This window comes from Kogia breviceps, chromosome 20 (assembly GCF_026419965.1).
Source record: "Kogia breviceps isolate mKogBre1 chromosome 20, mKogBre1 haplotype 1, whole genome shotgun sequence".
Taxonomy (NCBI): Eukaryota; Metazoa; Chordata; class Mammalia; order Artiodactyla; family Physeteridae; genus Kogia; species Kogia breviceps.
This window is the reverse complement of record NC_081329.1, coordinates 21,331,196-21,574,988: the sequence shown is the minus strand read 5'-3', so window position 1 is coordinate 21,574,988 and position 243,793 is coordinate 21,331,196. Positions and strand designations below refer to the sequence as shown.

At 43.1% G+C, this 243,793-nt stretch overlaps 1 protein-coding gene, 2 long non-coding RNA genes and 2 pseudogenes across 14 annotated transcripts; 3 read left to right on the top strand and 2 right to left on the bottom strand.

Annotated features, from left to right (window-relative positions):
• The first annotated feature begins 205 nt into the window (after nucleotides 1-205).
• LOC136793302 (uncharacterized) lies at nucleotides 206-16,206 on the top strand. The gene is made up of 5 exons (XR_010838432.1): nucleotides 206-482; nucleotides 1,571-1,671; nucleotides 1,912-2,475; nucleotides 3,316-3,497; nucleotides 4,247-16,206. It is a non-coding gene; the product is annotated as an uncharacterized lncRNA (long non-coding RNA).
• Nucleotides 2,923-198,056, bottom strand: RBPMS (RNA binding protein, mRNA processing factor). Of its 12 annotated transcripts, none has more exons than XM_067022431.1 (11): nucleotides 197,528-198,056; nucleotides 196,665-196,950; nucleotides 115,421-115,498; nucleotides 112,207-112,245; nucleotides 110,856-110,918; nucleotides 79,354-79,504; nucleotides 27,977-28,104; nucleotides 23,601-25,225; nucleotides 15,089-15,158; nucleotides 8,959-9,060; nucleotides 2,923-3,038 (listed from the first exon to the last, which is right to left on the bottom strand). In XM_067022431.1, the coding sequence occupies exons 2-8, from the start codon at nucleotides 196,728-196,730 to the stop codon at nucleotides 25,097-25,099; spliced, it is 654 nt and encodes a 217-aa protein (XP_066878532.1). In that variant the 5' UTR covers nucleotides 196,731-196,950; nucleotides 197,528-198,056; the 3' UTR covers nucleotides 2,923-3,038; nucleotides 8,959-9,060; nucleotides 15,089-15,158; nucleotides 23,601-25,096. The 12 variants fall into 12 exon arrangements, with proteins under 12 accessions (XP_066878532.1, XP_066878528.1, XP_066878536.1 ...); XM_067022427.1 differs by lacking the exon at nucleotides 197,528-198,056 and adding an exon at nucleotides 15,580-15,785 and having other exon boundaries at nucleotides 24,115-25,225; nucleotides 196,665-197,373; XM_067022435.1 differs by lacking the exons at nucleotides 23,601-25,225; nucleotides 197,528-198,056 and adding exons at nucleotides 4,013-6,020; nucleotides 6,130-6,205 and having other exon boundaries at nucleotides 196,665-197,259.
• LOC131747573 (geranylgeranyl pyrophosphate synthase-like) lies at nucleotides 102,285-103,090 on the top strand (annotated as a pseudogene).
• On the bottom strand, nucleotides 149,674-178,520 carry LOC131747500 (MAD2L1-binding protein-like; annotated as a pseudogene).
• LOC136793303 (uncharacterized) lies at nucleotides 197,403-199,445 on the top strand. Its single transcript, XR_010838433.1, has 2 exons — nucleotides 197,403-197,473; nucleotides 197,725-199,445. It is a non-coding gene; the product is annotated as an uncharacterized lncRNA (long non-coding RNA).
• The last annotated feature ends 44,348 nt before the right edge of the window (nucleotides 199,446-243,793 follow it).

Here is a 243,793-nt window from a genome sequence, read left to right as displayed (position 1 = left end):
CAACCAAGAGTTCTTGGGGAGTCCAGCCATGCTTCCTCTTCTGTGAAAGTAGGTCTGGACATATATTCAGGTACTGGGAATTGGAAGCCTGTATGTATGATTATACTGTAACTTTCATTTTGCAAGTTTTAAGGTTCTATTCGATTCCTTTAATTTGTGATTTTGTTATAGAGGTAGAAGGCACAGTACTTAATTTCAGTACTTAATGCCAGTTTTATGACATTTATGGCATTAGTCCTGTGTTCTAAGCAGCACATCTCCCCTCCCAATGGAGGGTTTACTTGGTAACAACGGATGGCTTAGTTATCATCTTGCTGGATTCTACATACAGACTGGGACATTATGTGCAGAAGTAAGAGGGAACAGACAGACCTGCCCTTTTCTTATCGCAAATTCCCAATTCCAGTGTTTGTGCTCAGTGGAGTGACACAAAATGAAGCTGGTGTTCAAGTGGGGTTGTGTCTGGAGCTCACGCCAGACAGGTAGGTACTGTCGACTTGTCACTTGCACAGCGGTGGTGATCCAGGCACTCATCCATCCACCCCAAGGCCCTTTGTGCAAAAACCTATGGCAGTGACTGTGTTCAGCCCTTCCGGGGGAGGCGCCCTCAATTCCTAGGCTGTCTGGCCCGCCTCTGGTGCCTTGGAGTTGGAAGGTCCCAGATGGGCCGGAGGCAAAGTGCATCATCAAGCCTGTCCCAGAGCCGTGATCCCGGAGCCACGTCAGATGTGGCCTGCAGAGCCTGGGCAGGGCGGCAGAGCTGTGTGGTTGTTTTCTGCCTTCATCCCTGGCTCCAGGGTACTGGAAGGCTGTGACTGGGACCCACTTTTGGTGGCTGGTCTTCTCTGTAAAAGGAACGCGAGATCCAAACCACAGAACCAATAATGTCAGTGCCCAGCGAGACTAATAGTTGCTCGTGGTGGTTGCCATTAGTTGGAATTGAGCGCTATGGCCCCCTCCCCCTTTCGGGGGAAGAGGAGTTGGTGAGACTATATAAAGCACTTTATGGTCTTGGCTGTCAAGGCCTGGCTTCTCACTTCATAGAATGTATTTCTTACTGTAGGTCAGTAGAAAACCACAAATACAGATTTCAGATAGGCCTGAGCTAAAGCTTTGTAGCCTGAGGAGGATGTGGGGTCTGCTCAGTGCAGTAAAAGGCATCAAGAAAGGTGTGTGAATCTCCCCTGCGACCCTCCTGTGGGTCGGGAGGCTCTGGTCAAGGCCGCCGCGTCTGTCAGTTAGCACGCCCCCCCCCCCCCCCGCCCCCGTAAAGCCTTTGCATGTGGGTTGTCCCGGCTCTCCCTACCCTGCCCCTTTCTCCCCTTAGCCCCTCTGTCCCGGGCGCAAGGGCCAGTGCCTAGCTCTGTTCAGATGTGAAAATGGGAGCAAAAATGCCCCCTCCCTGGTCTGCAGTGCGGATGCACTGGGTTGGTCTTACAAAAAGGAGTATGGCAAGCAGTGGTGTGACAGCTGGAATTAGCACTTTATTCTTAAAAATGACAATAGAAAAGTACCTTTAAACAGTTTATAAAAGCATAATAGACTGTGTGGAAGTTGCTGTTTTCCTTAGAAACAAGAGTACAGAACTGTCACCACGAACCAGGCGGCGATGAAGGCCTACGCAGGGCTTGGGTGTGGCAGGGACGTTCCTTCCTGTCATTTATTGTGAGGGTAAGCGCCCCTCACCCCTGGCTCCTTTCGTGTTTTTTTTGTGATGACCTTTTAAAAGCTTGAAAGAAAATAACGAAACTAGAAAACCTGACACCAACCATGTCTATAGTCATTAAAACATAGAAATCTTCATCACAACGTGAGCAGATCAGTAAGAAAGCTTGTGGTCATGTTTAGCTATATCAGCAGTTAAAAATTCTTAGGTCAATATATTTTTACACCCGGCTCTTCTCCAACAAGGGGGAGAGTGAGCTGTCACAGACTCTGGAAGTGTCAGCTTACCACGCAAGACAGACTGGCTTTGGCGGAGTCTTGAAGCAAGCCGCCGAGCACTCACTCCAGACGCCACTGGTTGCGCAGCTCCCCCTGGGCCGATGGGGCAGGTCACGGTGAGCACATGGGATTCAAGATCATGTTTCACGTGGTGTGTCTGGCCTGCTGCTGCCAAGGCTCAGGAACACCAGGTCAGTTCAACCCATGTTTTGCAAAATCACGTGGGAGATGGGAGCTGCCCACTGCAGCCAGGTGGGCCGGGCAAAGGCGGCTGCCTCCTGGGCCAGGGCTGGCCTCCCAAGCCAAGGCTTCCCCTTAGACTCAGCACTTTCACCGGGGGAGTCGTGCGTCAGCTGGGCACACACAGGAGCGTGCTGGTAGAAGAGAAACGTAAGAAAACGCCCAAACCCAACACTCGGCCCCCAGTTTGTACAGTCACCTCGGGAGGTGCCGGGCTGTTCTAAGGCTGCGCTCTGGTGAGGCATGTGCACCAAGGAAGGGCTGCTCTGCCCAGCTGGGAACCTGCCGCCGGTAAGATGGAGGCTTTGTCTGTCTGTCTGTCTTGCAGGGTGTCCTACTCGACCTGGGGCTAAACCCCCGAGCACTGCACTAGCGGTTCTAACATCTAACGCTGCGTTACTCACGGACCCTGCACTCAGGCCAGGGAAACAGATTTCTATACATTCACCATATGACTCTGGAAATTTTGATAATATTTAAAGACACGCCTTAAACATGCAGCTTCTTTTAGAGGAAAAAAATAGATATTTTAAATTACAAGCATTCAAAAGTCGAGCACAAAATCTGTGATCCAACCCAGTGTAAGATCATCCTGTCCTACTTAAAATGTTTGGTATAAAAATACTCACTCTCTTGATTTTATCGTTGACATCTTTTATGTTTCATTCGAAAATATCTCCAAACTGTACAGAAATGGCAGACCATGCGTTCACAAATAACACACACTATTTCTTACAATTATACAGTGTAAAAGAGTAAAACATTTTTATTGTATTTTTTTCTTCGAGAAAAACAGATGTGTGATAGAGGCTGTGGCAGAGTCTTGAAGGGACCAAAACTGGGCGGGTTCCAGCCTGAAACAGAAAGAAAGCGCGTAAGGGCAGTGGGTCTCACAAGTGCGCGGTCCTCCTCTGAGCCACGCGGCTGTTTGGGGACACCAGTGGATAGAAGCCACGGCTCAGAGACTCCCGGTGATTCCCTACGACAGCGCATGTGTACACCTTTCTGTAAACATGGAATATCCTCACTGACCCTCCAGATGAAGACCACTCACAAGCCAGACGCTCAGTGGTCTCGCTTTACAAACACAGGGAGTGGGTATTTAATTTCTGTTTATCTTTCTCTCCCTAGAATCTTTTCAAGCCCTCCCTCTCCTGCAAGGAAACGATCCTATTTGTTTTGCTTCGGGGCAGAATAAAGGGCCTTCGGACAATCATGTAGACTTTCTCCCTGGCAGACCCCCGCCTTGGTCCCAGGAGTTTAACACGTCTCAGCTCTTTTGTGTCTGGATTTACTTACGTGAAGGCTGCATTGTAGGTGCTCTACTCTTATTCTGTCACTCATTTTACTTTCATCTCTCCAACTCCCCAGTCCCTTGTTTTCTTGCCATCTTACCAACAGGTCAGATTCACATAAATCTGTGATTGCCGGAAAGGTATACGTAGCAGTAATCAGCGTGTACTACTAGAATTTCGTATGTGGGAGGAGGCCGTCCTTGCTGTTAACAACCCATATACTGCCCTGAGTTAAACTCTCTCAGACACAGCTAATTGGACCATCCTAAGGAACACTCCTCTCCCACCCAGATCCGTCCAGCGCCAGCTGGATCTAAACTATGTCCCAATATATCTTGTCAGAGCCTAGTTTTTGGATGACAGTACAAATGGGTAAAAATAATGAGCCACAAGTCAGAAGACCAAATATAATAACCACAAACCTGTAGCTCAGGGAGAACTCCATGGGGGGGGGGGGGAAGCTAGGACCCTGCTCTCAAGAGGAGGCCTCTGGACAGCCCGAAGCTCTTCTCTGAAGTTAGGCTGACACTTACCTGTCTCTTCAGCTGCTTGTAACTATTAAATTGGTCCTCGCCTATCATTTAGTTACGATTGTAGAGAGGATAACGAGTGTCCCCTTCGGTTTAGAAATGTTCCCAACTCGAGCTCTGGGAGCCACGTCCCTGCGTCCTCCCTTCAGTTTCTCTTGAGTTCTCAGGCACAGGATTTGTCCAGCAGGAGGAGGTCACCTCCTTTAGGAAAATTCCTTTGCTTCCCCTGGTGCCCAGCACAGTAGTGGGGCTCAGCCCCCCAGACTCACTCAACGCCGGAGGAATCGAAGTGGGCCAGGACCCTTCACTCCCCATCGTCGGTGCAGGGCACACGTACCGTGACACTCAGCAGGGCCGGCAGCAGGACCCCCCCCTCGTGAAAGGTACATCTCTTCTCCAGCCTGATTTCTACCCGGCAGGGGGTGGGGCACCAGGACCCCCGATCCAGCCCCGGTGTGCACGGCCTGAAGCAGGCCCGGGTCGGGGGCAGGAATGCACGTGCCCAGGGGTATGGGGGGCACAGGGCCAGGCCTGGTCTTTGGTGCTGTAGCAGCTGACATTCTCTAATGAACTCACAAGCCTCAGTCCCCACGAGCGTCCGATCTGCGGCCCTCCCCCCCCCCCGCCAGTCTCTGTCCGTCCACAGAGGAGGGAAACCAGCTTTGGGGGCCCGGAGACAAGGCCAGCTTCCTTCCTCCCCAGTCTTGGCTTGTCAGGCCTGGAACGACAAGTCCCACGTCATTCCAAACTTGACCCCATGCCAGCGACCCAAGCCGTGGATGCCGTCGATTCCAGGAAACCAGTGCCGAGGAACAGCAGTTCCCACTTCAGAACAACTCACAGGGGACAGCAGCGGGTAGCCCGTCGGCTCTGGGAACCTGAGGGGCCTCTCACAGAGCACGGGCTTGGAGAGGGCCGCCCGCCTTCAGGGACTGTGCGAGCAGGGGAACCTTCCTCGGGGGCGCCGCTAGTTTAGGAAGGACGACGAAGCGGCTGCAGCCTCTTCCAGCCCCTGGCTCGGTGAGGTGGGGGGCCTGCCTGGTCTGGGTCGGCTTGCTTCTCGGGAGCTCCCAGGCCACCTCTGGCCTCTTTCTGGTTCCGCCGCCCACCCGCTCCCGGGCAGCTCTCCCCACTCCCATCAGCCCTGCCCTGGGCGTCTCTGCCACGACCTCAAAGGCAATGCGTCTCTACCGAGACTCGCCACTTGGCCACCTCATGGCTGCGCCCCAGACACGCCCTGCACTCTCAGGTCACTCTGACACCACCATCACCGGCTTGGTTCGCCTCTCCTGGTACGTGTTTCCACTAGGCTCTTCATTTTGCTTTGGGCAGTAAGGTGACAATTCCTTAAGCACCTCCCGCTGCCTCGCTCAGATCTCCGCTGCCTCCCCAAGACCTTCAAAAACCTTGATCAAAATCCATTTTCCACAAGACAACACGGTCATTCTCACGACCCCCGCTTCTGTTATAGTGTATGTACTGCAGATACAAACCCTACTATCTTTCAAAAACTCAGTTTAAGCACCACTTCCTCCAGCCTTTCCTGATCCCTTCAGGCTGCAGGGCTTTCTCATCTCCTAGCTGGAGCTCTCACTGTCCACGCCACTTACTTGGCTTTCACAAGAATTACTTCCCTCCCTGAGACATGGTCTCCACCATCCTCTACTCCAGACACAGCCAACTTGCATGTAGCAAAAATGCAGACACCTGGACTCTAGGACAAATGAAACGGGAACGATAGGCTATTAACAGGACGTGGCCCCCAGCCTTGATAATGCCCAGGCCAGGCTGAGAGCCAGGAGACTCTGCCTGGGGCCCACGTGGGGCTCTGCACACCGGCCCTCACAGGGCCTCTACAGAAAGCTGATGCGGGGACTGGGAAGGCGCCCCCAGCTTTCCGAGGCGATAAGCAACACACCCGACTTCAGGGTCCTCTGTCCCCTTCCTGGGCCCCTGAGCAGGAAGAAAGATGGACGGGGCTGGTTAATCTAGGCTGCGTAGAAAGTCGGATCTTTTGAAGTGAAAAAGAACAGGGAGGGAAGAAACAAAGGGGTGAGAGTCGATAGTTTCCTGAGCTTTTCCGTTTTTCCGTAACTGTGTTGGGTAAGTGCAGTTCTCACATGGGAAAAGAATGCGTCCACATTGCCATAGATGTTCCAGACTGAATAGAAGGTCAGAATGTGGCTATTTCAATCCCTGTAAACAAGGAAAGGGGTTTAGCTAGGAACGGAGTTCAAACCTTGGAATGTATTAACAAGGACATTTTAAACAGAAAGCAAAGACATCCGGGAACACAGCGCACCATGGGGGGTGGGAGAGAGTCAGGCTCTGTTTACAGAGCTGACTCTCCTCACAGAACCTTTCCGGAAAGGGGGTCAACTATGACATGCATGTGATGGGATAAACAAGGGAAGAAAATGGGTATAAAATCTTGTCTGAAGCAGGTCACAACTATCTCAATTTGAAGACAATGGAGAATGTCTCCCTGTGCCTTAAGGAATATTACACAATTCTAAACCAGTTCATTTCAGCTGTCCTTGATGGAGAAGATCACTGCGTGTCCCTCAGTGCTTGGGGACAGCTGCCGATGGGTATGGGTCATGGTGCCGGCTGCCCTGGTGGGGTTGGGGGTGGCCAACGCCGAGACCCACAGGAGAGGCTGCTCTCCCCTGAGGCAGCTTGGTAGGTTGGTAAGTTACAGTGTGTCGATCCAAGCGCCTTGTGAGTGTTTTCTCCCAACAAGAAGAAAATCCTCTTTCTGTTTTCCCCCAATCCATTTGTATCTATACTTGACCTATTTACTAATGATTTCTTCCCCAAGAGTTTTTCTAACATTTATTGATTTTTACTAAAAGTCAGGTAAGAAATATTACCTTCCATCCAAATCCCAACATCATATGACTAAGGTTTTTAATAAGAGTGGTTTAGTTTTCATTTTATACCTGTCAGCTTGACTTTTAAAAAATCAAATGCCGATACTAATTTGTAACACAAAGACTAACATTTTAAAAGGTTCACAGTCTATAGAGTCTCCAGGGAACAGTCACCTGTGGTTAGAAACTCCTCCCTATTCTAAAGACGCATCCCCTGCCCCAGCGCACCACTGGCCATGGACACGAGCTCACGCTGGCCGCCCCCGCTGTGGCCCTAGGTGGACGCCAGCCCTCGCCCTCAGGAGGCCCGCCCTTGGGGCCAGAGATCCTCCCTGCTCACAGGCCAGGCCTATCTCTGCAGTGCTGTCTGACTTCAGAGCTGGGGAGGGGAAAGCCTCCTCCACACTCTTGTAACCGATGGGTGGCCCGGGACTGGTAAGCCCCACCGTGAACACGGCTAGTGCTGAAGACCCCGTCCCCGCGGGCCACCGCCCCTCTCTCAGGCTCAGCTGCCCACCCAGGACTGAGCCCCGGTCCCCCCCCTCCGCCCCCCCGTGTCACCAGGCCCTTCCACTGTCTGCAGAGAGTCACCACACACTTCAGCTGCTGCTTCCTGATGGGGCTCATCTGCTTGTGCCCGAATTACTGAGGTCGGGGCTGATTTACTGCACTAAAACAATCATAATAAAAAAATAAAAAATCCCTCCTCTAAACCTGCTTCTAAAAAAACTGTATGGGTGTCTTCTAATTGGATCCTTAAATTTCCCCAGAGGAGGAGGGAAAGCAAAGCATGATCTTGTCTTTTTAAACAGTTAATACTGTGGGCACTTCTGTTAAGGACCATGAGAAAAGGAAAACCTGATCGATTAGACGGCTGTGGAACTACTGGGGTATCTCTTGGCTGCCCTGTGTGACGTGGAAAAGTCGTTACCTGTTGGTCAGTTTGGTTAGTGTGAGAAACAGACGTCAGTGGGGAAAAAGACCCCAAGTGCCTGATGCTGGCTCCCCATCCAGGCAGGGTGGGCAGGCTGCACGCGCCCACTACGCATGCCTCTGGGGGGCACTGAGAGGTGGTCATCTGAGCACAAGATTACTTATGCCCCAGATGCGGCAATGACCTCCTAGGCCCAACTGCCTGGTTCTCTGCCCTTAGCAGGAATCTTGTTCTCCTGATGACTCATCTGTTCTTTATAGGCCCCTCGCAGGGATGAAATCTGCCACCTTATTTGGGCTGGGACTTAACTGCTGCTGGCCTGCCCCTGGCATTCCTGCTGTTCTAGGTCAAGCTTTCCAGAGAGACTGGAAGCCACACACGTGGTGCCCAGCAGGCAGGTTGCCTCCTGGAACCCTGCTGCCCGACTGTTCTGAGACCACGCTTACTGCTAGAAGTGAAGGAACTGAGCAGTGACGGCTGGTAGCGACGGAGAAGACGGACAAACCACCAAAATCTTCACCACTAGAAAAGCCCCGCAGTTTAGAGAAATCCAATTAGACTCCATTATAATTCAGTCATGCCCGAGGGCAATGGGCAATCGCCCTGTTTCTGAAGAGGCTCATCAGAGTGTCTCCAAGTCATCAAGAAGGGGCTGCACTATATTCAGTATAACTGGATTAATAGATCAAAAGGCATATACATACTACATCTGAAGATTTCCACCAAAATGGTTAATTTAAAAAAAAAAAAAAAGAAAGGCTTAGGGCTTCAAGGGAAAAACTTCATTCATATATATGTTCCCTTTGATGGAATATCTCACACCCGGATGCTGCTGGATTAGAGGTGTTGACGGCCTCACCCAGCAAGGCTGAGAGGACCAAGCACTGGGTGACGCGCTCAGAGCCCGCAGAGCTCACCTGCTACCCTGGGACAACTTTCCCTCAGCAGACGGCAGCTGGAGGGGACGAGCGCACGACCCACACCGGCAGGTCTCAACCCAGAGCGCCCACCGCAGCCCCCGGACGGGCCCCACCCACAGGGGCCGCTGGTGCCATGGTCGCAACTACACCACGCGGTCGTGCCCTGCCCGGGACACGCTGCTTCTTGGGAGGAACCGTTCAGTCTCTGACTTTGGAACTCACCAGAGCGCTCCAGTTTTGTAGAACAGCTCGAGAACAGTAGCCACTTGAAGATTGCGTTAATACCCACAAGACAGATTGCAGCCACCATCACACACCTGGAACCTGGGGTGGAGAAAGAGATCAGCCATTAACACCCGCGGTGACAGCAACCCTGGCTGCCGGCTTCCCCGGGCCTGTTCCGAGGGCAAAGAGCTGCGAGGCAAAGGCACCAGCACCAAAGGCCTCCGCTGAGGAGCTTGAGGACAAGCTCCAGCTAGGAGTGCCACGAAGAGCTCTCACTGGGACGCGGTGCAGCCAGTGAGAGGCGGCTCTCACCCCGGCGGCAGAGGGTGGCTCCCAGGGACTCCCTGGCAGCAAGCCCAGTGGGGAGGGCACCTGGAGAAAAGCGCGCCCCTTCAGCAGCACCAGGGCATAAGCCCCCCGGGGGCAGACAGGCAGAGCCTCTGCACACACGTCCCCCAGGACTGGACAGAGGAAAGGCACGGGATCTGAGGCCCCCCGAGAGGAGCCCGAAACCTAACCAACTCCAGGGGCCGCCCCAGACCCCAGCGACAACTCTGGTCAGCCCAAGGCCGCAGAAGCAACTCTCCAGGAGAACCCTGTGCTATCACGTGCACCAATGACTACTCGACTTCGCTCCGGGCACCTACCAGGAAACAAAAACCCCAAAGCTAACACTTGTGAACATACCCTGCTATTCCCAGTGTCTGAGAATTCTGAGACAGGAAGAGGCAGACACTCAGCGAGCAACATTCTTAATATTCTTCCTGCAGGCATGGCTGCCTCTGAGCTGGCTGGTTTCATCAAGAATCCCTGGTGCTGAGGAAGGAAGTCCTTCGCCCCGCACTTGGACACCGGTGCCCGATTCCCCGCTAACATTCCTCAAGTCTTCAGCGCTGCTCTCCTTCCGGGGACAGAGAGCCTGCTTCTGGCGCACAGGGCTTTGTGGACAGGAGCGCACGACGTGCCGTGGAAAGCTGCCCCGGGATGCTGCAGGGAGACCATGCCCTGCGCTCAGGCGGCCTCCGGGGTGATGCGGCAGGCCGAAGGAAAGATCGCCTTCCCGGGGCATCTCTCTTCTCAGAGTCAGGGGGAAAAAAAAGTTTTCCCCAGAATTTCACTATAAAAACATTGAAAGATGAGTAGATGTGATTCTAGTCTCCTGGTAGACGTTGGGTTGAGGACAGAAAAATAGATGTTCACCCCTGGAAACAAAACCCATCATCTGACCCAAATTTCCCCGGCCGTGTCCACACTTGCCGGGCACAGGCAAGGAGGGAGGGAGGGGGGGAGGGCATGCCTGCAGACCCAGGGTGCCTCCCGGGGTGGCCAGACCAAGGCTGCCTTTTTAGGATGCCTGTCGTTTAGGAAATCACACTGATGACCATATTCCTCTCGGCCTCTGGGCTGAAGCTAGTCGGGAGACTGAGGACTGGTGGTCTAGGAGTCCTGGGACCCTGGCTTCTCGGCCCGGGTTCTGGGAGCCCAGGGTTTTATCAGCAAGACGCTCTTTGCAGTTACTGTATCAACAACGCTTGGCCGCACACCAGGCTCACCGGGCGGGCAGAGAGAACACGTGGGCCAGAGTCTGCTTTGCAGAGACCCTGGGAGAGGACTCCCCAAGGAACACAAAACACCAGAGGGGAGTCCCAACGCGTTCACCTTTAACTTTACGGTGAGCACGCCGGCCTTCTGAACCTCTCCTTTCAGCCACGCAGAGAGCTGCTGGCAGTGGACGGTTGGCTCCTGCAGGTGGCCCTGCCCTGCGACTGTGGAAACGCCGAGGCTCAATGTCCTGATCTTAACACGCGGCCGCGATCTGTGACCTTCCTCCAGGGGCCGGGCAGGCAGCTCCCTGGTGCACGTGCTCGGGGGCCTCCATGTCCCAGCCAGACTCACAGAATAGACCATGGGTGAAGGGGGAGCCACAGCTGACCGCACTGGGCTGCAACAAGAGTCTTGGTTGGCACGTGGCTCCGCAGGTGCTAGGAGGTGGTTAGCAGAAAGCTGGAACGGACGCCACCACCCCAGTGCCTGGCAGGAGGCAGGTTCTCAGGCCCTTCGCTACTTTCTGACTCACACAGCAAGCAAAACAGACCCCAGGGTGAGGGAATCAGAACCAGGGCACGCGGAGACCTTCCCTGCCAGCGCTGCCTTCAAGCCCCAGCCAGCTCGAGCCTGTTCACTTGGATGCAGCAAAAGGGAGGGAAGAAGAGGAGGAACAGAGAAGTTAAACTGTTCTCTAAGCTTGAGTAGAGTGAGGTCTGTTCTGAAAAAAGAACCCCATATAAATCTGGGAGAGCTTTCACCTCTGCTCCCGTGTGCAAGGAAGCACCTGCTGACCCCTCACATTTGCCCTCTTTCCTTGATTTGCATTTTTCCATTAGCCCTTCTCACAACCCGACCTACTGTGTTTATGTTAGTATTTTATTACTCTTCTTCTCCCTGTGACAGAATGTTAGCTCCACCAAGTCAAGGGTTTTGTCTGCTTCTGTCCACCGTTGTATACACAACACCCAGAACAGTACCTTATATCGTGCAGGTGGTCACTGAATGTGTATTGTGTCAATGGACTTACGTGCGACTGAAAGACCTTGGTTCACAGAAGAAAAGGGAATGACCCCGGGGCCTCTTCTAGGCAGAAGGCAGGGGGCGGCTGCATGGGGCCGCAGCAGCTGTCTGGGCTTCCGTGAAGACCCCGCCTTTCCCACCCTGCTAAGCTCGAAGTTCTGCCTGGACATCCAGCAGCTGCGGCTCTCCAGATCGTGGCCGCATTGCCAAGGCACTTGTGCACACAGCCAAAGACAGACTCGGCCATTCCTCCCCAAAACTAAACAAAAGGAACAGACAGGTTCAAATTCTTATCCCTTGCCACGTTCTCCTTTAATTCGGTGAGGCTGTAACTACATGTGCTTATAATTTCTATGCTGTGGTCTTGGTCCCCGGCCAGGGAAATATCATGAGTTCTTTAAGAACACCCTCCCACATCCACTCCAACTCCAATTCTTTCTCCCCCCTTTTTCTGATTTATTTAACTACATTTGGATACCCAACCAGGAAAACTGCGTAACCCTTATTCCTTGCAAGGAGTGACTACAGAGTTGCTCGTGCTTTTCTATCCTCAACCCGTCTGGGAAACTGATCACTGCCAATCGTTACGTGTTTTCTGGGGTTCTCGGCCACGTGGCTGAACCATCAGCAAAACTCTGTGGTGATGTGCACACGTTGTAACCAGACCGAACACCATCTGTCAAGCAAGATGTTGAACAAATTAAAACGTCAGCAACACCCGCCCCTCTGACGACCACCCGTCTGGTGGTCTTACTTATGCTGCCGGTGGTGGTCCGCACGCAGACCCACCTCCTTTGGAGCATCCTGGACAATAATTCTCCTTTCTCTTTAAAATGTGTGTCCGTGGCTCTTGCCTCTTAGAACTGAAGCTCTTCAGGGGCACAGGCCTAGTTTCACACATTTTTATATCTACCACATGGTAGATAAATAACACACGTTTATTTAAAGAATAAAGAGCGTGTTTACTTTTCTAGTCTAGTCACCGATTTCCCTTTAGAGAGAAGCGCTCAGAGTGGGTCCACCAAAAATCCCGGAAGGACCTCTGGGAATACAGGCCTGGGATGTTCAGGATGCAGACGGAGGCAGCCCCGGCGTTCCGCACAGAAGCGACGCCGTTCTGCACGCAGGTCCTTATGTCTGATACCAGATGTCACTGCCCCTATTCTGGCGTCATCTTTCTGGGGGGGGGGGGGGGGGAGAAAGCTCCTTCCAGTGAGTACAGGAAGGCCATGCGGGCCACTGGTTCCACTGGTTCCACTGGTGGCACTTACCCTTCACTTGCCCTTTTCTAGAGACTCATCTTGCTCTAAAATGTTTGTTATTTCATCAACACCACTGTTTTCAGTTCTAACTTAGGTTTGCTTAAGATTACACAGCCTGGATTATTAGCCGTCTTGGAAAGGACTTGATCCAAGAGACGAGGAGGAGCCTGGGTAACGGAGCCATTCTGAGCTGGTCTAACTTCAGGCGGGATGGGAGACTGCAGTGTAATGAGTTCAGTGATCTATCCTCCTGCCCAACTGCCTCCTCTCCCCCACCCGCTTCAGACCCCAAGGAAGGAGCCCGGCCCACGGCCCAGATTTATCTCAGAACGATGATGCACCCACAGGAGACGTTACATCTCTATGCAGATCCTACAGGGTTTCGGAAGCCATACTTCCAGGACAGCGGGAAGCGACGGCTGGCCCTCCTCTGGTAGCCACGCCGCCTCTAGATCTCTGGGGAATGAAGCTAGATCTCTTCAACTGCTTACCAGTCCTGCCTTCTCTTTCCTTGGACCCTATGCCACCACCATCTTTAGCCAACTGGAACTTCCAAAATCCTACTCGGCTTTCCTACAGCATTTGACGCTGCAGACCAGGCAGCTCAACGCTGCCCTCCCCGGGCGCCGTGCCGTTCTCGCTCCTGGTCACTCTTCACTCTCAGCAAACTGACCCCTTGCATCCAGGAGAGCCTCCAGGTTCTGTCCCGCCGACCTCACCTCCGATTTCATTCATTTCCTCAACTATCAGCTTATGCGAAAAATGCCGGATCTGCATTTCACCCCATGAACTCTTTCATGAGCTTCAGAATTTCTGGTTTTCTTATCCTAGACACCTCCAGGTGAATACCTACCAGCCTCCGAAAATTAAGAGATAAACACTGTCACAGAGAGGAACCTGGGAACAGCGCCTTCTGGAGCCGAATAACATGACAGCGCCAGACCAGTGTCATCCAGTTACGGAGAAGGTCCCCCACACAACAAACGCCGAAGGCTTTTCGGAACAAAGAAACAATGGCTGGGGGTATATAAATTAAATTTAAAAATTAATTATAGGCATATGGAGCATGGACTTAGGAAATTCTGGACTTAAAGGGACTCCAGAATATACCTCAAAAGCTTAAAATTTATACTTTCAGGGAGAAAAACGTCACCCTTAAATAGCAAACTAAGATTTCACAAAATAGTAAAACATTTTAAAGAACATTTTAGGTGTCTAGCATGGACGGCTGACTTCATCTTTCTAAGAAAGGACATTTAAAATACAACTGTCACTAACATTACCATTTCACTTTAAAAAGGTACTTTAACACACAGAGAAGAACATAATTTCAGAATAAGGGACAAATACAAGTAGCTTTAAGGAAAGAATCCTGGGTTTTCCCCTATAATCACAGATGAGTGACAAGTGTTAACAGGTGACTACTGGTCCAAGGGTTATACATATGGGTGCCCCTGGTTTAGGTTCTGGATAAGAGGTGAGGGCACGGTTTCCCACGGTGTGTGCTATGTAAAACATCAGTCTCCTGATTCTGGGAGAAAAGGGTCTCCTGGTCTCAAATAAGTTTGAGAAACACTGCATCCTAGAGTGTCCTAATCTTCAAGATTCACGATGCACATATTGTTATAAAGGTTCTGAGAATCGTTCGGTAAAAAATCTTTTTAACTCCGACCTTAGAAGCGTGTAAGTCTCTGTCCACGGTTACCCCCGAGGACAAGTGCTCTTTGACCACACTCAGAAATATGTCAGCTTAGGGTAAGAAAAGGTACAATCCTAACTTATTGAAGTTGATGTCTTAAAGCACAAGAGGGTCAGCCCTCGACTTACTTATTGCCAGGGCCAGAGAAAGAATCCCGACCGGTCGGGGTGTAGGCCGACTGGCCCCTGACACTCTGGTGTGGGATTTCTGATACTCTGACACCCGACACTAATCCTTCTGTTTGGTGAGGCCCTTCCTTTTTTGACCGAGGACCAGAGCCCACTGGAAGTGCTGGCCTTTTACGGCGCTAAGAACTTCAGTCACTGAAATCTGCACTCAGCAGTCACCCTGGTAATTGAGATGAAGGTGACATGAGCCACCAACCGAGACTTCAGGTCAACAGGGCAACCTGCCTGTGGAAAGGAAACCCCAGAACTCTCTGGGCCACGAGGAGTTTGTTGGGTGACTGTTAACGAGCACGGACAGGCCCAGGAACAGGCGCGGAGGCGGGGTGACAGCCGCCCAGTTATCGAACGTCTGCTCTGGCCGGGGCTCGTCCAGGCACTGGACACAGTTCTCACAGAAACCAAGTACTTACATGGGATTCAGCAGAACTGACGGGACTTCCAGCCCTGAGAAGTAGCCTCGGAGGGAGGGAGCCAGCGCATCTGGAAAGACACATGGGGAGGAGATGTGAACCAGGGCTCCCCCCGCCCCACGACCGCCCGTACATCCACACTCCTCCCAGAGCATCCTGCTGGGCTGCTGCCCCCTTCACTGTCCCCAGGAAGCGCCCACGGGCAGCTCTCCCCCCAGGGGCTGAAAAGCATCAGAGCCGCATCCTGAGAAATCCTCCACAGGACCGAGCTCTCACGGAGCAGCCGGGGCCCAGCAGCTGCCCCGCTCCCAGCCTCCTTCTCAGCTAACAGCCACTGCTGGGCTCACATCTGGCCCAGCGAGCCCCCTTTTCCCTGCTCACACGGCAGCGCCTAGGCCGGGGGACCAGGCTGCCTGAGGGCTTTCTGAGTAGCACGTGGCAACACGTATCAGCTTTGATAAGGAAGCGATGCTTCCCGACACCGTCCTCACCAGTGGTCTGGCCAGGAAGCCTTTTGAGACTCTGCTCCCGTTCCTTCTAAGGGCCCTGGCCTCTCGGCCCCACGGGGCGTCTGGTACCCCGTGCTGTCTGCTCTCTCGGCCGAGCCCCACCTCCCCCATCAGGTTTCCAAAATGAAAGGCCGGCCCCAAACCCACATGGATGGTGATGCTCTGTGCGCTGGCAGAACGTTCCCCTCCTGTAATGAGGAGAATGTGAGAAAACAAACAAAAGGGCGAGGGTACCATGGCTTGGACAGATGTCCATCTATCGGCACCGTCGGTTTTGACCCTAAGCCTTGGGACAGAGGCGAGAGATGCCCTTTTACCGCTGCGTCTGTTTACACCGAGGAGGGACGGCCTCCCCACCAGCCTGTGAGCAAACACAGGAAGCAGTGCTGGGCGTGGTGGGGCGGGAGAGCAAACTAGGAGAAGGGGGCGGCTGCCGGCACAGGGAGGTGTCATACTCCCAAGCATAGCAGCAGGAAGACTGCTCTTCATTTGGGTCTGGCCGCAACCGGTTCACGTGAGAATGTTGCTAGAGTGGAATGTGATGCCGGGAGGAGTTCTACCCTGGCAAGTCAACTTCTGTAGTTTAATGAAATAAAATCTGCGGCAGAACTCCTTTTTCATACGGCATCTTATCCACATCTCCAAAGCATAAACAGATGAAGCAGCAATCTGGCCGATACAGAGGTGCAGGGGGCCTAAGGCATTGATGGAGGCCCTCCTCCTCATCTTACCTGACGTGTACAGGTGGGGAAATCAGCTGAGGGCTGGGTTTTCTGAAAGATGTCCACCACGGTCACAGAGCCCACTGGGTCAGAATCCAGGGCTCAGGCGCCACCAGCTCTAACTTGATTCCAAAACCTGGGCTGTCTAGGAATGGGCCCGAGGGAGCCCACGTGGTACCCCTGGCCTCTCCCTCTGGTCCACGTGCACAAGCGCGCAGAGCTCCCTTTGACCCACGGGCCTCCTTCGCAGAGTGGCTCTTTCCCTCTGGCTGTCACCGCAAGGTGAGGGGCCACACTGGGGCACTCTGTCGCAGCTGGGAGTAGAGGCGTCTCGCCTCACTTACTCAGGGGGCTTCAGAGGACCTATGTGCAGCTTCTGCCTATGCCAGGACTCCATTTCGGGGGAACTGCTGGGCCGGCTGGGCCTTAGAGACCTGCCGGGGCAGCACATCAGATACAGGCTAGAAATCAGTTTACCAGCCAAAGTGGGGCCCCGGCGTTGGGAGAGCGCAGAGCTGTATTCCTTGGGAGCCACCAGCTGGTCCTGAAGCTCATTTAAGACAGAGCCAGGGTCCTTTCAACACTCACAGCAATTAAGGGGACCGAAAACACTGCATGCAGGTAGGCTAAATACATGTCACGGTGGGAACTTAGGGGGTTCGGCAGGACAAAGGGAGAGAAAGAAAGAGGGGACGTGGAGGCAGGAGGCCAGGGAGGGAGAGGGCGGGGAGAGTACAGGGGAGGAGCGGGAGAGGGCGGAAGGAAGGGGAGGGGAGGGGAGGAAGAGACTCAAAGAAAAAACTCATACCTACCGCGGCTTATTACGGCTTTGGGCGTCTGAACCCACTTGCTCACTAAGCAAAGGGCAGAGGTGGAGCTGCCTTCCCGAGACAGGTGGTAAAGGACGGAGTGGGGACTTGGAACCTAAGCACACACTGGAGGGGGCGGGCCGTGCACACCGGGGGCGGGAGCGCGGTGGTGAGGGCTGGTGCTGCCCGGGTGCGGGGCGGCCGGAGCGCTGAGCCCAAGGAGGCCAAGTCGCGTTGGTCCACGGAGGAGACACGGGACGGGGGCTGCCGGGGGAGGGGAGAGCCGGAGCGGCTGGCAAGAGCCTCGCTTCGATGCAGGTGAAGCCCCTCCCGCCCCGCACGCGCGCTCCGGCCTGTCTGAGCGCCTCTCCACGCACACACGGCCTCGCACACTCCCCCGCCGCGGGCCACGGGCAGGCGGATGCTGAGCCCCGGGCTCCAGGGTAAGGTTCGCTCAGCGGAGCGGAGGGGAAGTCGGCCCGCTGGCTGGTTCTCAGGGAGGGTGTGGCGGCCACGCAGTAGACGGGCCCCGAGATCCATCCCTCTCGTGCCCCACGGCTGGACCCCACCGCGTCTGCCTCTGTCGGCTCTGTGAGGCCACTTCCTCAGAAGGCAGGTGGCCGAGCCCGCACTTCTCATCAGCACTGTCCCTGGGCCCGCAGAGGACAGAGCGCCAGAGCTCCCGGGGCAAAACCCGAGCTCAGGCAGCCGGCCCCGGGGAACGAGCGGTTCTGTGCCAATCACGCTGTCTGGGAAAACAGGCTTCCTCCTTACACCCACTCAGGCTGCTCTTCTGCTGTGGTTTTTTGGCCCCAGGTCACTCGTGGCCACTCTGCCCATTGCCTAGGGGCTACTTAGATGTCACAAACACCGGGGAAACCCATGATTCCCCGACTCCAGCCCCAGAGACAATCCAGCAGGGATGAAGTCTACGCAGCTGACCATCCTTGTAAGGCAACGGTCCTGTCTGCAGAAAAATGCAAGTGTGCTCAATCACACACACACAACTGCTCGCTCACAACCTTGTATGCAATTCCAGGGGCCTCGGAAATCCCCGCAAGAGCCTCTAACATCATTCATACAATCCAAGCTAACAGTGATCTTTCATTTCCTCTGTGCCAACAGACTGCGAAGCACGTCACAGAAATTGTGACGTATAAATGAATAAGCAACACAGAAGACGCTGGGACCCTTACACCAGAGCTTCATAATGCTGAATTATTACTGTCACGATTCACTATCCAGGACCCACACTGGGATTCCACCATGACACTTCTTCAGGAACGCTCCTCGCAAATGCAGTGGCCCTGCCAGGGTAACACTGACGTCTCCATCACCTCGGCCTCGTACCAGCTCCTGTGACTGGGGACAGACTGGTGACAGAGGAGCAGGAGGACACCCAGAAAGAGAAATGACTCAGAGCAAAGATAAAGTGGAGCGCTAGAGAAAGGAGAAGGAACCCATAAAGATAATTTCCATCCCCTTCCATTTGTAGATGAGGAAACTAAGGCCCAGAGATTAAAATACATAAACTTCACGTCTCCAGTAGCATTGCCAAGGACAGGAAACCCTGACTGGGCCCCAGGGTGGGAGCCCTGCCTCATGCACTGGCCCTCGGACAGTGGTTTGTGGGGAGCACAGTGTAAAGTACCAGAAGGGTAATCATCTGCACTGCACTATCCCCGACTAGTGACGGCTCCCACCATCCCACATGCCTTTAGAAACAGTCACGAGAAGTGCTTAGCAGGCAGCTGGCTCAACTCACGGCAACAACCATTAACAGATACCCCTTGGCTTAGCAATGTTCTTCTCTGTGGAATAAAGGGGTGAGTCTAGACCAGTGGTTCTCAGAGTGTGGTCCCCTGACCACCAGCATCACCTGGGACACAGGTCAGAGATGCAGAAACTGTAGGGGTAGGGCCCAAGCATCTGCATTTAACCAGTCCTCCAGGAGATGACAATGTGTATATATGCTCCAGTTTGACAGACACTGCTCTTGAACAGGTTTCCAAAAGTGTGTCCAGAAGAAGTGAGATGCTCTGCAGTCAAGTACGTTTGAGAGAAAAAGGCAGTCTCAGCAGATTCTAGATACACATTAGCACATTAAAGGCTCTGAGAAGTTTAAACAAACCTGTTTGACCTGATTTAATCCTGGGTTCCTCAAGTTTGCCTGATCACGTAATCTTTTGAATTACACAGAAGTGTTGAGAAAAACGCTGGTCTGGAAGGCCCCTTCCACTGGTGACATATGGCGGATCCAGGAGGCTGAGGCATGCTGACACAGCATCCAAGTTCCCAGCTCTTAACAAAACTAATTAGGGCTGGAAGAAGATCACCAGACCAGCTGGCACCCTGGATGTCTAATGTATCAGGAGCAGTGAAGATATTCTTACCTTTCCTAATGCAGGTGCTGTACCTGAATGCAGATGTCCCAGCACCACAGTCAGAACGAAGCTTCCTCTCCTTTTTAAGGCATGGATATTCTTAGGCAGGTTTCCACCCCAAGAAGGAGCCCTGAATACCCTGCCAGGGCCTTCCCAGCACTGAGCCATTGGCCGCCAGCCACTTACACGGTTTAATTATAAGCAACTCTGCCCCACTGACTCCCAGCTCTAAGGATCCGCTCTTACGCAGCATCACCAAATAAAGCATGTCAGGGCCCACGGCAAACTTCCTTGCAGGCTGCCAGGTTGAGGAGAGGCTGCCAAGCCAGAAGCACACTCCGGTCCAAGAAACTCCAAACTCACCAAATAGACTGGAGTGGTAATTGCAATACAAAAAAGATGATCCTCTTTATGGGACTAATTATAGGGTTCTTTTAAATAGCAATCCTCCCCATTTCTAACAAAGCATTCACCCAAGCTGGAAGAACACTTTCCAGGAATTCCTCTACTTCGTGACATGAGGCCCGTGAGGCTCACCGTCTAAAGGAACATCCACACCCACCGGTCCCCCTCTGCCCCCTCACTCTTTCTTAGCAGACAGGGAGGACACGAAATGCAATCAGCATCCTTTACACTACTTGTTCAGCACCTAATACTGCTTGCCTAGGGCAATTAAACAAGTCACCATCACCTAGACAAAACGTCAAGATTTACACGAACCGGTTCAAAGGTTTAAGTTTGCCATCTGACCCACCCGGGAGAGCTGGGGAGAAGGCCACGCCCCAGCCCAACCCCGTGACCCCGCCTGATCTCCCAGTCTGAACGGTGGGTGCTGAGGTCTGAGCCCGGGCAGCGACAAGGTCTAGACCTCAAAAGCAAGGTCCTAGGCCTGTGAGTACCTCCTGCTAAGGCCAATCAAGGCTGGGCTTAATTAAACATAAGCCTTCAGGGTTAATTTTCTCTCTTGGGCTTTTAGACTCTTTCCCCATCTGTCCCAAGCACAAACCAGGCTCTTGCTTCCAAACAGGCAGGTGAAATGTGCTCAGACATCCCAGAAATTCACTCAAGACGCCACTCGGGTCGAGGGCACCCAAGCATGTAACACCCTGTGTCAGATTAAGTCCACAGTGGTTGCTTGTCATCCATATTTAATTTTGTCAGACTGTTAATTTTTAACTATGTTTGCTATCAAGGGCCATTAGAGATCTCCAGGAGCCGAGCTCGGTGAGGCGAGCAGCACTTCCTGGCCGAGTGGCTGAGTCTTGAGGTCGGGTTGCCCCCACTTTGCCATCCTGTCCCCGAGTTCTGGCCTTGCCCACTGGCAGCACAAATCTTGAATAAAACATGATCCCATTTGGAGCCGATTTCCCTTTCTACCCCTGTCACAACTGGTTTTCTTCACGGAGTTCACTCTCTTTTTATGGAGGCTACATTTTACATTTCCAACGTTTCTTTGTAGCCTTGGTTCTGTGTCCGAAGCAGTTAGAATTCACGTGCTTTCAGATGGTATCTGGGTGACTATTCCCACCAAAGGAGGCCAAACAGCCTGGGCGGAGGGCCAGCTGACCCCACCTGAGCCCCCCCCAGCTCACACCGCAGCGACAGGCTGCCCTCTGGCCCGGCTCCGGCTGCTCCTCTTCTTTACCAAAGAGTAAAGCCTGGACCCTCAGGTTTACTGCTGGCGGGGTACCAGTCCTGAGTCCCTGCAGCCTAACTGCTTCTTAAGCTACAAAGGTGCTCTGGGCCACGCCTGAAGTTCTGACCCCACCCCCCCCCAACAAAAAAAAAAGAAAAAGGAACGAAAGAGTTATTTTAACAGTAATTACTACTCTGCCAAGCGCTCTACTCTTTCCCTGAAAATAACCCCAGAGAACAAGTGTTCATTCTTCCTACTTATAGATGAGGAAACTGAGGCTCAGCGAGGTTACAAACAAACAAACTTGTCTAAAATCCCAAAGTTAGCAGAACGGATAGAAATGGTCATTACAATTCGAACTGCTGGCTTCTAAACACTGAGGGCCCGATCGGCACATGCCAGGCCCTCGGCACATGCCAGGCCCTCGGCACATGCCGTTGTATGGATGGGTGGACCGCTCAGCAGTTAATAATCCCAAAGGGGAGGCAGGCTCACAAACGGCACTTACAGGGGAGACTCGCTGAGACTCGGGGACAGGCTCTCCCTGCTCACGAGGTCGAGGAGCACACACACAGCATCTAGGGAGCGTAGCTTTACAGAGGAGCAGACGCAACACGCTTAAGAAACCCGGGAAACACAGCGCCTGCGCTGCCCGCAGTCAGGAAAGCCGCCCTGTATGGGGAAGGCTGGGCCTCCGCGGCGCAGCAGCAGCTCTGGCCAAAGGAACAACTAGACCCAACAACTCCGGAGGGATGGTTCTGGACTGCTTCTGAGGCCAGTGAGGACGGGGTCAAGGTTTGTGTCGCTGCTTTATTAAGAGGATCCTTAGCTCTTCAAATACCAGACAGCAGAGGAGGGGAGGGAAGGGATGGATGGGACAGAGAGGGTAAAAAGGGCCAGAGAACTTGCTTGGCCAGGAGTTGGCCCCCCTGGGGGTTGGTTCAGCCACAGGGCTATGACGAGAATAACATCCCCCTCGAGGCACAAAATGTAACCCCATAACCCCATCGCCTGGAAATGAGGCCGGGCAGAGCCCTAGCGGAAGGACTGTAGCAAGACGAGCTAGAAAGCCCGGGGACGAACAGACCGGGTGACCAGCGGCTGAAGAGTTCAGGGACAACAGCTCTGAGTTAAAGCAACACGCACGAACCCCTTGGTCTCTCTGGGAATCCAGCTGTTTCCCACTCTTGACCTATTTCCTGTCAGGGACAGGTTTTCTTCCGACAGGCGTGTCCGGGCCTGGCGGTAGAGACTTCCTCCGGGGGTCGAGCTCTCCCAGCGCTGGCACAAGCTGCAGAGGCCACGCTGCTGGAGGCAGGGCAGGCGCCGCCGCTCGGGGGTGGCGGTGGCCGTCATTCGATGCCTCCTCTCGCTCACCTATTCCTCATTCACTCTTTCCAGCCTCTGGCCTTTCGTTCGGCTGCAGCCCCGAGGTCTCTGCGGCCCCATCGGTGTCAAGACACGCTACATGTCCTCAGTGTCTGAACTAGCACAGCTTCGTGGGCAGCCAGTCCTGGGCTTTCTTCTCCTTGAAGATTCAAATGCTCCTTAAAAGGCTAACGCTTTCTAAGCCCTTACTGTGCGCCAGGCACCCTGTTAAGCGCTTTAACACGAGGGACGATTAGCCCCGCTTTAGGTTAAGGAGCTTGTTCAGTGGAGGTCGTGTAAATGGCAGCGCCTGTGTCTGACCAGGTAGCCCCAGCAGACGCCAGGCCTTGAGGGGCAGGCAGAGAGGGAGCCCACCCTGGGTGGGGGGAGAGGGGCTGGGAGAAGAAAGGGGGTCCTGTGCTCACTGGAGGCTGCCCCGCCTGCCTTCAGGCTCCTATGCGAGTTAGGCCAGATGCTCCTAGGTGACCAGAAAGCCAGACACAACAGGGAACTAGACAAGCCTGGTGCATGCAGGAGACGGAACACCCAGCAGCGGTTTCTCCCCACCCTCTGACCTTCACCGGAGCTGCAGGTTTAGAGAGAAAAGTAAATGTCAGAGGATTAATAGTTGCATTTATGGCTGAAAACAATTCAAAGCCTTGAGCTGAACGGCCTCAAAGACGGCACTGCGGTCCTTCGAAGCCGTGGTCTCTGTGCCGGTCGCAAGCCCCGGGCTGCAGGCGGACGACACCCGTTTGGGAAGGCCGGGCCTCCAGAATGACGACGTCCGGGTTGAGCGTGGATGCCGCGCGGAAGGTGTACAAGCAGGGCGCGCATCTCCTGCCCCCGCCCTGCCCTCCGACGCGCTGGCCGTCCGCCGAGGGGCTCAAGCTGCCTCCCGTGGGCTCTGTCCACGGGCCCACCCCTGCAGCACCGGCTACTGCCTTCTGAACAGGAGGGAGAAGCTGAGAAATCCAAGTCCTTCCCGAGCCGGGTGCCCACACGCGCCTGGGTGGGAAGCACGCCGCCCTCGCCCCGAGGCCGCACTCACGCCCGCCCTGCTCCCTGCACCCTCGGACGCTACCTCTCACCGGCTCCTCCGTACTTAAATCAGACCGACGCCGGCCGGGACCTCCTTCTTCATCTCAGTATTCGCCATGGGACGCAGGGACAGAGGAGATGCCTAATGGGATGTGCTTTAAAGAGAGGTTCACAAACGCAGTTCTTAGACGCTGCACAGTGAGCGCCTGGCCGGGGGCCCCGCAGTCAGGCCACCGTACACCATCCCAGGCTTCTCTCTGCTCCACGATCTCGCTTCCCTATCTGCCTGTGTCTTCTCCCATGGTTCATTCTGGTATTTGTTTTAGGTTTAGCCTTTAAATTTTCTCCAGTGTGTCCCAAGGGACCTCCCTAGGGGTCCGTCTTGCCCCGGGAAAGTCCGCGGTATGATTTTAAAACCTTTTGTTTCCGTGCAGGGGATGCGTTCCATTGACAAGCTGCACAGCAGCCCTGGGAGAAGGTCTGCTGTTCCTCAGGGCCACTGAGGCCTCTGAGGAAGGGACAGGCAGTCAGGACTTGCTCTCTTCAGTCCCACTTACCTGCAAAAGTTTCAGGCCCAACAGTATGATGCTGGCCAAGGGTAAATATAGTATTGTTTCTAGAGTGTCGTGAGGACAGTGCATTTTACTGGCTTTCTCTCAGCCCCAGCAGCAACAAGACTAAAAGCAAAAATGAACCCAGACTCAAAAAGCTGAGAGGTGTGAATATGAGGTGAGAGGAACCGTCTGGGCGTTCTCTTCGGAGCATAACTTTCCTAAAAGTCGTGAATGAAACCTTCCTCTGCTGTTCACAGCGACTCACATAATATATTTAATAAACTTCAGATACCAATGACGGTGAAAGCAAGTTGGACGATCATTTCTTACAATGTTAACCATCTTCTTAGAAATCGGATGCTCTTAGAAACAGATGTTCTTTCATCCCTAAAAGTAAAAAGGCAGTACTGCAGCTGACAGTCCGATTACGTTATCCAATAATTCTTTAAAAAATGGGATTTGATGTCACATAAGCATCTTCAGCTTAGAGATGGAGGCACACGACCGACCACAGGTGGAAGCCGGGCGGAAGTAGAAATACGACGCAACTCCTTTTCAATGACAATTTCCGTCTCTCCCGGGTCCTCCTTCTGGATCAGACAGACTGGAAAACACTTCCACCCTTGTTGAAGCGAGATCTCCTGGCAGATGTGACACATGGTGGCTAGAATGAGAATCTTGCAATATGCAGCTCTCGAGGGTTCAGGAGCCCAAGAAGATAGGAGCAGCGGTGAGGCCTCGGCTCTGGACCAAGTCTCCCTGGGATGCTGAGTCCTGCTTGCATATAAGGTATGCTGAGAGCCATGGGCCCAGCTCTCCCCAAATCTGACATAACATCTTAGCTCCAAAATCGCATCAGCATGAAAACAAAACGCTGCAGTCTACTTGAGATCGTTTTTTCTCTAATTAAAATTTTTATTGAAATCTCACATGTTACCAAGAAATAGTTTTTGCAGAAGGGGGAAGAAATAGCTAACAAGCAAATTCAACATGGGAGCTCCCTTTGGTCTGCAGTAGGTTGATATGTTACAAACACATTCCCAGAGACAAATCTAATTTGCTGGAGAAGTGGACAAAAGACAGGTGTGTTGGGCTTTGCCTCAGGAGAGAAACACTAGAAGAAAAAGAAAATCCACGTCTCAAAACAGAGCACAACATCACCAGGAAAAGCAAAATTATTTAAAAGCTGATCTCCAAAGACATGCTATGATTTCCAAAACCAAAATGGAAATTAGCCACTAAGAGGACGCTTCATTTTGGTCTCCCCTCTGCTCTACCTCCAGTTAATAAAAAAAATTCTCTCAGGCCCTTTGGGTGAAGGTTAAGTTTTGATTCCCTCGTCTCTGTCTCCAAGTCTCTTCTTACAGGCTTCTCATCTAGTTAGAGAAGAAAGATCCAAGGAGTCACTGGAACAAGGACTTTCCAAAATTCCATCAAAGAATTAATTAGTCTTTGGTGAGCCAGCACTGAGGTGTGGAAAGAGCTGGGAGTCAGGTGACCTGGCTCTGGTCATGGCAGAGCCACTTGCGACTTTGGACAACTCTCTCCTCTTCTCCAGTCTGTTTCCTCATCTGTAAAATGGGTCAGACCAGCTGATCTGTCAAGCCTCTCCCAGTTCATTCTAAGATTCTCACACTGGACAAAGACATTTAAATGACCATATTTGTTCATCAGTCATTAGGATACAGAACCCAAGCTTGCACTGGGAATGACCCCAAACAAGAAGTGGGGTTGCAGCATAAGGATCTCACTGGTATCAGAAGAGAGTCCTGCCAACTCTAGGACTGATGTGGCAGTTACCAAGTGGATTCCGGGCTGGGAAAGCCTCAAGGTCAAGGAAGAGCTCACGGGGAAGGTGCCACCATGGGCGACACATCCCAGTAAAGCCTAACGGTTGAGTCCATTGTAATCCTGGCACTGTCTTCTCCTCATCCTTTCTCACAATGGCCTGGGCTTTCTGATCTCTTAAGACTTTTTAGCTCCTTCTCCCACCGTATCCCCAGAATGACTTTTGATTTCATCCATCGTATGAATGAAGCAAGGGCAAATTACCCAGACACCACGGCCAGAACCCACCATCCGCAGTCCCTTTCGGCCACCGTCAACGCCTGCTTTTCCAGGACAGTGGTGAAAGGCTTTGGTGTCGATTAACCGAAGCCATGGATATTTACAAGACTAGGCAAACTTGGCACCATTTCATGGTATGATTAACATTTGCCTCAGTTGTCAACTGATCTGTATCTAAGCAGTCCAGGAAGAGGAAGAGGTGGATCCCCTATCCCCAGATGGCAGGGGTGGGCCACAAACAGAGGGGACTTTCTGAGCTGCTCCACGGCATCTACAAAATAACCTAAGGTCACCACGAGCATTCTGAAAACTCAGCAGAAGGTATCAGCCCGTTTCCTTTCCCTTTACCCTCCCCCTGCTACCTGCCGTTGCAAGGGTGACCAAGCGCTGACACGGACAAAGGTGGGAAAAGCAACAGGGAAGGAAAAGCAGAAAGCACAGCGAATCCAGAAGTTGGGTCATCAGGCTCGGAAGAACCCCCGTTACTCTGTTTTCTGTGCCCAAATACTCTCAACACCACCACCACCTTTTTCCTCACTACTTGTACTACTTTCTACCCCCTTCTTCCAACACAAAGGGTGACCACTTCTGAGGCCCAGGCACCAAGCCCTTCTCCCTGTAGTTTGCCTGCATGGTCCCCGGTAAGCTGGGCCGTCCGTGCACATACGAAGAAGCATCAACAACTCAGCTGAGAGAGAGTGGAAGGAGGTCCAGCTAAGAACACTCCCGACCCCGTGGCCTGCCTGGGAGACCCTCGCTGGGGCCGCTTGTACGTGTCTTGCACAACAGGGTAAGTTGTGTACAACATAAGACTTTTAATTCAGAAGGGTTTTCTGGGAAGCTGTTTATTTCATCCAGCCTGGTACACAAACACCAGGCAAAACAAACAAAAACCCCACCTGTTCAGGCTGGTAATTTTTTAAAAACAGGCTTTCCTGCTTTTAGAGGAGTTACACATGCAGTTAAGACCAATGAAAGCTATATTCTTTCTATCTTATTTGTTATTATTGATCATCGCACTGAATCCTAACCTTGATCACTACTACTTGTACTAAAAGCAAAGCTAAGAGAAACATCGTTTCCAAGGGAAGAGAGGGGGGTGGTATGTAGACAGTAATCTTTGTGAAGAAACAGTGGAGTTTGTTTATAAAGCTCAGGCTATTCTTAACTAAAGAAAGAAAGCTGGTCAGAAGAGATACCTCTACCACGACCTATAATTACATTTAAGACACTATATTGTACCTCCTTTTCTACAGGGCCTCTTAAAAATGGAAAACAGGAACCCTTAATCTCTTCTTTAACATATGCATGATAGCACACAACCTTCCACCTGGAAGCTCCCCGCTTGCTCCTTCCTCCCTAGAGCTCCCAGAACACAAGAGAAGAGATCTCAGTACACAGGAGCACACGCAGACAGGTAGCTCTTGTAACAAGCGCACGCCTTCCTCTGCAGCCCTTCCCCACGGCAAGGCACACACGTCTCTGCTCTCGTGACACCCCCTCTAGCTGGCTGGGGAGGTGACCTGGGCCCAGTCTCTCGTGTGTGATATGATGGTGAGATCATTAAGGAAGAGAGAGGTGTTGTTTGGGGCAAACATCAGGCAGTGGGGTGATATCATTGCTGTCAGACGGTCCTCGGGAGTCCTGGAGGAGCGTCAGCTTGATTCAGAGGGGATCAGTAATCTCTCGAAGGCGGATCTGTTAGCTGGATAGGGGTTAGTTGTATGGTGTGCCCTGGGGAACCAGGTTTGAAAGGGCTGCTGGTGGAGTGAAGTCGTGGCCGATGGGTATGAATTACCTGGGCATGCAGTGAGGCGGGGTAGGTGAAAGCAGGAGGTAGAGCAGGCGCTAGCTCCGCCGGGTACAGAGGGTACGGGGCCCACACTTCAGGGCTACTGGGGTAAAGTGCAGGCACTGTGAGCTCATCTGCAAGAAAAGAATAAGGGAAGAGTTAGTGGTTACCGAACAGCTGGCTCCAAGTCAGACACCAAACACCCAGGGTAGCCCCACGCCCCAATCAATGTCAAAAGTCAAGTCGCTCTCATCCTTTCAGTAACCTGTTGGCTTCTGTCCCCCAAACACTAAGCAGGAGAATGGTAAATACAAAATGGACCAAAAAAAAAAAAAAAAAAAAAAAAATCTGCTTCCTGTCTGGCCTGCTGAGATCTCTGTCCCGGGCTCCACCCTGGACACTCTGATGTCTTTCCAACTGTAGCTCGGGGGAACCCACGAACAGTGGGGGCTTCCTGCACCCAACAGCACATGGGGCCCTCCGAGGAAAAGAGGAAGAAAGGTAACTAGTAAGCGATCTCCCATGAAGACTCACTGCAGAGCCTTTGGGAGAACAGCGGCCGACCAGCAGGGCAGAGACAGACCAGAAGGACTGGAGGACTTTTCTGTTAATCAGCATAATTACTATCGACAAATATCGAGATCATCAAGCATTTTCTGTTTAGAAGCACAAGGCCAGACGTTGTGCCTATAGGGCATTTAAGGCGTTAAAAGTTCAGAGAATTGGAAGTGTGAAGCCTGGGGTATGCTGATTAAAGTAAAGCTCCAGAAAGATCCAAATAAGGACGGTTCACAATTGCTGTTTATACGGATTTTATTTTCTAGGGGAAAAAAGATGAGTCATGTTGCCAACTGACTGGTCAAAACGGTCCTCGTGGACCTCCGATTCCGCTCAGGTCAAGCTGCAGTTTGCCAGGTTGAAGGGCAAGTGCCGGGCCTCAGAATGGATCAGGAAGCAACCCATTAAAGTCACAGCAAACACACAAGGGAGCGTGTCTCAGCAAAGGCAAAAATAACCTCAGTCAATAGTTCTGAATCTGGAACCCGTGAAGCAGCGATCTCAATACGTGCTTTTATCACCTGTCAAAGTCTGACATCAAGTAGGCCCGGACGCTCCCCGGGACCACCGAGGAAGTCAGGACAAGGTGACCCGGTAAAGCCATCGGTGCCTGTGCCACTCAGGACGTCCCAGAAGTGTACAGTGCACGTGACCCAAGGTCAAGAGAGTCGCTTCACTCCGTCCCACCATCTGAAGCCAGCGCAGGCCTGCATTCTAGGTCTCCGCCATCATCTCCCCCAGGGCAGGGTTTCCAGCGTGGGAAGGGGGTTAGACACAGAGAACCGCTTTGCAGAGCGTGACGTGGGGACTGCTCTACAGAACCAGCGGAAGGCAGCCGAGGCCGCGTGCGCACCTGTGCCAGCGGACAGGGTGTGTGCAAGGCTCCCGTCGCCAGCCTGCATGCACGAGCTTCCGACGGGCTGGGAGATGGTCCAGAGCTGACCGACGAGGACGCGTCAGGGGGCAGCCGGGGAGGCCCACGAGGTGCGCTTATATACGTGGCCGCCCCGACTCCTTCTCTCAACGAGGCAGTTGAAACGACCTCCTCAAAACTTGCTGATGGCAACACAGATGGCCTGTCTATCTAATAATTATCTGGAGAGGGAAACACTAGCACGATAGCCCTCTTTAAAACGATCAGGTCTATATACCACCTACTTCCAGTTCTAGGGTGTGTAGGTGCCTGCAGTTTCTGTAAGGAAATTCCTTACAGAGGGGTTAGGAGAACGCTTCACAGACCCCCGTGTTTTCTGTAGTGATGAGACCACATGAGGTCCATCAGAGCAACAACTCTTGTGAGAACCCAGCTCGTGGAAACCAACCACCGCCAGAACCAACGCCTCAGATTTTATTTCATACAAACGACCGTTCTCAGGAATGGCAAGCTATTACTGTTGCTGTTATTGTTGTTTCAGCTACCATGCTATTTTAAGACACTGAGTTTTTTTTTTTTTTAAAGGCAAGAGTCTCAAGACCTAGCACATACTAATTTCTTAGCCCGCGCTTGTCCAGCCCCACTGTGACAGCAGAAGACTATCAACAGCGTCAGAGCGGCTGTGCTTGGCCTGCAGCCTGACTGGCTAAAGGTGAGGCTGGCTGCAGGGCACCCTGGGGCTTCCTTTAGAAAGGTTTTTAAAGCCGCTCCGCGGCATGTGGGATCTTCCCGGACCGGGGCACGAACCCGTGTCCTCTGCATCGGCAGGCGGATTCTCAACCACTGCGCCACCAAGGAAGCCCTAGAAAGGTTTTTAAATGTGTGTCTTTTAAGATATCTGATCCTAAAGAGATAGAGTCTGGGTTTCAATCTCAGCCTGATGGAATTTATGATTTCCATACATTTCCACATTTTATCCTAAAGCATGACTTCACACTGGGCCTATACAGATGCTTGGAGACAACTCACTGATTGATATTTGCATAAAACCTAGCCCAGCTGAATGGGGGGCCTGCTTCCAAATCCTCTAAACCCAAAGCTGCAGAGTAACAGTATATAGTCAGGTAGTGAAGCAGAGGCCTAAAAGAGACTAGGGGAAACGCACACGGGATAAATCCCTTCCTTCCATCTCCTCTCAGGATGGAATCTGGAGTCACGGTCCGGAGGAGGATGTATTCAAAATATGTCAGCAGTAGGGGCTTCCCTGGTGGCGCAGTGGTTGGGAATCCACCTGCCGATGCAGGGGACACGGGTTCGTGCCCCGGTCCGGGAGGATCCCACATGCCGCGGAGCGACTGGGCCCGTGAGCCATGGCCGCTGAGCCTGTGCGTCCGGAGCCTGTGCTCCGCAACGGGAGAGGCCACAGCAGTGAGAGGCCCGCGTACCACACACACACACAGACACACACACACAAAGTCAGTGGTGATGTTCTGTGTTCGTGAGAACTGGGTGAGGACGTCAGGGAGGGGGTTACTGACAACACATTCTGCAGGCAGGAGCCAGGTCTTACTCAAGTCTGCACCCCTGGGCCAGCTCTGACCCCGGCATTTAGCGTGCAGTAATATTAGCGTGTCGTACTGAAAATTCTGCAAGTTGTTTAAAGATACACCACTGTTTTCTTTGCTAAAGGAACTGAGGGAATATCCATAGGAACTAGATCTAAAATTGCTCAATCCTTGCAGTATTTGTCATATCCACAAAAAAAAAAAAAAAAAGAGAGAGAAAAGGCAGTTGCTCAAACAAGAGCAAGTGTTTTTGAGCAAGAATCTTCAAAGTGAAAAATAAAAACGATGGAACCCTTCTTCAAACGTGTTTCCCAGAAACTCTTGTTTACTACAAGTGCAGCGGTTTGGGGTAACTTGCTGGTGGTCCTGGGAATGGCTGGAGGACCTCCACCCCTTCTGTGTCCCCAAAAAGTACACCAGGGTTCCGGAGAAAAGAGCTGGAAAGCTGCTCTCACCCAGGGACCGGTTTTTAAAGTAAGCTCCTCTTCAAAATCTCGGAAGTGCGAATTCATTCCTGTAGCTCCTGGAAACCCAGCTGAGAGAGGACGCGCGGGTGAGCCATGGGTGGGCAATAAAGAAGGAACCAGGAAACACCTGGGAGGGAACGAAATAGGCTCGCCTGATGAACTTCAGTGGCCAAGGACCCCTGAGCCCCTGGAGGGCCCAGAGAGAACTTGAAGAGAGAGAGCTTTAATGGCCTCGCAAAGAGGTGTTGATAAATCTGACCCAAGCAATACGGCAGGTAAAATAACAGGAAGGTAAACAACTCAGGTGGGGCTACTCACCGCCCCCCACCCCATGATCCCAAAGCCACAGCTTCCCTTCAGCACCGCGGTTGCCACAGATGCTCCAGCAGCTGGGGGCACGGGGGAAATGCAAATTCTCCGCTCCACCCCAGACCTACAAAACCGGAAATTCTGCCCGGCAGGTGATAGCGATGCATGCTCAAGTCTGAGAACCACTGTTATCTTCCTACTTGTCTTTCTTATTCTATTCTTAGCTGCTTGATTGAGTGAAATGTTAGGCATTTTGCTTTCAAAGTGCTCAGGACAGTACCTGTTACATAGTATCTGTTGAATACATGAGTGAAACCCTCCAGGAGAGAAAATGCAACTGACAGCGATAATCCTGGACTTGTTTTGTGAGTGAAACTGGAGGGTCAAAGCAGACCCAGCCTGACACCCCTGGCTTGGCTCAGGGCCACCCGCGAGTGACAGAACCACGCAGGCACAGCAGAGGCAGCCGGCCCCCGTCAGGATCACACCGGTGGGAAAGCAGCCCTCACGGACGCCTGCATTTCACCATGAGGCTGCAGACTCCCCCAAAACGGCACACACTCTCCTCTGTTGCAAGAGGGCAGTGAGCTGCATATAAGCTTTCTGCATCTGTACGCTCTTTTCTGTTGCTAATGTGGTCTTGAGAAAATTACAGCAGCTAGAGAGACAGGTTTTCCCCAGCACAAGCCCTTTGTACGAGTCCCCGGTGGAAGGGGCAGGCGCCAGCACCGCTCAGGTGGGCTTCACCGTCTGGAGTCGTTGTCGTTGCTCAGCCTGCGCCGACTTGATAGGACGGGAAGGCTGAAAACTGAGAAAGTTTGCCGCCCTCGGCCCACTGGGATCAACTGGAGTCCGGGAGGGGGGGGTTAAGGTCCCCTAACAAAAAAGAGGCTCTCGACCACCCAGAGTGAGCCAGGCCCCAGTGAGCAGAAAGAGATCGGAAGGCCGGGGCTTTTGTCCGGGCCTAATCTGAGAGGCTGGGTCAATCCTTTCCCTTGGCGCCAGATCTGGCTACATCCTTTTCTCCTTTGGCACCTCTGAGGATGATGTCGTTGAGGTCTCACAATATACATCTGAATAGGCCTTGTTCTTAGCGTAGGAGTATGCAACCAGGAGAGTTCAAACTGAATTCTAACCAACAAAGACTAGAAACGTCCCCAATTCCAACCTCCAATCCCTTTGAAAAGAAAGAACTGCAAAGTCTGATGAATGTTTAAACCAAAAGAGCTCACGAAGATCACCTAGTCTGCCTTTTCATCTGGATAAGGAAACAAGGATGCAGACAGGCAGAGCTTCCAGTCTAAGGTCACACCGAAACGGATAAGGATGAATGGCTCTTAGAAACAACCGAGATAAAGAGCAACAAGGAGAATCTTTAACGGACATAACCTTAGGATAGTTGTGAACACGAGGTCCAAGAACTTTTAAGTCAGTATTTACTTTGTCTCTTGGATATTTCTGTTTGGAAATATTCCACAGCACTCTCACGGCTCAACATGTCCGAAAGGAAACACACTCCCTCCAATGGCCCGTCTTCCTTGGTTCCAGATTTCGGTAAAACATGCTTAGTTGCCGAAGCCGGGGTGACCTGGAAGTCACCCCACCTTCCCTCACATTCAATCTTTCACCGAGGTCCTACCGAATCTATCCTACCATCACTTTGATTACCGACAAGGTCCTCCTAGCCACCGCACTACACCAGGGTCAACTTGTAAAATACACAATTTAGCAATGTCACGCTTCTGCTTAAATAACCTTTCTACGATTCCTCTTTGCTTTCTGGACAGGATGTGACCATGGCCTAGAGGACCCCGCATGACCTTGCCATCATCGCCCACTCCTCCAGCCCTGGCTCTCACCCGGTTTTCCCTCCCGGTCTAGGACCCATCAGCCATTGCCCTGGCTTGACCATACACGGTTCTCTTCCCACTTCTACGTCTAGTACGCTCTTTTCCCCTCTGCTGGGAGTGTTCTTTCCTTCCACCTGGCTTAACTCTGATTCATTCTTCGAAGGGTTCCACTTGGATGTCACCTCCCTGGGGGTGGAAGGGAGGTGAGGCTGCCCTTCTTGGGGGCAATCAGTACCCTCTGTGTTCTGCCGCATTCTGTACCTCCTGTCACAGCGGTTACTTCCAGGGCTCTCTAAGTGCTCACTCTTTGCTTACCCTGGTGCCTACGCCAGAAAGTATCAAGAAGCCAACCATTTGCTCATACTTGATAAAATGAATGGAGAAAAAAAAAAAATACCTTGCCCTTCAGGAGGAAATGAACAAATTCTAGGTTAATTCAATTCCGTGTGGGAGGGAAATAGGTACTGAAAGTGGATGAATGTGAGAGCATGCAAATGCTACTTTTTAAATAAGATTACATTTCAATCCTGTTTTACTAATGCCGATTTTCATACTTTTTATACCCAGCTGCTGCGAGCTTGTACCTCATTATCCAGGGTCCTCATTAAAAGTTCTGGAGAAAGGGGAAGGAATGGGTGTTTCATTTTAGTGATGAGAAAAGATCTATCCAAGGTCTCATAGCTAACTGACAGTGTTTGAACTGGGATTGGAATCCAGGTCTCATGTCCCATGGTTCGGGCTCCCTGTCACATACCATCCTGTCCTCCCTGACAGGTGGATGTCCCCACTACCGGTGGTGGTGACAGGCCCCTGGAGGTCAGGAGGTCTTCGTCTCTAGCTTTTGGCATACTCAGTTTACTAGAACAAACTCAGGGACGGAGTCCTCCAGGAGAGCTTGTCTGAGAGGTAAAGAATTTGGCCAGAAAAAACGGCAGCCACGACACAGAAGACCCAAGATTGATGAAAAATTCCAAAGAAAAGTAAATCAAGGATTCTGTTAAGCTATCAACTCCTACTCACATACCTCTGCCAGTAGTTGATTCAAGTTTGTTAAGTAAACCCTTGAAAAACCAGCCTTAACAGGCCCATTCTTTTGAGGACCACGCAATTAGGACGTGCTCTTCTGATGTGAGGGCTAAGAATACAGCCCGTTCCCCGTTTCTGTGGCAAAGCAACGCGCACATAGCTCCTGCAGAGGTCCGAACAGTGTCCCTCCCTCAAAATTCACGTCTGCCCAGAACCTCAGAATGTAACTTTTTGAAAACAGAAATTTTGGAAATGTAATTATTTTAGGATCTCAAGGTGAACTCACCCTGGATTGGCGGGTCAGGTAAATCCAATGACTGATGTCCCTATAAGAAGAGGAGAGGGGAATTCTCTGGTGGTCCAGTGGTTAGGACTCCGCACTTTTACTGCCAAGGGCCCGGGTTCGATCCTTGGTCGGGGAACTAAGATCCCGCAAGCCACGCAACGGGGGAAGAAGAGGAGAGGACATAGAGAAGAAGGTGCGGTGAAGATGGAGACAGAGGTTAGAATGATGCTCCTACAAGCCAAGGAACGCCAAGGACTGCCGGCCCCACCAGAGGTTAGGAGAGAGGCGTGGGACGGCTTCTCTCTCAGAGCCTCTATAAGGAACCAACGCTGCAGATGCCTTGATTTCAGACTCCTGTCCTCCTCAACTGTGAGACAATACATTTCTGTTGTTTTCAGCCACCCAATTGCTGGGAATTTGTTGTCACAGCCCTAGAAAGCTTTCGGTTCCCACAAAGGTCACATACTTCATTAGCTCTCCAAGAAGGTAAGCGTAGGGGAAGAATCAAAAGATTTGGTGAACGGAGAGCATGGACTTGAGGATATGGGGAGGGGGAAGGGTAAGCTGGGACGAAGTGAGAGAGTGGCATGGACATATATACACTAGCAAACGTAAAATAGATAGCTAGTGGAAAGCGGCCGCATAGCACAGGAGGGAGATCAGCTCGATGCTTTGTGACCTCCTAGAAGGGTGGGATAGGGAGGGTGGCAGGGAGACACAAAAGGGAGGAGATATGGAGATGTATATGTATAGTGGATTCGCTTTGTTATACAGCAGAAGCTAACACACCACTGTAAAGCAATTATACTCCGATAAAGATGTTTTTAAAAAAAGATTCGGTGAAAATCTCAAAGGATGTGTTCAGTACCACTCAGCACAAATCGCGACTGCAGTTTTTGTGTTCTGCACCGGGAACCAACCGTACTAAGTGGGGGAGACACCAGGAGAAATCAAGTCTGTGTTCAGTCCTCCTCCGCTCTACCTGTGCTTTAATCCCATCCATGGCCACTTTCTTTGCTTCAACTACTAACTTAATTTAGGATAATTCATAAATCTACAGCTTTGATTTTCACTCCAACGCAGACATCCTAAACACGTCCAAGTCAACTCACACAAAAACGCACTCACAAATCAATTCCTCTTCTTAGCTCCCCACGTCCCTTGACCCCATTCATTCAGGTCCAAAGCCGCCTTCATTTCCCACATCCAAACCACTGCTAAGTGCTAATACAATAAAGGGTAACAGCAGGAGTAAAGTAGCCAATGTTTACGGAGCATATCTATGTGCCACACACAAGTGCTAGTGCCCCTTGTGGAAGGTACGAACACCAGCCCCTTTACATTAGGAGGAAAGAGAGGCACACAGGTTCAATGCCTAGCCCGCTGGCTCACAGCAGCCGACAGGACCAGGGTGTGGATCAAAGTCATCTCCGTCCAGAATCCAGACCCATCGCGTCTCTGCCTCTCCGCACTGATGACGTCCCTCTGTGCCTTTCTCACTACCTTTTCGCTTCCATCCCTACTTCTACCGCCCAAATGCATGTTCCCACCTGGACTTTGAAACTGCCTTCCTAATAACTTCCGCTATCTCTCCACTCACATTTTTCTCCCATAACACACATTCCTAGCGCAACCCTTGAAACCTGCAGGCAAATCCAGACCAACAAAATATGCCAAGGAAATGCCAGAAGCAAGCTGGTCTTTATGCAACTGGCCCAGAGTCACCTCCCCCGCCCCAGTTAATGATGTGCTACCATGCCCCCGAGCTCTCAAGGTCCTGTGCTTGCCTTACCGTGCAGCTGGTCCCATGCCCAAATACCTTCCAACCCATGGTTTTAGAAGGCTCTGACTCCGGATCTGAGAGTTGAAGGGAACCCAGAGAATAATAGGCTGGAAGAAAACTGTTCCCCCGGGGACGTGACTGAAGTCACCACTGTCATCTACTCTGGCTCATCACAGTGGGGCACTTTCAGAGCTCTTCCTTCCCACCTGCAACTGCAGCGTTGAGGGTCACCCAGAGCTTCCCCGGGCAATTTCCTTCCCTGACACGGCAACTGAACTTTGAGGGTATCTCTCTGAGAGCCGGTTGTTAAGAAACTGACTGCTATCAAATCTGGATGTTTAACAGGAGCGCTATTTCCAGGAAACATTGGTTTCATATAATATAAACCACATAAAAACGTTCGCCCAGCTCCACTCTGCTAGAGACCTAGGTGAGCTTCATGACGGTAGAATACTCTCATGTAGTCACTACCAGCTATTCCCTACGAGTCAACACTACCAGCTATTAAAAAAAAAAAAAAAAAAAAGAAAAAAAGAAAAAGAGCCTTTTCCATCTGTGGTAGGTAACTGAATAATAAAGGGATTTCAGAATTGTACATAAGAGTGGCTGTGTGGCCATCTATGGGACTAGTCACATAACAAATGGTCATAATAAGGATATTTATACAGTGCATACTTTGTGCAAAATACTTCCCAGACTTTAACCTATTTATTCGCCAGAACGTCCTTATGAGGTACTGCTGTTATTACTCTGAGTCACAAAAGCAGGATGCTACCTAAGGGCTTGGAGATGAAGCGACAGGCCCAAGGCCACGCAGCTGGGAGGCGTGGAGCCACGATCTGAATGCAAGCAGTGTGGCTCCAGAGCTCACGTTCTTACCCACTGTTAAGATGGTGGGTTTTCTGTAAAGCTTATCTTTCTAAGTTCGAAAAGACAGGTCACCACCTTCAAAAACAAAACAGAAACAAAACACTACTTTAGGGCAGATGAATAACCCAAGAGGTTATTTTGAGAACACGACAATTCTGGTCTGCTTCTCTGGCACTGATGACATGTAATGAATACTTAATTTGTTAAATTTATAATAAAAAGAAAAGCATATTCATAAGGTAATTTTGACGTAAGTTTTACAAAACTAGTTAGGAGACATACTATGTATATATAAACACTAAGTAAGGGCGAAAGACGACACGAGAAATTACAGGTTTGGATCAGAGAGATGGCAGATGAGAAATGTCAACAACTTGTGCTTGACTGAGGATATTGGCGGGAGTAGAAAGAAAGGAAAAGAGATTTCTTCCTCCATTTAAAAAACATTTAAGGTGGGCTTCCCTGGTGGCACAGTGGTTGAGAGTCCGCCTGCCGATGCAGGGGACGCGGGTTTGTGCCCCGGTCCGGGAGGATCCCACGTGCCGCGGAGCGGCTGGGCCCGTGAGCCATGGCCGCTGCGCCTGCGCATCCGGAGCCTGTGCTCCACAACGGGAGAGGCCACAGCAGTGGTGAGAGGCCCGCGTACCGCCAAAAAAAAAAACATTTAAGGAAAAAACCATTTAGTGGGAATTCCCTGGTGGTCCAGTGGTTAGGACTCTGTGCTTTCACTGCAGAGGGCTCGGGTTTGTTCCCCGGTCGGGAAACTAAGGTCCCACAAGCTGTGCTGCGCCACCAAAAAAAAAAAAAAAAAAGGCATTTTAGCATAACTTCCACTTGCCACTCACCTATTTGGAGGCATACGTGTATTAGCTGTTGAGGGAAGAAAGTGAGGAAGGGAGAGGTACGTTTATTAGAACACAGCCAGGCATAGGTGTCTTTTTAATGAAACTGCTGCTTGGATACATCTCTGTTTAGTCTATAAAGATAATCTACAGGACTATTTCATTAAACGATAAGCTCCTTGAGTGCAGGACCTGTGTCTGTTTTGCTCACCGTGGTATCCCCAGTGGCTAGTCTAGTACATTTATCTAGCAGACCTTCATCATTTTTGATAAATGCTGTGTTAGGCATAAATCTTTGCATACGTTGATTTTCTTTAAGATAAATTCTAAGAGTGGAACAACTATGTCTAAGGTGATGGGTATTTTTAAAGACCTTGATACATCTTGCTGTTGAAATGTTTCAATATATATTCCCAATAGATACAGAAACATTTTTTTACCAACTTTTAATATGACAGTATTGGGAATTATTATTAAAAACAAAACTAAAAAAAGGCAATTTTATAAGCAAAAAAATCTCTCCATTATTTTAATGTACACTTCATCGACAGTTAGTAATGCTGAACTAACGTATACTTCCAGATTCTTATTTGGAGCAGGCGCTGCCAAGAGAAGTCTCCATTAAGGCATGCTGCTCTCTTAAATAAGCCACGATGGGGACTTCCCTGGTGGCACAGTGGGTAACACTCTGCACTCCCAATGCAGGGGGGCCCTGGGTTTGATCCCTGGTCAGGGAACTAGATCCCACATGCATGCCACAACTAAGGAGCCCGTGTGCTGCAACTAAGGAGCCGGTGAGCCGCAACTAAAACCTGGTGCAACCAAATAAATAAATTAAATAAATATTTTTTTTTTAAAAAAATCCAGGATGGACCAAATACCCTTCCCCACCCCTCCCATAACAGCATGTGTACCTTGAGTACTGCACCTGTCACTTACATTGAAAATGATCTATTTATGTAGCTTTCTCCTTCCCTAAGTTGTAATCTCCTTCTCCCAGCACTTATGTCTGGCACACACAAGACATTCAATCAAAGTTTGTTAAATTTAATTGATATTTCCAAGTGCCTGCAACTTATTAACTATCAAGAGCATGTAGGGACTTCCCTGGGGTCGAGTGGCTAAGACTCCACGCTCCCAACGCAGGGGGCCCGGGTTCGATCCTTGGTCAGGGAACTAGATGCCACATGCTGCAGCTAAGAGTTCGCCTGCTGCGACTAAATAGATTCTGCGTGCTGCAACTAAAAGAGTCTGTGTGCCGCAAACTAAGACCCGGCCACATAGATAAATAAATAAATATTGATATTAAAAATAAATTAAAGGACTTCGCTGATGGTGCAGTAGTTAAGAATCCGCCTGCCAACGCAGGGGACACAGGTTCGAGCCCTGGTCTGGGAAGATCCCACATGCTGCGGAGCAACTAAGCCCACGCGCCACAACTACGGAGCCCGAGTGCCACAACTACTGAAGCCCACGCGCCTAGAGCCCGTGCTCCGCAACAAGAGAGGCCACTGCAGTGAGAAGCCTGTGCATCGCAAGGAAGAGTAGCCCCCGCTCGCCGCAACTAGAGAAAGCCCACGCGCAGCAACGGAGACTCAACGCAGCCAAAAATAAATAAACAAAATAAATAAATATATTTAAAAAAATAAAGTTAAAAAATAATAAATTTTACAAAAGAGCATTTAAAATTGAGAAATAAATAACCCAAATGGTTTAAAATTCAGCACATTCCCTCGACTTTTAAGGAAATATCAGTCTAACTCTGCACAGGCTCCGCTCCCAGGCAAAAAGGCAGAAACTTTAATAACTTGTCAGTTTTCAAGAGACTGCAGCTGACTTAGGGAACTGATAAAGCAGAACCTCAAAATACACCTTTAAGTACAGATAACACAAATCCACACACATACAATAGCACGCTGGCCTCTGGGCCACGTGAGGAATTTCTGAATGAAGCTGTGTCTGAGCTGAGCTCCTGCTCTCATCCCTTCCCTTCTCCTGCTCCATGAGCTCAGCAGCCCTCCCCAGCCCCCACTCACCCTTTTGGATCCCCATCTATGTTCACAGGCTGGCCCTGGGCTATTTGCCCTTGATTTATCCACAGGGAATGCTGAGAATATTCACAAGCCATGGGCAGAGCATGATATCCTGGCTGCACAGGTGAGAGGTGGGTGTGGGCCACACTGGTAAAGCCTGTCACCCCTGCTTCCTCCTTCTCTGGTTTTCTCTCATGTCAGATCAATCCTAGTCTGTAGTCTGCTATCTTGAAAATAATTCTGAGTTAAATATGCATGGCTATGTCAAAAAGTTCCAAGCACACTTTCTAGAACTCAAGAAAATGTATCCATCTTTTGGAAAAAAAAAAAAAAAAATGGTACTAGCTTATGCTAACATTGTGTTTCTCAAGGGGCCTTTCTGATCACTGACAAGGTACAGCCCACAGACTAAAACAGAAATGATAAAGACCTACTGAAGTAAAATGTCATCATCTCTAGAGATAAACAGATAGAAATTTTATAGTTTCTCAGGTGACACTATAATCTGGGCTCCTAGAAATTCAAGTTCAAATTGCAATTATAAAATTGAACACATCAACTGACTTAGAGGGAGCTGTGTGTATCATTTCTCACCTTCCTGACTGAGGTGGCTTGGGCACTCGACTACTACCACCACTACCCCCTCCCTCTGGCCGTCAAAGCCCAGGGGCTATGGTAGCCCAATCGCAGGTGTGGTAAATGCCATAAAAGCCCCTACATGAACATGCTTTCCCAAACTATTCCTGCTCCAGCCTCTGAACGGTAATTGGAAAATAAGGAGGAAGACACAAAAGAGTTAAGGACATCTATCCCTTATGGCACTGTGGTGATCAACACTTCATAGTATTAAAAAGTGAACTGAATGCCTGAAATATCACTATCACTGTCTTCACTTAGTATCGGTATCTCAGCACCACAATGCTGATGGATATGGCCAAGGCTGCTTCAACATTTCTCTGTGCTGAGGTGGGTTTTTTTTGGTTTTTTTTTGGTTTTTTGCGGAATGCGGGCCTCTCACTGCTGTGGCCTCTCCCGTTGCGGAGCACAGGCTCCGGACGCGCAAGCTCAGCGGCCATGGCTCACGGGCCCAGCCGCTCCGCGGCATGTGGGATCCTCCCGGACCGGGGCACGAACCCGCGTCCCCTGCATCGGCAGGCGGACTCTCAACCACTGCGCCACCAGGGAAGCCCTGTGCTGAGGTGTTTTAACATTTCTTCCAGGAGGCTAGAAATCAATCGATTAAATATGAAAAGCCTCATTCTGCCAATTACTATGAACTGTGAAAAACCTATTGGAACAAAGCCATCAGAACACTCAGAACTTCCTGTCCATGGGTAACAAAGTTGATAGCACACAGAAAACTCAGCAAAGTGCTCTCCTGTTCCCTCTTCTGTAAACTTGCCTTCCTTGATTCATCCAGTTTTATAATCTAGTGACCTCAGAGTAAAACTTGTGTAAACAAAATGCCCCTTCCAGAAACTTTTGTTGCAAGAACCACCACTTTCCTTGGTCCCTCTGTGCTCCCAGAGGCGACACAGGTCCCACATTTCCACTGAAGGACAATTCCACCTGCACACTCTAGGATGGCGCTGAATAAAATCTTTTCTAAGAGCGTTGAACCATGAGGCCACAAGCTGGATGAAATACTTGACCAGCGTCCAGTTAACAACAGCAAGAGACTAAACTAGTTCTTAAATACAGTTCAGGGCCAGCATGAATGAATAAAGCCCACAGGATGCAAAAATGTCCATTTGGTCAGCGCTACTTTCTCTCCAATTTTATCACATCTCTGTCAACGTCTTCAACAAATATTTTCTAAGTACCTAACTGTGGGCCAGAGGCTAGGTGAATGCCATCATTTGAGATTTCTCCAGCCCAAATTTGGGACGGTAATGCTGAGCCCCAGGGGGAGGCCTCATTATCGACAAACGTGAAGGGTAATTCCTATTTAATTGAATGTATCCTGGTGATCCTGGGTGGGGAGAAGAATGTACTCGAAAACAACTATTTGGAAATGGAAGTCCTTATTAATCTCAAGATGGCAGGCTGTTAGGAGGATGCGATTTGTCATCTGGAAAGTGCTGGAAGAGCTAGCTGTAAACTCTCAGGGGAGTCAGCAAATGGTGACTGAAAAGGACTGGACAAGAAAGAACAGATGACCTTCTTGGATCAGTATTACACATGATGTAATTCCAGAAATGCAGTGAGAGGTGACTCAATACGTTTCACCTGAAAGTCAAACTAACTAGTGTTTCTCCTCTTTAAGTCTTAGCTGTAAACATTGCTAGCTGTGCAACCTTGGACAGTTTATCTAATTTCTCGGAGCCTCAGTTTCCTCAGAGGAAAATACAGGCTGTCACATAGGTTCGTTATAAAAAGGAACTGAGAGCTCGGGACGCGTATAGTAAGCGCACTGCATCGCGCACAGTGTTACGTAACAACAGCAACAACTAGTGACGCTGATATAGGAAAGGAGGTGAGGACACAAGCTGGGGGTGTAAACAATGTCTCTGCTATAGGAACTCTATCCTAATTACAAGAAAATTCCTTGGTTCGTCAAATTGTCTGGGGCCGTAGCTGCTGGGAGGAGGCAGTGGTGCCCTGGAATGTGTGCCCTCAGCCACTTTTCACGTTCAAGAACTTTCCATGTGTCTTCCTCATTCTTTTGTGCCCCATACGTACTGTTCAGCTCTTTTTACCAGGAGTAAGTTGATGATCACTAGAGGATAAAGCTTTGTTGACTACATGGCATTCACTTTTTCATTTTTGAAACAACAGTGCTCTTTCTTAATAGCACAAGGCTTCCTTTAAAAGAAGTCTCACTGCCCTTCAGCTTCTCTAAGAGAATCTGATCTGCTCAAAGGTCCACTTAATCTCATAAATAAAAGTGGCCAAGTACCTTTGGAAACTGTGATCTACAGCTCCCCGGTCACCCAATTCCACCGGCTACAACAGGACTAAGTTACAACAGCAGCTCTAGGTAGGAGTTGATGCACCTCAGCCCGACTGGCTAGACTGTATTTTCCCTTTTCTCTCCATCTCTCTGCCTCATAAACATCAGAAAGATTTAAGCACAAAGTTTAAGAACAACCATAACAAAAAGCCTAGATCTTAATTGTGCCGGAGGTTAACTGTCACACTGTTGACTTTGCAGGAAGACACAGTAAAAGCTTGGCAAGCACTACTGTACACTGTCCCCCGCCCTCCTCCACTCATTCCTGAAGATCGCACTCATTCTTGGGATGTGAATGACAGGAAGAGTTCATCTGAGAGAACAGGGCATCCTAACCTGGTGAGAAGCCCTGAAATACCAAAAGAGAACTGGAGGGGTTAGGCTACCTGAGCTTCTTCATTTGAGGGCAAAAGTAACTCTGCCTCCGGAGGATCTCAGGTCTGTGATGACCGGATGACCTTCAAACTCGGAAAGGTTGCTTGTTAGTGTAAGTCTTTTCCAGTTTTACGCTGATGCACAAAACCAGGGAAACACGAGAGGGTCAACAGGAAGGCTGGCTGGCTACGCCATGACTCCTGAGCCTCGGTGGGCAATCCATGCAGGAGGAGCTGGGCAGTTTGTGGGCTTGCTTCACCTCTTCAGAGGCAGATACCAGAGCACCTTAACAGTACAAAGGACATGCCCAAAGCCATGTGAGTACCAGTGAGATCTCTCACAAACCTAGAACTGGCAGCTGGTCAAGCATTATGAAGCAGGTCATATGAGGTTTGTTTTGCTTCTTTTTAATTGAGGGGGAGGACCTTAACGTTCAAATCTAGAGTCTGGTTAAATAACTATGAAACGGCATATTATCAGAGCCACTGAAAACGATGTGATAAATCTGCATTTATAAATGCGGGAAAATGTTAACAAAACACTCAGCGAAAAAGAAAACAGGTTACAGAACAACATGGTTAGTATAATCTCCTTAATAACACACACATACATGCTTTGCATGAGGGACTGGTACAGTTCTCTGGTCAGCAGGCCAGGACTTGAGCTACTTATTAGCTATGTGACCTGGGGTAAGTTAGTAACTTCTTTAAGGCCAAACTTCCTCATCTGAAAATTATTAAAGAGAAAGAAGGGGAAGAGAGAGAGGAGGAAGTAGTACCGTTCTCATAGGCTGTCAGGAGAACTGAACGAGACATGTAAAGAATTTAGAAAACTTGTGAATATAACACATGTTCATGGATATTACTGTGATTATCTCTGGATAGTGGATTTTACATATTCTTAGTTTTATACTTGTTAAATTTTATACAGAAGAAACATATCTAAACCCCAGCAAATGACCCATTTAAAAAACTCCAAAAAAAATAAGAGGGGATATATGTATAACTGATTCACTTTGCTGTACACCTGAAACGAACACAGCCTTGTAAATCAACTATACATCAATAAAAGTTAAAAACAAACAAGCAAGCAAACACAGCTACTAGGTATTATGTGTCTCAAAATAACCCTGAAGGGCAGGTATTACTGCTTCTACCTTAGAGACTGAGAAAACTCAGGGTGAGAGAAGCTGAGTAACTGGTCCTTGTTCCTACAGCTGACACGTGACAGACCTGTATTTCAAAAACCAAATCTGCCTGACTCTTGTAAATACTACTAGAAAAAGCTGGTGCAATGCAGAGTTCGCTGCAACAAGGTGTGATGCCCAGGGCTGAAGACAGGAGATTCCACCCTGGGGTGCTCCTCAGCTTAGGCTATGATGTATACATGCCAGTTAAAACTTGGGCTCTGCACAACAGCCAAAAGGTGGAAACAACTCTAGAGTCCATCGACCTATGAAGGGCTAAACAAAAAGTGGTATATGCATACAATGGCATATCATTCAGCCATTAAAAAGGAATGAAATTCTAACACGTGCTACAACATGAATGAACTTTGAAACATTAAGCTAAGAGAAAGTGGCCAGACATCAATGGCAAACATTACATGATTCCACTTACATCAACAATCTAGAATAGGCAAAATTCAGAGACAGAAAGCAGATTAGAGACTCCTGGGGGCTGTGGGGAGGACGGAATAGGGAGTTATTGCTTTATGGTTAGTTTCTGTTTGGGGTGATAAAAAAGTTTCAGAGGGCTTCCCTGGTGGCGCAGTGGTTGAGAATCCGCCTGCCGATGCAGGGGACACGGGTTCGTGCCCCGGTCCGGGAAGATCCCACATGCCGCGGAGTGGCCGGGCCCGTGAGCCATGGCCACTGAGCCTGTGCGTCCGGAGCCTGTGCTCCGCAACGGGCGAGGCCACAACAGTGAGAGGCCCGCGTAACGCAAAAAAAAAAAAAAAGTTTCAGAAACAGATATTGGTAATGGTTGCAAAACACTGTGAATACAATTACTACTACAGAATTGTACACTTAAAAATGGTTAAAATGGCAAATTTTATGTCATTTATATTTTACCACAACTTAAAAAATTAATAATATACAAAACACATTGAATTGTACACTTTAAATGGGTGAACTGTATGGTATGCAAATTATAGATCAATAAAGCTCTTTAAATAAACACAAACACCTTGCACTCTGTAGCCCGCCCGACCTGGTTTTGAACCCCAGACGGGCAATCTGCCAGATGTGACGTCTTGGACATATTTTTAAATCTCTGAGTTTGATTCCTCATTTGTAAAATGAGGATAACAACGGTATTTATGTGACAGGTTGTTGTGAAGAGTAAATGAGATAAGGAGTATAAAGAGCTTAACAAAAAATGCCTTGAGTAACAATGGCTGCTGTTATTATAATCGCTGTTATTTTCAAACTTCTCACACCTGAAGATTCCCAAAGGTCACACAGGCTCTACCTACTGACCCCAGGTTTTAACAGCTCTCACAACTGTATGAGACCTAAGACCCACCTCAGGAAAGATAATGCCCTAGTTCTCCAACAGGAGTTCATTAGGCAAACAGGCTCGCAGGAGCTCCACCCTTCCTCATGCAACATCAGCTCACCTCTCTTTTTTTTTTTTTATTTTTTATTTTTTTTTTATTTTTTGCTGTATGCGGGCCTCTCACTGCTGTGGCCTCTCCCGTTGCGGAGCACAGGCTCCGGATGCACAGGCCCAGCGGCCATGGCTCACGGGCGTAGTTGCTCCGCGGCATGTGGGATCTTCCCGGACCGGGGCACGAACCCGCGACCCCTGCATCGGCAGGCGGACTCTCAACCACTGCGCCACCAGGGAAGCCCCAGCTCACCTCTCTTTGCCACCGACCTTTCACAGCAAATCAGAAGAGGGACAGGAACACGGGCAGCTTAAGATCCTACTGAAGAGTCTGTGAGAGCAGCTCAGACCACACTTTGTCGTAAGTAATGTAACATTCTATATAAAGAGTCCATCACTAAACAAGGAATACAATTTTTTAAAGTATCTTTATGGACAGTATTGTAACTATGATGAAAAGGAAGCAAGCAAAGGGGACCGTTGACTATTCTTTCTCAACCTCTCTCTCTATCTCCTTCTCAGAGCTAAACCCACCCAGTTCCTTCATCCTTTTCGCTTAGCAATTCCTCTTTCCAACCTTTCAGTCATTTGCTTTGTGCGGGATCCCCTCTCCAAGTTTTTCTCTTCTCGAACAGTGCTGCGGCCCAGCGTGGGATGCAGAGGCTTGCAACAAAGTGGTAAACAAATCATAAAGCCCACGGCACATACTGTGCGGGGCCTGGATGGTAAAATATGAGAAGACTGAGCTGTGAAGGTCACCACTGGCCGCAGGCCAGCTAGTGGGCGACAGGACAGCAGTTTACAAATGTTTCACAGACCGAAAGGACTGTTTGGAGAACTGTCTCTGGACCTTTCGTGAGAACTGATGGAGAGAGAGGAGAATGGGAAGTTTAGCTCAGAGACCTGTAGAATGAGCGCTTGGGGGAGGAACAGAGTGAGGCTGGAAGCCCCAGAAGAGGCCTCTCAGGGCAGCTGTGAGATCACGGCCAGGGCCAGGCTTCCACGGTGTGGAGACTCCACACCAGCTCGCAGAACCGTTCCATCTGTTAATTCCTCTGTCCCTGTTGCAAACACAGAGGGAGAAGCTGGCCCGAGGGTTTACAATAATTTATCTCAAGGTTCGGTTGGAAAAGTTACTTTTTCCCACACTCGGAATATCTTTAGATGAGAATCAGGTCCAAAGGGGCAAATGGTGCTGGAAATAAATAGAGGTGGGGGGAGTACTGGGAAAGTTTCTTGAGAGCATGTGTCAGAAAAACAGGCTAACATGCCCTTTTTAGGATGGAGCCACAGAGCGTTACCTGAATCATCACCCTGGCACTTTTGATGATGCATTTTAAATCATTATGCTTAATTTGGGGAGATGAGAAAGTAACCTAACACAAAGCTACCTCCTTCAAAACCTAATGCTGAGTAATTACCCTTTTTCCCATTTCCAACAGTTCCCAATTCCTTTTGAATCAAAGCTAACTCCTTACTGTAGCGAGGAGTTCCCTTTGCTCCTTCCTTCCTTCTTCCCAGCCCCCCCCCCCAACAACGCACCTCTAGCTGAGTAAAGTTAGTTATGATTTCTTGAAAAAAGTTATTCCTGCCACTGAACTTTAAAACCAGTTCTTCCTCTTGCCGGGAATGTACTTCGTCTACATCGGGGGTAGCCGCACAGCTCAGAATGGATCGCCCAAGGCCGTGTGTGCTTCCAGAGCCAACTTCAGGGCTTCCCAGTTATTAAAATAAAATTGAGCTTGAAAATTTCATCTCAGTGGAATGTCTTTACTTTTAAGAACTTCTTAGACCTATCATCCAACTTAAATGTCGTCAGTATTTACACGATCACCTTTGTCTTCCTTCCTTCATTAGAAGGAAAACTGTAAGATCTTTGCTTACGCTTCTTCAGAAGGAAAGCCAGCCTTTAGTCTTCCCCGAGTGACAGCTCTTCTACAAGCGAGTAAGTATGTTCTGCCCGTGTATAAGAAATCACTCTTTCTGGAATATCTCACTCTTTCTGGAGAACCATCTGCAAGAAATCTAGACTCTGAAGGACTATCATGGAAAAGTGGGATTAGACTTGTACCATGAAGCCCAGGGATTGAAAATAGGTTGCTGGCTGGAAGTTTCAGGGTACACAAATTTTGGCCAGTTAGAAGCAGAACTGGAGCAAGAATTAATTTAGCAAGTATTTATTAAATACTACTGCATCTACCACAACATCCAGTCTTATCACTCAAGAAGCTTAGAGACTACAGATGGGGCGACGGAGAGTCATTTGCAATTTCAATACACTATTCAGTACTGAATATAGTATGAGTTTTCTCCAAAGGAATAAGCACAGTTCTATAGCAGCGACTAATCTAGTAGGTAGTTAATCCAGAAGGACAGTTAATTCCTCCTCTGAATAGTCAGACAGGCTTTCCAGAGGAGGAGACTTGTTAAGGTGACTTCTACAGGACAAGTAGCTAATGTGCAAAAGGACTGAATTGATGGCCAGGGAATGGGCGCTCTAAGCCAAGAGCCCAGAGGCAAAGAGGGGACATGATTTGCCAGTGCAGACTCCCAGGGGCTGTGTATTGCTGAGGCACAGATGACAAAGGGCTGGGGCACCGTGGTAAAGAGGTGAAACTCCATCCAGAGGGCAACGGAGCTCTTCTCAGGCCACTATAGAGATTAAAAACAGCTCTTCATCAAAAAGCTATTTTAACTGCTATCGTAACTGCTGCTAGGGACTTCCCTGGTGGCACAATGGTTAAGAATCCGCCTGCCGATGCAGGGGACACGGGTTCCAGCCCTGGTCCGGGAAGATCCCACATGCCCCAGAGCAACTAAGCCTGTCCGCCACAACTACCGAGCCTGAGCTCTAGAGCCTGTGAGCCACAACTACTGAAGCCTGTGCGCCTAGAGCCTGTGCTCCACAACAAGAGAAGCCACCGCAATGAGAAGCCCGCGCACCTCAACGAAGAGTAGCCCCAAGCCTGTGCGCAGCAACAAAGACCCAATACAGCAAAACGTAAAAGAAAATTTAAAATAAAATAACTGCTGCTAATCTGGGATTTAAATGCATCAGATATTTTAAACAAATCAATACATTTCACCTGAGAGTTGAGGAACTCTAACACAGTATGGTATTCAGGGGAGATTTCAACAGAGAAGTAGCGAGAGGCTGGGAAGGCCAGCTGGAGGGGCGGTCACCAGTGGCAGAGGTGGAAGCTCTATTTGGCTTGATCCTGAGATCAGCGACCTACCTGCCCTTAGAAGGGTCTGTGCGCCAAATACCTTCCTCTGTACCTACCTACAGTCTCCTCAGGGAGCGTCCATTCTCCGGAACTAAAATCTCATTACTCATTTGCTTAAAGGAGTAACACAATCCCTTCTAGAAACTGAAAAAAAAAAAAAAAAAAAAAAAAGCTCCTGTGGTTCCGCTTAACCATTTTAAGGCACTTAATGTTTCCCCAGTATAAACTCTCACACTTTTATCTAATGGTTTGTATTATGGCTGCAGAATTTTAGATGACTTCAGAGCGGAAGCCAGTGAACTGTGAAAGGACATCATTTACATTTGTTTGCCGTATCAGGTGGCACTTAAAATATATAAATAGGGAGATGTGGGGAAGAAAAACAAAAAGATTTCTAAAGTTTCCACAGACTTACTGTAGATCCTTTTTATTTGGGGGTGAGGTGGGGGTCAAGTGGAAAAATGATTATATGATTTAAAACAACATTTAAAAAAAGAATCACATAGTTTCCTGTTTGCACGTCTTTTGGCATTTGTTAATATCAGAGTCTAGGTCTTCAGAGAGGCTCGTATATTTTAGACTTTTAAAAGTTCACTTAGATCTGAACTAGAAGTGGAAGACTGCTAATTGCTAAATTTAGCTTCTATGCAAAATCCCTACACATTCAAAACTTAGCTCAACCTTTGAGGAGTAAGTATTTGCCAGAAATCAAATTAAATTACTATTTTAGTAAAAGAACTTAAGTGGAACAAGTTTAAGAAACATTTGTTATACAACAAAATGGCTTTTGAAATACCTTTAAATGACAAGGTTTATTGTTTATTAAATTTCTTCATGAATATATCTAGATTAAATTACTTCATAAATACACCCACGGATAGACTAAGAGAGAAGTGTTAGGAAAAGTGGTATGTTAAGGTGAAATGATGAACTGAACTTGTCATGTTCCCATAGGATTCCAGCTTTGGTATTTATTACCGTGTTAAAAATGATCACTAAATTTAGGGCGTGGGAAAAGGTACTACAAACATGTAGTTTTTCTGGCAAAGTTTGAATTAAGATTCTAAAGCCACTAATGTTTGGTTAAATGTGTATTTTGAAACATACACAGGATCAGGCAATAAATGAGACCTAAGTAATGATAATCAATGGCTGGATAAGCAAGAGAGTCAAAATGACAGGATAAATGGGGGAAGGCTCTGGAAGTCAGTTTTGTATCTTTAACTCTCCTGTCTTAACTGTTCAGTTCCTTTCTTTTAATCTCTCACCTTACCCTCTTTATCCTTTCCATCATTTCTCCTAAATGAAGATGAGCTGTGGTTAAAGAAGAGAAGGAAGCTGCTGTTATATATGAGATTGAGGCAAGACCCATGTGTTGAACCCTCGATACCGTACTTTGTGACCCTGGGGAAAACGATACCTTCCCTGAAGCCTTAGATACATCATCGATAAAGAGAATTAGAGTTTATGTACTCTGATACATGGCTGTACACTATGTAAATGGTTATAATCTTTATACAGGGCTATCTGGCAAATATATAAAATGTTTTTTAAAATTTCATGAAATACATTAAAATAACCAAGGTAAGTAAATAATTAAATATAAAAGGAATGGGCTATTAGGTAAAGTTCATCAATGGCTGTTAACATTCCAAAAAAGAGATCAGGATACAACTCATCATTAAGTGCAAGTACAAACTAAGGTATTCTTGCCCTCCTACTGCAAATTCAAACCTTAATCTGATCAAGCCTTCCATAACTAAACTAATTTACTGAAAATTCAGAAACAGGAACATACTAAACAATACCAGAGGTGCAATCAGCAACATCCATGCTATAGGAAATTATGGGACAAATAATCGGAGCTCTTCAGTAACTACACTGTGAGGAAAAAGGAGAACGAGAAAGGAACAGAGATTACCACACTGGAAGTGATTTCAGAGACCAACCCAATGTAAAGATTGTATAGATTTGCATCTTGATTTAAAACTGTTAAAAACATCAAAACATTATGCAAACAATTTCTCTACTTTTGTGTATGTTTGAAGTTTTCCGTAACAAGAAGTTAAAAATAAAAGACTAGGAGACTGCCATTAAAAATGGTGACCCTGAAAGCAAGATAACAATTTTAAATGTAAACTCTTTCTTGTCTATCATCTGGGTTATTTGATTATTCCCCCAGTCACCAGAGTGTAACATACCAAGAGACCATTATAATAACACAATTTGTGTCTATATTAAGAGTAATGAAACTTAGGGACTTTGTAAGAGCCCAGGAATTAAGCAAAAGGTATTTCTAGAGGAACTAACCACATTCTAAATGACACTGTTTAAGCCGAGTTTCAGGTCCTCCTGGTGAAGCAGTACCATTTGCAATGTGCCATTATGCCGTGCTTAGTATTATTTCAAAGCACATTATCTCATTTTATTCCCACTATAGCTCAGTGAGGCCACCCAAAAAAGGGAGTTCATCGCTACTTTAAAGGAAACCACTAGCTGTGATGGGTGGTCATGCTATCATTCTTTCTGGGGGAAGAAAAAAGAAAATACGAAACTACCAGCTTCTTCTTCAACCAAATGATAAAGAAATTATCCAGTGAAAATCAACCACACTAGTGAAGAAAGCAGGTTTTCTAACACAGACATATCAGTAAGGGAAACAAGAAATAAATAGAAAAATACCACTCTTAAATTAAATGGCCAATGAGCATATGACAAGATATTAAGTTTATTAATAAACAATTAAATGCCATGTCATTGTGGCCTATCAGACAGAATGAATCAGTTTATATACGATAATAGCCCCAGTTGAGGGGCACAGTCAGGGAATCATGCATTTTTAAACCAAGTGCCTACTAAGTTTCCCTCTTTGTGCCAGGAACCATATTTGTTGATGGAATCAATCTACTATTCATAAACATAAAATGAAAAATCAAGTAAGTTCAACCTCAGACTCAAGTGTCTAGTCTTTCTGGGGGAAAAGTCAGTGAACCCAAACAGATCATTATGGAATGACAGATCCACAGTCTTGATTCTAGAAAGCCACCAAATTTTCAATGGTATTAAAGAGAGTGCAAAGAAACAACTAAAGGGCTTATACAAACAAAGAGAAAATGTCAAACAAACCCACCCACATCACTGAGTGTCTTCCCGTCTATACATTCCATTTCAGGGACCAAGGTCAGGTGTTAAAACAAGCAGAGAAGACATGTTCCAGGAACACTCCATCAATGGCACACTGCTACAAAGCTAACATTTCACACTAATCTAAATATTTAACTTTTTGCTCCTGAGCTTATTTTAAAGTATCTAGTCAATATCATTGCTCAGTCTGTTTTACGTTTATTTAACATGCATAATTCAAAGACACTCTTTCTATGAGATAAATTTCATTTCTTTTTTGAGGATGATTCTGGCTGTTAATGTCCCACGTTTCCATTTTTAGTTTAATTTCATGAGGGGAAATGGAAAACTACTTTTCATTACTCTTCTGCTCACATATTTTTTTTTTTTTTTTTGGAGCACAGGCTCCGGACGCGCAGGCCTAGCGGCCATGGCTCACGGGCTTAGTTGCTCCGCGGCATGTGGGATCTTCCCGGACCAGGGCACGAACCCGTGTCTCCTGCATCGGCAGGCGGATTCTCAACCACTGCGCCACCAGGGAAGCCCCTCACATATTTTTTTAATTAAGAAAATAACCAATCCTATATAATGACTACTAATCCCAGTGCTCTACTGCAGTTCCTAATTAAGTAATCTGAAGAATTTAAAAAACAAAAAACAACAATCTCTTTTTCTAAAAATCTTATCCTCAGTGAGGTCATATAAGTGGCCTTTTTTTGTGTGGATTAAAAAAATTTGATTTGACCAAATACATGACCAAAGAAACTCTTTATACTCCAACAATGACAGGTCCTACTGAGCACCTGGGGAAGTATATGAACAAAAGTGCACTGTTCCATTCCTGAGCCACCAGGCAGGGAGAGCCCATCACGCCCAAGAATAATGGACATACCAAAGCTCTGCAGTAAGGTGGTCTTGGAATTTTTTTCCATCAAAAAGATGCTGCCCCACAGTGAAAACAATCTTGAGAAAGAAGAATGGAGCTCGAAGAATCACGCTCCCTAACTTCACACCATACTACAGTACAGATAAAGCTACAGTAATCAAAACAGTATGGTACCGGCACAAAAACTGACATAGAGATCAATGCAACATGATAGAAAGCCCAGAAATAAACCCACACATTTATGGTCAATTAATCTACAAGAAAGGAGACAAGAACATACAATGGAGAAAGACAGTTTCTTCAGTATGTGCCCTTGGAAAACTGGACAGCTACATGTATAAAAATGAAATTAGAACATTCTCTAACACTGTATATAAAAATGAACTCAAAATTGATTAACGACCTAAATGTAAGACAAGATACTATAAAACTCCTAAAAGAAAACAAAAGCAGAACACTCTTTGACATAAATTGCAACAATATTTTTTTGGATCAGCTCCTAGAGTAATCGAAATAAAAACAAAAGCAAATGGGACCTAATTAAAAGCTTTTGCACAGCAAAGGAAAGCATAAACAAAATGAAAAAACAACCTATGGACTGGGAGAAAATATTTGCAAACAATGCTACCGAGAAGGGATAAGTCGCAAAAATATACAAACAGATCATGCAACTTAATGTCAAAAACCAAACAACCCAATCAGAAAATAGGCAGGAAACCTAAATAAATATTTCTCCAAAGAAGAATACAGATGGTCAAGAGGCACATAAAAAGATGCTCAATGTCACTATTTATTAGAGAAATGCATATCAAAACTACAAGGAGGTATCAGAATGGCCACTGCTTAAAAGTCTACGAATAATAAATGCTGGAGAGGGTATGGAGAAAAGGGAACCCTCTGACACTGCTGGTGGGAAGGTAAATTGATATAGCCACTATGAGAACATGGTGGAGGTTCCTTAAAAACTAAAAATAGAGCTACTGGAGGCGGAGTCAAGATGGCGGTGTGGGAAGACACGGAGTTAGCACCTCCGCACAACTAGGGCACCTGCCGGCCGCCGATGGAGTACACTGATGGCCAAGGAGACAGAAGGAACCCCAAAGTGAACTGGTAGGACATAGGGGGGCTGAGAGGGGGAAGAGAAGTGGAGGCCAGACAGGATCGGCATCCCTGAGGCCGGGGAGATCAGAAGAAGCAGGCAGGAGGGACCCTCCAGGAGGAGCAGGAGAGGAGTGGAGGGTGATCGCCCGGCCCAGTCGGGCCCAGGGAGCCTGCTGAGCCCCCAGGCTGGTCCCCTGCCCTCCAAAGCCCCCTCCAGGCCACGTGGCTCCTTGGGGGCATAGGAGGGGGGCCTCAGAGATCAGGAGACCCAAGTGGGAGGGGCCCTCCCAGACCAGAGAAGCAGGAGAGGAGCAGAGGGCATTTGCCCTGCCCACTTGAGCCCAGCAAGCCTGCTGGGCTCCCAGGTGAGGTGCCCCGCCCCCTGAGACCAGGGGTGGGGGGGGCACGCCTGGGCCCCTTCTGTTCCTTCAGCCTAAGCCCCACCCCCCACAGTCTCCAGGGCCTTTTCCAGCCCTGTGGGTCCTGAGCATAGGCCCCATCCACCACCCAAACCAGACCGTTGCTTAGGCCCCGCCCTCCACAGCCAAGGCCTCCCCCCCCAAACCCCCACCTTTTCTTCTTTTCTCTCCCCCTCTTTTTTACTATTGTGGTACTGATGTATCTTCAAGTTGTTGAGTCATTTATATTTTTATTTTTGTATTCTTTCCAACATATCTGTTAGTTTCCTAGTCTAATTTTATTTTTTACTTTGTTATTTTTTTTTTCTTTTTTTTTTTTTTGCCACCCCATGTGGCTGTGGGATCTTGGTTCATGAGCCAGAGGTTGGGCCAAAGCTGCTGCGGTGGGAGCTCCAAGTTCAAACCACTGGACTAACAGAGAACCTCAGACCCCAGGGAATATTAATCGGAGTGAGGTCTCACAGAGTTCCTCATTTCAGCACCATGACCCAGCTCTACCCAACAGCCTACAAACTTCAAGTGTTGGAAGCCTCAGACCAAACAACCAATAAGACAGGAACACAATCACAATCATTAAAAAAAAAAAAAAAAAAAAAAACCCGAGAGAGAGACAGCAAAAAAAATATGTCACAGATGAAGGAGCAAGGTAAAAACCTACAAGTCCAAATAAATGAAGAGGAAATAGGCAATCTACCTGAAAAAGAATTCAGAGTAATGACAGTAAAGATAATCTAGACTCTCGGAAATAGAAAGGAGGCATGGAATGAGAAAATACAAGAAACGTTTAACAAAGATCTAGAAGAACTAAAGAACAAACAGAGATGAACAACACAATAACTGAAATGATAAATACACTACAAAGGGGCTTCCCTGGTGGCGCAGTGGTTGAGAGTCCGCCTGCTGATGCAGTGGATACGGGTTCGTGTCCTGGTCTGGGAAGATCCCACATGCCGCGGAGCAGCTGGGCCCGTGAGCCATGGCCGCTGAGCCTGCACGTCCGGAGCCTGTGCTCCGCAGCGGGAGAGGCCACAACAGTGAGAGGCCCGCGTACCGCAAAAAAAAAAAAAAATACACTACAAGGAACCAATAACAGAATAACTGAGGCAGAAGAATGAACAAGTGAGCTGGAAGACAAAAGGGTGGATATAACTGCTGAGGAGTAGAATAAAGAAAAAAGAATGAAAATAATTGAAGACAATCTCAGAGACCTCTGGGACAACACTAAATGCACCAGCATTCGAATTATATGGGTCCCAGAAAAAGAGAAAAAGAAAGGGACTGAGAAGATATCTGAAGAGATTATAGTCGAAAACTTCACTAACATGGGAAAGCAAACAGTCACCCAAGTACAGGAAGGACAGAGAGCCCCATAAGACACAGGACAAACCCTAGGAAAAACACACCAAGACACATATTAATCAAACTAACATAAATTAAATTCAAAGAAATAATATTAAATGCAGCAAGGAAAAAAAAATAATAACATACAAAGGAATCCCCATAAGGTTATAAGCTGATTTTTCAGCGGGAACTCTGCAGGCCAGAAAGGAGTGGCAGGATATACTTAAAGTGATGGAAGAGAAAAACCTACAACCAAGATTACTCTACCCAGCAAGTATCTCATTCAGATTCGATGGCTAAGTCAAAAGCTTTTCGGACAAGCAAAAGCTAAGAGAATTCAGCTCCACCAAACCAGCTTTACAACAAATGCTAAAGAAACCTTTCTAGGTGGGAAACACAAGAAAAAGACGCACAAAAACCAACCCAAACCAATTAAGAAAATGATAATAGGAACATACATATCGATAGTAACTTTGAATGTAAAAGCCCCAACCAAAAGACACAGACTGGCTGAATGGATAGAAAAACAAAACTCATATATATGCTGTCTAAAAGAAACCCCACACTTCAGACCTAGAAACACATACAGACTTAAAGTGAAGGGATGGAAAAAGATATTCCATGCAAACAGAAATCAAAAGAAAGCTGGAGTAGCAATACTCGTAGCAGATAAAATAGACTTTAAAATAAAGACTGTTACAAGAGATAAGGAGGGACACTACATAATGATCAAGGGATCAATCCAAGAAGAAGATATAACAATTATAAATGTTTATGCTCCCAACACAGGAGCACCTCAATACATAAGGCAAACGGTAACAACCATGAAAGGAGAAATCAACAGTAACACAGTAATACTAGGGGACTTTAACACCCCACTTACACCAATGGACAGATCATCCAAACAGAAAATAAATAAGGAAAGAGAAGCTTTAAATGACACAATTGAGCAGATACCTTTAATTGACATTTATAGGACATTCCACCCAAACGTGGCAGAATACACTTTCTTCTTAAGTGCACATGGAACACGCTCCAGGACAGATCACATTGAGTCACAAATCAAGCCTTGGAAAATTTAAGAAAATTGAAATCATATCAAGCATCTTTTCTGACCACAATGCTATGAGACAGGAAATCAATTACAGAAAAAGAAACTGTAAAAAAACCCACAAGCACATGGAGTCTAAACAGTGTGCTACTAAATAACCAAGAGGTCACTGAAGAAATCATAGAAGAAATTTTAAAATACACAGAAAAAAATGACAATGAAAAACACGATGTCAGAAAACCTATGGGATGCAGCAAAAGCAGTTCTAGGAGGGAAGTTTATAGCAATTCAATCTCACCTCAAGAAACGAGAAACAAAAATCTCAAATAAACAATCTAACCCTACACTTAAAACAACTAGAGAAAGAAGAACAGAGAAAACCCAGACTCAGTAGAAGGAAAGAAATCATAAATATCAGAGAATAAATAAATGAAATACCAATGAAGAAAACAATAGCAAAGATAAATAAAATTAAAAGCTGGTTCCTTGAGAAGATAAACAAAATTGATAATCCCTTAGCCAGACTCATCAAGAAAAAAAGGGAGAGGGTACAATTCAATAAAATTAGAAATGAAAAAGGAGAAATCACAACTGACACTGCAGAAATACAAAGGATTATAAGAGACTACTACAAACAACTATATGCCAATAAAATGTACAACCACGAAGAAATGGACAAATTCTTGGAAAGGGACAATTTTCCAAGAATGAACTAGGAAGAATTAGAAAATATAAACAGACCTATCACAAGTAATGAAATTGAAACCATAATTAAAAATCTTCCAACAAGCAAAAGTCCAGGACCAGATGGCTTCACAGGTGAATTCTATCAAACATTTAGAGAACAGCTAACACCAATTCTTCTCAAACTCTTCCAAAAAATTGCAGAGGGAGAAATACTCCAAAATTCATTCTACGAAGCCACCATCACCCTGATACCAAAACCAGAAAAAGATATCACAAAAAAAGAAAATTATAGACCAACATCACTGATGAACATACATGCAAAAATCCTGAACAAAATGCTAGCAAACAGAATCCAACAGTACATTAAAAGGATCATACACCATGATCAAGTGGGATTTATCCCAGGGATGCAAGGATTCTTCAACATATGCATATCAATGTGATACACCACATTAACAAATTAAGGAATAAAAACCAAATGATTATCTCAATAGATGCAGAAAAACCTTCTGACAAAATTCAACACCTTATGATAAAAACTCTCTGGAAAGTCGGCATAGAGGGAACCTACTTCAACATATTAAAGGCCATATATGACAAACCCACAGCAAGTATCATTCGGAGTAGTGAAAAACTGAAAGCATTTCCACTAAGATCAGTAACAAGACAAGGATGTCCACTCTCTTATTCAACAGTTTTGCAAGTCCTAGCCACAGTCAGAGAAGAAAAAGAAATAAAAGGAATACAAATTGGAAAAGAAGAAGTAAAACTGTCACTTTTTGCCGATGACATGATACCATACATAGAAAATCCTAAAGATGCCACCAGAAAACTACTAGAACTAATCACTGAATTTGGTAAGGTTGCAGGATACAAAATTAATGCACAGAAATCTCTGGCATTCCAATACACCAACAATGAAAAATCAGAAAGAGAAATTAAGGAAACACTCCCATTTACCACTGCAAAAAAAAGAATAAAATACCTAGGAACAAACCTGCCTAAGAAGGTGAAAGACCTTGTACTCAGAAAACTATAAAACACTGATGAAAGAAATCAAAGATTACATAAACAGATGGAAAAATATACCATGTTCTTGGACTGGAAGAATCAATATTGTGAAAATGACTATATTACCCAAAGCAATCTACAGATTCAATGCAAACCCTATCAAACTACCAATGGCATTCTTCACAGAACTAGAACAAAAAATTTTACAATTTGTATGGAAACACAAAAGACCCCGAATAGCCAAAGCAATCTTGAGGGAGAAAAACGGAGTTGGGGGAATCAGGCTCCCCAACTTCAAACTATACCACAAAGCTACAGTAATCAAGACTGTATGGTACTGGCACAAAAAGAGAAATAGAGATCAATGGTACAAGACAGAATGCCCAGAGATAAACCCACGCACACATGGTAACCTTATCTTTGATAAAGGAGGCAAGAATATACAATGGAGAAAAGACAGCCTCTTTAATAAGTGGTGCTGGGAAAACTGGACAGCTACATGTTAAAGAATAAAATTTGAACACTACCTAACACCATACACAAAAATAAACTCCAAACGGATTAAAGACTTAAATGTAAGACCAGACACTATAAAACTCTTAGAAGAAAACATGGGAAAAACACTCTTTGACATAAACCACAGCAAGATTCTTTTTTGACCCACCTCCTAGAGTAACAGAAATAAACACAAAAATAAACAAATGGGACTTAATTAAACTTAAAAGCTTTTGCACAGCAAAGGAAACCATAAACAAGATGAAAAGACAACCCTAAGAATAGGAGAAAATATATGCAAATGAAACAACAAAGGATTAATCTCCAAAATATACAAACAGCTCATGGAGCTCAATATTTAAAAAAAACAAACAATCCAGTTAAAAAATGGGTGGAAGACCTAAATAGACATTTCACCAAGGAAGACATACTGATGGCCAAGAGGTACATGAAAAGATGCTCAACGTCACTAATTATTAGAGAAATGCAATTCAAAACTACAGTGAGGTATCATGTCATGCTGGTCAGAATGGCCATTATCAAAAAATCTAGAAACAATAAATGCTGGAGAGGGTGTGTAGAAAAGGAACCCTCTTGCCCTGTTGATGGGAATGTAAATTGATACAGCCACTATGGAGAACAATATGGAGGTTCCTTAAAAAACTAAAAATAGAACTACCATACGACCCAGCAATCCCACTACTCGGCATATACCCTGAGAAAACCATAATTCAGAAAGACTCATGTACCAAAATGTTCATTGCAGCTCTATTTACAATAGCCAGGACACGGAAGCAACCTAAGTGTCCATCAACAGATGAATGGATAAAGAAGATGTGCCACATATATACAATGGAATATTACCCAGTCATAAAAAGAAACGAAATTTGAATTATTTGTAGTGAGGTGGATGGACCTAGAGTCTGTCATACAGAGTGAAGTAAGTCAGAAAGAGAAAAACAAATACCATATACTAATGCATATATATGGAATCTAAAAAGAAAAAAGGTACTGATGAACCTAGTTGCAGGGCAGGTATAAAGAGGTAGACATAGAGAAAAGACTTGAGGACATGGGGTGGGAGAGGGAAGCTGGGGCAAAGTGAGAGTAGCATCAACATATATACACTACTGAATGTCAAATAGGATGGTGGGAAGCAGCTGCACAGCACAGAGAGATCGGCTCGGTGCTTTGCGATGACCTAGAGGGGTAGGTTAGGGAGGGTGGGAGGGAGGCTCAAGAGGGAGGGGATATGGGGACATGTGTATGAATATGGCCAATTCACTTTGTTGTGCAACGGAAACTAACACAGTACTGTGAAGCAATTAACCTCCGATAAAGATTAAAAAATAAAAATTACAGACTTTCCATCAGAACTTGGAAATGACCTGGCAAATTTGCATGTAGTTCACAATAAAAAATGTTCTTCTAATCCTTGGAATGAGAGTCCCCCAAAGGCAATCCAGTGAAGTGTTCTGCATGCAGAGTATCTCATTACCTAACACAAACAAGTAGGGTACAACTGATGTCAGTGTCTAGTGGTCCTAGGAAATAAACTGCTGCTTCTGGTAAAAAAATAAAATAAAATAAAAATAGAGCTACCATATGACCCTGCAATCCCATTCCTGGGCATGTATCTGGAGAAAACTCTATCTCGAAAAGATACACACACCCCAATATTCATAGCAGCACTATTTACAATAGCCAAGGCATGGAAGAAACTTCGGTGTCCACTGACAGATGACAGACAAAGAAGATGTGGTATGTAATATATACAATGGAACATTACTCAGCCTTAAAAAAAAAAAAAGAACAAGATAATTCCATTGGCAGCAACATGGATGGACCTAGAGATTAACATATTAAGCGAAGTAAGTCAAAGAAAGACAAATATCATGATACCACTTATACGTGGAATCTAAAAATGACATAAATGAATTTCTTTATAACAGAAATAGACTTACAGACATAGAAATCAAACTTATCATTACCAAAGGGGATGGGGGGTGGATAAATTAGGAGTTTGGAATTAACATATACACACTACTATATATAAAATCGATAAACAACAAGAACCTACTGTATAGCATAGCTAACTATATTCAATATATTGAAATAACCTATAATGGAAAAGAATCTAAAAAATAATATATAACTGACTCACTTTGCTGTACACCTGAAACTAAAACAACAATGTAAATTAACTATACTTCAATTTAAAAAAATGTTTTTTTTAAAAAAAGATGCTGCCCCTTCGCTGCCCTCAGGTATTAGAAAGAATGACTGAAATAAACTGCAACACCTTGAAAATATAAAAACATGAGTTCATTATGATGCTGAAAAATATAGAAAGTGAAAGAAAAAAAAGTGACAAGACCTCCCTCAAAACAGTGATCATCAATATAGACAACAAGGTACCAATCTCTTAGGCTCAAAATTGGCAATGAAAGGGAAATAATCCACATTTATTCTTCATTTTTTCTGCCTTGGATGAACTAACTGTATTTCACAGTAAACATATATAATTAGTAAACTCACCATTTTTCCAACCCTGAATGAAGTACTGAGGTAAAGATCAGTAGATGAAACCAGGGAAATGAACTTGAGAGACCTTTACAATAAAGAGATTATACCACTGCTACCCAAATTCACAGGTCCATCTGAGCACCACCGAACAGAGAATAGCCCATATGTTAGTTACTTCATAATGCAATGCCGTACGAAGCACACGGCACCACCTATGATGGTGATTCTTTACAAAAAAAGGTGAACATGGGGGCTTCCCTGGTGGCACAGTGGTTTAGAATCTGCCCGCCAATGCAGGGGACATGGGTTCGAGCCCTGGTCCGGGAAGATCCCACATACAGTGGAGCAACCAAGCCTGTGCTCCACAACTACTGAGCCTGCGCTCTAGAGTCCGTGAGCCACAACTGCTGAGCCCGCGTGCCACAACTATTCTGAAGCCCGCATGCCTAGAGCCCGTGCTCTGCAGCGAGAAGCCACGGCAATGAGAAGTCAGCGCACCACAACCAAGAGTAGCCCCCGCTTACCGCAACTAGAGAAAGCCGGCACGCAGCAACGAAGACCCAACACAGCCAAAAATAAATAAATAGAAGAAATAAGTTAAAAAAATAAAAAAGGTGAACCTGAATTTAACCATACCTTTCAAATCTAATCAAGCCTTTCAGTTTGCAGTAAGTAGAAGGAACAGAGGAACAAGTAAAAGGACACAAAGAAATAAACAGAAAAGCCCAGCAGGACGGGTTTTTCGCAGGAAGGCTGACACTTTTTTCAACAAGTTAATGGCATTAAAAAAGAGACAGTGGGGTAAGGGGACTGTTCTAGATTAAAAGACACTTAAGAGACTTAACTAAATGCAATACACTGACGTGGTATGAACACTTCAACTGTAAAAAGACTTGACTTACATATTCTAACATCTGTGATGAAAAGCCATACAAATATACACATATTTATATTGACATAAATGGGATTATATATTACATGATGCTCTGATACCTGCTTTCATTCTCAGCTCTAGGCCTCATTTCTGCATATCAATAAATACACAACTGATCTGTAACAATGGATTACCATGTATCAAGGCTCTTTTCCTTAGGGGAAAAAAACGAGTATAAGTGGTGGTTGCTTGGAGCGTAAATGAAATGAAAAACGTCAGGCTCGAAGTGTGACGTAGTCCACGCTTTGCCATCCTCCTCTTCATTCCACAATGTGTGCAGCTACGAGGATTTTAGCTGTCCTGAGAAGCAACAGAGCTGGAGCCAGAAGAAGCTTCTCTACTTGAACAAACAGTCTAATCAGTGGCTGAGGGTGGAGAAGTCTTTCTGTCTTTTAATTAAATATCTCTCAGGAGGTCAAGGAGCTCATCCTGGCCAAACATTAACAGCTCTGTACAGGAAATTATGGTGTGTTCCTGTGCCGATTTTCTCACTTGAGTTGAGCAAACATTTGAGGGGAGGTGAGATTAAAAAGTGGAATAAGGTCCAGTTCTGCTCTTGAGATGTTTACACTTTAGTAGGAGCAATAGACCTGTAAGTGACGGAGATAGAAAGAAGGCAGAGCGAAACTGAATGTATGGACCACGCTGTGTGCAAATGATGAAGCTGATCATTATGCGTCGAATGCAGAAAAGACCTCCTAGAAGCCGGATGACCTGGTAGATGCAGGTGAGAAAGATTTCAGAAAGCAGAAAATGTGCACAGCAATCTAAAAACTGAAGGGGTGGCTGGCGTGCTGATGAAGACAGTGAAGGAACAGTACGGCAGGGATCACAGAGAAGCTCGAGATCTGCTGAGGAAGAAGAGTGCACAGAAGAAAACCGAGGGCAACAACGCTAGACGGGAGGTTGGGTCAATTCAAGGAAATCCAGATGAAAGGTTTTGTTCTGTGCACAGGAAGAAACCATTTTAGGTTTTTTTTTTTTAAACTCCATCACAGAATGCATCTCTCCAGCATCTCAGATAAGCATTTACAGAAAAAGCAAACTGATAAAGAAGTATGGATTAAGGGACTGAGGTTTAAAACCCCATTTCACAGATTCTATTGGTCAGAATTTCAAGCACAGGTCCTCTGCCTCTGGTCTCACAAGGCTGAGATAAATGTGCTGAGGAAGCTGTCATCTCATCTAATCTTCCATGTCCACACAATTGTGGTAGATTTAAGAATCTAGAGGTGTAGGCAACCGAGCAGGATATTTTTTAAACGTCTTTATTGGAGTATAATTGCTTTACAATGGTGTGTTAGTTTCTGCTTTACAACAAAGTGAATCAGTTATACATATACATATGTTCCCACATCTCTTCCCTCTTGCGTCTCCCTCCCTCCCACCCTCCCTATGCCACCTCTCTAGGTGGTCACAAAGCACCAAGCTGAATCTCCCTGTGCCATGCGGCTGTTTCCCACTAGCTATCCACCCTACGTCTGGTAGAGCCTATATGTCCATGCCACTCTCTCACTTTGCCACAGCTTACCCTTCCCCCTCCCCATATCCTCAAGTCCATGCTCTAGTAGGTCTGTGTTTTATTCCCATCCTACCCCTAGGCTCTTCATGACATTTTTTTTCTTAGATTCCACATATATGTGTTAGCATACGGCATTTGTTTTTCTCCTTCTGACTTACTTCACTCTGTATGACAGACTCCAGGTCCATCCACCTCAATACAAATAACTCAGTTTCACTTCTTTTTAATGGCTGAGTAATATTCCATTGTATATATGTGCCACATCTTCTTTATCCATTCATCTGTTGATGGACACTTAGGTTGCTTCCGTGTCCTGGCTATCGTATATAGAGCTGCAATGAACAGTGTGGTACATGACTCTTTTTGAATTATGGTTTTCTCAGGATATATTCCCAGTAATGGGATTGCTGGATCATATGGTAGTTCTATTTGTAGTTTTTAAAGGAACCTCCATACTGTTCTCCATAGTTGCTGTGTCAGTTTACATTCCCACCAACAGTGCAAGAGGATTCCCTTTTCTCCACACTCTCTCCTGCATTTACTGTTTCTAGATTTTTTTGATGATGGCCATTCTGACTGGTGTGAGATGATATTGCATAGTAGTTTTGATTTGCATTTCTCTAATGATCGATGATGTTGAGCATTCTTTCATGTGTTTGTTGGCAATCTGTATATCTTCTTTGGAGAAATGTCTACTTAGGTCTTCTGCCCATTTTTGGATTGGGTTGTTTGTTTTTTTGTTATTGAGCTGCATGAATTGCTCATAAATTTTGGCGATTAATCCTTTGTCAGTTGCTTCATTTGCAACTATTTTCTCCCATTCTGAGGGTTGTCTTTTGGTCTTGTTTATGGTATCCTTTGCTGTGCAAAAGCTTTTAAGTTTCATTAGGTCCCATTTGTTTATTTTTGTTTTTATTTCCATTTCTCTAGGAGGTGGGTCAAAAAGGATCTTGCTGTGATTTATGTCATAGAGTGTTCTGCCTATGTTTTCCTCTAAGAGTTTGATAGTGTCTGGCCTTACATTTAGGTCTTTAACCCATTTTGAGTTTATTTTTGTGTATGGTGTTAGGGAGTGTTCTAATTTCATTCTTTTACAGGTAGCTGTCCAGTTTTCCCAGCACCACTTATTGAAGAGGCTGTCTTCTCCACTGTATATTCTTGCCTCCTTTATCAAAGATAAGGTGACGATACGTGTGTGGGTTTATCTCTGGGCTTTCTATCCTGTTCCATTGATCTATATTTCTGTTTTTGTGCCAGCACCATACTGTCATGATTACTGTAGCTTTGTAGTATAGTCTGAAGTCAGGGAGCCTGATTCCTTCCACTCCATTTTCTTTCTCAAGATTGCTTTGGCTATTCGAGGTCTTTTGTGTTTCCATACAAATTGTGAAATTTTTTTTAAAGCTGTCATTTAATTGAGCCACTATCATGTGCCCAATACAGGCACATAAGTACATAATCACTGACCTTTCATCACAACTGTGCATGACAGTATTATCCCCATTTGATAGATGGAGAAAAGGGTACAGAGATAAGTAGGATGCTGTTTTGTTTTGTTTTGTTTTGTTTTTTCTTCCTGATAAGCAGAGGAAGATTCTCTCTGGCAGGTCTGCCTACCTTTTGTCCATTATCCAGAAGCCTGAATTTAACTGGAAATGAAAGCTTTATTAAAAAGTCTCATTACCCACAGACAAAGAAAACAAACTGATGGTTACCAAAGGGGAAAGTGGGTGGCGGAGGGATAAATTAGGAGTTTGGGATTAGCGGATACACACGACTATATATAAAGTAGATAAACAATAAGAACCTATCTTGTAATAACGTATAATGGAAAAGAATATGAAAAAGTATATACGCCTATACATATGTGTACACATACATACACATACACACCCAATAACTTTGCTGTACACCAGAAACTAATAAAACACTGTAAATTAAATATACCTCCCTCCCCTCCCCCGCACCCCACAAAAGTCTCATTACCCTGTGACTCTAAGGACTGGGGTGAGGCATGTTTGTATAAAGAAAACACAGTGATGAAAACATTCCCTGGATAATTTAAATCACCTGCAGCTTAGTAACCCTTCTCACAGGGTTAGTGTCTCCTTGGCAACGTTACAAAAGAGATAATTTGCTGCATTTAATTCCTAAGATATACAGATAGTATGTTAAATAAAAATAGTTATATTATTAAAAACCAATGAACATGAGGAAAATACATGTCTATTTTTAAAGCTGTTAAAATGCCTTGAGCCTTTGTACTTAAAAAATTTGTAAAGCTGTATGTTAAAAAAATACAAAGGAAATACAAAGAGTTTAACACCATGTATGTTTAGGTTTAGGAACTCAAAAACATTAATTTTTAAAAACTCCCTTTCTATCTTTTCCAAGTTTCTTGAAATGAGCTTGTATTGCATTTGGTAAAGGGAGTATGCAGAGGGAGGAATAAGCATTTCTGAAAGGTACTCAGTCCAGGCCCAGGCCTGTATGAGCTTCTCTGAGAATGAATGCATGGCATATCATCCAGCAACCAGCACTGAACACAGTTATTCTTGGGCTGGTCTCTAGACAATAAGCAGCAGAAGTAGAAGGTCCTCTCACAGCTGAGGATGGCATAGGAGCCTGCAAGGTCCCAGGCACTGCAGGGGCACTGTCTCCCTCTAGTCTAGCTCTGAATGGCTTTAAGCTGCTGAAGCCGAACAATCACCCGCCCCAAATCTACAGCAATCTTCTGGTAACTGCAGATCTCCAGGCCCACTCTATCCAACCAGGAATAAAATATTAACTTTAAATGTTTAAGACCAGTGTTTTCTTTTTTTTTTTTTTTTTTTTTTTGTGGTACGCGGGCCTCTCACTGTTGTGGCCTCTCCCGTCGCGGAGCACAGGCTCCAGATGCGCAGGCTCAGCGACCATGGCTCACGGGCCCAGCCGCTCCGCAGCATGTGGGATCTTCCCGGACCGGGGCCCGAACCCGTGTCCCCTGCATCGGCAGGCAGACTCTCAACCACTGCGCCACCAGGGAAGCCCAAGACCAGTGTTTTCTAAACTTTAGCTTCAATACCCCTTTACACTGGTAAAAACTACTGAAGACACCAAAGAACTTTTGTTGCTGTGGGTTATATTAATTGATATTCACCATATTAAAAATTAAACCTTAAAAAAAATTAAAACCAAACCATTACATATTAAAATAAATAAGATATATTTTGTGAAAAACATATTTCAAAACAAACAAGGAAAAACCTAAATTCTACATTTTTGCAAACCTCTTTAGTATCTGGTTTAGAAGAAGGCAATTTGCAGATGACATGATGCTATACATAGAAAATCATAAAGATGCTACCAGAAAACTATTAGAGCTCACCAGTGAACGCGGTAAAGTTGCAGGATACAAAATAAATACACAGGGAGCTTCCCTGGTGGCACAGGGGTTGAGAGTCTACCTGCCGATGCAGGAGACAAGGGTCTGTGCCCTGGTCTGGGAAGATCCCACATGCTGCAGAGCGGCTGGGCCCGTGAGCCATGGCCGCTGAGCCTGCGGGTTCGGAACCTGTGCTCCGCAACAGGAGAGGCCACAGCAGTGAGAGGCCCACATACTGCAAAAAAAAAAAAAAAAAACACAGAAATCTGTTGCATTTCTATACACTAACAACGAAAGACCAGAGAGAGAAATCAAGGAAACAATCCCACCATTTACCATTGCGTCAAAAAGAGTAAAATACCTAGGAATAAACCTACCTAAGGAGGCAAAAGACCTGTACTCCAGAAACTATAGAATGCTGATGAAAGAAATCGAAGATGACACAAACAGATAGAAAAATATACCATGTTCTTGGATTGGAAGAATCAATGTTGTCAAAATCAGTATACCACCCAAGGCAATCTATAGATTCAATGCAATCTCTATCAAACTACCAATGGCATTTTTCACAAAATTAGAACAAAAAAATCTTAAAGTTTGTATGGAGACACAAAAGAACCCAATTAGCCAAACCAATCTTGAGAAAGAAAAATGGAGGACTTCTCTGGTGGTGCAGTGGTTAAGAATCTACCTGCCAATGCAGGGGACATGGGTTCAAGCCTTGGTCCAGGAAGATCTCACATGTTGCAGAGCAACTAAGCCCGTGCGCCACAACTACTGAGCCTGCGCTCTAGAGCCTGTGTGCCACAACTACTGAGCCTGAGCTCTAGAGCCCGTGAGCCACAACTACTGAGCCTGCGAGCCACAACTCCAGAAGCCCACGCGCCTAGACCCTGTGCTCCGCAACAAGAAAAGCCACTGCAATGAGAAGCCCACGCATGGTAACAAAGAGTAGCCCCCGCTCACCACAACTAGAGAAAGTCCGCACGCAGCAACGAAGACCCAACACAGCCAAAAATGAAGTGTAAATAAATAAATAAATTTATGAAAAAGTGAAGAATACAGTGATTACTAGTACAGTTCGGTTCCACTGTCTTGACATGTACTAAGGTTACCAGTAGTTGTGTCTACCACTACACAGTGAGAAAAACAAACTCTTCTCATGAGAATAGTTTAGACCTTGTGAACTCCCTGAATGGGTCTTGGAGACCAACCAGGGGTTGGCAGACCAATACTTTTGAGAATTGTTGTACAAGAAAAAGTGTCTCTGTATTTGAGGATTACAAGTGTATGAAAAAGCAGAAGAGAGAAACAGGGAGCCTGCATCAAACTTTATCGAAGAAAGAGATGCTTTCCTTTAATGAGCAGGTAAAGAGAGTACGTGGCCTTAAAAGAATGAAGTCTGTGGTGTCTGTTTTTTCTGGACTGTACCAGTAAATTAACTCCCTTTATTCTCTTATTTCTCTGCAGAGATAATAAATAATATGAGTTTACAAAACACTAAAGTTGGGTCAGTTATTTGCATTATGAAAGAATTCTGTGATTTCCAAGGAGATGTGACTTCCTGAGTTCTTAAGGCATTTGTTTATAGCTGATCAATGATCAGATAAACAAGAAACAGAAATTCAAAGCAAAATCTTAACAGCCATCGCTAATCAAAGATAGGCTCTTCATTAAATCATAATGTAAATAAACTGGATCAAATTAGCTCATCTACTGATATTGAAATAAAATATCTCCCATATACAATAAGATATATCTATATGGAAACCACTTTTAGCAAATCCATTGCCTAATATTACTGTTACATTTAATTATTAAAATTATTGCAATTATACACATTAAGCAAAAACTAGGAACATGTGCAGGTTTGAAGAGAAGAAAGAGAAGGAAGTGGGCTGTAAATCTTGGTGTGGCTCAGTAAGTGTTTGACTCTTTTTTTTTTTTTTTTTTGCGGTACGCGGGCCTCTCACTGCTGTGGCCTCTCCCGTTGCGGAGCACAGGCTCCGGACGCGCAGGCTCAGCGGCCATGGCTCACGGGCCCAGCCGCTCCGCGGCACGTGGGATCCTCCCGGATCGGGGCACGAACCCACGTCCCCTGCATCGGCAGGCGGACTCTCAACCACCGCGCCACCAGGGAAGCCCTGACTCTTCTTTTTAAAAGGAAAACAATACTTTTGCTTTTTCAGAGTGGGACATATGTAGAAATAAACATTAGTTTAGGTCTCTGGTTTCTAAGAGTATTTTGCTGTCCTTATTCACTGCAGTTTTGTTCCAAGGTTTTATTTCCCAGAATGTCCAGGGGGGCTAGGTGCTCTTATCTATCCTGAGTGCCAAATACATGTCCTGACTCGTAACAACTGGGAGTACAAAATGCCTGCTGGTATCGCCGGGGTGAGGGTGTTCAGACAGTTCTCAGTGGGTTACTCAAACATATGGAGTCTCAGTACACAGAATGGAAGTCACTGGCATGTTTCATTGAACATCACTTCTGACAGCTTCAAACTGGTCCAGAGCAAGGACAGAAAGCCTTCACGGCCCCCCCCACTGCAGAGCTGCCTCAGAGGCAATGGGTGCTTGAGTCAAGTAAGCACGGAATGGGTGCTTGAGTCAAGTAAGCACGGTCCTGCAAGCTCAGCTTTTATACTCTGATGTCCTCATCTCCTTTCCTCTCAGCAGCCAGCTGCTTCCTGTTTCCTCCCTGTATCCATCTCCCGACCTTTCCTACTTTCCTTTCCTACTACTTCCCAATGCCTCTGACTGCCCAAAGACTCCTCACTACTGCTGTCTTTCTCCAGAACTTCCTCTTCACCCTTGGGCTCCCTCCCAGCAAGGACTGGGCTAAGCAAAACAGACGAAAACAATGATCTGTGTCCTCACCACCCCCAATTCCTCTTCCATAATCTTGGTGGAAGGGGTGAGTGGAGAGGAGGATGGCTTCATTCCTAAACAGGCCACCTCCCTAAGGTATTTCCAGTGGCATTCTGAGTCAAAGTTGGCCAAATTTGGGCAAGTGCCTTCTTCTCACTACCCATTTTCCTTCCCTGCATAAAAGATTTTATGGTGTTCTCTTCCTTTCCGGTCCTGAAGCTTCCTAGAGCTTAAAGAAGGAGAGTATGCCTTGGTGAAGTGTGAGACTGTTGAGTTCAATAATCTCCATTCTCTCCCTACAAGTTAATTGAGAAAAAATGCCTTAGCCTGGCACTGAAGGCCCTCACCACCACGCCCATACCCTTCACTTATAAAGAGCCTTTAAAAATAATGCTCTGGTTTCACAATCCTGGATGGAAGGATGCTCAGGAGGTAAGTGAGAAATGATAAAGACAGCATGATCATGTGTTGTAACCAAACTAAACCAAACAGCAACCTGCCACACTCCGTATTTTTAATGCATATATATATATATATATATATATATATATATATATATATATAGAAATGTATAGAAATGTATATAGAAAGATACACAACAAAATGTTAACAGTGGTTATTTCTGGACAGGAGGAGAATCTATAATTTTAACCCTTCAAATTTCATTTATGGTCTCCTTACTTTTATAACTAACAATAAAATGGGTCAGGCATAATCATTTTACAAAATGCAATAAAAATACAATTTTGTAGGTTTAAGTGTAATGAGAAGATTCAAGAAAAATGGATGGGCCGATCTCTCAAATGCAGATGGGCTCAGACTGTGATCATATGATCCTCATACTTCTGTCTCCAGGGATGGTCCCTAAAATAGACTGAAACCTTTGATCTCCCCAAATAACAGATCCAATATCCAGCCAGACAATCCCTCAGTTCTGTGTTAGTTTTACTTTTAAAAAAAAAAAAAAATGCAGGACTGGGTCTTTTATCTTTTACATAAAGAGCAGGCAAGGTTTCTTGCTGATCTTTTCAATCGCTTTGAAAATTAAAAGTGAAAAATCTCCTGCAGAGTGTGTATCAGCCTCTTGGAATTTTACAAAGAGGCACCACCTATAGAGCACACTATCTAGTTAACCATAAACCAGTGAGTATTTATGCTGGTTTCATACTATCAGTTTCAAGGAGTGGGCAGGTGAGGTCTTAGGACCCCAGACAGTGTAAATAAAACAGGGCTGTATCACACGCCTTTCCACCCATGCTCTTTGCCATTTCTATCTGAATGATCTGAAAAACCTCCCAGGCGACCTGTGTGCATGTCCTCCAAGTATAAACAAAGAAGTCAAATATCCTGGCTGATGATGCCATTATTTATTGAACTAAAATACATAAACTGTTAAACGTGGTCACTCTTATTTTCTGAAATAATGACTTAGAATTAACTACACCAAAACTAAATAAAACTGTCCGGTAGTTCAAGTTGGTCAACTACTTAAGAATACATTTTAGAGTTAATGGACCCTGGCCATCCAAATCTGATACTTTAAAGAGTTATAGTGAAGCCTCATTTTCACTAATTAGTGACCTGCCCTGAAATCTTGCCCTTACAACTTAATGCGGGCCTCTGGGGTCATTAATAAACCTTCAGAGGTTTGATTTTAAAGTACCTCCTAAGGAATATCTTAAAAACAGTGATAGCCAAAAGCACCTGTGGGCCGTAAGTTAGGTAGCATGGTATGGTAAGACCAGCAGTGGGTTTAGAGCCAATTAGGTTAAAAAATGAGCCGTGTGACTTTGGGAAGGAAAGTATTTTACACACAGTTCTTAAGGGAAAAGCATAGCTGCTCAATAAATGTTTGTTTCCTCTCTTCCCATGCATTTAATAAAAGCCTACGGATCATTCAATCAACCACCTGAATTCCAGCAGCTCAGGAGCTTGCTGGACTCAGTTGAGACCTCAGAGAGTTAAGAAAGATGGCCCAGTAGACATGACTACCACCACTCCTCTGGTTTCTAGCAAGGTATCTGTGCCACCTGAATACACAGTGCCCTACAGTAAGTGCAACACAGAGAGACTGTGTGAAGGGTTGTGAGAGTCAGATATTACTTCTGCCCGTTCAATCTCAGTGGGCATCAGAACTTTGTCCCAAAGACAAAGACGTGAATGAACGATTTTGAAATTCAAAGATCAGAGATACACTTTCATTTTATGCATGCTAAAGGCATGGAAGGATAGACACCAGAATGTTCCTGGTGATTGTGTTGGGGTGGTAGAATTTTAGTGACTTATTTGATTTTTTCCTGGACTGCCTAAAAATGTTTTTCCTCTCAGAAGCGTGTACTTTTACCATCAGAAAAAACTAAAACTATCTGCATCATGAAACAGAAAACACAAAAATGCAAGGGAGCTGCTTTTCAGAGTAAAAACAAGTCTTGCCCTCCTCCCCACAGAGCCCCTGCGGCTTCGTCTTTCCCTTGCCTCCCTCTAGTCAGCTTGGTTAGGTCTTCCTCAAGCCCAGTCGCCACCCTTCTAGATGACCCCGCTCGAGGACAGCAGGTGTGGGATACACAGCCCCCGGTCCTGGTGGCACTCAGCGCACTTCCAGAGCAGGGGCAGGGACTATAAAGACACCCCTGGTTTTCCAAGCGGCACATGCTGTGCACGCCACCCTGGAAAATGCAGGCATGCTGGCTCTGTTCCCTGGGTACAGGGAGCTTCAGTCCAGGCCCTGGAAGACCCCTATGCCACAGAGGTGATGTCTAAGAGATTTCATATTTGCTGAGTGTCGTCCCTGGGAGGGCACTTGCCAGGTACTTTAAAGGCTTTTCTGAACTTTCATAGGATCTCTTCCAACATAAGTCAGAAAGCTCACTTCCCGAAGGCTGGGGTCAGTACTGGACAAATGGGAAATTCCAGTGGTGTGGCAGGAAAACTAGGAAGTGGTCTGATTATTCACCAAAGGCTTATGTGCTTACTAGGTGTTTAAAAGTATCACTCTTTTTTTTTTTTTTTTGTGGTATGCGGGCCTCTCACTGTTGTGGCCTCTCCCGTTGCGGAGCACAGGCTCCGGACGCGCAGGCCCAGCGGCCACGGCTCACGAGCCCAGCCGCTCCACGGCACGCGGGATCCTCCCGGACCGGGGCACGAACCCGCGTCCCCTGCATCAGCAGGCGGACTCTCAACCACCGCGCCACCAGGGAAGCCCAAAAGTATCACTCTTATAAAATAAAATTCGAAAAAAAAGAAGCCATTAAGATAATCCAAATATAAAAAATAGTGCACTCTTAGAGAGCACTGGCGTTCTTTGTGGGGAGGAGATGCGTGTGAGGCTAGGCTAGGGTCAGGCAGGAGAGTGAGTCGTAAGGAGAAATTAACTTTACAATTCTTTGCTCTGCCGGTGAGTCTCAAAAATGATTGTGTATCAGAGTCACCCAAAGAGCTTTTAAAAATACAGAGCATAAGTCCTAGACCGGACCCACAGAATCAGAATCCTCAAGGCTGGACTACAGGAATCTGAATTCTGCAAAGTTCTCTAGAGCCTTTTGATATCTGTTCCATAAATCTGAATTGAAAGGGGAGGATCTGTCTGACCTGACTAAGGGCTCTGTTAAGCACTGGCTGCTTCCACCTTCTAATGGCATTAGAATATCGTATGCTGCAATGTAAACAGATCAAGAGCATTTATTCAATTAAATTCAACATGTATTATGACAAAACTTACTAAATTAGACACTTGAAGTGTGTGCATTTTATCATGTCCCAATCAGACTCACTAATGCTGTGACTTTTAAAAGTTCCAAATGAAAAAGCAGAAAATGAAATCTGTGGCATCTTAAAAAATTCCACCTATTTTTCTAGGTGCTAGGATATTGAGCATACAAAAAGCAGAAAAACTATAGGTCTCACAACAAGAGACAAACATACATTCTTCTGTGCACAGAGTAACAATCACTGGGTACTCACTATGTGGCCCCTCTTCCAACTTTTACATTTGTCAGTTAATCAATCCTCACAACCGCACGGGTATGTTCAGTTATTGCCATTTTATAGTTGAGAAAACTGAGGCACAGAGAGGTTAAGTCACTAGACCAAAGTTACAAAACTAGTAAGTGACTGGCCAGAATTTATTAAATCCAGGCTCTATCGTTTGACTGCTCAGGCTGCTGTAACAAAATACCACAGACTGGGTGGCTTCAACAATAGAAATTCATTTCCTCACAGTTCTTGAGGCTAGAAGGCCCAGGTCAAGGTGTCGGTAGGTTTGGCTTCTCCTGAGGCCTCTGTCCTCGGCTTGCACTGTTCTCACAATGGCCTTTCCTCTGTGTGAGCACATCCCTTATGTCTCTTTTTCTTCTTATAAGGTCGCTAGTCATATGATTAGGGTCCCCACTGATGGCCTCATTTTAATTTAATCACCTCTTTAAAGACCTTATTTCCAAATATGGTGGGCTTCCCTGGTGGCGCAGTGGTTGAGAGTCCACCTGCCGATGCAGGGGACACAGGTTCGTGCCCTGGTCCGGGAAGATCCCACGTGCCGCGGAGCGCCTGGGCCCGTGAGCCATGGCCGCTGCGCCTGCGCGTCCGGAGCCTGTGCTCCGCAACGGGAGAGGCCACAACAGTGAGAGGCCCGCGTACCGCAAAAAAAAAAAAAAAAAAAAAAAAAAAAAAAAAAAAAATCCAAATATGGTTACCTTTGGAGGCAACGTCCAGCTGGGGGGTTGGGACTTTAACATATGAATTTGGGTGGGAGGGACACAATTCAACCCCAAACACCTGATGACTGTGAAACCCTCAAGAAACTTACTGAAACTTCCTAGGCCTCAGCTTCTTCCCCTGTAAAATAGTGCTATTGAGAATCAAAGGAGACAATTCATGTAAAATGCTTATTAGCAGAGTGATCTGACACACAGTATCATCATTTTAAAGACGAAGAAAACAAAACTCAGAGACGGTGACTTGCCCTGCGTCCATCTCTAAAGCGGAGTTCTTACACTTCAGAACACTATGTTCCTGTACAACCCAGCACAATTTCATATAATTTACATATTTTATACATCTCTTAACTTCCTGCTTTTTCACAGTATTTTTCTTTATTACATAAAAGGGAGTAAGAGAAGGAGAAGCTCAAATTAATAAGAATTTAGTTAGGGAAGTATGCTACTCTCGTTGGATTGTATATGAATGTCATTCATCTTTTCTCCTCATTTGTAAAGACAACTGGCTATAGCCACCCAGTGATGACACCTCAGAAGATCAAAACCTACTTTTAACTATCAGGAACGAAAAGCTACTCATTTTTTGTAAAAAAAAAAAAATTAAGATTGTCCTTTCCATTTGCCTAGTACTCTACATATATTAACACCCACTTAATCTTCAACACAATCTTATAATATCGTATTTAGCTCTCATAACAATCATGTGAGGAAGGTACTATTCCCATTTTTCAGCAAGGGAACAGGAGCACAGCAAGGTCAAAGGTTTCTCTTTAAGTTGCAATATCTGGCTTGCTCATTTTTCATGCTCGGCACAGAGTAGGTGTTCAGCAAATAAGGCAGACGACCTGCGGCAATGTAGACTAAGCTGTAAGGCATCTCTTTTCTATCCTCTATATGGGCCAAGTTTCCTGACAGCTTTGATCACCACCAACCCCTTGGATTGACAGCTCTTTTAAGGCAGAAACCGTGGTCCCCTTCTTCCCCAGTGTCTAACCCACCTGGTGCTCATTTAAGTTCAATATTTGAGAAATGAGAGTTCCAGTAAATACTTGTTTGTATAATCGAATCCTAGCACATTCCTCCTTTAGTGATGGCAACGAGTACTTTTCAGACACCATCACATAAAAAACATCAACAAAAAGAAGCATTTATAAAACCTCTCTCTCGTGGCCTGAAAGAGAGAAGCCTACAAGCCTTTTCCAACCCCCAAATCCTATGATTCCATCATAGTCTACTCCTGATAGGTAGTTAAACTCACAACCTCTAGTACCAATTACGGGCACAATGCAATTGGATTCGCCAGTACAGAACCACTGCAATGTTCTTTCTTAGTCTGTGGTGTGCTTCAGGGAAAAGCACAATTTTGCATACGTGACAGAAAAGTTCACAATTTCCAGAGGTAATTGTAATGGATGATAAGGTCGATCTCAGTGGATGGTGCAACTGCTCTCCGTCAAGGCCCCTATGTCATAAAAAGGAGCTATATTAAGAGAAATCAGGCCAACTTATTTTCCCAAGAATACACTGGGGTTTGCGTGTTTTTTTTTTTAAAAAAAAAAAAAACAAAACTTCAAAGTCTGTTTGGCCATGAGCAGAGCAGTCAAGCAAGTTTTGACCCTGACATGGAAACTATCTGACCACTTCTGAGCGGTTCAGTACACAGGGAAGGGTGGTAGGCGGAGCTGGCCAGAGCAGTGCTCTACACTCTGCTCGAAGCGCTCCTGTAACTTCAGGGACTTGTGGGCGTCCAGTTTGTTCATCTATCTTGCTTTCATGTACCCTACTGTGAACTGGCCATCACCTTTCTGGCTAACTACTTCAGAGCTATTGTAGCAAATTTAGGGGGAAAAAAAACCAAAAAACCAAACTCTCAGAAGGAAAATAATTCAATAAAGAACTGAAAGGATAAAAGTATTGCTTTACACTTCCTGTCTGAATTAATTTTTTCAAAATACTCTGAGATGTAAAGCAGGCAAATTCACTAAGTAAAGAGTTACTCTAGATTGTCTTTTCTAAGTGAAAGTATCCTACGAATACTCTTTTCTGATGCCTTAAAGAGAGAAGAAATTTCAGAAAGAAATGAAGAGGCATACAAATGGAATAATTCTGCACATAGCCAAATTAAAATACTCAATTTATCAACTTATCATCACTAATAAATACTGACTAAATATACGCAATGTACAAAGCACTGGGCTAGATGCTGTTTAGAATACAGAAGTAGTAAATGTCCATACGTCCTCCTGTAGTACAACTGTACCATAAGATGAAACTTTTGTTTAGATTTCCCAAATAAACAAAGGTTTTAAGTTTCCCGAGGACATGGAAGAACAAATTATTTTTTTTCTCTATTATGATTTCCTGGCTTCATAGAAAAACTGTAGAACACACTGAGGGAGAAACTCTTCTTTTATCTATTAGTTTCCACTGATAAGCAGCAGCTTTTCAAGAGTGACTGAGCTACAGAATGACTGTAATTTCCACAACAACCCGATTAAATCTGACACGCACATGACACGGGGGAGAAAGGAACCCATGTGCCCTTCGATTTCAATAAGAAAAGTTGAAGCATATTGTCAGGGAAGGCAGGAAGAAGATCAAGATCATGTGGCTTAGAAAGAAGATCAAGAATGATAGGACGGAAATATTCCAAGTAACAGCAAGGCACTTGGGATTCCTTGAATGCCCTGCCGTATTCAATCACATACGGCCATGCACTGAAAGGAAAAGCTAGGGCCTATCTCACGCCTCACTTCTGTACTGACTGAGCTTGAGAAAGAAAATTAAGACAACATTTTCAAGTTACTCAATCAAAGGCAGAAATCGTAGCCTGGACATTTAAGGGAATAAGCTCATTAGGTGGAGTAAAAGACTTGTTTTGCAATTAGTCAGTGTCTTTACCCAACTAATTTAAAACGGGAAGCCCCGAATTTTCTTAAAGCTTTACTGGTATTACTTTGTTAGAACTGACCGTTCTACTATATAAATTCTTTGTGGATGTTTACTTTCCCTCCTAGATGTATGGCCAAACTGTCCTCAAAAACAGAATTTTTTTTTTTTTTTTTTTTTTGCGATACGTGGGCCTCTCACTGTTGTGGCCTCTTCCCATTGCGGAGCACAGGCTCCAGATGCACAGGCTCAGAGGCCATGGCTCACGGGCCCAGCCGCTCCGCGGCACGTGGGATCCTCCCGGACCGGGGCACGAACCCGCGTCCCCTGCATCGGCAGGCGGACTCTCAACCACCGCGCCACCAGGGAAGCTCCAGAACAAACTTATTATCTGCTTCTTTCATATTTAATATTCTATTTCCCTGAAGCCACAGAACTGATATTCTTCAACAGATGAAGTAAAGTGAATGCTGAGAACCAGCGCTCATGGTCCAAGGATGGGGAAACGAGTAAGAATTTAAACCCCGAGGCAAACAGGGCACGCTCACAATAAGGTCAAGATCACATTAAGGGAATCTACAGCACTTAAAATGAAATCTTGTAGTTACAGTTCTGATCAAGCTGAACCATCTTTTGGGACAGCCAATCATGAACAAGATTGCTGTATTTGGAATTCAGACAGCAAGAAAAGGCAGTCTCTTCTCAGAAATGGAAAATGACACTCAGCCAGCTCTATGTCCCATGGTGTAATCTCACATAAAGTACTTGAACAATTCTTAGTTATTTTTTTTTTTTCCAAAATGAAAAGTAGATCAACTTACATGGCTCTCTGGCAATGAACTGAGGTACAGTGTTGGGCAGAGGAGTACTAGGGTTTGGAGTCCCTACTAGTTTGTTCTTGGCCATCTTCGTGTTTGCCTTAGCAAACTCTAGTCGTAGTGTTTGTGGAATTTCAGGATCGAAGCGGATGCCCTTTGGAAATAAAGAACAAATGGTAGATGTTTTCATTTCCTTAGAGTCAAACCGGAATGGTGACAAAGTAAACACACCAGCAAACCCGGCCTATCAGAAAAAAAAAAGTATGAGCTCTCATTCTCACTACACACACAGAATACACAGAAACCCATACATAACACAGCATGTCCACAGAGTCAAGGAGATTTAGTCTACTGTATTCAAAATTCAGTTGCATGTTTTTTCATCTATTCCTTTTCTTTTTGGACTAAAACTTCCAGGTTCAAATTTTAAATCTGGACCAGCAAATGCCTAGCATAGTTAAAAACTAATTAGTGGCTACCAATAAGAATGAATTAATGTAAAGCCCTGTGTAATACTGGAAAAGTCTAACACCTGAAATCGTAAGAGGCAAGGCTTTGACCAGTGTTTAAAACAATGTTAATTCTTCAATGCCTTAGATTCATCACCTCTAGAAGGGGAAAATTCCCATCCCTTTCGAACTGGAGAGCTTTTATATTGGTGATACATGTACTCTTGAGTTACTAAGTAGACAGGAACTAAACAATTTTAAGATTTCAATGTAACTAGTATCACTTAATTCCAGTTAGCTTATAAATTTATACTAATGTCTCAATGTGGTATGGTCCTGATTTCAATTATAGCTGGCTTACTAGCTACATGGATAGACAGACAACAGATTATTAGGGGCCAAAGAGAGGGTAGTAATTTCAGTTACCTTTAACCCTATTATTGCAGTTTACCTAAACCAAATATATTCAATAAAATAAGTCACAAACACTATAAAGCAAAAGATTTAGGGCAAGAGAAGTCTATTCTGAAACCCTCCCACCATTTAAGAATGCCTCTATTACTGAGCATAATGAATAATCTCATGATATTTATATCCAATGCTATGATTCTGGACCCCAACAATAGTATCAAAAAGACACCCCAGTATAGTATGGTGCATAAATGTGCATTGAGAACAGACTGAGGTACCATGTTTGTTTGTATGGCATGTTCTGAAAAAGGAGTGAAGTTCTGAAAATGAGTATCTTAAGAACACAGGTTCTCAGTTTAGCACCCACCTGGGCCTGGGCGCCCCAAAGCCCCTTTCTTTTTATTCGCTTGAAGACAAGAGCAACTTCCACAAGAAATTAGTGCGAGTCTCTAACTCTGTAGACCAGGATGAACAACTCTGAACTTCTCAGGCTCGGCTCCAAAGATGGGAGGAAGAGCCTGTGACTTGATAGGAGCGGCAAAAAGAGAAATAAGGGGGTTGGGGGGTGGGGAGCGGAAGGAAAGCAAGGACCTCAGGGAGGCACAACTACAGGCACAGAGCCGTGACCCACAGATGTCCTGGAGCGGGTGAAACTTCCAACTGAAGGCGCAAACAGGTGCGGGTGGACAAGAAGAAAAGGAATCCTTTTGTGCAGCCCTAACCGATGACGAGAAGCGAAAAGGGTGTGCCAGCTATACGAAATATAAAAAGAAATCCTTGCTTTAACTGGTCTCAGTTTTCGTTTTAATTTAAGAAACCTCAGTATTATCTTGAGAAAAATGTACATAAGGGGAAAAAGACAAAGCAGCATCCCAAAGCAGTGTTTGCTTCCATTCACTTCCACTATGAGCATTCCACTCGATCAAACTGATATCAACCACGGAGTAAATATTGCCAAATACGGACCTGAAGAGCTGTGGCCTTTGCTGGGAGACGAGCACAGTCCCCGTTGTCATTTAAAGGTATGCTGTGGAAGGACTTGCATATTCTTACCACACCCCACGCAACTACACATAGAAGCAACTTGCTATCAATTTCCAAGTGTCCTCCCTCCTTGGCACTTAACTCCCCCATCCTTCCTGGGAAGCAGCAGCTTTCCTAAGAACCCTGAGCCCCATCCACGGCCAGCAGCAGGGGTAACATGAGAAGAGTGTCCTGGGACCAGTCAGGGGTCCTCCCGAGTTTCTAGTCTCAGAGCATGGGGCTGGCCATCTGCATTCTATGCCTCAGCTCTTTCACTGATGTGCCAGAGCTGTTCATCGAGCCTCCATGCAACGTGCAGGCCTCTTACACAACCTGCTCTCGTGACTCAGGTCCTAAAACATGCTTAACCGAGTCTCCCCTACTCCCCAGCCCCATCTTCATAGCCCTCCTCCCTGTGTGAGCTAAAATAACACCACCATCATGTTCCAAATCACAGTTCCAGCTCTTTATTAAAAAAAAAAAAAAAAAAAAAAAAAAAAAAAAGCTCAGAAGTTAAAATGACCTAATTTGTTTGGCAGCTTATCCAGAGGCCGGAGGCTTAGAACACAAGACACATTCCTCTAACATCTTTAGCAGCAATACCATATTTGGTAATCAATATCCTGCTCAGCTCAGTTTCTATCCAGAGGGACTAGCCAAGCCAAAAACATTTTAAATGTTAAAGGATGAAGAAGAGGACGCCGAGTGGGGCAAGGGTAGGGAGAACATGGAAGTGAAGAGGAAGAATGAGGGGAGAAAGAGGAAAAAGAGGAAGACAGATAGGAAGGAGACATGAAAACAAAACAAATCCCCTTGTGCTTTTAATTAAAGCCCAATAAGATTATTCTCTGGCCACAGGGACTTCTCATTAAATGCTGTCAGGAGAAGATTACTACTAAATCAAAGGGGGAATCTGTGCCTTTCAAAATCAACTTTTCCCTCTCTTGCCTATAATTCACCAAAACCCTTCTGATAAGTGAATAGAAACGTTTCTCTTCCAATTGTAAATGGTGTCTTATTTCCTTGGTGTCCAAAAAGGACAGTTTCTAGACATCAGTATGATATCAGTTTGAGAAGTTACTTAGAAGCAACCCAATCTGACTGGCTACAGGAACAGCCAACAGTCTCTCCCAGATGGCCTAGAACACTGTGACCAAAGCAACACAGGTTCACTGCAATCTACAAAGGCTGAACTCCCTACCCAGTGCAAACTCTGGGAGATAGAAAGTATCCTTAGTAGCCTACTATACCTACGAGTCTATCAGGGCAGTAGCAAATCCATATGCTTATGTGTCACAGACTGAATGTTGGTGTCCTCCCCAAATCCATGTCGAAGCCCTAACTCTCAATGTGATGGCATTCGGAGGTAGGGCCCCTACAAAGGGATTAGTGCCCTTGGGAGAAGAGGAAGGGACTCTAGAGACCTCTCTCGCCGGGAACACACACCAAGGAAAGGCCACGTGAGAACAGTGAGAAGGTGGAGTCTGCACAAACCAGACAGAGGGTCCTCACCAGATACTGAATCTGCTGGCAACTTCGTCTTGGACTTTCTAGCCTCCGGAACTGAGAGAATTAACGTTGCTGACGCCACGCTGTCTGTGGTATTTTGTTATGGCAGCCAGAGCTGAGATACCTTGATAACACGGTTTTCTTTCCTGCACCACAGTTCCTAAAACACCTCTCAGTACTCTTTCTGAACTTTCTACAGTCTCGTCCAGGTAACTCTCCTCTTCTCCACCAGCCTCATCCCCAAGCCCACCTTTTCCCTCACTGCAAGTGACTCAGCCCATAGGAACACTTTTATTCAACACATGTGATTACTGGAAGTCCTAACAGTTCAATCTCAAAAGCTACAGAGAGCAATTAGAGGCTTGAAGGACAGTTCAAGGACAGTTCATTACAGCATACTGTAATGCTCTAAACTCAGAGTATATTACTGCATTTAGGACTCTGTTGAGGGAATTTTTCAAAATCCTCTTTTTTCCTCCTCCTCTGTCTCCTAAAATTAAAGCTTAAGAACTCTCTGTAAATAGAAAATCTTGAAAAAGAGAATTTTCTGAATTGTAGACCTAGACCCCTCAATGCAAATTTGTGCTTCCTATTTAAATTGAATTAAGATTCTCAGCAAGTTACAGAGCCTTAAAATGCCATTTTATTGCTCTACCAACTATAGCAAAGGCCGGAGTTCTAGAAGGATAAGGGAAGAGCTAGTACATAATAAAACACAAGGAAATGGGCAAGGTAGAAGGAAATCACCAAATCCTGAAGACCCAAGCCTACAGGAATGTAGAGAGTCACTGCAAATGAACTGCAGCTCTTTCAGTGACTTTCTGGAAGACAAAATGGAGAAGCTATTAATTAAATGTGCTGCAAAGCTCAGATCCCAAGTAGCTCTCCTGTTTCTCTAGCTGTGGTGATACTGGCTTCTTATGCACATGGGCTGTGCTGGAAAAGATTTACTGGCTGCAAATGGTGGATGTGGAGTCATATGATTATTCTGAACGCAACGGTTCAACACCATTCCAACTTCTTAGTACTGTCACTGGTGTAAATGTCATGCCACAAGAGTGAGATAAATATTAGTCAGGAGTTTATTCATTGAATAACGGGGAAAAAGAGAGAGAGAAGGGCTATTCTAGAATGATTAAAATACCCTTAGAGGCCTACCCTCATATGCAATGTGTGGACCTTGACTGAACAAAACAGACACAAAAGACCTCTCGTGGGAAAATGAAGAAAGCTGAATACAGAATGGGCATTAGGTGATATCTGGGAACTGTCCATTTTATTAGGTGTGATAAAATGGTAATGTAGGAAAATGTCTTCAGTGTTTGTACTGAAATACAAAGAAAATATAATGACAGAACGTCATAACATCAGGTATTTACTTTAGAATACTCAGAAAAAATGGAAGCAAATGCAGCAAAATGTTAAGTTGGTAAGTTCTGATGGATTAATGGATGTTCATTACTATGCTCTCTACCTTTTGGTATACTTGAGATTTCATAATAAAAAGTAAAAACGGAACAGATTCAACCAAGCACATAACATTTGTCATGTACTAGAGACACAAGGATCAGTGAAAATAAGTCCCTGTCTTGAGGAGTTCAGATCTCAGGCTCTGGTGGGGGAGGAGTACAGGTAAAAATAAACAAACACACACAATGTCTAGGACTCCATGGGAAACAGAGCCACGGCCCTGAGTGACTGGGGACCAGGAAGGCAACACAGAGGAAATGACAGAAGAGCAGAAATTTACCAGGTGGTAATCCAGGAAAGAGCTCAGCAAAGTTCTGTATGACAGGATGTGGAAAGGGTGTGTGTGTATGTGTGTGTGTATGTGTGTGTGTGTGTGTGTGTGTGTAAAAGACTGCACAGCACTGGGATGAGATCACTCATGAGTGAGGACTCTGGAGTATCTGCATGGCTGAGCCGCTAAAATTTTTTAAACTGGGTAAATATTATGATCAGATTTATGTAGTAGAGCGTGATCCTCAAATGTTAGCACATATCAGAATCATCTGGAAGGCTTCCTAGAAACAGAGTGCTGAACCCACGCCTCCAGAGTTTCTGATTCAGTACGTCTGGGACGGGACTTGAGAATCTGCATTTCTAACAAGTTTCCAGGCTGATGCTGGTACTGCTTGTGTAGGGACCACATCTGAGAATCACTGCAGTGGAGGGTAACTCTAGTGCTGGAAGGGGCCAGCTGGACTTAAGAGACTGGAACACACACCAGACGCGAAGCAGTTCAAACAGCCCTGCAAAGAGGCTGGTTGGGGAAACTGCTCTGCTGGCTCTTCTCCTCTGGGAAGCACCCAGAGGCCAACATCCAGGTCCTGTGCCCTCATTCCCCTAGTGACAGCTGACTAGTTAAGGGACAGAGAGATGCGGGGCCCACAGTGACCAAACATGTTTTTTCTTCTGAGGATTTCAACCTTGAGTATAAAAATACAGAAAATGGAGGTGGCTGGAGCTGAGTTACCCTAACAGTCTCCCACTAGAGAAAAGGTCTCTAAACTCCTGTCACTGAAGTCTTCAGAGCTGTCCTAATGCCGGATGGAGTCTTGTTTATTTGGTACATCCTTCAAATCTGTGAGCTACGGCCCAGTGTCTTTACAAATGGTTCTACCATGAAAGTAAGTGGGTTTATCAGCCCTTGACAACTAGTTTTAGAGACAAAGCATTCATTTAGAGGGGAAAAAAAGGGAAAGAATGAGGCAAAGCTATATATATTTCCTGAGAAAGATGTCATGGCAATATGAGGTTTAAAAAAGAAAAAGATACTCAACAATGTTTAGCAGCCTTAGGAGGAGGAGCCTTTGTGTATGTACGAGTGTGTGAACCCAGGAATGTTTATAACGGGACAGCCATCCCGTAAATAGTGGTAACTCTGGTGGCAGTGTCAGGGTGTGGAGGGGACTTCTGGCCTGTATGCTTTTGTACCGTTTGAATTTATTACAAATATGTATAATTTCTAAAGTTATAACGTACAAGATCTGACACAGGTTAAAAGAAGAAAGAAGAGGGAGAGCGCGGGAATAAAAGGGTTCCTGTGGAGCGCTAGCAGAGCCAGGGCAGAACTGACAGTAACAGATACCCTGGCAGACAGTGCTCAGCCAGACACGGCGGTGCTTTCTGCTTAGTTCTCAAAAAATACTTACTTCAAAATAATTTCAGATTTATGGAAAAGTTGCACACATGGTACAAAGAATTCCTGTGTACCCTTTGCCTAGATTTCCCCATACACCTTTGTCCTCCCTGAACTGTTTAAGAATATGTTGAAAGCACGGTACCCTTTACCCTTTACAGTTTGGCTTCCTAAAAGCAAGGACATCTCTTTGTGCTGCTGATTCAGGATCGAATCCAGAATCATACATAGCATTTAGCTGTCATCTCTTTAGTCTCCCAGAATACGTCCCTCAGTCCTTGTCTTCCGTGACCTTGACATTTTGGAAGAGTACAGGCTATTTTTTCTGTAGACTGTCCCTCAATTTGGGTTTATCTGATTTGTTTCTTGATTAAATTAAGGTTATAAATTTTTGGCAGGAATATCACAGAAGTGTCATTCTCAGTGCATCCTATCAGGAGACACATGATGTCGTTTTTGTCTCATTACTAGTGATAATAACTGTGATCACTTGCCAAGTTTCTCCACTGTGAGGTTACTAGTTTTTCTTTTCTTTTTTTTTTTTTTTTTTTTGCGGTACGCGGGCCTCTCACTGTTGTGGCCTCTCCCGTTGTGGAGCACAGGCTCCGGACGCGCAGGCGCAGCGGCCATGGCTCACGGGCCCAGTCGCTCCGCGGCACGTGGGATCCTCCCGGACCGGGGCACGAACCCGCGTCCCCTGCATCGGCAGGCGGACTCCCAACCACTGCCCCGCCAGGGAAGCCCTATTTTTTCTCTTTTTAACTAGTAAGTATCTCATAGGGAGATAACTTTGAGACTAAATATTTCGTTTCTCAAATTTTAACATCTATTGATCTACTGTTTTAACATCTATCGATAATTCTTACCTGAAGCAATCTTTACTGCTATGATTGCCAAATGGTGATTCTTCTAATCCTATCACTACTTTCATATTCATTAGTCTTCTACTCTAAGGAAAAGCTTACCCTTTGGTCCTGTTTATTATTTATTCCTTTCTACATTTGTTTGTTCATTCATTCACTCACACATCAGTACGACTCATACCTTATTTTATGATTTATAATTTATTACTATTATTTGTTTCGGTGCTCAAATTGTCCCAGATTTATACGGAAACACACACATGCTTTCACATCCATATCTATTTCTCTACATCTATTTAGATATATTAAAAACATAAGTTAGTACTGCTACCTCCAATTCCAATCCAACACCATTAGGTTAATTCTAGCCTTCCCTCTCCACATTTGTATCAAATAACTCCTTCTCTGAATCCTAGCTCTCATTATCCACTACACATTTACTTATTCACTCAACATGGGAATGAAGTTTCAGAATCGCTAAACAATATCAACATAAAAAGTAAACCTATTAACTACAGTTCAGTATATATAGTTCTTTTTGTCTTAGGCCTGAAAGTATATAGCCAATATGTACATTCAAGATTTATTTGGGGGCTTCCCTGGTGGTGCAGTGGTTGGGAGTCCGCCTGCCGATGCAGGGGACGCGGGTTCGTGCCCCGGTCCGGGAAGATCCCACGTGCCGCGGAGCGGCTGGGCCCGTGAGCCATGGCCGCTGAGCCTGCGCGTCCGGAGCCTGTGCTCCGCAACGGGAGAGGCCACAACAGTGAGAGGCCCGCGTACCGCAAAAAAAAAACACAAAAAAACCGAATTATTTGGGTCAGCTCTCCCCATTCTTCCCAACTTCACTGTGGTTGTATTATTCACTTGAAATAGATTCATTTGTTTGTGTCTGCATTGTTTGGGGTCTCCCTGCATTCCGTTGTCTTCACTTTCTCTCTCTGTACATTCACAGCAGGTAAAACTGTTTTACCGCTTGAAAAGTTAAAGTTGAAAAAAAAAAAAAAAAAGTTAAAGTTGATTCATCAACCCATTCATCTTTTACCCATTTCTGAATTTCTGGTTATGAATTTATGAATAATTTTACCTATGTTGACTAAAAAGCTGATGACTCAGAATTTTAACATCCTTGCAACCTGCTATGACTTCCTGAGACACCCAATCTTTTGAAGGAAGTTTCTAAATAACCAAGGTTTTCAATGTTGTTTATTGAACTTAATTTTTAAATTAATTTTCAATTTCTAATTGAAATATGTCGAAATGTTTAAAAAGGGGGGGGGGAGACAATTGGGGCTAAAATTGCTGTAATAAATATTGCTATAAAGGTTCAGTTAAGGGGCTTCCCTGGTGGCGCAGTGGTTGGGAGTCCGCCTGCCGATGCAGGAGACGCGGGTTCGTGCCCCGGTCCGGGAAGATCCCACGTGCCGCGGAGCGGCTGCGCCCGTGAGCCATGGCCGCTGAGCCTGTGCGTCCGGAGCCTGTGCTCCGCAACGGGAGAGGCCACAACAGTGAGAGGCCCGCGTACCGCAAAAAAAAAAAAAATAAAAAAAATAAAATAAAAAAAGGTTCAGTTAAGTTCGAGGCCTGAATGAACGTGGGTTGATGTCCAGGCTTCTCCTGTTGAGTCCCGGGCCAAACGCCTTTACAGCGTCCCGATATGAGCAAATTCAAATGCTTAGAATACTATTCCCTCCGGGTGAACGATATGAAACTACTGGAAAGCAACAGGTCGCCCCTACTGTTCACTCCACCGCCAGTGGGCTCTGCTCTCCTCTGAGACACAGCCGCAAGCGACCCGTTTCTCCTAGAGCTAAGGTCATTTCCGATCAGAATCTCCTGGTGTTTCACACACACCCCATTCTGCCCCAGTGATCCAGGGGATCTGAGGCTTTCGTATTGAACCAGATAAAACTACCTTCTTGTGTGTGGAATAAAAATAGTAAAGTAGCAGCAATCTCGTAAGAGTCAACTTAATGTGACTGCTGAGATTCCTGGTTGTTTCTAATAAGCTTCTTACTGCCCTTTTCTCTATATCCCACTCCAAACGAATATCCACTGCTGCTGTAATGAATGGGGAGCATCCAGAAAGCCCTGCCCAGCCAGGTGTCTATGCCGAAGGGGAGAAACAATGTTCCTCGTTCAGCTTACAGGTTTTAACCAATTCATTCGGGCTTTCTAATACAGAATGAGAATAATTTGTCACCAGAAACTATGTATGCCGTACAAGAATATCCTGGTGTAGGAAAATCCCAGTATTTCTTTGGTAATAATCTGCTCGGTTCTTCCCTAGCCTTTAGGACTTCCTTTAACCTTTACAGATGAGGTTAATGAAACCCCCATCTTGTGTCCAGGAAATAAGGAAAGAAGGTCAAACTCAGTAATAATACCTCTCTGATCTTGTAATCATCTCAGTACCTGGATCCTATCTCCCTGCTCCACACCACCCGCCTTATCTCGGTTTCTGGTACTAAAGCCCAGGTCATCTGAGGGCTGGAGTTCTGATATGCCTCTTCAGGTTTACTCGAACAGAGACCCCGGTAAATCTCCAGGGCTGCTTCAAAAACTGCTGTCAAAACCACCAAGACTTGGAGCTCCACCAGGTGGTAGCTGATCTACCTGGTGCCCACTGACTTTTCTATTCCTGACGCATGATTATCATCCTACAAGGCAGAAGAAATCAGAGAGCATAGTGGGATTAGGGGGTGGGGTGGTAAAGTGATTTCCTTCTAAATTATCAGAATTATCAAGCATTAAACAGAAAAGTTGAACCAACACTGCTGATTTCTGTAAACGATAGTACATAAAACAAGATCCATAGGGAGGGAAGAACTACAGCAGTTCTCAGGAGTAACTAAAGAGAAAGGCATACTCTGCTGAGGTTGTGGGGATTTTGCAAAGCACTTACATTCCAACTCACTGAGATCATGACTTGGTTGAGCTTTAGTAAACAACTACCCAGTTTCTCAGCAACCAAGAAACCAGGATGGCGTCCTCATAAACTAACCCTTAGTGCTCCAACACCAGTTCCCGCCACTTCAGTTGACTAGAACAAGCTAATAATTACTTCCTTCCCCTACTGCTGACTAGAACAAGCTAATAAATGAGAGAAAATGATTCCTATTACTTATTCTTGTACACATTGTACTCAAAAGGTTTCCAATCATGATAGTATGTGGAGGAAGATCTAGGCAAGGTATTCAGAGGTTGGAGATGGCTTAATTACACTGTTACCTTCAAAAGATTTTTCATTCAAGCACAAAAATGTATTTAAGTCCTTTCTTGCTAAGTGACCAAACACTGAGGTCTCTTATTTATGACTTAAGTTTCTATTTAACACTGAATTAACTAAAAACTCAACGTTCTTATTTTGAAAGCTTCTGGAATCGTTTCTGCTATTATAGATATACTTCATAGAGCTGCTATGAAAAATAATTCACATACCATAAAATTCACCCTTTTGCATTAAATTTAATGATTTTTAGTACAGTCACAGAGTTGTGCAACCATCACCACGATACATCTTTGGAACGTTTTCATTACCCCAAAAGGAAACTGCACCCATTTGTACTTACTGCTCACCCCCTCCCTCTCCCCTCCCTCCCCTCCCCCAACCACGAATCTGCTTTCAGTCTCTGAGAAAGTACCTATTCATATTGGATAGTTCCTATAAACGGAATCATACGACATGAGGTCTTTTGTCACACTGGCTTCTTTTAATCAGAATGCTTCCAAGGTTCATACACGGTTTATCGCTGAATAATGTTCTACTGTACAAACATTCCACATTGTGCTTATCCTTTCATCAGTTGGACATTGGGTTGTCACTTTTCCGGCTGCTATGAACACTGTACACGTTTTTGTGTGCATATATGTTTTCAATTCTCTAGGAGAAGAACTGCTGGAGCGTATAGTAACTGTTAACGTTTTTGAAGAACTGTGAAAGTGTTTTCTGAAGTAGCTATACCATTTCAACCCGACTATCAGTGTATGAGGATCCCAATTTTTTCCCATTCTCACCAACGCCTGTTATTGCCTGTCTTTATCTTTGCCGTCCTAGCAGGTGGGAAGTGCTGTCTCACGTGGCTTCGATGTCCATTTCTCTATGCTTGTTAAATTTTAAAACATTTCATGAAGAGGGTTGAGAATAAAAGCCGCCTATTTTCAAACAGCATTTTGGTCACAAGGAATGAAAATAACGTGGGGACCTCAAATCATTCAACATATAAAAGGGAATGAAGCTGAAAGAATGAACCTTCACCTTTTAGAGTTCAAAAGAAGTTGGAAGTATTAACTGTTTCTGAAAATTATCGATCGACATGTCACTCCCATCAGAAACTCAGAGGAGGTAAATATATACTTCAGAGATATTCTGACGTCTCAGGGGACCAAAAAATATGTTTACAGTTTTCTGAATACATTCAGCTTTCTCTTCTAAAGGCAGCATAGAACATTCAATAGAATTAGAAGCAGACTCTAGGCGAGGTACCTGCAGAAGTTTCCCCAGGCTTCTGAAAACAACTGCTACATTCAGTCAGAGCCTTAAAATGGCTCAATGGCAGGCCAAATAGAAACACACACCTGGGTAACCTGTTACTATGGAGTGGATGGGGCTCATTCTGAGACAACAGTGTGGAGGGAAGTTAAGGGAAGAGCTGTATGTTATACATAAAAAGAAGATGACTGAAGAAAAGGAAATTGGGGGGGGGGGGAAATCAATCCCACAATTTCAAAAATTTCTAATTCAACAGTGTTTCCGAAAATGAATGAGTAGAATTTTTCTACCATTTATAAAATGTCATTGTACTGCAAGTGGAAACTTGTGATGCCCAAACATTTAATAAAAAAAAAAAAAAAAAATCTGAATAAAAGAGCACAGAAGGGGGGAACTGGTAGCAAATTGGGTTAGGTTCTCTGATACTAAATACTGAGTACACAAAGCATGAAATTCACAGAATTTAGTATTACATTTTGGGGACCTCCTAACCTAGTAGTTTGCAACCACGGGTAGTGTTCCTCACTGCACCTGTTTCCCACCCCCACTATCCTACTCACTCCTTAGGGATATTTGGAAATGTATGAGAGCATTCAGTGGGCAGAAAAGAATAAGGATGTTAAATTCCTACAATGGGCAGGAGAGTCCCATACAATATAAGAACTGCCTCATCCATAGTGCCATATGCTCTCCAACATACATGAAGAAATGAACATGCAGAAAAGTCAAGTAATCGGCCTAAATTCCCAGTTAACTATTGGTAGAATACAGATCGGAATTTAATTTTGATTCCTGTTGACTGTGTGCGTGTGTGTACATTACAGCTCTGTAAAGTTCCTTATATTCCAAAGGCTACATTATTTTCACATAATAATGGAGGTGGGTTCTTGAGTTTCCACTGTGCTAAAATTTAGACAGACGCGAGTTCCAACAGAAAATGAACAAGTGAGGACAAGAATCCATCAGATGTAAACCATATTTCGTGCTTTTCCTAAATAAGGGCATTGCTTGCAGAAACATCAGTACTGTTAATAAAACACCTGCTGCTGCTGGGTCACCGTCCACTGAGAAACTATCAGACCAATTACGCCTTGTTCTTTTTCTTAATCCAGCTACCTCAGAATGCTTGCCCTGGATTTACCTAGACTAATCTGATTTACTACTCACTCCTCCTCGCCTAAGCAGAATCATTTGGAAAGAATGTGTCCCTCTCCATTGGTAACGTATCTAGATCATACTTTAACAAAGAGACCCCTTTCCAAAGGGCTCTCTGGGCTTCTGTGGCTATGTGAGTTGGAGCTGGGCTATATAAGTCCAGGTACAATTCCTGCTCCACTGACTAATTTAAAAGTCTTCCAATAACTATTAGGTTTCTAGATGTCTTACAGCCCCTCGTTTTGAACCCCTCGAATTAAAAAAAAACTTCGTAGAATTTTGTTTTTAAACCAGATGTTCCATAAAACACAATGAAACTTTATCTTGTTTGGAAATTTTTAGTGAAAGGAATATCCACGTCTACCCTAAAATGTCTCCAGAGGCTTACCCTTGATTTGAAGCCTATGTAATTCCTCCTCCGATAATACTGTGCAACAAGCTCAGGGCTCTGAGTGTTATAATGGAATCAGCTTGGCCGTGATAGAGAAACCCATTCTCATTCCTCACTAGCCAACCTGAGCCTGGAATAAAAGAATCTTTATATTTCTTAGTGATTAGGCCACTTTTAAAATACACTTCATCCTTGGCTTCATTTTCATGTGAACAAACTGTAGAACTCAAATTCATACCCTCGCAACACTAAGCCACACTCTTAAGGTTAAAACCTGCAAAGTGGTTACCGTTAGAACAGATCTGACCCAACAACAAAATGAGGGAAACTTTGCTTCTGACCACCCTGCTCCCCTAATCCAGAAGGACTAGAAAAACAAACGAAAATGGTCTTGGTGGATCCCCTTCCAATCACTGGTGAAAGAAGCAAGAAAACAGGTTCTCCGGAGGTACCATCAGTGGCAGTGAATTATAGTGACGATTATAAAGGAGATACCACACTCAAGGACACAACCAATTTTGGGTAGAACCTCCCCCCAGAAAAGAGGCTTAAAATGTGGCAATTGTGTGGGCATTCATATCTACCTCCACTACCGATCCTGGGTAAGTTTATGTAACCTTTTTCTGTGCCTCAGTTTCCTCATCTGTAAAAAGCCTCACAGGGTTGATTGTAAGAAAAAATGGTTAGATTAATGCTGGCCTATGAAACACTCCTGTGGCCAACTAAAGAGCTGTTCCTCCTAACATGGACTCATAGGGGTTTCTTCGCCTTTGGACTTTCTGGAAAGGTGCTTCTACCACTTGTACAAGAGAAGGATGTGATTCATGATCAACTATGAGATTTCCTCCAACTGCAGAAAGCGGGATACCTGAGCTGCTGTTTTGAGCAGATGGTGCTGTACAGGCTCAAAGAATTTTTTTTTTTTTTTTTTTTTGGCGGTGGTACGCTGGCCTCTCACTGTTGTGGCCTCTCCCGTTGAGGAGCACAGGCTCCAGACGCGCAGGCGCAGCGGCCACGACTCACGGGCCCAGCCGCTCCACGGCACGTGGGATCTTCCCGGACCGGGGCACGAACCCCTGTCCCCCGCATCGGCAGGCGGACTCTCAACCACTGCGCCACCAGGGACGCCCCAAAGAATTCTTTTATTCTACCTGGTTTCATTTCCCCCACAGGGAACAGATGTGTGTCATGCTTCTCTCGCCCATTTCTACTGGTTCTCACGGTCTGAGTAGCTCTTGGGAGTCTGCCGGGTAACTCCAGAGACGGGATCCACTATGGAGGAGAATTAGGTAAAAGTACCTAATTCGGAGATATCTGGGTCTCCATATCTGGTGACCTGACCATTCACCGCGGCTGCATTTCTTTCTTTTCCACTAAAGCACACTTTTTGTTAGGCAGCCACCCCCTGTGTACATAACCATGCCCGGGAAGAATCTGCTTTGTATAGGACAACTATAAAGTCATGACAGGGCCTTTGAAGAAGCTATAAACTCAATCTTTAACATGTCAAGAGAATCAGAGTCAAACGGAGTTTATTTTCCACGGGGTCGAGAGGGCATGATCGTTTGAACTTCTGCCACTATGTTCTCAAACTGTCCTGAAAAGGATGACTGAGAGAGCTGGGCCCTTACAATGTTAGGAAGAGGACGTCTCCACTTCACGCACAGCCAGTTACCCGTTAAAGCAGTATTTTACAGTGACACTTTGAAACAGATAATATTACACGGAAAGAAACATAGGCCAGAGTGCATATACTATTCTTTCAGTCAAGAACCCTGACGTGAACATTTTTACCCTGAGTGCCCTGAAGGTAAACAGGGGGTCAACTGTTCTGGGAGGGACAGAGGCGTCTCTTGGAATCCTGAACCCACAAATGCCAAATGTGACGTGTGCTGACAGCAGTCCCTTTTATTCAAGCCTCTTTCTCTCCTACCTCATTGCTGGGACGGTGACCACAGCCAAGAGCATCTCCTCTTTGCCCCGGGGTTAAAGGTAACAGCTGAATGACTGCCTTTTACTCCTGCTATCTGCTGAATGAAGGCGCTCAAATAGCACTCACAATGAAGGCTGAACAGAAAGCAGATTCTGGGCAATGGTTTTCATTTAAGTGTTTGAGGAGATCTTGAAGGGATAGGGGGCAAACCTACAGACAAACTTTGGATGGTCCACATCTGCTTAATGTTGGTCTGTGACATCTAGCCTGATGGCTGTTGCCCTACTGAACACCAGAGGAACCTCAGAATTTTGAAGTTAAACTTATTTGAGAAATCAACAGAACCAAGTACCTCCCTGTACTTTATCCATAACCTCATGGCTGTCACGGCAAAAACTTCAGGGATTGAAGAGACAGCCTAAAGAAATGTAAGGGAGAAACCATGCTGTGCCAGTGTAAATGATTTCTAGGGTATGTAGTTTTTCTCTGTAAAGCCCAGATCGTGAGCTTAAACCAGCGAGTGTGGCACTGAAGAAAAAAGAAAACTAAACAATAAAACTAACAAAAGAAATCACACCCTATTCCTAGCCATCGTCTATATTTCTGCACCAGCCAGTCTAGAAAATACATAGTTGGTCACATAGTATATTTGATGAAAAAGCAAGGGTGTTTATGTTCACATTCCTATCAATTACAACTATTAAAAAAAAAAAAGCTTAAATCTGTTTTCCTAATGATGGCCACACACGTGTTCATACAGCTTGCGCAAATCACCAAACCCAGAATTAAACGAGGAAAGGATGTGTCTCTAAATGCTTACTAATTCCACATCCAGTGTATCATTAATAGATGACTTAGTCCTTTAAAGATAAAAAGGTTACTGGTGTTGAGACCAGAGTTTAGTGGTGGTGTCAGCCCTTCAAGGCAAAGAATAATCATACTAATCACACACTAATTTTCTAATCAATGAAAAGAAGGAAACCAACCTGCTTCTGCACCTAACACGTGTTAGGTGCATGCCAGGAAAAATAAGACAGTGTATATCTGTGTGTTTGTGTGTTATTAAAGTACTTTCTGAACCCTGAGATACCCTGAATGATTAACACTCTGCAAAGTAAACAGTCTCAGAATTATAAAAACCAACTATTTCTGTGCCTACGTAGAAAAGCATATGAAGAGTAAGTCCTACTTGTGAGGAAGGCAGGAAAAGAGAATGTATTTAACACACTCTTGTTTCAGGTTCACCTAAAGTGTGCGTTAGGTCATTTGAGCACCCACCTTAACTTTCTGTATATGCTTTAAGCATCATTATGCAAAGTTTCCTTTGAGTCTTTATTAGTGGCTGGTGTAGGAGAAAAAAAGGAGGGAAGAGGGGAGAACAGTGCTGATATAAACAAACCCTATAACTGAAAAAAGACAGTTGCCTAAACGTTCCAAAATCATTTTGAAAATAATTCCATTTAAAGATCAGACACAGGGCTTCCCTGGTGGTGCAGTGGTTAAGAATCCACCTGCTAATGCAGGGGACACAGGTTTGAGCCCTGGTCCAGGAAGATCCCACATGCCGGGAAGCAACTAAGCCCATGCGCCACAACTACTGAACCCGCGTGCCTAGAGCCAGTGCTCCACAACAAGAGAAGCCACTGCGGGCTTCCCTGGTGGCGCAGTGGTTGAGAGTCCACCTTCCGATGCAGGGGACACGGGTTCGTGCCCCGGTCTGGGAAGATCCCACATGCCGCAGGGCGGTTGGGCCCGTGAGCCGTGGCCGCTGAGCCTGCGCGTCCGGAGCCTGTGATCCGCAACGGGAGAGGCCACAACAGTGAAAGGCCCGCGTACCGTAAAAAAAAAAAAAGAAAAAAAAAAGGAGAACAAGAGAAGCCACTGCAATGAGAAGCCACTGCAATTAGAAGCCCATGCAACGCAACGAAGAGTAGCCCCTGCTCACCGCAACTAGAGAAAGCCCGTGCAGCTACAAAGACCCAATGCAGGCAAAAAAAAAAAAAAAAAAAAAGACCAGATACAGCCCACAATAGATCCCAAGTATATTTTTACAGCCCTGTTTCTGCTTTCCAGGTTGTCAGCACTGAACATCCCTCATCCCAATAGGATCCAGAGGACTCTCCCACACTGCACGTGTATAACCATATTTAGGGTAATCTTAAAGTTAAATACCGAGAGGAGGAGAAACATGTACATCCTAGCTATTGATTTTTAAGCTACACATCAGGATAATGACAAGTCTTTAGAGAGAAAAGGTTTCATTATATTTAAAGATTAAAAGTATTTTTAAAAGTCAATGATGTTATATCCTCAACTTTACTGAGGATAAAAATGAGTGCCACCTTTACCAATAAGTTACTTATTTGGTCCTCAAAGCCACTTATTAACAGCATTACAGATAAATCGATCCGTGGGTGGGAAATCTGTTCTCTGATGAATACAGCAAAAATACAGAAATTTTAAAAGGACGGTAGCATTTGCTCCTTAAAACCTGTTTTTTAAAAAAACTTGCTTAGACCATCAAATGGCTTGTAATCTCTTTCCAACCAAGAATTTGGGGCTTAAGCAAGAGCTGGTTGAAAAGAATGTAAACAGTGAAGTCCAAACTTCGGAAGTTCACTGCAAAGTACTTCCTGTGCTGCACGGGGATCCAAAATAAAGCGTCCAAACAGATCTCGGCCCCGAGCAACTTTAATCCGCACTCTTCCTCCGCTTTAATGCATCACCCTCAAGGCCACTTACTGGTGATCTGACAAGGCAGAGGCTGAATTTCTCCCTCTCTAAAGGGCTGCCTAGACAAAAAAAACTTTAAAGAATCTCACTGGCTGTTAAATAATTTAGTTTATACGGAATTGATGTGAGGTTCTTTGGTTTGCAATAGATTCAACTGCAACTGGAAATGGAGAAAGACATGCATGGTTAGCTTAATAGGATAAAAGCGAGATGCGAGTGTGCTTGTTGGGCTCACAATATTTTGAAGACTTGAGAACATTAAGGACAACACTGTTAACTCTGCTTCCCTAAAAAACACCAAGGAAGGACTGGTGAATCAACTTCATTAATCATACTATAATACAAATCCATGTTTAAAAGTACTCTGAACCCAAGAGAATTTGGGATTCCACAGACATTATTTTCAAATCAGTCTGTAGAAAAGGGGACCTAAGGAAGTAAAACCAGTTCCTTGTTAAATCATCATCATCATCAATTATCAGAATTTTTACCATTTACTGAGTTCTAGTGGCTTTAAAAATACCCATCTCATTTAATTTGATCCTCTTGTCTTTTGTGATAGGTACTGTCAGTCTTAACCGGAGAAAACAACTTTGGATTAGTTAAGTGGCAAAATCAGGATTTGAGCCAGGTCAGGCTGACTGACACCTTTATTTATTACACTGCCTTTGACCAGAAAGCCCCTCAGACATGATAAGTGCTTACCAAGAAGACACACTTTCCTTGCCCTCATCTCAGCTGCAATTTAGAGATTCAGTACCTTATCACAGGTATACATTTAATGTTACGCACAAATACAAAAAACCACCCTAATAAATCAAATACACACCACACTTTTTTTTTTTTTTTTGGCCGTACGCGGGCCTCTTGCCGCCACGGCCCCTCCCGCTGCGGAGCACAGGCTCTGGACGTGCAGGCCCAGCGCCCACGGCCCACGGGCCCAGCCGCTCTGCGGCACGTGGGATCCTCCCGGACCGGGGCACGAACCCGCATCCCCTGAACTGGCAGGCAGACTCCCAACCACTGTGCCACCAGGGAAGCCCACACACCATACTTTTACTATCAGTGAATTAGAATTCATTCTTAGGGGTGTGGTAAGTATGTTTTTAGAATTTGGTGAAAGGCCCCACAGATAAACCAAGAAGACAGAGTAGAGGTTGGCAAAAATCAACATCTTACTGTGGACTTTTCTAAGCCTATATAAAAGACTTTCTGTTTCTCCTTTATTCAGCATTCTGAGATGTGTGAAACAGGCAGATTCTCTTTCATAATGTGGCTGTTTGCTTCTTTCATTGAGGTGTATGTATCTATGACCTGTAACTGTGAACAGTCTTTTTCTGCCTTCTATTCAATTTTCCTTTACTTGCACATTACGCTGGCCTTCTAAATGAACACCAAAATTCTATGAAAAATTATAGTGTAACAATCCCATTTACTGTCTCATCAAAAAAGAAAAAAATACCCAGGAATAAACCTACCTAAGGAGGCAAAAGACCTGTACTCAGAAAACTATAAGATACTGGTGAAAGAAATCAAAGATGACACAAAAAGATGGAGAGATATACCATGTTCTTGGATTGGAAGAATCAATATTGTCAAAATGACCATAGCACCCAAGGCAATCTACAGATTCAATGCAATCCCTATCAAATTACCAATAGCATTTCCCACAAAATTAGAACAAAAAATTTTACAATTTGTATGGAAACACAAAAGACCCCGAATAGCCAAAGCAATCTTAAGACAGAAAAATGGAGCTGGAGGAATCAGGCTCCCTGACTTCAGACTATACTACAAAGCAATGGTACTGGCACAAAAACAGAAATAAAGATCAATGGAACAGGATAGAAAGTCCAGAGATCAACCAATGCACCTATGGTCACCTAATCTATGACAAAGAAAACAAGAATATACAATGGAGAAAAGACAGTCTCTTCAATAAGTGGTGCTGGGAAAACTGGACAGCTATACATAAATGAAATTAGAACATTCTCTGACGCCACACACAAAAATAAACTCAAAATGGATTAAAGACCTAAATGTAAGACCAATACTATAAAATTCTTAGAGGAAAACATAGGCAGAATATTCTCTGACATAAACTGCAGCAAGATCTTTTTTGATCCACCTCCTGGAGTAATGAAAATAAAAACAAAAATAAACAAATGGGACCTAACGACACGTAAAAGCTTTTGCACAGCAAAGGAAACCATAAACAAAAGGCAAAGACAACCCACAGAATGGGAGAAAATATTTGCAAACGAAGCGACCAACAAAGGATTAACCTCCAAAATATACAAAGAGCTCATGCAGCTCAATATCAAAAAAACAAACACCCCAATCAAAAAATGGGCGGAAGATCTAAATAGATATTTCTCCAAAGAAGACATACTGATGCCTGAGAGGCACATGAAAAGATGCTCAACATCGCTAAGAATTAAAGAAATGAAAAACAAAACTACAGTGAGGGTCTTTCCTGGTGGTGCAGTGGTTGAGAATCTGCCTGCCAATGCAGGGGACACAGGTTCGAGCCCTGGTCTGGGAAGATCCCACATGCCATGGAGCAACTAGGCCCGTGAGCCACAACTACTGAGCCTGCGCGTCTGGAGCCTGTGCTCCGCAACAAGAAAGGCCGCGATAGTGACAGGCCAGCGCACCGCGATGAAGAGTAGCCCCCGCTCGCCGCAACTAGAGAAAGCCCTCACACAGAAACGAAGACCCAACACAGCCAAAAATAAATAAATAAATAAATTTTTAAAAATAAAAATAAATTTTAAAAAAACTACAACGAGGTATCACCTCACACTGGTCAGAATGGCCATCATCAAAAAAGTCTACAAACAATAAATGCAGGAGGGGATGTGGAGGAAAGGGAACCCTCCTACACTGGTGGGAATGTACATTAGTACCAGCCACTATGGAGAACAGTACAGAGGTTCCTTAAAAAACTAAAAATAGAGCTACCACATATGATCCAGCAATCCCACTCCTGGGCATATATCTGAAGAAAACCATAATTTGAAAAGATACACACACCCCAATGTTCACTGCAGCACTATTTATAATACCCAAGACATGGAGGCAACCTAAATATCCAGCAATGGAGGAGTCAGTGGATAAAGAAGATGTGGTACATATAGACAATGGAATATTACTCAGCCATAAAAAAAATGAAATAATGCTGTTTGCAACGACATGGATGGAACTAGAGATGGTCATGCTGAGTGAAGTAAGCCAGACAAAGACAAATATCATATGATATCGCTTATATGTGGAATCTTAAAAAATGGTACAAATGAACCTTTTTACAAAACATAAATAGAATCACAGATGTAGAGAACAAAGCTATAGTTACCAGGGGGGAGGGGGAAGGGATAAATTGGGAGATTGGGATTGACATGTACACACTACTATATATAAAATAGATAACTAGTAAGGACCTACTGTACAGCACAGGAAACTCTACTCAATACTCTGTAATGGCCTTTTTGGGAAAAGAATCGAAAAAAGAGTGGATATATGTATATGTATAACTGATTCACTTTGCTTTACAGCAGAAACTAACACAACATTGTAAATCAACTATACTCCAATAAAAATTTTAAAATTATACTATAATAATGTGTGAATTCTAATTTTTATTCCTACTTTTGAAAGTGCAGAAACGCTTTTATACTTTGCCTGTTTTTGCTCCTTTGTTATAAACTTTCTGCTTGAGTGAGTGAATTCTTTTCCATCTAAACTTATTTTCATTTCCCATAATACATTCCTAACTTCACTCTTTAAGTTCTGTGTATTTATTCATCCATTCACTTTTGAGTGATATCTTGTGTCAGGCAAATAAAGAATAAATAGATTAAAATGGTTTACACTAGGAATTTTCTACTCAACTGTATTTTCCAGGGAAATTATCTGGATCTTTTATTTTTAAAACATTAATCTTTAGGGACTTCCCTGGTGGTCCAGTGGGTAAGACTCCATGCTCCCAATGCAGGGGGCCCAGGTTCGATCCCCTTCCAGGGAACTAGATCCTGCACGCCACAACTAAGGATCCTGCACGCCACAACTAAAGATCCCATGTGCTGCAACGAAGACCTGGTGTAGGTAGGTAGGTAGATAAATAAATAAATAAATAACTTGCCCACTATGGCTAGAAAACAAAAATTTACATCTTTTTTTTTTTTTTTTTTTTTGGCGGTACGCGGGGCTCTCACCGTTGTGAGGCACAGGCTCTGGACGTGCAGGCTCAGTGGCCATGGCTCACGGGCCCAGCCGCTCCACGGCATGTGGGATCTTCCCGGACCGGGGCAAGAACCTGTGTCCCCCGCATCGGCAGGCGGACTCTCAACCACTACGCCACCAGGGAAGCCCCTTAAAAACTTACATCCTTTTATGCAATGTCAGGGTTTACTCAAGGTACCCCTTAATTTTTTCATATTGTTTTCTGCTGAAATTTATCACTACATTTTTAGAAGAGAAATTCTAGTCTTAAAAATATAGTTCATGGGATGGCACATTTTCTTGCACCGAGCGACGTGGCATTGTTGCCAGGTGAGTAGGGCGGAGAGTTCTATGGTGAAGTGAGGGGAGGAATTCATGCAGGCGTCCGGGGGAACCTTGTTCTGAACTATAAGGTGGGAAGTTGATCCTGGGCACTGCTACTCCCGGACCCCTGGCGTGAAAGTTGTGGTATCATCCTCGAACCATCGGCTTTGACATTGCAAAACAACGGAGAAGACTCAAGAAACAACCTGAAGAATTCTTCTAGAACCTTACAAGTACTTACTTCAGTTACCAGGTAAACAAGTGAAAACCAAACTTTCACAGTTTTAATCGTTGGCTAAAAGTTCCAGAAGACAAGCTACAGATTATCATTGAAGTGACGGAAATGTTGCATAATGCCAGTTTACTCATCGATGATACTTAAGACAACTCAAAACTCCGACGTGGCTTTCCAGTGGCACACAGCAGCTATGGAATTCCATCTGTCATCAATTCTGCCAATTATGTATATTTTCTTGGCTTAGAGAAAGTCTTAACCCTTGATCACCCAGATGCAGTAAAGCTTTTCACCCACCAGCTTTTAGAACTCCATCAGGGACAAGGCCTAGATATCTACTGGAGGAATAATTACACTTCTCCCACTGAAGAAGAATGTAAAGCAACAGTGCTGCCAAAGACAGGTGGACCATTTGGATTAGCAGTAGGTCTCATGCAGTTGTTCTTTGATTACAAAGAAGATTTAAAGCCACTACTGAATACACTTGGTCTCTTTTACCAAATCAGGGATGATTATGCTAATCTACACTCCAAAGAATATAGTAGTGAAAACAAAAGCTTTTGTGAAGATCTAACAGAAGGAAAGTTCTCATTCCCTACTATTCATGCTATTTGCTTGAGGCTTGAAAGCACCCAGGTGCACAGTATCTTGGGCCAGAGAAACGAAAACGTAGATCTTTAAAAATACTGTGTACATTATCTTTCTCCGAGAATGCAGGTTCTTTTGAATACACTCAGAATACTTAAAGAGCTTGAAATCTAAAGCCTATAAACAAACTGATGCATGTGACGGGAACCGTGAGCTAGTAGCTCTAGTAAAACACTTAAGTAAAATACTCAGAGAAGAGAATGAATCATATTAAGCCATTCTTGACTAGGCCGGACAGGTTAGTGGACTTTTTGTTGTTGTTGTTGGCTTTTAGCCTATTACCTTTTTTAAAATTTGGACCACGCTGTTAGTCTCCAAAAACTGAGTGATAGTGGTGATGTGAGTGAGGTTGTTTCAATATACAATCCCTGTGTACAGATAATCCTCATAGTACCAAGGTGAAGGAATCAAAAGGAGCCACATTTAAATGAGTCTAATTTGAATGTCAGCATGTGCTGTGTTGGGACGCTGTGGTCTGCCATGCCTGTTCTGTTGATTCCGTCAATAAAGACGACTTCAGCTTGGCGTGTGTGTGTGTGTGTGTGTAGTTCATGGTTTATTTTTATAAATATTAGCCTTTTTAGACAGATTTTATTATCTTTAAGATTCTAGACTAGCCTAATGTTCACTAGAAGTGTTTTATTTCTTATCCTCCTATTCTCATGTTTATAGTGCATTAGATATATTTTCCATATCCTAGAAGGATTTACTCTATATCCTTGCCTCTTCTTCTTTTTACGTACAAAAAAATCCTTGACTATTTGTGGTTCTCTCATTTTAAAAAATGTTTCCATGTAATACGTATTAAAGTCTACTGAAACAGCAGGAAAAGTTTGCACTTAATTATAAAGAAAGAAATGCTGTATATATGTGTAAGGAAATTAGAATAATTAACAAATGCCCTGTCAAGATAACCTATTCCACTGTAAGGGGGTTAAGTCCTACCCTACTTCCCAAGGCTTTAAAATGTTCTAATTACGGAGTAAGACAAAGGGTTTCAGTTTTGTGGACCAACAGTTCAAATCTGTGTAGATAATCAGAAACATAAAAGCCAATGCTGAAGGGAGATCCATAGCCACTTGTCATTATGATGGTTTGATCATTCACTAAGGAGTAAAAGAGTAATTTTACAACAAAGACAGTGATTTAAGGCACCAAAACGTGCTGCGCTGCGGAACGATCAGTAATGTACACGGCCTAGGGAGTCAAGATCTTTGGTTCTACAACTAGCTTGGCTTCCTTACATACAGGAATCCTAGCAAATAACTCATTCTTTGCACTTCAGGTTCCACGAACACTAACTGTATTTTCTACTTTCATTTACAACAGGGGCAAATACCTTCTCAGCATTTTGAAATGCCTGAAGAACCATGGAGTAAGGGCAAAGTCAATACAAGATAGCATTTTCAAAACAGAGTCTAGATAAGTTTAAACAAGTAGATCCTTGAAGAAAGGCCACAATGCAAAGTCTGGGGGCAGTTTCACACAGCCATGTAGTATCTGATGAACTACTTTACCTAGGGAAAAGCTGGGCAAACTTGAGATCTCCACATATACTTGTCATTAGAATACAGACCGGTTTCTATGCGAGAACCTGTGCTTCTTCCTGGTAATTTCCTTGCGGAAAGGATAACGCTACTTTTCCTTCTTCAGACTTCCTTAGGATTTCTTTTACCAGCATTTTATTTCCTACTTTCCGATGTGAATGCTTAATAGATCTAAATAACCTACTTTTCTTCAGGCAAAGGCTCTAACTGGGAATTCAGAAAATTCTTCACGTTCACCTTCATTTGCTCTTTCAGAACCACTTTTAATTTATGTGCTGCACCATCCTAGAGAGATTTTATAACAACCCCAAATTGCAAGAAAGAGCAGAGCACGGCACTCCCTCCCCCTGCAAAAAAAGGGGCTATTTCAAATTTCTCGGAGGGTGGCTGGCCAGATTAAACTGTTTGTCAAGCCCCAAAGTGCACGCAGGCGCTGAGAAGAAGAGGAGAGTCCGACAACCCTGCATTATGGCGGCTCCGCACTGACACGGGCACAGTCCCCAACCCAGCGCCACTAAATGGCTGCTTTAAAACTGCAAGTCAAGAGTACGCAGTTATAAACAGATTTAACAGATAAACACTAGATCAGACTCATGATCTCATGTGGCAGCCCTGCATATTTCCCATCCCAGAGTCCCAGCTGGGATCACAGTAATTGGACCTCTTCAACCACTTTGAGCTAAGAGAAATTTAGGGAGAAATTTTTAAAACTGATAAGAAACATATTGACATGGTGCCTGGTGAACAGGGAGCTGAGACAAGCCATCTGGATGCTTGTGTATGTGAAAAGTTTTGTTTAGTGGAGATAATTCATCTAACCCACAAGCTGTACAAATATTACAATAAAAAGTCCTGACTTGCACAGACTGTCAGAAGAACCTGTGCTACAGGAACCAGAGACTGCAGTCCAGACTTCTGTTTCTGTGTGGCAATACCTGTTCTCGAGTACCCTGGTATTCCTCTGTACTCCAGAGTCTGCACCAGGACTTTATGGCTACATGTTTTGTTTTTTGTTTTTTTTTGCGGTACTCGGGCCTCTCCCTGTTGTGGCCTCTCCCGTTGCGGAGCACAGGCTCCGGACGCGCAGGCTCAGCGGCCATGGCTCACGGGCCCAGCCGCTCCGCGGCATGTGGGATCTTCCCGGACCGGGGCACGAACCCGTGTCCCCTGCATCGGCAGGCGGATTCTCAACCACTGCGCCACCAGGGAAGCCCATGGCTACATGTTTTCACTGAGAAAGTATATTCATGGTATGGGTTCACATTTAGAACATTTGCAAGTGTTTTTGCTTGGTGATTTCCCTTTCACACTGGAAGTAATAACCCTATTTCGCAGATGAGAAACCTGGTATAGGACTAATGCATTTATTATATACAAGTGTTTTAAAACTCAGTAGCTGGAGAGCTCAAGCTATTCAACAAAACAAATTATGCACAAGGCTGAATCATTGTGATATAAATAACTACAGTGTTTACTTCAATGCCAGGAATTTATGGAGATGGAGAAAACTACATTTTTCTGATTATGTCAGTTTTTTCAACATGTGACACCACCAAGTACCTTTTCAGCATGCTTTCTTACAAACCACTAGAGATTTTTTTAAAAATTCTTTTTACCTCACACTATTGAATAAATCTCCTCAGTAACCAGGAAATAATTTAGCACTATATATCCTCAAGACCTCTTCATTTTCTGCTTATTAAGATGACTGCCACCTTTTTCCTCTTCAAAACCAAACTGCTTTCTCTTTAATTCAAAGTCTATTCAGACCTTAAGAAAACACCTTTCCTTCATGTGTGGCATAGAGAGAATACAAAGCCCAAGTCTTATATCTTATTAAATCAATCGTCCAAGGGTTGGGTTTTTCCCTCCTTTCTTTTATGAACAGGTAAACTATTGAAAGGTAACACAGTTCTATTACATAGAACTGCCATCACAGAAAAGAAATGCTACTAATCCCCATTAAAAGAAACAATAGTTTATGTCATATGAGGTTTCAAGAGAAATCAAATCTACTACACTGAGGGACTTCCCTGGTGGTCCAGTGGTAAAGAATCCACCTTCCAATGCAGGAGACGTGGGTTCGGTCCCTGGTCAGGGAACTAAGATCCCACATGCCACGGGGCAACTAAGCCTGCGCGCCACAACTACAGAGCCCGTGCACCACAACTAGAGAGAAGCCAGTGTGCCGCAATGAAAGATCCAGCATGCCAAAACAAAGATCCCTTGTAAGTAAGACCCGAAGCAGCCAAAAATAAAAATAAATTAATTAATTTTTAAAAAAATCTACTACTGAAATTAGTCAAAAAGTATTTATCAAGAAACCAATTACCACTTCACACCTGGTAGGATTGCTATCATTTAAAACAGCAAGTATTAGTGAGCACAGGGAAAACTGGAATTCCCACACATTGCTGGTGGGAATGTAAAATGGCACAGCCAATATGGAAAAGTTTGGAGGCTCCTCAGAAAGCTAAAAACATACATATGACTTAGCAATTCCATTCCTAGCTTTATGCCCAAAGGAACCAAACACCAGGGACGCATGCATATCTGTACACCAGTGTTCACTGAAGCATTATTCGCAACGGCCAAAAGGTGGAAACAACCCAAGTGTCCACCAATAGATGAACAGATAAACAAAATGTGGAATATCCACGCAATGGAATACTATTCAGCCATAAAAAGGAACGATGTTGTGATAGCTGCTACAACATGGATTAATCATGAAAACATCATGTTAAGTGAAGGAAGCCAGACATAAAAGGACAAATATTTCAATAGCTAAAATAGGCAAATTAACAGAGAGAGAATATAGATTAGAGGTTACCAGGGGCTAGAGGAAAGGAGGTATTGCTTAATGGTTACAAAGTTTCTGTTTGGGATGATGAAAAAATAGACAGTGGGGATGGTTGCACAACATGGTAAATGTATTAATGCCACTGAACTGTACACTTTAAAAAAATCATTATAATGTCAAATTGTTATATATATTTTATATACTCAAGAATAGCAACATACCCAAAATCACTGAACTAAATACCTTAAATGGGTGAGTTATAGCTCAATAAAGCTACTTGTAAAAGAACCCAATAGACTTGAGGGTGCCATGATAACTGGAGACCACTAACATCAGTGAGTCTAGATTGAGAGTAAAGCAAATTGTTGTGACAGCCTAAGCAATGTTTAGTTGTGAAGGCAATTTGTAGTAATGCACACAGTTTGCATCAGACTTCTTTAGTTCTGACAAATTTATAATAAAGCCTCTGATAAAACCTAGGCCAGTAACAACTACTTAAAATTAGGGGAGGAGGGCTATCAATCAAAATGGCACATATACTCAACAGGCCACACGTAACCTTTTTAAATACTTTACACGAGTGAATCTCAAACACCGACGTAAGACGAAGCCTGTCGTGGAAGTGTACACAAGCAGGAACCGCGTGAGGCCTGCAGATCTCATGTGTTAACTACAGTCGTTCTTACTTACGAAAACACGATCTCAGCTACACAACAATGGCGACACTGGGGTTTTCATATTGGCAGGAAGAGCCAGAGATGGTTTATTCCCACCTCTGCCAGGCCTGCCTTGCTTCCTGTGTGTTTCTTCTTACAATTTCCACAAATCAAATTTTTACTCAACCAGACTATAACTGTCAATATCACTGTACTTGATTTACATTCCAAAATTATAAACAAATCCTAAAAATAATTTGATAGTTTAGATGATCAGCTCCTCCTTCCATTAGCATGGAAAATGGAAAACTGCTGGTATAGAAATTATAACTGTGTGTGAAGGGTAAAGGATAGGTTAGATATTTTGCTGTCGGGTTTAAGAATGGATGGGGTTTCTAGTCATGTGGATTAATGGGACCACAGATAACCTGAAGGGAAGTCTGGGTTTGGGTTATTTTTAGCTTAATCTGAGAGTTTTTGCTATAAAACCAAAATATACTGTATTTACTTTAGAAGATTTAACGAACACCCTGATAAAAGTTCAATGTTACCACTTAATTCAATCTGAACATGTTTTTCCATAAAATTATCAAACTGACTAAAGCATACTCCAAAAAAGGAAAAAAATAAATGGATTTAAAAATCATTTAAAGTCATTTTGGGAAAAGACTTAATACTAATAACTGAACCAGACAGGAACCAAGACAGGGAAAACACTAAGAAGAGACGCTCTAAACATGGACAAGTGGTTTACAACACTGTGAACTACTCTATATAAAGGAACTTACTGGACTGAGGCTTACCGTTTCTCAAGAGTGGAACAAAACAAAACATTACAACATGGAACTTTCCCCCAAAGGAATGTGAGGAAAAGCTTTTAAGAGAAGCTGGACGAATGACATGAGGAAAAAATTTTGTAATGGCTATAAGCATCGGATGTTTTTAATTCACCAGATTAGAAAAAAATGATCATGAAAAGGGCATGTTGGGTCACAGAGATGTGTCAGTTTCATGATTAAATACATTATCCTGAATGGGCCCACTTTCCCTGCAGAGAGAAGAAACCCTGCTCCACGGTCATGTACCAAACTTTACTGTGGGCATTTGTCCTAGACAACGAGATTTAAATAGTCTGTCATTGCAGCAACATTCCATGGAACAAGCAAACAGCAAGAAGTTACATAAAGTAGACAGAACTAAGACACAGGAGGCTTCCTTCTAGTTGGAGCTCTAAACCTGTACTTTCTGACTGAGCCATCCATTCTCTCTGGTCTCAGTTCTCTTAACTGAAACAGGACAGTTTCTAAGGTACAAAAACCTCTAATACTTTTATATAAAAGTTAAAAATATCAGAAAGAGATGACCCAGGACCTTAATAGATGCTCTAAACTCACAAGTCAACCTCTGAGTAGAACAGAGCTCAGGTATAATAATACTCCACAGGTAAATCTTAAGAGTTACCCTTCTTAAGTCCACGGAATAGAACAGAACGAGACCTGTTTCACTTGGGAGTTCTTCCCAAGTTATTAATATATGAGCAACAAACACTGAGCCTAAAACCAGACTTTAGGACAAGACAGCATAATGATCTGGGGCCAACTGGCACAGGAATGGGCTTAAACATCTCTATCACAATGTTACTGCATGTCCCAATACCAGTTATGTGTAACGATACAATCCTCAGTACCAAGAAAAAGTGAAATGATGTCAGCTATACTCTGCCTAGTAAGGCAAGGGAACACAGTTTGACTATGACCATTGAAACATCTAAAAAATAAACTTGTTTTAAAAAAAAAAATCAAGCTATAAACAACCCACTGTAAAAACCTACTGTTTTTCAGACAGTGGGTCAGTGACATGTTTCTACAGAGAGCAGAGACAATGAAAGGCAATGGAAAGCCCATTCTGTGAACAAACTTCAGCTGCTGTTATTTCCTTTACAAGAACAAGAAAAAGAAGCTGGTGAAAAGTGCAATCTGGAAGGATCCAGAATATTTCTGCATTTAGAAAGATGGCTCCTGGGGGAATGTAAATTGGTGCAGCCATTATGGAAAACAGTGTGGAGGTTCCTCAGAAAACTAAAAGTAGAGTTGCCATATGATCCAGCGCTCCCTCTCCTGGGCATATAACTGGACAAAACTATAATTCAAAAAGATACATGTACCCCCATGTTCATAGAAGCACTATTCATAATAGTCAAGGCATGGAAACAACCCAAATGTCCACTGACAGATGAACGGATAAAGAAGATGTGGTACACATATACAATGGAATATTACTCAGCTATAAAAAAGAATGAAATAATGCCATTTGCAGCAACACGGGTGGACCTAGAGATTATCATAATGAGTGAAGTAAGTCAAACAGAGACAGACAAATATGATATTGCTTATAAGCAGAACTTTAAAAAAAAAAAAATGAACCTACTTACAAAATGCTTACAAACCAAATATAGGTATCTCTATTCAATTATAGTTGACTATCTTTTATTATACCACAATACAGAATGTCTTCTGGGAAAGCAGTATATGCAAGTTTTTAATCAATCAGAATAAAGACTACAACCTGTAAATTTGTTTATTTTTTTTAAGCCACATACCTTAAACAAAATCCTCATGTGTTAAGGAAAGCCAAGATTTTGATCTCTTCTTGACTTAGGCTTAGCCACTGAGAGTATAATGATGGCCAAACTAAACTGTACATCACCGTGGGATGTGACTGGGCTGAATAAAGACCCACATCATCAGGTATTTTGAACATTACAGTAAAAGCTAGAGAGGAACAAAGTGTTACTTAATAGTTTGCACATCTAACCACAATTTTAGGAAAAATCTCTTTAGAGGGCTAATTAATTCATCCCTTCCTGTTAGACAGAGCAGTCATATTCCTTCCATTTGATTCCCTGTCCAAAGAGGTTCTATTACTTCCTACCACCTCATAAGGAAACCCCCAAAGATGAACATCATTAGTACTTACATTCAAAGCATTCTTTGCAGCTTCTGCTTCTGAGCGACTGTCAAAACTGACAAAACCTACGGGCTAAGGAAAGAAAAAGAAATATGAAGAAAACAATATCAGGGGATGTCTATTTTTCTGGGTCAAAGGTGATATCAAACTGAAGAGCTAAGATACAGAAATCACCACAGGCAATGGGTAGAAACAAGAAAGCCAGTCCAGAAGAATCATGACTCAGTGGCTTAGCCAAATTTCTAACATGAATCAAAGGGATTGTGAGGGTGGTTCTTCAAGGGCACAGCTGGAGATTTAGAGAATCATAAAAAAAAAAATCTAGAAGGGGCTGGAAGGTGAGCAGCAGTGAACAAGGGAACAGAGGAAAACTTGGGTGGAAAGGCTCTACTTTCCTAAATTGAATTCACTGTACCTCAGTTTCTTCATCTTTTAAAATGGAAAGAGAACCGAATCACCTTTTGGTACACTGTAAGCGCAAGGAATATAATGACACAATGATAAAAGCCCTGTATTCTCACTGCATGATCAAAATTATATCATGAACATCTTAATCTCAAATCCCAAGGGATGACTTTAAAAAGCTGTGTGTTTAATCAGGTGTAGAAACCATACTGTTCCAACTAAAGAGAGGGGTCACAATTCCTTTGGACTCGGTATCTGTCAGTCCAGAAGGATGGTTGCAACATAGCTTATTCTCTGACGAACCAGAGAATACCTTATTGAGAGAAGAAAAGTGACCCACAGGGAGGATGCTGGTTGCTCAGCATTTAAAAAAAATAAAAATAAAAATAAAAATAAGAAAAGAAAAGAAAAGAAAAAAAAGCACATAGCTACAAATTTTCAAGACACTTGCAGCAACTATCACGGTCATTGGTTACTACCTCCATTCTAGACCTGAGACTCCGCCTGCGGTTATTAAGGGTTTGAGAGACAGCCTGATTCTTCGTGATCAAATTCCCATACCGATTGTGAATGAAAAGTTTGCCTGTTTAACTTTATTAAAAAAAAAAAAAACAAACACCCGGGAAAGAATTGGCAATAAAAGTGAATTTGGATAATAATCAATAATTTCCTTTGGATATACAGATCAATCCCAATATAACTATGCTGGATGCATTACATTTACCTCCCTTGAGGATAGTCTCAGACACTCTAGTCGGAGGCTACGGAATTAGGAATCACTTTCCTGTGCTAATTCCTAATCAATCTCACCCTTAATTTTAGAGCAACAACAACAAAAAAATAAAATCTTAATGGAAATAAAAAAAGAATGTCGAGCCCTAGTAACATTCCTGAAGAAAGCCAATCCAAACTTACTGTGGAAGTGATCGTTTATGTGCAAGTCTGAAATTCTTACCTGCTTAGATGTGAGCTTTATAAGAGAACCCTCGTAGCCCTGAAAATAAAGAACCAAATTTAGACCAGAAATAAAGAGTAACAGGAGAAAAGAGCAATTGTAATAGCATCCTGCTCAAGTGAAAATGAGTTCTTTATGACTACTGACCTTCTTCTCACAAATGCCTGTTAACCAGGAAAACAAATTTTATACACACATGCACGCATGATGCATACACCAATCTTTGCATACTTGGGCCTAAAAGAAATCAAGCCCTGAAATTCATGCACTTATGTTTCTTATCTCTATTTTCATGAAATTCAGAAAAGAAACATAAGTGCATGAATTCATGAAAATATAGAGAGAAAAGAAACATAAGTCCATGAATGCACTTATGCATAGGAAAATGGTGTCTATGTCAACAGCAGGTCTTTTTCACTTTATAGAACTAGGAGAGGGAAGGGGATAAATTAAGTTAGGAAGGTCAGAGTGTGTGATGACTCCGTCATAGATTTGCTATAAAACAATAAAACATTAAGATCGTACTTGGTAGAACTTAATGAAAATTTCAAAACTTCCAGAAAAGGTTAAATAGGCAGTGATGCTAAAATCTGTTGAGTTCTTTTGCTTATTTATTGCAGCCATCAGTTTTCACACTGGTATTCTGATTGGGAGATGCGAAAATTCCCTGTTGGGTTTTTACTCCAGCTCATCCTCAAGGAAGATGGAAACACTCCTTTCACTCCCTCAAGCCCTCCTGGCTCCCCAGGATAAGGATAACAAAGTCTGTTTATTTCTGAAAATAATCAATGACTGTTAGCTTGCACTGACGGATGACACAGGAGGGGAAAAAACAACACTTGACATGATTGACCACCACACGTATCGGTGCAGAGACAGATTTGCAGACAAGGGTCAGACTCTGCGGACTTTAATTAAAGAGGGTTGGTAGGAATGTACCAGGGTCCTGACTGCAGCGTTTGGGTTTCTGGGCAGGTTGTTGGGATTGATTCATCCTCCTATTTTCCCAGCAGAGAACTATGTTACTAATTAGCTACCGTAAACATTTTACCTCAAAGGCCTTGAGCTCTTCTAGCCAGAGAGGTCATGATTCACAGCCCTGCCACTTCCTTTTTCAAGGTGCTCTCGCTCTCTGAAAAACCTGAAGGCTTAAACAACCCTGAAGGCCTCAGAGGCAAAGGACAAATGGACATTTCACTCAAGTAAAAGACCACTAGTAGGGATATACTGTCCTCTCAAGTCACAAAAAGAGAAACAGCCTCAAATAATAGTTCAGATGAGGGATGATTGCTTGGGTTTGAATCCTGGCCGTGCCATTTATTATGTGTGTAAACTTGAGCAAAATGTATTCAACTGCTCCAAGTTTCATTTTCCTTATTTGCAAAAAATGAGGCTAACCCACTTTAAAGGACTGTGATGAGAATTAAATGAGATAATTCTTAAGGGGCTTGCTGGCTAAATCTCTCTGTATGTATACAAAAACATAACTACCTTGTCCTTACGAGGATCAAGTTAGCTTTAAAAAGTCCTCATCCTACCGAAAAGACAGTAAGAACTACAACCCTGCAGAAGAAACTCGGGAAATTCTATAAAGCTGGCACTCTCCCCACAATACCTTCTCTTTCTTTCCCACTTCCCTCATCCTACCGAAAAGACAGTAAGAACTACAACCCTGCAGAAGAAACTCGGGAAATTCTATAAAGCTGGCACTCTCCCCACAATACCTTCTCTTTCTTTCCCACTTCCTCTAGCTAACCTCATGGCTAACCTTTCCGCTTCCCTCTGTAATGTCATCATTGTTGCATTAAAAGGAGAGCTGTCGGAATGGAGTTATGTCCATTATCACACGGTGCCTCTGGGGCACATAAACTAGACTCTTTTATCTTTGTTGGTTTTAACTGGTTGCCCGCTCAACTATCCTTTCTCCTTCTACTACCCAGCTGTTTTCAGCTGTCACATCCTACTCTCTCCCCCCTAAGAAGCTAGATACTGTCCCTCAACCTGTCTTGCCTCTGTGGTTGGGGTCCTGCTTCAAATCAGGATGGATCTTTAACTAGCAATCAAGATGGCCCATCACATGATCGTAAGTGTGGCCCTGGCCAGGCACTGTTGCTGACATGTCCTCAGCTGACGTGACCAGGCCAGACACAGGCCCTGAATCTGTCATGACTTCCAGGTTCACTCCTGGAGAGCCAAGGCCTTCAGCCCACATCATGCCCAGTCCCAGCTGTCTCCTATCCTCCAAAGGCTAACCGTCAAGGTTTCTCCTAGGAGGATGGTTATTTCAGCTTTAGTTCAATTTCCTGTTAAATATGCAATCCCAGCTTACATTATCTCTAAAGTAGTTTTATCTCGATAGTCACAATGGACAGACAACTTGCATTAAATATTTCACTAAGCAACAGGAAAGATTTCCCTCAACTGACACCAAGCAATTCTTTAAAACTTTGTTTTACTGTTTTTGCAACTTTGGACATTTTGCCCATGGAAAAAATAACGGTGTTAGGTTTCTAGTCTAGTTCATAAAAGCCTACTTAACCTATTACGTCTCCAAAGTATAGTATTAACAGCAGTATTTCAATGATAAGGAACCTCCTAGGGATAGGGCTTGACTTTTACTGCATTTGAAATATAAATACAGAATAAGTCATTGATAATATTTTTGGTGATCTGTACTCAGAAGAACAGCCCTAACTAGCAAGAGCATAGACAGGGAGGACACGAAAGCTGTTCTGTAGAACAGAAACAGATGCACGTCCACGTCGCTAAGGGACTTCTCCAGATTAGCTACTGGGAGGACAAAAGGCCGTTTCAGTCTTTCCAAAGTGAAAGTGTATATTAGGACTGAGTTGTCAAATCTCCTGTACTCTCTAACTTTTTAAAAACAGTGCTTTCGGGCTTCCCCGGTGGCGCAGTGGTTGAGAGTCCGCCTGCCAATGCGGGGTACACGGGTTCGTGCCCCGGTCCGGGAAGATCCCACGTGCCGCGGAGCGGCTGGGCCCGTGAGCCATGGCCGCTGAGCCTGCGCGTCCGGAGCCTGTGCTCCGCAACGGGAGAGGCCACAGCAGTGAGAGGCCCGCATACCACATAAAAAAAAAAAAAAAAAAGTGCTTTCACAAACATTCCATTTCTTTCTCCAAAAAGTCCCATGAAGCTGATACACACACTCTTTGTCTCCTTTTACAATTTCTGAAAAGAAAGATGGAAAAGGTACCTTAAATGGTCTGAAAAGCAGATACAGCTCTCGAGGTTTGATATCCAGAGGGAGACCACTGACAAAGAGAGTCCGGACCTGGAAGATAAACACAAGAAGTGATCAAGCGAGTGGACAGTCATAGAATAGCTCACCTGAAATGCCCAAAACACATTTCTTCAAACATTCCTCGACTCCTACCTAATGCGTGCTCTTCCCATGACACAATGACTACTCTGATGTTAAGACGCCATTAAGCCAACTCTTGAGTAGCTCTGTGTGAATTGTCAGAGCGAATCACTTCTAGCTGATCTCAATTTACAAACTGACTTCTCCTTTCCTAGCCATTGCCCGGTCCTAAAACTGGGAGGGGAAAAGAGGGTCCATAATTAAAACACGAGCTTGAGGAAAACAAAAATGTCATGAGGACAGTAAATCTACCACTCCCCTCTGCTCTAATCAAATGAACACAGAATGTGGTTCAAAAATACAAATGAACCAATTGTTTTCTCCTACTTGTCTTGTCATTGCTTCCCTCATTGGCATGGATAATTACAGTAATTTTAATAAATGCAGAAGTTTATCAACAATTGAAATGTGTCTCAATAGCAGCCAAATGCATAACCCTGTGTCTGTTCAGTTCTGCAACAGCAGGGCAGAGTCAGCTGTACCCTGAGGGCTACAGTACAAAATACGTACTTAATGTGTGCTAAAATACACAACACAGGTGACCTTTCCAGCCGGAAGGATCAGAGGAAACGTGTGGGCATCTGAATGGAAACTTCAAGGATAGGTAGGATTTTACCACATAGATATAAAAAGGTGAGGTGGGGAAGAGGCACAGGCAGAAAAAAAAAGCATTAACCAAGGCAATGAAGAGGGGGATGATAGCGCAGTGTATTCTGGGAGAAGGAGAGCCAAAAGTGAACAGGTAGCGGGGGAGCCAACCGAGGGCGGACCATGTCATCAGCTCAGGAATATGGTCTTGATTCAATAGGCAAGGAGTAAACACTGAATCATCATCGCTACCACATTTTGTTTCCACTTACTTGGGTGAGTCTTTAGTCAGACCTACCCAGCTTTGAGATATAGTTGACACATAATATTAAGTTTCAAATGTACTTTTGGATCTAAGAAACTTTTATGTCCATTTCAAAATGATTACCACTACAGCATTAGCTAACACCTCCATAACACCACAAAATTACCATTTCTCTTTTTATGACGAGAACATTTAAGACCTCCTCTCTCAGAGACTTTCAAGTACACCTATAATGCAGTACCTTAAATATACTCACAATACTGTGCATTCGATTCCCCAAAACTTGCTCAGCTTCGAACTGGAAGTCTGTATCCTTAGATCAACATCTGCCCATTTTCCTCATCCTCCAGATCCAGGGAACTAACTATTCTACTCTGTTTTTATGAGTTCGGGTTCACCCCCATGTTTTCTATTCCTCTCCTCTGCTCAAGCTGATACAACATGATCGAGTTCCTCATTCGAAATCATGTTACTACTCAAAGGAAAAAAAAAAAAATCAATGCTCAGTTGTAAACCGTGTATAATTATGGAAGATTTTTCCTTGGTGAGAAATACAGAGAATATTTTCTAGACTCCTAATACTTTCCCCATTGAATCTGGCTTGAAGAAGCACAGATTGGCAACCAAGACCCTTTGGTTGATCCAGCACAGTATATGGTAAAACGTCATGCCATTTGCATGTAGGTGTACAATAAACACTACGATCAAGTAAACAGCCCCAGAATCATGACTGCCTTTTTATTATTTGCCTCTTTATATTTTAGACAGCTTTGTTGAGGTATAATTGACATATAAACTGTCCACCTTGCTTTACTAAGTTTTGACATATGTATAACCTGTGAAACCGTCACAGCCATCAAGATAATGAACATATCCATCACCCCCCAAAAAGTTTCCTTATCTCACGCTCCTTTAATCTTCCTTCTACCTTGCCCTACTATCCTCATCCCCACGCACTCATTGGCCTTCTGTCACTACAGATTAGTAAGTATGTTCTAAAGTTTCATACAAATGGAGCCATAAAGTAGGTATCCTTTTTTGTCCGACTTCTTTCACTTTAGCATAATTATTTTGAGATTCATCCACGGTGCTGCATGTAACAATAGTCTATTTTTATTTCTGAGGAGTATTCTGTGGTATGAACACTCACAGTTCATTTATCCATTCACTTGTTAATGAGACATCCGGGTTCTCTCTCGTTTTTGGCTTTTACAAATAAAATGACTATGAACGTTCACATATAGATTTGTACAGGTCTTTGTGTGGACATATGTGTTCTTCCTTCTCAGATAAATAGCTGAAAATGGAATAGCTGGATGATACGGTAGGTATATGCTTAAACTTCTAAAAAACTGCCGTTCAATTCTTTGTTTTATAGCCTAGAACATGATAAATGTTCTGTGTGTAGGTAAAGTAAATGTATATTCTGTTGCTGTTGGGTACAGTGTTTTATAAATGTCAATTAAGGTCAAGTTCGTTTTTCAGTATACCTTTTGCCTCCCCCTTCTCTCTCAACTTTGCCAGTGATAAACACTCTTTCCACAGAACTTTCTTTATCAAAGCTGCTAAGGCTGAATTACTGACAACTGCCGAAGACATACACAAGGGAATTCTGCTATCCTGTGTATCCTCTCTGCTATCCACATCCCAGAAAGTGAACACCATGTGTTCTACTTGGCTGCTCCCGCCACAACAACCTGGACAGAGAGGGAATCCCAGCTTCCACTCATTCAGATTTTGATGAGTGCCCATTGTATCTGGCACTATGCCAGGTGCTGAATGGATTACAGACAGTTCCATGGAAATAATGATAAGCAGATCCTGTGTTTTAATCACTGTTGTACCATTTGTCCAGCAGGGAAGCTTAGCCATGTGACAGGTATCTATTAGGATCTGGGGAGTCAACTCAGGAAATTAACTACCATTTATAGCACTATTCTAAAGAAAAAGGCTTTAGAAACTTGCAAGTCAAACAATTTATCAAAAAAAACAACAACAAAAAAAAACCCAATAGAAATCTGGGAGTTAAACGAAAGATTACTTGATATAAATTTATAAATTAAGGTTCATCTACATCCATAAAATGTATCATGCAACCAATAAAAATTATGTTCAAGGAAAAAGTACAGTTTTATTCTAGAAAACAAAAAGCCAACACATGTATGTATATGGAAAGGGGGAAAAATACGCCGTAGCATATATATGCCAAAAGGTTTATATCTACATTACTTAGTCCTGAATGGTGGAATAATAAGTGATTTTTCTTTTTTTCTGGCTGTGCCATGTGGCACGTGGGATCTTGGTTCCCCGACCAGGGATTGAACCCATGCTCCCTGCAATGCAAGCACAGAGTCGTAACCACTGGACCTCCAGCGAAGTCCTAATAAGTGATTCCGATGTTTTTTATTAGCTTATTTGTATTTTCTTTCTTTCTATAATAAGCATGTTTAAGAGACTATAAATGTATTGTTAGGTTGAGAACAGCCTACATTTTTTATTACTTTATTTAGGAAACCATAAATAATGTCAATATTTGCATCAATAAAAACTGTGAAGTTTATAGAGAAAACATTTTTATATATTTCAGAATTAGAAGATTCTTATCTCAGTATCTCAACAAAAAAACCTGTTAAACATTAAAAAAAAAAAAAAAAACTGAACTGATAGGCCTAAATTTGCCTCTTGCCCATGGATTAAAAAGAGACTCAAGGCCAACTCTGTTTTGTTCATCAAATTACAGGCAACTAAGATGTCTGACACTTTTATACATGGACACAAATTACATTTCCTAGAATCTAGTGAAGCCCATTATTGTCTCAGAAACCTGCCAAGACATCTTATCTCTCAATGAAGAGCTATTCTCTCCTCTGACAGAACAGATAGACTGGCTAGGAGAAATAACTCTTAAATACTTACATTATGAAGTTATGAGGACAACTCAAGGTCTCTTAAATCCAAATGCTTGGAATCTATGTGTTCTGAATCCTTTCTAGACCTCCTCAGACTGGGAAACTTCATTAAGTTTAAAAAAAAAAAAAAAAATCACAGGTAATGAATGGAAAAAAACCTCTTCCTGAATATCTAATTCATGCTTTTCTATGGTAACTGGGATATAAAATCACCGGCATGTTTTAAAACATTTTAGTTCACCTACTCTTCTCACCACCACTCATTTTATCTGAGCCATTAAATAGTAAAGCACTTCTGGGTTTTGCCTTTGCTATCTCTATGGAAATCGCAAAGGTTAGACATGATTTTTTTTTTTTTTTTTTGGCCGTGCCGTGCGCATGGAGGATCTCAGTTTCCCGACCAGGGATCGAAACTGCGCCCCTGGCAGTGGAAGCGTGGAGTCCTAGCCACTGGACCACCAGGGAAGTCTCTAGACATGACTTTTTTTTTTTTTTTTTTTGGAGAATCGATTGTTTAATCCACATTGATTGATAGTAAATCAAATAGATGAGAGGAAAAAGGCAATCTAATTCTGAATTTAACTGGCCATTCGGTTTAGTCAAATACCATGTGACTGAACGTGTGGACATGTAAAAGACATCTGCTCTGTCTGCTGGATTCCCTGCTGCCAGCAGTGGCAGGCAACAGCCTCTGCCTGAGGCAGAAATACGTGCAAAGAGCCCCGAGTATATGCCCACCAACAGCGCAGGAGGGTTCCCTTTCCTAGACACGATTCTTGCTTGCAGGGAGCTTACTGTCACTGAAGGAATATGCAGCTTTCTGTGACAAGAGAAAACTTAGCTCATTCACAGAGTAAACAATTAGAACCCAAACAATGAGACAAAAGTTTAAGAGACATGTCAGATCCATGATCAAATACTCAGAAAAAAGCACCCCAAAACAAATGAATGATGCCAAATGAACTTCGTCGCAGGTCAATCGTTTTCCAGGGCAACCCTTAATTTAACAGCATTGTCTATGGACACAGATGTGCCTGGCACTATGCCTTTCGCATTGCAGATGTTTACTTTATCAGACACATGGGGAAACACATTTCTGAGTCAAGGACACAACATGCCTCACAGAAGTTCAAGATGTGAAGCTGCTGACAGCTCTGTCCCAAAGGGACGCTAATGGATTCTGTGGATGTACCTCCAACTTCATTTCTACCCCAACAGGATTGGAAGAATAAATGCTAGGAGAAATCGTCCTGTGCGGGTCAGTTAGAGCAAAGGTCTTCTTGGCTCAGCCATTATCAACCATTCCTGCAGAGGCCACAGTTACATTCCAGATAACACCAGCTGTGCGTTCTTAAATGGCACTGCCAGCTCCCACGGGGAAAGACAAGCCCCATTTCAGTGACTGACTTCTAAACTCTAATTCAGTAAAGTAAACTCACTGTGTCAGTCTTGGGCTTTCCTGGACAGAAAGGCCAAAACAGGCCCTGAAATGGACACGCCCTCCCTTTAACAAAGAACACGCGTGATCTTGTAGGTAATCTAGACATTAAAATAAAAACCAATAGACAAATGCTTATTAATTTCAGTATATAGTAGAGAATAATCATGTACACTTTTCAGCAAGCGGCCACATCCAGTAAACACACAGTGTCCCAAGACTATGGGCATTTTCTGTGGACATTTTACTCGTTTATCAAAAGGTCTCAGACATCATCTCTAGCTGTTATGAGCTGACCTCTTGAGGTTCCTCTTAAATTCTAGGATTGGAAAAGGCAACTTCACATTTTCTAATGACTCATGAATAACTGTATAATCATTTATTTAAATTATCCTAAAAGCCATGGGGGTGCTTCTATGATCATCTATCCTCTGCAAACTTGCTCTCCACCTATCCACATTCTCACACATACAAATGTAGACTCCAAAAGCAGCTTTCAAATGTGTTGTATGTTTAAATCATTCTTTTGGTGTAACTGTTTTTTGAAACATGCAAGTGGATTCCCAGGTAAGATCTTACAGTGGGCATTTTAGAAGGTGAAAAGTGCTTTTCTGGGTAGTGTGTAGCACAGTCCTAAGCACACAGTATAAAATTTTCCCTTGGGCTTCCCTGGTGGCGCAGTGGTTGAGAATCCACCTGCTAATGCAGGGGACACGGGTTCGAGCCCTGGTCTGAGAAGATCCCACATGCCGTGGAGAAACTAGGCCCGTGAGCCACAACTACTGAGCCTGCGCGTCTGGAGCCTGTGCTCTGCAACAAGAGAGGCCACGATAGTGAGAGGCCCACGCACCCGCTTGCCGCAACTAGAGAAAGCCCTCGCACAGAAACGAAGACCCAACACAGCAAAAATAAATAAATAAATAAACACCTACCCCCAACATCTTCAAAAAATAAAAATTTCTCTCGGTTTTAGAAATCTGCAGAGTAATATTGCATTCATGGGAAACAGGAAGTGTTTGCTTGTCAACGCCTCTGGTGACGACACGGCAAACAAAACGAGGTGATCATACTTCCCAGTCACAATCACATCAGTACAGTTACAACATCAAATGATAAACACTTCATGTGACAAAAAGGCAGAAAAAATTAATGTTGTAAGAGACAGAAATTTAGATGAAAAAGAGAAATGAGACAAAAAAACAAGGGACAAAAATGAAAAACAGACTGAAATCGCATAAAAATCAGACATAAGAAGTCATAGACCACAGAAAATTCAGAACTGTGCACCTATTAACAAGGAGAGAACGATCAGTACATGGGAAACAGTAAAATCACTCACATTTCTACTAATGACGACTGAAACGTACTTTTTGCTTGCTTAAATAAGTCCAATTTCAAAGGTAAATGAGTAATTCACAAAAAGTTTTGAGAAAATGCTCAAACTCTTGCACATTTTAAAACGGTGAGTAGATATCCTTATCTACTGACACAGAACAAGGTTTCTGATTATTAAGTAAAAAAGCAAACACCAGGGGCTCCCCTGGTGGCGCAGTGGTTGAGAGTCCACCTGCCGATGCAGGGGACACGGGTTCGTGCCCCGGTCCGGGAAGACCCCACGTGCCGCGGGCGGAACGGCTGGGCCCGTGAGCCATGGCCGCTGAGCCTGTGCGTCCGGAGCCTGTGCTCCGCAACGGGAGAGGCCACAGCAGTGAGAGGCACGCTTACCGCAAAAAAAAAAAAAAAAACCCACCAGAAATTGCCCATAATCCCACTAATTCTTTCAGTGTTTTTAAGTACATGCTCAGGTAAAAAAAGTACTAAAAGAATATATACCGCATTAACTATTAAGTTAATACTGGGGAGGGGGCTTCCCTGGTGGCGCAGCGGTTGTGAGTCCGCCTGCCGATGCAGGGGGCGCGGGTTCGTGCCCCGGTCTGGGAAGATCCCACATGCCGCGGAGCGCCTGGGCCCGTGAGCCATGGCCGCTGAGCCTGCGCTCCGCAACGGGAGAGGCCACGACAGTGAGGACCGCGTACCACAAAAAAAAAAAAAAAAAAAAAAAAATACACTGGGGAGGGAATGTGGGATTACAAAGAACTTTCATTTTATATGTTTATACCCTCTGGCATTTAAATATTTATAAGCATAAACTATTTCTTAAAAAAAAAAAAAAAAGAACAAACACGAGCCCAAATAGATCTTCTTTCTTTGAAAATATAAACCTTGGGTCCTTCCCATCCACTTTTGGCCTTAGAAACTCTCATCTTCTGCCTGTCCTTGCTCCAAAGGGACAAACTTGAGCTAGTAGAAATAGACATTTACATAACTTGCTTCACATTTCAATTCTGACCATCAGTGAGTGTTTCTTTGTACTTTAAAAATAAAATCTAACCCAAGAAAGGGCACTAGTGGCTCTGAGCTAAGGCCCTAGGAGGAGAAGCATCCATCCTAGCTTCAGTCAAAGGGGTGCTCTTGCTTTGCGATCAACCTACTTCTCACTAGGACAAGAACAGGGGAATCACTCACTTTCCAACATCCAAGAAGTGCCGTATCTCTTCTGAGACCATGAAATAAACGTGGTTTCAGGGGCAGAGAAGTTAAAAAGAGCTCCACATATGTGTGGCAGTAAAAGTCCCATAGAGCTGGGTTGTTTAAACACACGAGGCTGGGGCAGGGGATCTGTGTGTTCCAGAGCCCTGTAAGTTTTACACTCTGGTTAAATAATAATAATAATAATAAATTATTTTATTCTTTTTAAATAAAGTGTAAGTAGATTTAGTTCTTGGCTTATTCTATAAGCACCAGCTGAAAACCCAAACTGCAAGACTGAACCACGCTGAGGAATGCTGGTCCTCTCACTCTCAGTTCCAAAGAAGGCTTTGCTGGCCTGCTATGATTTCCCATTCGTATCTTTTTTAAAAAAAAAAATACATTTGTTTATTTTTGGCTGCGTTGGGTCTTTGTTGCTGTGCACAGGCTTTCTCTAGTTGCGGCGAGCAGGGTCTACTCTTCGTTGCGGCGTGCAGGTTTCTCATTGCGATGGCTTCTCTTGTTGCCACCGGGCTCTATGGGGTCTAGCGCACAGGCTTCAGTAGTTGTGGCACATGGGCTTAGCTGCTCAGCGGCATGTGGGATCTTCCCGGACCAGGGCTCAAACCCGTGTCCCCTGCATTAGTGGGCGGATTTTTAACCACTGCGCCACCAAGGAAGTCCTCCCATTCGTATCTTGCCACCACAGAAATGGATTACCACAATCATTAAAATGGCCTGCCAGGTATTTAATTCTGGTTGCGGCTCAGCAGACACCGACCAGCCTTTGGTCAAGCTCCAGTTTCTTCTTGGCATTGGCTTCAAATTGGACAGGTGGTCAAGTTCCTTTTACCTGACAGTGGCCACATACTGGACTTAAAGACTTGCTCCTTTTCTAGCCCTGAGAAAGTATGTTTTGGTTCAGGAGGCCAGGTTGCTACAGACACCAAGGACTGACTAACCATAGGATAAAAGGGTCACTATGCTGTTGTTATGGACTCCCAGCTTTGTTTTAGCTTTAAATGGATAATCCTTTCTAAAGAAAAATAACCACATAATTACCCACAATGCACGCCTCCCTAGTTTTGAGGGATCCACTAGTGTTTGCTCCGAGGGCTATTCAGTTGGATATCCTATCTGTATAACCAAATTGATAGCTTTATTTAGGGCCCATGGGAACCAGGGTTCCTTTGCCAAGGTGATCAAAACGTTTCCACTAAGTTATGCAGGAAAGGAGGAAGACTCACAGAGAACATAGTGAAGAAAGAGAAACACCACGTTTCATAAACTCGTATGTACAGGGCTCAGAAAATGGACAGGGGACTGGGCCACAAGCTAACACTAGGTACACCATGCTTCTACTTTCATTCTGGAGGAGCTAATCCCAGTCCAACCCAATATCAATTTAAAATCAGCTGATCTCAAACTCTCACCTTGATAGGACTACTTAAAACCAAAGTCTAATCTAGGCCATTCCTCACATCTGTTATATTTTTACAAGGATAAGACAAATCAATAATTTCTAGGGTTTGAAACTGCCCAAGTATAGGCAGATGTGTCTGTACACATAAGCGCTTAACCTCATTAAAATTTTCTTAGTGCTGTCAGACACAAAGAGAGGTGGGTACCAGAGGCAAATTAGGAATTCAGGGTCTGAATTAGCCTAGATAGAAAACTAGATATATATATATAGATGTGTGTGTGTGTGTGTGTGTGTGTGTGTGCGTGCGTGCAAGTGAGAACTTAACCACATTATTAACAAATTCACTGAGTGCTGTCAAACACAATATATGGTTGTCAAGTCCTTCGAGTTCAACAAGAAGTTCCTTATAAAGGCAGGAAACTTTACCCTTTAACACCCCACCATGGCTTCTCTAAGTTCCTTTAGTCAATTTTTTGATGGCTTATTCTGTTTTAACACTGGTTAACCCATGGAATCGTACTCTTTATCCAATTACACTGCACTGCTTACACTGTTAAAACATGAAGATTTTTAATTGGATACGTTATCCAGTACATTATAAACAGAAGTTTGCATTCTGATGCCCCAAAGTGCAGTTACCCTTAGGGGTTTGTTTTTTTTTTTTTTTTTTTTTTTTTTGTGGTACACGGGCCTCTCACTGTTGTGGCCTCTCCCATTGCGGAGCACGGGCTCCGGACGCGCAGGCTCAGCGGCCATGGCTCACGGGCCCAGCCGCTCTGCGGCATGTGGGATCTTCCCGGACCGGGGCACGAACCCGTGTCCCCTGCATCGGCAGGCGGATTCTCAACCACTGCGCCACCAGGGAAGCCCACCCTTAGGGTTTTTTAATCCTATAGTGTACCCTAAAATTGTATGTCAAAAAGATCCCTTGGGCTACCCATAATACAGACTATTCCATGGCCTAACAAAATGACATATATAAGACAAGAATATACAGAAATATTATCAAAATTCTAAGACCTCCCTTTCTCTTTCGGCATAGTTTGGGTGACTGTGATTGTCATTTTACAGAGCAGATCTCTTGGGGAAAAAAAATTTTTTTTACTTCATTTTACTCCTCCCAAACTGCACAGGAAAACTATCCCAGAGAGCACAGGGCTCTTCACAGTCACTTAAAGTACTGGAAAAAACTAGCAGGGGCAACATTATGGTCCTAACACTGCCCAGGGGTCTAACGCATTTATTGCTTTTGATATCAGTAGTGGACAAACTCCATCTGAGGAAGCTGATCCCACTGTCAACTTTAGCTCACAATGCATTCTAAATAACCACCCACAATGCACCATAGTTCTAACAGCTACAGAAGGTGTGAGAACTGCAAAACTAAAAGGTTATGGGGAAAATGTTTGTTTTCCAATGTTTAGTCATGGGAAACTTCCCAAGATACACCTTGAAATTCTTTGCTGCTAGGTCAGTACACCTTCAAAATCAAAGTTCTTCCCCACACGACCGTGGTGAGCATCCCAGGACTTAGGAGTAGATGCTAAATATCCGCAGAATGAACTAAATGTATGAACCTAAGTATTAAGTCACAGGACTAGAGAGTGAGGCATAAAAGAGGCAAGTAACCCATAAATATCCAGATGTGAATGAGTATGAAGAAGTGAAGTCACTGTGACTTTTTAATGTGTACTCAAGAGATGAAGTACTCAAGGCAGTAAAGCATACATAGTAAAAACAAAATGAAAAAAGAGAGACAAAGAAAAAGAGTCACATGGAGCCAGGCTGCTGAGATTTAAACCCTACCTCTCCAACTAGCTATGCACCTTGGACCAGTCACTTAACTTCTCCATTCACAAGTTTCCTCATCTGGAAAATCAAGACAATACTGGTTAACCCAGGTGTGGCACTTTTAAATTATGTCCACAGAATCTCTGACACTCCTCCATGCGTAACATAGAACTTAATTCCTTTCCCCTTCAGCATGGGCTTCACTTAGCGACTCACTTCTAATGAACAGAATATGGCCAAAGTCACACACAGTGTGTGATGTCCAGCAACTGGGTTAAAAAAAAGGCACTGTGGGCTTCCCTGGTGGCACAGTGGTTGAGAGTCTGCCTGCCAATGCAGGGGACACGGGTTCGAGCCCTGGTCTGGGAAGATCCCACATGTCACGGAGCAACTAGGCCCGTGAGCCACAACTGCTGAGCCTGTGCGTCTGGAGCCTATGCTCCACAACAAGAGAGGCCGCAACAGTGAGAGGCCCGTGCACCGCAATGAAGAGTGGCCCCCGCTTGCCGCAACTAGAGAGAGCCCTCGCACAGAGACAAGGACCCAACACAGCCCAAACTAAATAAATTAAAAACGGCACTGTGACTTCTTCAGTAGAAAACTCTCTTGAATCATTCACTATGGGTGAAGCCAGGTACCATGTCATGAGGATATCCAAGAAGCTCTATGGGGAGGACTACATGATGATGGACCAAAAGCTACACAAGCAGGGCTTCCCTGGTGGCGCAGTGGTTGAGAATCCGCCTGCCAATGCAGGGGACACGGGTTTGTGCCCCGGTCTGGGAAGATCCCACATGCCGCGGAGCGGCTGGGCCCGTGAGCCATGGCCGCTGAGCCTGCGCGTCCGGAGCCTGTGCTCCGCAACGGGAGAGGCCACAACAGTGAGAGGCCCGCATACCACAAAAAAAAAAAAAAAAAAAAAAATCAAAAGCTACACAAGCAAGTCGTCTTGGAAGCAGATTTTCCAGCCCTAACCAAGTCTTCAGATGACTGCAGCCCCAGCTAAAAATGTCTTGAGGTTTATCAATTTTGTTTATCTTTTCAAAGAACCAGCTTTTAGCTTCATTGAACTTTTCTACTGTTTTCTTTGTTTCTGTTTCATTTATTTCTGCTCTGATTTTTATGATTTCTTTCCTTCTACTAACTTTGGGTTTTGTTTGTTGTTCTTTCTCTTGTTGCTCTAGGTGTAAGGTCAGGGTGGGAAGAGGGCTCAAATCAGTAAAATGAGAAATGAAAAAGGAGAAGTTACAACAGACACCACAGAAATACAAAGGATTATAAGAGACTACTATAAGCAACTATATGCCAATAAAGTGGACTACCTAGAAGAAATGGACAAATTCTTAGAAAGGTACAATCTCCCAAGACTGAACCAGGAAGAACTAGAGAACATGAACAGACCAATCACAAATACTAAAATTGAAACTGTGATTTTAAAACTTCCAACGAACAGAAGTCCAGGACCTGATCATTTCACAGGTGAATTCTATCAAACATTTAGAAAAGTGTTAACACCTATCCTTCTGGATCGAACTCTTCCAAAAACTTGCAGAGGAAGTAACTCTCCCCCAAACTCATTCTGAGGCCACCATCACCCTGATACCAAAACCAGACAAAGATACCACAAAAAAAAGAAAATTACAGGCCAACATCACTGATGAACACAGATCCAAAAATCCTCAACAAAATACTAGCAAACCAAATCCAACAGCACGCTAAAAGGAGCATACACCACGGTCAAGTAGGATTTATCCCAGTGGTGCAAGGATTTTTCATTGTCTGCAAATCAATCAGTGTGATACACCACATCAACAAATTGAAGAATAAAAACCATATGATCATCTCAATAGATGCAGAAAAGGCTTTTGACAAAATTCAACACCCATTTATGATAAAAACTCTCCAGAAAGTGGGCACAGAGGGAACATACCTCAACATAATAAAGGCCATATATGACAAACCCACAGCTAACATCATGCTCAACAGTGAAAAGCTGAAAGTATTTCCTCTAAGATCAGGAACAAGACAAGGATGTCCACTCTTGCCACTTTTATTCAACATAGTTTTGGAAGTCCTAGCCATGGCAGTCAGAAAAGAAAAATAAAAGGAATCCAAATTGGAAAAGAAGAAGTAAAACTGTCATTGTCTGCAGATGACATGATACTATACATAGAAAATTCTAAAGATGCTACCAGAAAACTATTAGAGCTCATCAATGAATTCAGTAAAGTTGCAGGATACAAAATTAATACACAGAAATCTACTGCATTTTTATACACTAACAATGAAAGTTCAGAAAGAGAAATTAAAGAAACAATTCCCTTTACCAGAACATCAAAAAGAATAAAAGACCTCGGAATAAATTTACCTAAGGAGGCAAAAGACCTATACACTGAAAACTATAAGATGCTGATGAAAAGAAAAAGATGATGATACAAACAGATGGAAAGATATACCATGTTCTTGGATTCGAAGAATCAATATTGTCAAAATGACTATACTACCCAAGGCAATCTACAAAGTCAATGCAATCCCTATCAAATTACTATGGCATATTTTTTTTAACAAAACTAGAACAAAAAAAATTCTTAAAATTTGTAATGGAGATATAGAAGACCCTGATTAGGCAAAGCAATCTTGAGAAAGAAAAACGGATCTGGAGGAATCAGGCTCCCTGACTTCAGACTATACTACAAAGCTACATTCGAGTATGGTACTGGCATAAAAACTGACATATAGATCAGTGCAACAGGATAGCAAGCCCAGAAATAAACCCATGCACATAGGGTCAATTAATCTACAACAAAGGAGGCAAGACTATACAATGGAGAAAAGACAGTCTCTTCAGTAAATGGTGCTGGGAAAACTGGACAGCTACATGTAAAAGAAAGAAATTAGAACATTCTTTAACAGCATACACAAAAATAAACTCAAAATGGATTAAAGACCTAAATGTAAGGACCAGATCCTATAAAACTATCAGAAGAAAACATAGGCAGAACGCTCTTTGACATAAATCACAACAAAATCTTTTTTGATCCATCTCCTAGGATAATGGAAATAAAGACAAAAATAAACAAATGGGACCTAATTAAACTCAAAAGCTTTTGCACAGCAAAGGAAACCATAAACAAAATGAAAAGACAATCCACAGAATGGGAGAAAATATTTGCAAAGGATGGGACTGACGAGGGATTAATATCCAAAATTTGCAAACAGCTCATGCAGCTCAATATCAAAAAACAAACAAACAAACAAAGAACCCAATCAAAAAATGGGCAGAAGGCCTAAACAGACATTTCTCCAAAGAAGACATATAGATGGCCAGGAGGCACGTGAAAAGATGCTCAAGATTGCTAAGTATTAGAGAAATGCAAATCAAAACTACAATGAGATTATCACCTCACACCAGTCAGAATGGCCATCATCAAAAAGTCTACAAACAATAAACGCGGGAGATGTGGAGAAAAGGGAACCCTCCTACACTGTTGGTGGGAACATAAATTGGTACAACCACTATATACACAGTATATATCCAGAGAAAACCATGGTTCAAAAGGATACATGCACCCCAATGTTCACTGTTCACTGTTTACAATCACCAAGACATGGAGGCAACCTAAATGTCCATCGACAGATGAATGGATAAAGAAGATGTGGTACATATATACAATGGAATATTACTCAGCCATTAAAAAGAATGAAATAATGCCATTTGCAGCAACATGGATGGACATGGAGATTATCATACTAAGCGAAGTCAGACAGAGAAAGACAAATACCGTATGATATCGCTTATGTGCAGAACCTTAAAAAAAATGATACAAATGAACTTACAAAACAAACTCACAGACTTAGAGAACGAACTTATGGTTACCAGGGGGAAAGGGTGGGGGGGGGGGGGGGACAGATTGGGAGTCTGGGACATGTACACACTAGCATATTTAGAATAGATAACCGACAAGGACCTACTGTATAGCACAGGGGAAAAAAATGTTTCGAGTCCACCCTCATGAGAGATCCTGAACTAGATGCACCTAGCTAAGCATCCTAAATTCTTAACCCATAGAAACTGAAATAATAAATGTTCATTCTTTAAGCTGCTAAATTCGGGGGTAATTCTTTACCCAGAGTTGTCACAATGATTAAATAAGCTAAAGAGTTCAGTGCCTGGTTCACAGTAAGGGCTCAGAAAATGCTACCTATATTAATTAAGGTGGCTTACAACAATCAAAAAGGAAACGTATTTTCTTGCTCCAAAGGCGACTCTAAGAGAGGCTGCAACTGACAGTACTATCACACAACTGTTATACACAGGCTTAAAGTAGACAAGAGAGAAAATAAAAATACGTTTACGGAGCAAAAGGAACTAACAAGTTAAACTAGAAGTACTGTCCAAATTATGAACCCCAATAGTGTGGCTATTTAGAAGGCCATGAGTACATCCCATTCTGACCAGCAGCCCAGCCTCCTGCTATCCATGCATCCTCCTAGACTCCTTTTCTCCTTCCTTTCTTTCTTGTTTAACTTTCATCACATCAGGAAGTTCTCTTTTCATTCTATTTCTGAGATTTAAAAAAATATCAAGTCTGATAAGTTCAAGCATTCCTATCAAAGAAAAGTAGTAAGGAAAAGGAAAACGAATAAGGAAAAAGAATGTTAACAAATTGTGAAGTGGTATTAGGCAAATCATCGGTCTCTAAAATCTTTAAACTTGGACATAGTAACACCTGCCTTCTTCCTACTTACTTTAATGGTAAAATTAAAAGTAGGAGCTAACTTCTTGATTAAGTATTAATATACAAAGTATATTAGAAGTACATTTTATTCAATTTCATAACATTTGATCTATTTAATTACTACTTTTTACTGGAGATAATGTTAGCTACCTTATACGTTGATTAATGTCCATAACTCATTAAATTATCCATTTGATTAATATTCATATCAGACTGTATCATCCCATAGGACATAAAAATAATGACAATACCGTGCTGGTGAGGATGTGAGGAAACCGAATCTCTCATTCACGCTGCTGGTGGGAATGTAAAAAGGTACAACCACCTTAGAAAATATTATCGTTTGAAGTTCTTTCCCAACTAAAGGTGCAATTACCATATAACCTAGTAATTGCACCCTTGGGCAATTATCCCAGAGAAAAACTTATGTTCACACAAAAAAAACCTGTACAGAAGCATTCAAAGATGGTTCATTCGTAATAGCCAAGAACCGGAAATAAGCCAGATGTCGTCCAATGGGGGAATGGTTAGACAAACTGTGGTATACCAGTATCTATGGAATACCACTCAGCAATAAAAAACTGTTAACACAAATAAGCTGGATGAAACTCAAGGGAATTATGTTTAGTAAAAAACAACAACAACAACAAAAAAAACCCAGCAATTCCTAAAGGTTACATATTACACGGTCCCATTCATTTAACATTCTTGAAATGACAGAATTCTAGAGATGGAAAACTGATGAATCTGTGGAAGTCAGAGACAAAGAGGGAGTGAGGGGTGAGGAGGAAGGTGTATATTATAAAGGCAATTACAGTATCTTAACTGTGGTGGTGGATACACAAACATACACGTGGGATAAAACTGCATAGAACAAAACACGTACATGTAAAACTGGGGAAATCTAAATAAAATGAGTGGATTGTATCACTGTCAATTTCTTGGCTGTGATATGGTGCTACAGTTTTGTAAGATGTTATCATTAGGGAAAACCAGGCAAAGGGCACACAGGATCTCTCTGTATTACTTCTTATAACTGTATGTGAACCTACAATTATCTAAAAGTAAGTTTAAACAAATTTAAGTGTGTATTTTTTAAAATTTTGACATAAATAATTATATAAACATCAGTCGAGAGACTTACATCAAAAACTAGCCAGTGAGGGCTTCCCTGGTGGCGCAGTGGTTGAGAGTCCGCCTGCCGATGCAGGGGACACGGGTTCGTGCCCTGGTCCGGGAGGATCCCACGTGCCGCGGAGCGGCTGGGCCCGTGAGCCATGGCCGCTGCGCCTGCGCCTCCGGAGCCTGTGCTCCGCAACGGGAGAGGCCACAACAGTGAGAGGCCCGCGTACAGAGGGAAAAAAAAAAAAAAAAAAAAAACTAGCCAGTGAAACTATATGGTTATGGATTCACATGCATTTCTATTTGAAAGTACTATCAGGAGAAGACTGGTCTTTTTCCTATTAAATTTTTAACTGATAAGATTCCGTATTGTAAAAGACATTAGAATGAAACAAATGTGACTTTCTTAAAAAAGAGTGTATTTTACTCAACTTATAATTTTCCTGATTTGTTTAATCACTACCTTTTATTGTACTACATATCTTAGTTATAGTCTATTTTATTATCCATACCTCATTTGAAATTCATCTCATATGATATAGAAAATAAAAATTACAAATGTATAAATTTAAAATATTTTAAACTACTACCAGGTGAAAAACTTGGGAGGGTCACAGAGACTTCCACAGAGCACAGATATATATTATATGCAGGCTATATGTTGTATTAACAGGGCTTTAGGTGAACTTATTTAAGAACCACCCACTTTTCTAAACCTATTTCTACATGAGAATTTCAGCCAATATCTGTTTGCATTTAAAATGCCACATGACTGAAATACAAATTTTTAAAATACAATCTACTTTAGGTTGGCTACCTCCTCTAATTTATAAACTAGTTAGTTTACTGCAAAGCCCAGTGCTTATAACACATTCTTCCAGTAAAAGAGCAAACTTCAATGTTCAGTTTGGATCACCTCCTAGCTTTTCCAATGGTAGGAATTTTCAATTCCAGAATACATTCTATATACTTAGGCTATGACTTATAATCTCCCAGCCTACTACAGGAACTACCTCTCTAGTGATACAAATTTGTTTGATTTGATAACCACCTATAATCATATCTATTTCCCATTTGTGCAGTCATTTCAATCAAGTCACTATAAAGCTTATATATTACTTATGTGTATGTATAATTATGTAAAGGGATGCTGGGCTCAGAACACTTGGCATGGCTTACAAGCAGGACTGTATGTGTTGGCTGGAAGTACTGAAAGATACAACAAATGTCAGAAGAGAAATGATGAGGTTTGAGGTTGAGAAATAACTGAGATTACTAAAAGTATAATATATGCTTTCCAAATGGATCTAAAATGTTTCCAAGTTTATTAGATATTTTATCTGGGTTCTCACAGCACTGTAACTTTTCAATTTCTATAATGGAAGGAAAAGACCACTAAATTGAGCGAAGTAATTTAAGTCACATTTCTGCTTCAGAACTAGCTGTTGAGGGCTTGGGCATGAACTCTCTGAGCCTCAGTTTGCTAATTTATAAAAGGAAGGCGTGGAATAGTTCATCTCCAGGTTCCATCCCAACTCCAAAGGTATAGTGAAAGGAAAAGAAAGGCTTTTGGCGAAAGCATACTGGGGTCAAAGGACATCAGTCAAGAAGACCTAGTTCTTGCCATTGAGAACCTCTCAATCAAGCCCTTGGAAGATATATTTCATTGTTTTTACAAATGTATTTTTAAAATTGTGTTTTTATTTACAGTAATAAAGGAGAATATCATCTTAAGCCACAAATTTAAAGAATTCAGCAGAATTGTTAGCACAAAACAAGGTAAATGGGCTCCAGAGTTACTGATAGATCAAAGAATCTGATGAACTGACAGCAAAACAGTCATGACTGAATCTATCTGTATTGGTTTTTTCCTTCCTGAGTAAGAGCGACTTAGTAGAGCACAGTGTTTAAAGCCCACAAACTCTGCAGGCAGACTGCCTGCATTTGAACCCCCAGTTGACACACCTATTAGCTAAATGGTCTTGAACAACACAGTAACTAATTGGAGCCTCAGTATCCTCACTGGTAAAATGGGGGATAGAATAAAACCTACGCCATAGGGTTGCAAAGAAGACTAAATACGTGAATCCCTGTAAAGCATACAGAAGAGCACCTGGCACACAGTGAGCATTATATAAGTTTTTGTTAAATAAGTAAATATAACCCTTCAACTGCTATCAGGTAATACTTTTAGCTGGCAGGGCAAAATGAACCCTAAAGAATGAAATTATTCAAGTCCAAAACTTAGGACTTCATTTAGCCAAAGATACTTTGAAAAATCACCCATAAAACAGTTTTTCAACAATAATTATTAAGGAAAAAACATGACCACTGAACTGCACACACCGCTTAAGACACAAATATTCCATTATTAATACTGAATCTCCAGAGTGAAATGCTGTTGCCCACACCACCTCCACTGCCTTTCAGGAACTTCTTAAGAGTTCCTTTTCAAGGTTTAACATGTGAATGAAAATACGCATTTATAATACGACATATCTGTAAAGAACACAAAACAGTACTCTCTCCAGAAACCAGCTCTATATTTTCCATTTTGTGAATTTCAAACAGCTCAGGCAGGTTCCAAAACTGTTCTTCTCCAACTAAGGAAGAATTCTCAAAATTGTCAGAACCTGGGGGCATGTGAAGGATCTTCCCTAGTGGACATGACCTGACCTGTCAGTGATCTCCCTGGAACCTGGTGTGCCGTCCAGGCTCTGGGCAGGACACAGGCTGAAATACGCACAGCCAAAAAAACAGTTTTCACCGTGCCAGAGTCTGTGTTCTAACAAGACCAAATAAAGGTACAAGCAACTTTCCAGATCGTGCTGTCCTGTGGTGCCAAAACTTCTCACTCATTCTTCCAAACGGCCACATCTCAGCCATTAAAGGATAACTTATTTGGAACCTCGTGAAAGGCACTCCTAATGTATACATTCTATACAGTAGAATATAAAATGTCATCAGAAAACTAAAAAACACTGAGCTACAATATGCCAATGACTTAAAACCTTTTCAGTGTAGTTAACACTACACATCACATGCAATACACTTTTTTGCTAAGTGAAATGTGTCCCAGGTACTAGGAAACCAGGGAACCTCATCCCTTTGACACTATCCAAGCGTAAGCAGTGCTTAGACAATTGGCCCCATAGCTCTCAGATGACCCTGCAAAGGCTGACACAAGCACCATTTTTTTCCCTCCAAATGTCTTAATCTGTGCTAGAGTCCCATTCATCAGAACATAATAAAATTTAAAACTATCAGAAATTTTAAATTTTATTTGCAATGCCATCTTATGGCTCAAAGATGTTAAAAACAGAATATCAGATACATATACACACACATTTGGTTTTGGAAATGAATAAAGACATAAACAAAATTTCTGTTTTTCTAACCTCACAATCAGCACTGCTAATAACATGCATCAGTTTTCTTCCAACTACATGAAAACAAAATTCCCAAGCCTCTGGCCTTCAGTTATTCATAATTATGATTCCTTCCTTTTCTGCAACATTTCTTCCCTGGGCTCTACTAAGTCAGTCTTAACATCCATCATACCCTGCTTGTTCCTGACTAAAAGCCTCTTCTTCTTTTACAGTTATTCTTTACTTGGGTAGAAGGCTCACTTCTGGACTTAGAAGCCCAAATCAATCAAGTCTCCTTCCTTCTCCAAAGCAGTAGCATTCCGTGCCTGCTTCATTATTTCCTTCCTTCTTTGCTGAACTCCTATTGCACTGTTTGTAACAAGGTCATATGCCTTATTCTGTCTGTATTTGTTTCACAGGCTTTAGTTAAGTCCTTTCCAATTAAACTATAAATTCCTTGAAAGTAGGCACCCACCTTACCTCATTCACCTATCACTATAGTCTTGAATTAGGGATCTAAATTTCCTAAGGTTAGGGATCAAAGTTTCCTTCTGGATCTGACATTTACAGATGACACACTCACTTGGGGAAAACCACAACTGGATAGTATTTAAATTATCTCACAGGAATGGTCAGGATCCTAACTGTAAGAGAAGAAGGCTCCTTTTCTATCTATCCATCAACAACAATAATTTAAACCCATGAAGTGATTTATAGAGTATAAGAATGAGATCCCAAATTAAGTAACATTATCGAATAGTGGATTTACACAAACCAATAAATTCAGTGACTTCTAAGAGAGTACCATTAAGTATTTGATAATTTATTTTTGTTTTAATGCTCAAGACCCAGAATTACTCTAATCCTAAATTAGAGGTCAACACAATTTGTTCCTTTCCAAGAGGAAAGAACCAGCTTTCTTCTGCAAAATTCAGAAAGGATAGCACATGAACAATTATAAGAAAAAGAAAGTATAAGTCATTTCTCTAAATAATATAGTAATAATAACAAAAGTTTATCTTAGGTTAAAGCACATTCAAGAGTTAAATGCAGGGCTTCCCAGGTGGCGCAGTGGTTGGGAGTCCGCCTGCCGATGCAGGGGACGCGGGTTCGTGCCCCGGTCCGGGAGGATCCCACATGCCGCGGAGCGGCTGGGCCCGTGAGCCATGGCCGCTGCGCCTGCGCGTCCGGAGCCTGTGCTTCCCAACGGGAGAGGCCACAACAGTGAGAGGCCCGCGTACCGCAAAAAAAAAAAAAAGAGTTAAATGCAAAGGAGTTCTGAGATAAGAGACGACAAATCACACGTTTAGCAAGCCCCATGCACACACATCTACCCCTCAAGTATTTTATGGTGCTTCATCATTTCACCATCTTAGATCTTCAAAACACTTGCCATTTTTATAACATTTTCAAAGGAACATTAGTATGAAATAACATTAATGTTTAAGTCCTTGAAAAACAGTATTATGCAGTACTTAGTTATACATATTTCAGTTCTAAACTGGCAATCCCGAGCTGCCTTCTTTACTGCTCTTGGGACAATATATGTTCAAGGAAACATAAGGGACAACAAAAAATATAATCACAAAGGTAATCTGCTGAGGGCAAGATCAGGTAATTCAGTTTCTCAAATATGCCTGATTACAAAGATGTCCAGGGTGTCTTAAAAAATAGGTTGCTAGGATTCTCCCCCAGAAATTGACCCAGTTGATCTGGAATGAGGCTTAGGTGTCTGAACTTTGAAGAAGCAGCACAGATAATTTTCCTGTTCAGACACATGTGGCAAACACTGATGTAACAAGTTACCACATCCACAGAAAGGTTTTCTAGTTTTAAAAGAACATACAAAGCAATATTCAATTATGCTTACTCCCACTGAGATGAGGTTGTGGCCTTGAAAGCTCCTCACTGCCAAGGGCCATGGGGGGCCTGTTGGGAAGACTTCACTTGATCTGGGAGCAGAGGCCTTTGAGCCAGGCCCAGAGTGAATCTCACACACGCAGAGGATTAGCCCCTTTCCTATGAGAAACAGATCTGTGATTGTATTTTATGAGGCACTTCTGCATTTATTTAGGAGGAGATCACTAAGTCTGTGCTTAAACTAGTGACACAGTGAACTCTCACTATAATTCTTTATTGAAAATAATAGAATAATTCTTCTGAGACACTCCCTAAAATTTCTGAAAAGCTGAAAGTTGTGGCTGTTTTGTTTTACCAAAGGAGAATATCTGAGAAGGAGATCGACGAACCAGTAGGCAGTGATTAATTACTGAGAGCTTACTACTTGTAAGGAGTTGTAAAGCAGTGTGCCCAAACTTGAGTGTGCATATTATCTCATAGCAATTTATTAAAATGTAGATTCTGATTCAGTTGACCTAGTGTAGGGCCTGAGATTCTGCATTTCTAACTAGTTGCTTGGTCCACAGAACATAGGAAAAAGGTTCTACAGGAACGACTGCCCAAACTTTAATGAGCATAAGGTTCACAGAGAGGACATGACGGTTGTGTAAAATGAAGATTCTTGGTCTCCATTCCTGGATATTCTGATTAATTAAGGCTGGGCCTCTGGAATGTGCGTTTTTAAATAGGGTCCCAAATGATACTGATACAGGCAGCCCATAAAACACACACTGAGAAGTACTGCTATAGAGGTCACAAAGATGAATAAAGTTTGGTATGTCTTTCTGAGGAATTTACAGTGTATGGGAAAGAAGACATCTGTGCCAGGTAGCCATACTTCAAAGCAGTATGAGATACTCGGTGAGAACAGTACTCACAGTTTGCTCTAATCTTCGTAGATGTTGATATTTTAGAAAGGAAAAGGTTCTGAAGTTTTGACTAGCTAACAGAAACTATTAAGAATAGTTTTTAGACAAATAGCATAAGTATACCTCATAGGACATAAATGTCAGGAATCAGCTCCCCCAAACCTCTGATGAGAAATGGCTTGACAGGGCTTCCTTGGTGGCACAGTGGTTGAGAATCTGCCTGCCAATGAAGGGGACACGGGTTCGAGCCCTGGTCCGGGAGGATCCCACATGCCGCGGAGCAACTAGGCCTGTGAGCCACAGCTACTGAGCCTGCGCGTCTGGAGCCTGTGCTCCGCCACAAGAGAGGCCGTGATAGTGAGAGGCCCATGCACCGCGATGAAGAGTGGCCCCCGCTCGCCGCAACTAGAGAAAGCCCTCGCACAGAAACGAAGACCCAACGCAGCAAAAATAAATAAATAAAAATAAATAAATTTATAAAAAAAGAAATGGCTTGACAAATGTAAAACCGATAGCTAGTGGGAAGCAGCCGCATAGCACAGGGAGATCAGCTCGGTGCTGTGACCACCTAGAGGGGTGGGACAGGGAGGGTGGGAGGGAGACGCAAGAGGGAGGAGATATGGGGATATATGTATATGTATAGCTGATTCACTTTGTTATACAGCAGAAACTAACACACCATTGTAAAGCAATTATACTCCAATAAAGGTGTTTTAAAAAAAAAAAAAAAAGAAAGGAAGAGAGAAAGAAATGGTTTGATGCTGAAGCAAGTTGTCCCGGTATACGTTCCATAACAGAAAATACTACAAACATCTCATTCATGGGCAGGAATTTGAGGTCTAAGAATCACTTGGTACTTTTCCCCACCACCCAGGCATCATTACAGAGGTCAAAGATGATAGAACGACAGGTACTAAACCAAAAGAAATGAAAGAAGGACCAATCCTATACACTACAAGACAAAAAATTCTTATGGGAGGGTCAGTAGAGGCGGAGAGAGCTAATCAATCTGGATGCAACCATCTGTTTATCTAGTGTCTGAACAAATGCCAGTGCGGAATATCCAATTCCAACCTCAGGATTCTTCACCTCTCCTCCTCTAACATTTTAAAATTACAGTTTGGATGCCTTCTCTCTGAGTGGTAACGCCCGGTACAACCATCTCCGCACATCAAACATGAATTACTCATTCCTTCCTGCTTTCCTTATAGGCTGGACTTGATGGACCTGGGTTTCTTGGCCACCTCTTAATAGAGATAAAAGGCTGCTGGGATGCCCATATTTTCCATGATAACTAAGCAAAGATGACTGTAAAATATATTTCTGATTACTGCCTTCCTCTTATTGAAGTTCAACTGACGCTAAACTTAGTATACTACTACTTGCACTGACAATCTCTTAGAAACAGGAATGCAGCCTCGTTGAGGGAGCCCGCAGAGGAACGTGGAGGAAAAAGCACTTCAGGGAATTATGAGTCCTATATTCTAGTACTCAACACCTTTGACCACTGCTTCATCCGTAAAAACTGTTTTCTAGGGATGTGCCATCTTTCTGAGGATGCTTGAAATAATACTGTAACGACAGTAATGATGGAGAAGAAAACTGGAAGCAACCACTTTATTATAGTGGTTCCAGGCCAATATCAGCTCCTGAATCAACACTGCACCTAGCTCCCGACTACTCTGCATTCCCTAGAAGATGGGAACAATTTGTAGTTAATTTGATTTTTAAAAACAAATGGGCTCAATGTCCCCAGAAATAAAACCAGCCCCCAACTGCACAAAAATCTCCAGTTTCTCACTTGTTCTCCATTCTTATCAGGATATCCATCACTAACAGACTGTTTCTTGCTGGAAAACATCAGTAAAATGACGGTTTTCCCTGAGAAAAGGCACTACCCCCATTCATACTTGTAGAGATCCTGAAATAATGGGAGCTACTTCCAAAGAGAAAACGGTTTGGGGGTCGGGGGAGATAATCTGTATCTATCAAAATCTCAACTTCGTTTCTGTGCAAAGCCTTCTTGCTTTGCTTGACAGCCTTCACATGACCTATATTAAAACACCCACTAAATAATGAAAGACAGCCAGTCTTGCCTAATCAACTGAGCCCCATGGGTACAGACCCTGTGTCAATAGCTGCAGTAATACCTGATATACATCATTTTATACAAGAAGTTTATTAGATCTTAGCTTAGGGAGGTATGAAAATGAAATCTTCTGAGGCTTAGAGTACTGGGATGGCAGGTGTGAATCTAGAGACCTCAAAAGCCCAGGCCAGTGAAATGTGCTGGTCTGCCTACTTCTGCTACAGAGCAGGTTATGAAAAACAAAAGGACTCCTATACTGCAGCACCCAGGGCCTGTTCAAGACCCCAGGGCTGGAACATTTCAGGGCGTGCAAATGATTAAATATTCTACCTCCAGGGCATTTAAAGCAGCCTACTTTTAAAACAAATATTATTAAAATGCTGGCTAGTCACCATGCTCCCTGTATGTTTTCTACTCATTTCAATATATGCGGTAGGATTTTTACTAAAGAAATACACCTGGCCTTTCATCAGTGAGCATCATAAATTGCTAAGGAAAAATAAGTTTACTCCAAAGTTTCTCTACTATCAAAGAATGTTTTCTTAAACTGAAGGAAAACCTAACTTTTATAGCTTTCCGTCCATGGGAAACCCAATAAAACCAAAAATGACCGATAAATTACTAGCTACGTTCACCCATGTTGCTACAGGAGACTATGCCAGCTTTTAGAATGCCAGTTATTTTTTCACAGTCATGCTGCTCTGGAAATATTATGCAGCATTTTATGTGATGACTTCTTCCCACTCGAGTGTCATGAGTTCCAAGGCAGGAACTGAGACTGAAAGCCTGAGCTGGCTGGAGGGAAACTATCAAAAGTTGCTATGTAGGGCTTCCCTGGTGGCGCAGTGGTTGAGAGTCCGCCTGCCGATGCAGGGGACGCGGGTTCGTGCCCCGGTCCGGGAAGATCCCACATGCCGCGGAGCGGCTGGGCCCGTGAGCCGTGGCCGCTGAGCCTGCGCGTCCGGGGCCTGTGCTCCGCAACGGGAGAGGCCACAGCAGTGAGAGGCGTGCGTACCGCAAAAAAAAAAAAAAAAAAAAAAAAAAAAAAAAAAAAAAAAAAAAAAAAAGTTGCTATGTGTGTTCTCCACCTGGAGTTCCCAGCCAACACCACAGGTATGGGCGTAGCACCCTTCCAGCCCCTACCAGAAGTGACCTCCCATGGTGTCTGTCCTACCCTTCTCCTCAAAGTCTAGTTCTGGGTATAAGGAATAAAAGCAAACAACTCAGGTTGTAACCATCCAGAGTTTCCATCAGACTGAAAGGAAGTCTACTTGATAGACTTTCCAAAGTGGTCCATCTCCAAGTCCATTTCATGCTGAACGGCTTAATTATTAATTCTTAGGAGCTAGCATGCAAGTGATTAAATACTCTACCTCCAGGGCTTTTAAAGCCATCTACTTTTAAACAAATATTAGAAATGTTGGCTCGTCACTGCGCTTCTTGATTGTAAAGTGACTAAACACAGCAATCTAAAGTTTCGTCATTTTAATCCATTCTCTCACCCCTCATTTTAAGAGGAAAGTTACTTGGAAGAAGGAAACTATGCATTAATTTATTTTGATGTGGCAACCTGCCTTCCATCTGTGTCCCTTGTAATACCTCCATTTGTTTAAAAGAAAGATAAACTGTTCTTTAAAAAGGCTTGGAGCCCTGCTTCTAACAGGACATCCTAGTTGACTTGGAGTATAACTAAATGTAAAATGTAATTTTTCACGATTTTCCGTTGAAACTAAACTCTGCCCATAAAACCGTAGACTCTGGTCCTGAAGGAGCGCTTTCCAAAACAATGGAAAAGTACTCTGAAAGACAAAATGCCTGAGAGACCATCAGAGGGCCAGAAACCCCCTCGAATCTGGTCTCCAGCCTGAGCAGCGATGCTCCTGCAGTCAATCTCCCTGAGGCCCAGTCTCTCCCTGAGTGAGGTGCGGTGACGGTGCTGGCATCTGTCTCCTCCTGAGAGGAGGTGGTATGTGAGGACACGCTTCGTGACCTGCAGAGAACTAAAGGCGGAGGGAAAAAGGGGACATGATTTAGGTTGCTTCAGGATATGAAAGTATGAGACTAAGTCAGAAGAGGAGGATCATGTTAGAGAGTCCTAGTATTTTAACTAAAAATCCAAGTTTATAAATGCTATGAAGTTTTTGTGTCTGTCACATTTTCCTTTCTCTTACTTTCTTTTCTTTCATTCAATGAGGCTCAGCAAAGCATTTAAGGAATAGATACCAGAGTGGCAAATTGTTCAAAAGTCTGAGAATGTGGAGTTATTAGCACTGATCTAAATGCTGTTTCCCCCCCGCAAAAGGTTAACTATCATTCTTCTCCAGCGTTCCTAGCCGAGTGAACAAACATGCCAAACCCCCAGATTTCTAATCCTGACTTCCACTCCAGGGCCAGGGCAGGCTTGATAACAGAATAGAGAGAAAAGCTGCTCCAGTGAATATGGCCTCACAAAGTTTTGATGAACTGGATAAAGAGAAGAAATAAAGGGTACACAGAGTTGTGTAATACTTAAAAAATACTGCCAAGCATTTTACCACATGCAGTATTTAATCCCAACTCCAACCAGATCAACTAGGTCCTATTTCTGTCTCCATTTTATAGATGAGAAAACTGAGGCTCAGAAAGCTTAAGTAACTTGTAGTAAAACTACAAAGTGATAGAGCCAAGACCTGATTCTCCTGAGTTCCCAGAACTCTCATCTATTATACCCATTTCTACCCACTGTTCTATGTACTTTTCCAAATTCTTACCAATTTCTACCTGTCACTCTTTCTTTCTCATGCACTGCTGCTTCCATTTCAAAAAATTCTATCCTTGATAGATAAGGGGTCTTGAATTTGAGAGGCAACACAGTAAAGACAGGGAAGAATGGAAAGCGAGCTGGTTTTAAGACCAGCACTGAAAACAGTGGTAGAGCTCATCCTCATGCCAACGGTAAAAAGGGGCACAGGGGCCAAACACCAGCAGTGCACCCACCGCCTCACAAGTATCCTGCCATCTTCCACCAAGAACGTCATGCTGAACGTTTTTAAAAAACGAGCAAGTGACTTCACACATCCTTAATGTTACAGCATTAAAATAACGTGAAAAATACCAACTCTTGGGGCTTCCCTGGTGGCGCAGTGGTTGAGAGTCCGCCTGCCGATGCAGGGGACACGGGTTCATGCCCCGATCCGGGAAGATCCCATGTGCCGCGGAGCGGCTGGGCCCGTGAGCCATGGCCGGTGAGCCTGCGCGTCCGGAGCCTGTGCTCCGCAATGGGAGAGGCCACAGCAGTGAGAGGCCCGCGTACCGCAAAAAAAAAAAAAAAAAAAAACAACCAACTCTTCTAATACTTTACTGACATACAAGCTAATCCATTAAATTCTAATATTCTAATTAACATGAATTATGAAAAAATGATCCAGAACTAGAAAACAGATTTTTTAATGTTTCACTCTGAATTTAACAATGGACCCTACAGTTGTAAACCATCTCAATTTTTCTGTTTGCTTTTCGTGCCAACACCCTCTTACTTCTAACAGCGTATGTGTTCTCAAAGAAAATCAGGAACACTGAAAGACCAGGCTATAGATTTCTGAGGCAAGAACAAAACGAAGTAAGAGGCTTTATAAGTCTCCTAGTTTTGATCAGGGAACAATCCATAATTAATCAACTAACAAAAAAATGTAATCACAAATGAAGTACGTGACAGCTATATTAACAGCATTGTTTAAAACTCCCCCCCCAAAAAAATTCCCCAAAAAGATTAACAGATACACACTACTGTATATAAAATAAACAAGGACCTACTATATAACACAGGGTACTATATTCAATATCTTGTAAAAACCTATAATGGAAAAGAATCTGAAAAAGAATATATACATATAACTGAATCACTTTGCTATACATCTGAAACACTGTAAATCTCTAATTTAAAATTTTTTTAATTAAAAAAATCCCCAAATAAATGTTAAATAACATTTTTTAAAGTGAGGTAGATCTATATTGCTGATACAGAAAGATGTCGAAGATACAAAAACATGATGCAGGTGCAATTTTGTATACTGACAAAATAAAGCTCTAAAAGTATTTATTTCAAAGCCAGTTAGAAGAAGGACTTTTACTTTCTAATCTTTACTGAATTCAGTTTTTAAACCATATGTTTTTTTTTTTTTTTAAATAACAATTTGTCCTTACAAAGTCTTTCCTAAATTAAGAATTAGGAGATCCTTCTCTACACGTGAAGACTTGTAAGGAAATATTTTTCAGGGATACCCAAGACTGGTGATTTCTAGATCCCAATGGCTGTATAACAGAGGTGGGTCTTTTTTTTTTTTTTTTTTTTTTGGCTTTGCTGTGCGAGGATCTTACTTCCCTGACCAGGGATAGAACCCCGTGCCCTCTGGACCGCCAGGGAATTCCCAGGTTTTTTCTTTTGGTAAATATTGATAATGACGAGTATTCAAATGTTAACATAACACTGCACTTAACATTACACACTTTAGTAGCAATGGCCAGTTTTCTACAGTATCTATTCTTCCCATTTTACAAAGTAATATATTTTTTTTAATTTACTTAATTTTGGCTGCGTTGGGTCTTCATTGCTGCACACAGGCTTTCTCTAGTTGCAGCGACCGGGGGCTACTCTTCATTGCAGTGCTCGGACTTCTCACTGCAGTGGCTTCTCTTGTTGCAGAGCACAGTCTCCAGAGCGCAGGCTTCAGGAGTTGCAGCACGCAGGTTCAGTAGTTGTGGCTCACGGGCTCTAGAGCGCAGGCTCAGTAGGTGTGGTGCACGGGCTTAGTTGCTCAGCAACATGTGGAATCTTCCCAGACCAGGGCTCTAACTCATGTCCCCTGCATTGTCAGGCAGATTTTTAACCACTGCGCCACCAGGGAAGTCCCAAAGTAATATATTTTAGCTCGGTACACGATTTGCCAAACTCCCTTGTTGGTTAAGGTTATATTTCTAAGGTCTGAGCATGGTGTGGGCAGAAGCAATGCCTGCAAATTCTAGGCTGTGCCCATAAAGGGAGCATATCATCCCTCTTTTCTGCTGCAGAGAAGATATGATGATGAGAACTGAGACAGCCATCTTAGACCGTAAGATAAAAGCTACCTGTTGAAGATGGCAGAGCAGCAAAATAGAGTCCCTGATGAATACGGACCAACCACACAGACCATGGACCACTTTTCAAGTTTTCATGTGAGAGAAATAAATGTCTATTATGTTCTAGCCACGTTACTCTGTTTTTTGTTGCTGCAGTCAGTGTCATACTGAGTGCATGTGGGCACACACACACACATACACTCATGCTATAAGTATGTCATGTTAAAAACAAACTTATTAAACTAAAAACTAAAAAATAATCTACCTGTGTTAAATCTTAAGATAGAAAACAGAAGCAGAAAAACCTAAGATATCTTGGTTTCTTCCTTAACCTCCTTGGTTTTTGAGCAGCAAGTTTGAAACAGAACAGCCTCACCCTTAATGATTGCTGGCCTTGATTACTACTTGTTAAAGGAGTAAAAGATTTAAAATACTGTGAGATTACTAAAAATAAAACATACCAAGTGACCTAATGCACCTCACATTACACAAAAAAGAGAAAAGTGAACTAGAAGGAATCACCAAACACAAATTATAAAATCATGTTTAAAATTAATATCCCACCTCACTATGATGTGAAGCAGCAACAGAGATAAATTTATACAAAGAAACAAAGCTTACTTCAAGGTGATTTCTGCCCTTTCAGATCTAACTTTCCAAGTTACTTTTAATGTGCCACGTTGGTATGTCTTAAGGAGGCAGTGAAATCAGTTAACAAAATCCTCACACAAATATATTTATAGACAGACTAAAGATAAATGATAAACGTTAGAGAAAACGAAAAATCTAAAAACCCCAATATCAGCTTCACTTCTATAGAGAATCAGTTATACTGATTTATAAATGAGTAAAAATGAAATTTGTAGTTCTTCACAGAATATACTTCAGCAAATTAATCTAAAAATTATTCTCCTGAAGTGCTTAAATACCTATGTATATAGTTACTTTTGTCAATATGTCTGTTTCTTACAGACACAGGATAGTAACATTTCCTCTAAAATTTTAAATTTGCCCTTCATAGAGTAAGTACATAGTTTCTGCTGACAGTATCTGTCTTATCTTTTCAAAAGCATACATTATTTTTTCAAACATTCCACATTCTCCTTTTGGTCAGGCTCTGACTGGCAAATATATGTACTAGGTGAAAAGAGGATGAAAATCTAGACGTCAACTTATTTTCTACTATAAGCATCAAGAGATTTTTCAATGGATTTTAACAGAATAAGACGTGCCAGACCGCTAGACTTTCAGGCCAATTGTAATACTAACCATGAGTTCATACGAGACAACTAATCCCACAGTCCTAAGCTCAGGAGGCTCCCTGCTTTGTAAAAGAAAACTAAAATCTTAGGAACACTTAAGTTACTTAAAATTTAAGATTTTTCTACATCAGATATTCTAGAAATGATTCATTGGCAGCAAACCAGAGCAAAAGATTAAGACTTACAGGGTGGTTTGCTGTTCTTAATGTGTGCTTAAGAGTAGAGGCAAATGAAAGCAGAAGTCACAAACAGAAGAAAATATTTCAGAAATTTGAAATCTTTGAAAGAGATGTTCTTTAAAAAAAAAACTGTGCGGGGCTTCCCTGGTAGCGCAGTGGTTGAGAGTCTGCCTGCCGACGCAGGGGACACGGGTTCGTGCCCCGGTCCAGGAGAATCCCACATGCTGCGGAGCGGCTGGGCCGGTGAGCCATGGCCGCTGAGCCTGCGTGTCCGGAGCCTGTGCTCTGCAACGGGAGAGGCCACAGCAGTGAGAGGCCCGTGTACCGCAAAAAAAAAATTTTTTAAACTGTGCAATCAGGAGCCAACTGGTAGGCAAGAGAAGATGGCAATGAAGAAGAACATGGCTATGACCCAGCAATCCTACTCCTGGGCATATACCTGGAGCAAAACATAATTCAAAAAGATACATGCACTCCAGGGCTTCCCTGGTGGCGCAGTGCTTAAGAATCTACCTGCCAATGCAGGGCACACAGGTTCGAGCCCTGGTCCGGGAAGATCCCACATTCCACGGAGCAACTAAGTCCATGAGCCACAACTACTGAGCCTGCACGCCTAGAGCCTGTGCTCCGCAACAGGAGAGGCCGCGACAATAAGAAGCCCACACACCGCGACGAAGAGTAGCGCCCGCTCGCCGCAACTAGAGAAAGCCTGCGCACAGAAACGAGGACCCAACGCAGCCAAAAATAGATGGATAAACGGATAAATTTATTTTAAAGATATATATATATATATATATATATATATATATAGGCACTCCAAAGTTCATTGCAGCACTATTTACAATAGCCAGGATGTGGAAGCAACCTAAATGTCCATCAATAGAGAAATGGATAAAGAAGATGTGGTACATATATACAATGGAATATTACTTGGCAATAAAAGGGAATGAAATAGTGCCATTTGCACAGAAGTGGATAGACCTAGAGACTGTCATACAGAGTGAAGTCAGAAAGAGAAAAACAAATATATCACTTATACGTGGAATCTAGAAAAGTGGATACAAAGGGAGACGCAGGTGTTAAGAACAAATGTATGGATACCAAGTGGGGAAGGTGGGGGTGGGATAAATTGGGAGATGGGGATTGACATATATACACTACTATGTATAAGACAGATAACGAATGAGAACCTGCTGTAGAGCACAGGGAACTCTACTCAAAGCTCTGTGGTGACCTATATGGGAAGGAAACCTAAAAAAGAGGGGATATATGTATACATATAGCTGATTCACTGTGCTGTACAGCAGAAACTAACAAAACATTGTAAAGCAACTACACTCCAATAAAAATTTAAAAAAAAAAAAAAAAACCAACATGGCATGTTTCTGCTCCACCTTGTCCTCTTTCTTTTTTTTTTTTTTTTTTTTTTTTTTGCGGTACGCAGGCCTCTCACTGCTGTGGCCTCTCCCGTTGCGGAGCACAGGCTCCGGACGCTCAGGCTCAGCGGCCACGGCTCACGGGCCCAGCCACTCCGTGGCACGTGGGATCTTCCCAGACCGGGGCACGAACCCGCATTCCCTGCATCGGCAGGCGGACTCCCAACCACTGCACCACCAGGGAAGCCCAATCTTTATTCTTTTACAGTTGGAAAAAAGGGTAGACCTGAAACCCAAATGAAATAGTAATATGTGAAAAATACATATAATTACGTGACCCCCACCATATTCACTTTAAACCACAATGATTTAACTATTCTTATAGTGACAAGCCAAAGGTCCTAAAGTATAAAAGAACTCAGTTCTGCATATAACTAACATTAATATGGTGCTTACAAATGGCTATGTAGGGATCCACAAACCCTAATCCAATTCCAAAACCTAAAAGCTCAGAAAGCCTAAAGTTGTGTGTGATGGGGGGAGAAGGGTCGTATATGCAAATGAACTAGGTGGCAAAACATGACCTGAAATGACTAATTTTCATTGCGCCCACTTAGCATAACTATTTGTTTCACTGGAGAAATAGTAGTCTGCTTAATAACTAGGCTCTACCTTAGACCTCACTGGGGGTATTGTGTTCAGTGGGTTATACACTGTGTTTTGTTTTGTTTTGTTTTGTTTTTTAACATTAATCCATTCATTTTATATTTAAGTTCACGAGTCACATCCACATTATGTCCCTAGTAAAAATTCTGAAAGGCCACAGTAAAAAGCAGGAAAGGGTCACCCTCCATAGGGGTGTCTGTCTATGGGCCCATGTTTGCTTTCCACCCCCAAAAGAAACACCTGACCCAGCACCCTCTGGGAAAATCAGCCTTTGATTCAAAGAGATGCTTGTTCAGTGATGATGATTATAGCCCTAGCCATACCATCAGCCCCTGGGGAAGTCTATAACAGAGGCAGGCAGCCAGGAGGAGAGAACCTTCCTCTCACCAGGAATTAACTAGCTCCAAGCAAGAGATGGGTGACTTGGTACCAGGGGGAAAGACAATTTAGCCATCGTGTTCACGATGAGCATTTCCCATTCACTCGTGGAAGCCCTTCAGTGTCACTGGTGCCTGGAACCAAATGTAATCCTCCCAGGCTGTAGCTGGGATGGGGGGTCGGACACAGGGTAGGGTCACAGCCAATGTGTGGTCCAGGCTGGACACTCTGTAGTTGAGCTTGGGTCAAAACCAGTCTTCTCCACAGTCGCAGTGACCCTGTGCCATGACGACGGTGCCCATGAGTGGAGGAACCTGCAGCTCACTGAAGGCATCAGCCATGAAAATGGCTCGGAAGAGGCGACACAAACAAGCTGCTGTGATGAGGCTCGGGTCCACGCTGTTGGGGACCAAGCGGGACAAGTCAAGTTCATAGAACTCCTCAGGACTGAGGGCACTGCCCCCCAGGAGGATCAGCACTCGTGGTACTAGTGTCCGGGCAAAGAGACCCTCCAGGTGGCTGAGCACGCTCTCCAGTTCTGCCAGGGTTTGCTGGCATTTCCTGCTGCTCGCCTTAGCAGTGGCGCGAGGTTTCTTCTTCACCACGTCCTCTGCCAGAGAACGTGGCCAGGGGCTGCACTTCCGAGTCCGGGGCCGCCATCACGACCTCCTCCCCACTCTCCGTGGGGTTTGAATCTGTGCTACCTTTTAAAATCTACAAGATTTTGAAGCACATCTGGTCCCAAGGATTTCAGAGAAGGAAGTGTGGACCTGTATCAACTCAATCACCCTTATCACAAGGCTCTGAGATAGGAGTTAGTTTGCAAATGAGGTTAACTAAGGGTTAAGGAACCCACCCAAGGTCAAAAAGTTGGTAAGTGTTAAAGCTGAGATTTCCATTCAAGCAGCTCAGAGCCTGGACTCTTAACATTATGCTATGCAGTCTTGTCTTTTCTCTTTTACAGCATCCAGATGAATGAGGTTTTGGATTTTCTAGTCATAATTACCAAAGTTATTCATGCAGGACACACACAAAAAAATCTTAAAAACCATATTGAGGCTTCAGGAAAAGAATAAGTACTGCATTTCACGAAAAAGACTGGGCCTATATTTATGCCTGTATTTCATAAACCACACCCACACAGCGCATTGCTCCAGATTAGCGTTGTGGGTACAGGGCAGAGCTTGAATGGGCTCTGTGAACCATCCTCGGCTATCAAGGAGCCACTGCTAGTGGGCATGGAGGAAGTTGTCTAAGCACACGCTTTCTTCAATCGCCCCTAGTGTCACAAGTGGATGTTTCAGGGGACATTAACATCGACACTATGATTAAAGAAAAATTATTATGGGGGGTTTAAAAAAAGGTCACGATTAAGAGTCATCACATCAGTGGTGACAGCTAATGGCCAAGCTGTTTAGCCTTTCCCTGGAAACCTTAATTCAGTTACTAATATCATCCCCAAAGCCATCCTGACCTTCCCTCTTCTCTCCGCAGGAAACTTAATAGGTCTCTTACTCGGTGCCCTCCCACTCCTGACAGCAGGCTCGGGCTCAGGCCCAGCCGGCACCCTCGGCCGCCCTACCAAGATGGCAGCCGGAGGCGTGTCCCGCCACCGGAAGTGCAGCTGCACACCCGACACAGCTTCCGGCTGTGGGGACTGCTCTCCGGTGCCGCATGCATCAGTCGAAGGAAGAGAAAGGCAGATGGCAAACCGAGGGCCTAAGGGGCACCATCTTTAGTAAAACAGGAAGACTTCAGGGAAGACAGCAGAAGTAGGGAGAATGTAATTAAGATGAGAAGGAAGGCTGTGACCAGCCGGGAGGGTTTACAGAAACAAGATAAATGACCGGCCGGGAGGGTTTACAGAAACAAGATAAAGTGCCACCAACGCGCGAACCTGGGAGCTGCCAGAGTCAGGGGAAGCGAAAAGAGGGAAGAAAACCTTCAAGGGACACAGGAGTGCTACAGAAGGAAGGGCAAAAGGGAAAAAAGCGATGAGGACCTGGAAGTGCAGAGAATGAGAAAACGGAGTGTGAAGAATCTCAAGGGTTTTATTTCATTTTTTGGCTTAATTATGCCTATATCACCAGAGGGAGATTTTGGCATACTAAAGGTGCAAAAAAAGAATCACTCAAAATTAAGTCACTACTTGCTCTTAGTTCAGTAATTTCCCGTGTTTTTCTATCCAAGTTACTTGTTTCTCTAATATGTGTAGTCTACGAGGCTGATCATGTTGTTTCTGATATGATTGTTAAGAGGATACACGAATAAACAAACACTACAGGGGAAAAACTCCCAAAACATTAGATTTTTTTTTTTTCTGTTTTTGGAGGGTTCATTGTTTCCACATTTAACAGCAAGGAAACAATCTTGATACTACCTAGCGTCTGTAACAGAAAAAGGACCGAAACTAGGCATTATGATGGAAAAAGTGAAACGCTGGGGAGTTGAAGAGATCCACCACCTTATCCATCTTTCTAGACTGTTCAGTCTCTGGAACATTTCCATTAATGGGCAAGAAACATCCTAGTGCACTACGTACACCTGTTATTTGTAAACTCTATGACATGAATCACGCTTTCCCCACAATCTGGTCTACTGAACTTGACTTTTTTTCTATCAGCCTAATACCTGGGCCAAGTTTGAGGTCTGCAACTTTAGCTACACAATGTTCCACTGCTTTTTCTACCCTGGTTAAAAATTTCCCTACTGGTTTTGCTGAAAATCAAGAAGAAACAATATACCAGACCTGTTAAAAGCAAGTTAAAGAACAATTTAAAACCCCAGCTTTTTAGACTACACCCAAATCTCCTATCTGTGTACACTCAGGCACTCAAAAATTATTTGATCATTATGGTTAGTGTGAAAAATTGATAATTACTACAGAAAACAGAACAAAACAAAATAACAAGTGCTGCCGAAAATGTGAAGAAATTGGAATGCTTCTTCACCATGAGTGGGAATGCAAATTGGTGTAGCTGCTACGGAAAACAGTATGGCAGCTCCTCAAAAAGTTACACACAGAAGTACCATATGATTCAACTATCCCACCTCGGGGTATATACCCAAAAGAATTGAAAACAGGATCTTGCAAAGATATTTGCACACCCATGTTCATAGCAGCATAATCCACAATATATCCAGGAGGTGGAAGCCATCCAAATGCCCATCAACAAACAAGTGAACAAACAAAACAAAATGTGGTCTATACATACAATGGAATATTATTCAGCTTTGAAAAGGAAAGAAATCCTGTCACATGCTACAACATGGATGAACCTGAGGACATTATGCTCAGTGAAATAAGCCAGTCACAAAAAGACATACTGTATGACTCCACTTATACAGGATTATCTAAAGTAGACAAATACACAGAAACAGAAAGAATGGTGGCTGCCAGGGGCTGGAGGGAGGGGGAAACGGGGAGTTGTTTAACAGGTACAGAGTTTCAGCTTTGTAAGAAAAAAAGTTCTGGAGATCTATTGCATAACAATGTGAATATACTTAACATTATTGAACTGTACATTTAAAAATGGTTAAGATGGCAAATTTTGTGTTTTAACCACAATTAAAAAAATTTTTTAATTATATAAAAGAAGAAACAATTAGCAAGAGAGAAGCAAATTGAAGATTACCTCTACAGAAGAACTTTTTTCTTGTAACTTTCAGAATGTCAAAAGATCTCTAACATTCCTTTTTTGAGACATTCACTGCAAGTCAGCCTATTTAAGGTTCTCTTAGGTCCTATTATAAAAAGGTTCCTTGTAAACCATGAATCAGTGCCTCCACATCATTATGCTATCCTGAGAAAGGACTCTCAAAGGAGAAGATATTGCTTTATGAATTATCAAAACTACTTTTAACTTCTTAGAAATTGCCGATTCATGACTTCTCCAACTCAGCTGTAAGATTCGACAGGAAACAGAAGAAAGAACACATCCTTTCCTTCTGGCTTTAGGATTAAAGTGATTTACTTTTAACTTACGCACCCATAAAGTTTATCCTCCAAACATTATTTCACATTAGTGACTGATCACAGCTCACATTAACTTCATCTAAAATTAGGTCAAAATAACCACTAGTATTACAGTATCAGAGTATGTTTGACACTTCCAAGTAAATTCAGATATTCCCCCTCTGCAAACAGACATTTCAAATAAGACAGTATCTTTCTATTTCTAGCTCTGTATATAAATACAAACCTGACATAAACAGTGGCACATCTAGGCTATTTAATAATATATATCATTAATACAAAGGGAAAGAAAAACATAAAAAGGTAGAGTAGTATAGTCTGTACTTGAAACGCCTCTCCCTTCACCCCCCCCCATGTGTGTTAGGATAAAGAAGTAAATAATTTAATTCCAACTGCAGAAGTAAATGGTAATTCTTAATCCTCTGTGAAAGGTAATCAGCTACACCTTTTTTTTCCGGCTGCACCATGTGGCTTGTGGGATCTTAGTTCCCCAACCCGGGCCCTTGGAAGTGACTGCAGAGTCCTAACCACTGGACTGCCAGGGAATTCCAGTTACACCTTTGCTTGAATAAGTGCTTCCTCTACCAAGTCACTTAGAAGGTTCAGGTAAAATGGCATTCTTGGCTGCTATCATCTTCCCCACCCCTAGCAATAATGACCACCAAACCATCGACTTCTGGTTCCCTATACTGTCAGTCCACTTCACTGCACAGGTAGGACAGATGGGGCAAATCTACTTAGTTATACTCTGTATCTGATAAAGGTTATAATGAACACCCTAAAACTTGGGAAGAAGAAGGGTAAGACTAGCAGTTGGCTCAGAAATTTTACAATTATTTAGAGAACCCTGTTGATTAGTTTTTATTTTACTAAAAGCCACTAGGCTATTTATCAGCAAGCGAAGAGGAAGATGGGAATGAATACTAAAGCAAATAATTATCTAAAACTGTGCTCTAAGACAAACTTCCATAACAGATAAATCATTCCCTAAGTAAAAACAAGTTTTCTTTTTTTTTTTTTAAGCACTCAGAGTTCAACACAAAATTCTTCTGAAGTGAACTTGCTTATCCAAATGGCAGGCTTTGATAACATCAGTTTTAAAGTTTGACTTACAATCCCAACAACTCCAGGTCAAACTGCTACACATATCATGACGAGGAGTATAAACGTATAAAGGTTCATTATTTATTCAATTCAAATGTTCTTACTTATTCAAATGTTCCAGAAATATTAAATCCCATGAGCAAGGATCTCTGCTAGTACAAAATCCAATCGTATGAATTCAACACAATGAATCCATCTTTCTTTTGAAAACAAAAACACAAGCAAACCATAACTGCATGAAAACATGTAAGGGCACCAGCAAACTGTGGCAACCACATATCCCAGCCTTGGAGAAGCAGGGAAGCAGGATGACATGTGCTGAGAAAGCTAATGTAGTCCTAAGTGACAGTAATGTTAGATAAAGTTTGACTATAATGGTGCCAACACGTTCTGCATATAGAAGGGCTGTACTCAGAGCACAAAATCCCATCTGAAGACTTCCCAGAAAAGCAATCAGGTCAGGAAATCAACTGGAAACTATGGCATATAAAAATGGTTGAACAAAGTAGAGATGTTTATCCTGAAGGGAAAAATACAAGGCTCAGGAGAAATGTGACAGCACATTTAAAATATTTACAGCTGCCCTGTGCAAGGAGTAGGTTAATTATGTTGTCATCCAACTAGACAGGAATAGTACTGAACATGGAAGTCACAGTTCTAGGAGTGTAGAACCACTGAAACTATCCCTAGTAAAATGGGCTACCTTGGAGAATAGAAAGCTCCTGGCAGCAGGAAATGTTTAAAGTGTTCAGAAAAGTGAAAAGAAAACCTGGAGTAATTACTTTTCCAAACCTCTAAACATCTTCTGGGGCCAGGAGCTTTCTACTCTCCAAGGTAGTCTGCTTTACTATGAACTATTATTTTCTTCAACAGAAAAATGGGGATAATTATTGGAAATAACTAAATTCCAAATAAGGACTTAAGAAAATGTCAGAAAAATTGTTGCTCCTTCCCTGTATTTATCCATATTCCAAATGTTTTTTCTATCTTGAATCAATATGTTGCTGACTTAAATAATCTAACCAAAGGTTGTTCTTCTCCCAGTCACCAACTTACCTTTGAAACCTCTTCAAGATTATTCCTGATAGAGAGTCTTCCCTAACTCATCACTCCACCACCACAAACACACAACCACACACAGACTGTGCACACATCCCCATTGGCTGCTGTCTCTTTAATCTGTGTATATCAACACACTACTCACTGTCCCATAAGGATTACTGATGTGAACAGAATTCCAAGTTACAGCAGACTTTGAATTTAGAAAGTCATGTACCATAAAGTACTAGTACTACTCAATTAGAAAGGTCTATGAAATTTATGAAAGAATTAAGTAAATCAAGAAGTGATGGGCTTCCCTGGTGGCGCAGTGGTTGAGAATCCGCCTGCCGATGCAGGAGACACGGGTTCGTGCCCCGGTCCGGGAAGATCCCACATGCTGCGGAGCAACTAAGCTCGTGAGCCATGGCCGCTGCGCCTGCGCATCCGGAGCCTGTGCTCCGCAATGGGAGAGGCCACAACAGTGAGAGGCCCGAATACCGCAAAAAAAAAAAAAAAAAAAGAAGTGATGCACCTTATATCCAGAGAAAACTATTATTTGAAAAGATACACGTGCCCTGCAGATACACGTTCACTGCAGCAGTATTTACAATAGCCAAGACATGGAAGCAACTTAAATGTCCATTGAGAGATGAATGGAAAGAGAAGATATGGTACACACACACACGAATACTACTCAGCCATAAAAAAGAATGAAATAGTGCCATTTGCAGCAACATGGATGGATTATACTAAGTCAGTCAGAGATAGACAAATATCATACGGTATCGCTTATATGTGGAATCTAAAAGAATGATGCAAATTAACTTATTTACAAAATGACTTACAGACATAGAAAACAAACTTATTATGGTTACCATAGAGGAAAGGTGGGGGGGATGGATAAATCAGGAATTTGGGAGTAACATATACACACTATTATATATAAAACAGATAGACAAGGACCTACTATATATCTCAGGGAACTATACTCAATATTTTGTAATAACCTACATGGGGAAAGAATCTGAAAAAGAATGTGTGTGTATATAATTATATGTATAAAACAATCACTGTGCTGTATACCTGAAGCTAACAGAACATTGTACATCGACTATACTTCAATTAAAAAATTATTTTTAAAAAATCATTGCCAACAAACACATGAAAGAATGCTCAACATCATTAATCATTAGAGAAATACAAATCAAAACTACAATGAGGGCTTCCCTAGTGGCGCAGTGGTTGAGAATCCACCTGCCGATGCAGGGGACACGGGTTCGTGCCCCGGTCCGGGAGGATCCCACGTGCCGCAGAGCGGCTAGGCCCGTGAGCCGTGGCCGCTGAGCCTGCGCTCCGCAACGGGAGAGGCCACAACAGTGAGAGGCCTGCATACCCGGGAAAAACAAAACAACGAAAAACAAAAAAACTACAATGAGATATCATCTCACACTGGTCAGAATGGCCATCATCAAAAAAATCTAGAGAGGGTGTGGAGAAAAGGGAACACTCTTGCACTGTTGGTGGGAATGTAAATTGATACAGCCACTATGGAGAACAGTATGGAGGTTCCTTAAAAAAACTACAAATAGAACTACCATACGACCCAGCAATCCCACTACTGGGCATATACCCTGAGAAAACCATAATTCAAACAGAGTCATGTACCACAATGTTCACTGCAGCACTATTTACAATAGCCAGGACAAGGAAGCAACCTAAGTGTCCATCAACAGATGAATGGATAAAGAAAATGTGGCACATATATACAATGGAATATTACTCAGCCATAAAAAGAAACGAAACTGAGTTATTTGTAGTGAGGTGGATGGACCTGGAGTCTGTCATACAGAGTGAAGTAAGTCAGAAGGAGAAAAACAAATACTGTATGCTAACACATATATATGGAATCTAAGGGGAAAAAAAGTCATGAAGAGCCTAGGGGTAGGACGGGAATAAAACACAGACCTACTAGAACATGGACTTGAGGATATAGGGAGGGGGAAGGGTAAGCTGTGACGAAGAGAGACAGTGGCATGGACATATATACACTACCAAACATAAAATAGCTAGCTAGTGGAAAGCAGCCACATAGCACAGGGAGATCAGCTCGGTGCTGTGTGACCACCTAGAGGGGTGGGATAGGGAGGGTGGGAGGGAGACGCAAGAGGGAGGAGATATGGGAACATATGTATATGTATAACTGATTCACTTTGTTGTAAAGCAGAAACTAACACACCATTGTAAAGCAATTATACTCCAATAAAGAAGTTTCAAAAAAAAAAAGCAACACACCTAAAAAGACGGCCAGAGAGCATGTGTTCTAACTTCGCGCCTTCACCAGGAGTCAGCAACCACTTGGATGGTATGGATATGTGTCTTCTTTGGACACGTGTCCTTCAGAAACATGTTTTAGGATCTTCTTCGTTTTCAGCCTTGCTTAGATTGTAAATTCCTTAAGGACAGAGAGGTCTTCTTTTCCCTGTCCCACAAAAGCCCTCCTTAGGAGCTGGTTAACTGAAATTCCATAAACTGCTCACAAATAGAAAGCTTACACTTGGAGAACTAAATTGTGTGATTGTGTGTGTGTGTGTGTGAGTGAGAGAGAGAGAGAGAGAGAGAGCGCGTGCGCAAGAGATGAGGGAGTAATTATTATTTTTGAAAAGCTGGTAGAATGAAACAAAGTTCTTTTTTTCTGTTCTTAGTGGACAGAAGAGACCACTGATAGTAACTCCCTTACCTCCAACTCTCATGTAAGAATCCCCGATACACCTAATTTCCTACGAGTTGTGGAAACTAAAAGCTCCCAGAGTTCTATTACTGGGGTTAATACCAATCACAGAATTTCAGAGTTAGAAGGTAACTTAGAGACCATCCAATGCAGCTCCCTCATTTCACTGCTTAGAAAAGTGATGATGTAAGGACTCTATAAACAGTTTTTTCCCTTTTCCGTTTTAAATCACAAACAAAATATGGGCTCACTCACCTCACAGAAGTCACTGCAATGGTTTAGGACCACCTGACACTCATGACTGCTCAGTTACTTTACTCTTTTTTTCTTTTTTTTTTTTTTTTTTTTTTTTCGGTAAGCGGGCCTCTCACTGTTGTGGCCTCTCCCGTTGCGGAGCACAGGCTCCGGACGCGCAGGCTCAGCGGCCATGACTCACGGGCCCAGCCGCTCCGCGGCACGTGGGATCTTCCCGGACCGGGGCACGAACCCGCGTCCCCTGCATCGGCAGGCGGACTCTCAACCACTGCGCCACCAGGGAAGCCCGTTACTTTCCTCTTGAAGTAACCCACCCTTGGAAGTCATGTCTTAGATAACATGGGTACAATGACAAGTCTTATGTATACAATGGCAAAAAACAGAACACGGGAGTCCTAGGTCAAGTTGATAATAATAATGACTCAATTATAATAAGAACAGCTATCATTTCACAAACTGCGGCTATACTTAGCTGATTCAATCCTATGCATACAATATCTCATGTAATCATCCCCATGATCCTGCTACAGCGGAGAGAATCACCCCTGATCTCCATGAGGTTCATTCTGCCCGAAGAAAATACCTCGAAGTGCAGAGTCTGGATTTCAACCCAGGCCTGTCTGACTTCAAAGCCTGTGCACTCTCTGCCGTGCCACTTTTAAGTACTGTCTTGCAGTTCCTCAGAGCTGGTCCAGTTCTCTAGGACGTTTCCAAATGTTGGGAAAGGCATACACGATAAAAAGTGGTCTGGTTCACTGCAACAAGCAAGGGCTTAGAAGCCAGGCCCACCAGGCTTAAGAGTGCTGACACCATCACTCACTGGCTCTGAATAACCAGGGCACATAGAATAGAGAGGTTTTATGAGAAGCTTAACAGGGCAAATTTTAAGAAATGAAGTCTTACTGAATTAAAGTTATTCATAAATCATCGCCCTTAAAATTCACAGGATTGGATGGAACCTGATAAATCATTCCAAACAATGTATGACAACCCTAGAAAGAAAAAACTCAAACCCCCCCCAAAAAAAAAGATATTTTAAAATCCAAACATAAGAGAACTCTGTATTTTGCCTCCCTTGTGGGTGTTTATTTTGTTTCACAATTAAGTGGCCATTGGAAGAATAAGTTTTTTCAAAGTTCTGGAAAGTCATCTTAAATTAGGCCCCGGAAAGAAATGGAATCTCTTTTAGTAATGACTCTTGTTTTCTTTGAAAGTTCATGTTTGGGTCAGCCAAGTTTTAAACGGTAAAATTATATTGCTGGGTTGTTATTCAAGTTTGGGGGTTGGGTGGGGATGAGGCCGCTAGCTATTTGGATCACTGTAGGACAGCTTATCTGGTTTCTATACTGAAAGAAGGGTCTATTCTTAGGCAAAAGACATCATCATTTTAGGAGCAGAAGCTTTTGCACTGGATTTCTGTTGAACAATCCGCATGGGAAGACTCCAGAAAAGTCTCTCTCTCTCTCCAAATAAAAGCTGTCTTCAGAGCTTGTGTGATTTTTCTTGAGTCAATGGAATGTCCAAGCTAAAGGGTTCTTATTTTGTTTTTTTCCTGTGTTGCAATATAGCCAGATAGAAAACAATTGTGTAAGGATTTTTTTCGCCATTTATTGATTCTTTGCCTTGTTATAACAAGAATAAAGCCACGAATAATAACAAATAACCGAAACTACCGCTATGTTACGAATGAGCCAGAAGCTGTGTTTGGTTTTATTACAATAGCTATTACCCTGAACTTAAACTGTTAGTCATAGGACTAATATGCAAACCACACTCTCACGCTCTATTAATGAAGCCTATCTGATTTTAATATTACCATCTGCTTTTAATATAACTACCTTCATGGAAGTAGTCACCACAGTCATAGGAGCAAAGGAAGTGGTGCGGGCGACAGGAATGCAAAACAGGTAAGCGACGCAAGTTAAGGCAACACTCCTCAATGGATAAAAAATATTTCACTCCAAGGAGTGTTTAAGTAACCTTGGCACCAACATCCTCAAAGGGACATCAAAAGAAGTCATGAGCACCTCTGTGGCCAGTACTGTCAGCACCAGATCAGAGGTCCTGGTGAAGATTTCTTGCTTAAGGGTAAAAATTAATAATAATAATAATGCAAATGAGATGCAGGGCTAACTTGTCTACAGTTTTGCATCTAACCGAAGACTCAGGACACCTCATCAAAGGGGTGAAAAATCGTTACTTTTTGACCAGAGAGTCAGTTTCAACAACTATAGGCTAATCTGTCAAATTAAAGATTGGTTCTAAAGAAAAGTGATCTTTGGGACGTTAAATAAAAAATTTTAACTCTTTTCTTGACAACAGAACTGTATGATCAGTAATACGTACACTGATAAGCACCCTTATTGAATGGGAGAAGAGAGATGAGATGAATGGAATAGGCCTTGCTCATTTTAAAACCACTTTCACTTATATATTAAAAGCAAATCATAGGGACTTCCCTGGTGGCACAGTGGATAAGACTCCACGCCCCCATGCAGGGGGCCCGTGCTCCATCCCTGGTCAAGGAACTAGATCCCAAATGCATGCCACAACTGAGGAGCCTGAGAGCTGCAACTAAGACCTGGTGCAATGGGGGGGAAAAAAGCTCATTAAAAAAAGTAAATCATACCCACAAATAATTACTTATCCTCCCGCATTGCCATCATCTGCTTTACTTTTCATCATTTTCACTAAGAAAATAGGCTTGTTTTTATTTGTCTTTAAATTTCAGCAGCTTGCACAGTGCCAAGTACATGGTAGACACTTAATATATCTTTTTGGAGTAAGTGAACTATAAGAGATAGGTATTTTTAAAATTCATAGCACTTTCACCCATATCTCAAGAAAAGTAAATGAAGATGAGGCAGAGGCTGTAATTTTGGCCTTTAGGAGAAACTACTAAATAGGGTGTTAGTACGTGTCTCTCAAAGATATCCATATGTTCTCAGACATGTATAAAAGGATTGTTGCATGATTATTCTACCTTCTCCCATTAGTAACTGAGATAGCTACCAAGAACTCAAACACTAGTTTCTTCATATAACACTTAAATACCACTAATTTTTAAATGCTGTCATTTTGTAGCAGGAGGTATTATGGTGATAGAACCGTTTTGTATTTTGACTGTGTTCATACATACCTACATATGTGATAAAATCTGGAAAACTAAATATAAACACACAACAAATATAACTGGTAAAATCTGAATAAGGTCAGTGGATTAGAGCAATGTCAGTTGTTTGGTTGAGACGTTAGATTTTATACCACACTTATGCAAGATGTATCACTGGGAGAAACTAGGTGTAGGGTACATGGGGATCTCTCTGTATTATTTCTCACAACTGCATGTGAATCTACATAACAGTACATCATGTGCCTTGGAATAACCCTTAAGAGGCAACAGTATCAGGCTGCAATCTCAGCATTAATAGAAAAGGAATATCCAGAATACCAATGTATCAATTGCAGTGAATTAATCGGTCCTTATTAAACTACATCTTGAATACACTGTCTCCAGGAAAACCAGGGGAATAAAAAACCCCAAAACACAAAAAACTTAAATCCATTAGTCAATGAAAAGTCCCCCTTTGTTGTTGCTGTGTTGGGTACCACAGCACATCAGTGGCATTACCGTAAGGGACAAGAATTAGGTCTTGCGCCACTACTATGTGCATGGTAAATTATCCAGCTGCTGTGCGCCTTGCTGGGCTGAGGTTGAACAGAGTCTCTCTACCTGCTCTTACCTTTATTGGCCAAAAAACAAAAGAAAATATGGATTTCTGGTGCTTGGGAAACGTGAGGTGGTTTAAAAGAGTGGGAGAAAATGCTGCGTGTGTGGATAGGAATCATTCTGTGTTTCTGTTGTGGTAGTGGTTGTTTCTTTGTTTTTAATTCATGACTTTAAGCTCTATCCAAATAAACTATATTTTTAAAAAATTACTGTCATTATAGCATTTCTGTTCGTTGATATGACATACATTGTAATGTACTTTGGGGAAATGGGTCAAAAGTTCTTCAACAACTCACCAAAAGATTAGTTCTCTTTATAAGATCTGAAAAATGTGCCAATCAAGTGCATTTCAGGGATATACACCATGAAGCCTCTTCTTTGCTTTCACCTCTCAAACATCTTATTCCACATAGAGCAGAGAAAAATCAAGGCATGCAACTTGTTGTTTCTTATAGAAATACTACAGGTATAGAGCAGTAAGTATGATTCTCTCCTATACTGCCAACAGTGGCAAACGGACTTGTGCGATTTCGTATTTTTTAAATTTGCCAAGTTTATGTGTAGATTATATAACCAGTTACAAACAAAAATATTGTTCTATGAATCAAGTTACTAGCTGTAGGGCATTTAATTTACAAATTACTGTGATTCAATTTCTTCTAAAAAGCACTTTCCCCTCCCGGTCTTTCACTTTAAAAATAGTTTAAAATTCACAAATGGACCTACTTTTTGAAAAAGGAAACAACAGCAAATGTATACCACTTTTTAAAGCATGGAAACCTGGAGATAATAGTACCATTTACTGGGCTGCTGAGCTTAGAAACTATGTAGCCACCAAGAAGCCAAAACATGAAGGAAAATAACTTCAAGAAGTTAATGAAAGGGTCTTGCTGGGTAACCTGAGGCCCCAGTTGCAAAGGATGTATTGGGACCTAGTATAATTGATTAAACTTTGACTACAAAATAAGGTTATAAACATTTTATATTTCACTACAAAAACTGGGGGAGGTGTATATCAATCCCTGGCTGATGTGGTTAAGGCTTGCGGCACTGTCATTAGCTTAATTGTTTTGCTTTTTAAAAAGGGAAAACTAAATACCCTTCCAGGAGGCCTGTATTTCACAGCTTTTAATTTAGGCATAATGTCGTTTTGAAAGCACAGAGAAGATACTGCCTGGGGAGTCCAGGAAGACTTTCTAGAAGCAAGCTGTGTGCTTGAAGGCAGAAAGGCAGTCCTGCACAGAGCGCATGGGCCCCCCAGCAGCCCCTCACCCGGCGCCAGCCACCTTGGCCATCCACGTGAGGGCTGATGGCACAGACCCATCCCACACCCAGACACAATGTTATATGGCCAATCAAGACATTTTTTTGGACCTCAGTTTCCTTACTTGTGAAAGGAGAAAAGCCTAGACTAGCAACGTTCCTTCCAGTTCTGAAACAGAATTATTACATTTATGACTTTAGCATGATGTCTCCATCCTGCCTACAAATAAAACACACACAGGAAAAAACTCCAATGACATTTTTTTCTCACCACCTTTGACCTGTCTTAGAAGCAGAAGCAAATGCTTTTGTAATTAAGTGTTACTTATGAATTCCCACAGGGCTGAATGTTACTGGTGGGGCTAAACATGGTGGTGACCCCGCTCTCCATTTCCCAAAGCTTACTAGGGCTGCTCTGAAAGTGATGTGAAAAACACAAGGTTGTGAGCACATTTAAACTATATATTAAAAGTGTGCATCTCCTTAAAAAAAAAAAAAGTCTTATATTCCCACAGTATCTACTTCTTTTAATTTTTATTTTATACTGGAGTATAGTTGATTAACAATGATGTGTTAGTTATAGGTGTACAGCAAAGTGACTCAGTTACACCCATACAAGTATCCATTCTTTTTCAAATTCTTTTCCCATTTAGGATATTACAGAATATTGAGCCAAGTTCCCTGTGCTATACAGTAGGTCCTTGTTCGTTATCTGTTTAAAATGTAGTAGTGTGTACATGTCAGTCCCAAACTCCCAGTCGATCCCTCCCCTCGCCCGCTTTCCCCCTGGTAACCATAAGTTGGTTCTCTGGAGTCTCCCACAGTACCTACTTCTAGGTGCTTTAAAGCCCTTTCACAGATCACAGTTAACATTAATACAAAAAGATGGATGGTAGACTGAAAGTACGGTGTCCCACCAAGCCTCTTGGGGTGCCCTACAAATGTTAGATTGATTTATTGGATCTGTGCTGGTATTTAAACTTGGACAATACAAAATCGACTACATTTCTTGAAATAATGTTATCTCCAATTATGGCTGGATTGGAGTTTTTCATCCACTCAATAATATTACTGCTTAATGTTATGATTAATCATGATGCTTAGCACTTGCTGACTGTGTGCCAGACACACTACGCACTGATTCCCACCTCTCTGTCCACCCTCCCCCAGAAGGCTACAGATGTGGAAACAGAGGCACAAAGGGACAGAAGTCATTTCCTCACAAGGTCAGCAAGTGAGAACCTGAATTCCGGCATCCTGACCCCACAGCCTACCTGTTTAGACGCTGGATGCCAGAATACCCAGCACCTAACACCGTCCGGGGTGATCAAGATGATTAAGACAAGTGCTTGGCTTACAGGCAGTGGAGTCTGCCAACATGATATGTGTGCGCTGTAACCCAGGCCGTTAAAAATGGCTGTGGCCACACAGTGGAGAGAGGGGCCTGCTGGGGGAGCTCAGCAAGACCTCCACTTGAGCTGGGCCCTGAAAGATGAGCACGCATTCCTGGGGTGCAGGAGGGATGGAAGGGCATTCCAGGTGGAGAATAGCACGTGCCAAGGTACAAAAAGGTGAGTGAATGCAGGGAATCCGGTGTGGCGTGAGGGGACAGAGGGCACGGCAGGGGGGGGGAGCGTTTGCAGGCTCGCTCACTGAACCCCTTTTCTGCCTCGGTTCCTACCGGGCTAATGGTGGCTAGAAAGCGGGGTCCATTTGACAGTTGTCTCCTACAGGGATAGTATCTGGTGGAGTTTGAAGGAATGCTTTTTCTTCCCTTCTGAGATTCACCTCCCAGAGTCAGGAAGACTTTAAAAAGCAAATGGTCCTGGGGTGCAAGCAAGAATATATGTGTGATAAACTAACCAGTTAGCTGAATTTTAGAGCCAGGAAGGCAGAAAATGGCACGCATAAGGGTAGGGGCGGTAAGTGGCTCCCATGATGAATTTCCATATACCGTCTGTGGCCCTTACGGGGTTATGAACAAAGGGGTGTGTGTGTCTGTGTCTGTCTGTGTGTGTGTGTGTGTGTTTTCTGGGGAGAGTACCCACAGGTTTCACCAGATTCTCAAAGGGATCAATGACCCTCAAAATCAACAATCACTGCTTTCAAGCAGGCCAGACCTCCCTGAAACTTACAACACCTGGGGCAACCCTAAGACACCGTAAAGTTTAAAAAAAAAAGCAGTGCAAGCAAAATGAGAAAGTACCCCTGCCTCTTGGGCCTTACTTGAAACGCTGACAAACACTTTAGCTTAAGGCTCTGTTCAAAAGGCCTTTAAGATCTGAGATAGTTATGTTTGCCTAACTTTATTCAGGTCCTATGATGCAAGCCTGCCACCTATTCAGGACCCCAAATGTTCATGATTTACCGATAAGGTAAAAACTCTCCAATTTGTAATCTAATTCTCCTCAGAAAACCTGCTCTCTGAAGAAATCCAAGAAGCTGGATTCACAGGCCAGGTACTTAATTAACTTCTCTAAACTAATATTTAAAAGAAAACTTAAAAATAAACCACACCTCAGTGAGACTCGCTCTTAATTTTCTACCACAAGATTAAAAGGATGACTGCCCCCTGAGGAATAATAATCACCAAGGAATCTGAACACAAGAAAGCTTATTTGCAGACTGGCGACTGGGTCCCCTGGTGGAACGTGAACACTGCTAACCCAGCATCTGTCATCATGGTCACATCTTACATCACCAGCATTTCAACATATCACGATTCTTCCATTGTCAGCATTTATTCTATTTCTGTTCAGCTCCGTGCTGCTTTCTTTAAAGCAGTGCACAGGCCAAGGGAATATAAGCAACTTTTCATAAAAGACACAGAAAGGGCTTCCCTGGTGGCTCAGTGGTTGGGAGTCCGCCTACCGATGCACGGGACACGGGTTCGTGCCCTGGTCTGGGAAGATCCCACATGCCGCGGAGTGGCTGGGCCTGTGAGCCATGGCCGCTGAGCCTGCGCATCTGGAGCCTGTGCTCCGCAACGGGAGAGGCCACAACAGTGAGATGCCCGCGTAGCACAAAAAAAAAAAAAAAAAAAAAGACACAGAAAGAGAGACACGCCTTTGGGCACTCCGGTGCTGGGCAGCAAGGAGCAGAGTGGTGGTTAAGAAAAGCAGTGCTGGAGTCAACAGCTGCCTGGGTTTGATACCAGCCTTCTCACGAAGCTGTGCAAGCTCGGGCAAGTTACCTGCCCTCTCTGTGGTTTCTTCACCTATAAAATGGGGATCATAGTTGTATTTCCTCATAGGATTGTTATGAGAACTCAGTAAGTTAACGTTCTTAAGACATTTAGAACAGCGTGTGGCAACCAGTGTTTGATGAATACACTAAATCTTACCAAAATTCCTCGGTTAAGGAAACTAGCTGTTTCAACAGAACTGAGAAAGAAAAGCCATGTTTGGTAACATGCCAATATCCAGGTTAACATGCCCACTGTTCACTGTGAAATAAAACACCAAAATAACCACTACAAGTGCAAATACTTTAAGTCTCCATGAAACAAAAACTATCTGTAAAACGAAACATTTAAAGATCAGAAAATCAACCTAAGAGACATTTATTGAGCTACTACCACATGTTAATCACTGTGCTAGATGTTGGGGATAAAGAAATTAAAATTACTCTACATATACGTCTTTAAATCCCAGGAGCAGAGACTATTGAGAGTAGGATTCATGTTTTTATCCACTGCAATATATTGAGGAGCGAGCCTTAGCTTCTGAAGGAAAACAAATTTCTACCCAAGTAATAATAGAGTGGTGTTATTATTTAATAATGGGCTAACGCTCTTGGGTATGTATGTTTTCTCCAGAAACATATTGCAGGAGTGTCAAAAATTTTGGAAACAACCATGTTTCCACGGACAGAGAGTATGATGATGTAATTGTTACTGTAGCATTAATTGCTCTTTTACCTTAAAGTTTACTAAGAATTAAATAAGATCCTTTCTAGGATAAGCTCTGTGCCAGACACTCTGCCACATGTTTCAGACACAAGATCACCTTACAGTTCCATGAAGTAGATATTATCATCATTTTCTTAAAAATAGATGAAGAGGGCTTCCCTGGTGGCGCAGTGGTTGAGAGTCCGCCTGCCGATGCACGGGACACGGGTTCGTGCCCCGGTCCGGGAAGATCCCACGTGCCGCGGAGCGGCTGGGCCCGTGAGCCGTGGCCACGGAGCCTGCGCGTCCGGAGCCTGTGCTCCGCAACGGGAGAGGCCACAGCAGTGAGAGGCCCGCGTACCGCAAAAAAAAAAAATTAAAAAAATTAAAAATTAAAAGAAAAAGATGAAGAAACTATGGTTTAGAAAGGTTAAAGGTCACCCAGCCAACAGGAGAAACACACCATGAACCTAGTTATGTATCTAACGTAACTGCACCCGAAGTAAGTGATTTTTAATTAAATTTTCTGTGTCTCAAAAGCTGGGCTTATTGGCCGATTTCTCCATAACCTGTCCTCATCCCACTTCTCAATGATAAGCCCCTTCCAAATATATAATAATAATAATAGCAGCTTTGTACTTGTTGAGTACATATTTACATTCTAATAAGGCATACTCTCTATTACTATTGCTACAGTTTGTATTATGCAACCCTATGGGGCAGATTTTGATATTCCCAATTTACACAGGAAGACAGAGCCTCAGAGAAATCAAGTAACTTGCCCAAGGTAACACAGCTAATAAGTGATGAGGCCAGAATACGAAACCAGGATTCAAAACCTACACTGGCCCACTCCAAATCTCAAGGCACTCTGAAGAAGTGGAAAGCTCATCTAAATTTTCTGAATGTAGACCCAGAGTAAACCTCTCCACCAGGATGCCCTTCTCCTCAACTGCCCCATGAGGCTGGTCTCTGAAAAGCGAAGATATTCTTCCAGGAAGTTCCCACCCCTCGACCCGATGGACTCCGCAGATTCTTTGGTCCCGATGAGCACCCGTGGGCCTGAGCTAGAAGCAGAAATACGAGAAGAACGAAATAGAGGGAAAGAGAGTAAAGAAGAAATGGAAGGGAAGTAGCTGTTTCCCAGCAAGAGATTTTCCCGGGGCCCCTTGAAGCTCCGCCCACACTGGAAAACAAGCAGAGGGAGTCTAACTCAGACCTCTCCAGGCTTCCCCTTCCAGACCCTTCCTCACTCCGTCCTCCGAGGTAGCTAGGCAACCAGACCCTATACACACAAAGAGGAAAGCGATGCCCAGTCCTGCCACACAGGTCTTCCAACAAAAGCAGAACTGGTGACATAAATACCCGCAAGGTGACAGAAACACAGAACAAAAAGATAAGGGACAAACAGTACAGATGTTTGAGGGTCTGGATCTCTAGTCCCGGTAAGAATTTTAAAAGCCCTGGTAAAGACACTGGTGGAAAGTTGGAGGGCTCGGCTGGGACACCAGATAGCAAAGACCATGGGCGATTCAGTTCAAGAGCAAAGAGACTGGAAGTGAGGTTGAACAGCTCTGATATTAACACAGCAATGAAGGTCTGGGCCATGGACACTGTAATATGCATTTATTTCAACTGCTCTGAGGCCTTTGGGCCAGGTCCTGGTTCTCATTCTGGATAGTGGAAATCAATGGATACACGACTGCAGTCAAATGATTCCCTATTTAACGAGTTCCTCTAGCATAAAGAGTAGACACAGTAATTGAAAATGGGATTTTGCTTCAGTAAAACACATCCATTCAATACCTCTAAGAAAGTGATCTTTCCACTTTAAAAAGGTGCATTTTTGATGTATTTCTTCTGCAACTTCTTGTGTGTTAGCTTACATAATGAAAAATTATGGCAATGAGCCCAAGTGGAAGGATTTCCAAAATCTACCCTCAGGTGTCTAAATGTGTCAGAAACATACATTTGGGTTTCTCTTGAACATTAAGTTCCTACAAAAGGAAGTGTCATGTAACTGTCACGCCTCAACAAAGCCTAGATTTGTGTATGAAATAACAGTAGATACTCCGACACATCCCAGCCCAAATGCTACTGCTTCTAAGCAGCTTTCCTCAACATCCTACCCAGTGATCACTCTTACCTGTTACAGTAATTAACCTTTTCTAACCTCAGTTTACTACTTTCCACCTAGTAGCCCACAAGCCACCTGAGGGCACTGCAATGCTTGGCGCAGAGTAGGTACATAGAAAACTTCTAAAAATCATCTATTGATGTTGTACTTTCAAACTTAAGAATACTAAATATCGTATTTGCATATGACATTTGTACTTTAAAGAGTTTTTAATGGGAAAGACATATATGCGCACATCAACGACAAAAACACTGCAGAGGATTCATGGAAACATCTCCAGAAAGAGGAAGCCAAGTAATGCCTACATTTGCTTGAAGAAATTTTACTTCAATAATGATTACTGCAGATGTGCCTGTCCAGAACTAAAGTTAAATTAGCCTGGTAGCAGCTGCCTGGTGATAATTCTCTTAGTGCCAGGAAGTTGGTCAGTATGTGATTAAACAAGAGTCTGCTCTTAGCCCCACCCTAGATGCTATCAGTTCCTTAAACAGAAGGTTCTGCAGCTGACCAGCCACGCTCAAAAAAATAAAACAAAAAAACAAATCGTGCCAAATTTTCATACAAGTAACTACAAATTCTAAACAACTCTCTTCTCATCCGTGCACCTTTTACTCCTCTTTACAGCTCAGCACACATTTAAAGCATAGGGGGGAATAAATTAAAATCGGCCATTCTCGTGACGCACAACAGATCAATATTTTAAATTTTTAACTTACAATGTCAATACAATACTGACCAGCCTGTCAACTGATTCCAAGTTTCTAAACCATTCCTACCTCCAGTTCCTAGATATGCCCCAGGACTCTCCTCACCTTCCACCACCACCCTTCACCCCTAAACTATTCAGCCACCTCCACTGGGAAAAACACCAGAACATGAAACACACATGGACTTGGCTGACTTGTACAAGCATCTTCCTTTTCTAACCCCTATTCAAGCTCTGTGAAATGTCCAGCAAGTAGATTCTTTGAGTGCATATTTTCCTTAAAATACTTTTTAAAATGACAAAACAAGAAATCCCCAAATGGAGTTTTGCTAAAAGTTAGAACAGCATGCAATCAGTTCAAAAACTGAGAAATACTTTTAGACTTCATGAAAAAATGTCCCTAGCTAGCGCTATGACTTTTAGCTGGTCATTTCACCTTTCTGGACTTCAGTGTCCTCATTTAGTGATTTGTCTCTTTCAACTAAAATGTTGCACTATTTAAAAATTTTAAAACCATTTTGAAATGGATCTTGATATCTGGTGAGGAAAGTCCCGCTTCATAGTTCTTCTTTTTCAAAATTTTCTTGGCTGTCCATACATTTATAAGTCCAACTGAACTTTAGAACCAGTTTGTCAAATTCTTTTAAAATTACTTTGAAATTTTTATTGGAATTGTATTTAATTTATAAATTAATTTGGAGGAAACTGGTAACTATTATACCCATTCAGGAATATAGTCTTTATCTCCATTTACTCAGGTTTTTATTCCTTTAGAATACAGTATTCTTCAGGTAGTTCTTTCAAATTTGTTTTTACTGTTGCCAAGAATGTATTTTTTTTTAATTTTATTTTCTAGTTTCCTATGCTGGTAGGTTAAAAAAAAAAAAAAAAGCTTTGCGATTTTGTGTTTATCTTGTCTGGCCAACTTACTGAAGTTTGTTATTCTAGGCTTTGTTTCAAATAATAACAGTTTGGGCCTATCCTTAAAAGACAAGCAAAAAACTAGGGGAAATATTTCCAAAATACTTTAGAAAGTACATACATGAAACAATATTTATGATATATAAAGAGTGCCTAGAAATCAATACCTTAATAGTAAAATTAAGAATATAAATACAATAGTCCCCCCAATATCTGCTGGGGATATGTTCTATGCCCCCCAGTGGATGCCTGAAACCATGGATAATACTATGTATGTTTCTTCCTATCCTAACTGGTGGGTATGTGTACAACATGGATATACTGGACAAAGGAATGATTCACATTCTGGGCAGGACAGAGTGGGATGGCACAAGATTTCATCACACTACTCAGAACAGTGTGCGATTTAAAACTGATGAGTTGTTTATTTCTGGAATTTTCCATTTAATGTTTGGTCCACAGTTGACGGTAACAAACCACAGAAAGCAAAACTATGGATAAGAGAGGACTACTAACCAAGCTGTTTAAAAGCTGAAAACCAGTGAACATATGAAAATGTTCAACTTCATTAATAAAAATACAAATTAAAATGATGACACACCTTATTCCCAGCCGATGATTGCAAAGGAAGAAAGACAATTATCTGATGTTAGAAAGGAGGTGAAGAAATGAACAGTATATTAACAAGTCTTTTTAGAGAGAAATGCAGCATTATCTATCAAAAAGTTAAGTGCACATAACCTTTTCTTCCAGAAATTCCAATTCTAGTAACCTCTACATTATACTCGTGTTCCAGAGTTAGAGTAAATTTTTAAATGGCATATGGGAAAAAAATACTTAAATACCCCTTAAATTGTCCAACTGTATGTAATTCAAACATGCCTAATAGTACACATAAATATAATTTACTGAGGTACATATATCATAAAGAACAGAGACAAAATAAAATTTTACATTTTTAATTATGTCAGAGCATATTATGATTGAGTTCTAAGTTAAATGCATAAAATGCAACTCTATTACTCTGTTAGAAGTAACAGAGTATGTCTGAAGATGTATACATAAAGATGCTTCCTGCAGTAGCATTAGTAACAGCAAAAAATACTGAAAAATAACTCAAATGTTGGCAGAAAGTGGTAAGACGTATCGGTGTGCATCCTTACAACAGATACTATACAACTATTAAAAAGAATGAGGTACGGCTACACATTCTGATACACAAGATCTAAGATTTACTGTCAGGTTAAAATAAAGAGAGGGAGTAAATCATATGTACTGCATGTAAGAAAACATTTTTATCTGCATCTAAGTGCATAGAAAGATGCTTATTATACCATTAACTGTGATTACACTTGAGGAACAGAATGGGGTGGGAGATTGAAGAGAAAATTACATTTTTACTGCATGTACTTCTGTATTTTTACATTTTAAAAAAAAATCACAAGGCTTATTACTTTGTACTTTTTTTTTAACAACAGAAAAATGAGGGAACATGGTATTTATGGTCCTTTACAACTCTCCAAAAGTTTATGAAAAACAGGTTTTCTGAGGAGTCTCCATGTTGATTTCAGTCACTGATAATGTCAGTTATCTGGTACTGGGTAGTGATGATTCCCTGGGAGGTACAGACAGTGAGAAAGAAAACAGAGAAGGCATCCAACAATTCCAAACATTCTGTAAACGCTTAAATATCCAGTCAATGTGATCTATTCTGTTTCTAGGTGAAAGTAAACCATCTGAACATTTCAACAAACTTTTCAGAAATCACCAACACCACCCAAAGATTTTATTGTATTCTGAGATGAGGCAACAAGATGTATCTGTCTCTGAAGCACAAGCTTCCCCCATGAAAAGAAAAAATATATGAAAAACATCAAGGTGGTAGAATGAGGGTCAAAAAGTGGATCCGTAGGACTGAGGAGTGAAGAACATTCTATTTCCTAGGGATTAACATTTACACAAACATTGACTTCGCTAATGGAGGGCTGTTTCTACCCTTTATCATCTTGTTTAGTTTATCTGGCCAGTATGATGCAAAACAAAGCCAAGATGAAGAAGGGGACGTGGTACTATATACGCAACTCTTCTAACTCATAAGTCACTAGTATATCCAGAAACAACACTCAACGTCCTGGCTCCACAGGGATTTCCCAACTCTGAAAATCCCAAACTGTGATGGAATGTCACAAAAGGGATTTATTGTATTATATTAAAAGTTAGCCCTATCCACAGTCATTTTAAGTATAAAGCTAACACAGAACCAAACTGACAAACCTCAGACACACTTAATTTTTGATGAAGAAATCAGATGTCCCTCCCTCTGCACAAAGTGCTTCCCACATAGTCCTTTCCAAGGAGTCATCATCCTTCAAAGCCCTGCAGAAATGCAAGGTGTAGGACTTAGAGCATGCCTTCCACATGCACTGTGCTAGGCACAGTATGTACTAGTCCTGCCATCTAGCACACAAAGTAGTGAACTGCATGATCCTGGCCCAGGTTTTCCCAAAGACAGAGCCATTACAGCCTTCCAGGGGAGCCCAGTCCCAGGTGTATTTTGACCCCTTTCCCCATTCTCCTTGGAGCATGTTGCCAGAACCTAGCATCTGCCATGGTACATATTCAATAAAAATGCTTACTGAATAAATGGACGAGATGGTGAATTACTAGAGAAGTGAATGGAGCTCAGTATGATTCAAAGCAGAATCTGCAGGAGCAAGTGTCACAGATGAGACTATCTGGTGAAGGGGATATGATCAAAGGTGTTAAGCAGGAGAATGGCAGAGCCTATTTCCATTTTTTTGAAAGGTAACCCTGGCTGTCCCGAAGATCGAGAACTGTGGAGAGGCAAGGCTGGTGACAGAAAGGTGTTTCAAAGCTGGCCCGGCAGCGCAGAGTTTTGATGGTGGCCCTGCTCTGATGGTAACAAGGAAGACGGAGAGAAGGCAACAGATTTAAGAGATACATGGGAGGACGAATTGCTGGATTTGGCAAGACTCATTAAGGAGGGAGAGGGAAGAGTTGGGTGCCCTGGTAAAGGGTGACTTAGATGTGGAACACAGGGGAGAGCAAGCTTGGGGGTGAGGATAATGAAATCAGTTACTGGACATGTTACGTTTAAGGTTTTTGAGAGCCATTCAACCAGAGGTGGTGTGGACACTTGGATATTTGAATCTGGAGCTCAGGACAGAAGTCTGGCACAAAGGACATCATCCATGGGAGAGTCGGATGATGAGAAATGAATACACAGGACAGAGGGCTAAGGAATACGATCACTTAAGAACCAAACACCAAGGAAAAAAAGATGAAAAGGGGAATTAGGAGTGAGGTCAGAGGTGAGAAGAGGCGGGGGAGTCCACGGTATCATGAAAGCCAAGTAAAGAAACCCACGGAGAAAGGGAAAAATCCAAAATGTAAAATGTGTCAGTAGTGGGATAAGTGGTTTTTGTTTCCTTCCTTATACTTTTCTGTATTTTCCTAGGATCCTTGATAGATATGTACTTTGTTATTCACCAGAAAACTTTAACTGTGTAACATAGTCTAACTGTCATGATATCCCCATAAATTAAAGAGCCACAAATAGTCTTCTATCCTCAGGGCATGTGTTTTGAATTCATCCTCTGGGTCTGGTGATCTATCTGCTCCAGCTTCATGACCAGTGACACACATGGCCCAGCCTCCCGGGCCAGGGTCTGAAATCCCAACAGAACAGAGCTGGCTGGCCTATACACAGATGGTCCAGTGACCCTGGGGTCATAAGCATACTGTTCAAATCAAATGGCTAACCAGCAACAGACCCAGCCTACTGTGCCCGACTTCCCACCACTAAGGCCAAAGTTCCCCAACTCTGCACCATTTCTTATAAACAAGATAGCCTATAAACATTCACACAGATACAGGAGGTCCAAGGCTCACCAAAAATATTTGTTCATTGCCTCTAAAAAGGACTTATGTTTACTTATAAGGTACTGGCCCTGGCAAGCAGAAGTGTATCATTAACGAAATTGATGGTCACCCACTGGGCCAGCATAGTTACCAATGACTCGATACCTATTGTTCTGATGATACTTAAAAAAAAAAAAAAAGAGGGGAGGTTTTAACCAAGATACTTCTAGAGGTCAACAAGGATATAAGAAATAATATTCTAACCTTCTACCCCCCTCTTGACCCCGAAACAACGTCTTGGCATATTTACACCATTCACCTTAATAGGCTGAGAGTAGCTATCATCCTCTTCACTTTATAAATTAACAAACTCAAAATATAGGAGTTATTTTACTTGACATAAAGGGATCCAGAGAGAGATAACAGCTCTTCTTCCAAAGAGAGACACAGGGGTCAATTAGAACAGCATGGTCTACTTTAAAAAGGGAATGGGCTCCAGACCCAAACTTGGGCTTCAGCTGACTTACTGCTCAAGGGAGAGAGAGTTAGACCAAAGCACTTCCTGGGTCCCTTCCAGCTCCAAAGAGCTCTGATAAGCATAAATGGGTGTAACACTGACAGCCGGGGTGAGAGAGATCTTTAAAACCGCATCTTAAACATGTGAGTTTCCATGTTTCCATACGACTGTTTGAAAAGCAGTCTGTTTCATGAAAGGAAAATGAACAAACGTTTGTAGTCATCTAGACTGAATATCTGTGCATTTTCATTCATTGATTTAAAAATAAGAAGCACTACTGGAATGTTGTATCTGCTATTTCTTTTTTAAATACAGCATCTTAAAAAAAGAATGCATTTACTTCAAAATAATTCTTGGGATGAGTAGCTTTTCCTTTCCAAAAAAAGAAAATTTAAAAACTGCCTGGATTATTTTGTTCAAATGGATTTTACTATACTTGGTTTTCACAGGGAAAGAATCACGGACACGGGGTGCTAAAAATAGATGCAATACAGCTGAGGGAAAGGAAAGTAGTCCTGAGACTGATACTAACAATTAGCCCCCCCACCCAAAAAAAAAAAGTGGTATCACCAGCATTAAAATAAGAAATCTGAGCCCATTCTGGGAACACTGTCACAGACTGCCACAGCCATCTAGCTTCACAGGCTGGCCCAGCTCCCCAGCAGAAGTCCCTCGGCCCAGGGGACAGCCTTATAAGGCAACTATGCCCAGAAAGGAGATAAGAACACCAGGCACTTAACATTTCCAGAGGCCTCTACAAATGTTAACTCGTTAATACTCACGGTGCTCTGCAGAGAGCCATGCCACTACCATTTCCAAAAGACACCGGGGAAGCAAGACACCTGCCATCACGTGTAACTATGGCCAAGTGGGTAAGGAGCTGGCAGCCCTTCTTGGGCGCCTGGTTCAGGGCGTGACATGCCTCAGTTTTATCAGAAACTGAGTAAACGCTTTCCTACTCATGAAGAGGAAGGGGGAAGAAAATTTCTCAACTCTGACAGTGAGGAGAGGCCTCCTCCCTTCCCTCCTCTTTCTCCCCCAGATTCCAGTCCTTGGAATAATTAAGACTCCAAGTTGAACAGCCTAGGAAAGGAGCAAGACACAGGCAAGGCTCTGGAGGGAAGACGTGGCACATAGGAGGATGCGAGGAGACTTGTTCTCTCCAAGTTGGTTTCTAGTCTCCAAGGGGACACTTCACACACATCTTTTCACCTTCAGGAATAAACTCGGCCACTGTGATTACAGTGCCAGTAAGAAATAAGACAGCAACCTATACCTTTGGAGAGGATTAAGTGGCCTCATTCTGTTTTTAAAAGTTAAGAAAAGTTCAATGCAATAATTATCAAACAGTGTTTACTGAGAATCATGTATGACAGCTTGTGGCCAGGAGAAAATATAAAATAGCAGTAAATTATATATATGTGTTTAAAAGTCACCTAAAATATAAGCTCCGCTAGCATCTTAAGTCTCCACAAAGGCCAAGGCTCTTATCTTAGCCTTGTTCATTGATTTACCCTAAACTCTACATTTGTTGAATGAATTGTCTTTAAAACAAGCAAATGACCTCGAGGTCCAAATACAAACGTGTAGATATTCATGAAAGGACAGAAGTAAAAATACTAGGTAGCATATTCAGTGTGCTAAGTCAGAGACTGACTTAATAGTTCTATGAGAAGGAAAAAGGCTAATACTAGGAAAGCCCAGAGGGTAAGCCTGGGGGAAAAATGTAAATGCACGGAGAGGATGAAAGAAGACATTCTAGGCACAAGCAGGTGAGAAACCTGGAGGCGGTGGAATCATCTTTGAAAGAACAGGGTGCCCAAAGAGTGGCAAGGACTCAAATGTTTAACTGATGAACAGATAAACAAAACAGTATATGCATACAATGGGAATACCATTCAACCATAAAAAGGAACAAAGTACCAATTCATGGTACAACATGGATGAACCTTGACAACAGTATGCTCAGGGAAGTAAGCCAGACACAAAAGGCCACACTTTGTACTATTCCACTTGTATGAAATGTCCCTAATAGGCAAATCCATGAAGGCAAAAAGATTATAGCTGCCAAGGGCTGGGAGGAGGCATTGATGAACACAGGTTTTATTTCGGGGGGCAGGGAGGGGGCTAGCATAACGTATTCTAAAATTTGAGCTGTGATGCTTGCACGACTCTAAATATACCCCCAAAAGACTGCATTGTATGCTTTAGAAGGGTGAATTTTACGTTTTGTGAATTCTATCTCCATAAAGTTATTAAAGAAAGAACAGGACACCACCACCACCCAACTAGACGCTGGGATGGAGGTAAAGGAGAGAGAGTGTGCACACGCGCAGACACCAAGTCTGGAAGTGCAGGGAACAGCCTGATCACAGGGAGCTTTAAATGTCAGCTACAGAAACCTGCATCTCACCCACTAGCTACAACCAAAAAATGGTGGCGGACAGTGCTCTCCAGTTTTCAGAGTACTTTCCTAGACGTCAGATCCTTTGACCGAGGAGCCTCCAAATGTCCTCAGGTGCCGATTTATGGGGAGTAACACCTTTGCTTCGAAGAGGTACCTCATCTGCCCTTTGTGTGAATGGACTAAGAGTGAGAGAAAGCCAGTTGAGGCTCTGAGGGTCTAACTGAGAGTCCAGACACGTAAGATGGTGAAGGTGGGACAGATTAGACTGTGGCAGGTCATCACGGGCCACCCAGATTTTCTGAAACGAGATGCTATATGTAACTGGGTGACTCACATCCTTGAAAAGAAGCTGCCACATTACTCACCACCGGGGACTTAGGCAGGTACGACATCTCAAAGTTCTCTACGAAGGCAGGATCCTAAGGGGTACTAGGCCCCAAAGATCTCGATCTCCTTGGTATAAATTTTTCGAAAGAAAGAGTACTCCAGACTGACAGTGACATTTAGTTTAAGACAACAGATTCTGAATTAACTGTGCAGGTCAAATCCAGACTTTGCAATTCATCAGCTGTGACCTAGAGCAAGTTATTCACCTCTCAGCTCCTCACCTGTGCATTAGGAATAACGATGGTTGGTACCTACCTCATACAGTGTTATAAGGACTAAAAGAGTTAACATACACAAAATGATGTGAACGGTGCCTCTAGCAAACTAAACAAGGCCCCCTCGATACCCATCAACTCTGCTTTTCCTTCACAGTACTTATCACAGTTTATAATTTTATATTTACAGGTGCTTTTATTTAATATACACTTCCCCAGTACACTGCAAGTTCCAGGAAGGTCAAGGACAATGTTTGCTTGCTGCAGGGCCTAATAATACATTAGGAGTTTAGTAACTCTGCAATGACTACATAACCTGGGAATTATATCTTCCGTTTCTAAGGCTGAGAGCCACCATGACTGATCAACAGCCAGGCTACTGCAGAATGAAGAGGAAAAGAAACAAATGCAGTCAAGGAGTAAAGGGCTCCATCCAGGAAGTTGAGGGGAAGAATCAAAGAGGAAAATGTTTTATTTTTCCAGTATGCTAACCTGATTGGCGAGTATGGCTCTGCAAGCCTAGTTTAAAAAAAAAAAAAAAAGAAAAGAAAAGCTTAGCATACTGGCATCGCGTTCTGCAGGTGGTACCTCTGTCGCGTATGGAACAGGCCAGTTTGGGGAACCAAGGACAACTCATAAAAATTCTTTAAAATATCCTCAAATATTTATCATTACTCATTCACTCATTCAAAATTAACAGCCAGATAGGTCTCCTCCTTGCCACAGAAATACGCCACATTCATTCCTACTCCCAAACCTTTATGATGGTGAAACTCTATTGCAGTGCACATCTCTCTCTACCTATTTAAATCTTCCCAGTTCATTAAAACCCATCTCTTTCTCCCACTTTCTAAAAAGTCTGTTTCCCTCTCATCCACACAGATCCTTTAATTCCTAAGCCCTCTGTCTATATTACACAATAGTGTCAATTTACATAGGAACTCATAGTATTTTCCCATTGCTTTCTGTGTTGACAGAGGCTTTCCAAGTAGGCAGGAAAACTGCTTCTCTGTAAGCATGTCTACATCCCACCTAAATGGCCAAGACAACAAGGACCAGTGAGGGTACCCCAGCAAGTTGTACCTCTTCATCACTAATCAACGTTCTCTCCACCAACTCCTTCCCCATCTGTCAACCACAATCAAGGACTCAAGGAAAAGGCATGTTTTTATTTGCCAAAGAGCTTCCAGTTCCTTGGAGAAAGGTGCTGCGTGCACAGAAAAATTCAGTATTTCATAACCTCAGTGGGAATTTACCCTGAAATACTTGGAGTAAACGCTAAATGAGATGCAACTTCCATTCATATGGGATAGTCAGGGAGGGTCAAGACTGAGGTCTCCAATACATCTGCTCATTTCCTAAAGTCGCACTCTAAGAACATCTGTGTAGGCTTTGTGGAGAGCGTGTGCTCTGCAGGAATGTTCTGCTAACAGTTAAAGAGGTCTTGTGGGCTGGGGTTAATACTGATTGCCCAGCCCACATGGGGAGACCCGAGCCCCACTCCTGAGCTGTATGTGGCTCTTGGGACATTGTGGGCATTGATCACAGTGAAAACAGCCCCTCTGGGGTGGATGAGAAAGTCCTGATGGTACCTTGTTCAGACTGCGGAATACTCGTGACAGCTTCTACAATGCAGTCCAGGCCCCCTTCTCAATTTAGAGGGGAGGAAAAGGACCACTGCAGGGTCCACACCTAATGAAAGGCATTACTGTTTTAACTGTGTCTATAAAATTTCCTTCCAGGAATGTAACTGGCTAGCTGTCCACCAAAACGTAGGTCAAATTGACCAGCGTCTCTCTGAGTGTCTCTATCCTCACCTCAAGAGCAAACTAACCATGTGACCAGAAAACTAGAGCTACAAGGCTCAGACACACATTTCCAAAAAGTAACATCTCTGAGATCGGGATGCATCTTACGATAGGGTTTAAGCAGCAGTGTTATTGGTTCACTGGATGTTGCAACCAATTCAATGAAATTCTGTACCTGCACACAGAACACCCAAAGTATTGGCCTCATCACCCAGTTATTACGTGTATAGCCGGCAAAACATATCGAGGACCTATTACATAAGATCACAAAAATCAACACTTTTCACTGTGTTCAAGGAACTTGAGAGTAACAGCTCCAGAAATTATCTAAGCATTTTAGTGCCTACAAGCAATACTCAAAATAACTAGGAGATGTCTTGAAGGGGGGTTTAAAAAAGTCAATATGGGGAAGTTCCCTGGTGGCACAGTGGTTAAGAATCCGCCTGCCAATGCAGGGGACACAGGTTCCAGCCCTGGTCCGGGAAGATCCCACATGCCGCGGAGCAACTAAGCCCGTGCGCCACAACTACTGAGCCCGTGTGCCACAACTACTGAAGCCCGCACGCCTAGAGCCCATGCGCCGCAACAAGAGAAGCCACCGCAACGAGAAGCCTGTGCACCTCAACGAAGAGTGGCCGGCCACTGCTTGCGGCAACTAGAGAAAGCCCCACATGCAGCAAAGACCCAACGCAGCCAAAAATAATAACTTAAATTAATAAATAATAAATAAATAAAAAGGGAATGTAAGGCCTTTGACCCAGAAATTCCACTTCTGAGAGTGTAGGCTAAGGAAATCACTAAGGGTGTATACTCCAATTTAGCTAGGAGGATGTATAGCACTATTTATATCACAAAGCTGGAAACAAGCTCCTGGCTCGATAATAAGGAATGGCTTAAATACATTAAGGCACATCCTTACTACTTTATACTATAGTATAAAGAATTAAAGATGGAGCTGCAGAATGTATCCACTGGCATGCAAAGATATTCATAACATAATGTCAAGTGAAAAGAAAATCAAATGTAAGTAAACACTATTATGGTATGATCTCGTTTCTGTAAAAAGAGGGGAGTGAGTGTTTGTGTGTGTTTACACTGGTACACACAGAAAAGGACATAAACAAGATAGATACCAAAATGTTAACATAAGCTGTAGAGAAAGGAATTGTTAAAATTCTAATTTTAGGGCTTCCCTGGTGGCGCAGTGGTTGAGAGTCCGCCTGCCGATGCGGGAGACGCGGGTTCGTGCCCCGGTCCGGGAGGATCCCACGTGCTGCGGAGCGGCTGGGCCCGTGAGCCGTGGCCGCTGGGCCTGCGCGTCCGGAGCCTGTGCTCTGCAACGGGAGAGGCCACAGCAGTGAGAGGCCCGCGTACCACAAAAAAAAAAAAAAAAAAAAAAAAAAAATTCTAATTTTATAGCTTCTGGGTTTTTTTTTTTTTTTTGCTTACTTTTATTTCTGGAGTGGGGGGAAGGGAAAGGAGGGGATAACATAGGTGAACTTATTTGCCAATTTTTAAAAAAATGTTATTTCGAGGGGAAAGACGGTGAAAAGAAATTTGGACCCAATGTCATCGGATTAGGTAAACAAGTGGCTTATGCATCTTGGTAGTCTCGATAATAAAAACCAGATAAGGGCTTCCCTGGTGGCGCAGTGGTTGAGAATCTGCCTGCCGATGCAGGGGACACGGGTTCGTGCCCTGGTCCGGGAAGATCCCACATACCACGGAGCTGCTGGGCCTGTGAGCCATGGCCGCTGAGCCTGCGCGTCTGGAGCCTGTGCTCCGCAACGGGAGAGGCCACAACAGTGAGAGGCCCGCATATAGAAAAAAAATAAATAAATAAAATAAAAAATAAAAACCAGGTAAAATAAAAATCCAATGGAGTTATTTTTTTAGCGTTGGGAGAAATGACTGCAGAGTTAAGTGCATAATATGATTTAAAATATGCGACAATATCCCAGAAGATGATCTCTGCTGTACACTGAAGCTACGCTGTGTCCATCTGCTGTTGGAGTGGGGACCACAAATGTCCAACACACTACAAAAAATGGCATTAATATCCTAGAGCTTTCGATAAAGGGAAATCATCTCAGTACTTTACTATGAACAATATGCTTACTCTTTATCCCAACCCCATATGAGAAATGTCCGGATTTGTATGACTGCAAATTAACCCATTTGGGGTGGGGAAGGCAGTGACGTATTCACGGTACATTTTCCGAGGAACGTCACTTCGGACAATATAATGCTTACTAGTTTTGTGGAGAGATTTCAGAGAGCACTGGGAGGCGGTGGAGGACTGAGGACAAACTGCTGGATTTCTGTGCCTGGGTCTCCTGCTCTGAGCAGCACCCGAGCTTTCCTGGACTGACTTCATTAGTGAATAAGGAAACACACACTGTTTCGTGGACTTCAGAATAAGTTCATACCAAAAGGATTTTTCTGTATAATCATGACCCATGACTTATAATAATAGTAATAAGAGCAATTTTCATGTTGATTAATTGTTAATTTAAAATGGGGGGCTTTGGGAAGGCAGAGGAAGGGACAACTTAATGGTTAAAACTTCTCAAATGATCATCTGCCCAAATCAGGAACTCAACATATTCCAAAGCCCCACAGGTATTTTTGAGTCTTTGCTCCCTCCCTACTGGCTTTTTTTTTTTTTTTTTTTTTTTTTTTTTGCGGTATGCGGGCCTCTCACTGCTGTGGCCTCTCCCGTTGCGGAGCACAGGCTCCGGACGCGCAGGCCTAGCGGCCATGGCTCACGGGCTTAGTTGCTCCGCGGCATGTGGGATCTTCCCGGACCAGGGCACGAACCCGTGACCCCTGCATCGGCAGGCGGATTCTCAACCACTGCGCCACCAGGGAAGCCCCCTACTGGCTTTTGTTTTTGTTTTTAAGATACAGAGTCAGCAGGCTGGATGCACTATGACCAAACGGCAACAGATGCTAGTCTTGCAAAGGGCAAGACTCTTCCCTTTTGATCATCCAAGAACATTCCTGATCAGGAAATTCCCACTTTGATTCAAGGTTTACCAGTAGCTGCAGGAATGGGAAGAGCTACAGAAGAAGCTGCTCCTCCACCCAATACAATCAGACACGCTTCATTCCCAAATCCATCTAAACCACAAAGTAACCTACGTAAAGCATGCAGGTTGGGAAAATTTGGTCCTAGTCACCAAAGCTGATGCAGAAGCGGTTCTCAATGCAAAGAATTCTACGGCTAGACATTATAAGTGCTTAAATGTAGAGAGCAGATCATCACTGCTATTTTAATCTTTTCTTTGTAAAAAAATATGTGATGTTACACAGATAACCGAAAAATAACTGATCTTTTACAAATGAAAAACAAATGCCAGATGTATTCCATAAGCCTCCAAATGAATGTAAGTCAATGTATATTTTCATATCTGTAAATTACTAACACTACAACAGTAACCGTTCTCTCAAGTTTACTTATTAGGAAAATGAGAAAACCTACCAACACGAGACACTGGAATTTAACAATTTTTCCCTGTAAACCTCTACAGCAATTCTACACTCCTCAATTCCTATTTAAGATACAGTCTTTCAACACATGTAATATCCAAATAAAACACTTTCATACTGGGATCTGAGCGTCCGCTTTAATTTTATCTCTGCAATTCTGTTAAGTGTCTGGTGCCGTGATGTAATCCACCTCCCTACCCCCAAAACACAGCCCACTGTATCCACCAAACACATCAGCAGGCCTTTCTAAAAATACAGTTACAATATAAAGCCTAAAATAGGAGGCTAACAATGTTTCTTTGAGATGTTTGTCGTTTTCTGAAAACGAAGTAAGCCACAAAACCACTTTCAACAAAAATGTGTTTCTAATTATTAGTGGGAAGATTTATATTCCTTAAAAAAAAAAAAAAAAGGTGTGCCTGGAAGAAGTTCATTGCTGCGAGTCAGCAAGAATCTGTAAAAGCAAAATAATTTTGATAAGACAGAACTACTTTCCTAGCAATATAAATTCAGGATCCTGCTGTATAAATAGTGATATAATGAATGGTCACTTTAGAGTGAGCAGCATTCGAAAGCAGGGGCAAGGCCCACTTTCTTCCCAAGGGCCTGCTATCTAACACAGAAATGATTACAAATGCCTTCGGTCAGTCAACCGGCAGAAGTCACTGGCTCTTATCAGTTAAGATTTAGAAAAAAATGAAGACGGTAGTTAATGCGGTTGATTTATTTATAGGGTCTTCATTAGCAAATCACAGCACCCCAACTAATAGATCATACAAAATATCCCTTTCTTCTCCTTTCCCCAGTTCTGTATTTCTGCATCCTCCTGATGATGGGTTTTTCAAGCAGCAGCTGAAAGCCAAGGTTAAAGCTGAAGGTCACGGTGGGTATAATTCTGCCCAGCCTGGTTCCTTTTTGCGTGTTAGGGTTATGAAACTACACTGTCCCCAAAAGTGTGTCCCACCTTACTTTAAACCTCTCCGGCACTCACAGTGGGTACTGCCTGGCACTTTGGACATTTGGGAGGGTGAGCAGGGAAGGAATTTTCTCCTTTCTCCCTTCCTCCCTTAGCATGGCTAAAGCAGAGATTAATTTCCTAGCTCGGGTTTTCTGTAGAACCCCTCCTCAAAACACAAAGACTCAGGATGGGCCTTAAAGAGTCCTTTTGTTTAGAGAGGGTCATTTCCTGCCGTTAGCTCACACCCAGAAACTCCCACCCATCTCTCCAGAAGGGGCACGGATTTTCTCAGTAAAAAACAAAAACACAACAATCTCAGGCTTAAAACCATTCCCCGCAAACAGCCTATGCTCCTCCACCCCGGATGTATCTGGGCTGGCGTGCCGCCTCTCCCACAGGGGAGAGGAAAAGTGGAAGGAAGCAGAAAAACGGCAGAGGAGTTACAGTTCTCTTAACGCATAGCAGGTGTTGTCTGTCCACCCCTTTGTTTTAGTTCGGAAACGGACACTTAAATGACTTGTCCTACGTCCCTTAGGAAACAAAAAAAGGTATAGTAATTTTAAAAAGAGTACTGAGGGGCTTCCCTGGTGGCGCAGTGGTTGAGAGTCCGCCTGCGGATGCAGGGGACGCGGGTTCGTGCCCCGGTCCGGGAAGATCCCACGTGCCGCGGAGCGGCTGGGCCTGCGCGTCCGGAGCCTGTGCTCCGCAACGGGAGAGGCCACAGCGGTGAGAGGCCCGCGTACCGCAAAAATAATGATAATAATAAATAAATTAAATAAAATTAAAAAGAGTACTGATGATTTGGTCAAGAACCGACTAATGTAAGGATTTATGTACCACTGGTTACAAGACTATCAGACAGTGGATGACGGTAAAGTTTAAAAAGTTTGTTCAAGGTCAAGTATTACGACATAAATGCCATAAATGAGGATAATCCAATGGCCTGCACTTTCATGAGTGCCTCAGTGAGCTCAATTAACAGGCAGTCTGCTGACCAAAGTAAAGATGACTTCGATGTCTACATCCTGACACGTCACGTGTTGTGCTTTACAAAGTGAGTAAACACAGCTCCTGAGTCTGTGAGGCTGACCAGTGGGTATAATCTGCGGCTGTGAGGTGCCGTCTTAGGGGTGCACAGGGCTCAGGCCAGCCCGCCGCCCGGTAGCTACCACACAAGTGCTTACAGACTGGATTCGGCTGGCTGAAGCCCGCCTTATCCTGAGCTGCGTGCCTGTTTTACTTTGTAGGCTGAGGGAGGAAAGCACATTGAGCTGGAGGCTAGACTAACTCAAAGGGCTGAGAGTGCTAAGTGTATCTCCAAATCAGTTCCACCTGGCTTATTAACATTAACTCTTTGCAACCCAACAGCGCATCTGCAAAACAGTAATCAAAGTCACCTTGCCCTACTTTTACTTGTCACTCCATGGGCGGCCCACATTTCACTCTTGCTTCTGTGCAAATTCGTACTTGAAACCTGTTTTTCCCTCCCCAGCAGCCCCCATTCTCCATGGGCTCAATCTCTTACCATCCAAAATTTCTGACTTAACAGCAGGCGGTAACTGTACTTTCTGATGTAATGACAGGGGGATGGGGATCCAGAAATGATCATCTTGAAGGCAGCATTAAAATTTAATCTAAAAACTGCTGGAAAAGCCTTAGGACCATGTGGTATATTGTACAGGCCTCAGAATTTGACAGGTTGGTTTGTATTCCAGTCATTTAACAAATAACAAACGTTGGGCAATTCTAAGCATTGCTCTAGGCATTGGAGTTAAGAGCCCGAAACAAGACAGGAGTCACATTCTAGGAGTGCAACACAAGTACCCAAGATGAAGTCAGTGAGTAAAAAGTACTCTCTGGGAAATAAAATAAGAGGGATGGAACAGTGGTTGGGAATGTGGGGATACTTTGAACCTGGAGGTCAAAGGTCTCCCTGGGTGACATCTGAACTGACATCTGAATGAATGCCAAGGACGATGCTGCCACAGGAACGTCTGGGTGTACAGTTTCCCAGGCAGACAGAAGAGCACACACAAAGGCCCTGAGGCAGAAACACATTTGGCAAAGCTGGAGATACCTAAGGAAGGCCCAAGCAGCTGAAGCATAATGAATGAAGCTGCGATTCTTGGTGGATGAGGTCAGGAAGACCAGCAGGGCCCAGAGATCACATGAACTTTGCACACTGCTGGAGAGAGTTTAAGTTCCTACCACTGGTTGCAAATAAAACCTCAGACAAATTACTTAATCTCTCAGAGCCTTCAGTTTCCTTATCCCTCAACATGGGATGAGAACACTTCATTGGGTCTGTTAAAGTGCAGTGCTTAATGTAAACTGTGCTATATTTAAAACATATAACCAACAAGGACCTACTGTATATTGCAGGGAACTCTGCTCAATACTCTGTAATAACCTAAATGAGAAAGAATTTGAAAAAGAATTGATACGTATATAGGGATAACTGAATCACTTCGCTGTACACCTGAAACTAACACATTGTTAATCAACTCTACTCCAAAATAGAAATTTTAAAAATAACGTGCAATGCTTAAAACAGTAGACACTACTCAGTAGATGCTTAGTGAATTAATGTGCCAAAAATCCATACATGCTTTTACAAGTTTGATTATATTTGGACATGCACCTGATCTTCAATTCTCCCTCCAATTTTCTTACACATACGCAGTAAGACTGAAAAAAAATTTTTGTAACAAAAATGGTCTCAGCACTAGCTCTAACTTTTTTTTAACTCATTGCTGGGAAAATGCTTGGAGGTCTTGGTAAAGAAGGAAACAGGCTTAGAAGGGTACAGAGGAGAGAAGGCAGAATCAGAACACGGCTACTGGACTCCAGGACAGCTCACGTTCCCTCTAAGGATAAGCCAGGCCCGGAGGAGAAGCAATTACCAATGTTTTCAGTCTCCTGTCACCCAGCATCCCAGGGCAAGCACAGGACAGAAGCACACACGCGGAAGCGTGCGTGTGTGTGTGTGCGTGTGCGCGCGTATGTATGTGTGTGTGTGCGTGTGTGTGTGTGTCTCTCCCCCTTCCCTGCCCCAAAACACATCCTGCCGGCTTAGAGGGATACTGTGTTTAAAAACAGATGCCTCTTTGGAAACTCACACATTTTAAGTCCTGTAAATTGCACATTCTGGGTAAAGTAATGACACTTTTGTAGCACTTCCCCTCCCAGCACAAAGGAAATTCTGCTACTTCTGTAAAAAGATAACACTTTCTGTGCTGTCCCTTCTCTCATGAGGCCAAAACTATCTATCCTATAGGTGGGCATAAGAGAAAGGTTCACAAAACAGGATCCTGGAGATTCGAGGGAAAAAAACATTTGTTTCATCTCTAGGATTTCTTAGAATAATGTTGGCCTTCTGCCAGCATATCTACCTGATGACATAAGAAATTAGGAAGAGCAGAGAAAGGAACGTCATTTTTAAAAACTCAACTCATGAGAAGTAAAGGCTAACTGAAAGTAGAAATTAGTCTCTTAACTTCTTTTCATGGGTTGGTGAGATGTACCTCAATTGTGAGACACCTAGGTTTCTCTGTACCTTTGCAAAATCCTAGGGGCTGACATGTTCGAGCTAGGCTGCTCTGGCATTCCCTCAGCATTTTAAATTTGTGTAACAATACTGTATTACAGCCTGGAACTTGGACCCGGCTTCCTGGTGTGATTGGCATTTATTACTGCCATTTCCGGTTTTTTTCTCCAGTATTCTACATAACGTGCATCATAATGGTTGCATCAGAGTTAAAACCTAGGAGAAATACAAACGCAATTGTTGTTTTCCTTAAATTCCTGGACCGTTTTTCTTTATTCACGAGTTGATACTTAGCTGTGAGCAGAAAAAGTAGCAACTTTTAGGAAAGCACGAAATGAATAAATTGAAAATATGACCCACTGGAAGAGACGACTTTGGGCTCTAGCCAAAAGGCTCATTCTAACTCCCCCCACCCCCATAAAATGAAAAAAAGAACAAAGCAACTCAGGGAAATTTTTTCTTATAAAAATACTCAAGCCTCTCCAGGTCTTCCATCTTTACCTCCCAAACACATCTACAAATTTTATGTCCCTTCTAGGTACAGGGTTGGGAAAAGAAGAGTTTGTAAAAGCCTGAGAATTAACTGCAAATTTTAGAGAACAATTTGCAAAGACTATTGATGAAAGCAAAAACAAAAAAAAGTATATGAAATACACTATATATACACCCAGAGTTTTTTAAGCTCCCCGGAATCGGCCTTTCAAATGGTTAAGTATCCTGAACACTATTATAACTAGGCAGATCTATGCAATACATTCTTATGTTCCTAAATTAAGAGTGCTTTAAAAAAATTTGCTTCAATTTTTCCTGAGAATTTCCAGTTCTCCACACCCCCCCTTTTTTTAAAACACAGGTTCAAATTTTAAGTAAACTGTCCATCTTTTGTTGCCCACCCTCACAAGGTTTCCTAGGAACAGGGGTCCCACGCCCTCTCTAATTTTCTGGGCACTCAGTTCATATTATACAGCTTTTCGATTACTGGCTATATTCAATTGTCCTCAAAGACCTCTCCTCTGCACCTCAAACCCAACCCTCCCAGGAGCCTCCTTCCCTTCCAGGTATTTTCTACTTCTACAAATACAACCACCATTTAGCTAGTCATCCAAAAGGGAAACCCAAGAGGCTCCACGGATGGAACTCCTAGTCTTCTCTCCTGAGCATCTGACAGTTACTGCAGCCCCTGAACACCTCTCCCACCCGGCTCAGTCACCACCGCCAGCCACTGCCTAATTTTGAGACCAGGACTCCTGCAGTGTTAGCCTCCAAATCCACTGCATCCCCTTTGCCAGAGGAACATCTCAGAACGCCAAGTCCCCGCTGCACAGAAGCCCAGCTCCCATCACAGGAAGAGTCTGTCCTGGTCCCTGGCATGGAAGGAGAGCTCCTCTATCCTTCCCCGCCAATGCCTCCCCTCCATCCCCTTCCCATGTCTCCCCCCCACCCACACACCCGCATCCTGACCTCCCTTCCTCTCCTGCTTGCTTTCCCTTTTAAACCTCTATCTTCATTGAAGGCCAATCCATTTGACTAGACAATCTTTCCCCCCTCCTGTCTCAACCCTTCTTCAACTGGAATAAAAGTCTCAAATATCACCTTTTTTTAAAGCTTTCTTTGATGTATATAGCTCCATCGGCCTCTCCTTGTGCTGCTGGCTCCCACCTCAAACTACCGCCTCACTTAATTGAACACGGTGCTTTACTGTACCTGTTTACACGGGGCCGTCGCCACTAAACCTGGGCGAAACTTGGAGTAAGAGCTTTGTCCCAGATCTCGGGCCCCCCCGGAATCCGAACGTGAAGGCCCCAGTCACCTCCCCATACAATGAGGGTCCTATCACCGTAATACCTACGTTAGCTCATTGTGAGGATGAGTCACGTGATACATATCAAGTGCTTGGCCAGTACGTGACACAGAACACTCAAAAGTTAACAATTCTTACCTGAGTGAACAGCTAAAAAGATGTCTGAACATTTCCCAGAATCGAGTAGTTCAGTATTTTCTTTTTCCGGCGCGCTCAGCAAAGACAACTAGGCAACAAACTAGGCAACTCTTGTTCTGATAAGCTCCACGGTGGAGCCCTCGCCGCTCGCTCCAACACACACAGTGCACTGAGATGGTTTGCAATATCCTCCCCGGACACTTAAAGATCCCTAGGGATGTGAGTTCAAGGAATCATACCCAAGTCACCCCCATGGACAGATAAGCTCATCCCCCATGACGCCCTCATATCAACATAGCATCAACTTAAAGACCTGGTCCCCTCTGGCCTCAAGCCCAGAGAGCCAGGCCGCCACTTTTGCCCCAGCTATTAACTAAGGTTCATTCTCCTCATTCCTTCCTACATTTTTCCTTTGACCAAAGCAAGCCCTGTTCAGGAGGAACATTTGCGTTCCCTTTCCCCTACCCCCAAGGCAGACACTAAGGTGCCAAATGGGACTGAACGCAAACATTCCGAAGTGGCCATCACAGAGGGCAGCCTCATTTGGGAATACTGTTCTAGCACCACTGAACCAGAGCTTCCAGAAGCCCCTGTCCGAAAGGTCAAAATGAATCCCACAGCAGAAACCAAATTCTAAGAGTGAAAACCGAACTGCACCCCGAAAGGAGCGGGCCCACGTTGGCAGTGGCTGTCGGATGAACCGAGCACACTGGCCCGTGGGCGCAGATGGAGGCTGCAGGTGACAGGTGGGGGAGGTCATGTCCCAGAGGATCCATCCATCCACAACCGGCTCTAAATCCCACATTAAGGAAGTGGCTGCTTTCTGACAGCTTACCTATTCAAGGTCATCACCACCACCCCCACCAGTAAGGATGGATATTTCATATGTTTATAAACAATTATATGTGCATACATGTGTAAGTGTGTGGTACTTACCTTGTGCTGGGGTACCAACTTTGGGTACGTGTTGGGGATTGCAAACACTGGGATAGGACAGCATAGATCTTAAGGGGGGGAAAAACCAAAAAAATGAAATGTAATGATCCAGGAGTTAAACAGAGATAACATATGTATCTTCTGGAACTGAGGAAAAGCCTCTTTGGGATACAGCATTCAGGTGATGAGATCTTGCAAAATGTAGGCTGAAACTTGACTTTTGCCTGGAAAGCAGTTCAAGCTAGACCAACAGGGAAAGTGTGGTTGAAACCAATGGTGTACAGAGTATGTACTCAGGTACCTTAGGAGCAATGTTGAGTGTCATATTTGGACTTCACTGAGTGCTGAAGGACCTGGGGTACCAGAGGACCCAGCAGTGTTAGGATGGATTGAGAAAGCCTGTTAGAACAAGGAGAGCAGCTGAAGATCATTAGGAAGAGACAGGATAAGGGAATGAGATAAACACTGAGGATCGGAGGCCTGATTTCCCAGGCAAGGCTTGGGGGCAAAACGAAATGTGACCAACCCAATGGTTTTGTGACACCTACAGATATTTCAAGGGAATTTATTGAGATCTAAGAGAAAAGACATAAAATTGCTTTTGTTCCTACATTCATTATAGAAAATTTAGAAAACACAGACAAGCACCAGAAAGTAAATAAAAATGACCTGTAATCCACCAGATAGTCTTATTATTGTTTGGTTATTTTTTACAATTGGCATCACATAATATTAAACTTTTATTTCTGCTCTTTTCACTTTGTCATGAGAATTAACCCCTCAATTAAAATGTAGAAGCTGGAAGAGAAAGTCAGATTCTCTCCTACAGCATTCAGAGGGCGGCAATGCCAACACCTTGACTCCATATTTCTAGCCTCCAAAACAAAGAATAGATTTGTTTTAAGCCACCAAAAAAAATTTACATGCACGCACACACGTACATTCTTTTAAAATGTGGCTTTTAATGGCTACCTAATATTCTCTTTGAGGAATTACACCATGATTTACTTAGCAATTTTGCTGTTTAGAGTCTCTGTGAATTTTCCCTATCATAAATAACTCTAATAATCATCCCTTTAAATAAGTCTGTGTGCATGCTTATTAGTTCCTTAGGGTAAATTTCTAAAAATAAAAGCACAGAATCAAAGTGCTTGAAATTTTCATACACTGCCAAGTCCTTCCGAAAGCTGCCGTGATTCATACCCCCATCGCAGTGCACAAGAATTCCCACTTTACTGCCCCATCACAAACGTCAAAGGCTTCGGTCCTCTAAATAAGAGCATCCAATCTATCTATCCAACAAACAAATGCCCGTAGAAACAGATGACAAGTGAGCATCAGGGTTTATCAGGGAAATTTTAAAACCACTACTGGAAAAATAACTCAGAAATGCATGCCATATTGGCAGTGGTCTTTCAGCGTCATTTTACTATGAACTCATCACATTTTCATCCAAAACACTGTCACCAAATCCTATTTATGATTGAAATATAAGTTTATTGCATTTGATTTGATTTGGAGTAACAGACTCCAAACTTGGTTAAACTGTACAAAACCATTTTGTGTTTTCCCCAGGTCATAATGTAGATTAATCTTAACGCTCAATGAAAACCCGCTGTTGCCGCATCAAACTACCATGGTACCCCTTTTCTCTGTGACAATTACATAAGAAACAACTTCTTCACGACCCCCAACATTTGGGCAAAATTACTAAGTACTTTAAAAGGCGGAAGGCGAGGTCAAAGATTTGTATTAACTTCTGAAGACCTGACTTTGTGTTTGATCAGTAGTCCAACAAGGCCAAGTTTTTCTTTTTAGTTTTAAGTACAAGAATGTTCAAAGCAATTTAAGGAGAAATTACTCTAATACCAGTGCTTCAACATAATAAAACACCTTTTAGAAATGATTTGTAATCAGCCTGAAAAGTACCCAATGACACAGATAACATAAAAGTAAAAATAAGACCAGATTACTGTTTATCTGATTTCCATTTTGAAAACTCAGCGACCAAAAATAATTTCTATCTACTTTTAGAATGTCTCAATATACGAAACTTAAATGATAAGACAAATAATTATGTCTGTTACTTATATATTTATTAACTTTAGTAAAGTCGGTCAAGTGAGAACTGCCAAGTGTTTGAAGAGAATACCATCTAGTCCAAAATTAGAGGCAAATTCTAGGAATTATTTTATTAATTGTAAAGTTACGTAAGAAATTATCTACTGCCCTATACATACATATACAGAAGCCTTGTAAATCTTGGATCCCAGGAAGATTTTGACAACTGGTTTTTCTTTACAGGGACAACTTGCATAGAAACACATATGTATAGAATACTAGAAGCCAGAAAACCAGATGTTATTCTTACAGTTGGCTAGCCAAATCTTAAAATTTTTTTTCCTCAAAGTTTTAAATACTACTACCCAGAGCAGAAGACTACTTCCTGCCCAAGTTCTCAAAAACTTCCAACCCTAAAAAGCTGCAAAAATTCTGCTAAGTCCTAGACTGTTCCTTCTATTCAATTGGAACCAAAATAAGTGTTCCAAGCATCACTGTTTCAGAGTGAGCTTTAGAAGCTCTCAGTCAGGGCTGAAATATACTGGAAAATAAAAGGAACTCAATTTTTTTTAAAAGTAGGAAAAAAATAAACAACCCTGGATTTTATAAAGTGATAAAGTCTAAATTACCCTGATGATCTATGAAACTATCTTCTCTTAATAATGACTGGACTCACTCTTCCTCATCAGCTCAATGGCTCTCAGAAACTACAACAAAACACATTTTTCCTCTCTTGTCATTACGTGTATATACATTGTATACGTGTGTGTTCTGTTTACTGGAATCCTTGGCCACGGCTTTTAAATGTGTTTGAAGAACAAATTGCTGATCCCTGGGTGGGCAGGGAAAGGGTCCAGGGCGGTGGTTTTGTATATTGCTGAGCACATTAACCGGACTCCCCAAACACCATATTTATTTCACTTGTGGCTTTCAGGGTTAGGAAAAAGAGGTTAGGAGTTTTTCAAAAACAAAACATAAACCCCAAACAGGGAATTAGGGCAAAATTACGTAGATCATTCAGGCCAACTTACTTTCTTTTCCTGAATTTTTAACATTATAAAACTTCTCTCTTCCTGGTGTATCTGTTTTGTCTGCTCCATCTCTTGTACAACTTGGGTTCTGAAATCTTTTAAACTGTCCCCTTATTTTTAAAATAACAAGTATCTTGCTAAAACTGATACTTTCTAGAGCCACATACCATTCCCACTGGTTAAGAGGCAGTTGATTGTTACCAGGATGATGTGATTCTATTATATTAGTACCCAAGCCTCACACATTAAGACGCCCAAGATCAGGGCAGACAACATGCCAGTGCAGTCGCCAGTTAAGCTGTATGGGTCAAGCCGAAAAATGTGAGTTTTCTCTACCTAATTTTGTCAAGTAGGTTATGCTTTGGGGTCACTCAAACAAAATCTTTGGTTTAACCTGATTAACTTTCCAAGTTCTCAATCAGGTGGAGAGAGAAAGACAGTCTCATGGAATATACTCTTACCCTTAGAAGTCAACAGATCGCCAATCTAAGTGACACAGAAAGGTTTCTGAAGCCTTTATTATCTTGGTATGTTAGCTCAATTAGTTAAACACAGCAACTCCTTAAAAAAGCAAACTTAATTTTAAAATTTTATTTCAGTGGTAGGGAAAACAAATAGCAAAGCAGCAGGTTAAGTTTCAAGAAAAAAGCGAAACTTGCAATTCAAGGCTCCATCTCTTTGAAAAAGAAGGAATGTCAATAGTACTCCACTTGCAGTTAAAAAACTAGCATGTAAGCAACCTTTCCAAAATAGTTTATACTAATAAAGGCAATTTCCTCAGGTGAGACGGCAAACTTCGGGCTCACAGCAGCTCACCTGGGGCTCACAGCAATTCACCTGAGTCGCACTACCTTACAGCCACGTTAAGAGTAAAATCTTGTGTTTATTTTGCATTGTTTTGCATGGTCTTAGGGCTCCCCTCCCTTCTTCCCCATTTAAACAGTTCCTATTTTACAAGTGCACAAAGTGCTGAGGGCTCGTATGTTTTAGTTAAATCCTCCGCAACCTTTGGTTTCACTATCAGCATTTTAGTTTACACACAACACAGTTATCTCCATAATAATCTCAACATCCTAATCGCTTTAGAATCAGTTTACCTTTCGGTTAACCTCATACATCAGCATGCAATACCTATAAGAATGCTTTTACCGAGGCTGCATACTTCTTTGCATGTAAACAAAGTTCCTTTTTAGACTGTTTAAAGTCGGTTTCATGGGCTTCTTAAAAAGTAGGCGGAAAGTATTGTTTACTGGGCTCCAGATAACGTACCTGCAGGAACTGAGCCACTTAACAGGATATCACAAACATCCCAACTACAAACTTCGGAAACGTTTGTTCAGGAGTTCCCCCCACGTTTATCGAATTTTGTTTCTACCAAAGGAACGCTCTGTAGCCAGTAACATATTTACGGTTGTTACGCACGCACCACATGAAATTGACGCTCAGACATCAAAGTCCTACTAAAATAGCCTGGATCGTCACTTGGTGAATTGCAAAGTGTGAAACTCTTGTATTCAACTTCTTGCTTCTTCTTGTATTCAACTCCTGCTCCCCACAACAGCAAAGCCCCTGAACTTACAAAACCTAATCATCCAGGTTCGGGGTCTTTGACTCATCAGAGAAGAATGCGGCTGAAGAGTTATCTATTAATCCAAAATGCCCCAGCTGGGAAGAACTTTTCACATTGAAAGGGAGGGGGCAGGGAACCGAAGGTGTCTTTTAACGAGAAACTTTACCCGATTTTCTTCCTTAAGCCACACAAACACACCTCACAACTTCCAACCCCAAACGCAGAGCTAAGTGCTGACCCTCCAGGTCCCAATCATCTGAGGTCACCCAGGAGTCAGCTCTCGATTCCGCTTTTAAAATCCCGGGCAAACAAAGCTGAGCATTATACTTACAAAGGTCTCAGCAAAGTCCTCAAAGTTACGCAATTTTAGGCACGCAGACGCTCGTGGACCCACAAAAACACACTCTCCGATGATACAGCCTCCCGGGGCCACAGTTTGGGGCGGCGTCTCGGGGCCAGGACGATTCCCAAACCCTCGACCGCGGCGCTCCCTCCCCGACCCGCGCCCCGCCGGCCGGCCGCCCGCACTCTGCAGAAAGCCCGCGGCCGCCGTCCCGGGTCGTGCCCGCCACCACACCGAGCCACTCCGTACCTCTTCCTCCTGAAGGTTGGCCTCGTTCGGGGTGTTCTCCTTCTCGGCTTTGCTGCCGTTGTTCATCTTCCCGGTCCTCCCTCGCCGGGTAGGGCTGGGGCGCGGGGCTGGGCGAGGGCGCGCTCGCCCACTTTTCCCTTCCCCGGGCGCCGCGGGCTGCAGCCGGGGCAGCGGCGGCGAGACAGCGGCGGCGGGCGACTCAGGAAGTGCGAGGGAGAGACGGGGCAGGGCGAGGCGCCGGCGGACCGAGAAGGGGACGGAGATAATCGGGACCCGAGAGGGAGACCTGGAGAGGGCGGGCGGGCGCGAGGGAAGGAAGGAAGGAAAAAAGGATGGGGCGAGGACGCGCGTCCCGGGAGTGAGCCCAGAGAGTTGGGGATGTGGCCGAGTAGGGGCCGGGGGCGGCCGCTGCCCGAGCGTAGCAGCTGCAGGAGGGAGGGGGCGAGGGGTACCCGGAGAGGAGCAGGAGGAGGTGCAGGGCAGCGGGGCGCGGCGGGGACCCGGAGAGCCGCTGAGTGCGCGCTCCTGGCTGGCTCTGGGAAGTACGGGCTCCAAGCAGCTCCCCTTCTCTCGCCTGCCTCCCTCCCTCCCTCCCCTCCCTCTCTCCTCCCTCCCCTCCTCCTCTTCTCTCCGCCCTCCCTGGACGTGGGCTGCCGGCTGGAGCCGGGAGGAACGGGACGCGGGACGGCAAGCCCCCCGCGGGAGGAGGGGCTGCGCCGAGGGCGGCTGCCCCGCGGCCGGATGGCGCGCGCCGGGGAGGGGCGGCGGGCGGAGGGCGGAAGCGGCGGACCCCAGCCCCCGACGCCGCGGTAGGTCGGAGGGCGAGGGCCGAGGAGGGGGAAGGGAAGAAGGTCAGGTCCTACCGCTTGCACGGTCCCTGGGGGTCGCCGGGCGTTGCGCGCAGCTTGGAGAGGGGCTTCGGGGAGTCAGGCCCTGCCCGCGCGAGGACCGGGAAGTGTGATGTGCTACTTTTGTTTGCTTGCTCTTCACGAGGAGTTCGCACCCCAATCCCTACCCCTCCTTTTCAGTACCGGTTTAGACCTATTTCTTCCCTTCCTAGCCGGCAGCTTGAAATGACAGGACACGAGAACTCGAGTGACATCCGGGGGCAGCCCGCTCCGGGCCGGCGTTTTCAGGGCGCAGCTTCAAACCCACCTCCGACGCCGGGTCCTCGGAAACCTCTCCAGCGTCTCCGCACCCGCCGCCCCTGTTCAGACTCCTCTACAGTCCTTTTCAGACTGTCCTGGAATTATTTGTTTACCTGGCTGCTTCTCTTTACTCTTTTGGGAGATCCTTCTTGGAAGACGAGACCGGGCCCTGTTTATCTTTTGAATCCCATGGCTATTTGAGTACGCTTTCTGGTATACAGTAGGCGCTCAATAAATATTTGTTGCCTGAGGGAATATTTCTCACTGCCAGGCGAACTGGAGGCCAAGACAGATGATATTCAGAGGGTCAAAACCGCTGAAAGAAGAAGGCCGACTCAGCGTTCTGGGACGTCAGCGCACTATGCTTGTTTACGCACCAGCCTCCGAAGGAAGAACTGCCTATCTCTGTTTCCTCCTCTGTGAAATGGAGGTAGTTCTATTTATCTACCAGGAGTTTGCTATTAGAGGAAATTATAGGTTGATAGATAAAACTATAGCACCTGGTACCTATTCGGACCCAGTTAAATCTACCATACCTGGGAGCTGACGTGATTAATTTACACCTTCCCTGAGCCATCGAGAACTTTTCCAATATTGTATCATTTAAGCTTTCAAACTTAGTGACTGCTACAAACACATAATTTAAAACTCCAAACATCGGTAGATTTCTCCCTCACTTCTCACTCCCAGGAATTCTCTCTCACAGCACGGCGACAATCACAACTTCTAATTATTATTTGCTTGCTTCACTGTTTGTCTCCGCCCCCAACCCCCCCCCGCCCTCCTCCCCCACTAGACATTCTTTACCCCGGACTGGTTTAAGTGCTCCTGGGAATGGGGTGGGGGTGGCGGCGGAGTTGAAGATAAGGCTTCTGCTTTTAGGGAATTGAAAGTGGTGCTGTGGAGACAAGATACCTCAAACAACTCCGCGGCAACGTCACCGCCGATCCTGGTTCAGATGGTAGAAAGCAAAGAAAATATTTGCTTTAAGAGCATTTTGAAGAGAAAAAAAAAAAAAAAAACAGTACTGATACTTAGATTTACATATTGGATTTTTCTGGTGTTGGGGGGCATCTGGAGATTTTGATAAAGAGATTATATTGCTGTCATGTTTTCATTTCTCTCTACGGGGAAAAAAAAAATGTCCCCCGGATGAAAATAAACCAAGAGCCTATTGAAATTGCAACTGAAGTTCAGAGGAGGCAAGGGTAGTTATTCTTCCTTCAGTTATAGAAGGAACCACGAGGGGGCAATGTCTTTCTGAGCAACGGCCGGCTGGTGGTCTTGGGCTCCTGTGCTGACCAGTAATGCCGGCACTTTGCCCTCCTTGGCCATTCTTGTCTGTTCCTGAATACACTCCACAGAAAGACATTGTCTTCATGGAGCCTGGCAGAGGACCAAGAAAAATGACCATTGACCTAGTCCTTGATAGTCCCCGTGAGACTCCACTTACGAGTAGGTGGATGTTGGGTGGTCCTAGTGTGCTTGGAGAACCTCCCCTACCCCCATCCAAGGAAAAGCGGCTTAATCTCAAGCAGAGAACCTGATTCCTTTGTCTTGAAGCCAAGTTGGCACCTGTCCATTGTTAAAAGTCAAAGCCCTCTGCAATAAAAAATGAGAATAAGTTCCATGAGAGGATCCTTGTCTGGCTTGTTTATTCTTGTGTTCACAACATTGAGACAGTGCCTAACACATAGTAGGCACTCGATAATTATTTTTGAATGAATGAACACATTCTCATCAGGTATTGATTCTGGGGCTCAAATGATATGAACAGATCCTTCCAAGACCTTGCAGAAGGGACTGAATTAGCCAAGGCGTCTTGGCATGGAGAGCACCACAAAGGCACTAGGCAGATTCATGGAAGTGGTCTTCAGTCGTTATTTTGCTGCGGGAGACCCTAGATAGAGAGCTTGTGCAGAATGGGACAACTGATGAGATTTCAAAAAGTCAAAAATAAAATCACACCACTCAGCCAGCCAACTGACAGACACATCAGGCAATTTACAATAAAGCAGGGAAATCTGTAACATATAGTCAATGGTGAGTGTGAAATTCAGCATATGTTCAGAAAACACCCTGGGGATGGGGTAATATACCAGGAAAAGAGGGACTCCGATTTTGCCCTTTCTAGGAAGAATGGTTTAGACTTATTTGGAAGAACAATGGAGTTAAGTTGCCAGCAAAACTCAATGAAAATCTATAAATAGACTGGGTATTTATACAACTTTGTGAGTGAGGCAAAAGAGTTGGGGGAGGGGATGTACATTTATTCAGGATATAAATGATCTTTACGACCTGTTTACTACTTCAAAAAAAGAAAGTTTCAACGTGAGATCTCCTCAGTAGCAATAGTTTCTAGACATATTAAGACAACAAAGGGATTTTATATCCTAGAAAAACAGGGCTAATGACCAAGAAACACCTGCTCACCCCCCACCACTTTACTTCGTTGCTTCTGGCCTGGAAGGTTACTTGCTCGATTAATAGGGACATATTCTATGCACCTGTAGTTTTCATTCCTCATCTCTGTTTCTCCAGCAGTGTTCATTTTGAAGTTTGCTTTAAGAAATCCAAACCTATAATTATGTCTTAAATGTTCGTCTCTTGGAGGCAATTTGCATGGCATGGGCTTTGTAACTCTTGTTAGCACCATGGCAGAAAGCTGCAGTATCTAGCACATGTGTTGTGATTTTCTGTTAACTCTTCTACATCCTCTGCTGGACCAAAAATGTTTTTGAAGCCAGAGGCTGTGTTTGATTAGTTTTTGTCATTCTTAACACATCTCTCTCCCTCACCCCTGCCCCCACCCACCTCCAGGCCATCACCTCCTTCCCCTGATTTTATCTATTAATTTTTAATTGTGGCTAAACACACACACAACATTGTATTTACGGTCTTAACCACTTTTTAAGTGTATGGTTTAGTGGTGTGAAGTATATTCACATTGTTGTGCAACATCCTGATTTTTACCTCCTAAAATAGTTCTGAGATTCAATCACTTCCCTCCAACATTTATGGAAGCCCACACAGCCACCGTGGAGAGGCCCACTGAAAGAGAATTAGGTCCCCAGCTTACAGCTGAGCTCTCAGCACACAGCTGCGACCAATTGCCAGCCTTGTGAGTGAGTTATCTTAGAAGTGGATACTCCAGCCCTAGTTGATCTGCCCCAGCTGACACCACATGGAAGAGACATGAGCTGTCTTCCCTGAGTCGCCCAAATTGCAAAATTGTTAGCAAAAAAAGTGAATGCTTTTGTTTTAAAACAGTAAGGGGTGTTTTTTTTTGGAGTATAATTGCTTTACAATGTTGTGTTGGTTTCTGCTGTACAATGTACTGAATCAACGATATGTATACCTATATCCCCTTCCTCTTGGACCTTCCTCTCACCCATCTAGATAGTCCCACACATCTAGGTAGTCACAGAGCACTGAGCTGAGCTTGCTGTGCTTTATAGCATGTTCCCACTAGCTAGCTATTTTAGACATGGTAGTGTATATACATCAATCCTAATCTTCCAATTCTTCCTCCCTCCTACCCTGTGTTCACATGTCCATTCTCTATGTCTATGTCTCTATGTCTACTCCTGCCCTGCAAATAGGTTCATTTTTCTAGATTCTACATATATGCACTAATATGTGAGATTTAAAACACTAAGTTTTAGGGTGGTTTGTTATACAGCAGTAGATAAACTGAAACATAATTCGCATACCTAGAAATGGGATCCTGCCATCACAAAAACGCAAAACGTGACAGTGGCTTTGGGATCAGGTGGAAGCTGGAAGCTGGAAGAACTTTGAGGAGTCTGCTAGTGAAGAGCATTGGTTGTTTTTTTTTTTTTTCTTTCTTTCTTGGCTGCACCGACCAGGGATCAAACCCATGCCCCCTGCAGTGGAAGCGCAAAGTCTTAACCACTGGACTGCCGGCGAGGTCCTGAAGAGCATTGTTAAAAGACAGTGAGAGTATTGTCACTGCAGGCAGGAGAAAAGGAGACCCCATTTATGTACTGGAAGAACAATTTACCAAACTAGCCTGCTATTACATGAAAGAAGAGATACCTAATGAACATGTGGATCTAGCTAGATCTGGATAGAATGTCAAAAGGGTTGGATGGTTTCTTGTAGACGCTTATGATTTAGCACAAGAGAAGTGAGGTGAGCTAAAGAAAAAAGGAACTGTTCCATTTTCAGTCAGAATCTGGAGGAAACCTAAAGAAGCCAGGACTTGCTGGATTTGAAATAAAACTTCTTCATTCCTAGATTCTCCAGAAGACAAAACTCTCAAAATAAAAAATGGCTTAGGGGCAAAGGTTAAATCCAGGTTGCTACCAGGAAAAGCTGGCCTTAGGTAAAGTTCAAGACAAGGGTGTAGCTAGAAGACCCTGTGGTAGGCAGCCTCTATGGTGGCCCCCCAGTGACCCCCAACTTCCTGGTGTTCAAGCCCTTGTGTAATCCCTTCCCTGTGAGTGTGGGCTGGACATAGTGACTTGCTTCTAATGAAAAGAGCGTGGCAAAAGTGATAGATATCACTTCCAAGGTCAGATTATAAAGAGACCACAGCTCCCATTTTACACACCCTCTCTTCCTCTCTCACTTGCTGCCTTTGATGGAAGCCAGCTGCTATGATGTGAGTTGCCTGATAGAGAGGCACATGTGTCAAGGAATGGTTGGAGGCCTCCATCCAAGGGCCAGCAAGGAACTGGGGCTTTCAGTCCAACAACCCACAAGGAGCTGAATCCTGCCCACAACCATGCGAGTAATCCTGGAAGCAGATCTTCCCGTAAGTGCAGCCTTAGGTGAAACCTGTTATGGATTGAATGTTTGTATCCTCCCCAAATTCATATTGTGAAGTCTTAATCCCCAATGTGGTGGTATTAGGATGTACAACATTTGAGAGGTAATTAGGTTTCGATGAGATCATGAGGGTGGAGCCTCCATGATGGGATTAGTGCCCTTGTCAGAAGAGACACTAGGGTTTCTGCTCTGTCTGCCATGTGAGGTTACAGATGGCCATCTGCAAGCCAGGAAGAGGGCCCTCACCAAACGCCAATGGCTGGCACCTTGATCTTGGACTTCCCAACCTCCAAAACTGTGAGAAAATAAATGTCTATCGTTTAAGCCACCAATCTGTTATATCTTGTTATGGTAAACTGACATAAATCAGGTTGACAAGATCATAGCCCTGGCTGACATCTTGGTTTATAACCTTTGAGAGACCTTAAGGCAGAGGGACCCAGCTAAGTACAGCCTGGATTCCTAACCAACAGAAACTGTGAGATAACAGTTTGTTGTTGTAAGCCATTAAGTGTTGGGGTAACTTGTTATGCAATAATAGATAAGTTAATATCTCAGAAAAATTTAAGGTAGTACCTCATAGATCCTTTCAACTAGACAGCAGGGTTTCTGGGGATCTAAATGACATTGTCCTACAATAGTGTCAAAAGGTAGAGAAGAGACTGTCTTGGCAAGAAATATGAGTACAGCTTTTGCCTAAGGGATATGATTATAACTTTAAGTATAAGAAACCTCTGGGGGCTTCCCTGGTGGCTCGGTGGTTGGAAGTCCACCTGCTAGTGCAGGGGACACGGGTTCGAGCCCTGGCCTGGGAGGATCCCACACACCATGGAGCAAATGGGCCTGTGTGCCACAACTACTGAGCCTGCGCTCTGGAGCTCATGAGCCACAGCTGCTGAGCTGATGTGCCACAACTACTGAAGCCCACGAGCCTGGAGCCCGTGCTCTGCAACGAGAGAAGCCACCGCAATGAGAAGCCCGCACACTGTGGTGAGGAGTAGCCCCCGTTCGCCCACACTAGAGAAAGCCCACATACAGCAACAAAGACCCAACACAGCCAAAAATAAATAAATTTTTAAAAAAAAAGAAAGAAACCTCTGGCTTTTTAAGGATCTCTACTAGCTTGCACTGAAATAGACAGAGACTCTTCATAATGAAAAGAGGCCTCTGGACCTTCCATTGTATAGGCAGGAAGCAGGGAAGCTACCCATTTGCAATTATGAGTTGTTTCCAAAAGTGAAGATAACTCAAAAAGGATGAAAGAGCCACTGAGAATTATTCCCAAAGAGCAGGAGTGAGCATAAGTAAGGAAGTGATATCATTTGACAAGCTGTGTTTCAGAATTGCTATGGACCAGCTTCCATGTCCCTCTCCTATTCTCCCATTTTTAAATGGGAGTATCTATTATAGAGTTTCTGTCCCTACCTTACCATTAGATATTGGGTATGTGAGAGACAGCTATTTTGTCCCCTTAGTCCACTGGTCTTCAGATCAAGAGGAACCATGTCTGAGGAGCCATAGTCAAGGAACCACACCCAAGAAGCCACATCTGCACTTGGATCTGACTTAGATGCTGATATCCTACACCAGGGGCTGGCAAACTTTTCCTGTATAGGGCCAGATAGTAAATATTTTAGGCTTTGCAGGTCACATGTGTGATCCCTGTCACTTATTACTCTTTGTTTTTGTTTTTTATAATCCTGTAAAAAATCTAAAAACCATTCTTATCTCAGGGGCTGTACAAAAACATCCCACAGGTTAGATTTGGTCCTCAGCCTGTGATTTGTTCGCCCCTGTCCTAGACTATGAACTGATGTATAATGGGATGAGATATTTTGGTGTCTTAGGGAAGGAGATAAGTATATTTTTCATATGGGAAGGAAATGTATTATGGCCAAAAGGTGGATGCTAGTAGCTAGTCTTCAAACACAGCCCCCAAAATTTCCCTTTTGTGGTACATGCACACTACTCCTGCCATCAAGAGTTAGAGCTTATGTGCCCTCTCTTTGAATCGGAGCTAGGCCTGTTTCTGCTTTGAGCAATAGAATGTGGAGGAAATGGCATTCTGGGAATTCTGAGCCCAGGCATTAAAAATTTATGGCAGCTTCTGTTTCCTCCCTTTTGGAACCCAGCTTCCATGTAATGAGAAAGCCCAAGCAGTCACCTGGAGAGGCCCACGTGGAGGAAATTCAAGCCCTAGCCATGCTCCCTCAACCCCCAAGGCTTTATCTGAACTCCTGGCAACATCCAGCACAAGCAACCGGCCTTCTGAGTGAGCTGTCTTGGAGGTAGATGCTCTACCTTGAGCCCCCACCCAGATGACACCACATGGAACAGAGACAAACTATCTTAGGATATTGCCCAAATTGTAAATACACTTGTGAGCAGATAAATGATTATTGTTCTAAGCCACTAGGTTTGGGGGTGTTTTTTTATGTAGCCATAGACAATGAAAACACTGGGGGAGGGAACAGTGGGAGCAAAGCTCTGGAAACCAGGAAGCACTGGGCATTTTTAAGGATTAGCCAGTATGGCCAACCCTTGACCCAAGAGTTAGATTTGTAAAACAACGAAAATCACAGCTGCCATTTCTAGCATGTACTTTTCGTTCTAAAAGGCAGTAAAATGGAATTGAAAAATATACGTGTTCCCTTCAGAACCTCAATAAAAATTGCTAAATACATGATGATACGTAGAAAACAACAAAGCCAGATTGCTTTGTGTGGTGGTGGGATAGTTGGAAGCACACTTATAATTAAGTGACTTTTTTGCCACCGACTTTATAGCTGTGAATTGAACTTGTGCTTCAGGAAAATAGTAAATTAGCAAATGTCTCTGGCCTTTTAGAGACTCACTTATAAACAGTCAAAGGTCAATTGCTAACTTAAACGCTTGTAAATGTCTACTGTACTCTACCCTTGTCTAGAATGTAGAGAACCTCTACATGAGTGTTAAGGATAAGGCTGAATATTTAGTTCATTTAGTCATTATCAAGAACTGCCCTTTAGGAAGAAATCTTCAGTGGCTTGTAAGGTATGAGTAAGGTGAGATGGGAGATGGAAAACAGGGATGTTGAATGGTCCACGGACAAGCAAAGAAAAAAGGATGAAAATGAAAGACATTTCCAAGGGGGAAGCTACGTGGTTTGACAAATGATTGAACGGAGGGGCTAAGGGAGAGTAAGGCATTTGACCTAAAAGCCAGGTTTCAAGGCTTCAAGGATTCGGTGATGCCAACTCCAGAAAGAAAAAAGAAAAAGAAAAGAAGTAGATGTCTGGAGGAGAAGAGCTGGTTGTATGGATAGATGAGCATCAAGTTCAGCATCAAGCTTCTAAGGTTCACAAGTGTTGGGATCATGCTAATGGTTGAAAAGTGGATCTCTAGCCCAGAAGAGATAGGAGTTAATATGTATATTTCAATGCCCTCTGTATTGGAATCATAGGTGAGCTTAAAAAAATAGGAGGTTGGAGAACAGAATCTTAGGAAGTATCTATGCTTAGGCAGGACAAGGAGAAAGACTAGCCAGAGAGGAGGCAGACCAAGCAGTCTGATTTAAAAAGGGAACAAGCACACTAATAAAAATAATAGCAGCTAACAGCACTGACCGGGGAACCGTGCTTCAAATTTTATGTGGATTGTCACATTTTATTGTTTGAGGATGGCAGGTGAAACATACATGTTTCTATTCACTCTGTTCCAAAACCTCCAATAAAAACACAGAAAAGATTTCTTGCGGTTGTTGTTATTATTTTAAGACATACATTAACAAGGATAAAGAGAATGAAAGAAAACAACAGCAATAAAATTGGGGGAGCTGAGAAAACGAAATCCTAAGCCTGATGGGAGAAATATGAGAAGCAACCTTACACTGAAGAATCCCCCAAAGCCTTGACAGCAGCTGGCAGCGTGGAATTGAGAGTGAAAATGGGGCTGAAACCTGGACGACTGATCAAAAGGAAAGTGGTTTGTACCCAGATTCCTCTTTTTTTTTTTTTTTTTTTTTGTACATTTTAAATCTCTCTCCTCTTTCTAGGAATATCCAGCAGGAAAAAGAACAGGCATTTTTTCCTTTTCATCGGAAGTTTATTTATCTTCCTATGAAAAATGCTCATCAAATCAACTTAAGTATAAAATAAGTATATAAATCTCCAAGAGGCAAAAAAACAGGACTAATTAGGTAAGATAAACATCAATGGCCGAAAAGATACAAAACTAAATCTTTCTGTGTGTGTGTAACTTTAGGGTCCCAGTAATCCTAAGCATTACTGTAATTTTCACCCTAAGTGACCCACTTTAAAATGTATGTATGACTAATCTTTGTAAATGTAAACTGGACATTCTCCGACTGAAAAGGTTCAAAACTAGTGGCTGGATATATCCATCTTGGTCCAACATGATTTTTGAACAGTTTGTTTCAACAACTTAATTGGTTTAATTGTTTTAAATCTGTTTTTTAAATCAATTTTAACATGCATGTTAAATGGCATTATTATATATTAATGCTCTATATCTGCTTTTTAAATTAATCTTGTCATAAATATTTATCCATATCAAGACATCTTGGTTTTTCCTATCTCATCTTTTTTAAAGCTTTGAAGAATGCCACTATGTGTGCACAACTTCTATATGCACGGGCATTCAAGTTGTTTACAGTTTTTTAATTATCCATAGACAAATGTCTTTGTACATTGCCTGATTATTTCCTTAGAATACATTCTAAAGAAATTGCTTGGTCAGACGGTAGGCACATTTTAAATGTTGATATTTATGGCTAGAAAGTTTATACAGTTTATACTCACTCCAATGTGCACGAGATTGTCCATTTCATTACAATATTCCCAGTATTGAAAAGTTCTTTTTCATTTTGCCAATCTGTTGGTGAAAAGTATTATTCTTTTCATTTGCATTTCTGGATTGTTACAGGGGCTGACCATCTTTTCATCTGTTTATAACCATTTGGAAATCGTCTCTCATGTCTGTGCATTTTTCTAGTGAGGTGTTTGCCTTTTCCTAGCTGATCTTTGAAATTATTTTGTTTCCAATATCCCACAACTCCTTTGCGTGTTCCATAGATATGACTGCTAGGTACCATCTAGGTTCTTAGGATACAGTGATGAACAAGAGAGACGCAAGCCTGACTTGCATGGGCTAACTGTTTGAAACAGTCACAATAGAGTAGAAAATATGCTCTAACTATGGAAGTTCACATTTCTAGTGACTTCATAAATGTGGCAAATACATACTCTGGGTGGTCAGTAGTGGCGTCTAGGAGGATGTGACATTTCACCAAGTCCTAAAGAATGAGCAGTAGTGGCCAGGTCAAGCAGCAGTGGTAGGAGTGGAGAGGGTTCCAGTTAGAAACTAGGGAAGGAGAAGACTTTGGGCTAGAGAACTGAAAAAACTGAAGAATGCAAAACGTGGTCAGAGATTAGCTTAGAGAGGTAAGTGAGGGCTAGATAATTAAGAGTTTAAGAACTTTATAAGGTATAGGAAGTAATTTCAGCTTTATCCTGAGGCAGTAATAAAAATGTATTCATTATAATGTTTTCAGCTGCAAGTAGCAACAACAAAAAATTTGATGGGGGACTTCCATGGTGGTCCAGTGGTTAAGACTCCACACTTCCACTGCAGGGGCACGAGTTTGATCCCTGGTTAGGGAACTAGGATCCCGCATGCCACATAGCATGGCAAAAAAAAAAAAAAAAAAAAAAAGGATGGAAAGTGACTTAAACAACAAAAACTTTTAAAATTTCACATGATGAGAAGTGTAGTCCCTGAGTTGGTTCATCTTTTTACTCTGCCATTGTCAATGCATGTGGTATGTCTTCTTATGACCCCGTGATGTCTTCCTTTATAGTTCCCAAACAGCTGCAGCAATTCCAAGCATCACACCCTTACACAATTATGTTCAATGATGTGGAAAAGGTAGGCAGGAAGGTCTTCCCCACCTCTCATTGGCCAGAACCAGATTACATGGGAACCTCTAGCTGCATTGAATGCTGGGAAAGTATCTGGCTTGTTCACCATTTGTGATGGGAAGTGGCTTCTGTCTGCAAGGAAGAAAGGGAAGGGTAAGAGCTATTGGGTAGGAAACCAACAGTGTTATTCTCAGCTTCTCAGGTTTACATTTAGTTCCCTATTCCTCTGGGTCTTCTTGCTTCTTTCACTGTACTATCCATTACCTCCATCCTCTACTCTCAGCCACCACTTTTCCATCTAGTTCCCCTACTTTTTTTCCCAAGCATATTAATCCCATTCTTTACAACATCTCTAAACATTCAACATGACACTGTTTGATTTAATCCTGATATAATTCCCTAAGACAATTATATCTTTGACATGAATACTTTAGAAAGTGCCTTAGTTGATCCAAAACAATATTCTAAAAGAACTAGTATTGGGGGTTTCAGGTATGCTCAGGGATGCCTGGTATTGCCAGTGGTATGTGAACTAAAACTTACTTAATTTTCATTATTAATGTGAGAAAACGGTCCATTCACTTAGACTGTGTGCCTGGAACATAGTTGATAAATATCTGTAGAATGAGTAGCTTTTATTTAAAAAAAAATTTTTTTTGATGTGGACCATTTTTAAAGTCTTTATTGAATTTGTTACAATATTGCTTCTGTTTTATATTTTGGTTTTTTAGCTGTGAGGCATGTGGGATCTTAGCTCCCTGACCAGGGATTGAACTTGCACCCCTTGCATTGGAAGGCGAAGTCTCAACCACTGGACTGCCAGGGAAGTCCTTGAATCGCTTTTAAATAAATAGTAGTCCCTTATCCAGGTCTTTACTTCACCACCTTTTAAAAAATGACAGCAAGCATATGAATTATGCTGGAATGTTCATTGACTTTTAAAGATGAAATAGTGACATAATCTCATCTGACACTTCCAATATATCTACTTATGCCATATTTAAAACATGTGAAAAACATTACAGGCAGACGTGGGTAAATGGTTCTTTTTCTTTTTTTTTTTTTTTAACCATGATGCAAATCCACTGAATTGTCTTTCAAGTCTGATGCCACATCAGTTAAGCATTCTAGAAAATGTTTCTTGAAAAGCATTGTTTGTTCTGAAACTGTCTGGAACTTATTTTACAAGTGCTGATCTTGATTTCTAGCTGACCATAGATAATCGGACTTGCTGGCACAGATTCTGGGCTGCAACCTATAACCTGGTCTGATTCAACATATTGTGTGTGTATCTTGACTATCAATCTGAACAGAACACCATCCAATCAAGAAATCTGGAGGAGTGTACATGAGGAGATTATGGGAAAGGCTTTATTGTTCAGCTTCTGTCATATAATCACTAACAAACATTTTAAGTACTTGTTGATACTTCCAATAAATATTAGATGTTTAGAAATGAGTTACAAATGAGTACTTCCTACTAGCTATTATTGAATAAATGAGCTTTCTGAGCTACAGATCCTAACATATGGACAATGGTTTGAGATCACAGAGTTACTGCTTACTGCTGATTTGTGATTCTTTTGAGTGAGTCTGGTATCATGGAAATTGCAGCAAATTTAGAGATGGTGCATCTACGTTGAGCCCAAGCTCTGCCACCTATCAGAATCAACTTCGGGAAAGGCGCTTCATCTTGTTTAGATGTGGTTTCCTGATTTGTAAAATTGGATTAGTGATAATGGCTCACGTCCTCCTCAAAGCTGTTGTCAAGACCATATAAAAGAGCATATATTTTATTTTAACAGAAATACAAACATAGTGAGGACATGCACCGCCAGTCCATAAGCTCCTTGATTGATATGCTTGTACATGACCACCTGAAATAAATTTGCCATAAGCAATGTCTCTGCGATATGCTCTGCAATGCTACAGTAGAGCCTGCTTCCTGGAGGTTAACTCAGCTAAGGACTTGGTGTGCTCCTTCCACCTTTACGAGGAAATACAGACTTCCTATTAAATGGTTTATCCTTTTTGAAAAGGTTGACGAGGATGATTCTTAAAAAAAAACATCCAGATGATTAAATTTAGGTCTGAAGGCCATTCTGAGAATATCCTCTGGCTCTGAGCCCACAGTACTATATATATCTTTCTTTTCCAGCACTGTATTTTTTATTGGATTTTGAACTTCATGATGTTTCTTTACTTTAAACTCTTGCTTTTCACTATGTAGTTGTGTGATAGTGGCAATAATCACATTGACCTATGCAGGTCTGCCTCCCTTTTTAAAAAAAAAAAAATTTATTTATTTTGCTGCGCCGGGTCTTAGTTGCGGCATGTGGGATCTTTTGTTGCCACATGTGGGATCTTTTAGTTGCGGCATGCGGGCTCTTTTAGTTGTGGCATGTGGGCTCTGGTTCCCTGACCAGGGATTGAACCTGGGCCCCCTGCTTTGGGGAGGGCGGAGTCTTAACCGCGGGACCCCCCAAGGAAGTCCCTGCCTCCTTTTCTGATTGATCTATTTTCTGTTATATGTTTTGCTAATTAATACAAATGTCCCTTGCTGAGGTACTTTCACTAAAGGCCTGTGCAAGAAATATTGATATTTTCCAGCCACATGAGCATTTTTGTTTCTCCTTTCACTTAAAGGCTTTTCTTTCATCCATTTACCACAAAGAAGTGTCTGAGTATTTGAGTGTTCTGCCCTGTTCCCACATCTGACTATAAATCTGTCACTCTTCTGGCTTGCCCCATTTATGATTTTTTTTCTTTTTACTTTTTAGTTTGAAATAATTTCAAACTTACAGAACAATGACAAGAACTGTACAAGGAATTCCCATATACTGTTCGCCCAGAGACACAACCAGGTCTCATTAACTGTCTCAATAATATCTTTTAAAGCAAAAGTATCCAATCCAGGGTCACATGCTGTCATGTGTATATATGTCTTGTTATGTCTCTTCAGTTTTCTCTGACCTGGAACAGGTCCTCAGTTGTTCTGTAGAGTAGCCCTCAGTTGGGTTGGTCTGGTGTTTCTTTTCTCAGGATTAGATTAAGGTACCCGCGTTTGTCACGACATCAGAGAACTGATGCTGTGCTTTTCTTACTGTACATCAGGTAGCTCATGATGTCAGCTGGTCTGAAAATAATGAGAATAGTGTCTGATGGTACGGTTACTCTTTTTCCTCTCATAATTAATCGCTATTTTTGTGGGAAGGAACTTTGAGGCTGTGTAATTATCCTGTTCTCATCCAACTTGCACCTTCCAGTTGTAGCATCAACTGATGTTTCCTGCCTGAATAATAACTAGCGTAATGATTGACAAGGGGTAATTTTCTAATTCCATCACTCCTTTTTTTTTTTTTTTTTTTTATTTTTGTGCTACGCGGGCCTCTCACTGTTGTGGCCTCTCCCGTCGCAGAGCACAGGCTCCGGACGCGCAGGCTCAGCGGCCATGGCTCACGGGCCCGGCCGCTCCGCGGCATGTGGGATCTTCCCGGACCGGGGCACGAACCCGCGTCCCCTGCATCGGCAGGCAGACTCTCAACCACTGCGCCACCAGGGAAGCCCCATCACTCCTTTTAAACTTATTAGTTGGACTTCTCCCCATGTATTTCCTCATTTGTCTATTTATATCAATGTGGATTGGTGGATTCCTGTTCTATCCAGTGGAATGGAATGCTACTATCATGATTTATTTTGATGCTCAAATTGTCCCAGGTATGTCCCAGATTTGGGCCCCATTCAAGGTGACTCCTGTGTCCTTTTGATGTGGTGCATCAGTCTATAAGCACTTCCTTACTTTCTGGTACAAAACATTGCAGACTCAGTTTGCACTTTCCATGCCCCAGACCTGGAATAAGCCATTTCTACAAGGAGTCCTTTTAGTGGAGAAAAGGAATTTCTGGGCTTTAGGTGTGCTCATTGCTACAGGTCCTCTTAGTGGACAGAGCAAGGGAATATATAAATGTGTACACACTCACACTTGTATTTTCTGCACACACACACACACACACACACACATATATACAAACATATATATTTGTTTCTACATCTCTATATTCCATACCATTAGTTCACATCAATCCCCGTAACCCCAATGCAATACACAATGCTCATTCTAGCTTTTTCCTTCTCTTTATTTGTAATTCCCTTCTCCGACAGTGAGAAACCTGGCTCTCATTATCCTCAGTATATTTACTTATTGCTCAGTTCCACTGTATGGGCTCTTCCAATGCCTGCCAGGCTGTCACCCTGCTTGGCTGCCTTCCTTATGTGAACTCCAACCACCTTCCATGCTCAGACCTGCATAATGTTTTGTTTTGGTATGTTTTAATTAATTAATTTATTTATTTATTTTTTTTTGGCTGCATTAGGTCTTTGTTGCTGTGTGTGAGCTTTCTCTAGTTGCAGCAAGCGGGGGCTACTCTTCATTGCAGTGTGCAGGCTTCTCATTGCAGTGGCTTCTGTTGTTGTGGAGCACGGGCTCTAGGGCGCAGGCTCAGTAGTTGTGGCGCACGGGCTTAGTTGCTCCGTGGCATGTGGGATCTTCCTGGACCAGGGATCAAACCCATTTCCCCTGTATTGGCAGGTGGATTCTTAACCACTGCACAGGGAAGTCCTGCATAATGTTTTAAAAATTAAATTGTTGAGGAAGAAAGGAAAGAAGTTTTCTCATGATTGTTAAAATGTTTAAATTAATTAAATATATTTAATATCACGAATATTTAAGGTATTTTTCAATAACCCAGTAAAAAAGTGATCAAAGGACAAAGAGAGACAATTCACTTAACAAATGTAATATGTAGGTGTTACACACAACCTTAATATTCAGAGGTAGGGGATTGCATAAATATATTAACACAGTGTGTACTGGGCAACCATTAAATAGGATTACCATAGATCCTTATTTTTTGATTTGAAAAGATTTCCATGATATATGTTACATTGAAATTGTTACAAAATATTATCTATTTTATATGCTATTTTTTGTGTGCGTGTATATGTACATAGAAAAAAGAATCAGGTTAAAAAGGAAAATATCTGTTTTCCTTTTTAAAAAATATCTGGGGCTTCCCTGGTGGCGCAGTGGTTGAGAGTCCGCCTGCCGATGCAGGGGACGCGGGTTCGTGGCCCGGTCCGGGAAGATCTCACGTGCCGCGGAGCGGCTGGGCCCGTGAGCCATGGCCGCTGCGCCTGCGCATCCGGAGCCTGTGCTCCGCGATGGGAGAGGCCACGGCAGTGAGAGGCCCGCGTACCGAAAAAAAAAAAAAAAAAAAAAATCTGTTTTTATCTGCACTGTTCCTCTATCTTATATTAATAGATATTATGAGAGATTCTTAGGACATCCTCTGAAACTACCATTCTACCATTTAATGATGTTTCCCCTCCTTTTGCAAAGCACGTAGGTTTAATAAACGTTGACTATTTAGCTAGGTCTGTGTGTCTTTTTCAAGAAAACAAAACTTTTTTTTCAAAGAAAGAGAATATATCACATTTGTAGAATTCTGTGAGAAGTCCTTTGTGAAGGAAGAGTGCTTGACTGGTGTTAAATAGTTTTATTAGAGAACAGAGACAGACTCTTCCCTCAGCACCTGGATGAGGTAACAGAGCTGTGCCTGGATTTCACCGTTTCACCACCTCACATGAGGTAAGAGAGTTGTTTGCCATGGTTTCCACCCGATAGAAGGTATTAAAAATGTGTATAGTAGATAACCAACAAGGACCTACTGTATAGCGCATGGAACTCTACTCAATATTTCGGAATAATCTATAAGGGAAAAGATTCTGAACAAGAATATATATATGGAATCACTGTGCTGTACACTGGAAGCTAACACAATATTGTAAATCAACTATATTTCAATTTTAAAAAAGTATGTACAGACCGCATCTCCAGCCTGGAGCAGGGCTGTGGTCGTTCATGCCAGTGGAGCTTTGGCAACAGGTGCATGTCCAGCTCCCACACGGTTTTTTAGCTTTATTGAGGTATATTGGACAAATAAAATGGAAAGATATTTAAAATGTACACACATAGTGGTGATTTGATATATGTGCACATTTTGAAAGGATTCCCCTCACTTAGTTGCTTAACACATCCCATCACCTCACACATTTATCTTTGTGTGTGTGCGTGTGTGTGTGTGTGTGTGTGAGAACATTTAAGTTCTACTCTCTTAGCAAACTTCAATTCTACAGTAGTGTTATCAACTATAGTCACCACGTTTTACATTTGAACCTCAGACCTTATTCATCTCATAGCTGAAAGTTTGTACCCTTTTACCCACCTCTCCCTATGAGTTTGACTTTTTTTTTCTTGTTTTAGATTCCACATAAAAGTGATACCATGCAGTATTTGTCCTTCTCTGTCTAGCTTACTTCACTTACCATAATGCCCTCAAGATCCATCATGTTGTCACAAATGGTATGATGTCCTTTTTCCTTATGGCTGAATAATATTCCATTGTGTGTGTGTGTGTGTGTGTGTATACACACACACACACACACACACACACACACACACACCCCACATCTTATTTATCCGTTCATTTATTGATGAACAGGTTGTTTCCATATGTTGACTGTTGTGAATAATGCTACAGTGAACACGGGATTTCAGCCATCTCTTCGATATCCTCTTTTCATTTCCTTTGGATGTATCCCAAGCTGTGGGATCGCTGGATCGCTGGATCATATGGTAGTTCTATTTTTTTTTTTTTTTTTTTTTTTGCTTTGGCCACGGCACGCAGCACGCAGGACCAGGGATCAAATCCGTGCCCCCTGCAGTGGAAGAGCCGAGGCTCTACCACTGGGCCGCCAGGGAAGTCCGGTGGTTCTACTGTTAATTTTTAACATTGGAATGTTGCTAAGCATCATCAATAAAATGATTTACCTTTGATGGGTCTTTGTCATTTGGTGTCCTGAAACTTTCTTCTTATTGTGACTAAAAGAATCAGGGTAAGGGTCTCTAATTTTGTTTTCACTTTCTTTAAACTTTTATGTACTGCCTGATTTTTAAAAATGAGTATAACTGCATTTCTAATCAGAAATCAATAAAGCTCTCATTTTGAAATTTAAGAATGTCTTAAGAATGTTCAAAACACAATAAAAGAGCAATGAACTAAAGATCTGAACAGCTACTTCAGCAAAAAAGATATATGAGTGGTGATGAAGCACGTGAAAAAATGCTCAAAGTCATTAGTCATTAGGGAAATGCAAATTAAAACCACAATGAGATAACACTACACACCTATCAGAATGGCTAAAATTTTTTAAACTGAAAATACTAAGTACAGATGAGGAACTCCCATGAATCGGTGTTTGGAAAACAATTGAATAACTATTTATGAATGTACCTTATACACTCCTAGGTATTCACCCAAATGAAATAAAAACTTATATTCACTTGAAAGCCAGTATGTGAATGTTTGTAATGTCTTTATGTATAACCTCCAAAGATTGGAAACAACCCAAATGTTCTCCAACTGGTGAAGGGATAAACACACTGTGATATATTCATATCTTGAAATACTACTCAGCAATAGAAAGGAACAAACTGCTGATTTGCTCAACAAAGGGAATGAATCTCAAATGCATTTTGCTAAGTGAAAGGAACCAGACTCAAAAAGACGACATAGTGCATGATTCCATTTACATCCATGACATACTGGAATAAGGACAGAAAGAAAACTGAGCAGCTGTTACGAGGGGCAGGGGGTGGAGGGAGGGTTTGATAGAAATGTGGTGGTATTTACATAATTGTGTCTTTCTTTTTTTAAGAATTTTTTATTTTATTTATTTATTTAATTGAAATATAATTGACATGTAATATTGTGGACATTTAAGGTATACATGATCAACTGTGACTTTCAAAACTCCTAGAACTGTACTCTAAAAAAGTAACTTTTAGGGCTTCCCTGGTGGCGTAGTGGTTGAGAGTCCGCCTGCCGATGCACGGGACACGGGTTCGTGCCCCGGTCTGGGAAGATCCCACGTGCCGCGGAGCGGCTGGGCCCGTGAGCCATGGCCACTGAGCCTGCGCGTCCGGAGCCTGTGCTCTGCAACGGGAGAGGCCACAACAGTGAGAGGCCCGTGTACCACAAACAAACAAACAAAAAAAGTAACTTTCACTGCATGTAAATTATACCTCAATAATAATTTTAAAATATTTTAGTTTGGGTTTCCCTGAAATAGTTCCTGAGAGATAAGGATTTGGGACCAAGTTGTTTATTAACAAGGAAGCATGGAGAGGGACCGGGGAAATGTAGGGACGAGATGAGAGAGTGTGCTTTTGAGCAGCGCTCATCCCCACTGGGGCCCCTTTGAGACTGCAGAACGCTCCTAGGAGCTGCCCTGCCAAGGGTGAGAACACTGGGGTAGTTACCCACCAACTCTCATCCCTCATTGAGTAAAATTGCTCTTGGGGATTTTTCCCCCCAGCTTGTCTGGCCCATGGGCTGAGCACACCTCTGCAGCCAGAGAAAGCACTCGTGAAGAGACTCAGGTACTGCAGGTGACCTTAGGGTGTACATCGAGGGGATACTGGTGGATGCCAATAGCATCCTTTACAATATTTCAATTAATTAAAACATTTTTTTCATTTATTTTTTAAGTGAAAGGTTTATTCAGGGAGATACGCACTCCATAGACAGAGTGTGGGCCATTTTGGACGATGAGAGAGGCCTTTTTTCATGTTTTTTTGTTTGTTTGTTTGTGTGTGTTTTTGTTTGTTTGTCTGTCCATGCCACACGGCATGTGGGATCTTGTTTCCCTGACCAGGGAGCGAACCTGCGCCCCCTGCATTGGAAGTGCAGAGTTTTAACCACTGGATTGCCAGGGAAGTCCCTCCAATTAATTAAAACATTTTAAAGAAAACTCTCTCCTTCCTGTCAAAGCAAGATTTGAGAACTGTACAGTATAACCCTTGCTGTTCTACTGATTAGCTCAGAAGACAGTCTTGTTAAGCCTATTAACACCACATAACGAGCCTGCTGTTCTGTTTCCTCCTGCACCGCTAGGTCTGTGCCCTTGGGATCCCTACTCCTTTCATTATTCACCCCATTCTCTGTGGTTCTGTGGAGCCAAAATCCATGTATCTTTTTTTTTTTTTTTTTTTTTTTTTGTGGTATGCGGGCCTCTCACTGTTGTGGCCTCTCCCGTTGCGGAGCACAGGCTCCGGACGCGCAGGCTCAGCGGCCATGGCTCACGGGCCCAGCCGCACTGCTGCACGTGGGATCTTCCCGGACCTGGGCACGAACCCGTGACCCCTGCATCGGCAGGCGGATTCTCAACCACTGTGCGACCAGGGAAGCCCCATGTATCTCTTTTTGACACTAAAGTAGAGGTGTGTGTCAAGAATATTCCTGGTGTGGATCAGGGCATCTGGTGCCCTTAAGGAACATTATTACCACTTGGGACAACCTCAAAGGTAAACATTTCTCCAAATTGCTGTTATGCTGGTTTGATGATATTTCCACAGGGAAAAGAGTAGACAGATGGCAGGTGGACTTGCTAGGTTGCAGGTAACAGACAGTCTAGGGTACCTGACTCAAGATGAGATTTATTGCATCTTGGAATCCAAGAAAGGTTTGATACATCAAGATGAGGAAGGATTAAGAGACATGTAGGTCTCAGGAACGACAGGAAGTAGTCCTAAATGTCCCTGCTTCTCTGTGTCAGCTGAATCTCTTGTAAACCAGCTTTCTCCTCCTATCTGGACATGACTGCTGACAGCTTCCAGTTTTATCCTAGAACTCCAGTCACTAGAAAAGTTGAGCTGACTTGTTTTGGTTCCAAGGGAAAAATAATTGGGAGGACCTCAATGGCCCAGCTAAGTCAGGTGCACTGGTCCGGTCAACTGTGGGCTGTAAGAACAAGCCACTCACTTAGGGATTGTGCCTCTGGAATAGGAGGTATTTTCTCAAAGTATGGGGGGCGTGAGGCTTGGCAGGCAAAATAATGAGTAAGAGAAAGAAAAATAATGTCAGAGTCAAGAAACAGTACACTTTTATGTTGTCCAAATGAAAAGAGGATAGGCTAGTCAATGCTGCAATAACAAATCAACTCTCAAAGTTCCATTGTTTATTACTCATTCCCACAAAGTTCAATGGGAGTAGGATGGTTCTCCTCAATATTGTAGCAACACCATCTGGGACACAGGATCGCCACAGTAGTGGAATCAAGGGTGGGGGAAACGCATCGGTTCTTAACTGCCTTGATCCTATCACACATGTGACTTTCTCATAGTCCTCTGACCAGAACTAGTCTCATAGCCCCAGCCCAACTGCAAAGGGGGCTGGGAAAAGTGGGGAGCACTTGGGTGTTTGGTGAACACTAACTGTCAAAAATCATTGTTTCTACTCAACGATCAAATAGTTCACAAGGGAGGATTGAGTAGGGGATGCTTCAGAGAGAAGAGAGATTTTGGTTTGTACCTTAGAGGAGACTGCTGACTTGGATAATTGGAGAGAAGATGGAAAGCAGTAGAATTTTGTGGTGCTCTTAAAGGACAATAATGAGTCCAGTTTAGTGGGGTGGAAATTTGTGTAAAGGTGAGGTCAGAGAACTGAATCGGGACCAGATGGCAGAAGGCTTTGACTGCCCAGCTGAGGAATGTGGACATTAATATTTAGGAAATGGGGTACTACTGAAAGCTTCCGATCCAGAGACTAACATGAACAAGGCAAAATTTCCAGGAAGGTTAATCTGGCAGTGATGTGTGGCTTGGCTTGTATTATTCTAGGCACGGCCTCATTGCCAGCATTCGGCTGACCTCAAAACCATTTTTTGGAGGACTTCCCTTTCTGGTAAAATGGGAGGCTAGATAATCTGAAAAGCTACTCCACTACAGAACACCTCAGATACAAGGAGAGACAGATCAAGATGGCTCTGGAGGTTCATTTCCTCTCCCATTGCTGTAGTTTAGTAAGAAGCTGCTTCAGCAGGTCTGTACTAGTTCAGCAAAAGGACAGCTTTACCAGAAAATGAGCTCTAGAAGTTCCTCTTTGGAATAAGCTAGTTTCCTTAATAAGGAAGCTTTTATTCTCATGGCCTAATTTCTCTGTAAATGATCTATACCTTGCCCAACCACACTTATCCATAGAATAGAGAGAGGATGGGGGGAGGGGACCATGCAGTCTGCTGATTCTCTGCCTATAAGTTTCCTTGTAAACGTCACATTATATTTATACCACGTGTCGCTAGTGGTGTATGTATCCGTGCCCTTTACATGGCAAAATGAACATCTTTTAATGCATTTCCAAGCTGGTAACAAAACAAGGGAAAGCCTCAGAGGCCAAAAGTAGAATGCCACAAACCAGAAGAAGATATCTGCAACCAACAAAGAATTAGTATCCAGAATATGTGATCAACTCAAAAACCAGTAAGAAGACATATAGTACAATGGGAGGAAATGGACAAAAGACAAGAACAGGCAATTGACAGAAGAAAAAACATGGAACTTAGGAAAATCTCATTAGTAACTAGGGAAATAGAAAATTTAAACCATAATATTATTTTATATTGGTAGAAAATTTAAAGTCTGGCAATTTCTCATACAAAATGCATCTCAGGGTAACCAAATAATTGATGAGCAGAAGTTGCTCTTTAGAGAAATATTCTAGCTAATAAATGAAAAGGGAATGATAGCATCTCACAAGTTGGCAACCTCCAGTGAGTTAACGAACTAAGCAATGATCATCAATGATTGTTGCCTTTCCAAACAAAATGGATACAACCTCCTGATGGAAGAACACACCACCACTTATAAAATTTTCCTGCCAGAAATTTGATCCTGAATCTGATCCAGTCTCTGGATTTAACAAACACATGACTGGAAATGAGGAACAGAGGAACATGTAAAACAGTACCAGGAGAATACCTCCAACAAAACTCAGACCATGGGAAGCTTCAGGACAAACCACTTGCTTTGTTCATCAAATAAACTACAAGGACGGGAAAAGGGTAGCTTTTACTTGGACCCTGGTTTGAGCAGAAAGTAAAAATAATGAAACAAAAACAAAAGCAGAAGAAATTTGAACATTGACTGGATATTTCATGCTATTAAAGATTTGTTATTCAATTTTAGGCGTGATAGTGGTCTTGTTCTTATGTTTTTATAAGGTCCTACAAGAAGGACCAGAAGGTTTTCTGGGTGAACTGGAAGCATTCTAGATCTGGGTGGTAGTTTCACAGCTGTGGGTACACATGAAAGTTCACCATTCACTGAGCTGTAATCTTAAGATTTGTGTACTTTACTGTATGTAAGTTTTACCTCAATTTTTAAAAGGTAGGGTCCTTATTTTTTAAGGATACATTCTGAAATTTTTACAGGTGAAGTGATATTATGTCTGGAATTAACTTTAAAATACTCCAAGATGACCCATGGAAGATTGGCCATGGATCGGTAAGTGTTGAAGCTGAAGAAAGCTCATAATATAATTCTTGTATATGTTGGAACTTTTCCATAATATAAAGTTTAAAAATGTCTGGCAAGATAATGTTGCCAAGGATGTGGAACAGTGGAAATCCTCATACACTGCTGGTGAGAGTGTAAGTTGAACAACTATTTCATGTTATGTAGAAAAAGTGAAGGTGGGTATATCTCATAGCTCTAGCAGTTTCTCACTAGAGATACGAGCACATGTGCTCACACTTATGTGCACATGTAAGACAATTCATACAACATTGCTTACGATACATCAAAATAAAAAGGGAAGGAAACAACTCAAATATCAATTGACAGGAGAATGAATAAATAAATTATGATATATACACACAAAGGATTTCTAGCTATACTTATGAACATGGATGAATCTCACAAAATTAATGAGTAAAAACTTTACAAGTTGCAAAAGAATAGTACAATAGTATTACTAATTAAATGTTCAAAATATGCAAAATAGAATAATGTCTTTTAGGGGTATATTTATATATATGCAGTAAAACTATAGAGAAAAGCAAGTGAATGATAAATACAGGATAGTACAATTGGGTAGAGGGTTCTAAGGGCTTCAAAGTTTCTGATAATATTCTACTTTTTCAGCTGGGTGATGGGTGTTTAATATCTTTTTTACCCCACATATATGTTATAAAAAACTTACATGTGTAGAAATATTTTACAATATTCAAAAAAAATTCCCTGGTGTTTTTCAGCAGTCTTAAGAGCTGACTCATAGGTGGTGGTGTAGTGTGATCCTAAGAACACTGGGCCGTCAGGAATTTGGGAAACCTGGGTTTTAGTCCCAGCTGTACTACTAAGTAGTCCCGCGACCTTGTACAGTTGATAAACTTCCCTTAACCCAAGTTCCCTCATCTAGAAAATGGGCTGATCAGCACTTCCCTGTGTTCTTCAGAACATTAGTTCTAAGATATGTTATTGATATTTTGTGGCAACAACAATAAAAAAGCTCCACGGTCAAATTAGTTTGAGGAACTCTGGATTAAACAATAAACAAGACTTCTCAGAGCCTTTTTCACCCCACATATATGTTATAAAAAAGTATATTGTAGAGGGCTTCCCTGGTGGCGCAGTGGTTGAGAGTCCGCCTGCCGATGCAGGGGACACGGGTTCGTGCCCTGGTCTGGGAAGATCCCACATGCCGCAGAGTGGCTCGGCCTGTGAGCCATGGCCGCTGAGCCTGCGCGTCCAGAGCCTGTGCTCCGCAACGGGAGAGGCCACAATGGTGAGAGGCCCGCGTACCGCCAAAAAAAAAAAAAAGTATATTGTAGAAATATTTTATAATATTTAAAAAACCATTTCCTGTTGTTTTACGACAGTCTTAAGACCTGACTCATAGGTGGTGGCAAAGTATGACGCAAAGAACCCGCTTGAATATACAAGCGTGAGTCATAAATCTCTGAGAGGAATACAGAATTTTCAAAAGTAGTTTATCACAAAATCAGGTTTATCTGTGTGTGCATAACCACTATTAAAAAAAAACACAGTTTGGAAAATGCTGGAATAGTTGTTTTCTAAGGTCTCCTTCAACCTAACCTTCAATAAATCTACAGTTCTCAGAAAATCCTTACTGCAGAATGTATGGTGAATTGTTGGGAAAGAGATGGGAGTTGGGATACCCACAAGGAGATGATTGTGATGGTCTAGGTATAGAAGCTTGATGACCTTAATAACAGTATGGAGGTTCCTCAAAAAACTAAAAATAGAGTTGCCATATGATCCAGCAATCCCACTCCTGGGCATATACCCAGACAAAACTATAATTCAAAAAGATACATGCACCCCTATGTTTATAGCAGCACTATTTACAATAGCCAAGTAAGGAAGCAACATGAATGTCCAGCGACAGATGAATGGATAAAGAAGATGTGGTACATATATACAATGGAATACTACTCAGCCATCAAAAAGAATGAAACATTATAATTTGCAGCAACATGGATGGACCTGGAGATTATTATACTAAGTGAAGTAAGTCAGACAGAGAAAGATAAATACCATATGATATCACTTAAATGTGGAATCTAAAATACGATACAAATCAACATATGTACAGAACAAAAACAGACTCACAGATATAGAGAACAGACATGTGGTTGCCAAGGAGGAGGGGAGCCAGGGAAGGGAAAGACTGGGAGTTTTGGATTTGCAGAGGCAAACTATTATATATAGGATGGATAAACAACAAGGTCACACTGTATAGCACAGGGAACTATATTCAGTATCTCATGATAAACCATAATGGAAAAGAATATGAAAAAGAACATATATATATATATTCATAGCTGAGTCACTTTGCTGTACAGAAGAAATTAACACAACATTGTAAATCCACTATAGTTCATTAAAAAAAGAAAAAAGGGTAGTAATAGGGATGGAAAGGGAGGGCCATAGTCAGAAAACATCACTAAGTAACCATGAAGCAGGGCAGAACCAAGGCCACCCGTTGCCTGGTTAAACTCTACACAGCAGTGCTGGTCAGGCAAAACCGCAGTGTTTGCTCCTACAGTGATCAGTTAACCACTCTGAACCTAGCTGTGGTTTTGCAACGCATGGATATTTTTAGTATAGGAAGGGCTCATCGGGTTCAATTCTTGTGATTGCATGTGAACATATTGTGTTCCAGAGTTTGACTTCCCCAAGGTCCCACAGCTCATTAGAGACAAGAGCAGTGCAGCTCCAGCCTCCCGATTCCCAGGCCAGCCTCTGCACCATGACACCCTGACATCCGAATATGTGTGTGGAGTGTGAGTGTCTCACCAAGGACTCAACCTAGTTTGTATTCACTCCAATTTCAGTGACGATCTTTTGCCATATAGCACCTATAAAGTGAGGTGGTTGTTATGAATTCAAGTGTCCCAGAACCAAGGGCGGATAATGGCTGCTTTCACCCTGCACAGTCATATCTGCTATTAATGACATTTGAGAATGTGGATGCATTAAGGAAAATCTGACACAAGTTGAATAAATAAATAAAAAGGGGAGAAGAGGGCTTCCCTTGTGGCGCAGTGGTTGGGAGTCCGCCTGCCAATGCAGGGGGCGTGGGTTCATGCCCCGGTCCGGGAGGATCCCACGTGCCGCCGAGCGGCTGGGCCCGTGAGCCATGGCCGCTGGGCCTGTGCGTCCGGAGCCTGTGCTCCACAATGGGAGAGGCCACAGCAGTGGGAGGCCCGCGTACCGCAAAAAAAAAAAAAAAAAAAAAATGGGAGAAGAGACAAATCTCCCATGTATAATTCCAAATAATTTATACAGATACTCTGCCTGCAAGGGAGGTGGGAGCATAACCCCTCTTTCAGTGTGGGCTACGTGTAGTAAATTCTTTCCAAAAAGTAGTACGGAAAGTAAAGGAGTATATTTACAGTGGAAAAGGCTGACAAATAATACCTCAGCCAGGTGATCAAGGGCAATAACAACGGTGATAAATCATGTGGATAATATGTATCTTCGATACGATGTGATCAAAATGGCACTTTACCTCTGTGTTCTTCCTCTCCCAAACCCATAATCTCACTCTAATGTGACATGAGAAAAACATGAGACAAATTCCAATGGAGGGAAATCCTACAAAATACCTGGTCAGTACTCCTCAAAACTTGTAAACTCATCAAAAATAAGGAAAGTCTGGGACTTCCCTAGAGGTCCAGTGGTTAAGACTTTGCCTTCCAATGCAGGGGGTGTGGGTTTGATCCCTGGTCGGGGAGCTAAGAGCCCACAGGCCTTGTGGCCAAAAAACGAAAACATAAAACAGAAGCAATATTGTAACAAATTCAATAAAGACTTAAAAAAAAATGGTCCAGATCCAAAAAAAAAATTCTTAAAAAAAAAAATAAGGAAAGTCTGAGAAACTGTCACAGTCAAGAGAAGCCTAAAGGGGCTTCCCTGGTGGCGCAGTGGATAAGAATCTGCCTGCCAATGCAGGGGACACAGGTTCAATTCCTAGTCCAGGAAGATCCCACATGCTGCGGACCAAATGAGTCCGTGCGCCACAACTATTAAGCCTGCGCTCTAGAGCCCGCGAGCCACAACTACTGAGCCTGCATGCCACAAGTACTAAAGCCTGCGGCCTAGAGCCCACGCTCCACAACAAGAGAAGCCACTGCAATGAGAAGCCCACGCACTGCAACGAAGACCCAACACGGCCAAAAATAAATAAATAAAATAAGAATTTAAAAAATAATAATAAATAAATTAATTAATTTTTTAAAGAAAGAGAGAAGCCTAAGGAGACATGACAAATAATCATAATGTGGTGACCCCTGGGTTACCTTTTCTGCCCTGGAACAGAAAAGGGACATTAGGTAAAAACTAAGGAAATTTGAATAAAGTATAGACTTTAATTAACAATAATGAATCAATATTGTTCATTAATTATAACAAATGTACCATGCTAATTTAAGATAATAATAGAGGAACTGGGTACGAGATATATGGGAACTCTCTGTCCCGTCTTCTCAACTTTCCTGTAAGTCTACACTGTTCTACAAAATAAAGTCTATTTTTTTAAAAACTGCCCTTCTCCTCCCTCACCTCACACCCCAAAAATCTTCAGGATCAGGTAGTTTAACTGGAGAATTCTACTAAACACTTAAAGAAGAATTAACACCAATTTTATACAATCTCTTCCTTCCTAACTTATTTTATGAAGCCAGTAATACCCTGGTAACAAAACCAGACAAAGTCAGTACAAAAAAATAACAGAATATCTCTCATAAAAAGAATTATGAACCATGACCAAGTGGGATTTATTCTAGGTATACAAGGCTGGTTCAACATTCAAAAATGAATCAACGTAATACACCAAATCAACGGGATGAAGAGGAAAAATCGTATGACCATATCAATTTGATGTAGAAAAACATTTGGTAAATCCTAGCATTGATTCATGATAAAACTCTCAGAAAGTTAGAAATAGAGGGGAAATACCTAAACTTAATAAATAGCATCTACCAAAAAAACCCCAGAGCTAACGGCATACTTAATGATGAAAGAATGAATGTTTTCTCCCTAAGATCCCAAACGAGGCAAAGAAATCTACTCTCACTCTTATCAACATAGTCCTGGAAGTTGTAGTCATTGCAATAGGCAAGAAAAATAAATTTTTTAAAAAGGTAGACAGATTAGAAAGGAGGAAATAAAACTACCTCTATTTGCAGATAACATGATTTTCTATGTAGAAAACCCCAATAAGTCTACCAAAAAATATTGTAAAACTAGTAAGTGAGGTCAGCAAGGGTTTAGGATATAAGGGCCAACACACAAAAACTATTGCATTTCTGTTTGACAATGAACATAGAGAAACAAACTTAAAACATGATGCTACTTACAACCACTCAAATAAAGCAAAATATTTAAATATGCATAAAACATGATCCGTATGCTGAAAATTACAAAACCTCAATGAAAGAAATCAAAGGAGGCCTAAATAAATGCAGACATATATTGTGGTTATGGATTAGAAGGTCCAACATAATTTTTTTTTTTTTTTTTTTTTTGTGGTACGCGGGCCTCTCCCGTTGCGGAGCACAGGCTCCGGACGCGCAGGCTCAGCGGCCATGGCTCACGGGCCCAGCCGTTCCGCGGCACGTGGGATCTTCCCGGACCGGGGCACGAACCCGTGCCTCCTGCATTGGCAGGCAAATTCTCAACCACTGCGCCACCAGGGACGCCCCCAACATAATTAAAATATCAATTCTCCCAAATTGACGTATGGATTTGATACAATTCCTATCAAAATCCTAGCAAGGTTTTTTTGCACACATGGAAAACTTATTCTAAAATTTATATAGAAAGTCATGGGCCTAGAACCGCTAAAACAATCCTTACAAAGAATAAAGTGGGAGGAATCACTCACCCAATATTAAGGCTTACTGCATAGCTACGATAATCAAGAAATTGAGGTATTGGAAGAGAGACACACAGCAATGGAACAGAATAAAGATTCCAGAAATAGATCCACAGAAATATGGTCAATAATGTTTGATAAAGGTGAAAAAGCAATTCAATGGAAGAAGGATAGCCTTTTCAACAAATGGCACTGGAACAATTGGCCATCCACTGGTAAAAAAACAAAGTTTGACCTAAACTTTACATCGATACAAAAATTAACTAAAAATGGACCACTTATTTATTTATTTATTTTAAATTTTATTTATGTTTGGCTGCGTTGGGTCTTTGTTGCTGCGCACAGGCTTTCTCTAGTTCCAGTGAGTGGGGGCTACTCTTCGTCGTGGTGCACAGGCTTCTCATTGGGGTGGCTTCTCTTGTTGCAGAGCACGGGCTCTAGGCACATGGGCTCAGTAGTTGCGGCACGCAGGCCCTAGAGTGCATGGGCTTCAGTAGTTGTGGCTTGCGGGCTCTAGAGCGCAGGCTCAGTAGTTCTGGCACATGGGCTTAGTTGCTCCGCAGCATGTGGGATCTTCTCGGACTAGGGATCGAACCTGTGTCCCCTGCATTGGCAGACAGATTCTTAACCACTGCGCCACCAGGGAAGTCCCATGGATCACTGATTTAATGTAAAATAGAACTATAAATTTTTAGATATAAACATAGGAGAAAATCTTCTTGGTCTAGGGCTAGGCAAAGAGTTCTTAGATTTGACACAGAAGCACAATCCATAAAAGTAAAATCTGATAAATTGGACTTTATCAAAGTTGAAAACATTTCCTCTGCAAAAGACCTTATTGAGAGGATGAAAAGAAAAGCTACAGATTGGGAATGAGTATTTGAAAATCACATGTCTGACAAAGGACATGTGATCTGCAAATACTGGAACACAGGAAAACCACACACACACACAGAGACACACACACACACACACAGAGAACTTGCAAAGTTCACTAATAAAAAAACAAAGTAAGTTAGAAAACAGGCAAAAGAGGGACTTCCCTGGCAGTCCAGCAGGTAAGACTCCATGCTCCCAATGCAGGGGGCCCAGGTTCGATCCCTGGTCAGGGAACTAGATCCCGCATGCATGCCACAACTAAGAAGCCCGCATGCTGCAATGAAGATCCCGTGTGTCGCAACCAAGACCCGGTGCAGCCAAATAAATTAAATAAATATTTTTTTTAAAAAAGACAAGAAAATGGGCAAAGGACATGAACAGACATTTCAATCATGAGGATATGCAGATGGCAAATAAACACATGAAAAGATATTCAACATCATTAGCCCTCAGGGAAATGCAAATTAAAACCACAATGAGATATCACTACACATCTACCAGAAAGGCTAAAATTAAGAAGTCTCAACACTAAATGCTTGTGAAGATATAGAGAAACAGGATCACTCGTATATTGTTGGCGGGAATGTAAAAAGTACAGCCAGTCTGGAAAACATTTTGGCAATTTCTCATAAAACTAAACATGCAATTACCATATGACCCAGCAATTGTACTCCTGGGCATTTATCCCAGAGAAATGAAAACTTAGATTCACACAAAAACTTGTACATGATCGTTCATGGCAGTCTTATTTATAATAGACAGAAACTAAAATCAGCCTAGATGTCCTCCCACAGGTTAATGGTCAGATAAACTGTGGAACATCCCTTCTGTACAGTTCTCGTCAGCAATAAAAAGGAATGAACTATCGATACCCAGGACAACTTAGATGAAATCTCCAGGGAATTATAAATTATACTAAGTGAAAAAAGCCAGTCCCCAAAGGTTGCAATACTATATGATTTCATTTATGTAACATTTTTCAAATGACAAAATTTTAGAAATGAGGGTAAGATGGATATCAGAGTAAGGAACTTGGGGCTGGGGGGGTGGGGTAGGGCGGGAAGCAGGTGGGTGTGTTGTAAAGGGTCTGCACGAGGGGCATCCTTGTGGTGTTGGAATATTCAGTACCTTGACTCCGGTAGTGAATACATGAGCCTACACAGGTGATAAAATTGTGTCGAACTTAATAAACACACAGACATGCAAACAAATGAGTATCAGTAAAGCGAGGGAAATTTGAATAAGATCAGTGGATTGTAGCCATGTCAATTACCTGGTGGCAATATCATACCATAATCTTGCAAACTTTTGCCATTAGGGGAAACTGGCAAAGGATAAAGGGACTCTGTACTATTTCTTACAACTTCATGTAAAGCTACAATTATCGTAGCAAAAAATTTCAATTAAAATATGTTGTGTAAATACCTAGAAGCCATGGTTTTTTATTTTATCAACACAAGAGCTTAGAAGAGTAAATGATCGTATGCAAGAGGAAGAGAAAAGAATTTGGAAAAGGCAACTGAGAAAAACAAAGAAGAGAGAAGCTATAAGAAATGCCCGACAGCGTCGCGGAATTTTGGAAGTATAGATAACATACTAAGTTGCTTAAAGTACTGAAAATTCCTCTTCAGGTATCGCCTACTTTTGATTTCCAACACTTAGAGCAGCCGGCCTATTTGTAATTTACAGGTATGAAGCTCTAAATGCATCTGGATCTAATTTGATGGAATTCTCTCCATTTTAAGATGGGTATATCTTATTCCCCTGACTTTCAGTATCCAACTCAAGCAGTGTTAAACATTTCTGGCACTGATTCATTTACTTTTGATTTGTCATGTGTAATCCTGTAATTATCGGTCTTCCTTCCAGTCTTTTGACTTTGTGCTTCTTGACGTAAATGGTTTACCTTGAAAATTGTCCAGTGTTTCGTAAAAGTATCCATATAAGGCATGATCAAACAATGATGCCTCCTCATTTTTATCTTCCTTGTCAGTGATCAGTCATTTGCCAAAAATTATTCTTTGATGTCCCCGAATCTCCTGTTTCTCCTTCTGAAATTGCATTAAGGACCAATGGTTGGAAGCTAATTAAAAAGAGCTTTGTAGCAAAGTGGTTTTAGCTCAGCTGCATCTCATGATCTGCAGCCTCTTTTAAAACTATCAGATGCTAGGCCCTATCCCATGCGTACTAATTTTATCCCATTAACAATTACTTGGGGTAGGTTACTGTTATTATCCTAATTTTATAGATGAAGAGGCTGAGGTACAGGAAAGATGGATGGCTTGTTCACAGACACACATTGTAGGCCAGGGAGCTGGAATTTGAACCCAGGCAGTCTGATTCCAGAATCTATACTTTTTTCTTTTTAAAAAAATTTTTATTGGAGTACAGTTAATGTACAAGGTTGTGTTAGTTTCTGTTGTACAGCAAAGTGAATTGGTTTTATATATATATATAGCTATCCACTCTTTTTTAGATTCTTTCTCCGCATAGGTCATTATAGAGTACTGAGTAGAATTCCCTGTGCTATACAGTAGTTCCTTATTAGTTACCTATTTTATATATAGCAGTGTGTATATGTCAATCCCAATCTCCCAGTTTATCCACCCCCACCCGCTTTCCCCACCCCTGTAACCATAAGTTTGTTTTCTACATCTGTGACTCTATTTCTGTTTTCTAAATAAGTTCATTTGTACCATTTTTTTTAGGTTCCACATATAAGCGATATCACATGATATTTGTCTTGTGGTACATATATACAATGGAATATTACTCAGCCATTAAAAAGGAATGAAATAATGCCATTTGCAGCAACATGGATGGACCTAGAGATTGTCATATGGAGTGAAGTAAGTCAGAATCTATGCTCTTTACCTCTAAGCCTCTTATACTTCCTGAATCAGAGTCTCTAAAGTGCTGGTGTCTATCTCTTATTTTATAAAACAAACAAATCTCCAGCGCCAGGTTTGGGGACCTCTAGGTTCAAAGCTATTCTATCGGAGACGCTCATGAGCTGAGGGAGGTGCTTACACTCAGTCAGGAGCTAAGAGCTTCCGGCTGACCCACCTGGTTGGCTGAAATAGGTGCCATCTGCTGTGGTTAAGAGTTTGACATCCATTTTCTCCTTACAACTGCCCTTCAAAGTAAGTATTGTTACCCTTATTTTATAGAGGAAGAAACTGAGTTTTCAGAAGATAACCCGCCCCAGGTCATTCTCAGTAAGTGGCGAGGCAGACTTCAGGCTCTTAACATCAATCCTGCCTCTTCCATTAAGGTCCACCAGTCCATCTCGATCAACTGGTTAGAGCACCTGCTCTCAGGTATTAGGGAAGAAGTCGTCCCAGAGGTGCTTTGCAATCTTCAAAGCAGAACCATAAACATGATTAGTTTTCAAGACTCCAGGGGAAAATTGCAATGGTAGAACCTCAGGCATTGTGATAAATGTACAGGAAAGATAAATAGGGACCAGGAGGTCTGCTCCGCACCTTCTCGGATTACAGCACCTCTGTGGAAGTGCAGCCTGTGGGTACCCACCCACGCCTCCCACAGAGCTTACCTCCAGTGAAATAGGAAGCCAGGGAGTTGGCTCTTTCTGGCTCCGGCACTGTGAATTCTCTCTTCCTTTTCCTTTTTTCGGATCTACCATGAAACTTAGCCATGTGCCATAGAGTGTGGAGAAGGTTTTAAAAAAATGGCCTGTGTATGATTGTTGATGTTTGCCCAATTCAAATAAACCACTGTTCATTGTATTGTACATAATGATGAAACTCATTAACTGCAAAATGGCTTTATGCTCCCTGGTCTAAAATATAGAATGTGCTCAATATTAAAAATTAAAATTGATCCATCAAAATCTAATGGCTAAATAGGGATATTAAAAAGTCAGAGGCATTATTTGAATCCATGTAAAATTGACTTGGGATTCATGAAAATCATTGGCAAATTTTGACACAGGACAGAGCCTGAGGTAAAAATAAAATCGCATGCAGACTGAATCATAGATTTGTGATGTCCATTTAGTATAAGGGTTCATCTAATTATACCCTGGTCTCAGCTCGATGGAGTCATTAGCTCCATCCCACCTCTCAGCCAGCTCTATCCCAGGGTCACCTGAGGTACATGCGCTAACCGGAACAGGGGGTGATCCCAACTGTAAATCAGCCAAGGGCTTCCCTGGGCTGGCATTGTCTTCAGCTCTTTGTAGTATTTTAATCATTTCAAGGTCCTTCTGGTTGGATCTCTGCCTAACTAAGTGAAGCCTCTGTTGCTATTTATTATTAAAACTTGTTTCAATTTCACTGCACTGGTGTCCTGAGTCTTTACATAACTAAGCAATAAATAAAGCACTGCATATTTAGTTTGGGTAGATTTATATGACTAATTTTTTATATTAGTTTAATACTGACTTCAAGACTTGGGGTTTTCTTCTCATTCTTCAGGGAGTTACAGTTGATGACCCATGAATTCTTGGTCATGGATCATTCTTTTTAATCACACCGGTGCTCTCAAGATGTAACAGAAAGAACATACCAACTTGGAAAATGGAAAAAGAAAATCTTTTATTTTACTCACTAATCCAAAAGACGAATATGGACTTGGTCTTTTTGAACTATACTTTTTTAAAAGTTTATTTTACAATTATAATGTAATACAATATATGCTCATTTTAGAATGTATGAGAAATAGATAAAAGTGAAAAGAAATACCACATAGAATTCCACTGGCCAAAGATTATCTCATTTGAAATTTTTTGCTCATTTATTTAAAGTGATTTTTCTCTTCTGCACACGATTTTTCTGAACTTTACTCATAACAGACATCCAATTTTGAATCTAGTTTTTTTAAACTTACCATTGTAAAAAAGTATTTTCTCATATTACATAAGTAATATTTTAAGAAATATAATATCCTGTTGAATAAATATATATAATAATTTGCATAAGCATTCAAAAACTGTTGGACAGTTTAGCCTGTTTTCAAGTTTTTACCATTTTATAAACAATTCTTCAATTAACACCTTTGCATAGAAAACTTTCTCTCTGTACGCAGAATCTCTTTCAGGATCCATTTCCAGAAGTAGAACTGTCTCGAAAATGAGTGTTCAATATTCTGGTGTATCTTATGAAATGGCTTTCTAAAAGCATTGTACTGATTTACATTGCCAGATTGCTGTTCAAACGTTTCTAATTCACTACATCCTCAAAAACATTGGTTATTACACAGGTTTAAATCCTCTCTAGGAATCTCAGTTGCTCATTGCCCTGGGTAGACTGGGTTCCAAGTGATTTACAAGCCGAGCCAAGGCAAAGAATAGAACTTTCAGCTTTCAAATCAATCATTAAAAACATGAGAGTTCCTGACACACATCAGGCACTGGGAATTCAGATTTAAAAAGGAGACATTGCTGAAGAATTTGCCTCTTCTTCCCACAGTAAGGGGGCATTTCTCCACAATTGTAAATCCACATCTTCTGCATGTCCAGAAACTTACTGGGGACTTCCCTGGTGGTCCAGTGGTTAAGACTCTGCGCTCCCAATGCAGGGGGCATGGGTTCAATCCCTGGTCAGGGAACTAAGGTCCTCATGCCACCTGGCGCGGACAAAAACAAAACAAAACCCCAGAAAACTCACTGGACATTTCCACCTGGATATCCCTCTCCTTTCTTTCCCCACTCTTGTGTTCCCTGACAATTAGCACAGTCCCCAGTCCTCAGAGACACCCGATGGTCAATATTTATTGAATAAGCAAAACGCAAGCTCAACTTGAACTTCCTCTGTTAAGCCAGAAATGCTCTCTCCCTCCTCCGAAATCCCAGGGCTCTTGAGTCCCCCATCGCTCACTCCGATGGCCTTTACGGTACGCTGCCTGGTAGTGTGGCTAACTGTACATGTCTTGTCTCCCCAGCTAGATCGTGAATGCCTGTGGGCCAGAGATCAGAGCTTCCACGCAACTGTAACTCTCATAGTGCTTAGTCCAATCTCCAGCATTCGACATGTGCACAGTAACAATTTATTCAGAGAACTAATAAAGATGTTGGCTTTTCTTTTTCTGTCCCTAGCAATGTTGGTGGTGACGGGAGGAAGTTATAATTCCCTGATGTTTAGAAATACAATAGAGACTACATTTTATAGGTTAGAGCTAGGAAAAGATATTAGGATGTTGTCCTTTTATTGCAAGAACATCTCTGCCAATTTGCTTGGCAAAGCAAAGACTTTTCTGTAAGCTCAGCAATTGGTTCTAATTTTATGCAAGAAAAGGGAAATATAACGCCAAAGCTGTATCTCCACACAAAGGTGAGCTGGTTTTATTCATTCATTTGAGTTACACTATATTTATTTGCTAATGATCATATACGTTCTCATCACAACTGTAACGATTTCAGCCTTCAGCTTTTCACTCACCGTCATAGTGGAAGATATTAGACAAGGGTGTCAGAAATGTGCGATGAACAGGTCAGAACCAAGGGTGTGGACGGACATGAGGAGAGCCAGATCTCTTTGGGGGACGCATTGGCCAGGGCCTGCCTGCAGAGAAGTGCAGCGATTCTCAGCGCCGGGCCAAGCATTCACCCTGAGGCATGGTTTTCAGAGAAAGTGCCGTGTCAGAGAAAGATGCGAACCCAGCCCGAGGAGACCTGGATTGTGAGGGCTGGGGTGTGAGAAGGTTGCCTGGTGGAATGAAGAGAATAAGGTAGAGAACAAGGTACAGCGAGGGTGAGGCCCTTGGTTTAGTAAGACGGGTCCTTGAATTTGGGAGCATCCAGTGGACACCTCTTTCATTCAGACCCAGGTTGCAGGAGGGCTGGGGCAGTTCCTCAAGGGTTCCAGGGTGGACCATGAAGGGGGGGCAGGGGCGCTTCTGACACATCCCTGTGTTTGAGATGCTTACAGTTTGATTCTTCACAGATGGTCAAAACCACAACTGACTTTAAGGAGAGACACTCAACTACACATGGGAAGGTACACGTCTGGATGCAATACCCCAAAGCCCAAGATGCCGGGCGAACTATGACGAGAGTGTGTCAGAGCTTCTGGGGTTATACATTCAGGAATGTATCACTGGAGGAGGAGGTTAGGGAAAACTGTCACGTTATGTATTTCCTCCTTACACATTGAAACCTCTACCTTCACCTTCTAACTTGCTCTGTTTGCCCTGTGATGGTCTTCTGCCTGGATGCTACCTCCTCATAGGACCTTCACAACGGCGCTGCCTTTTGAGGGGGTTTTTTAATTCTCAGCCCTGTCTCCCTACTCACATTTTAACTCCATGGTCTGTGTCCTGGAGCCGGGCCCTCCCCTCCCCAAGCCCATGTCAAACCAACTCAGATCTGGATGAGACACGTGCACATTAATAGCCTGCCAACCAATGATACTGAGTTGCATACTGTTCAAAGTGAGTTAGACACACTCTTACCCGCTGGGAACACATAAGCTAAAATAAAGCACAATAGACGGACACAGAAGAGACATCATAACTGACTACACACCAGAGGAAAAGGCAGTGAAAAATTTATATTGTGAAAATCAAAGGGACTGTCATCATTCTCCCGTATCTACTGGAAGCCTCAAGCATCACCCCTATGTGGATGATTACTACATCTCTGTCTCCAGACTTCCTGCCTTACTCAGCTTCCAACTGGAAATCTGCAGTTGTGTCTGGTACATCTCTGCTCAAGTATCTCATGCTCCAAGATGGGAATTTCCCACCTTAATGCATCATTCTTTGTCCCTTTCCCAGTATTTCTCTTCTCAGCTGGTTTGTCTGTACCTATACCAACCACGGACATTCTGTTAGCATTTTACAGATTATAAAACCTGTCCTCAACTTGAATTTAGTAATTTCCCCAGTTACCTAGGTTTGGAGCCTGAAACATCAACATTAACTCCTGTTTCTCTTTTATCACATTTTCTACCCATGTCCTTAGTTCAATCTGCAAATAGTGTGATTATCATAACTCTTTTTTTGCCCTTGAGAAAAAAGAATGATCTCATTTATTTATACGGAGAGAGCCAAAGGGTTTTTGCAAACTGAGGTATCTGCCATTGAGCTTAGGCAGTGCTGCAGATTTGAAACTAGGCCCCAGTGCAATGCAAGGCTTACTAACATAATGGACTATCAATGAGCTATTTGAAGCTGTTCTTGATTATTGATTTGATACATATATAACATCCACATAATAAAATACCACTTGATTGTTTTAATAGAAAATTGTGTTTTACCCCAATGTTCATTGCGGCACTATTCACAATAGCCAAGACATAGAAACAATCTAAATGTCCATCAGCAGATGAATGGATAAAGAAGATGTGGTACATATACAAAATGGAATGTTACTCAGCCATAAAATAGAATGAAATAATGCCACTTGCAGCAACATGGATGGACCTAGAGATTATCATACTAAGTGAAGTAAGTCAGAAAGAGAAAGACAAATACCATATGATATCACTTATATGTGGAATCTAAAAGTATGGCACAGGGGACTTCCCTGGAAATCCAGTGGCTAAGACTTTGCCTTCCAATGCAGGGGGTGTGGGTTTGATCCCTGCCAGGGAGCTAAGATCCTGCATGCCTGGGGGCCAAAAACTCAAAACATAAAGCAGAAGCAATATTGTAACAAATTCAATAAAGACTTTTAAAATGGTCTACATCAAAAACAATCTTAAAGAAAAAAGTAAAATAAAAATATGACACAAATGAACCTATCTACAAAAGAGAAATAGACTCACAGACACAGAGAACAGACTTATGGTTGCTGGGGGGATGGATTGGGAGTTTGGGATTAGCAGATGCAAACTGCTATATAGAGAATGGATAAACAACAGGCCCTACTGTATAGCACAGGGAACTATGTTCAACATCCTGTGATAAATTATAATGGAAAAGAATGTATATATATAAATATATATATATATATATATAACTGAATCACTTTGCTGTACAGCAGAAATTAACACAACATTGTAAATCAACTATAGTTCAATAAAATAAAACTTTTTTACAAAGTAAAGAAAAGAAAAAGAAAATTGTGTTTTAGTAGACCCTTCTACAAGTTAAATGACATCTCTCATTTACCCTCACAGCAACAGGTATAACCACCCCAGATGAATTCTCTGTACTATTCCCCTGCCATAAACTGCGCCCCCCCTTTTTTTTCTTTTTTTGGTTGGGGGATATTTTGCCACTTAGAACCCTTCCAAACAGCACCAAGAAGGCATATTAAATTCAACATTTACTTTTTCTATCAGAGAGCTAAGTGGAGGAGGAGAAAGACTAAAGGCAATAGATTTCTGGGGAAAGGAAGGAAGAACCTCAGGTAAACAGGATTTTGAGAGCAAGGCAATCCAGTGGACTAGAAGGTAGATTCACTCATAGACAATTTCCCACGGAGGGAGATGACTTGAACTGAAAACAGCCAGCGCGGTGAAGTGCAGTGAAGACAGTGGCTGCCTCCACAGATACGTCAGCTATTTGGGGAGGAGATTTGGGTGACTTTCTACCTTTCTGAAGCCTAGGGTTGGCACTGCTAGCCAGAGGAAACATGAACGTCAGCAGCTCTAGCAGGTTTAATTCGTTCAAGGAGTCTCGTGTTAAAAGCAACTCAAGAAAGTGTTTCAAATATTTTCTTAATTTGGAAGCTCTGCTTAGTGTAAAGCTTGACAAGAGAAGGGCTGAGATTCAAAATTACTGATACCAACGATAGAAAATTATAACCTACGCATTTACAAAGCTTATACTCTCAACATGCCTTCACACCAGATTCACACGTGTATCACATTGATAAGAATATAAATTGTATAACAAATGATACATTTATCCAGACATTTCAGGAGCAATTCTGAGCCCATGAGACACACTGTGCTTTAATTTTTGCTAAACTAATCTTTTATATACGTGGAAAAAATTCATTCAGGTACCAGATTCTTTCATATTTAACTTCCCCCTTTGTTTTGCGTTTGGAAAACTCCCTAAAAGTCCATCTGGCTGTTTTTGATCACTTTAAAAATGGTGAAAATGTTTGTTTATGGGAAAAAAAGACGTGAAGTTTTATACTCATAACTAAAAATTGCTTTGTTTTTAATAACACTGGCATGTACTAAATTTGGTTGTAGCTGAGAAATAAGACATTATCTAAAGAATGTCAATTTTGAGTACCCGTATTTGTAAATGTTAAAAAAATTTATTTCTGTACAGACCCAATGCAGTGTGCTACCTTTATTTAAGTACTTTACTGACCTTTTGCCTGTGTTTACTGTAAGCATGACTCAGTGATGACTTGCTTCTGTAAACCACAGAATTTGAAAGGGACATTATCTGAGTCAGTATGAATTTTTAAGAATAATTAGATATGACTTTATGAGACTAGGCTGTAGATCTTCACAATGCTTCTGGCTAATGGAGAAGCAAGAAAAGGGTCACCTAAATGATCAAATTTGAATTACAGAATTCTTCTTAAGAGATCATCAGTTTTATCACTTGATAAATAGACAGTAGCTTGAACCGGTGACTGTCTGTGTGCTGTCGAATACAGGACTGCTGTTTGGTAAGCGCAGACAACGTCGAGTACACGTCATCATCCCCAGTGGCTTGAAGGTGAGTGGAAATTGAGACATGCCTGTCTTCCCAGAACTGGGACTTTCTTTTTATTTTATTACTGCCTGACCTTGGTGGGAAACAGTATCATACAGTTACTTGGTGATGATGGCAGGCAAAGCCCAGGCATACCTCTCTCCCAGAGGACAAGAGCCCATAGGAGAGAAGCCCAGGAATGAGGGCCCCCGGTGTTGATGAGAGAGACCTTGAAAGACCTGGTACCCAAGAGTACCCTCCCCCTGGAGAGCCTGACAGAGGTGCCACTGTCTCATTTGGAAAATAATTTCATTTGCAAACAGCTTTTGCTTTTAGAAAATGCATCATTTTATTGAGCAAATTTTTGCCTAGTTGCAACATCCAGCCTTCAGCCCTATTCCACACCACCCATACTGTATCTTCAGATTGTGTATCTTTAAAAAAAAAAAAATATATATATATATATATATATATTTATTTATTTATTTATTTGTCTGCGCCGGGTCTTAGTTGCGGCATGCGGGACCCAGCTCCCTGACCAGGGATGGAACCCAGGCCCCCTGCACCGGAAGCACTGAGTCTCAACCACTAGACCACCAGGGAAATCCCCAGATTATGTATCTTTTAAAAAGCTACCTCTGGGAATTGTGCTTTCACTGCTGTGGGCCTGATTCAATCCCTGGTCGGGGAACTAGGATCCTGCAAGCCCTGCGGCACTGCAAAAAAAAAAAAAAAAAAAGAATTCCAGGATCAGACACACTAAAAAGAAAAGCCTAAAGGCTACCTCTTTAACCATGAACTTGTAGCCCACTAAAAAATTCCCAGAGTTTCTATCTTTTTAATCAAAGTTGATATTATGTTCATTCTCCCATAGCCTACCCTTTGTCTGTTTTAAGATAAGGCGTGTATTTGTTCTATTATATTTTATGTTTTGGATTTTTAATCTATCAATCTCAGCTATCGAGATAATATTGAATCCTAGTACTTTCTAAGATTAGAAAGAAATCCACATTTATTGAAGCTCTCTCCTGGGTGTTTCACTTCTGCTGTGTAGTTTAATTCTTGCAAAGCCTCTAGAAGGTATTCTCACATTACTGAGACTCAGAGAAGGAAACCGAAGCTCACAGAAGCTTCCGCAGCTGGTGAGTGGGTGTGTGGACGCCTGGGTAGCACCCTGCAATGGGTCAGCAGTCCCTTGGAACGTGGGTCAATCATAAACATGATAAAGTGGTCTTCCAGGCTAACAAAAACAATTCAATGGACAGGACTAGAGACAGACACTTCACAGTGGGGATCCCTCTTCAGGTTCGTACAGGGCCCAAAGCGCACTCAGGTTGTTCAGTCATCCATGGAACCTACCACCTGCACGTGGAGCCCACATATCTCCTCTGACCAAGAGACCCTGAGAGATTTTGTTATACATCTATCACAAATCATGGTAACGCAGTACACAGCCTTCCCTTATTTTTAAAAATTAATCTCAATTATTTATTTATCTGTGGGGCACGGCATGTGGGATCTTTGTTCCCGGACCAGGAATCGAACCCAGGTCCTTGGCAATGAGAGCACGGTGTCCTAACCACTGGATTACCAGGGAATTCCCTAAAATCAATCTTTAAAAAACTCTTTTTGAATAACTGAAGCTAGTTTGGTTGTAACTTTCACTTGTTCCTTTTCTCAGTGTTTATGTAACCATCTGTTTTTCATCAATTTTCAGAGTTTGCTGGGAATCAAAATCAAACAAATTCTGGTCTACATTCTCTGGAATACATTTTTCTTCCCTTGTTGAGTTTTTGCACATTTGGCTGCTATCTGTCTTAAGTGTGTAAACGATTACTGAGAATGTCTCAGATTACTTTTTTTTTTTTTTTTTTCCAGTACGTGGGTCCCTCACCGCTGTGGCCTCTCCCGTTGCGGAGCACAGGCTCCGGACGCGCAGGCCCAGCGGCCATGGCTCACGGGCCCAGCCGCTCCGCGGTACGTGGGATCCTCCCGGACCGGGGCACGAACCCATGTCCCCTGCATCGGCAGGGGGACTCTCAACCACTGCGCCACCAGGGAAGCCCAGATTACATTTTTATACAACCATTGGATGTACTTCATGTTGTGTTTTTTTTAAATTGAGGTATAATTGACATATAACATTATATTAGTTTCAGGTGTACAATATAATGATTTGATATTTGTACATATTATGAAATAACCAGCACAATGAGGCTTGTTAACATCTGTCACTATACACAGTTTCAGAATTTTTTTTCTTGCGATGAGAAATTTTAAGGTCTACTCTCTTAGCAACTTTCAAATATGCAGTACTGTATTATTATTTTTTAATACATTTATTTATTTTATCTTTGGCTGCGTTGGGTCTTTGTTGCTGTGTGTGGGCTTTTCTCTGGTTGTGGTGAGTGGGGGCTACTCTTCCTTGCGGTGCACGGGCTTCTCACTGCGGTGGCTTCCCTTGTTGCAGAGCACAGGCTCTAGGCTGCACGGTCTCAGTAGTTGTGGCACATGGGCTCAGTAGTTGTGGCTCATGGGCTCTAGAGGGCAGGCTCAGTAGTTGTGGCGCACGGGCTTAGTTGCCCCACATCATGTGGGATCTTCCTGGACCAGGGCTCGAACCCATGTCCCCTGCATTGGCAGGAGGATTCTTAACCACTGTGCCACCAGGGAAGCTCAGTAATGTATTATTATCTATGGTAATTATCAGAAATTGTACATTACATCCCCAGGACGTATTTATTTTGTAACTGGAAGTTTGTACCTTTTGACTCCATTTCCCCATTTTACCCACCCCCAGCCCCTATCTCAGGCAACCACCAATCCATTCTCTGTATCTGTAAGTTAGGGTTTTTAAAATTAAAAAAATTTTTTTTTAACTTATTTTATTTATTTATTTTTGGCTGCATTGTGTCTTCATTGCTACGCACAGGCTTTCTCTAATTGCGTCGAGCGGGGGCAACTCTTCACTGAGGCACCTGGGCTTCTCATTGCAGTGGCTTCTCTTGTTGCAGAGCACGGGCCCTAGGCACACGGGCTTCAGTAGTTGTGGCACACAGGCTCAGTACTTGTGGCGCACAGGCTTAGTTGCCCCACAGCATGTGGGATCTTCCCGGACCAGGGCTCGAACCCATGTCCCCTGCATTGGCAGGTGGATTCTTAATCACTGCACCACCATGGAAGTCCCTGGGGATTTTTTTTTTAGATTCCACATGTAAGTGACATCATACGGTATTTGTCTTTCTCTGTCTGACTTATTTCACTTAGCGTGATAGCCTCTAGGTCCATCCTTGTTGTCACAAATGGCAAGATGTTATTGTGTTTTATGGCTGAGTGGTATTCCATTGTATTTATATACCACATCTTCTTTATCCATTCCTCTGCTGATGGGCACTTAGGTTGTTTCTATATCTTGGCAATTTTAAATAATGCTTCAGTGAACATGGGGATACATATATCTTTTCAAATTCGTGTTTTTGTTTTCTTTGGAAAAATACCCAGATGCTGGATCATATGGCAACTCTATTTTTAGTTTTTTGAGGAACCTCCATACTGTTCTCCATAGTGGCTGCACCAGTTTACATTCCCACCAACAGTGCACGAGGGTTTCCATTTCTCATGTTGCTTTGATCTTAAAGTAACAAAGTTTTCATATTAGAAGTGTCTCTGCTATTCCTGGTCCCATTAGAAAGCCATCTTTCTCTTGTAATACTATTTTAATGCCCAGGGTTTTTTTGTTTTCTGTTTTTTGTGGTTTTTTTACTGACTTCAGGGTTATCTCTCTATTAACAGAGTCCAGGACTTTCCTCTTACTCTTTTTTTTTTTTTTTTTTTTTTTTTTTTTGCGGTATGCGGGCCTCTCACTGTTGTGGCCTCTCCCATTGCGGAGCACAGGCTCCGGACGCGCAGGCCTAGCGGCCATGGCTCACGGGCTTAGTTGCTCCGCGGCATGTGGGATCTTCCCGGACCAGGGCACGAACCCGTGTCTCCTGCATCGGCAGGCGGATTCTCAACCACTGCGCCACCAGGGAAGCCCTTTCCTCTTACTCTTGTTCTCTTTTTTTTTTTCTTAATTTATTTTTGGCTATGTTGGGTCTCTGTTGCTGTGCACGGCCTTTCTCCAGTTGCGGAGAGCGGGGGCCACTCTTCGTTGTGGTGCGTGGGTCTCTCATTGCGGCGGTCTCTCTTGTTGTGGAAAGTGGGCTCTAGGCACGCAGGCTTCAGTAGTTGTGGCACACAGGCTCAGCAGCTGCGGCTCACAGTCTCTAGAGCACAGGCTCAGTAGTTGTGGTGCACAGGCCCAGCCGCTCCGCGGCATGTGGGATCTTCCCAGACCAGGGGCTCAAACCCGCGTCCCCTGCATTGGCAGGCGGACTCTTAACCGCTGCGCCACCAGGGAAGCCCCCTCTTACTCTTTCATTGGAGATATTCAGAACTGAAATAAGTGTCAATGAACCTCTGGGAGTCATGGCTGTTGTGCTCAGTCTTCCACAAAACCCTAGAGTGTGAGTCAAGCTCAAATTCAAGGGCAGATTTACCATTCTTCTTTGCAATCTCAAGTACATGGGTGATTTCTCCTCCAACTTTCTTGTCATGTAAGTGCACGAAAAGCCAGTGAGATGAAACAGCAAAGGACTGGCGTTTTGCTTTCCAAACGTCTGAGGGTTAGGTGAGTAAGTAGACCTGCTCAGCCAGGTTGCACAAAGTGGTGCTGGCACCGAAGGACCTGCTGGTCCAGATGCATTCACTTAAGGCGCCGTAATCACTTATCTGCTCCCCCGTTTCAGCACGGCTCTTCCTGCATTCCTGACAGCACTTAGCTCTGCCTAATGGACAGAATGTGATTCCCAGATGATGCCGCCTCATAAATCCAACCTACCGACCATACATTAACGTCTTCAGCAGGCACAGAACCTATGGCGTGCTCATTCCAGGAGTCTTACTTTTTTTTTTTTTTTTTTGCGGTACGCGGGCCTCTCACTGTTGTGGCCTCTCCCATTGCGGAGCACAGGCTCCGGACGCGCAGGCTCAGCATCCATGGCTCACGGGCCCAGCCGCTCCGCGGCACGTGGGATCTTCCCGGACCGGGGCACGAACCCGTATCCCCTGCATCGGCAGGCGGACTCTCAACCACTGCGCCACCAGGGAAGCCCCAGGAGTCTTACATTTTAAGACAAAGCAGTTGCCCTTGCAGGGAAGTTGAACAACTTTAGAGCAAATCCAGTTTCCTTGACTATTTCCACAGGTGTGGGTTGGGATGACCGTCCTCAGCTAAGAGAACTCCCCACTCGCAGGGCCAGTGGGGCGTTTGTCTGTAGCTGTGAAGTCGGCTTGCTTCTGTGTCATCTGGAAAGGTTGCCAGGAAGCCTTGACCGGGGAAAGGAGAGTGTACGTGCTGCCTTGAGTGAGGACAGAAATAGCCCGATTATAGGAAAGTTCTTAGAGCCAGATACCTGTTCACTCAGTGCATTGAGCGCCTAAAAGAAACAGTTCTGCTCTAAGCTCCAGAGAGGGTGTTAAAATAT

Bases quoted from the DNA above. Each gene is read 5' to 3' on its own strand.
- RBPMS (XM_067022431.1), bottom strand. From the start codon at position 196,730: ATGAACAACGGCAGCAAAGCCGAGAAGGAGAACACCCCGAACGAGGCC. The intron at 110,919-112,206 runs GTAAGAATTTCA...TTCTTTCCTTAG, and splicing joins TAAAGCTCACATCTAAGCAG to CCCGTAGGTTTTGTCAGTTT. The intron at 79,505-110,855 runs GTAAGTACTAAT...TTATTTCCAAAG, and splicing joins CTGCAAAGAATGCTTTGAAT to GGCATCCGCTTCGATCCTGA.